Source organism: Lepisosteus platostomus, chromosome 2 (assembly GCF_059453375.1).
Source record: "Lepisosteus platostomus isolate fLepPlt1 chromosome 2, fLepPlt1.hap1, whole genome shotgun sequence".
In the NCBI taxonomy this organism is placed as follows: Eukaryota; Metazoa; Chordata; class Actinopteri; order Semionotiformes; family Lepisosteidae; genus Lepisosteus; species Lepisosteus platostomus.
In genome coordinates this window covers 5495363-5777796 of record NC_142612.1, presented here as the reverse complement: position 1 = coordinate 5777796, position 282434 = coordinate 5495363, and the positions used below count along the sequence as shown (strand labels likewise).

Sequence of the window (282434 nt, the reverse complement as noted above, 5' to 3'; positions counted from 1 at the left end):
ATTCATAAGTAAGATAAGATCAGATCAGTTTACAATATACAATATACAATATACAATATCTTGCATGAGGAATTTGTCTTTTCGCATACCCCAACTTGCTCTTCATGAGACACACAGGCAGGGAGAGAGAAGCTTGGGGTCAGAGCGCAGGGTCAGCCATTTACACAGCACCCCTGGAGCAGCTGGGGTTAAGGGCCTTGCTCAGGGGCCCAACGGAGTAGGATTCCCCTGCTGGCTGCGGGATATAAACCGGCAACCTCCAGCCACAGTCGCAACCATTTGCAACTCTTAACTAGTAAACATGTACAGGACTCTATCCTTTGAATAACTTTTCAAAGATTGTATTAGTTTAGAAATCGATTAATTTTGATTAAGCAGTATATTTTCACAAATCAAAGCTAACATTTTGAAACTTATTTAATAATTAAAGACTTTAGGTTATAGAGTTTATGTAAGGGCCTAACAAGGACAGTTTTAATGGCAGCCAGAAATGTTCACTTAGAAAAAAAGCAGTTTATTACTGCACAAACATAATTGCATGGATAACTAAAGAACTCCTTTAAATTTCTGTTGTATCCAAAGGGGAAGAAATAGATTCAATCTTCCTTTCAGTTGTATTTATGTAGAATGTAAAGTTTCAAATATTTTTACTGAACAGTCTTAATTTTATGCATTTGGACAGATTTCCTAAGAAATTAAAACAAAATCAGTAAATAGGAAAATTCTGAATTACTATATATTTGTTTCTGGATTTTGTGCTGTTCTTGAAATTACGTGAGACGTCAAGTAATTGCAGAATTAAACTGATACCTCAAGACAAATTTAAGTGTCCTTAAATAAACTTAAATTCCATAAATAAAGATGAATACGTATCCTTATTTGTCTGTACCATTGTGATACACAGATTGTGGCAGTTCATTGTATCAAAATCAGTAAATATGTGGACTTTTAAGCAGTAGGCTGCAGCAATAGTCCATTCTCTACTTCATACAATTTAGAGATTTGTCTTGTCAGTGCTTTAAAGAAAACACTTTTTAAAGAATGCAGAGCATAAATACAGGTAAATGCATGACTACAAATCTGAAATATCAGCTGCCTGGGCTGTTGCATTTTTGCTCGGTTGTTATTTTGGAGTTACCTTAATGTACATATTTTACTCCTTTGATAATTTATACCGTACCATATTAATTCTCCCGTTCCCTCTGAGAAAGCTGTTCCCCCAACATTATGCTTCTACTGTGTTTGTTGTGCCATGATAATAAAGACATATTCATTCTGCAGATATTCCACCACAAATCAATGACCTTAGAGCAGAGAAAGATACTGTTTGCAGAAATATTGAGAATCTGAAAAGATCTCACTGCAAAGATCAGCGATCACCTTTGTGATTTTCCTTTTTATATTTTACACAAGATACAGGTTTGCATAACTTGTTACAATCACATCCTTGATCTGTTATTTTTCATGTACGTATACCAGGTAAAGGTAAAATTGCTTCATGAAAATTGGGCTAGAACATTGTGCACACAGGGCCAAGGTGACTACAATCTCAGTTTTGCCTTCACTTTAAAAGTGTTGTTGGATCTTAGAGTGAAACTCTATTGGTAGATATTTCTACACAATCCTGTCACATCGGACAGTTCTGTAAGCCTAAGTACCTATGAGGAAAATGCCAGAAGCGATGTCATTTATGAAGGCATATGTGGCTGTTCTGCCATGTGTGAACAGTGGATATTTCTAAGAACCCTCCCTGTTTATGGATAATTATCAAAACTAATGTAATATTGAAGCTTGAGTGTTACTGACAGTGGAATGCATGAACTAACGTTTTAGTTACTGCGTACTGTATACAGTCAGTAAAGAACATGGCTGTAACATACCTAGCATGGGATCAGCTGATGAGAACGTCTTTAATTTGTGTTCTTTTAAAAACCTCAGTGATTCAGAAACAGTAGTGTGACTTGATGTTTTGGAACAAACGTTCCACATTCCTGAAAGGACCAAAATCTTTTTTACACTCCACAGTTTCGCCTCCTGTGCTAGGTAATACTTTTTAGGGAGAATGCATCTGTCTTGCAATCTTTTTTTCACCTGGAAAAACCCAGCCCTTTTACGTCCTGATGTCTGAAGCAGATTCTGCACCACTGAAAGGCTGAACACATTTTGGTGCTTCTACTCCTCATTTACTTTCCTCAGTTTTCGTATTTGATTATTCTTCTGTCTCTCTGAATATCTGGGTTGCATTTCGGAAAATGTTTCACACACATGAAATTTCTAAGCATTTTCTAAGCATACACAGGTGTGTGTAAAACCTGAATATGGGTCATGTGAAAACAATTTCCCAAAAGTTATGAAGTTCAGTTTTTTTGCACATGGGCCCAGTCACCATAATTTAAACAAAATAAGATTCAGCTACATAAATAAAAATGTTTTTTTTTTAATTATGTGTACTGTTTGTTGCTTACCAATTGGTTGAGACAAAGCATGCATACTTTTAAATGTCTTGTCTGAATATAGAAATAATTAATTCTTCCCCAAAACTATTACAGTTGTAGTCTGCAGAATATTATCACTGCAATTTATATAACAATGTCGAACGGTTCTCGTTTTTGTTCTAATGTGACAAGATTGTAAAATAGCTCATGCATGTATGGAGCGCCATCTGCTGGGTGAAATGTCAAAGACGTTCACCAACTTTCTATAAACTGCTGAAGTCAATCTAGAGGTGTGTTGCAGGTGCACTTGTGTTTCGTGATTGTAACTCTAACAATATGCTTCTTCATGTGTTGTGTTCGCTGTGTCTAACTTCAGTGGGTAGGTCAATTTGCAAATGTTACGTAAGAAGGGCATTTCACTTCAAACAACAAGTTATTAAAAACAGGGAAAGGAAGAGAAAATATACATAATTAGATAAGTGAAAAATAAAACGACAAGAAAAAGGTCATTGAGCACAACAGATAAAGGGTGTAAATATACTAAAGACGTTTGGTTCGTAATTTGCAGATGGAATGCCACAGCATTTAAATATCCACAGTGAAGGAAGGGAGACAGAAGGGGGGTTTTGTCTCACATTGTCTGTTGCGTTTCTCATGGCTTTATTGAAACGAGAAGGAAACAGGTGGTATGAAGAGAAGTGTCTGTGCAGGGATGCTAGAAACTCCTGTGGAAAAACTGTGTGGCCAGGAAGCGCTCCTCTTGGAGCTCGGAGGTGTCAGAATAAACAAGCGAGCCCTAGTTTCACCTTCTGCGATCCTGGCTCCTGATCCGGGAGAGCTGCGGTCCTGCTGCTTTACTGGAAACCCAAGCCCCTGGTTGAGTAAAGACCTGAGAACAGTGGTCACTAAGAGTAATCAAGTCCGTAGCCGATTCAGTGAAGTCATCAGGAGCCCATGTAGTAAAGAAAACCTGAATACTCTGTGCCTCTCCGGGACCTGGAATGAGGATCACTACTCTTCAGTTTAGAGGGCAATTATGTCTCCAAATGTTCCCGGTTAGTACTAGCTGAGAGATAGTCTTCTGCCTCAGTCACTGACAGGTACTGACAGTACACTAGGCATCTCATTGAAAATAGCTTGAAATGTGTGCCACACATGTGATCTTTAATCTTGTATATTTGTTTCTGTGTGGGTATAATTTGCAGTCGTGGCTCAGCTATGTGCAGTTTGCGTGAATGGTGTTCATCAGTGCTTCACCAATATGACTTCAGAACAAAATATCTAGATGTTCTCCTCGCAGGCAGAAGATGGCTCGGAGTGAGCATGTTATACGTACAGCAGGTCATTTCAGCACCCTCTGTGTATGACCCCTGCCTTGCTGTCTTGCGTGGATGAGGCACATGTGTGAACACATTAGGTTTAAATTGGAGAAAATGGCTTTATCCATTCGAAACAGCCCTTTACAAACTGCAACCAGTTGCCTTGATAGGAAACAGGGAAGTGAAAGCAGACATTAAAGAATGTCATTAGTTTTGGAATATACACGCAATTTACTTTTTGTACAGAATATACAATATATCCTTTGCTTGTAGAGGAGTACAATAATTGCAGTCATTAAAGATCCTAACGGCTGCAGAATGTTAATGCACTTCACAGTTATCCTAATGTAAGAGGCGTAGTTTCTGATTTTTTTCTCAGTGTGAAATGTTGCTCTCTGCTTGTTTGGGTCTGGTACTGTCCTCTAGTGTTTTTCAGCTTTGCTGAACAATGAAACACTTTTTCACCCAGTACATACAGGAGAGTAATCAAAGGATATATTCCTGAACAGAACTTAGTGGACTGTGAGGAGAAGGAATTGTCTGCTATTTCCATACCTGTTTCATTCCTCTGTGCTTTCACATAATGAGCTGATTACTAAAGATTATATTATGATTAATTATGCTAAAGATTATAATATGAGAGGCCATTGAAATGTTTCATTTGCTTAAGGTTTAGTTTAGTTTCCATTATATTTTTGATTAAGTGCTGTTGTTGACATTTTACAATTATCCATCAAAATGAAATCATAGGTGGATTATTCTGCTTTTGCTATAAATTGCTATAATTGTTTTTAATCAGGTAGGGAAGCAGCAATTACCAGAATTTTGGGGGGGATATTTTGGAAAACAAATATCATTCGCTTATATGTTTAACATTTACTTACATACTTCATGATTACAGTGAATCAGTGTGGCAGTGAATAAATGCATCAAAGTACAAATGGTGTCATACTGTATATGGATTATTTCTGTGGTGCCCCAAGATTAAAAGGTAAAAGTGTCAGTGCACCGGATGGTTTTACGTTTGAAAGGAGCTTCCAATGACACTGAGGCATCGCCGTAACTCTCTGCCTTGTACTTGGGAGTGTCTCTAGGAACAAAGCTGGTCTTTCCTCTTCCTTCTGTCAGCTGCTGATCTTGCACAGCTGGCCCAGCAATGCTGAACTGTCTGGATCTCTCACTGTTGTCAGATCGAACCATAGAGCTTGGCGATCGAACCATAGAATTGCCTTTAACACTGAAAGTATCATTAAAATCGAAGCCCTCCTCACTTTTGTCTAAATAAACACCACCCCTTCCACCATCAAGTAGCTCTTCTGATAAGGCTGTGTCTTGGAGATGTTTGTCCTTCTCTCCAGTACCATTGCTTAATATGTCTGGATGGGCCACTTCATGGTGAGAAGCCATGCAAGAAGTTGCAGGAATCGGACCGTCCTCTGTAAACCTCTGATGTTTTATAGTGTGGGCCACGGAACCAGAGGTGCTGGAATGTGAGGATGGGTTAATTCCCATGAGTACAGGCTGGATGCAGTGGAAAGCTGGTGTTGCTGGAAGTCTGGAGCTGTCGTCCTCAAATTCTATACTTAGGGAGGCTTGTGTTTGACGTGGAGGGGGAGATCCACTGCTCTCCAGAAAAGATCCTGTTGGAAAGTTTGTTTGGGTGGCCCAGGAGGGGATCTCTCTGTTCTGAGTAGATTCGGTTTCTGTCCCCCGTTCAGTTCCCTGCTGTACAGGTAGACTGTGGATCCCCTCATGGCCGAGCGCTTTTGGGGATCGAGTCCTGCCCGCCTGCGGTTCAAGCTGTGAAAGCTGAGGGCTGTTTGTAGAGTTTAAGGGATTGTGTCCCAGAGATTCATGGCCGTTTTGTCTGGAACCAGCTGCAGGGCTTACACATTGCACAGATAAAGCAGGAATGGCATCCGAGGCCCCGGCTACCAAAGAGCCACTTAGATTAGAGAGCAATTCAGCCTCTTGATCTGTTACATCTATTTTAGGCTGAGCTGTGCCCGAATGACTGGGAATGACCTTGGCCGTACTGTGTGGCTTTGTTTCAGTACTCTGTTTATTTTCGCCCTCTGGACATGGTAAGGGCCTGGGGGCGCTGGATGCTTCCGTACCTGGGACACGGGGGCTTGCCATCTCGATCGTTCTATCATCAGTGGCAGAAGGGACCGCACGGGAGTGTGGCCTGCACCAGACCGCGGGACAGGAGAGTACGACCGGCAGGGATAATGTGGGCCCGGCCTCCAAGCTCTCCGTGTTGTGAAGGATTGCAGGCCGATTCCACGTTTCTGCTGCCATCAGCTCCTGCACCTTCACCCTTCCCCACTGAACCGGTTGTCTTCTTCCGGGGTCGTCGGCCTCCCGTTTTGGGGCTTTCCCCAGCTTGCGTCCGGCTGTGTTACCGTCCTGGCGACAGACGCCGATAGCCTCAAACTTCGCCATCAGCGCTGCCAACGTGGGCTTCCTGCCCGCCGGATGGCTTTCGGAGGGCTGACTCGGCGCGGGCTTTTCCATTCCCTTCTCCTTTTCCTCTGCGGATGCAAACCTGGCCAGCATTTTCTGCACCGTGCCTTTCGGGTTCGCCCTCTTCTTCACCCCCGCGCCCCTGATCTCCAGGCTTTCTCTCCCCTTGGGCAGGTCCCACTTGGCGGCTTCTCCAGCTCTTTGACCCCAGCCGCCCCTGTGCTGGAGAAGCCCAACCTCTCGGCTCCTCTTCCTCTCCGGCTCTCGGTTCTCCCTCATGAACTTGGACTGGAGCAGCTGGAAGGCGGTCGGGCGTTTGACGTTGTCCTTCTGGGCCTGGCCCGCGCTGGGCTTGTGGCCGTGACCTCCTCCTGGCGGCCTGTTCTCCTTCGCCAGCAGCCCCGGCACGGGGGGGCTCAGAGACTGGCTCAGGTACTGCAGCAGGCTCCGGAGAACCTCGCTGGCTCCAGAAAGCGCTCCCCGGACCCCGACCAGGCGTCGCAGCTCGGTGGGATCCACAGCGAGGGCTCTCCCCTGGGGTGTGGTGTGCGTGCTTCTGTGTGAAATAAAGATCTTCTTTTTGCACCGGGTTTTATTTTCTTATTGCGAATCCTAGTGGTGAAAGGCTGAAAAATAACACTCTGTCTGGATCCCAGACACCACTGGGTCTCCAGCACGTCGTACGGGTTGTGGCCGAAAACAGCTTTTTACACCAAACACAGTCTGATAAGTTAACAGTTTGATTTGTATTTCTCGATCATTTTTTTCATGAACAAAACCATTTAAACATTTAAGCCAACTGCTTTGTAACAGTCCTAGATGGGCTAATCTAATTTAAAATGAGGTAGTCCAGGAATAATCCCCTAACAGGATGGTTAGAGGCTGGGAGAAATGCTGATTATTATCGATGTCTGAAGGCGTTTATGAAAGTGCTCTTGTTAATAGTGCACACGTGGGTCATACACAATGGGCAGTGGATAGACTGATGATGGAAAATAAATGAGATAAAGTTCATTGTGGTGTAAGTACTGGTGGACTGATACAATAGAAGGCTGTCAGTCGGTGAGCTAAGGTCACAGGGCATTAATCTCATTTAGGAGAGGGCTAAGGGTTGGGTGAAGACCACATTGCAGGGAGGAAGCCAGTGAAAGGCTCATGTTATCTGAGATCACTCCATTTTTACCATTTAGCTAAGCATATTGTAGTTAGAACCTTAAATATGATTTAATGATATCTACTATGGTGAAGGTTTTTTCTAACCCAGCATTATCTTTAAAGAATATGTTAAGAATCATACCAGTGAATTTTATGCCCATGTCAATAACCTCTTCCGCAGTTCAACACAAGGTGTTGTGCACCATGAATGGTGCTGAAATCAAGTCAGCTGGAGACATACCCCCCCAAGTAATTTGTAGGTTTCACAATTGAGAAAATATCAAGGTCTTTTCCATGCCAAATGAAGAATTCGGTCAAATATTTCTGAGAATTTGAACGGAAATGCAATGAGCATTTATTTCTCTTACCATCATATCTGGGGACAAAAGAGAAACATTTCACACAAATGCATACTACAAGGAAACAAAAAGAAATGGCTTGTCTTGCACTTCAGCTTTGAGGTAGAAGCCTTGTTAAAGTTTCATATTAAAAAATACACCCAGATACTTGCCATGTCCAACAAAATTAATTAATTACAGTGTATCACGATTGGGGCTTATCTTTCCAATTGCACAGTAATGTAGCCTCTAAGAAAGCTTAATTGGAGGTAATTTTGAGATACTGTAACACTCTTTTATGTCTAAAGCGACAATCTAGAATACATCATCTAATAAATAACAACCGCAAATAGACAACCACAGTCTTATGATCTCCGAACTCTACAAGTGTAGTGGCACAAGCGAAAACTGTGAAACTGCACAAATTGTGAAGGAGAAGTTGCCTATTTTCCAGGTGTTAAGTGAGCTTCAGTGCGCAACAGCTGGTCAGATTGGCCCTGTGAAAAGCTCTGTACTAGAGGAGAATGTGTGCTGTCTCTCAGAAACCGAAGCCGACAGTCTGTGAAAGGGGAGCCAGGCACAGTCAAAACGGAACACAGAAATAATATTAAAAAAAAAAAACCATCCATTTAATCAGAGAGGCAGCAGGGAAGCGCACAGCCCCGTTGGCGACGGGCCGTGCCTTCCGCGGCCCAGAGCAGTTTGGTTACTTCTCAGCGCTGGCGGCCTTGAAGAGCTCCGCTCCCAGGAACTCCAGCCTCTCCCTCTTCTCCAGGCCGCGGTACAGGCCCGCCGGCACCTGCTCCAGTCCGTACCGCAGTCCGTACAGGCAGCCCGCTATCGACCCCGTAGCGCCACTCTCTCCTTCGCCGAGGACAGGGGAAACGCAAGCGAGACGTGACGTTAGTCTCGGCGCACGGCTCGGGGGTCTCTCGGATCGGATCGGCGGGGCGCGGGGCAGGCGCGCGCGTGAGCGAGGCTAGCGCGAGGGGGTCTTGGCTGGGCAAGGGGAGCGGCGCGGGTTGCGTGTGAGGAGCTTTTATCTGTCAGTGTTTCGGACGCGTGTTGTGTCCCCAGCATGTGTGGCCCTGTTAATGAGTGTGCTCCTGCCCTGGGGCTGAACAGCGTGTTTTTTACCGTGCCGTGTGGCCCCTGGTGTGTCCTCCTAGGGCAGTGGTTCCCAGTCCCGGTCCTGGTGACTCACACAAACCTTTGGATTTTGTTCCAGCTGAGCCGTCAGCTACACAATCAAACCCTGCATTGACTTCGTAATGATAAGATCGATCTGGACCGTTTGTTCCCGGCTCTTACGCATGTTGGAGCTGTTACCGTTGTATTTTGTAAGTGAAATAAAATCACAAACTAGAATCAAAACGCAAATATTCGATTGAAGCAACTTCTTAGATCAAGTGAGGCTCCAGTGATCTGATGAAGGTGGGATTTAATGAAAACCAGTAGGTCTGTGGATAACCAGGACTGGGAACACCTATTCTAGAAGATGGAGGTCTGTCAGCCACCAGATATGTTCAGCTTAGGTCTTTTGACATCTGAGGTCCTTTTAAATATCTGTTTCCCATGTGTGTTTCTAAATTTCTCTTCTGCTGTATTATAACTAAAAAACTGAAAACAGCCTACTCCACATTACAAATGACAGCTATGTCTCTCAGGTGTCCGGCGCACAATGAAAGCTGTGCTTCCTTTTGTACCACTGAAGCAGCACGTGAGCTGGCTGTCTGCAGACCGTGGCAGACCTACCTCCGTGAAACATGGCCCGCTTGCACAGCTCAGTCCAGTCAGAGCCGGCTGCCAGGAGGGCATCGTAGGCGATCATGGGGGCGTCGTGCCCCCTCCTCCCCCCCCGGCCCTCTGAGCTCCAGCGCTTGTATATCTGTAAGAAAGGACACCCACCACACCCAGCTCGTTAGACCAGAGGTGCCTCCTCATCTAGCATACGAGCTCATCCTGCACGAGATCACTCGCCCGCCTCTCCCGGCACGACGTACAATAGGACAGGAAAAAGACCAGCATCTATAACACAAGTTAGAAGGAGCTCTTTTATTTCAAATATGTGTCATTGGCTGGTTTCTTTTTACCGTGCTATCAAGTTCTCTGGAGTTTCCCTAGGGTGACGTTTGGACTAGCAAGAGTGACTTTCAATGAGCACTTTGATTGCAGACGGAAAATGTATGTTTTCCTGAAAGAAACGTGTTCACGTGCCTGAAAAAACCTCCACTGAGGTTTTCTTCTCCATACTGTGTTTTTTTTTTATTTCAGTACAGTGGATTTCATCATCTTCATATGAATGAATCTTCATCAGCATCAAAAGGGTCTGGAAGTAAATGATAAATGGTGCCTATCCAGTCCAGAGGATTACAACAAAGAAGGAGACGTAAAAAATAACAAGAGATTACATGTACTAATAAAGGCATTTTCAAGTTTTGAACGTCATGTTTGCCACTATCTAGACCATTCTGAATTAAGAGAAGAGCTTTCTTGAAGTTAATGGATCAGAGTACTCAGGTCTACCTCTTGGGATCTGATGCCGCCTGCATGCTTGACTTCAGATGACGGAAGGAAGTATCCGAGACAACTCTTCTTCATCTGCCTCCTACCTTGTCCATTTCCTCCGCATCATGGCGTTCTGGAAAGGCCGGCTTGTCCTGTCCATCCCTCTCGATTTCTCTCTCCTCCAGGTAGAACTGCCATTTCGTCTCAAAGTAAAACCACTTTTCCTGGTATTCTTGGAAAAAGAAAAGCACAGAGGCCCCACATGAAGTCTGCTGTGACGGCGGCACTCCTGAGTCTACGTGGGCCGATCCCTGCGGTTTTGGGGGGGCCTACCTGCCATGTGTCGGATTGTTTTCCTGCAGTACTCCTCCGCCGTGGGCAGGACCTTCATCATGTCCCTCCCCCATCGCACCACGGGCCTCCCCTGCACGGCGTACGAGGCAAACAGAGCCGCACACAGAGAGCCCAGGAACCCTGCCGCGCAGACAAGAGCGTCACAGCAACTAGTACTGTCTGAGCGCTGTCGGACTTTACTGAAAATGTGCAAAGACTGGACGTGGCACTGCTAGTTTAGAATTGAGCGTAGGAGTCTTGTATCATCACTTCCTGGATGAAGGGACCTAACATGCCTCTGCTGCGATATTCCCAGTCTTAGTTTCAGACTTGGATGCAAAGTCTGTCTACTTTGAAAGACAACCTACACTCCTGTGTATATCCAGAGCGGTAGTAAGACGGCCGCTCAACAAGACACAAGCTTGATGGACTCTGTAGCTATGGTTTTAAATAGCTTCGTGTGAAGCTTGAACTGCAGTGGATTTGCTTTATTTTTTAGAAATGAATGGAAATGGGGAGGAATAGTAGAACAGCATCAATCAGCACACTGGCAGTCCTGCAAGGAATTAAAAATCGGTGGTGGTGGAGGGGAGACCCCATTACCTGTAAAGCGCTTTGAGTGGAGTGTCCAGAAAAGCGCTATATAATTGTAAGCAATTATTATTATTATTATTATTAAATGACTTTCACTGCTTGTTGGACACTGTCGCCATTCTCATAGCATGGAAAAGTACACAAAGGCGTAGCACGTCAGCGAGCACTGCAGGACAGTCCAGCCGGGAGTGCACCAGGCAGCCAGCTCACATGGTGCAGGTTACCCCTTCCTTGGGTGCGGCGTCTAATGATCTCGGAGACTGGCGATTTGCCGTACCTGTGGGGTGATTGTGGGTCATGCGGCCGATCTCGATGCTCACTTCCACCAGCGTGTCCAGCCTCTCCGGTTGCCAGTATCGCATGCCAACGCACATCGCCTTAGTCGCGGCCCCAAACCCCGACCCTGAAGGAGGAGGAGGAAGAGGGGAGGCAGCAGCCGTTCAGATCTGGAAATGGAACAGCCTCAATCGCACGGTTTTGAGATTTTTTTTTCTTTTTTTCCGTTAACTCTGACCTCTGTCGTTGAAGGGGGTGTGCCAGGCCAGGAGGTAGTTGTCTGGTTTGAGCTGGGAACATCCCTCCACGGTGGCAGGGTCAGGCTGTCTTCCCTGAATGCTCACCATGGCCTCCACGTACAGCCTCACCATCTCCCTGTACAGGTCCTCCAGCGACCAGTAGTCTGAGCCAGCGCAGAGAACAGCGGGGTTTGTATCATTCGACAATACAATTCACTGCATAACATACATCAATCTTCCCAGGAGTGTATACTCTCCCAGACCGATCAAATCTCTACTACGTTTTAGAGATGTTCTCGAAAAAGGTGGCTGTCCTATCTCAATCAGAGCAAGTGGTTGCTGGGGCTGGATTTTCACAATGAAAGAGTCCCGGCAAGCCGTATTGCTTGGTGGAGTCCCAGTCTCTTTTCCCTGTCCCGGCTCTGAAACTGCGGTCCTCCAGTTCTCTGCAGGAGCCCGAAGGAACAGGGTTTTCCTCCCTAGTCCCTGTACAGGGTCCGCAGTCCCTTCCAGCGCTCCTATGCCAGGGAGAAGCCCCATCAGCAGTGCTGAGGATGAGCGCTGACTTACTGGGTGTTTCACGCCTTCTGCCTAACTCTTTGAAATGGGAGTTTTACGTGCGGCATTTGTGGGATCGTTTTTTAGGGCCTCCTCTATCGTATTTGATTGACACTGGCTGCCAGTCAGTGGTGAATAGACTTGATCCATTCTATCTTTGAAGGCCTGTCTTGTTGAAATGAAGTGGAAGCCCCAATGCAATTGTATTGTTTCAGGAAAGGTTCTTGCTGGTTTAAAGACCCCCTTAACATGGTAAATATAAAAACATCTATATGGTGTTCTGCGCGAGCACGTTGGGGAGCTTTCTGCTGCCGCGGGTCTGTCTCTGTCTGATTGACCCCAGAGGCTGTGGAAAAGCAGTATGCATCTATCCAGTGCCTTGCCAAGCACTTCATACAGCATGCTTCAGATTCCCATTAAATGAAAACTGACATGCCACGCTAAATTTAGCTGTGTCTGCAGGAGATAAATTGGAGCGCTGATTGGTGGGGCAGTGTTCCCGACATGACAGGGACCCTGGAGAGGAATGAAAAATAGCCCTTCGTCTATCAGACGGGTTGTGGTGGCGATCAGGAAAAGACAGAACAAATGACCTGACACAAAACTCAGAAGTTTGACGCTGACAAAAATATTGTTCAGGACATTTTTACATCTGAATAAAGTTTAGTCTCCATCTTTATTTGGCTCCTTTTATACAATTAATAAAAACGACAAATACTGTATCACTAAAGCAGTCAGAAAACTAGACCGATTAATACAGTGATTCATATTAATAGTGTTGTTGTTTTTATTGCGTTGATCTGATTCTGTCTGTGTACTGTATATTGGAGAGGGCACAGTGCAGAGCAGTGGCTAGATTCACAGTTAATTGTTAATTGGGTTAATCGGTTAATATTGGCTTCTGTAAAACTGGCCCTGGTTTTCCTGGGTATTGATTATCCTCCCTTTCTAAACTTAATGGTCAAATTCCGTAATGTAACAAGAAGCTGGCAGATATCGGATTTGCCCTGTTCAAAAGAATGAAAATGAACAGAAATAGTATAACAGCATCAATCAACACACTGCCAGTTTTGCATAGAACTAAATTACACTAACTGCTTGTTCAAGATTATTTACCATGAACATAAAACCCATATTCTCCTGTTCTTTAGATACAACAAAATAGTGTGATTCTTACCATGAGTGACTCTTACAAACCTACAACGTAGCCTTTGTTAATGTGAGTTAATACTTTTGGCCAGTACATCCATCGTCTCTTCAAAAGGTGAATGAGACTAAGACATAAACGTCATGCAATATAGTTTCTAATGTGCCCCTAAAGGTCAAGGCCTTCGAAGAGAGCACAGAGAAGACTTGTCATGTCTGTCATGGTATTTCCTTCAGGCAGGGAGCCTGTCAAACCAGAGGGAGAATCGCCTCTGGGGGGCTGCAATCCAGACTAAGAGCTGTCGTCGCCACACCAGGAGACCCTCAGCAAGGTCGCTTCTGTAGACTGCTTGGTTGACGTGCTCTTTGCCTTTTCATACCCAGCTCTGTCCTGCTCTTCATCTGGTTTAAGTTCGATTGTTCCAGTCCTTGATTTTGTTGTCAGCTCTTTCAGCACTCACTTCCTGGTTTGCCCAGAAGAGCTAGGGACCTGTGTCAGTGCCTCAAGGGCTTCAGGACCCAAGGCTTCTTTCAAGCGCACAGCACACCGGAGCTAAGATGTGACAGAGACTGGGCACCCTCACCTCTCAACGCCGCACTTGTAGGAAATACTGGAACTGCAGGACACAGGGCGTTACATTCAGTGAAGCTATGTCAAGAACAAGGATTCATTACACTGTAACGTACTGTATTCGGTTGATGGGGGTTTCAGATAAAAACAAAAAGAACGGCTCAAAAAAGACAGAACCTTAGAGCTGTATTTCTGTGCCTAAAGACCCCGTTAAACTCAGACGCTGTCACTGCCTCTTTTCGGGTGCAGCACTTGATGAACGTGGTCAAATGAAACCACAGAGCACTTGGGAGTGGAATTTTATTTTATGTGCCCAAGGTCACGTCAGCACTCACCCACTGTTTATTGTTTGACTCTTTAACTGTGCTTCACACCGACGATATGCCCTTTCCAACCCTCCTATTTTCTGGCCCCTCGTATTTCATGGAGACACTAGCATCAGAAGCACGTAGCAGACATTCATCTTATTATATAAAAACGCGTAATGAGGTGTGTTAGAAGTTACATCATTCATGTCCTTGAAGATGATACATCTGCAGCTGGCGAAAGTGGTAATTTACCAAAGTGGCTTTTGATGCCTGTCACTGCACTTGTTCTAGAAAACTGGGACTATACAGTAGAAGTTCAATGGGCGAGCTGATATTTACAATGCTACAAGACATCGGTATTTAGAATTGTTTTCTCAACTGTTATTCAGTCATCTTAAGATCTGAACCCCAGACCGTTCTAAGATAAAGACACTCGGGGGATTCTACGTGACTGAGTGGACAGTCCCCTCTGACGCCTCCTATCCCTGCAGGTTTTCAGTCAGCTCCGAGACACTGTGGAATAGTTCCAGGATCGCCCTGCCAGTTCCCTTAGGCACAGTCACAGTACTGACACTGACACTCCCTGCCAGCTTGGCTCACACAGTCCATCCCGTACTCTGGGCACAATCCTTTAGGGATACAGGAGTTACCCAATTTAGCCGTAAGTCTTCCATGAAGAGTTCTCTAAGAAATATTGTGCCTGTGCATAATCCATGTGAGCCCTGGGCCCCGAACACGGTCTATTTTTAACTGCATTCCTTTCAATACGTTATATCGTTCGACAGATTAGAGAGGATTTTCTGGGTAAATGCTACAGTACATCTTACAAGTATGCCTATATGTCATCTCTATGTTCCGAAATTACTTTTTACCATGCTGTTGTCAACATTACATTTTTCTGTCTTGCTCCATTTTGTAAGAAGGCACGTGATGCATTCTAGGAAAGCTTCTTCCGATTCCTTCCTGACACAAGGTGCAGCTTCAACGGGCTCTTGGACTATTCGTTATAGCGCTTCCACTGAACGAAATCCAGAGATCGTAGGCTTTTCTGTTGGGCGATACTTGCTCCTTGAAGAGAGACTATTGCGGTGCAGTTCCTACTGTCCCTGAAGTGTGGAGCCGACCCGAGGGTACGGTAGCCAGCGCCAGTCCCCTAGCCCTCTGCCTGCTTACCTGTGATCAGCGCTTCTGCTGTCGTCATGTGCATCAGCGTCCCGTCACTCAGGGGCCAGTTGTCCTCATCCACGGTCAAGCTCCCCATTCCTCCCAGAGCCGCCAGCTCCTCCTGGATCTGTACCCCAGAGGTACAGCTCTCCCACTTGCCTTTCCTGTAGCCGAGGGCATCGCCCACCCCGCCGAGCACCATGGCTGCCTGGAACTTCTCCATCTCGGCACAGCCGGGCAGCCGATCGCCTCCCTGGTCGCTTCTTTTACCACCTTCTTCTCTCCCCTCCCCTCCTCCCCAGCAGTGTTTTCTGCTGCTATTGAACCGCGGGCATGCTGCTGCCTCCCTTGCGCCTGTGTTGTTTTAACTACCCTCACTCGCCCACCCCCCCCCCCCCACACACACACACACATCCCCCACCTCAGCCTTTATCAGGGCCGGGCATTGTGAGGCGGCGTGTGCCCACATCAGTGTATCAGGTGTCTCCTAAAAAGGCAATCCCCCAGACCTTTGTGAATCTGAAGCTGTCAGCTGGCTCTGTATCACAACCAGCCCTCGACAGCTCCCCACCCCCACTCTGGGGGATAAGAATGGACCATTACTCTGTCTCTCAGTTGTCTGTCACCAGTCATTAACATTGCTCGCTCAAGAAGGGCAACTGCGTAGGGCTGCAGGGAATGGACACTTTCCGTGGGATTTTCACTCCTTGCTACACTAGGCCCCACAGGATGGCCACAGGGACTTTCTGTTTAGTCTGGTTTCAGCAGCTGTATCTCGTACTGTAAATCCTAAACCCTGTACTGTTAAAGGAATTACGCAGAACCGGCAACATAAGAAACGTTATAAAGAGAAGGCCGTCATCTTTAAAAAAAAAATTCTCCCTTTTCTTAACATTTGTGCAGAGCCACTTTAAATTAGCTGTCCCCGGTAAAAAAAAGACAGCACAAAACTTTCCAGTAGAAACCGAGTGGAGAGGTGTCAAGGAAGTTAATTATTTTGACCGTGACTCTGAAGCCCATTTCCAGCAATTCAATCTCGAGCATCTCAGCAGCCATTAAGGAAAGCACTGCGGAATTTTGCCTTTAATCTCAGTGACATGGTTAAGTGCCAAAATACAGCAAAGTGGCATTTTTCCAGCCCTTTAAATGTTTGGCTGTACTGTGTCATACAGTGCTTCTGTATTATCCTCAAAAGCTAAATGAAATTTCCCCCAGGGAGAGAGCATAGTGCCACAAATACTTCAGAGACAACAGCACAGGGTAAATAAATCCTCTCTTGGATGTAAACAGGTGATGTTAAACAGTGGATTGAAAGAGGGGGAGTTTAGGTTTCATCTACGGGAATCGAAAAAGTATTACAATCAGTACTACCAAGGACAGAATTACCAAACCGATGTTCCTGGATTTAGCTAAATGTGGATTTCCTTGCTTTATTGATTTGTTGCTTTTAATTGTGAAACTGCTTCTGGTTATCCATGCGCAGACTTCCCTATGTCTATTGTAAAACTTCCAGCAGCGGGCTGGGTACGTTGCTCTAGTTCCTGGCCTTTCAGTTTTTTGTTTCACCAGAGTAATCAATGACTGTGACTGAACCGGCAGTTCTCAGACACCCAGGCTGCCCGTCAATACTTTGAAGGAATTTATGAAATGGATAAAATGAAAACAAAACTGAGTGGCCCCGCAGTCTTTTGTTAAAAACATGCTTTATTTAACAGGTTTCCTTTTTCTTTAAAATAACAATGAAAAATAAAATATTTTAAACACCAGCAATGTAATCTTTAATTGTATTTACAAAAGCAGTAATACTGATTTTAGGCTGCACTTGATTCGGTACACACTGACAGCAGTAACTTCACTCAGGGCACTTTATGCTTGTTACATTGCAGTAATCCAGGCCTTTACAAGTGTTACAACAGAGCTACAACTCAACTTAAAAAAAGAAACAGGGCAATTAAAAAACCGATACTAAAAGTTGCGGTTTGTGTGCTGAAGTAGACTTAAAATAACCTAAATGTAAACACTGTAACAATGCATTTTATTTAGAGGTATTATCATCAATACCTAAGAGAGGTGTTCAAAGAGTTTTGCAACAAAGGTATGTAGAAACATACCGCTATTCATTGCAATGCATTTATCTGACGTATCCTTCAAACTAGCAAATCCTGACAAAGAGAAACCCCTCCTAACTACTGCATTAACCTCCTGCCAGTGGTGCTCCTCAAGGAGTCTTCATACTGGAAATCGTACACCAGGCAGGGCATACAGTAAGTCAGGATGCCAGGTGAAACAATAACCACTCAGGGCTACATCTGTGCTATAGCATGGATGGTTCAGCTTCAAGCCCACCCTACTGAATGAATGGAGGCTTGTGAAACCCTGCACTTTCCACACACGACCAGCCATGCAGCAGAAGACTGGTCAAAAACCCATCAGTTTGTTTTGTTCACGGATGACAATGGACCTGTGATGGTTTTTAGTGGTGGGATATAATTCCTCAGCAGGGTCACTTTTAAATCTCAGCATACCATGGCCATCATTTTAATAAGCAAAATATCTCTGAGGGTTTAAACGCAGGGTGCTTGCAGTGCATTCATTCAGCCCTGGTGTCAGTTTGCCAGACGTGAACTCAGAAGTGAACCCTTTTGGTGTTCTGGCTGCACTGTGTCATGCCGTGCTCAGTAACCAGACAAGGCCCACACTCTGCTGGATCAGTGTAGAAGAGCTCCAGCACCTCTTTGATGGATTCTGGCAACATGCGCTAGCCGTCTTGTGAGCTGAAGTTTTCGTGCACTCATCTGATGGGAATTTGTACCGCACCACAATGTCCAGAAAAAGCCTTCCGTGTTCCAAACAAAAGACCTGCCAAGCTTGTGTGCAATTCTGCAATGCTGGTTAGGCAAACCAATGTAATATTTTTCACAGCAGAGACATTGTCTGCTCTGTTAATGTGTAAGACTTGTCTGGACCCAGGGTTGTATTTAATCATTCACTTTTGATGTTTATATGCCTGTAAACATCCTTTAATATGGCAACCACGAGGTGGTGAATGAATCTGCATTTCACTGCCCCCTTACGTCAAAATGTGATTATTGTATGTAGACCAAGTTCTAAAAAAAAACATTATTCAACAACCTAGGGGAAAAAATCAATCATTAACAGATGCCAATACAAACTTAATATTGAGTATGAGTTATAAACACAGATTTCAATAACGCATATCGACAGCATAAAAGTCCCAATCTGTGCACACAAGTAGCAAAACTTTTTGTACACCCCTCAAATTCTGACAGCTGAAATCCTTCAATTTAATTCCTCAAAAACAGCTAATGCAGCAATAAATAAGGTTAGTACCAATATCTCCTAGATGTCAGTAACTGATTCATCAGCTCACAAACAATGGACAACAAACGAGAAGTTCAAATTAATATGCACTTGGCTAAACTGGTATAAGTTAAGCATAATTCCACCCCATTTGTGTTTATACTGTTTTTATTTTCTTGCTGTCAATCTGATTGTGCTCCACTGAAATTAATAACTGTAGTGTAACGCGTCTGACTAGCTGTCTTCTGTTAATGCAATGACATCTAGTGGTGGAGACATTATGGGGCATCGGAGATCAGAGAGTTTTATTGCCAAGATGAGCTGGAAAAGCTACAGACAGATCCTAGCCCACAGGAGAGTCAGCAGAAACACAAACCAGTCAGGGGAGTCAGGAAGAGGCAAACCCAGGACAATGTACAAGGGTCCAGTAAGGGCGAAAGGTCAAGGCTTGTTAGACTAACAAAATGGCACCACTTTCAAAGTGAGAAGGTTTCATCTGCACTGATAGCCATTATGACATCATAATTGCAATATGGGAAGGGATTGTCTTATCTGCTGCTGTACTGTGGTCAAACAAGCCCGCTATTATATGAAAGTTAATACCTTCAGATTACTATTTAAGAATTCTATCAAGATAATTACATCACGGTATACACTGATCTTGGATTACATAGATGGATCTATGTAAAATGATGAAGCTTTCAGCTGGAAAAACATGTTAAAATAATCAGTTATTCCTTATTTTAGAAACATAAAGTATATATTGTATGCAGGTTATGAGGCTGACAGAGAGATATTCTGGGTGTTAACTGCTAGACAGAACTGTGTTCCAGTTCCTCAGACACAAAATAAGCTTTCTCCAGATTTCAGATCTATTTTATTTGCTTGGAGATTGTGTATAAATCACCTTGAACGTGTTGAATACAAATATTCCTGAATGTTTTCTTGTAAGTCCCTTTCATTCACCAGTTTATTCCAATTCAAAGCAGGTTTCAATCTGAATAACACAACCAGTTGCCATCATCTTCTGCTGGTTTAAATTCAAAGCTAACAAAGCTCATCAGTACAACCCAATGATAAGCAGGCACTTTATAACCCAGATAGAATAGTCACTCCAGCAATGTAGGACCAGCATACAAATTCTCATGAGGAAATGGAATTCAGCGCGGCCCCTTTTTATGCAATTTTGGTGTTTTCCGGAAAAACAAAACCCACAATGAAAAATGCGGATATTATGGATCTGGGCTTTTTGCTGCTCGGTATTTATGTTCAGTGCAACTTTTGCTTCACAGCAGCTCACCATCCATCTATACAGGTGGGAGACGAAGACATTCTAAGAGAGCAACTGGGAATGAAACCAGGGGGTTGTTGCAGAGCGTTGACATAATTCTTCAAGATTTATTTAAGTTGTTTTTTTTTATTATTGGACTGTTCAAGTAAAGATACTGGGGACATTTTTAACTTGATTGATACAGTACAAGAACATGTACGCAAGACGTGATTTAGATTTTAATGGAGAAAAAACTGTTCTGGGTTCTTGATATATTTCTGTGTTCAAGTAAGAACACGGGATAGTGTCCGTTGTTGTTGGCAAATAGCTGATAATTTAAGCAGTTTAACTAAGCACTTGATATAAAATGGGAGTTATTTTCCTTTACTGTTTATCAAGTCTTGATATTAGGTTTTAATAAACAGAGTAGGTTTTTTGCTGAATCTTGGCCTACTACTTATTTAAAAACCTGCTTTCAACATGTATTTTTCCCCAGACTTTTTTTCCTGCTGTCTGTTCTTTCATGTGTCGTGCACAAGTGGTGTTAGATGACCACAGGTGGTGGCCACAGGTTAGGTCTAACATCACACTCCTTCACACTGCAACGGGACAAACTGTGAGTTTCAGTGGTTATACCGCTGAACGCGGGCGAGGTGCAGCGTAGTGTGTAAGGCTCTAGTCTCGTAATCGGGTGGCAGATTCAGGCTCCTGCTGGACACCCTGCTGTTGTACACTGGAGTGAGGTACTGTACCCCAGCCACTCCTGTCCACCCCGCTGTATGAGTGGGGACCAGCATTGCTGGGGGTACTCCCTGCAGGGGTGATGGGTGGGGGAGGTCACATGCTCTCTTGTCCACGTAATGCCATGGAAACCAGGAGCCCATGTGGACCGGAGATGGAAACTACCCCATCAGGTGAAGAGGACAGAGCTCTGCGGGATGTGACGGACACGATGGAACACTACATGAAAGGCTGTTCAACCTGAAGAAGAGAGCGTGCTTTAAACTGACCAGTATCCCTTTCTGCTTGGCTTAAGACAGATGACTTGAGTATTTGATTCATGAGAGCTTCGATTAAAAAAGCCCTGCTCTAACACATGCACTAGTTCAGTTACCAGGCCGTCTGGTACGCCAAACAACTACGGAAACAGAAGAGAACGCTGTTATGTTTATGGATGGTACAGCTGCGTTTCGGCTGACAGGTGCTCGCACCTGTGCTCGCTCCGACCAGCCCGTTGAAGTGGCGATGACTCGAGGATACGGAAAGTCGAGAGACGTCAGATTCAATATGATCACGGCCTACGTTAATAAGCGGTGCTTCTCACCTGTTTCACGCTCAGCGGCTTAAATGCTGCTTCCCGTTACTTCGTTAATCTAGAAAGAAAAGCACACAAAACAAAACAGCTCCCTGCAGCCCAAACAAAGCATTCCTCGTGGTTAACAACGTGTTAAATTCCCTTTATAGGACAAGGAACAGACAATAATGGGAAAACGCCAGCTTGTTAAAATTAGGGGAGACATGTTAGCCTGTTACGTTCATGTAGGTAGTAACTGAAGGCATGATAATCCACCAATCCAGTCCAACACCCTACTGGATCATTTGAGAAACAGCGGCCCTTGGGTCTGTACCAGTGTAATGGTAATTCCTGCTGTTTCATCCTTCCAAAAGTACAGCATCGCCTTCCCTCGCTGGCTGACATTTAAAAAGGAAAAAAAATGAAGCATACTGAAGAGCCGACTCATTAATTTACACCACAAATGCTTTTCTTCTTCATATTTATATATGTATATATGCTTTTTATATATATATAGCTCTCTATATATCTATAGGTACAGTATTTTACAACTGTAATAATTGTGTCTGCTGGTGTTCACCTGATCTGAATGGCATGCTGTGCTGTCTGAACATCTCTCCGGTTAAGAAAAAAAGGGATCTGTAGTTCACATTGTTCCAAAGTATAAAAAAGACATGCAGAATCTACATCCTATATCATACAGCCATTGCGATATTTTGAAAGGTTTTTGTTTTTTCCTGTGTTGTCCCCCAACCCCACGTAAAGCAAAGAGCTATCTTCTGCACCCCCACCCCCCCAGCCTGCGCAGGCAGAGTCTGTGCGCCCGCCTCCCGTTGCCTCGTCCTGTGAAAGCAGCGCGCCGGGAGGCCGGGTCTCAGGGAGGGGGCGGCGGCCTGTTCGTGCGCCGGTCTCTGTCCTCGCCCCTACGGCGCACGCCCCCTCCTCGCCCCTCCCAGCACCGCGCACACGGTGTGACTTCAAGTGTTTTTTTTTTTGTCTTCCGAAAAGAAAAAAAAACCAGAAAACCAACGACAAAAAATGAAACGACGAAAGCAACCCCCTCCCCGCCCCGGGCGCCCGCGATTATACAGTTTTGCGCTTGCCGCCGGTGACGATAGGCCGCGCGAATTCCACGAAGTCGTCGATAAGAACGGGCCACGCACCTGCAAGAGGAAAACCAGAATGAAAGGGGACTTTTCATTCCCTCTCTTGAGACGCAATGCACTGCCGTAAAGAAAGCGTCTCGATTTACCCACCAAATTTAGATCTTCTGTCACTACAAAAACGCCGGCTTGAGCAAAATTGTGTACTACAGATTAGAATGAGATCGGCTTTTCTTTTTTGTGTCGTTAACCACAATGTGGAGAAAGCAAACCTGCCTAGTTTTGTTTACAGAAACCATGGGTTTATACTTATCCCATCAAATTTACAAAAAACAAAACGTCAAAACACAGCAAAATAATCAGACTAGCTCAGAGACATTTACAGTACAACCTTAAAATAGTTACCTTCTTCATCATAGTTTGACATGTCATCTGCGATCATGTTTCCAAAGTCTAAAAGAAGATTCCACGTGTCTTTGGGGATTGATCTTTTGTGATGTTCCTACAAAACCAAAACAATACATTTTAAAACAGCTGAATAACAAGATGGCTGCAACACATCTAGTGCTCCTTAAAAAGGGACACTATACGGTGATCTTTAGGTAGCTGCTGACGAAAACCTTCTCTTTGTCTCCATTAAAACAAGAACTCATAGACTCATAAAACTAAGTTGGAAGAGTGCTGATGGCCCTGTTTCATTCAAGGGAAGAACTCCCATCGTCAATGTGTTTATTCCTAGTATTAAATACTATACACAGGTCTGCATGTCATTTCTGTAAGTCGTATGGTCAGAATGAGAGTCCTTCACATATGTATCAAATGTAACTATACTGTACATACGCTTAAATGCATTAATCATATGCATTGGCAAAATCATCTCCACGTCTGTTCACATTTATAAGAAACAATTGCTCCACACTCCACAATCTTTGTCTTAGTCATCCTACAGTAGGTGGATTTTCAGCCTATAGAAAGAAGGGAATGTGTTGGAGGTGGGGGCTGAGTATAAGCATTCCTTTGCTACCCAGAAAAAGAAGGAAGTAGTCCTATAACTTATATTATGTAGCATGCTCACATAGGTTTCCTGCAGGTGCTCTGGTTTCCTTCCACAGTCCAAACGCATAGTTCTACAGTAGGTCAATTGGCTTCTGAGAAAATCGGTCCTGGTGTGTGTGCCTGTACAGTATTCGTATGCCCTGTCATGGACTAGTTTAATTTGCTTCGATGTGCTGAAAAGCATGAACAAAACTTATGAGATGCATCCTCAAAAGAAAACTTTCAGAATGGTGTCAGTAAGAGATTTGTGAATGAAGACAGTTCCTGTGTGAGCCCAAGACCTCACAGAGTCTGGACTGTTTGACCCTTATCTACATGGAGCATCAGAAGAAATTGTTATCACTCTACCCTAAAAATGCATATTTTTAGAAAAATCCAGTATACATTAAGATATTAAATGTTTTGGCTTCATTTCGAGTAACCGACCATTGATGAATGACTGTGATAAACCTCAGTGACTAGCTGACACATAAGAAGTGTTGATGATTAATAGAAATTATTCTGTGCTGAATAGCATAGCATAGCCTGCTGAAATGAACAGAACGAAAAGGAACTGACAGAGTTCTCTTCTCTTATCAAGAGAAGAACGCCTTCGCGTTTCATCAGTATGCTAGAGGCTGGGCTAAGTCAGCACACTGTTGTGCGCTATTGGGGGTACCCACAGCTGCATAATTCTAACCAGGCAAGACGTTACAGTCAAACATAGTCCCACCAATGTCAGGCTAAGATCTGGGAGAACAGGGGTCACGGCATCTCAGCACCACGAATAGGGAGGTACAGAGCTCAGTCTAAAACCGATCACATCTGGGGAGCCCTGCCTGCAGGCTCATCCTGACCAAGTCCCAGCAGGACACTGGTGTTCTCAAACCGTTTCTCTAATAATGGCTTTCTTATAGAAAGTTGGCAACATCTGTGTCAGGCTTGAGCACTATTACAAATTTGGCTAGGCTGCCATGGTATTTACAGTAGGGCTCAGAGGCCTGTGAGAAGCACAGGATCCCACAACCATCCATGTGTGAAACATGCTGTATATTGGAGGCAGACACAACATTAGCTGTACAACAGGGGCCATAACCAAGCCTGTGGTTTCATGGTTGACCCTCTACTGATGAACTGTGTTGATGACAGACGCTAATTAGCATGATGAACTGACTGACATAGTCAATGCCATGCCTATTTTGTAACACATCAGTGTACCTGCTACAGAAAGATTTTGTGGTTTTCCTCATGATAACTTTCGGAATTTACCACAGTTATGAATTGAGTTTCTTTTGATGCTCAGTATAATTATCACCATCATACAATCACTTTTACAAGCCTTAAGTAGATGTTTTCTTATTACATTACAAAAAAATGACATAATATTATACTTTTATAAAGCCTTTTTAAAGTAGTCCAGTACTGTTCATGTCTTTATAACTCGTAACAACTCCACACACAAGTACGAATGCCTGTGGGGTTTATCAAACACACAAAGGTGGCAAAAAAAGATCAATTCAGCACCATCACCACAGAGTTCCTTCCCCTCTTTGAGAACTCCAGGACAGTAATGTCAAGGCACACAGCAGCACCACAATTCCCCAAAAAGCAAACTTGTTAGCACCCCTCCCAAGAGCAACTTACCAATAAAAACCTGTTCCAGAGGTCGAGAAACTTAAACCTTCCTGTCAATACTAAATTCCAGTAGGCCACTGCCATTTCTAAATCTGAGACAAAAACAAGAAAAAGATATGAGTGCTCTCACGTATACACCGATAGAATTATGAAATTTACCTACTACAGAGTTCTGCTGCAAATTCTGATAAACACCGAGAAGTGTTGTGTGGTGTAGAACCCATTGTGCTTTCAAGGTAGCGTCTTATAAAAGTGAAAACTACCTGGTGTGCCTAGTATGATCTCAAAACAAGCCTGCAATCTGTGTGGTACAGACTGGAAAAGTCATGACACATGGGTGGGAGTGCTGTTCCACCAATCAGTCTGTACAGCTGCTGCTGGTGATATACCAGGCCAGTGCACTGCATTCATCTTTCTCACTTGTCTTGAGGAAGCCTGACAGCAGCGTTAGGAGGCTGAACCCAGAACGAATTCGAACACTGCTGTTGCAGGATGGAGCTGTCGATTTAAGGTGGTGTGGCGAGTCGCTGGCCTACATAAGCTAACGTCTAAATATGAAATACATAGCCCAGCACAGCATTGCCCCACAGTCACCCAAACAATGCTTCTTCCTCACACACAGCCCTTGGTGACCCCTCTGTGGTTTCTATTATATAAACAAGCTCTGCCACTGACAGAAAGAGAACATCTATGCACTTCATGCAGTCTGTGGACGGCTTCACGCTGATTGCTGAGCTGTGATGTTACCACAGTGGAAGCACCTGATGACTGTTTTCAGCTCTATGGGTCTTGCACACCTCCCAGTGGCTTTAGCAGTCCTAGCTGGGCTGCTGGAATCTACTGATGGCGGGAGAATGGACTCTGAAAGCCCCAGTGAGACTGAACGGCAGCATTTCGAATGTGCGTTGCCTGAACCGAGGCATGGCTACGAACCTGTGCGCCTTTGCTTGCTCGCACATCACTTTCGGATGTTAAAAGTGTCTTCTTAGATGAGTGCTGTCAGATTTGTCCTCATGTCTTGCTACGTCGGTAATAAGGATTGCAAAAGAGGGACATGAACTTTCACAACCTCACATGACATCATATTTTCACAGGCTGGCGTCCTGCAATCCGCCATCCGTGGTGAAAGTAAACGTGTTTCTGAATATTGAACAAAACAGATTTTTGCAAGGCTACAGCTCAACCGCCACACTAATCATATTCCTCCATCCACCCTTTTGAAAGGTTTATTCCTAATTTTCGCACCTTTTTCTACTTCTGTGCCTCGCTCATGTCTTGATATTTATGGTCACTCTACACTCATGTAACGGGTTTTGGGTATTTTCACACATTTTTCTCCCGACAATGTTTTTTGCTGCTTCCACTGAACCCAGGTCTCAGAGATCTCCATCTCGTCTTCGTGAAGCTTTTTTCTTTCCTGAAAAGGGCCAGTTCCCTTAACTTCCCTGTGGGCCCTTACCTTACCTCGCAGGCCTGGACTCTAAAAGCTCCAACAATATCCTTTTGTGAACCGCCACCATCGAAACTGAACACTATGTACTTCATGGGGCATCAAACTACAGTAAAACTACAGCAGTGCTCTGAGCCAGCAAAACTGCTTTAATAATCAAAAGGCCTGGTTACTGCAACAAATGTGTCCATTCAGAGATAAGAGGATTCTGTAGCTAATCCGCGCCAAGCAGTCCTTTGTGCAAAAGATTGTTTCTTTTCCTTCAGCAGCATTTTGGGGGACCATGGTGTTTACAGCAAAGTTAATATTGTGAAACAGAGCTACAGTACCAGCTCTGTGTGTGAGTAAGCAGTCCGTCTGTGGAAATACTTCACCACTGCCTGAGAAGTCAGAAACGTCAATTGGCCCTTTTAAGCTACAAAACAGAATTAGGACTAGTTTCATCGCAATTCAAGGTAAGATCTTCTGCCATCACCAACTATTTGCCCTAATGCATCACTTTCCAGAACTCTAGGCCTCACGATAATTCTCAGGCCAAACCAGCTGCTACACACTTCTCAGTTATTTTCCATCACTGCCTCTTAACGCGTCTACTGTAGTTGCACTAACCCTGAGACTTAGTGCGATTTAGAGAGCGAAGAGGTGTGTGCGTGTGTGTGTGTGTGTGTGTGTGTGTGTGTGTGTGTGTGTGTGTGTGTGTGTGTGTGTGTGTGTGTGTGTGTGCCCCAGAACGGGCCGCTCTCAGGCCTGCCTGCCAGTCGTGGCACAGACAACGGCCCCCCTGCGCTGGGGGTGGGGGGCACAGAAGGCGCTGCGTGATAGGGAGTCTGGCACGTCACAGGGGGCCCAGCTGGGGCTCGGCCTGGCTCCGCAAATAAGCCTCTGCCTTCGGAGCCACTGGGAGCCCTTAAAATCCCACTTCACTGCACTCTGCACTGTGATGGGGAGCTGCAGCCCCTCGGCCAATTTGCCTGTCATGAGCCAAGCCCCAGGAAAATCCCCAAATAATTAGGGGACGGAGCCAGGCTTGCTGAAGCACACTGCGGTTCACAAGTTAGGCAGCGACCGTCAGAAAGACGATGATTCGCTGTAACACAGGCTGCCCGAGGCAGGAGTCGGACACGGAGGTACACAGGCGCAGTTCCATCTTCAGGATATCAAAGTCGCACAGGCACGGGTAGCTTAAATCAGAAAAGCTGTTCTTAAAACATAACGGCCATCAGGAAGTCGTGATTCTGTAAAGGTAACGTTATCGTATCCAACATTTCTGCTACAGAAAAGCAGCTTGCCTCAATCGTCCGTCCTGATGCTTGGGGACAGGAGAGAGGGATGGGTTATTTACAGATTTGTTTCTTGAGGTCAGCAGATCAACCGACCATCAATGACCCATCAGGACAGTCTCCCCTGAAGGTTGCTGCTGTTCCCACATTGCAGGAGCCTTCAATGGTTGGGAAATTCACCCAACTTTAAACTTCAAATTGTCTATAGAAAGGCTGCATTACGCAGCATGATCCTTTCTGAAATGAAGGGGCTCAGGTTTACTCAAAACCATTTCTTACATTTTTTAACTTCACTTTCCTTCCAGATGTTTAAAAATACTGGAAAGTGTCTACTGCAAAACAGAAAGAGAGAAGGATTAAAAAAAGACGCTTACCTAAGCCCTTCTGTCCGGGGTTTTTAGCAAAATTAAATGTGAACTGATAGAAGTCTTTGAACTTTCCTGGGTCTTTTAATTCTTGCTCTAATCTTGGGAGGAGTGCTTTAAGTTTATCTGGGCTGTCGCAGCTGTGAGAGAAAAAAACAAGACAAAGAAAAAGCAAGTATATACTGTAACTGGTCAAACCAACAAAACAAAAGCATAACTATACTGACATTCTATATATCTGAAAGAGCACGGCGAGCACCCAAATCTGCAGTGATAGTCAACAGCCTTGGTCTGATTCAGCTGAACCTTTTCTCCTTTTAACCACGAAAAGGTCAGAATACACAGGTATAATATAAGTCTCTCTCTGTTGTTTAAATATTAAGACCTCCGCATGACAGTAGTTTACGAACCTGTCTGACCATATTAAGGAAGTACTATTCTCTTTCTCTCGTTTGCAAACAATTGTATAATTTATGCATTTTTGCCCATCAAATTAGTAGATGTGAAGTGTCAAATGTATCACAGAATATTAATTTTAGAGCGCATAGAGAGCTGAAATACTTGTTTAAGGAATATGAAGGATGTGATTTTCCCTTTACAAAATAAAAGATTAGTGTAAAATACTTCATAAACCAGTCCCTCATTTAGGTTTTTGTAGCTGAGGAATAATACTTCACTTCACTGTAAATGCAACTGAAATTTACCATTAATGCTTAGGGTTGAATTTTTGTTTGGCATAATAGAGTTTATAACATTGGTTTTTGCTTACTTATTTGGACATTGTCACTTAAAAAAATAGATTTGGGGAAAAAAACAAGTGATATAATATGTGGAAAAGAAGGAAAAATTAAATATTGGCCTTGTATTAATCAGCTGCAAAGCAGGGTATACTTTCCCATTTCTTTCTCAAAAACACCCAATGCAACTTCTTTATAATGCACAATTAAACACTTCTTTTTTTAAATGTGTGGCACAGAAGTTCTGTGAACTAAAATTATATGTTTGTTACAGTGGCATTCATTCTCTTTCCCTTTTCTGAAAATAATGTAGAAATAATGCCAGCGATGGCTCTATTCTATTGTTATTGAGCCCTCAACTGCTAAAATTACACAGCAGGCAGATCTGACAGCAATTGCTTACCCTAGCTCTGACATGCCTTCCACAAACTCCTTCTTACTGAACTCGCACTGGGTGGCAGCTCTGAATTTCCACGCTACGACCAGCACACTGATGCTGGCTGGGTCCAGGTTCAGATCATCACAGAACTGCTGGATCCCGTCGATACCAATCTTATTTTCATCCTGAGGATCTGGGGAAACACACATGACACTTCACTGCACTGCGTAGGGAGCTGTGGAATAAAGTGAGACTTCTCAGGTCTCTCTTTAAGAGGTGGCAACAAGGTGAGTTACAAAAGCACATCCACAAACAAAGATGAATCAAGAGCAAGACAATGAACACCTGGTTCTAAGCCTGAGAAGCCAACGTATATACAAAGCACAGGTTTATTACACGGTCCGGACCCTACCATCCGTATTCCCAGAACTGATCAATGAACGTCAGGATTGAGCAAAACCCTTACTTTCCATATAATTAATTTTAACAATGAATGATACACTCAGGGTCAGCTGAAAGAGTGCATCTCAGGCACTCAAGCACATTTAAAGTTTTTGTAGTGAAGTTCCAAAATGAAATCAATTCAAAACAAAGCAAATCATTTAACACATCCCCGATGAACTAATTTTAAATGAAACCAATTGAAAAAGAGAGCAAAAAAAAAAAACATTTAATCAATGCCTGACCAAAACACACTTTAACCAAGGTTCTGAAAAGCTAAGAGACTTACCACACGCTCTTGGAATCAGAGGGGAAAACAATACTTGCCTTTATACCGGTTATAAAGCTGTTCTATTTTCTTCCGGTCTACTGAGTTCTTCATGGATTCTTTGTAGTACAGGTCTGGATTCTGGAAGTAGTTGTCTGTCGCCACTTCTAGTTTCCAGTCATTCTGGGTCAGGCAGTACACAGCTGTCTTCTCCCCAGACTGAGTGAAGGCCATAAACTGGCGAACCTTGTCCTTCTGCGATGACTTGAGCTTATGCTGAGAAACACAAACACACGCAGAGCCCGGTCAAACAAACGTTTGATTGTGTTCTCCGTGTAAAACTGTCCATTTACAGTTTGCAAAGGCCTTCCTTTCATGCGGTAATTCTCTCTTATTCGAGCCTCCTGCCCCTGCCAGCTCCTACATTTAACAAGTCACTGTTAAAACAGGCGCCTTCCCACTCTTGCAGTACCTTCAATCTGATTAAAAAGACAAAATATTTGCGACTTGCAGATCAAAAGTCGTGCTGCAACTTTCAAATAGTATATTAATGTTGATAATCAATTTTAATTTACTAAAAGAAAATGTATACTTTATGCTTAAAACCCTCTTCTCTTTACTAATAGTGCAATTTAAAAGTAGACCTTCATTAAAATCCAAATAATCTTATTCTTCTTAACTTCAAAATAAGATTTATTTACAAGTGTACAAGTATACACAGACATATACTCCAAAACATTTCAGTCTTTTCAGTTTTTATTCTCCATGTAAGCTGTCATATTTAAAAAAAAATGTATTTTGTAAACTACTGTATGAGCTGCTTTCAAGTATTCAAAACAAGTTTCCGTCTTTTTGTGGAGCACTGACCGGCACAAGTAGCCTCACACCTGAAGGAGAAAAAACGAAACACCTAAGTAAATGAGGGTACTTAATCTATAAACACGAAAATAATTATCGCACCAGAATTGTGATTTTCTTTTAATTACATTAAATGTAAAGAAGGTTTAACACCATAAGGTAACAGTTTATTGCCGAAATGTCTTACATTACAGAGTACAGTACACTGAATTTCATATTTCCCTTACAGCACGATGTGAACTGCCAACATGGTGTATGTGCTAAATATCCTGTATATTTTTAAGACTGAGTAACCTCTTCGCCACCCCACCTACATATGACTGGCAAACATCATACAAACATGTCCACACTGAGCTTGTCTGCTAGGGTACCCAAGAACTTTCTGGTACACTAAATTGGCAAGCTTTTAATTAAAGGTTCTTATGAAAGAGCTATTCTTTTATAACATTTTTATTTCCAGTCTTGATTTTGTGATGTAGAATGCGCATTTGAATTTTGAGAATGCCAAAATGTTATTACATTTATTAGGGTATGGTGTTTTTTTATCATTATTATTCTTTTAGGGTATGGTGTTTTTATTATTATATATTAGGGTATGGTGTTTTAACACTTCAAGCATTTGAGGGATTCATGTATTTGCTACAACACTAATTAAAACAGAGTATGTGACTTTTGCATTAATTGCTCATAAGGTATGTTGATGAAATATTTCAGCCTGTGACACTCAGACGTGCACTCAGTAGTATTCTGAGCTTGCCACTCTAAAGAGCTATAAGCGTGCTGATCTTTTTAAGGACATCCAGGGATTTCAGGAATAACATCTGAATGCTTTACAAACACTCAGAACTCATGTTCCAGATTTACATTATCACAAAAGTTTTCCGTCATTATTTCTGGATGAATTGCAACACGCACACAGAATAAAACAATTATTCACAAATGACAGTAAATAAAATGCATTCTGATGTTGCAACCACCTGTTTTTATGTTATACACTTGCTGCTCATTCAGTGCCCGAGAACCCTAGCCGACCATGACAGATTTTACTGCTAAGATTTTATGCCAAAAAAGGGACTTTGTGTCAATGCAAATTGCATCACAAGAGTTGCTGGCTCTTAATTTGCTAACCTAATTATCAATTGGCATAATGACTACCTTTTTTTAATTAAAGACCAAAAGGCATACCATTTTTTTATTGTGTACATAGTGGTAACAGCATATATTTTTTTAACATTTGGAAGAACGGAGCGTTTCATGTGTCCTTTGATTTTTCCATGAGAATTCATGTTATAAATATGCAATTCTGACTTTAATTAGGAGACGTTTACAAATGTGAAACAAAAAGCCATTTGTTAGCACAACGAGTAAAAAAAAAAAAACAATATTCAGAAAGCATTAGAGTGTGTGTTCAGATTCAGAGAAAGTGAATTGGACCACACGGAGTGGCGTTATCACGGACGCCTGCGTCCTCCTCACCTCTTACGCTGAATTGAAGAACCAAGGACAAGCTGCTTGTTTCTCATACGTGTGTATAGCACACGAAATAGGCCTACATTTACAGTCAACGCGGTTATTTAAAAAAATCTAAAACCTATTATTGCACAGTGCAATCCAATTGTTTGTTTGTTTTTTTGCCAGTCAACTGAAATTTAAAAAACAACATTCTCTTCAAAATTGTTTGCACACTAGAAATGAACTGGAGCCATCCCCTTTTACTAGAGCTAACTCCCGTATTTGCAGGTTTTACTAGAGGAGATTTCAAGCCCCTCGGCCTCAGGACTGCAGTGGCTGGAGGAACTCGGGCTCCCCTGTGACCCTGTGCTGGATGAAGAGGTCAGAAAATGCCCTCTAGGAAATTTCCTTGTAATGCAGTGTAAACCAAAACTTTTTTCTCTTTAACCTCTCTCTCATACAAATAGAAGAAAACACACAAACTTCCACAACATGACAATTTTCTCTTTTTTTTGCGAACTAAACAGTTCTATACACATATAATACCGGTGTGGCTCCGTTACTGATTTTTTTAAATTTATTTTCGTTTTTTTTTAAATTTGCAGTCAATATGTGTACATAAGAAAACGAATGTCGGGTGAATTCAGTTGACTAGGAAGCAAGAGGATTAAAGCTCCTAGCTTATCCAAGAAATATCATATTGTGTTTATTTTAAAAACATTCCAAACTGTGCTAACAATACTAAGTAAGCTTTGCTTGGGGGGGAAAAATATTCTTCCTTAGGGAGGTGTCAAAACCAAAACTGACTTCTATCATCAGTGTGGACAAAAGAAAGCCTTCCAGTGTTCAAGAAATTCCCATTAAGTCCCAATAAATTGATTACAAGTAGCTATCTTGTGCTACTTTTGGGTTTTGCTTATTTCAAAGGCATGCGCACTGTTCAAAAGGGTAAAAAAAAAAGACAACACATCCTTCCTTTTTTCTGTCAACAATCTTTGGTAGACAGAGCCACAAAATGTTCTGGAAAAGGCTTAAGTCAACACACTTCCTGAATTGCAAAAGAAGCAGAATAAAGTTTAAAACATTTTGTGGTGGAAAGTGTGTATTTAAAACGTGTAAAATGGATTCATTTTCACGTCCCTTTCAATAAACACTTCTCCAATTCAGGGTCATGGTGGCCTGCAGCCTACACTGGGAGTCACTGGGTACAAGGTGGGAGACAGTCTGGACCAGACGCCTGCTCTTACAAGGGCCAGTTTTTACAGAAGACAATCAACCTACCAGCATGTTTTTAGACCGTGGGAGGAAACCGATGCACCTGAAGGAAGTTCAAAGCACACTGAGAGAAAACACGCAAACTCCAAAACCCACTCGGGATTGAACCCTGGACCACGGCGCTGCAAGGCAGCAATGCCAACCACTGGGTAACCATGCCACCCCATAGCTTTCAGACTAGATCCAGACTCAAGTTCAAACACACGCAATGGCAGCAGAATTTCCACTCTGCGGATTGGAAAGTACCCTGCACTCCACAAATACTGGTCCAAGTACCCTTTAGGTATAGATCAATTCAGCTAGATCTTCTTCATCTAAATGTACAACAGGGCTGGTGTGATTCGACTTATGATGTCCTGCACCGTCTTCGGTCCTTCTCTTGCCACTACATCATTGCTCTGTGGTTGAGGGACTGGTAGCCCCCAGGCACAAGCGTTACAGAACAGACATAAGGCCAGTAACGTAGGAATCAAAAGATTCAGTGGAAAGTGCTTACGTTCAAAGAACTAAAGCATAACTCTCTCGGTAAAACAACAAAAAAAAAAAGGCAAAAGCTAAGTGCGTGACCGCATCGCTGCATTTTGACAGGTGTCGAGCTTCTCACTACTGAAAAACGGACACAGATCTCCGGGACAGCGCATTCAAGGCAGTGAGCGATACTTGATACAAATATATCGATACTACAGGAGAGCGCCGGGCATGCGGGACGAGACAACACAAGGGAATGTTGCTTCTATGAGAAAATATCCATCCTGCATCGGAAAGGTGCTGGAAGATACAAAGATGCCGATCACTAGTATTTAATGTAGCACTACACATACGCTCCATATTTCAAAAAGACAACAGCAGACGCCTCCAAAGTTTTTAGCCGTCTACTCGCAAATATTTCCCTTCTCCATACAAGACCTCCGCTTCAGGACTTAGTATTTGTCAAACACGAAAACCATACGTTCCTATTCCATTGACCAATTGGTTACAGAAATTACACAACTAGTCGGATCCTAGTTAATTTCGTTCGTGAACTCACTATGAAGTCAATTTCTACTTGCTACCGGACCTCAGGCATGCAATACTCACGGTGCGAACGGTATAACTGATGGCAAACCTCTGTTACCAAATGCTCAGGTTAGGGAAGTTTCAACAACAATCAGAACAATCCTAACAGGGTTAGTGTGTGCGATTGCTGTCTGAGAAACTAACACTATTAGCTTGCCGGCGAGGCACACGTTAATAACGGCATAGAAGCACGCAGCTGCAGGATTGAATTAGGCATGCACTGCAATGTGTCGGGAGTGAAAACACAAATAAAAGAGCTGCGGATGAACATCGGCGCTGCTCCGGGGCTGTAGTTTCGTGGTCGCATGGGTGGAAAGCGACAATCTCAACTCGTCCTACTTAACTACCCGGGCTCAGCCTACCAGCGACCCAGTTCCCGACTCTCTGCAGCCGGCCAGCTCCCCTACCCCAACTTGCTTGTAGACCAAAAAGGGAAAGGTACGTGCCATGCAACTGCTGGTGTCAGCTCTCAAAATACCATCAACTCTCTCTGACCTTCCTTTTCACAAACTGCTCCCGCAAAACACACCTGACAATGCGACACTGGCCAAAGACACCGCGGCCACAACACTCCCTGACTGCCTAGCGCAGAGCCCGTCCCGCTTTCCAGCGCTTCGCCCTGCTGCCGTGGCTCATTCGTTTGTTTGGGTTTATTATTTTGATCTTACCTACCATTTTATCACCAGCTGTTTGACCAACTTGATTGCCAGTGGCTCGCCGTGCGCTTGCGCACCAGCCTCCGGGGACTGCGCCGCAGTGCTAGTGGGCATGCGCAGTCAAGGAGTGAGAAGTAGGGAATTGTAGTCTTTTGCTTCTTCCGGCAGATAAAATTCCGAACATAGACATGGAATGGACATACCCTACATCAATGTCTCTGAAATTACCGAATTCAAGTCATACAATACGTAACTTATAAATACAAGGTTTGTAGGTGGAAAACGAAAATATACACGTCTACATTTTCCTTTTGCCTCGAGAGTTCATTCAAAATTTTAGGTGGATTAAAGCTCGTGTGCGGTATCGATGATAAAAGACTACATATCCCAGCAGACCGTTTCCAAGGATGGACCCTGTTTATTTTGATTGGGGACGCAAGACGGAAAAAAAAATGAATCTGGGGGAAAAAGTGGGTTTAATTTTTAGTTTTTAATTTAACGAACGTGTGGTTTTCACACCGCTGCTCAAAGTTCAAATATCCTCAAATGAAAAATCGCACATCATTATAATATAGGCTATTATTATTATTTTATTATTGTTGTTGTTGTTTGTTGTTATATTATTTTATTATTATTATTGATGCCTATGGGGTATTTTTTTAACCTATTTTAATGCGAAATTGTATCTAAATGGGTTGTGGCGATGCCCGGAGACCTATAGCCTGGGTCCTGCCGGCCGTAGGTGAAAGTTGTGTGTTGTCATGTCAAACAGCTGAGCTCTGTAGCGCTGGCTGACGATGGTGAGTTTGCTTTCATAAACTATCGGGAGTATCTCATTCGCGGGACTGTTGGGGTGGCTCAAGCTTTATTTAGGCAGGAGCTTGACGTTACTTCATTGCAATCATTGAATCCGTAGACAATTGCATTTTTAGAGCTTATGCTGAATTTTTATAGCTAATTGCGAAAGATCCCTTTTTTAAAAAAAAATCTGTTCTTATCAATAGATTTCAGGCGTGATTTTGTATTTCCTCAAAGGCGGGGACTGGTATCGTCAGTGCTGGAGTGTCCAAATTGCTTCTTTTTTTTTTTAGAATACGTACTACTTTCTTATTCTCGATTTACCTGGCTTTGATACTGAAAAGTATACCCCTTTCTTTAATCGTCTTCCAGCCACAAGGCTCGAAAGTTAAGACGTTTTTTTTTTCTGGAGAAGGAAACCAGGACATAAACAAACAAACTGCTTGCGAGGTCCCCAGAACCAAAAACGCGAGCTGTCACCCCAGCATTGCGGGTTATCAAGATCAGTTTTATAAGGTTTCCGTTTTGATCCCGTCTGTCTGAAAAGGCATAGTCTGTTGGCCTGTCTGCGTCTGTTGCTTTTTTTTTCTAATTCAGATATAGTTAATTCAAATATACAATTATTCCTTGTCAATAATAATAATGTACTTTGATTCGCCGTTTGGTTGAAATCGGGGGGGCGGGGGAATGATTCTTTAGTTGTCCCTCGACACGAAAGCGCTGAGAAAACCTGATTTTAAATGTAAAGATGTAGGACGAGGTGGAAAAGGAGACTGTTCTCCACGTATCTTTAACAGGGAAGTATACCGCCCGTGTGCCGGTGGCTGTTACACTTAACGAGTGTATTGCAGTGTACTGGGTCGTTTTCTGAGGTCATGGCTACTTTTCTTTACACTGTCCACACTACAGGTTTTCAGTGATGGGGGTGTGCGAGTCTCTGTTTTTTACAAGCAATCACAGAGCGTCATTGAGCTGAAGCGCAGCTACTGTACGAGGACAGAAAACGAGGTACGGCGTCGGTTTCTGAGCGGGGGAGTAAAAAGGCAGGACTTGCAAACTGTTCGTGTATTGACGGAAATGTGTAAAAAAAAAAGTTGCATTCGGAAAATCAACAAAAGAGTTGCGTAAGACTTTTCGTTTGGCTGGTCCAGAAGCTGAAACATACCTTAAAAACAATTCGAAATTAAACGTAGAGTCGCAAAAAAAAAAAAACCCACAACGAAATCGCAATCGGAGGGGTGCAATCGGAGAAAACCTTTGTTACACTTCTATACCAGAGTAAAAGAAGAGTAAAAACGAGCGGGGACAATTCGCCCCAATTTAGCTCTGTTGGTAGCTAATTTAGTTCCAGTCCGCTTTTTGAAAGAAGCCAGGGTATCAGGTTCAACAGCAAGGCTAGGTGGCTTGTATCACACACAAAAAAACATTGGGTAAAGACTTGCTTACTGTTCTCCATTTTTTAACTGAGCTTCCACGTAGAAACGACTCTGTCGTTGGCCAAGTTCGCCATCCAAGAATTAGACGGTCTGACTAAGGGCAGGGGAAACACGCGATTCATTTCTTTAATTTATTCCATTCTGCGTGCATTCCTGGTCATAGCTGTTGCGCCTCTAGAACGTTTTGCGTGTATAAAAACACGCAACATAGAAAACCGTAGACTGAAAGACCACTGAAGATTCCCCTTTTCAAGGGAAAATAGGCTAACTTGCGCAGGGAACTCATTTTCAAAATCTAACACTTGATGTATTGTTACAGGCATCTGGGACAGCTCTCCCTCTAAATCGAGTGTCTCATGAGGCCTGAGCATGCTACAGCTCACAGTCAGGCAAAGACTGCAGGGCAGTCAGAGTATATTCAGCCAGCTCTTCAGTACACACCCAAGCCTTGCTCTACAAACAACCTCACACCAGCTCACACTGTGCACACCCTTTGTATCCCAGACGCACTAATTTACACACATGTACAGATGTGAGACTTTATTCACATATGTGTGGCAAGTTTGCAGAAGTCTGAGGCTGCAGAATCTAGATTGAGGTGCTTCGTCTTGACCAGAAACCAGAAGATTATCACATTTTTGGATGCCTTTCTTTCAAATAAATTGTTAAAAAAATCAATACAAGGATAAAACCTCGTGATTTTTTAAGAAAGATATTTTCTGAATTTTAAGGAGGTAATTGAATGTCATTTCATCTTTTCTAACGACCCTGCACGGCTTGTCCTCCAAGTGACAAGACCCTTTTAGTTTTGGACCCTGCAAGCTTTCTACACTGTAGGCGTGCTTGTAAGCGGAAGCCAACTTCACCTTCTCAATTAAAAAACAAAAAAACAAAACCAAATTTCTCTTCCACTTCATTTGGTGAGAACATCAAATCGCCCCATTTTCTGAAATTGTTCTTTAGGGTCCCACAGGAAGGTAAAAGCATCCAGTTATAAAGAGATAAAAATGACAGGTCTGGTCTCATGTCTTCCAAACATAGAGAACGTAAAACACTTTAAAAGATCTCAACATTTAAAAAGGAGAATTCTTGGTCCCTAATATTTGTTTCATCTTCTGGCTTTGTTTCCTGTAGGCGCAGCATATCCTGCTGGCACGCATGTTTCTGCTGGAGGCTAAAGCGAACAGGTGTTATATACTGTAGCTGCAGTCGTGGGCTTGACTCTCCTTTCTCAAGGTGTTGTTGTCGGGTGCGTCAGCTGTTTGCTTTCACAGGAGACACTCCTTTCCTTTGGGAGCTCTGGCCAGGTGATCTTTAGTCTGCAAACTGCAGGCTGCTGCGCTCGTAGGTCTGTGCCTGGATGCCGTTGTGCCCGCGGACCTTGATTTCCATACAAGAATCGTTTAGAGCTACGGATCACGCTTGACTCTGCTTCCTCCGCAGCCAGTGAGAGGACGCGTTCGAAACGGTTTCGGTCGTCGTCGTCGTCCCGCCCGGCAGGATAAAGGAGGGACGATGTAGTTGTGTGTCCGGTCAGCACCCGCCCAGAGCCTCACAGCTTCCGGGACTGTGAGCCCGGGGGCCAGCCGGGGAGGAAGACGATGAAGGGCCTGTGTGTGGTCCTGCTCTGGCTCCACCTGGCCGGGGGGCTGCCCGGGGCCGGCCGGGAGCACGGCGAGGTGGCCAAGCAGGCCATCAAGCTGCACCGCGGCCGGGGGGCGCCAGTGACGCAGGGCCGCCGGTGGGTGCTGGAGAACTGCCGGCGGCTCTCGGGGCTGATGAGGCAGAAGAGCACCGTCATGGAGAAGCTGGGGGCGGCCATCGCGGCCGTGGAGCGGGACCGGGGGCTGTCTGGCGCCGAGAAGCTCTTCCAGGTGCACACCTTCGAGATCTTCCAGAAGGAGCTGAACGAGAGCGAGAACTCCATCTTCCAGGCCGTGCACGGCTTCCAGCGGGCGCTGCAGGGAGACTACAAGGACGTGGTCAACATGAAGGAGAGCAGCCGGCAGAGGCTGGAGGCCCTGAGAGAGGCAGCCATCAAGGTCAGGGTCAGGGGGCGGGCTGAGAGAGAGGCAGCATCTTATCCCGAGTGGGATTTGCCACTGTACTGCAATCGTTTCCGAGCTCCTAAATCGAAATGGCAATTGGGGCTAATTAATACAGGACGGTCGCCCCTGGGTTAGCGATTCTCAGGTTCCTCTTAGTTTCCGCTCCCCTTAGCTTGTCGTTGGCGCAGGCATTGTAGTGCTGGTGGATATCAATGTCGTGAAATGGCAACTGTCACGGTCCGAAGGCGTCCAGCGGCCCTTGGTTAATAAAGAAAGATTGGTCAGCAAAGTGTAGTGTGGGCTGCCACCAGCAAGTAAATCGAAGACCAATAAGGTGCTTGTATACATGTCCCCTTCTCCCATGTGCTGCTCCCCCTGGAAGGTAGCTGGCATTGGAAGAGTGCAGTCCTGGTTCTGTCCAGCAGATGGCACTGTGCTTCACTTTGCGAGATCATGAGGACTGTCGCTCGGGGCTTCTTGTGAAGTGCTGAGCAGCCCGAGAGATCTCGGGGATTTCATTGTAATGTTGTGCTGGGTTTTGCTTTCAGGTAAACATTTAAACTGTACATAAATGTCTTATTATTGTGCAAAAATCTTTCTGATTACTATGTCCGCATTTGGAGAAATGGTTTAATTTGCTTTTGTCGTTTCTTCTTGTAAATACAGTAATGAGATTTTTGTTTTTAATAATATTATATCATATAGCATTACATTTTAGTGAGTTTTAGCCTTAGAATTAAGTGACCTGGTATCGTGAAGTCGTGGTTATGGGCTCAGAATCCCATGTGGGGACCCTGCTTCTACACTCTTGAGCAACGTACTTTTACCCACATTTGTTCCAACAGACTCAGTTTTATTAATGGGTACTGACATTGGAATGTAACAAAATAGCTCATTAAAATCTTTAGTTTTTTTGTAAAAGTATCAGCCAAATAAATAATTAATAATAACATGAGATGAAATGTCTGTAAAAATAAGATGACAAGCTCAGAAGAAGAGACAGCTTTACAATTTAACGCGATGCAGGACATTGTGCTGTAGCAATACATGTTTTGCCATTTACTCGCTGTCTTAAAACAGAGATGCTAGTTCAGAGGCAGGAGCAGCAGGGAGAGGAGAAGATAAATTGGTCAGGATCTGAGGTCAGACACTCTAGTCCAGTGGCAGGAGCAGCAGGCAGAGGAGAGGATGAGTTGATTACGATGTCGATCAGACACTCTGGTTCAGAAGCAGGAGCAGCAGGGAGAGGAGAGGATAAATTGGTCAGGATCTGAGGTCAGACACTCTAGTCCAGTGGCAGGAGCAGCAGGCAGAGGAGAGAATGAGTTGATTAGGATGTCGATCAGACACTCTGGTTCAGAAGCAGGAGCAGCAGGGAGAGGAGAGGATAAATTGACCAGGATCTGAGGTCAGACACTCTAGTCCAGGGGCAGGAGCAGCAGGCAGAGGAGAGGTTGGAGTTGATCGGTAGGTCAGGTCGGACGTGAACCCCTGTGTACCTAACTGGGAGGCCAGAGTGTTGTGGGAGGCGTGGTTTGCTAGCAGCCTGAGCCTGAGCCCTGTCTCTTGGCGAGCGCAGGAGGAGCAGGAGTACGTGGAGCTCCTAGCAGCAGAGAAGCACCAGGCAGAGGCCCTGAAGATTATCCAGCACCAGAACAAGAGCATGTCCATGCTGGACGAGATCCTGGAAGATGTGCGGAAGGCGGCGGACCGGCTGGAGGAGGAGATCGAGGACCATGCCTTTGACTACAACAAACTGGTAAGAGCAGCCTGGGTGGTGGGGAGGTGGGGGCAGTGGTGTCATCTCGGGCAGCATTGTTAAAGACGACAGGGTCTTCTGGCTTTTTTGGTTTTTCTTTGGTGTGAGCATGATCTCCCACTCTGAGCTGCTCTTTTATTAAACTGAAGTCCCTAAATCTTATTTTTTTTAATTTACATGTCCCAAGCCAGTGAGAATACTCGCTTACTTTGTTATTTATCATACTTGCCAGCAGCCATATCACCCTGTAACTCACAACTGGCAGCCCCACTGCAGCTCAACAGGTGTGAGCCTGGCCAGTACCTGGATGGGAGACTCCTGGGAAAAACTAAGGTTGCTGCTGCAAGAGGTGTTAGTGGGGCCAGTAGGGGGCGCTCACCTTGCAGTCTGTGTGGGTCCTAATGCCCCAGTACAGTGATGGGGACACTATACTGTAAAAAGGCACCGTCCTTCGATTAAAAATCCCAGGGTGTTTCTCGAAAAGAGTAGGGGTGGTACCCCGGTGTCCTGGCCAAATTTCCCATTGGCCTTTACCAATCATGGCCTCCCAGTAATCCCCATCTCTGAACTGGCTTCATTACTCTGCTCTCCTCCCCACTGATAGCTGATGTGTGGTGAGTGTACTGGTGCACTATGGCTGCCGTCGCATCATCCAGGTGGGGCTGCACACTGGTGGGGGTGGAGGGGATCCCCATTACCTGGAAAGAGCTTTGAGTGGAGTGTCCAGAAAAGCGCTATATAAGTGCAAGCAATTATTATTATTATTATTATTATTATTATTACTACTACTACTTTTAATGTTATCATTAACATTATTTATGTCCTATTAAAACAGACGTGACAGGGAGGGCAGGTGGGATAGAAACCAGAAGATGCTATGAAACGCTTGCTTTCTGTTCTGTAGTCTCGTATATCTGGGTTGGCTGTGCTCGTGTTCCAAGCATGCCCGGGAGTTAAACTGTGCTGTTCTGAATGGTCTCCTGTGTTGGCTGGCCGCGCGCTCCTCTGTCCCGGTTCGCCCTTGGGGAGAAAGGGGCGAGGGGTCCCCTCACGGCCCTCCTGTCTTTCAGATGAAAGGGGTGAACGTGGAGGCCGTGCTCCGCGTGGAGGAGGACGAGGAGGACAGCCAGAGGAACGCGTCCAAGCGGGAGGTGGAGGACGACCTGGGGCTGAGCATGCTCATCGACTCGCAGAACAACCAGTACATCCTCACCAAGCCCCGCGACTCCACCATGCCCCGCGCGGACCACCACTTCATCAAGGTGCGCCCCCCCGGCCCCCGCCGCCGAAGCCAGCCTCATGGCATCCAGGGCGGGGATGTCTTTCCTAAGTGGGGCACCCGCACAAACTGGATTTTAAATGAAATCAGTATTATAGTATTATAATATAATTATAAGGAATCAAAGGAAGTGGTATGAGCTGGAGGCGCATTGGTTGTAGACATAGAGACCGTCAAGTCTTGAGAACGAGCATTACAGTTCTGTCAGGCAACAGGAATCTTCCCGATTTTGCGATGGGGGCCCCCCAGCCCCTGTACAGGAGCCCCTCCTGCACCAGCAGTTTGCTCCACTGGCTCCGGAGGGCCTCAGGAGTAGGGAAACCCCCCCCCCCCTCCGGATTGGACCAGTGTGCCTTGGGCCAAAGAGTGCTGTCAGTAATTATTCTCACGCTCCTTTGTGTCCAGTGGGTTTTATTTTGTACGTCTCTGAACTTTTCAGGATATCGTGACCGTAGTGATGCTGTCTCTGCCCTGCGGCTGGCTCTGTACGTCCATCGGCCTTCCCACAATGTTTGGCTACATAATGTGTGGAGTTCTTTTAGGCCCTTCGGGGCTTAATAGTATCAAGGTAAGAACTGGGTTAAATGAGACGCCTACCTCATTCCAAGTGAGATACTGTCTTTAGCACAGTGCGACGTGTGGTTAGTCAAAATCTGAAACAAGTACCTCTGTATTCTTATCTAATGAGTGAAGAAAAGTTGTTTAATGTGTATACATGTGAATAAGAAACAGTATAACTAGGGGTCTGCTTGTGATTAATGATAGGTCTGTGCAATTAACTTGATAATTCTTCACAAAAGTTCTCAACTAACATTAAACAAGAAGAAATTCTCCAGATATTTTTTTCTGCCCTCTAAAGCTAAAAATGCATTTTGTTTGCTGAGAAATAAAAGAGAGGTTGTTACTTTGTAGCTAGTTGATTTTTGACTTCTATTTAGACTCTTCCATTTGTAAAAGTTCACTTCTCTTCTGGAAAAAACCCTGGAAATTCAATAATTTCTCACCTTTTCATTTCTGTCTCCATTGGTGATGCCGATTCAATGCATGTTGCTCCCATGCAGTCCGTAGTCCAGGTGGAGACACTGGGGGAATTTGGAGTGTTCTTCACCCTGTTTGTGGTAGGCCTGGAGTTCTCCCCTGAGAGACTACGCAAGGTATGTTGCACTCTCTTCTCTTCACCCTTTCTAATAAGCAAACTGATGCACAGTGGAGGAGCAGCAGCAGCAGCAGCAGCAGTCAGCTTTACCGAAGAAGCTACAGTAGTTAGGATTGTTCTTTGGGACAACAAAATGAGCTCAATCGTGTGATTTCATAAAATACCAGGTGCTCAGTGTATGACATTTGATCCTCGGATTGAAGAGCTTTTCAAAGCAACATGATTTTAACTAACCAAAGGAAGGCAAAAGATGCAACCATGCCCTCACTGAGTGTTGAACATCAACTGGTTCCTATCAGCATTGCTGAAGGAGGCCTGTCTGTAGCCCTGAGAATGACATGTTCTGCCAGCCACGATTAGGCCATAGAAACCAGGAAACCTACTTTGCCGGATGCCATATCACTCTGCAACTCACAACTCACTTGCAGAACATGAAGCTAAGCAGGTGTAAGGTTGCTCCTGGATGTGGTATTAAAGGGACCAGTAGGTGGCGCTCACCCTGTAGTCTGTGTGGGTCCTAATGCTCCAGTATAGTGACAGGGACACGATGCTGTAAAAAGGCGCCGTCCTTCGGATGAGACATGAAACGGAGGTCCTGACTCTCCGTGTCATTAAAAATCCCAAGTCAGGAAAATGCGTGTCATGACTGTTAATTAAATCCATTAAAATATAAGGAGAAAAACGTTCCCTTTTGTGTATTCAAATTAGATACTTCAGTATGTCAGGATATGTAAAGAGAGGTGTGGCAGATAATTAGCATTCGTTCAGGAATCTGACAAGTTCCTTGATGAAACCTGTTGTTCAGCCCATCCCTTTGTCATTACTGCTGCTTTGGTTTTCTTTTTTGTTCCTTGCTTGATGAACTCAGACCAGCTGCACTGCATTTGAGTGCTGTTGTCAGTACACGCGGAACCCCATTTTACAGTGAAGCTTAGTTTTATTTTGCTTCTAGGCATCATCTCGGACATTAAAAAAAAAAATGCAAATCCAGTGCTGTGAAGATCCCGTGCTAGAAGATCATCAAGAATAAACTAGTGTTTCTGAACTGAGAATGGAGGATGTTGCCAGCATGTCGTTGTTTAAGATAATGTCAGGATGTAATTGTCAGGATGGCCGAGTGGTCTAAGGCGCCAGACTCAAGGTTTCGATCCCTTCCGTGAGCGATGGGTGTTCTGGTCTCCAAATGGAGGCGTGGGTTCGAATCCCACTTCTGACAAGCGTTTAAAGGGCGGAGCAGTGGCTCTGTGGCTCAGGATCTGCGCCTGTGGCTGGAAGGTTGCCGGTTCAAATCCCGCGGCCGGCAGAGGAATCCTACTCCGTTGGGCCCCTGAGCAAGGCCCTTAACCCCCAGGGGCGCCGTACAATGGCAGACCCTGACCCCAAGCTTCTCTGCCTGTCTGTGTCTCCTTGGAGAAAAAGCTGGGGTATGCAAAAAGACGAATAAAAAGCAACATTAATATTAAAAGACATGAATACTATTGTGTTCCATTGACAAGGCGCTATTAGCAGCTGCAGGTGATACATGGAGCAGGTAAAGGTTTATTCCGTGAGGAGTGGCTAATGAAGAGGGGAGGACAAAAGAACGAGTCGTTAAGAGGAGGCGGGGAGCGGGGCAGAAGGAGTGTTGCCGGTCAGGGAGAACTGGAAGAGAGGTGTGAAGTCAAAACCTGCACATGAATAGGGAGGAGTAGGAGGAGACGAGTCTGTCGTTGAGAGACGGGGGAAGCCGTGATCCTAGTTTCAGGATCATTCTGGTTTCACTGGTAGGTGATGTGTGACATGTGTCACTGTGTGATGGCCACAGTTCACTCGCACACTCTTGAACTTGAACTTTATTGCCATATGTAACGGGTACATGTACTGGTACAATGGAATTCTTATTTACCAAGTCTTTTGATTGTTAAAAACTAAAACAACTCAAAATGCAGACAATGCATTTAGGCAATATACAGGCAAACAGTAGACAATATACAAGTAAACAAATAAACAGTTTGAATGTAAAGAATGCAGACATGTAAACAATAACTGCAGATGTGCAATAAATAAATAAAATAACAATGAGGTGGATGGTGTCAGTGTGGTCCGTGGCTCATGGCCAAGCGTGTTCACCAGTCGCACCACTCGTGGGTACAGTAGGAACTATTGAGGAATCTGGTAGTCAGTGTCCGTATGCTCAGCACACACACAGGGAGAGCCTGCAGACTCCACACAGAAGTCAGCCCAGACACACCTCAGAACCACAGCCCAAGGGCAACGAGGCAGCAGCCCTCACCACCACGGCACCTGGGCACGCCAGGTGGACTCCTGCCCTCCTAGAAGATCAACATTGCACGAGGCGAGGAGAGAAAACGGATTTTTCTTTTCTTTTCAGAAGCTTTTAAGTTGGCGGTGACTCAGATCAGAACCACCTGGCTGCCCGTTGAATACAAGCTCCTCCGGGTGCAGCCCCATAGTCCGTTTGCTTTTGTCACCCTTGCAGCTTGTTGACCTACATTTTTGCAAATCTGAGTCACATTTCGCTATGAAAACTAAGCAGCTGATTGAGCTGCGACAAGGAAGCCCTCTTTGTCTCTCCCCGCTGGTTTTGAGTGCATGAGTTGAGAATTTATGTTGCTACTTCTTATCAGTCGGGAATATCGAGGTTCTTTAGTCTTACCTACTGATAAGCAGGCTGGTTGGCACACTGTTGTTACAGGATGTAGCTCTGCCAGTTGTTTGAAAGCTTTGTTTTTTCTAAGTGCTACTGCTGTGTGCATTTTGTCACTCTCCCCCCCCCAAAAAAAATGAAACAAGTCCTTGCAAAACAAGGTTGTTGTTGCAAAAAGAAAACATATTTGCCGATCTGTGGATTTGGTTCGTGCTTTGATGTGGGAAGCTTTTGAGATGCCTCCTTTGTGCAAGGCAGTATATACTGTAGATCGCTCTGTACAACCTGGAGACCTGGAGTATTTGATCTAGTAGGTCATAAAAAATAAGATCTTGTGTGTTATAATGTTTTCCTTTTTAAACCCCTGGGATAAAGGAGAAGTGTTGGTTTGCAGCGTGTGGGCCATCCTGTTGTTGCAGGGCACATTCAAGCTCTTACTGGTCTTCCTTGAGACAGTAGAAGGGTCCTCATGACATTGTCCAGGAGGATGTGGGGTAGAGGTGTCTGGTGCAAGAGTCTCCTTCCTTTCTGCAGGAAGAGGTGGCTTGAGTCAGGAGAGCACTAGGAGAGCCATTCAAGCAGCAGATATTACACTGACGCTAAATTCGAAACCACCGCAGTTTTTTAAGTGCACGGTGGATTGGCTGTTTGCCCCTGGGTCGGATTCTGGGCTTGGACACTTTCTGCGGTGGACTTTTTGTTTTCTCCAGGTGCTCTGGTTTCCTCCTGCTTCCAACAGACATACTGGCCGATTAATCGGGTTTATTATCCTGCCGGAGCTCGTTCGTCTGCACTAGTCAGAAACAACTCCTGGAATGCCAGCCCAAAATAGTTAAGATAAGGTTAAGAAAAAGAAGAAGGTCAATTTTCTCCTTTTTATATCGGTGTTTTTTGTTTTTTTACTTTCCAGGTTTGGAAGATCTCTTTGCAAGGGCCTTGCTACATGATGTCGCTGATGGTGGCGGTTGGCCTGCTGTGGGGTCACGTTCTGAAGATCAGACCCACGCAGACGGTCTTCATTTCCACCTGCCTCTCCCTGTCCAGCACACCGCTGGTCTCGCGCTTTGTTGCGGGGAGTGCCAGGGGTGACAAAGAAGGTGCCCTCCCTGTTTCTTGTGTCGATCCGAATATAGGGGCGCAGAGGCTGTGGGACAATCCCAGAGGAGACAGCCAGGAGCTGGTATTTGGCTGTGTTGGCTGATACCTAGGCCTCCTGTAGCGTGCAGGGGGACAAAATCAGGGAAGTCAGTGTATAAGGAAGCTCTTTTAGTGCGGAGACCAGAACTTTAAAATGATTAACATCTCACTTACCTCAGTTAGACATCTGAGCGCCAGTCATGTGTCTTTAAAAGAATGATTTGGGGCCAGCTGATGTAAATTGGATTTAGCGCTACATTACATTACACAGCCGTTTCCCTGAAAGCCAAACTCATGCTCTTCTAAACTTAAATCATGGCTTCTCTACGTAACATTTTTTCTGGTTAAATTATTAATTCTTGAGGCACATATTTCATTTACTGGGTCTTTTATGTTTTTGATATTTGATATGTCCCTGGGCGGGACCACGCGTGGGAGTTTGATTCAGCCGATCAGTCACTGGCTCCAGATTAATGTAGCGCTGTGTCTCGGCAGGGGAGATCGAGTACAGCAGCGTGCTGCTGGGCATGCTGGTGATGCAGGACGTTCAGCTCAGTCTGTTCATCGCTGTCATGCCCTCTCTCATCCAGGCTGGGGTAGAAAACGTCGACAGGTGAGAGTCCCATTCAGCCCTGTACCTGCCTTTACACTTCAGGGCAGTGTTATGCAGGTGTAGTCTTCAAGAGCCTGTGGCTTGCAGGTTGTGTGAATGGCTTTCAATGTCCCCTTTATGTTCATTTAAGACCTAAACAAACAGGTAATTAAATGAGGGCTGGAATGTTAATCTCATGACCCTTTGATCCTACAGGACCAGAGTTGCCCATAGCCACTTCTGATATGCCAGGGGTGCCCGACTCCAGTGCTGGTTTTCAGTCCAGCTTGTCTCTTAATGTAATCGTACTATGATGGGAGCAGTTCCTGCATGAGAGACTGCTGATCTATAAAACCTGCTGGACTGCCGTTCTCCATGGGTTGTGCTAGGCAGCCCTGTTGCATGCTTTTTCTACCCTCTGAAAGGTCGGCACAGTAAATTCTAGTGCTTTTTTGCGGATTTTCCTGGGGTTGTACAAAGCTTATACTGTACAGTGCATTAGCTTTGCTTTGCAACAGCTTCCCTTGGTTTGCATCATGTTTTACCAGCCCTTTACATGTCTTTTCTATGGCTTCAGGGTGCTCCACGTTACCCAGCCTTTACCATGGTATGCTGTACCACCATACATGTTTCAGAGTAGCTGCTACACCCACATATAGAGCTGAGTACACTGTCACGGAAGAAAGGGATTAGGATGAGACTAAATAAATTGTTTTCTTTCACTTCTTATAATCCAGTTTATTCTTACATTTAAAACTTTTTTAATACTGTATTTATTTTTGTATTTTTATACATAAGCTTGAGAGTCCTGGGTTTAAAGAACCATGGCAATCAGTAATTCCCATGAACTAAAAAATTTTAAATCTTCCTCTGGTACACTGATTGTGACCTTTGACTCCTCCATAATGTGTAATGCAAAACTGTCTTGTAGCTCCCAGGTATTCTGGTATACATACAGGTATAGAAAACCATATATATAACCCTACAACCTACAACTGGTAGCCCACTGCAGCTCAGCAGGTGTGAGCCTGGCCAGTCCCTGGATGGGAGACTCCTGAGAAAAACAAAGGTTGTTGCTGGAAGAGGTGTTAGTGGGGCCAGCAGGGGGCGCTCACCCTGCGGTCTGTGTGGGTCCTAATGCCCCAGTATAGTGATGGGGGCACTATACTGTAAAAAGGCACCGTCCTTCAGATGACACGTAAAACCGAGGTCCCGACTCTGTGGTCATTTAAAATCTCAGGACGTTTCTTGAAAAGAGTAGGGGTGTAACCCCGGCGTCCTGGCCAAATTTCCCATTGGCCTTTACCAATCATGGCCTCCTAATAATTCCCATCTCTGAACTGGCTTCATCACTCTTTTCTCCTCCCCACTAATAGCTGGTGTGTGGTGAGCGTTCTGGCGCGCTATGGCTGCCATCGCATCATCCAGGTGGGGCTGCACACTGGTGGTGGTGGAGGGGAGTCCCCATTACCTGTAAAGAGCTTTGAGTGGAGTGTCCAGAAAAGCGCTATACAAGTGTATAAGTGCAAGGAATATTTATTATTATTTGCTCTAACAGAAGACTCCCTTTCCCTTTTGCTGCTCACTGACAAGCTGCTTTACAGTCCCCAGAGCTGATGGGGTGAAAGCTGGGCCATTCCCGCTACTTTGAACAGGATGGATTGCTCTAATGGAACGCGCTGTTCAGGGTTATTCTGGGAGGACGGTGCATACTGTATGTTCTCCCAAGACTGGTGCTCCCTTGCAGTTTTGCCAGCTGCTATGGAAACTATAAAGGTTTAGTGTCACCTTGAGGACACACAACAACCCCTCCGTGAATCTCACACAGCCCTTCTGCCAGCAGTCTCTTGGCCAATTCTGTATCACCCTGTTGTCCTTACACTGCGGCGCCCAGCGGCGTGCTCTGGGAAACACGACACTGTAAAGGGCTCCTGGACAGTAACACACTCTAGAAGAAGGTTTTCTGTCTGCTGACATTTTAAAATGACGAAAAGGGGTTAGGGGTTAATGCTTCCCTTGAGGTATTTACCAGGAGGTATTCCAGCCCTGTTTAACTGGTTCAGGTTGTTTCCTTTAAGCCTTTGTCTGAGCCTGGTTCTTCAGGACAATGCCACGAAGTGCAGAGGTATTCAAAACTGAAATACCACGTAGACAGGCAAAATTATACTGTAGTCCTGCAGCACATCATAAAAGCAAATTCTGCACGATCAATCATCGTTACATGTGTTCTGCGTGGTTTAGTGGAGTTGATTGTGTAAATAGTTTACGTATAATCTTTTGAGAGTCATAAATATAATGGCTTCAAATATGTGTGGTGTTGTATCAAAATATAGTAGCTGATGCAATTTCAATTTTCTTGTTTCATTTCCTACTTGGTCAATGGACCGTGATGTGTATTCTGTACGGTGTCTTAACTTTCCTATTCAGGTTTATTGATGCAGTATATGAACTGTTCAAGCTCCGATAGGTTCTCGAGATGCACTTCCCCAGGATGACCAGAATATAATCGATGAAGAAGCAAATGAATTATGTTAATACATCTGGGACGCAATCATTTCTTGTGCACACATTGGGACTATTGTAATGTATTGTAACATACAGTATGTGAAGCTCGTGTCTAATGCCTCTTTTTTTGGGTTTGCTAGTATTTTCATGGAAACCCTGCAAATACTGCTGCTCGTCGGTCAGGTCCTCTTCTCCCTGGCAGCCGTCCTGCTGGTCTGCGTGCTGACCAAGACCTATGTCATCGGGCCCTTTTACAGAAAGCTGCACGCAGAGTGCAAGGGGAACAAGGAGATCCTCGTTCTGGGAGTCTCTGCCTTCATTTTCCTGATGCTGTCGGTACGGTGTGTTTGTGCTCCATCCTTCAGCGCTCGCTGGAGCGCCAAAAGATAGTGCATGCTGGGATAACGGCCGTTTTGTTTTCATGCATTAAATTATGGGGACTGTGGCTCATCGTCAGATGTGTGTGCACAGTTGAAAGCAGCACAGGTAGTCGAAGTCTTTAAATAGGCTTGGTAATTGTCCTGTATGATAAGATTTACAATGTCTTGCAATTATACCAGAAATACAGAAACTTTGTGGCCATTTTATTAAGTGGAAGTGCTCCAGTTTTTTGTTACCTGAGTTCCTATTCAAGTTTATTGTCATAAACATTTCCTCACATGGCAAATTGCAGAAAAGACGTCATAACGTTGGCATAGAAAATGACGTAACAGATGACATCACAGTCCTTGGAGACAGGAACAGGGTAGCAGCTATCCTTTTTAACCAGCTTTTAGACCGCAGCAGTGCGCAAAATTCACGTGGTGGAGGTATTTTGAGTTCAGTGCGATAACGGAAGGGAGCAGGTGGGAAAAGGAGGATTTGAGAGGTGGGGTTCAGGAGTCTTATGGCCGTGGGGTAGTGAGGTAGATGCTTTCTTTGAACCTAGAGGTTCAGGCTCTTAAATTCTTAGGTCCCCTGCCAGAAGGAAGACAAGAGAAAAAGTGCATTCCCAGGGAGATTTTGTTTCTGGGTGATATGGTTCGCCATTCTGAGGCAGCGTGTGGTGAAGATGATCTGGACGCAAGGGAGTTCTGTACCAGTGCTGGTCTCCGCGGTCTCCACCACCTTCTGTAGTGGTTGACAGTCCTGAGCCGAACACGAGCGGAGCTGGCTAGGGTTAGTATTCCTCTGGCTGGTGGGCTGTGCATCTGTGGATATTTTTGTAAGTCTCTATCGGAACGTGCGGATGTGAGGCACTTGAGGAGGAAGAAGGATAGCTCTAAAGGTCGTTTTTTGGTCCGGCAGGTGACGGATTTCCTGGATGTGTCCATGGAACTGGGCTGCTTCTTAGCCGGAGCGCTCTTCTCATCGCAGGGCCACCTCCTGACCACGGAGGTCATGTCCTGTATCGAGCCCATCCGCGATTTCCTCGCCATCATTTTCTTTGCGTCCATCGGTGAGCGTGGCGGTTCTCGCCGTTGATATTGATATTGACCAGTATTGATAAAAATTGGCTATTGATAGATACCATGGCGCTTCCACCGGTTCTGCAGCCTTCCTCCCAGCACTCCTCCCTGAGCGCTTGTCTTTTTTTGCAGGTCTGCATGTGTTCCCCACGTTCGTGCTCTATGAGCTCACAATCCTGCTGATTCTCACCTTCTCCCTGGTGGTAATGAAGGTAAATTCCACTCTGCTAAATTCACCTTTTATACTTATTAACTCGTGGACTTATTTCTGTTAACATCCTTTTCTGCGTACTGTTGTCTTCAGCTCGGCTTTTGTACTGGCCTTTGTCACCTGTGTCACGCACCCTCCTCCCTCCCTGTATGTCACCTCTGTTTTCACACAGCCTGTTAGTTACTGGCAGCTGTATTCGATGCCCGAGACCGGCAGCTTTTCCAGGTGATCCCCTGAATCAGTCAGTCAGTGAATGGGTTGTGTGAGGTTTTGTCTGCCGCTGTTTCAGTAGAACTGCCACCCTCCTACTTAATCCCCTGGCTTTCACAGTTCTCTGCTGTGTATTAGTTTAGCAACAGTAGTGGAATATTTGGAGAAAATCAAACTTTTTAACTGTAGCGTGGTAAAGTCATACAGGGACACGCTAGGAAATTATTTTGACACACCTTCTGAAATTTACGGTGAATAAGCGCCAGTTTTCAATTTGCTGGCTTTGGTATAACAGCCCCTGAATACAAACTAAACAGCAAGCTAAAAGTACATATAAATATTCAGTTGTAATGGCTTGATGTGTTTCCAGTTTTTTTCTTTGGCATAAATAATTCTGAAGTCTTTTCAATTCCAGATTTCAGTAATAAGCTCGGTTCTCAGTTTATAGGAGTCATCGAGTCATGTTGAGTTTCATTATATTTGTTAGCATAAGAAAAGGTAATGACACAGGGGGACATGTAGCCCATCCAGCCGGTTTGGAAGCTAGGAGCCAGTTGATCCTAGGATCCCATCCAGCTGTTTCTTGAAAGAATCCTGGTTATCAGTTCAAATGTATGGCTGGGTAGCATGTTTTAGACTGCTACAATCCTCTTGTGTTGCTATAATAAATATGTACAGCGCCTTTAGACAGTCAAAACACCCTTTCCAAAGTAACACTTTTTGTGGCCTGAGTCTGAAATCAAGACAGATTAAATCAGAAGTTATTTTATCCTTATTTACACGTTGTAGCACATGCCCTTCATGTGAAAAACAAATGCTCAAACAATCTGAAAAGTAACTACAAATTACATGGAAATCAAAAACCATCTGTTTTACCACTTCTAGTGATTTTGATGATTTTAGAATAAAATCAGCTGTTCCTGTAGGTCTTCTCTGCTGGGAAGTGCATCTCAAAGTAAAGAGTCAACTGTGGGCCACAAGAAGCTATCGAAAGACCTTTGGGATTAAGCAGAGGGAAGACACAGAGCAGGAGGTGGACCTACAGTATAAAGATTTCAGAAGCCTTCAAAGATATGGTCAAGAATATTATCAAGAAGTGGAAGGTTCATGGCACCACCAAGACCCTTCCTAGACCAGACCAACAGTGCATATTTCCAAGCAAGAAGGAGACTAATGGAAGGGGTTACGAAGAGGCCAATGGCGACTTTGAAAGAGCTGCAGGATTTTATGGCCACGACTGATCAACACTATCACAAGCACTCCACTGGTCCGGCCTGTATGACAGGGTGACATGAAGGAAGACATTACTGAAAAGACAGCATCAAAGCACTTTCGTGAAACTGCAAATGTGGCAAAAGGTTTTGTGTGACAAAACAACAAATGGAGCATTTTGGCCAAAGTGAGAAGTATTACGTTTGGTGCAAACCTACCACAGCACATCACCCAACGAACACCATCCCATCAGCACCTGTGAAGCATGGCAGTGGCAGCTTGATGTCAGTGGGATGTTTCTCATTGACAGAGACCGAGGCACTTGTCGGGATAGGAGGGGGAAATTAATGGAGCAAAGTACAGGAAAGTCCTTGAGGAAAACCCGCTGCAAGAAAGCTGACACGGGAAAGGAACTTCATCTTTCAGTGTGACAAAGACAAGGAACTTCATCTTTCAGCGTGACAAAGACTCAAAGCACTCAGCCAAGCAACGATTTGAAAATCTGGGGAACGACTTGAAGGTTGCTGTCCATTAACAGTGGCCTTGCGATTTGACTGAGCTTGAACAGTTTTCAAGTCCAGCCAATTCCAGGTGTCCTATGTTGGTACGGACCTAACCAACCAGAAAAATGGCTGTGATTCAAGCAAAAGGCACTTCCACCAAGTATGAACTCAAGAGGGGATACTCTTATCCAGCCCAATTTTCTGGGTTTTCATTTGCTTGTCATTTGTTGTGTTCATTCCGTAATTACTTTTCTGTAATTGTACTGAAGAAAGTACCCTTTTCCTTTTCTTAATTAACTTTTCAGAAAACACTTTTCTGAAATTACTTTTCAGAATGCGTCAGCATTTGTTTCTCACTTGGAGGTTGTGTGCTACCATGTGTAAATGTAAAGTAAATTCAAATTTTAATGTGTTTTGATTTCAGGCTATTAGGCCACAAGATGTATTACTCTGGAAGGGGGGTGTAGACTTACTGTAGGCTCTGTACAGTATGTTGTATGGTAGCATATTAAGAGCCAGCAATCGCTTGCAGGTTATGCTGTAGGCTACGTCTTTGTTCTGTTTCACTGCGGTCTTTCATGTTGGTAGCCGCTCATATCTGAAACTTTTCCATCCCAAACTTCTGGCGAATGAAGTTCCTGTGAGAGGTCTAGGTACAGCAGCTGCCCTTTTCTTAAAAGACATAAACATGAGAACTCAGGCACAGTGTCCAATTTTAGATCCACCGGCTCTTCAGCAGTTGGAAAGCAAGGCTGGGATTAGATATTAAGTGCAGAGTGTTACTGGACAGACAGGAAGCAAAGTTTTGGCTGCCGGATGATATGTCTGTATTTCTTCTCCTGAAATTGTTCCACATAGCTTGGCAGCAACAGACACTTTAAAAGTAAGGCATTTGAAACAGATAAAGTGTTTTGGGGAATTGTATAGAAAGACTTCTGAAGCAGTGTATGGCACAGTGATGCAGTGGTCAGCACTGCTGCCTTGCAGAGCTGGGGCCCTGGGTTCAATTCCAGACTTACCTGGAGGACTATCTGTGTGGAGTTTGTATGTTCTCCCTGTGTTCACGTGGGTTTCCTCCAGGTGCTCCAGTTTCCTCCCAGAGTCCAAAAACATACTATTAGGTTAATTGACTTCTGTTACAATTCTCCCTAGGTGTGACTATGTGCACGTTTGTGTTCAAGTCTGTGTGTGCCCCACAATGGACTGGCATCCCATCCAGGGTGTATTTCCTGCTCAGCACGAATTGCTCGCTGGCAAAGGCTCACTAAAATGGATTTAGAGGTTAGAAAATGTATGGATGGATATACGGACTCCTTTGTGCAGTCAAATCAGTGTGAACCTCTGCAGAAAGCGCCTGCTTTGTGATGAAGAGGGATAAGCAAATTTGATGGGGTTTGTTTCCCCATAACTAGTTAGTGAATAAGTTATTAGCCAAGTTTCCTTCAATAACATTTCACTTTAGCAGTAACTTTTCTGGGTGAAGGTGGCATTTAATTTGTGTTTCTTGCTGTCTCTGGAATAACATTTGTTTCTCCAGCCTGGAGTGCTGCAAGTGACGAGAATAACAAGATTTTTTATGTTTGTTTGTAGGGCATCAGAGGTATGTGTAGGTGTTCTAAGATAACCCCTACGGGATGCTTTTTTTGTTTTCTGAGGACCTCTTAAAGGAACCAGTCTTTCAAAACCTCAGAAGTGGGTCATCCTGACTCCTGGCTGCTTCTGAATTAGATTATTAGATTGGATTAAAAGAGATCCTTCTTGTTCTAAGCACCACCAAAGAAACCCTTTTAAGTTAAACACTTAGCTTTTGTTTTTCAAAACCGCAAAACATGTAACAGTAAATTTGAAATGAATTGTGTCCCAGCACCTAGTCCCAGTGCCGGAACATGCAGTGTTATCGCAGATTTGGTGAGTTCTCCAGAGCCATGAGGATTAGATACGAGTACTCGTGCCGGTCAGCTCTTTGCGGTGCTTCACCGTGTGTTTGTGTGCTTCACAGTTCATCATCGCTGTGCTGGTGCTCTCCATGATCCTGCCCCAGGGTAGCCAGCATATCAAATGGATTGTGTCCGCGGGACTGGCCCAAGTCAGTGAGTTCTCCTTTGTGCTGGGGAGCCGAGCGCGGAGGACTGGTATCATCTCCAGAGAGGTGCGTTTTCTACGACGTCTCGCGACCACTCGCTGTGGCTCGGCCAGCTCCTGCTCACCCACAGAGTGTAGGCCATTGCTGGGCACACAGTAAGACATGGCGACTCTGTCAGTCGCCACTCCAAAGGCCAGTCATCCTAATGCTCAGTGTAACAGCACTTTATGTATTTGTGATTTGTAATTGACATATTTAACCATATGAATTTATGATGCACAATTTTCATCAAAAATGTGTGTTTTGAGCTTTGGAGCAGAAGGGATTCTTTTTCCTGTCATGTGCTTTGCTTTTATCGGCCATGACATGTTATCATGTAGCTAGAAAGCCTGCAGCTGACGGAGAGAGGAAGCCCGTGCAATAAGGGCTATTTTAGAAGTGCAGATATTTACAACAAAAAAATGATCAACATTCGAAAAGGCATCCTATGATGTTGCATAATGTGCTATGCCTCTTGCAACTTCCTTCCTTTGTGTTACATTGCTGGTCCTGGTATCTAGACAAGTGGAGATAGAAGCCTTTATTCGAAATGAACGGCACTGGGTACTGCAATAGTGATTAAAGGAGATAAAAGCACTTAAGTGATTCTTTTTATTCATGCATCTTTATTATTTGTTTTTCTAATTGTGATGTAAGGGAGTGCTCTTTGCCAGTATCAATGGGTTGCATATTTTTTAAAAAAATGTTCCGTGTCGGAGCATTACAAAATTAACCTCTTTATGTGCCCAAGTCCTGTTTTTAATATTTTGCTCACCAGGGCGTGACCAACAACAGAAGCACCGATAACTGCACAAAACAGAAAAGGGAATGCAAACAAAACACAGGGCGCCGATCAGGCAAACTGATTTGACTAATTCTGAAAAGGGGGGCGGTATACTGCAACATACACTGCATACACATTTATTGTCTTATGCAAATAGGTCTGTCGCCCGTATCAGCCCTGCCTAAAGGATATTTTACAGAAACCGGGCAGGCCCTGCCAGCAGTGTTGGTTTGCATTCTTTTCAGAAAACCCTGGAGTTCCAGGTAATGGCTAAGCCCACTGTAGAAGGTACTCTGGTGGCTGACGCACGGAGAGGGAGGAGAGCTTGAAAGAGGCGGGAAGGTGGTGCTTTGTTTTTGCCTTCCTTGCGTTCTGTGACGGCGCTCTTGCGTGCTGCAGGTGTACCTCCTCATTCTGAGCGTGACCACCCTGAGCCTGCTGCTGGCGCCCGTGCTGTGGAAAGCCGCTACGCTGAAGTGTGTCCCCAGAGCGGAGCGCTGGACGAGCACCTGACTGTGGCGCCTCTCCTCCCCGCCGCTTCGGATCTGGGGCCGGTGCCGGGTCCGGCTAGAATTCCGTTTCCCAATCATCGTTTTCATTGGGTTGGGCCGGTCGCCGTGACAACACGACGCTGTATTTCATCAGACACTTAACGTCCTGAATGTATAAGCGGGAGACCCTGCAGTTTTGACTGCCTTGGCCAAAGGAGCGGTCACTTGAGTGTGAAAAACAGCGTGATGAGAGAGTTTGGATCAGTAATTTCGATTTAGTATTTTTGTACAATGTCCAAGGCGAAACATTTGTGGTTTCTGGGAGTGATCATCCTGGGTAAAGCATGACTTTTTAACAAAAAGTCTTGTCAGTTCAAAACTGATTTAATATAAACACTGTGTCCTGAACAGTCGGGAATATGTGTACATATAATTTGCTCTTATTTGGTCTGTCTTTAAATTATTTTGACCTACAAGTGTTTGACGTTCCCTGCTTCACCTAGAAAAGTCTGTAATTTTGAAAAGAAAAGAAAACTGTAGAGAAATATAATAAGGCTGTAAAGGAACTCGGGAGCAATGAAGAGGGGCCACTTGCTAAAGAAGAAACATCTGTCACAACGTGGACTGAAGATCCATTGTTGTCTGTCATGCATGATATGTCCATGTTCACACATGGAGGGCCTTCAGCTGGTTGAACAAAAGCAGAAGGCAGGATGCACCAGCTTGTATGTAAATATTGGCACTTTTAGAGCTCTGATATAGCTTGCTTATTATGTTTGACCTAACTTGTCTGAGCAGGTGCTTCCTGTAGGATGTTTTTAATGTGAAACATTATTTGAACCAGTATAGGAGAGCTAATTTGGGGCTTACAATGTTTGTGATTTGTAGGGTTGTGTCAGTGCAAAGGTCTATATTTTTGTATGTCATGCCTTATACCTGCTGGCATGAAAAATAGTTCTTGAAATTCCTAATCGTAGCCACAGAGCATGCAGGCCAAATCAGTTGCTAATGTTGGTTACATTACTGACATTCCAATCCTGCTGATGACACTGTTTTGAAATAATTTGTCTTGAAAGATTGCTCAGGTTCAAGACCTACTCTTTTTAAAAAGCATCGTAGCAGCAATTTCACATTAAACTTTATTTTTTTTAATACTTTCAGAATTCCTTAATTCAGGCTGCAAATCAGGCAGTTTAATTTAGGTTTAAACCGTTAATTGGTTTGATGTCCTCTATCTTCCATTAGATCAAAAGACAACAGCTAAATTAGGAAGAAAAACAATAGATCTTCGATCAAAATTGCACGCTTCTTTTACCGAATGCTTGTTTTAGAGTAATATTTATTTTATTCTATTTTCAAAAGAGTGGACCCTTTCCAAATTATGAATGGCATAAATTATTGGATTAAAGACATGGTCTGCGCTGTTCCAAGGCTGTCTTTGATTGAAGTTATCTGTCTAAACCTTTTTGTGTTGTCTGAGCCCTTACGGTCTGAATCCTTCAGTTTCAGAAAAAATGTAAAATAAGTGCCTTACAATACATTCCACATCTCCCTTGTGTTACCTCGCCATACACTGCATGGATGTCACGGTACCTTTAATATGCTTGCACCTACGTACTTCTTAGTCCTTAAACTTCATCAGCATACTGTAAGGGGGTTCTTAATTCTTTGACATGGGTTTTCTGGCCTGTGCTCAGTATGAAGTAAAACCGGCCAATTGACTAGTTTTCCGCTTGCTTATGTCTAAAAGGTTTGTGTGTGTTTTCCAGATGCTTTAAGTATCCGTTACAAAATCTGGACTTTCTGCGTTAGTCCAGTGCGGCGCAGGTAATAAGGCATCCATGATAGTCATCCTTCTCATTCTAAGCACAACCAAAGAAACCCTTTTAAACACTTACTGTGGCTTTTGTTTTTCTAAAACACAGAAATGTGTAACAGTAAATTTGAAATGGGTTTTGTTACCAACGGTTGCCTTTTTGCCAATTCTCTTTTACGTCCTGTAAATGTAAAGCGCTTTGCTGCTAAGTGTTTACATGGCTTTCTGCTGGGATGCAGATGAGCATGGCTGCTCTTGCTTTGAATGCATACCGGAGGCACTGATGATGCTTTGCTTTGCAGTGCTTTGGCAGTCAGCTTGGGAAGAATTGTGTGATTACAATAAAGGGACCCATTCGGGACCTAGAGCGTTCATGCTCCTCAATAGATTGCACTTGTGAGTTTAAAGAAGGTACAAAAGTTTTATGAAGTTAAATTAAGGTGTCAGGTGTTGTTCCAGTCTATATAGTGCATCACATCCTGTGACCATAACACTAATATTTTTGTAAGGGGAATGTTTAAATAACTTTATTCAGAAATGAAATATAACTTTTTTTAAAAACAAAGTGGTAGCAGTGATTATTTTATTCGGATGAATCAGATTTCAAGCACAAGCGTTTTAGGAATCTTTATTTTTTATTGGTTTAGAAAATGGTGTTCAACGATCCAGACTATGTGAATTTATTTTGTTGTCCATCTAATGTAATGTGACTTTTTTCATTCCACGCATATCAATGTGTAAAGTGCTGGGAAGGATTAGTGGATAAATAAAAATAATAATAAAATAACATAACATTGGAATAAATGTGAAGTATCATTGTGATTTGTTAAAGTGCTAAACCACAAAGCTGTGAAAGTACAAAGTGGAATGTATCTTATTTTATTCCATGATGTAGATTACTTTATTAATGACCGACAGAGAATGCTGTTTCCCTGCCAGCATTCCTTGTTAATATTCCAGTTAATCACTGGGATTACTTTAGGAAAAACTGCCCGGTTGCTTTAGCTCAAGGCTTCATTTTAATAAATAACAATAGTTACAGTATTATGCCATCTTATAGAGAACTTAATTACAACACTTCTCATTGTTGAATAATTTCCTATCATATTATTTCCGGACTATCCAGCTCTGTTGAGGTTATTTAATTTAACTCTCTGATGTAATTTACAAACATTCCTAGTGTTTTGAACGGGTATGTTATCCTTGGACACCTCGGGCTACTGTAACATTTACTATGGAAATCGGATACATTTTTTTTTTTAACACATCGAAACCCAAAAAAACAAAAGCCAATCCGATCCCACCAGCCACCTCTCCACTCCCAGCTCCCCCTCTATCCCATAACCCCCCGCGCCAGGTGCCTCCACCAGAGCGACGGCTTTACCGCCAGCCATTGCGAGAGGGGGAGGCGTGGCCTCCCCCCCCCCGCCTCCTCCCGCCGACGCGATGACGTCGCCCCGTGCGTGCCCAATGGGCGCGCTCGTTTTGTGGACACCGCCAAGATCAGTTTTGTCGGCCGGAGAGCAAGGAGCACAGCGCGCTGGAAGAGGCAGGCTCGAGTTGGGAAACCTGGCGCTGACAGGTTCTAAGAAAACACCGGAGCGCACGGGATAAAAAAAAAAACATTTCCGTGGGTGGAATCTCCCGCGCCGCGCCACGCCACGCCACGCCGGGCCAGGGTTATGAGCCTCGGGTTTTGAGCAAGTAAGTGGCGGACGGACCAGTAACCACCCCCCCCCTCCAGCGCAGAGCAGAGCGTTTCGTTTTACGCGAGGGAGTAGTTTTGACACAGATGGCTGAGGCGACATTGCAGGCGAGCGCCGGAGGGGTCCGCGAAAGTTGAATCCTTACGCCAGGATTGCACGCATGCGAGCGGGGACGTGGGCGATGCTGGCTTCGCCGTGGCCCCCTGCGTGACGAGGGCTGCAGTCCCGGCTTGGTGTAGCCAAAGGTCTGTTATTCCCCTCCACCACCACCACCACCACCACCTCCCCTCAATCCTCTTGGTTCTAACGGCAGTGAAAGTCGGTGTGATCCAGGTCCCAGCTGGGTTACTGAAGGGGCGAAACGACCTGGGCTTTTTTTGTTGTTGTTGTTGTTGCTTTGGGTTTGACGTCCCGTTCCAAGGTAAACACAAACCTCTAGCTTCCTTTGCGGCGGCGACCCCGGCTCTCTGCCTCCCCAAGCACGAGTTATAGCCGTGGTCTGAGATGAGACGAGCGATCGGGACAGAGATGAACTAGCCGCCGTGCCTGCCCTGCACGCTTGAACCCGGGGGAGACGACCCCCAGGACAGGCGCCGGGACCCCCACGGCTGTGCTGCCGGGTGACATGTCGGAGCCGGGACGGGGGCTCGGAGCAGCGTGCGGCGGCGGCGGCCGTGAGAGGCCAAGATGGCAAAGCGACCATTTTGTCGAGGACGGGCTTTCCGAGAGCACGCAAGGGGCTGCGTTTTGAGTTTTGCGTGTCGGCGGTGTAGCTCGGGGTGGCGTTAATTCTGACAGAATGGCAGACTTGGCCCTTTTTTGTGTGTGTTTTCTTTTCAGTTTGGGGTTTCCTGTTGGGTGTACGGGTTCAGACCACCTCTTCCTCTCCCACTGCCAGCCAGCCAGCGCAGGAGCCGGAGTGCAGCTGAATGACGCCGGGGCAGTTGTAAGTTTGTTGCAGTTGATCGGAGGTGGTCGGTGCCTTTTTGTTTTTGGTGGGGTTGGGGGGGTCGTTTTATTATCCGATGAGCTGGCGAAATGAATTCGCGTGTGGTGGCACATTGTAGCAATCGGGGCGTGCAAGTTCAGATGTCTTAGATTTTTGCTGTAACCACCTTTTGGTTTTTAAAGAGGACGTGCGTTTCCGCGTAAATACTTTTTTTTTTACCGAAGGTGCAATAGGAGGATTTTCGGGCAGGTTTTAAGTCCTCACCCCCCCCCATCACGGGGACACGTACTGTATCGCCGAAGCAGGTTGCAACAGTGGCCAGATTAGTCCGGACTCTCCAGTTTCCAGAAACGCGTAGGCCTCACGTCGTCTGTTTTTCTGAAGTTGGGACAAGCCGGCACGATCCAGCCCAGTGTGTTCACGGCCTGGAAGCGGGCTCCCATTTCGCCCAGAAACGGGTTTTGTTTATTTCCGACGGTGCACCTTTTTGTGTTCACAACGCCCGTGCCCGAAGGAATGGAGATGCTGGAGTGCCGGCCTGCTCGGTGAAAGGGATTCAACTTCTTTGGGGACGTAGGGGGGGTATTTTTGCAAAAAAAAAAGGGGCAAAACAAAATGAACATCGTGCTTCCTGAAAGGGTTCGCGTTTTTCTGCACGGTGCAGGGCGGTGTGCGGCTCTCGGGTGCTGTGCCCACGCGTTTAAAACGATACTCTCTCAGCTAGGACAGACCAACCGGAGGCCTAGCGCTTGTTGGGGGGGCCGCTAATGTTATTCAAACGGTCAGGCTGACACCCGGACACGGCTTGCATGTCAATGACAGGGGACTCGTGTCCCTTGTGCGTTAAAATGGACACCACTTTCACCCGGCGAGCACCACCGGCGCTTTGGTGGCAGCTTTGTAGCCGCCTCCTCCTCCTCCTCCTGCTCGTCGTCGTTAAGGAGAGAGTGTGTCGTTGACGGTGTTCAGTCTGGCCTAGAGGGGGGTCTCTCGGGGCCCAGCTGTTGAGCTCAGGGGTGGTGGGGGGGGCTCTCAGTGTCTGGTGTTTTTATTAGGCGCCCAGTACCTTTCTGGATGGGGTCCTGAAGGACAAGGACAAGGCCAAGAGACACCCTGAGCTTTGATGTTCTTTTTTTTTTCCCCCTTCCTTTTCCAGCTGAACTAAATGAACACCTCTCGCGGGGAGCTCGAAAGGTAAAGCCTGCAGGAGGGCCGGAGCCCGGTCCGAGTCCGAAACGGCGCCCCCCCCACCCCCACCCCCCACGCAGGCGGGTTAAAACCGGGCTGACTTCTCTCTCTTGCAGGCAGGCCTTCGCAGAACACCCTGAGCCGTTTTCTCTCCCTCTCGAGACGCCAGCGCATCCCTTCTCCCAGGACTCGGTATCATGGCGAAGGATGTGAGTGAGGGGGTGGGGAGGACACTGGCAGGGGCGGGCTGCGCCTCGGCTCTGTGGCCAAGAGGCCTGGGCTCTGTGCTCTGCTGTTGAGACCGCAGGACCTTCTGCCATCGGGGGGGGGGAGAGAGAGAGCTCATTCCTCATCCTCACTCTCTGGAGGTTCTCTGTACCCGGAAACATCGAAGCAGAGCGTCCTGGGTCTGTACAGAGCCCGCATGCGTGCATTCTCGGTAGGGCTTACTAGTCGTTGACACGACCTCGACATTTTTTTTTCCAATCCCGATTACTTCCCTCCAGGATTTCGGTCGCGTGGAGCACCAGCCGGCCGTTAAACCCTCCACACGCCAGGCCGCGTTTGGCAGTCTCTTCTTGCAGGCTCGTGGCCAGGGTAGCACCCCCAGCGCACGCCTGGGCTCTGCCGAAGATTGTGGGTTTCGTGATGGCAGGCTCGAGCTGCAGTGCAGAAGGGGTTCTTTTGGGTCCATCTCCTGTGATGGCCTTTGTCGGCTGCTTTGTGTCAGTGGTTTACTTGCCTGTGTTGCAAGTCCGCTATGTTTCCCCGAGCAGGCGTGCACGTTAGAAGATATAGTAGCTGGTTTTGTCTTTGCTGCTTAGGTTTTGCCTTTTTGTAAGTGCATTTGTATTCAGCCTTTTATGCCAGTGAGGTCTACAATTTGAAGTAAAAAGTTGAGATTTCTCAGGACTAAACTATTTGAGTAGCAGGTCAAACAGTGTAGGTGAAAGTACCTTAATATTTTTTTAACCACATTGTTTGAGTGCAGTTTTATGCAATGAACATATCTACAGCCTTGTTCTTTTTCCCCCCCGAGGTCTGCTCTTGTGGGCTTGTCATGACGGATTGTCAGTCTTCACACACGTGTTGAAAATGTATTTAAATCGGACCTTCCCCGATATGATGATAAGGATTTTTTTTTTCCAGGGGGTTTTCTATCCATTGTTAATGTGGAAGTGCTGTCTGCTTTTGCATAGGCTGTTTGCATATTGTCGCTTGCAGTTGTGCTGGCTGTGCTGTCAGTGCTGTCCATAGGTGATTGGACTATTCTTGATACCAGAAGGGGCTTCTGCAAGGAGCAGCCTTGTCTTTTTTTTTCTCGGCCTCCCATGGCAGGAGCTGCTTCTCACCCTGGTGCCTGACGTGTGGCGTAAGTGCCGTTCCCTGCTGGCCACTCGAATGTGTGGGGGGAGATGATGGGATAACCCCACAGCAGCCTTGCCCTGCAAAGCCCTTCACACACGCGGGTCTTCTGGCACCTGCTTTCCACTTGCTTTTATGTTCGTGTCCCAAGAGCACCGACCCCTTTTATCACCTCCTTTCGGTGCCTGGGCCCGGTTTCATTCTGAACACTCCTTGGGGAGTTGCCTGGTGCCATGTCCTTGCATTCCGACTAGTTTGCTCCTAAAAAAAAACTCCTGTTGCTTTACAGGAGAACATGATTTGGTTATCTGGTTATTATGGTCTTATTAATGCTGATGGGCACGGTCACCAGCTCTTTGGGTGCTGCATGTTCTCAAACACCCCCTCTCCTTCTGTATTTGCGATCATGTTGTTCAAGCTGAGGTGATTGCATTTTTGCTTTCTCCGCACGTGGGAGATCACCGTAGGAATGCACATTCCCAGTGCCAAATAACTGGGATGTCTTGTTCCGGAGACTCTGCGGCCATGGTATCTGACACTGGTAATTACAGTTCAGTTGCTTTTGACATTGAACCACCTGGCAAAATGAGATCCTAATCGGAAAAGAATTAAGAGTCCGGCAGCTGCAAAACTCTCAACCGGCAGTGTGTGTTTAAGGATCGGGATTGCGTTTGTAATTCGGGAAAACGGGCTCTCCAAAATAAAAAAAAAAGGAACATTTAACCACGTACTTATTTCTTACTATTAATAAAGGTCATGGGCGGGAAGGCAGAGTAATGCTTTGTGAGTGGCAGCACATTTAAAGATGTGCACCTCAGTGGGCGTCTGTGACTGCTGGAATGAGCAGGGTGCCCTCTTTCAGCGTGGTTTACCAGCCTAGCCTCAGTTGTTGCTCTTGAAGGCAGGGGTATTAAAATTAGCACTGGAGGAACCCGAGTGTTCCTTTGGCTTGGTTTAATCCAGGTCAGTTTCCTCGTTAAGAGGGCCTGGGTGGTTCCAAGGGAATGTGACTCCATAGCAGGCACAGAAGAAGGAGAGAGTGAGGAGGCGGGTGCCATTTTCTTGCCCCCTGCCAGCCGTGTGGGTGAATTGTATTGTGTCACGTTTTCCCAGCATTTTCTTTCTTCGTGTTGTAACTTCCGCCTGAAGCTCTTGACAGGTGTAGGCCCTTATTCTGGCAGAGCAGCGTGTCGTCCTGCCCTTGACGATCGATGCGTGTCGGTAAAGAACACAAAACTGGAACTGTGGGGAAAATATGAGGGACAAGTTTTTGGGGGATCTTAAAATAAATGCGCTGTATTAGCCAGCGCTGCTTGGATGCTTCAGAAATCTCATCTACTAAAGGCGTAACATGGGCTTTGTAAATGGTGATTCAGTGTTCATGTTGCTTCCCCTCCAGACAGATCGGCAGGGCTGCTCTTCTGCACCCAAAAAAATCAAACCTGCTTTGATTTATTTCACAACGACACTCAAGCATGAATATACATCGCAGAAAAATTCAAAGAGGGTCCCGTGTTTTGGCTGAATAAATTTATACAAGGTTTATACAAGGTTGTTATATTATTCCGATGGAAACCCCATATGAGGTTTTTGTTTAGTCTAAATAGCACTTGGAGCAAGTTAGTTGTTATGCCTGTAACGTCCAAAGGTAAAAGGACAGCTCTTCCAATGTACTAGAAATTGCGCATCTAGTTAATCATACTGAAGTATGTAAAACATTTGAATTGGCCTTTCCCGTCTGAGAGAGGTGGGAGTGAAGGATTCTAGACCAGTTCTAGACCGCAGCTCTGCAGCACTTTCTGGGGCGTTTGCATTGACTGTAGCCAAGCAGCACTGAGTGGTGAGCTTTCGATATTTATAGGGGTTTTGCATGGCTCACTCGGCTGTCAGCAAGTTATTCTGCAATCCATCCGTTTCCTCAGGTTCCGTTGTAAGTTGAATCAGTTTTGATTTGTCGAACTTCCACATAGGTCAAAACCATGGTATTTTTTTTTTTGCTGATATAGAAGGAAATTATTGACTGCACACATGACTTTAAGCCCTCTTGGGTGAAATTGAGATTTCTTTTTTTGCACAATAATTTTGGGAGCTTCCTTTGCACCTCACTTGATATTCGTTCACTGAATCGTGTATCAGGAACACGAGTTTCATTGGCAGTAGATGTCCTCCCTCCTGTGTTGTTCTTCCTACGGGGAACATTGTGTTTAATCTCTTACGGAAATGTTATTAAAGGCAGCATTGCAGCACAAAGGTTTAAGCTGCTTTTTAATCTTATAAGTATTTGAGTGAGCAGTTAGCATCTAGTATTTGAGTTAGCTCCTTATTGCTTTGCGTGTCGATTTTAGATTTCGTTCCACTCTATGCGTATCTCCGGGTTGGAACAACATTTTGGCGTGAGAACCTTTGCTGCTTAGGTTGTGCTTCTTGAGTGTTTTTTGTTCATTACACTGTATTTAGAGATGGGCGTTTTACTCATCCCTCTCTTTTCCACAACACCGTTGGGCATGTGGGATAGTGTTGACCATGTCAGTTGCTAGTTGCATTTTAATTCCTCATTTTTCCAAAAGGGGGAAGGCAGATTACATGTTATTAATGCCTTTCTGCATTTAAGTCGCTCTGCTCATTATAAGGGAGTCTAGTTTTGTATATCCACCCACAGAGAATATGGTATTTTAATAAGATCACTTTATTAGCCCTATACAATTTCTTGCAGTAGGAGTTTGTCTTTTCGTATACCCCAGCTTGCTCTCCATGAGACACACAGACAGGGAGAGAAGCTTGGGGTCAGAGCGCAGGGTCAGCCATTTATACGGCACCCCTGGAGCAGTTGGGGTTAAGGGCTTTGCTCAGGGGCCCAATGGAGTAGGATTCCTCTGCTGGCTGCGGGATACAAACCGGCAACTTTCCAGCCTCAGGCGCAGATCCTTAGCCACAGGGCCACCGCTCCGGCCACTAGCTTAGAGGAAAAACTCAAATTTTCAAAGCTGTCAAGTGGTAATATTGTGGCAGTAGTTTCTTCTGAGTGCAGTTCCACGACCTCAAAGCACACGATACACCGAGGAGGTGAAACAGAAGTGAGTCCAGCAAACAGACTTCATTACATCAGGAATATAGTCGAGGGATCTGGAAGCCCTGAGACTTGAAGCAAGCCCTCCGGTCAGCGGCATGCAGTTTCAAACCTGCGTACAAGCAGAGAGAGTCTCTGCTCCTGGCCAGAGTCCTTCACGACTCCTCTGTGCGTCACGATCTGTATCTCCTGTTTTGCAGGACAGCAAGCCACTTGCCCGTTAGTTTTCCCCCAACTTCGAATAAGTACCCCCTGGAGCCGTAGCATCATAAGCATTCTACATAGAGTGCGCTGAAGTAGCACAATTCGGTAGCCATGATTAGTAGCAATTCAGTTGTCATTTTGTTCTTCTCTTCTGCTTTCTGTTGTAAATGAGCAGCCCTTTCTTACGAGCACTGAGGGGAAACGGTGAAGCGCAGGTAGCCGCTCTGGGCCTCACGGCGGGGCTGAAATTGGTAAAGCCACTGCCTGGGGCCCAGGCCGGGCTGGCGGATGGCGGGTTCGAGCCCGGGTCGTGCCAGGCCGTGACCGGGATTCTCTGAACGGTGGCGTACCATAGGCTGAGTGTCTCCTAGAGCGAACGTTTGCTCTCAGGAGGGCAGCGCTCTCTCAGGTGACGGGTAACTCCTGCGCCTGCCCCGGTGCCGGCAGGCCGGTGGGTAGTTCTGTTGGAGGGTGCGCCTCTACATCGGTCGGCGCTGAACCTCCTCGCTCGGTGATTTGCTACTGATGTGTAACAAGACCGGTGGCTAAAAGCACTCTTCTTCATTTTCTCATGCGCTCAGTTTCAGGGGGCACAGCTGTGAGCCCCCTAACAAAATGGTAATTCTGTAGATGCCGACTTTTATTATTGTAGCTGCGTTTTTTTTTTTCCTGTTAGGTTCCGTTGAAAACCCATTGCTCTTTTTCTTTTCTTAGGCTGGCCTAATTGAAGCAAATGGAGAGTTGAAGGTTTTCATTGACCAAAATCTCAGTCCGAGTAAAGGTAGGTAAATGCCATTATACAATGACTGGGGAGTGTTGCTAGCCTTAGGCAATTATCATACAGTAAATCAGTGTCGCATTAAGGTTAAGCCTGTAGTTTAGTATCAGTGATTTTTAGTAAGACATACAGAATACATCTTTGCGGAACAGTTTCTGTAAATTGATCATTTTTTAAACTTACACTTTAATTTGTGTACTATAGAAAATTATTTTGCTCTTGTTGCCATAAGATGTTAGTGATCATTCAGTATTCATGTGGCATCTTGTTGGAGGAATCTGGACTTGTTCTGTCTTGGTGCCATCAAATGCAGACATAAGCCTTTTGTCAGAGCAGTACAAGGCTTTTCTGTAGGACGGAGACGTGCTACGTACAAAGGCCAGTCTAGAATATTTTTGATTTCTTCATGAATTCCAGAGTTGACTTGGCTGTTTGGTATGGTGCATTCCGTCTCATGCTGGAAGATCCACCTTCTGTAGCTCCGCCTATGATTGGATGCATCACTGTGCTTAATAGTGTTTTTGTTACAAGACTGCTTTCATTCTCGGTTCATGCATATCTCCAGTCCTTGTACTGCTAAAACCAGTATGTCATGTTTAAATCATGTTTAACTGTCAGCACAGTGTGCTCTTTGTTGAAGCTCTCTTTCATTCTTGGAGAAAAGGTTGTTTTAGTCCTGTTGGACCACACAGCATTGAGGAAGGATACTTAAGATTCCTGTTGATATTACTTGGCAAACTGGGTATTGCTTTGTTTCATGCTTACATTTAAAAAAAAATGGTTTAAATGCAAATAGCTCTTCTCTGTTCAAATGTCTTTGGTTAGTTCTTTGTTGAGCTGGCTAGAATTCATGGGTTGGTTCTAGTTGCACAAATGACGCTCGCTGTACTAAAAGTCTCAGCATGTCCTCCTTGCAAGCTGTTCAGCTGAATCTGTTGGATAGTTGATCATCGCTCTGTGGTTTGCGATGCTTCGGTTTCATTAATAGTACCATGTGGACAATTGCTTCTGGAAATCTGCTGCGAATGCACTTCTCAAGTGTGGATCCTGCTCCTTTATCTTGACGCTGCAGTGCCGGTTCTCACAACAGCACTCGTTGTATTTATATTCACACCAGCAGGGACACAGTATTGGGAAATCATGGAGGCAACAGAAAAGTGTGTGTGTGTATAATGCAGATTAACCAAATGGATACAAAGCAAGCACAGTCCATTAATGTAACATGCAAAAATAATATCCAGGGCCGCTTCCCTTGTTTTCATGCTCCCGTTCCTTTAATGTCGGCCCACGAAAGGCTGTTTCGAATCACCCAGCGCTTTCCATGTTTATTCCACGTTGGTCCCCTCGAGGTCAGTGTTTGTGCCGGTGTGCCCCTGGAAGAAACATCCGCTCGCTGCTCTGCAGGCGGGTCCGCTCACACGCCGTCTCTGCCGGGCCGTCGCCCGTCGCCCGGAGCATTTCCTCTCCCGGTTTGGGGTTGGCTCTCTCCGCCACATCTCTCGTCGGCACACGAGTCGAACACGCCCCCGTTAGGCCCTTGCACGTGGCACTGGGCGAAACTCGAAGACGGGCTGAGACCCGTCGGGTGGGATTGGCCGCCTTCTGCTACGACGTTCGTGTCGCTGCTCTTAACCTGGGCGGTTTCCTTCCCAGTGTCCTCATGTCCACCACTCCAGTCACTGCCTGTGCTGCTTCATCTCGGAGTATGAATCGCCACTTGAACACTTCCGTATTGTAGGCAGCATTGAATTTTAACACAAAGTATATTATCCCCTGGATCATTGTGCATTATATATATACCCTTTTGTTTTCCGTTACTTATGCATTTGTATATTACTGCACTGAAATTCATTTACATATACTGTATATCGGTGGAAATTGAGAAATATATTCAGATTTATGTATCCCTTAAAACATCGGCAGGCATGTACAATACATACACATCGTGTTTTTGTCTTTTTCTGTTCAGATTTTAGGGTTGCGTTGCCCTTTTTGGTAGATTTGAGTTGGGTATGTTTGTAATTTCTAAAATGTGCTGCTCTTTGAGCTTTCATCAATGCAGTTGACTTGCTTTTGCAGTTGTGATTGTTACTCCGTCTGCGAGATCTCTCTGCCCTTTTTTTTTTGTTCATCTTTCAGGCATAGCCTCCTACATAGAGCAAAAAGCCTGACATTAAATAGGTTAATAAATCACTTTTAAAGTCTCGCTGGCGTTTGTCCTTTAGCATACCTGCCAGACAAAAGAAATGCCCAAGTACGAGTGGAGTGTGTAGCAGTTTACATAACCAGTTCAGGCTGACCAGTCATTCACTGGTTTCATTGGCCTTGACCCGAATCTTTTAGAGTGACCGGTGTTTCGTGCTTTCAAAACCTTGTTTTGGTCTTAAAGGGTCAGTTTTTCAGAAGGGGTTGTACATTCCATTTTGCTTGAAGATTGTAGTCTCTTAAGTTATTATCATTTGTTTATTATTGTTATTTTTTACCCAGACAGACTTGGAATTCCTAAATGGCAAAGCAGCCTGTTGGTGGTGCTAGTGTCACTAGGTGGCAAAGCTGCCTTGTTCTGTGGCTGGGTTTTGCTGGCAGATGTAAGCAAACACAGAGGGAGGTGCTCACTCGCCACGTCAGTCAGGCGTTGGCCTTTCCTTGGTCTGAGGATTTTAACATGTTAAAGTCAGCTGCCATTATTTTTTTATTTAAACACTGCTTTGCTCTGTGGATGTCATTTAGTTTGATATCTTGGCTGTTCCGTGCTCTGTTCTTAGAGTTACACTGTTCTGTCCTTGAAAGCCTTTCTTGCCCAGCCGGGTGAACTGCACTGAGACCTAGCAGGGGGCGTTGGGCACCAACTAACCTTGGGTGGGGCTCGTTTCTAGCTATGCTTTGTTGCTGCATGCACTGTGGCTCTCTGGATATCGGAGTATGCATGCGCATTCCTGCCCTTTAAACAAAACAAAACGGGCACCCAAATTCCGTTGCTGATTATATTCTGGCCTCTTCCTTGTAGCTGTACCCACCGTCCGGCCCACAGCTTTCATTCCAAGTGCAGTGTTTGATTGTAGTACTCATTTCAGCGCGTCCAGAACTGCTTGCTGAGGAAAAAAAGTCGAAATATACAGTTTCCTAAGATCTAGGATAGCTCGAAGGGACTGTTCCACTAGATAAACCTGTACCCTGACTGATGCTGGGTTATCATAAGTCTTTTTTGTGTATTTTTGTGCGGATTCTAGGTCAGCCGGTGCCAATTCCAAGCCTGGTAATCCACAGTCATCTTTTCTGGTAGTCTTGCTTCCTATTATTTTGAGTCTTGGAAACCCCAGCGTCGAGATCAGCATATGAACTACAGTGCTGTGAAAAAGTATCTGATGTGATTTCCTCTATTGTTGCGTATTTGTCACACTGGATGTTTTTAGATCTTTAGACAAAATCTAATATTAGATAAAGGGAACCTTAGTGAACAAACAACACTTTATTCTTCTTCTTATTATTATTCTTATAATTATTATTTCATTTATTTAATAAATGCAGTTATCCGACACCCATATCCCCTGTGTGAAAAAGTAATTGCCCCTTTACACTGATTGCGTCACCTTTAGCTGTAACGGCTGCAATCAAACACTTCCTATAATTCAATATCCGTCTTTCACATCGCTGTGAAGGATTTTTAGCCCAGTCTTCCTCGCAGAACTGCTTTTAATCAGAAGCATTGGTAGGTTTTTGAGCATGAGCTGCTCGTTTCAGGTCCTGCCACAGCATCTCTGTTGGGTTTAGCTTTGGATTTTGACTAGGCTGCTCCAAAACTTTACATTTGCTTCTCTTCAGCTATTCTGATTTGAATGTGGACTTGCTTTTGTGTTTTGGATCATTGTCTCGCTGCATGACCCAACTACGCTTCAGTTTCAGCTTACGGACGGGTGACTGGGCATTCTCCTTAAGAATTTTGTGATACAGAGCAGGGTTCATGGTTCCTTCGATTATGGCAAGTTGTCCAGGTTCTGAGTCAGCAAAGCATCCCCACTCCATCACCCTGCCACCACTGTGTTTTTCTGTTGCTATGACGTTCTTACTGTGGAATGCTGTGCTTGCTTTCCGCCAGACATTATGGGACCCATGTCGTCCAAAAAAAATCCTCTTTTGACTCATCTGTCCATAGAACATTCTCCCAAAAGAACCATCCAGGTGCTTGGGGACCATCCAGGTGCTTCTTGGCAAATGAGAGATGAGCATTTGTTCTTCTTGGTTAGCAGTGGTTTCTGCCTTGCTACTCTCCCATGAAGCCCATTTTTGCCCAGTCTCTTTCTGATTGTGGAGTCATGAACGCTGACCTTAGCTGAGGCAAGAGAAGCCTGAAGTTCTTTGGATGTTTTTTTAGGATCCTTTGTGACTTTCTGGATGATTTTACACTGCGCCCTTGGAGACATTTTGGCAGGCCGGCCACTCCTGGGAAGATTCACTACTGTTCCAAGTGCTCTCATTTGGAGATTGTCTCTCACTGTGGTTGGGTGGAGTCCCAGAGCCTTAGAAATGGCTTTGTAACCCTTTCCAGACCAGATATCAACAACCTTTTTTGTGATCCCTTCAGGAATTTCCTTTTGATTGTGGCATAATGTGCTTGTTGAATCTTTGTGCTGGCAACTTGACTGATGGTAAGGGTCAAAATACAGTATCTGAGCTTTATATTGAGCAGGGCCAGCTGTAACCAAGCCTGGCTGTGTTCAATCAGCTGACTCTAATTATCCCTTTAATCGGTTTGAGGTATAACGCACTGATTGCAGTGAGGTTGGAAAGTCATTGATGGCTCGTAGAGGAATCTTTAGTGTTCCGCATAAGTGTGGTTCTGAAGGGGGAACTTAAATTGTGGTCACCTCTCATCGAGTATTTGTCAGTGGAGCTAACAGAATTGTTGCTTAAGGGTCAGTGTTTGTTGAAGTGAATCCCTTGGGGTGTTCCACACACTGAGGCAGGAGCGGAGTGTTGCTGGATTTGGAGTGGAGACAGGGTGGAGGGAGCTAGAGAGCTGGATGGGACTTGAAGGCTGGAGATGTGTTTTTATACCAATATCTTTATGATATTGTGTACAGTCTCCTTTCGTGGTGGGCTATTTTTTTTTGTTCACTTACTCTTATTTCTCTTTAATGGTGGCTTGTGAATGTTGTTGAAAAGTAATAAAAGTGAGGAGGGGGGAGGAAACTCACCGACGTCTCATCTTTACGAGCTTGATTCCTTTTCCACCCCCCAGGTGTGGTGTCGCTGGTGGCTGTTCATCCCTCCACGGTCACCATGGGGAAGCAGCTCTTGCCGAAGACGCTTGGGCCCTCCAACGTCAACATCACGCCGCACATGGTAGGCGCCCGGGCCGCTGGCAGGCTAGCTTTCGGGACGGCCATCTTCAGTGGCTGTGGTACCGTTGCTAGGGTAGGAAGGAACTACTTTGAGATCCTTATAAGTCTCCGAAACCAAGGTGGTAGGGAGCGAATGTCTCATTTATAGTGTAAACGAGCCGCCCACTATGGGAGATGTCTCAACTGATTAAGCATCGTGAGCGATTCGTTTTTTTTAATGAACAGTTTTTGGTTTTCGTTGCCATACCCTCCTGGTCCGAAGTCGCCAATCGTTTCCTTGCGTCTTGGCGCCCCGAAACGGCACCCGCCCTGCACGGGGCGAGTGAGGGTGAGCTGGCAAGGCTGAGTCTTGGGACCTTCTGAAAACACAGCGAGGCGTGTCGTCGTCAGTGAGAGAAGCAGCACATCCCTCAGGCAGCCGGTTGCAGTCTGACAGGCTGGAGAGATCTGGCCAGCTGATCTCCACCGTGCGCTAGGAAGCACTCTGCCAGGCTGGACCTCATGCCCTCTGGACCATATAGGCTTTAGTCTACACTCGGAGCAAGTTTGTCCCTGTTAAATCATTAATTTTGAAGTAAATCCTTCCGTGTCATTACCTGGGTTGTGCTTTACCACAAATGTTATCAGGGCGTGTGGCGTTTTAAAATGCCTTTTCACCGATGTTTTTGTTCACCGTGTGACGTCTTATCGAACACCCAGTCGAGGAACTTATAATGGTAATACGAATCCCAGAGTTTAGAGATCACCTTTCAGCTCCAAATTAAAAGTAACAAAATACCTCTCCATGTGCACATGCTGTTCCCTGTCTCCACACCTATCATGTTAGGGCTGCCCCTCATCCGCTGAGTTTACTGCTGTGGTAGGCCCTGAACACTTGCTGACTCGCTTCTCTGACACACCTCCAACTCCAGAGGTGTAAGAGAAGTCAACATTCCAGTTCATGCAGTTCCAAAAACCTGTTGGAGGCTTCCAGTGTATCACAGCAGCACTTTAAGTGAGACCAGTTTAACGTTCTGCAGGTCACCCCTAGATGACCAATCGTCATTAACTGGTCGGCAGTTTCATGCCAGTAAATCCCAGTTCAGACGGTCAGAAGCCCTTTGCCGATTTCTCTTGGAGCCCACGGAAAGGGCTCCCGGAGTCCGGCCAGATGGCAGAAGCTGGCATCGCCAGCAGCAGGCAGGCACCTGTCTTGTCCTTGTGGAGTCTCAAGCTGAGGAACCCCTGCTGGGCCCCAGTCCCCCCCAACCTGACGAGCGCTCGATTTAAAGTTTTCGCCTGCAATTCAGGAATCCTGCCTCAATCGGAGTCGCAGCATGGTGACGGCCTGAACCGGCAGCGTGAGCTGCAGGGCTCGGCGTGCGTGTCTTTCCCCTCGGAGCTGTAGGAGAGCTTTGTGGTAGTGGAAGACCTCAGCTTGGGGAAGCTAAATTCTCTCATTGCTCTTGCGACATATAACAGTAAAAGCTTCATTGTCATTTGTAAAATTCTGTTTTCCAAACAGTATTTTAGATCTTCCCTGTTTTCCCTCATGCAATTATCCATTTGTTTCTGAAATACGTGCTTTTGTTTTAACCATATACGCTTGCAATATGCAATTGGTATTTGAGTTCTTCTCTAATCATTTCTGTAGGTAATGTCAAATTCCACTGACATGCTTGATGGGAAAGATTTATTTCCTCTGTTCTTTTCCCTCAACTTCATAACTGTTGTCCAGTATGCATGTCCTCCTCCTGAACTTTGATTAACCTTAACTAGGGTTTTCTGCCCTCAAAACCTTGACCTGCACTCCACCTGCATTTCCATGGTCCAAGACCTTTTCCTTCTTATGAACACAAAGCTAATTGCTTAGCAATATGCGGTTCTGCGGTTAAATATGCTGTCTTTTAGGAAGTGTGCATTCTGAGATTGCCAAGGCACTGGACACACTGCTAAGGTACCCTGCAGTAATAAGTCTAAAGGTGTTTAATGATAATGCCTCCATTAACATTGGCTGAGGTGACCTGGGCTTTAAGCTGATAAAGGAAATCTTCCTGTCAGCACCGAGTAATGGGGTCAGAGTAAATACCAGCATCATCCAATTAATGTGCTAATGTGTTCTTGAGTGAAATAAGCATCTACTAAGATCCCTCAACTGCAAAACCTTAGGTGCACAGCTTATTCCCCTAATTTAAAAATAATTCAGAATTACGTAACAGGATTTAAGGGATTTGCATCTGAAGGGATTTCCTTTTTGTATTTTTAATTCATCCCAATGGTTCGACTCGTAGTAAAATCCCCTTGGCATTCTAAAACTTTCTTTCCGAGATACTTGGGGTTTGATTCTGAACAAACCGAGAGGCCCGACATGCGCGTGTTCCCTCGCGAAGTGCCGTCGGAGAGCCCCATGAACCCAGGTGTTCTCGTGGCCGGTCCTTTCGCCGTCGTCCCGTGGCGTCGGCGCGGAAACTGAGCGGAGGTGCCGTTTCTCCCCCAGGTGATCAGTACCCCGCAGCGACCCGCGGGTACGAACGCCATCCTGGTGGGCAGCTCCAACACGCCCAGCGGCCAGTTCCTGACGCAGAGCCAGGCGGGCGACGCCTTGCCGTGGCCCACGGGGTGAGTGAGGCGGGGGCGGCACCCCGGGATGCAATTCGGGGGGGGCCTTGTGTTGTCCTTGCCAGCCTTTAGAGGTCCACAGAGCCACCGCCCCGCCCCAAAAGCGCTGGTCAGAAGTGGGATTCGAACCTACGCTTCCATTCGGAGACCAGAACACCCATTGCGATACACCCATGTATTGTGTCCCTCCTACGCATTAAAAATTAATTTGCCCCCGATCCCGTCTTCATAGGTCAGCTTCTTATGTAGGGAGCATGACGAGTGGCGGGAAGGACATTGTGATTTGGGGAAACTCCCTCTGCCGTGTTGTCATCCTTCAGATCAGATTTCGGAGAGATTGGATGCGCCCTCCCCAAATTTTGCACAAATCCGAAACATCTCATGCAGTTTACTTTTGATGGGACAGCAACGGCTACTGGGAGAGAAACTGTTCTCGGCTGCCTGATATTTATTGATTTAATGTTTGTGTAGGACCAGTGCAAGCATGGGTTCTTAAAACCTGATCTTGAATTCTGTTTTAATGCTTTTTTTTTAAAAAAAGGCTAATTTAAATTGAGATTTCGACGGCAAACTCTGAAAGTGGAGAGCAATGCCCTGTTGGAAAGCTTCTTAACAAAAACACTTTAAGAATTAGTTCGACGCATCCTTAACTTGTATACATGCCTGTTTTTAGAGAGTGTTGTTAGAGCGCAGCAGAAAACGGATTGTAACCCCTGATCTCCGGCCTCTCTGTTCGCTCTCTGGGTCTGTTCAGGAAGCGGAGTAAGAAAGGCGAGAAGAACGGCAAAGGGCTCAGGCACTTCTCCATGAAAGTGTGCGAGAAGGTCCAAAGGAAAGGAACCACGACCTACAACGAGGTGGCGGACGAGCTCGTGGCCGAGTTCAGCAACACCGACAGCCACATTTCACCCAGCGACTCGGTGAGTGCTGCTGTCGCGGTACCAGAGAGCCGTGGAGATGTCTCGGCTGCAGGTTTCGTTTTCATCCAGGTTGTTGGCTGGACGGGCTAGTTGGCGTCTGCTGGGGAAAAACCTGATCAGAAATGCTTAACATTGACAGCCCCATTTCAGACACTGTGCGCTCAGGCTTTGTGTTGTAAGGCATAGAGCTACATGTTTCCTGATGATGCAAAATGTCTGTTAAATGTTTTTCCCAAGGGGTGACTTGTTCAAGACGGGTTGCATATTGCATTGACTTATTATTTTGTAAAACTCAAATGCCTTAGATCCAATCTTGTATTGGTAATGTGCATCACTAAAATTATTTTTAGTGGAACTTTTTCACAGTGGATGTCAAGATGTTTGAAAGTGCTGTGTTTTTAGGATCATACCTATTAAATCTGTAGATTGGGTGCCATTTCTGTGAGGCTGAAATTCTCGATTCTGTCATGGCAGCATGTCTATGACCAGAAGAACATTAGACGCAGAGTCTATGATGCCTTAAACGTGCTGATGGCAATGAACATCATCTCCAAGGAGAAGAAGGAAATCAAATGGATAGGACTCCCCACCAACTCAGCTCAGGAATGTCAGAATTTAGAGGTATGAATGCAGCAGAGCAGGTGAGAATAACCTGCATTTTATTTTCCAGCTGTATTGTTTTTCATTTTTGCTGTACAAAGAGCTGTCCTTGATCTGCTCCTTTGTAGGGTGTTATAGATCTGGTATATAGCCTTTATTTAAAGGTGACATTCTTCTGGAGCTTGGTCTATTTGGCAAGTTTAAATACTAAGCATGAAAAATGTATAATTCTGTGCATGTTTCTGAAAAATACAGGTATAAGATATCGATTCAAGATTTCTTTATTTGCCATATACAACAAGTGTTTGGAATGCTTACGTGTTCAGCTGTACCCGGTAACATTAGAGGAAAAAATATATGCACAAATGACAAACAGACATGGACAATAGGCATGATAAAATAGCCAAGACAGGACATAGTGCAAACAGTGCAGTACCTTAAAGTGCAGGTGCTCATTTGAGCCATTTAAGATGTGGACTGATTAGTCATTTTTGGTGTCATGGATTAGTCATTAAGGTTAATGCTCGAGTGACTTTGGTTTTATAAACACTAACTTCAGTATAGAACAAATGAGGTGATTTAACTTTTTTTATGTCAAGTCTTGAAAATCAAATAAGCACAGAAAGGAAAAAATATCAAGTTCTGGAGTGATCGAGGACGGAAATTAACCTCAAGACACCTCCAAAATCGGGGCTTCATCTTTGTGATGGTTTTTTTACACATCTAGTTTGACTGCCTCAGAAACGTTAGGTCCCAAGCATTAATTAGTAGCCGACAGACTGCACAGCGCTGCGTTGATCGAGTCATGAGACCTCTCTTGCTGCCCTCCCTGCAGGCTTACCCTGCAATTCCACAAGGATAGTGTGCTCAGGCTGCTCGCGAAATGTTATTCTTATGAGATGAGAATCTGGATGACCAGTTCGCCAGATTTAAACCCCATTGAACATCTGTGGGGTGGGCTAAGACACTGTGCATTATTTAGGGATCGGAGACTATGGAAAGAGTAGACCTGCATGTCCAGTCTCTGCAAAAATCCAACAAAAACCTATCCAGAACAACATCTGCAACTTTGTGAAAAGCAAGTGAGTTGTGCCGCATGTATTGATTTTAGCAGCGGCCACACAACCTACTAGCCTCACCGACTTATCCCGTTTATGCCAGAATGTTAATCAGCGTCATGAGTTTTGCTTGGTCAACAAGTTGTGCCTTCCACAAAAAATCTTCGAGGAAATTTTGTGAACGTTGTCGTAAGTGACATGTCGTTTGATGCACCGTGTATTCTTCACCGAAAGAGGAATGTCAGACGCATCTCAGCTTGAGAAAACATGTTCCTTACTGACAAATGCTACAGCCAAATATTGTGTCGCTTCGGAGAAGTGCAGTATCCTGCAGGTTCGCTTTGTGGGTTGGGTATGGGTTTATGGGTCGAAAAATCACTAAGGCTGTGTGAGTGACAGAGGTGCCCGTCGACTTGGCGTATAAAAGTCATCTTGTTTTTTCAGGTGGAGAGACAAAGGAGGCTTGAAAGGATAAAGCAGAAGCAATCCCAACTGCAAGAGCTCATTTTACAGGTAAGCAGAAATGAGCGCGGCGGCTGTCTGTGGAAGTAATTAAAATCTGATCCGTTCCTTAAGTGGTTATTTCAGTGAAAACATTTCTGGGTATACCCTGTTAAATGTGTACTTACCAGAAAGGACTTGAAATCCGTCTTGAGTTACTATGCTTCAGCACCACCACTGTGACGGCCCTTGTTTCTTTGCTTGTTACTTCCTGCCGATCTGTAAAATCCATAAAATGCAAAGTCCTTATTTAAAATGGCTTTTCCAAATCCAGCACTGTTGCAGTGGTGATTTCGTAAGTCAGTCCAGTGTTGGGAACAGTTTCACACTGTCCGGGTTGGTCATTCAGTGTGTCTGGCCTGGCTCTCTGCGGTAGCTTGAGTTTGCTTCATGAGCTGACATGTTGGTTTCTGTGGAGGAAATTGTGTACTTGGGTATTGTTTCATTGGAGTAGTTTTTGGTAATCCCGTGGATTGCTTACAGCATGTGTCAACATTGTACACATGGGCGTTCTGGCTAAATATGTAATTACACTGTGTGTTGTGAAAATTATCATCAGAAAATCTGTGCTCAGCACATTTCAAATGGTACAAGTGAGGGAGCTGCATCAGCATGCGTAGCCTGCAAAGCAACAGGTAAAGGTCTATTCCACGCTGAAAGGAAAACAAAAGACAACACTTTAGCTGTGGAGCCTTCTTCGGTAGCATAATGTGCACACCTGAAGGTGGCTTCACAGCCGAAACATTGGAAACGCCAGAACGGAATAAATCTTTACCTGTTCCTTTTAAGTAGCACACATGGCTTGGGAAAAGGAACCCCTTTAATGTGGTTTTGTTTTCTGTGTTTGTAGTTCTTGTTCTCTGATGTGAGGAGGTGAGGCTGTTAAAATGCCTCCGTTTCACTTTGTCGAACCAGTTCCCATTTTCTCCTGATCCTTCCTGGCAAGGGACGATGCCATCTGTCGAAAGCAGAGACTGGCACGGTGGATCTCAGGGCACGTTTGGCTCTTGCCCGGGAGTCTTAAGTATGGCGACGGCAAGAAGGTTTGCCTGCCTTCCTTACTTCCTGTGGTCACATGGGTCTCCTGCCACGACTGGGAACCTCAGTGGCTTCTTTGTAATGTTCAGCAGAACATAACCAGAAACAAACGTTTCTAAACCCACATTGCAAGATTCTAAAGTACTAAGTGTGGTATATTGGCAGGGGCTTGGCGCATTGTAGAAAGGGCGGAAATGAGATGTACTGATTAGTCCTCAATTGAGCGATATTAGGTTGTGAGCGTCTTGAGTTTTTCCATGTACTTGTAGTGGGAGGAGGTTTGTGACCTCCGATTGCTGCAGCTGATTTAACGGGTCTTTAGACCTGAGCGGTGTGGTATTTTACCATTTTCCCACGATTTTCTTTTTTAAAACAGGCCTCCACCAAACATCAGTGGGCATCTACTGAAATTCTGCACTACCTTTTAGTGTTTCCGCTCAGTAAGGGAGCCAAATAGATCAATACTTGATCTATTTATTTTCCTGCTCAATCGGATACAGGGATGGTATTTCAAGGCTGTATTACCTACCACTTGGCACAGTGTTCCCTTGTGAGGTCAGCTCTAACATGGCTGATACATGTAAAAAGACAGATGATCAACATGTTGTGACACATCTTTGGTATCCAGTAGCCTACAGCGATGATTCATTTCCCTTCAGTGTCTTCCTATTTTTATTGTCAAGTAGAATGCAGAAGAGATTCACTGGCATCAGGATGGAGAATCACTGGCATCAAAGTAGCTGCATTAGCCTTGTTCCTCTCCTTCTAAATACAATCACTTTTCACTGCATAAAAACCTTTGCCTGTTTTTAATGTTAAGACTATTTAAACGCTTTCACATGTCTGTGTAAAATCTTATTTTATTCTTTATTTTGTTGTAATATTGATCATTTGTGCTTTATGCATGTCTAATTTGCTAGTCTTTGTGGTGTCTGTTAAAAGAAAAATGGGGAAAATACACCAATAGAGTATATAAATGCAAATGTTTTTTAAAGAGCCACGGGAATAGCAGTCCTGCACCTTACAGTGGGCTATCACAATGCTGGCACTATTAAGATTGGGAAAGGGAGTTAACATTCGTGTCCATTTGCTCAAAGTGAATCTCAAAATAGGCAATATACAGAAGAGAAATATTCAGTACCTTTATTGGTGTGTTGGAGTAGAAATTCTTAAATTCATGTTTGTTTGAAGGATGTTTTTTTTCCATCTTTCCATCATGTGACTGCTTGTCCTCCTCGCAGCAGAACAGGTTGGGGGAGCAGAATAAGAGGCATACAGCGCCCTCGGTTTCACTCACCCCGCGGCCTTTTCCTCTTCCAGCAAATTGCCTTTAAAAACCTCGTCCAGAGAAACCGCCAGGCGGAGCAGCAGATGAGCAGGCCCCCTCCCCCCAACTCGCTCATACGCCTGCCGTTCATCATCGTCAACACCAGCAAGAACACGGTCATCGACTGCAGCATCTCTAGTGACAAGTAGGCACTGCGCTAGCTCCGGGGCTGCTCGGGTGTCAGGTCTGACAAGACTGTAAACGGTCTCCCTAACAGTGACTCGAGTAACGCTCCCTGACTCAAGAGGAGGCCATGTGCTTGTCTGGCATTTTCTGCTTTCCGTCTTGCTTTCCTGATATGTTGGAGCCTAAAGTCTTGCCGAGCACGTTGGCTCTGTAGTAGATCGAGATGAGGTCAGCCAGACTCTCCCTGATCTCCCGGGCCAGGTAGCAACTCTTAAATCGGCAGCACCCCATCACAGGAAAACCAATGAGCTCTGCTCTAACGAAATACTTCAGTTTTCCTAGAGTGTGACAGTCAGAATGATGTTTCAATGCAACATCGCTGCTCGAGCTTTTAGGGAGATGTCAAGTAATCTTTCATGTAACTATTCCAGTGCAAACGTGGTTTGGATTTGACCCATAGCAAGAAGACCAAATGGTTGTTGAACCAAGATCTGGAAAGGGTGAACAAGTGACAGTTGTGTGACTTCGAGCATTTAAATGTAAGCTGTGATGTAAAACTGGTTCAGACAGGTGTATCTGAGCTTTTTTAAAGTGAGGCAGGGATGCATCTAGCTGACCAGTTAGTGCAGCGATTTCTGTTGCTTTATATTATTGATAGTAATAATATAGGGTTGTAGAGGTTCATCTCCTTTTCTCTTCTCCTCCCTTCCCCTTTACAGGTTTGAATACGTGTTTAATTTTGACAACATGTTTGAGATTCACGATGACATCGAGGTGCTGAAGCGGATGGGGATGGCCTACGGTTTGGAGTCGGGGAAATGCTCTCCGGAAGACCTCAAAGCAGCCCAGAGCCTGGTGCCTAAAGCTCTGGAACCATACGTCATAGGTCTGCTTCCCCACTTCTTAGCCATTCGCTGCTCACTCTTTCATTGTCTGTGCCGTTGTTTATAATTCCTATGTCTTTTAATACTTCAGTCTTCCGAGGGACTGAAGGCAAGAGGCAAAAGCTAGGCTTGGTTTTGTAGATTTTCAGCGTGAGGCTTCATTTGTTAGAAGTACTTGTACCACAGTGCGTGCATTCAGAGGTGTAACGTCTGTACAGAATAGTAATAGTTCTCAGCAGTGTTTAAAACCTTTCCCTTTTAACTGATTTCCACGCCTGTCTTATACTGTTTGCTAAACATACGCTTATAGCATCAATAAACAGTTTGTTGGTGCAGTGGGACAGACATACAATGATAGAGTGCCGTCGTCGCTGTGCTCTCTAGAAATCGCACATTGGTATGCGTGCAGTGGACTGGAACGGTCCTCAAGGAGCATGCCTGGAGGATTTTCCTGGTTGTGAAGAGCTTCTCTTTTCTCTTGCAGAAATGGCTCAGGGATCAATAAGCAGCGTGTACAGTTCTGTAGGTGTGTCCTCTAACGGTGGCCAGTATCACACTGGCAGGTAGGTGCTCCCTGTGCGCTTTCCGGAGATGTGGCTTTGTAATGTTTCCGACAGTTCTAGATGGCAGTTAACAGACTGTAGAAAGCCAGCAGCTATATCACCCTGCAGCTCACAACTGGCAGCCCTCTGCAGCTCAGTAGGTGTGAGCCTGGTCAGTACCTGGATGGGAGACCTCCTGGGAAACTCTAAGGTTGCTGCTGGGAGAGGTGTTAGTGGGACCAGCTGGGGGCACTCACCCTGCAGTCTGTGTGGGTCCTAATGCCCCAGTATAGGGACTGGGAACACTACACTGTAAAAAGGCGCTGCCCTTCGGATGCGATGTAAAACCGAGCTCCTGACTCTGTCGTCATTAAAAATCCCAGGGCGTTTCTGAAAAACAGGAGGGGTGTTACCCCAGTGTCCTGGCCAAATTTCCAATTGGCCCTTACCAATCATGGCTTCCTCGTAACCCCCATCTCTGAACTGGCTTCATTACTCTGCTCTCCTCCCCACTGAGAGCTGATGTTTGGGGAGTGTACTGGCACACTCTGGCTGCCGTTGCATCATCCAGGTGGATGCTGCACACTGGTGGTGGTGGAGGGGATCCCCATTACCTGTAAAGCGCTTTGAGTGGAGTGTCCAGAAAAGCGCTATATAAGTATAAGGAGTAATTATTAAAAAAACGTGGAGTAAACCGTATGATTTTGTCCATAAGAATTTGAGTGAGGTTGAAACTGTTTAATGGAGGAATTCCTTTTATAAGCCTTAGATCCACCAGCTGCATGTCTCGGCAGAATTCGCTTTACTCCGAAGCCGAGCATGTTGAAATACATGATGTTCTAAACAGAACATGGTGATCAGTCTTTAAATCCGTTTTGTATGGTACCAGCACACTGCAAACTCGCTTATATGTTGGACTTTATATCAGGGTGATATGCTGCTGCCTGCCGAGTCTTATTACATTTGCATGAGTTATGTCATTATCTAGATACTTCATTATGTCTTCTAATACAGCCATAAGACAAACATTGTTTATGAGCCAGTTCCCTTCATATCGGATGCTAGGAACCTATAATAATGTGCAGGGTAGGCCTAGATTTGGTAACCTGAGCACTTTAAAAAGAATTCTGAATTGCTGAACTAGAATGAATCTCTTGAAGGAAGTGCATTTCTTTTAGAGTAGCCAAGTATTTGCATTATTCGCACTCAAATTGCCCATTGTGTGTTTTGCACATCTTGCCTCTCCACTGTGGCCAGAGCAGCTGCACCCGGGAATGAGGAAGTGTGGGCAGGAGTAATCCATTGTCACTTCCTGTTGTAATGCTTTTATCTAGGGTCCTCATAATCTCCAGAGCTTTCAGTTCTTGCATCTGGTGTTCGACATTCCCTGTAGTTCTGGAATTGTTCAGTGTTCAAAGTGAAGTCGAGTAGATTGTATCACCTTGGTATTACTCCTTGGTTTTGCACGATCACTGGAAGATCCTAGCTATTGATTTATTACTGGGAAAAACATCTGACCCTGATGATTTAAATGCTCTTAATCCTTTTACACTGGAACCTCACTTTTAATACAATTACTCAGACCTCATCACTTTCCTACATCGACTTCAGGCATTGTCTGTTTTTGGTGAGCTCCTGTGTAAATCAAAATAGCCATTTTTAAGCCCATTTACAGTTTCACCATGATCATTTTCTTTGTTTTAAACATTTGGTTTGCTTTGTTTTCAATGTTCCAATAGATGGAAAATGAAAATGCTTGCAGTGGTCTTCAGGGCTTGTTTTAATTTTTGCAGTGAAAGACTGTAAGTGAGTAGAGAAATGCAATATTCGTGCCGGGCTAGGACTCTACAGATGTCCTAGTCGGCTATACAAAGTAAAGAACTGTCAATCAGAAATATTTTTAACGTTTGCATATAATAATATTGGCTGTTTAGTTGTGCTTTTCCAAAGTCTTCTCTAATGCATGGCTCTCAAGTTACTAAGTTTTATCATTTTATAATATTCAACACTTTTATATAACTACAGTGAATTACACAATGATTAATAATTCAGCTGGCGAACATGGCTGGGGGGTGAAAATGGTTTTGCGGTTCAGTTTATCGGTAGGGTGGTTCGTCTCCCGTACAGCCCAACACAGATGGGCGTGTGCGACCTGTAACTCGCCCTGTGTGTGTGTGTGTGCGCGCAGCGACAGCGGAGCAGACGGGACAATGGCATCCAGCTCGAATGGCTCCCACTACAGTGGCTCCCGGGTGGAGACGCCCGTGTCCTACATGGGAGACGACGACGACGACGAGGACGACTATGACGAGAACGACGACGAAGAGTAACCCCCCTCCCCACCCACCCACCCACCCGCCAGGTCCCGGCAGCACAGCGGCCGTCGTCAGGAGCACCCCCTCCGCACTGCACTCTCTCCTTCGCCTCCGTCGTTTGCATTTTCGATTATTATTTTTTTATGGGTGGGTTCAGACGTTTGTTCGCCTGAAGACCAGCTGGAAAAGACTGCTGGGCTTTGTTAGCCGGAGCTGCGCAGGCGAGGTCACTCTCCCGCCTTGTATCTTTTTCCTCTGCTTCAGTCGCCTTCGGTTTGGGTCGCGGACAGCCTGCAGATGAGGTGTAATATTAAGGCTCTAGGCACTGTAGCACCGTAGAATGCACTAAGCCCTGTGATGTTACCCTAGAGGGGTATAGCATGGTTATACCTAGGTCAGGTTTTCAAGGAGCAAGCTATTAGGAAACTAGAGGAAGACAGATGTAGTTAGGAGTCATGTGTGGGTTTATTTTTTTGGATTGTGTTCATTTGAAAATTCTCTTCCTTTGCCATTATTTTCTTTTTTACTCCCAATTCTTAATTTAAAGACTAAAAAAAGGGATTGCTTCTAAAATGAATGCAGATCAGGTTTCCCCCCCCACTCCCGAGACACGTATCAAATTAAGACACACATCCCGGGAAAGCGTTTGCAGGTGAAAAGAGTGGTTGGCTGATTTTGGGATTGTTGCCTCCAAAGATTGATCGGCGAAACCTAAATGTTCACATACCTTAGAACATGTGGCCGTTTTTCTGTGAGGTTTGTTTGGAGCAGCTCCTTCATGTATTAAGTTTTGGTGTATACATTTTGTTTTGTAAAGTCGATTGAACGCCTTTTCCTTTTTCTCTTCCATGTTTTTTTTTTGTTTTGTTGACTGCCATTTTCTGGGCAGCTATATTTGCGAATCTGTTCAGTGTTTGGAATGGCTAGGTTTATAGAAGGTGCCTGATTTCTCACAGGCAGAAAATATGAATTTTGTGGTGTTTACATGCATACAAATCTCTCCTTTTAAAACAAATGTACTGACACTTAAGTACCTTTTCATGTAATCTAATATAAGTGTGAAATTAAATATAGAGAATGTTTTAACAGTTTTTTAACTCGTTTCTTTGGAAGATTTTTAAAGTTTTATAAATCAATTGCTGAACAGGTAGTTTCCTTTTTTATATTTATATATATGTGTGTTTATATATATACATATGTGTATATATGTATGTGTGTATATACACCAATTTCTTCACAGCTGCGATAATGAAAACCAGTACTCATGGTCTCTACCAGCTCTTAAGACTCAAGTCTTTTTTTAATAAGACAAATGAACATTTCTGTAATCTGTTGGAGAACAGAGAGACTTAATTGTCTGATCTGTTTAATTTGCCACTGTTAGTTTTATTAATAAACAGAGCATGGGCATTTTTTTTAAGAAAAGGTTTTGTCGTCTTTTCTCAAGTTGTTGTTTCTGCATTGATTCTCTTTTTGAAATTGCAGAACTGCCGCTGGACATTTGATTTTTGTTGCTGCTCCTTGGTTTTTACGCCGCACTTCAACATGCTGTTAGGACTGACCATGACCCAGCAATCGTTCGGCATGCGAGACCGCCGATCTCCGAATGAGTCATCGTGCTTTTTTGTGTTTGTTTTCCTGTAGTCCCATGGGCAGTACTCGGACAGGAAACAGATGTGGAAACTGGAGCGGGACAGTTTCAAGTGACCTGTCAAATAGCCCTGCATGTCTCGGAGGTGGGAGGCCGTGAGACCCCCCAAGCAAAGTACAGGGAGAATGTGCAGCCCCCTCAAGTTGTGCACACTTTCACCTTAAGACAGCAGACTCGAGATGATGCTTGATGGCTGCAGCAAATGTATTGCAAAGAGAGATCAATTTGGAAAATTGTGCTGTTTTGGGGGGCAGGGGGAACCCCAAACCCTTTACCGTTACTGTTAAAAATATTCCTCCACTCCGGCCAGCTGAAAGTGTGACGTGTGAGATTGCAAGGGTGTGTGATGGAGAGGTTGTGGCTTGGAAGGAGCCACAGCTATATGCAAGAAAACTGAGGCTCCCTCTTGAGTTACTTGTAAGACTGCTTTGACTGCTGGCTGCTTAGTCCCATTAAATGGCTCCTGACCCCACACACTGCTGATGAGGGTCTATGGTGCAGGAACCCTACACAGGCACTTTTCCTGTGGGTGGGGAGCTCAGACTTGAGTGTTTTGGTGACCTGTTAACCTTAAGCTGGTTGTAGAAAAGTCACTTGGAAGGTTAGCTGCAAATTCTAAATTGGGCTGAGTTTTGATATGTTTCAGGGGAGTTCTAGTCCGTTTCTATTAATGCGTATTACATTGTCAGGAAAACAAAAGTAGGAGAAGCTTTCTGGGATCCTGTGCAGAAGACTTATTTAAAAAAGGGGACTGAGGACCTAGTGTAACGAAGTGTGCTACAGCCATATTCATAGTTTTCTTTCACCACATAAGCCTGTTTTTTTATTTGCACCAGTATATAATATCCATCAGTTTATTATATTGTTACAACATTCTGATTATCATCTTAAATGCAGTATAAATACTAGATATATAAAATGAACAGATTGTTTTCTGGGAAAAAAGTGGAAAGTTATGGCAAAGTGGTAACATTGAGAGCCTGCAAATAGCATTCAACCTTAACAGACTATCATACGAATGCTTCTAGATGGTCGCTTTAAAAATGTACACTACCCAAGATTGCTTTGGAATAAAAATTTGTAGCGTGGAATTAATACACTTTAATATATTCACATTTATAGAAGATGCTCTGTTGGTTGTTTATGGAGTTCAAGTGTAGAAAAACCTTAAGATTTTTGCCAAACATTTTAGCGAGTTGCTTAAGCTCGCGTACCAGGTGAAGTTATTTTGGTAACGCTTTATTTGAATGTTGCCGCATAATGGCTTCATAATCCCTTCGTAACTGCTACACAAGACCTTGTGCTCACATCCATAATGATTCATAGAGACATGCAAATGAGGTTAATGTGGGCGTTAGAGGTCATGACATGTTTCTAATGTTGTGATCTGTGCAACATCCAAATAGAGTGTTAATTATTTCTCCCCTCTCTCGTTATGTTCCTTTTAACTTATGTTCACGGTATGTTTGATAGCATTTTTTTCCCAAATTAAATTTTAGCCAGTTTACCGAGTTTCTCTACCTACTAGTCTTACTATCTGCGTATAAATTAAAAGTCAGGATGAATGAAATATGCCTCGATTGTCACAGCATTGATTCCTTCAGTCGGAAGCAAAGGGAACGAGCTGCACAAAGGGAGGGGTTTCCATTTGGTTTAGACCGTCTGCAGCCTTCGGAAAATGAGACTTTGGATGTATTGGGACAGAATAAGCATAAGGCGATGGGTTTACCAGAGCCTTTCTTCTAAAGAGTTTTAGCGTTCATCTAATTTTAGTTCCTAGCTCTGTGGCCGTGCACAGCACAGCGGCTAACCTGCATAACTTAGATCATTTCCTTTCGCTGCAGTTGATCAAACCAGCGCTGGGGCAGCCTGTGTCCTGGGGCACCGGGCGTCGGGTCCCGCGCCGTGCCTCCGGGCTGCGGCAGCCTGGCCCGCTGCCGGCTATGTGCTGATCTTCACGCTGAAGACCACCTTGCCCTCGTACGGGTCGTGGATGTTCTCCCAGGAGATGCCCTTCCCCACCACCCTGCACTCGAGCTTCACCACCTTGTTTCTTTCCATGCTGGTGAACTTCACGGCTATGAGAGGGTTGCTGTAGTGAGGCTGTGGAAGCAGGAAGCAGGAAGTCAGACTCGGCTTTCCAGTGTTGTTTTTCCTTTTAGTCATTGAGCAGTTGAAATCATTCTACACTCGTTCGACCTCTACACCTGGTTTAGGTATACAGTTTCAAAAGGTGGCAATGGTGTACGAAGTGTGTAAGGGTCCTGTCTACTGGCTGGTGCACTGGATCTGTGGCTGGAGGGTTGCCAGTTGGTATCCTGCGGCCGGCAGAGGAATCCTACTCTGTTGAGCCCCTGTGCAAGGCTCCAGGGGCGCTGTATAAATGGCTGACCCTGCGCTCTGACCCCCAGCTTCTCTCCCTGTCTGTGTCTCATGGAGAGCAAGCTGGGGTGAAAAGACAAATTCCTAACACATGAAATTGTATATGGCCAATAGAGTGATTTGATCTTATCCCCTGCTCCACTCTACAGAGGAGGTGGTGCTTTGGTGACAGATTATTCCCCAGTGAAATTAACGGGAAATCTTAGTGATGCCACATGGTGTGAATGAAATATGAACAGAACAGTAGGATTAGCAACCTTATTCTTAACTATTTGGCAATAGGTTATAGTAGAGATTATTCATTAATGTTTTACTGTTTAGTTAAAACGAATTGGGTCTTTCAGCTTACCTGAGCTAATTTGCCATAGTAGGGAAAATAGGATAAGTCAAAAGTGCCGTTTGTTGGGAAATACTCCACTCCATCTAGGTTGCTGGGGCTCCCCTCCTGTTAAAGGAATAGCAATGCTCTTTGTGATGAATGACAGCTTACTTCAGTTGTATTACTGTTCAGGTGTGTGCAGCAGACGGTTCAGATGCCTTGTTGGGCGGTTAACTTGAAAAGCTCCTGTATTCAATTTTCAATTTTTAAGATTCCTGCAGACATTTTCAACAATTTGTGCACCACTAGGGAAACCTGTGGACGAGGGGTTTTTCTTTTCGAGAAGCACTCAGGGGGTTTTAATGACCCCTGGAGTGTCAGGACCTCGGTTTTATATCTCATCTGAAGGATGGTGCCTTTTTTACAGTATAGTTCCCCCATCACTATACTGGGGCATTAGGACCCACACAGACTGCAGGGTGAGCGCCCCCTGCTGGCCCCCACTAACACCTCTCCCAGCAGCAACCTTAGTTTCCCAGGAGGTCTCTCATCCAGGTACTGACCAGGCTCACACCTGCTGAGCTTATCAGGCTGCCAGTTGTAGGTTGTAGGTTGATATAGCTGCTAATAGGTAATCACTCCAAAGATCTCATCCAGTCATCCAGCCAAAGTATCATCTTCAACGACATGGCTGGGTAACTTGTTCCATTGTCCCAGAAGACTCTGGGTAAAGAAGTGCCTGCTGTTCTCAGTTTTAAATGCACTTCCTATAGTTTCAGTGATTGGAAGCTGGTGTTGGCTAGGATGCACAGTTAAACACAATGCTCCTCCAACTTGTTCAGGTCCAACCAATTACAGATTCACCGGTTACTGTTGAAACCTGAAGCAAGAGGAGGTCTGTAATGCCAACAACACGAAAAAAAGGATATTACAGGTAAGATGAGACATGCTAATTACAACGTTTAAAATGGATGAGGATCACGTGCAGTTTTGATTGTTGCTAATTGTGTCCCTCCTCCTTTTTCTCACATGGTGAGAAAGTCGTGTGGCAAGGATGCAGGATTCTGGATGCATGTGAGCACGTTTTTGTGCACGTCTGTCTTGTCTGCATGGCCTGCGTGCCACCGCAGACGGTCACTAAAAAGTGAAATGAAGCCACAAAAATAAGACCGAGATCAGGTCCAAAGAGCCAGGCAAGGAGAAGACCGGTTAGAGATGTCAACAGCGGCTTTGGAAGATTTGCCAAGTTCTGTGCCTGAGGATGGGAGTTGCTGTTGATATGTTGACAATATCCTGGTCTTCTGGGGCAAGAAAGGTACCTTCATTGAATAGGGCTCCATTTTCAGCTCCTGTGAGAAATACCGCATATGTGTGGCAGTAGGATTAATGGCCAGCTGAGATTCAGCACACCCCAGCTGTCAAGCAGGCTGGTTTCTTAATCATGTCAGCAGGGCCTGGGAAGATTGAGGGGCAAATGGATATCCCAAAATACTGGTGAATCCCAAAGAAAGAAAACCTGCTTGAATCCCCCAGGACTACAATACTGTGTTGGAAATTCCCATATTGGTATGATAATGACTTGAAGTACAAGTCTAAAGGCAGCTGTACTGGTCCAACGGGAACAGAGTGGATGTTTCTGAGCGCTCCCATCAAAGTCCTGACACAAATCCAACAGACAGAATACAGTGTGGCTTGGGGATTGCAGTCCATCAACCACTCCCAGTGAACTGGTCAGAACTGGAGCAGTTCAGCCAGAAAAATGAAGAAATACTGACAGCAGTAATTGCTGCCAAAAGTGCCTCTGTCAAGTCCTGACTTGGGACTTGTGCAATCGGCAAATTTCAGTTTGCATATTATATTTGTAGCTATAGCTGATATTTAACCTCCTTCACATATAAGTGTTCAAGTTGGTCATTACATGAAGTTCAAAACAAATTTGGATAAATTAATTGAAAAGTTGGACACCTTGTAATTGGTCAAACTGTGATATTGGCAGGGGTGAATATACATACAAAGAACTGTGGATGCCTTCAGCTACTGGAGAATGGTATTGAGTGTGACTTGTAAGTGAAGGGTCAATGTCCTGAGTGGTGAGTTGTTCATCACTACTGTCAAAGTCAATTAGGTGTTGCATCCTGGATGTGTTGTGATGAAGTGAATCAGATCCTTGATGTGTTGTGAATTGGAGTTACAAGTGAACAGCCCAAAAATTCTAGGAACCATTTCGTAGCCTGTGCTCAATTACTTGTGATACTATTTCTTTTTTTTTCTTTCAAATTAGGGGGTTAAATATTTGCCTGAATGATTTTTCAAAGTTTTCTTAACAATGAATCATGTCAACAATACGCCATTGTACAAAAATCTTTTTTTTTTTCACTTGAGCGACAGTAGCGACTACTGCAGATCAGAAATGAAATAAATCTCTGGTGCTTTGCTTTTGGAATGTGTTTTCTGTATTCAGTACTTCTCAACAATATTGATCTCATAGTTGTGCACTTACCAGCACAGTGCAGTTGACATAAGGAGCAACTCCTTCGCCAGGCAGAAAATTAATGATCTTGCAATAAAAAAGGAAAATTAAATTATTATTGGCACAAATCAGGAAAGGTTTCATATAAGCATTCCTTCATTTAATCACATTGAAAAGCTTACTCGCAACATGGCGTGTTCTACTTTTTTTCTTTCCCAGATAAATGTAAAAAAGGAAAAAAAATATTTTTCTAGAAATACCTTTCCTTGCACTTATGAGATTAAAACAATTCCTTTTGCGTATGGCAAATACCTTCAGCATCTTTGCAATTGGAGTATTCAGAGTTTCTAGCTGAGCACTTTGGAACTGCTAATGTGACTCTGTAAATGTCTAATCTGGGTTTTGAGTGAAAACGTACCCTGTTCATTTTGATAATGAAGCATGGTTTCCCATCTGGGTACCCAAAAGTAGGATCGGATATTCCGGAGCAATTTCCCAGCATCTCCTGAGTGAAGACACAGGAGGTCTTGGTGTGGTGGGGCCCAAATGTGTCCTGCTTGTTGTACTTGCCTTTCTCACACTGCTTACTTTGATGGTACTGAACAGTCTCGTTATAGGCTACAAAGGAAGAGAACAAGCAATTCATTACATACTTCATTGTCCACACATGACACTGTATTTAGCTGATTGCTTATAGCCTGATATGGAATTTCCTGATTTTCAGTTATCAAGCAGCTGTGAACAGCAGTGAGTTTCACATGATCGTATTTCACCCTGTGTTGATTAATACAGAATTTGTCTGAAGTGTCCTGATTTCATGGGCAGTAAATTTATTATATTTTGTAGAAACTTACGTTTCAGAAACTCCTTAAGAATCTCAGCCATTTTCGTCCAGCTGCTCTTGTCAGACATGTTGTAGTAGATCTCCAAGTCCTCATCACCATAGACATCTGGCCAGATCATCACTCCTGAGGACAGGAAAATGAATGGACCAGATTATACATTATGCATGATCCAGAGCAAGTGGCTGGAACACCAGCAATGCAAGGTTTCAGCTTGGTTTTTACATTTTCTTTGTAATCACATCTTCAAGTCAGGTTGCACGAAACAAAACGGAGACTGCCATTTCTGAGAAAGGACAATTGCTCAGTGTATTTTTGCATGAGCAGATGTTGAGCCTAAGGCAATGATGCTCTATATAGAATGTCAATAAGGTACTAGGTTGCTTGTGTAAACGTTAACTTAGACAATAGTGGAAATACGTATCACTGAGGCAGACTGGATACACAATTTGAATGCTGAATGAGAATTTCCCTTGAGACGATATTAGAAATTGATTTATTTATCATTTTCCTTAACTAGGACAAAGCTTATTTCACGTGATTTGTTTCTGTTCATTGTCAGAAAGGTTTGATATTTCGTGCTATTTTCCAGTCTTGCAGATTGCTTCAGAAATCCTTCTATTAATTGCAAAACCTTTCCAATATATTCCAATAATAAAATAATAAAGTATTTTGACAATTCAAATTCCTTGAGACTATACTGTGTAATTCTCTTATTGTATTTCTTAAGTTTGATGTGAATTTAAACTCCAGTGTGTCTGACTTGCATTTCGCAAGATAAAGTTAACATTGGTTGCTTGTAGGATCTGTGCCCCATGTTAAGCAATTATATAGTGCCCTGCCCTTTTTGTTACACTGCAGAACCTGCAAGACTATAACTGTCAGTCGTGACACTCGCACTGAGAATTGTCAGGTATAATGATTTTGTCTGTTCAATCAGAGCAGAATTTTGAAGTCTCTCTTTGGAGGTGTTACCCGAGCTGCAAAAATCACTCATGCAGGGAATTCTTGAGGTCTTTGGCTTCCTTACCTGGCGATTTTAACCGGTCCTGATATGTTGGAGTATAGGGATTCATCGTCGACATCATAACGTAGATGGCGAGGGAAAACAGGGCCGTCATCACAATATAGAACGCCACATAGTAAAGGCTAATGTAGACTGCAATGGGAGAAAAGCACTCGTTAGCAATAAAATGCTTATATCTACCCTTCTGATCCTGTTCCCATGTGATGTTTTTGTGCTATAGCCTAAGTGAGTCTTTGAAATGTTTCTATAATACAAACTAGGAGAGGATGGTTTGATTATATTGTTTGTTCCAAAACTGATTGTCAGAGTTATTGGACGGCAAATGATTAAGCAGGTGGTGAAATGATAATGTGTGTATAACTGCACATTACACAAATCTTGAATCCTTGAGCTGTGCACTAATCAAGATGAACCAATGTAGGCTCTCGTTCTCATTTATGATGGTTACTGACCTCTTCTTGTAAATTCAACACCAGCTCAATAAGCAATTATGGAATTTTTGCTGACTCTAAAAACACTTATTATAAATTAGCATTGGTTGTTTTATAGCTGTTTTCCTAAGAGACAGACTTAAGAGCTCACATGTAGCTGTCCTCTGCAGAGGGTGCACAGACGAATTATTCAAAGAATGTCTTGTTGTGTCTTCTGAGATCACATTTGTGGCTAGAGCACCTTCCATGAGTGTGAAGTGTTGCTGCTGTTTTCAACGGCTGTTTTACAAATGGGTTGCTTTTTCTGCGATTTTTAGGTCAGACTTTTAATATATCCACCTTGCAAAAAACAGGAAAAGAACTTAGAAGACAATAGTCCCTTGCAAACTACACTTGAAGAGGCTCTTTTGCTTGAAAAAAATATACTATATATATATACACCAAAGGAACAATAGGAATAAATTGTGCATCTGTGACGCCTGCTTTGCACCAGTTTTCAAGTGGTGTCTTGTGGGATTCTGTCCCATTCTTCTCAAAGATCTGCACTAGCCTGTGCCTGTTCAGTGGTTTCATCCCAGATCGGCCCACAGATGTCCAACAGGGCTCTGTTCTGCATGGTACGGCACCCATGACAAAAGTGTATATTATTCACCTCTTGTAATAAAGCCGCATGAAGATGTGTGATATTCTACTAGAACCTTGTCCATAAAGGGCAAGAAGAGAAATTCCAGGAAAATCCAAGTTGGGGCTGTACAGACAGTTTGCATCTGTAAATAAAATTTGGATACTGTAGCAAACAGACTCTCCTGGCTGGACCATCACACAGTTTGCATAGACTGGGCTCCATTGTCGACAAGTGCCTATGGAAGGCACTGTTCTCAGGTTCTCTTGATGAACAGGACTTATTGGTTCATTTGTATGTTTTTCTCCCTTGATTTCACACCAGGCTTTGTGTTCAACAGAGTAGATCACCTCAACATCTGAGCCCAATCAAAATCTAGTCTTTGTGCTCCTAAGGCATTTGAGCATATCGCAGTCAGTCATTATTGATCAATTGATCACAAATGATGCCAAGTACATTTAATCAAAAAAAAAAGTTCCATACATTTTATGCTTTGAATGCATACAGTTTCTTTTGTTACTCGGTAGTGATTTTCAGTTAACTTAATGACTGTATTTAGGTAACTCCAGTGAGTGGGTAAAAAAGGGATTAAATGTAAATATTTTGTTGCAGAAACAGCTTGTGTGGAATCCTCACAGAGACAACTTCGAGTGGTGAAAAGTGAGAGACCGAATTAATTGAGGCTCGACCGATAGTAGTACAACCAGGGCAAACAGAAAATTTCAAGCAGATCCTGGAAACTATCACTTATCTCAGCGTAAACTCCACAATTTGTAAATACTTTCGAAAGAGATAGCGGCAGGTTCTTGGGGAAAGGAAGGGCACTGTAAGGTCATTACAGCCACACATTTACTCGTGCTTCAGCAAGTGTTCTTGAAAAATAACTAGAATGGAATGGGAGCTCTGTTTTTCACGGTATGGGCTACAGCTCAGCCAATTACAGTTGAAAAAAGAGTATATTTAGGATCCACTTCTTTTCTTGACCTCATACCCAGCAGTGTCTAGTCTCTTTACAAGGTTTTCCAAATGCTAGGTTATTTGGTAAGGTGGTAAAATGGGATTTTTTGTATCTCCTACAAAATGCCCTCATGGACTTCGAAATGTTAGTGCATTGTTTTTCTGTGACATCCTGTGTAAAAAGTATACAAACAGATCATTAAAGAGTGCAAAGAGCAAAATGGTATAATGGCTGCAACTGAACTTTGAATGAAATGACATACGTCAACAATCTGCCTTGTTGTTTCTGACAGTAACGGGATATGTTGGTTAGGTATAGCATAATGGTTTTGAGGTGGTTTATACAGTGATTGAGTGCAGCGCAAGGGAAAATCATCCAGAAATGCCTAGTCACAATAGTGTCCCACAAATCATTTTGTAAGTCAGATTTTACATAACTAGATTTACATACTGATGCAAATGTAATGTAAACAGTAAAGCCACCGACTAACCTACCTCCATGTTGAATATAATTGCCATTTCCCTCAGCTTTTAATTTTGTAAACTATCTTGTGAGCGAAGAATATGAATATGGGACTGATTACATGAACCCCAATACACAGCAAGTATTAAATGAGCCTTCTGGGCCCCAGTGGTCCTACAGGGCAGAGCTTGTCCTGATGTCTAGGATTCTCTCTGTTAAGCAAACAGAGAGCGCATGGCTCCTTCCCCAAATGGGACACCAATCCATCACAAGCAGTCCAAAAGCAGTGCTGGTCCCCACTTATACAGCTGGACTGGAGCTGAAGTACCTCTCTCCAGGTACCACAGCAGGGACATGAACCCACAGCCCACCAGTCATGAGTTCAGAAACCTGTCCACTCTACTATGTTGCTCCCGTGAGCCAGGGATAATCTGAACAAAAACCACATTGGAGAATTTCTGACAGGAACTGACCACAATAGTTATGGTTGCATTTATTAGCTCATCTGAAACATACAATAACTGCAATCGCCTGCTATATGATTTTCACCAAACTTCATCATCATCCTAATATTGCATCACAAAGTGAACTTAAAAATATAAAATTGTGAAGCAGTACAGAAATATTTTTAGATTTTGAGTATATAGTTGTTAGATTTTATTAATTCAATCCTCATAATAACTATCTGTAGTCTGTTTTAGTGTTAGACTAAATATTATTTTTACAGAAATGATTGATATTTCCTGAGGAAACAGCTATAAGAAGCTCTAATTGATGGCTTTAGTTGTGAAATGACAGCTAAGTGTAAGTGACACTGTAAGTTACAGCAGTAACACAAAATCTCTGTGCAATATCTGAAAGAACCTTAAATGGTCAATTTCACCTGTCTGTATGGAATGAACAATTCAGGGAATTTTATCGAGCAGCAAAATTCATTATAAGCATGATGAAAATATTGCTTAAATACACTGAAAAAGGTTTTTCTACAGAGGTCCAGATAAGGAGAGCTTCAAAGTTTCCAAATGCTGAGGCAAATGGAAGGTCGTGCCCCTGAGGCCCAAGCAGACACACAGACGTACCCCATCTCAGCGGCGTCCTGCCCATGAAAGTCTTGTTCTCCGAGTTCCAGATGAAGTGCCCAAAATCTTCACATCGCTGGCCACAGGTCCGCTTTTCTTTCAAAGTTGCCATTTTTAATAAAAAAATTACGTTTCACAAGTCCAAGGGAGAGGAATTGCACTAGATGCTAAACTGAACCCACAGGGGTTATTTTATTTGTTGAGCTGGACTTTTATACACTTTCTGAAGGGCAAAAGGTGAGTAGGCAAACATCAAGTAACCAACAGTGTTGACGCACAGTCAGATCTTTATCTCCCACACACACATCATCAAGTACAAAAGAGCCATACCACCTTGGGCGCCCTTATACATTCCCTGAGCTGCCACTCAATTCACTGCTTGATTTACGCACAACAAAAGTTTGCAGTTAGTTTTGTGAGCACAACCTTCCCAATGGGAGGACATATACACTGAAAAAAGTACCCAAAATTTCACGCTGCAACATTGAAACAAGAGATCTCTGTAGAATCGGTTTCTCAAATACACAGCTTGGGACGGCTCAGTATTGAGTTGGAAAACTTGCAGTGACATCCATATTTTATTGCAAGCTGGGCCTTTGGGAATGGCTCATGTATCTGATCAGCCTGGCATCAAGATGCTGGACCTGGTACCACTCACACCTGCCGGTTTTCATTCCCTCCCTCCTTCATCAGATCACTGAAGCCTCACCGGATCTAAGAAGTTGCTTCAACTGAATATTTGCGTTTTGGTTTCTAGTCACAAGTCAGGGGGTTTTCATTTCACTTATAAAACACAATGGTTAAGCTGCAACCTGTTTAAGAGCTGGGCACAACCAGTTTTTGTTCTTATGGCATGAAGGTTTTGGATTGTGTTTGTTTGTGTAACTGAGGGCTCGGCTGGAACACAAACCAGCTGGCGTGTGGGTCACCAGGCCCGGGACTGGGAACCACTGCTCTACAGAGTGATTGAAGTGAACCAGTGAATTGTGAAGATACTGTCAGAATGGAGACTAGAGAAGACCCATGCAGCAGGAACGATCTATCATTGTTTGTTTCAGAAAAGGTCTAGATATCTGACCTACTGTGAGATTTAAAAAACAAACAGCGTATCTAAATGCATATAAAGTTGTACATTTGTTAATTCTATATTTGGTGGAGTTATTAAAAGTATGTAGGACATTTCCACAACATTTAATGTGATGTTTTCTTCTGCTCTTCACACTTTAAATCAGAAATGTTCTTAACTTCTGCCTCAGATGTGCCCTCAAACTCCTATAGTTTTCACCAGTGTGAGGACTGAAGTGGGTTAGATAATACACAGTACAAAACTAGAATAACTCAGCCCCTTGGAGCTATAATTTTGGTCACAGACATATACACTGAAAAAAGTACCTAATTTTTTTTGTCAAAATGTGACCTAGTGATATGATTACACATTGCTTACTAACACAACAAATGTTATTGGTTCCAATATTCAGTTCTTGTTTTTTTTAATTTGTGTACTGAGCAAGAACATAATACTTTGATTAATTGTTGTGTTCTTGCCCTATTTTAGTAAAAATGTCAAATTAATTACAAATGGTCCACGAAAAAGGAATAAAAATGTGTGTTTATGTTAAATTAAAACTGATGTGTCTTGTATAAAAAATGTTACTACTTAAATTTTTTTTTAAGTTTGATGTTGGCCATTCCCAGATATAATTTAATACGACCAATCGGCATTATTTTATTGGGTATGGCTACAAAGGGAACAGATTGTCCGGCTCTGGATCAGACAACTGTATAAATTAAAGAAACCTGCTGTATTGTAGCATGGCGAGATCTCAGATCTACGCCTGCAGACCCTTCCTGTTCTGATAACGGGAGGAGCAGACGAAGGCATGTGCTTGGAGAGGAATAATTAGCAGTTATTATAGGAGGTATTATACACTAAGTGGATTGAGACTTTAGAAACATGTTGACTCAGGGATATCTTTTCTGTCTGTCATTCGCTCACCCTGTTGCTAAACCTCTCTATAATATGTTCGCAGGGACTGGATTAGCGCTCTTGAGTGGGTAGACATACAGTACGATCCAGGTTTAGGGAGTGATGAGGGGCTGGGATCCCAGTGCTTCCTTTTCCTTATTAATGAGAATTTGTCTTGACTGACGGACCTTTAAGGGGCTGATCGAGGGCCTCCGGGGGCCCCCTGAGGGTAGTTCTTGTCAGCTCCGGAGAGAGAGTCCCCTCTCCCTCTGCGCTTCGCCCAGTGCCGGGCTCCCATGCGCGGGTGTTGAGGCAGAGCGGACACAGCCCAGCGCAGCAGAGAGCTCCCCGCGATGGACATAGGGGGTCTGGAAACGGTGGTGGCCAACTCGGCCTACATCTCGGCCCGCGCCAGCTTCGACGGCAGCAGCAACGCGGCGGCCAACCGGGACAAGAAGTACCGTGCCAAGCTCAAGCTGCCCCACATCACCCAGTGCGAGGACCTGAAGGACCAGCTCGACCTGGAGTTTGACAGCATCTGCTGCCAGCAGCCGATCGGCAAGCGCCTCTTCCAGGAGTACCTGGAGACCGTGCCCCAGTACAAGCCTGCCTCCAAGCTCTGGAAGGACATAGAGGAATATGACACGGCCGAGGACAAGGACCGTGTGCAGAAGGCCTCCAAGATCATTTCCCGGTACATGGAGTCGGATGCCAAGCAGTTCTGCTCTTTCCTGCAGGGCTCGACCATCAGCAAGGTGAAGGAGGAACACCAAATGGCCAAGGACGACCTCTTTGTGGAGAGCCTGGAGGGCACCCTGGCTTTCCTCAGAGACCTTCCTTTCACAAACTACCTGGAGACCATGTACCTCAAGAGGTTCCTGCAGTGGAAGTGGCTGGAGGCTCAGCCCATCGGCGAGGACTGGTTCCTGGACTTCAGGATCCTGGGCAAAGGAGGGTTTGGGGAAGTGTCCGCCACCCAGATGAGGGCCACGGGGAAACTTTACGCCTGCAAGAAGCTGAGCAAGAAACGGCTCAAGAAAAGGAAAGGCTATGAAGTAAGTGACTTCCTTTGTCGAAAAACGGGTCCCGGGATATATATCATAATTAGGATATGGCCTAACGGTTTGTATTTCTCTTCATAGGAATTAAGCACTTCATGTCTTCTGTCTGTTGTCCGGTGTCTGCATTTATTTTCACATGCTTTTACAGGAACTTAATTGTTAACTTCAGTCATGTTTTTTTTTCCACTCTATAGGGAAACTGCTTACCTGGGCCTGCAGTGTATGGGGATGTGCTGACCTCATAGAGCAATTAATTACAAAATCATTTGTTTGCCAGAGTCTCCATCCCACGAGTACAGTTCCTTGTTTTTTTTCGGCATTATCAACATCAACTGTGCCTCCGTCTTCTTTTAACAATGTAATATCAAATGGAAAATAGGATTTTCTCCGAATGGATTATTCTTTGCCCTTTAATTTGGTTAAGGAACAAGATTCTGTATTTGAGTAGCTCATGCATTTAATGCTTTTGTTTGGTTCATAATTTCTGCTCTCCTCCCATCCTGGAAAGGCGTGTATAATAAGAATAATCCCATTCCACAGGGCATCAAAGCACTTCGCATATAAGATGAGCCACACTTCATTACGTTTCTTGCCCACGTCAATGCAGAAATCATATTTCTGTAGCCTTTTTTGGACAGGCTTTGGTTATTTGTTGAGAATTGGAGTATGTAGCTCTTTCTTGTGGAATGACTAACAATTTAGAATACTCTATCTTGTCAGTATTACTATTAAAATTCCATTATGGTTAAACTGAGGGCTATTATATCACTCTTGTGCTTTTAATATTGGCTCTGCACTACAGTTTTGTAAATGATTTAATTAATCGTTCTTTTGGATTGACAGTACTAATGTTATAGTGCTGTTAAAAGTCCTGCATGCTTCCTCAGTGTTCACAGGTCTTCACATTTTCTATTAGGGCACCAAACCTTTTTGTTCTTTGGAAAACTGTTCCTGACAATATTAAAAACAGCCCCACTGCTGATGCCTTTAAATCTCGTCTCAAAACTAGCCTTTCTTTTCATTACTTTAAGTACTTTAATTTCTAATTTACACATAGTACCTTGAGAATGCTCTGGATTGAAAGTGCTAGGATTTAAGGGTGCTATATAAGATTGGTTGTTTGGTTGGTTGATTGATTCATTGATTGATAGGCCAGGTGGACATCCAGCATTGTTCATTTTGTGTTAAACAAAGTCGTTAAAAAATATTTTACATCCAAAAATTAAGATACACCTAAAAGCTTCAGTTAGATTTTAAATGAGCCCTCTTATCTCTTATTTTGGAAATCCCTCTCGCTACCTATTCATCAACATTTTGCTGGAAGTGGTGTAACTGGATCAGAGAGAATGTAATAAGGAGCCCATAGAAGTGATTAAGAGACACTGCTGTAACCTTCTCTGGAATGTCACCTCTAGACAGATTAGTGGGGATTGTCATGTTGCACGGCCCTAGTGAGTGTCCATGAATCCTACTGAGAATGTCTTTGGTTGCTCATGTATGTCTTAGTTTTGTTTTAAATTGACCAGAGGACATCAGATACAAAAATGCATTTAACACTGAAAGCAGGAGGCACTCCATTCTACTATGGGCTGTGGGAGTCTACTTCAAACACCATGTGGCTGAGGAAGTTCAGCTGAGGAAGACTCAGATCACGTTAGCTTTTTTTCAAGAAAGGAAGCTGGAGAGACCGACACTCCCTCTCATTTGTATATGCGCTTCTCGTGTTCTTCTGCAGTTCTGGAGTGTTTGTGGAGCTAGTTTTAATTTCCAGGCCTGGGGCTATATAAACAAACCTATTGTTTCTTTCAGTCAGGCAGTGGATCAGGCAGAGTTCAGGAAGCTTGAAGTCCAGGGCTAGTGTGAAGTCTCATAGTGAAGTCTTTGGCTGGGGAGGACAGCAGAGATGGAAGAGCTGTATGACCTGCGGGAGAACCATGTTAAATCTTGAGACAGGGTGTGCCTGGCATGACCAGGTAACACTATGGCAGCTGTTATCACGAATGACGCTAACTCAGTGTAAAGCACTTGAGGATGATGGTTACCACGCTGTGTATAACAATATTGTGACGGAGGCTGCAAACGCACACCCAGCAGACCCACCGAGGCGCAGCCCTGTCACCCTCATGCCTGCTGTGGGCTCTTGCAGGGTGCAATGGTGGAGAAGAGGATCCTGGCCAGAGTGCACAGCCGCTTCATCGTCTCTCTGGCCTACGCCTTCCAAACCAAGACAGACCTCTGCCTGGTCATGACCATCATGAACGGAGGAGACTTGAGGTAAAATCCATCTCAAAGGTGGTGCTACTGCATCACGTGAGGCAGGCCTTCTGGTGGGCGTGTTCTTCAACCATCAGTACCTGAAGCAGGGGAAAGCATCTGTCATGTAGCAGCCCAGCACACAGGTTGCTGGGCCACTGGGGCTTGACTACTTTGTACAGATTAGCAGTGCTTTCCTCTCGGCAGCTATGTCACTTTATTAGGAACAGTCTCAAAGGGGTTGTCTTCCAGTCAAAATAGAGTACTCAAATATTGCATCTTAATCTCTGCTCCACCGCCTAGCAAGACATTGTTTCTGTCTGAGCAGACTAGTACATCCCTTACCTCTGTGTCTTCTGGAAACACAGGATCCCAGCTCTGTAGTGAAAGACCTACTGTACAATAAGCCACTCTAGCTCTGCTGTTCGGACAACCAGTTGACATCAAGGGTTCACCATGACTTGAATACAGCATCTAACACCAGACTGAAAGTTACACTTGAGTAATTTAATTTTATTGCCCATGGATTTGAATTGCTTTAAGCAGAGAAGCTGTGTTTTAAACAGCAATGCAGTTTGCTTTCAAGCAAACAGGTTACTTGGTGTTCAAATTCAAGGCAACCTGCTCAATGAAGTAGTATCACTTACCTAAGGACTACTGTACTTCTTGTTCAAAATCCCTTTTAGCAATATCAAAGAAGGCACCTGGAAACTTTCTAACTGGACTTGGTTTTGGGCTCGTTTGAGGAAAGCTGCTTAAGTGAACCACCAAGCTTGAAGAAGCTACCTCTGATAAAGATTGTTAATTTAACTAATTATTTTAGTCTTCTAGATAATGCAAGTAAGCAATTCAAAAAGCAAATACAAAGTAAGCATATACAGGTAAATGAACTGAATTTAAATTAAGGGCTTTTACGTAAAAACAGCACAATGCACCATTATTACTTAATTTAAATTTTTAAAAATTTCACTGCACTACAAAAAAAGACTTTGCTGCTCTGGAATCAGTCTAGATAAGGGCAACAAGATACAATCATGAAATTAAAGGAATGCCCATCCCTGACAGGGTAGAAGAACTGAAGCTTTAGAGTTCTGAACAGAGAAGACATTGGGATCTTTGCTAGACCGTCTTGCACAAAAAGGTTCAGATGATATTGATCTCTTCTGCAGAAAACAATACAATACAAACCTGAAGACACAAATAATAGTTAAGGGGAAGTGCATTTAAAACTGGGAACAGGAGGTGGGTCTTTACACTAAGGGTTGTGGGAGTCTGGAACAGGCTTTCCCAACCGTGTGCTCAGGGTGACCCCCCCAAACTTCAGGAAGAGGCTAGATGAGAGGCTCAGGTGAATTAACTGTTAGCAATCAAACCAGCTAGACAGGCTGCAGCAACTCCTGTCGTTTCTTAACATGCCTTATGCTCCTATGAATGGTGCTTGCGTGCTGTTTAATCCGCTCAGATAAAACCCTCTCCACGCCAGGTACCACATTTACAATGTTGACGAGAACAACCCAGGGTTTGAGGAGCTCCGAGCCTGCTTCTACACAGCGCAGATCATCTGTGGAATGGAGCATCTCCACCAGAAGAGGATCATTTACAGAGATCTCAAGCCAGAGAACGTGCTCCTGGACAACGACGGTAAGATTCAAACAGAAACCACGAGCACATTGATCCACTGCTCTCGAGGCCTGTGGTCTCTGGAAGGAAGTCAGGTAATATCTGCTCTCTTTTATCTGCAAAGCCTCTCCGGCTGTCCTCCAGTTTGTGCAAAGGACCAAACCCAGAAAAAAAGGGTTTTTTTCTAGAAAACTTTCTAGACGTTTTGAGAATAACTTTACCCAAGAATTTGTAAATACCCCAGCAATGTCTGGCGCCCCCTGAAGGTCAGGATGGTGGGGTACCGTGGGTGTTGGAGCGTTCTGTTATTGTGGCCTGTATTAGTACTAGTACAGTACCATTCTGAATTATCACAGCACAGCTGACTCAAAGTTCGCAAGTGTCTGTTGTGGAGCTTTATTAAATACCTGTGGAAAAGTTTTGTATTAAAAACAATGTTGTTGATCCCCAAACCCTGGCTTCTATAAGACCCTTGTGCCCATTAGCTACTAAGTACTAAACAGGCTAGATGGCCTGAATGACCTCCTCTCATTTATAACCTTTCTTATCTGTTATGTTCTATGTTCTTCTGATTGTAATATATCAATGTTGCCATTCCTTTGCTTATGATATGGTGATGTAGGACCTGTTTGTTCACTAATCTATGTGCTTTAATACTGTATCTAGCACACTTAACCTGATAGAGAGGAATCTGACAGAGGGTTTACATTAGACTTAACGCTGTTTCAGCTACTCTACTCATTGAAATCTGGTCTCCAGGTAACGTGCGTATCTCTGACCTTGGTCTTGCTGTGGAGCTGAAAGACGACCAAACAAAAATTAAAGGTTATGCTGGAACTCCAGGTAAATCTGTTCTTCGTTCTTCCGACTAAACCCTTTAGAGTCAGGTCAGATTTCAAACTTATTTTAGAAAAGTCCAAAGATGACCTTGTTTCTGAGGCCTTAAAAGTTCCAGAGTTAGTCCATTTCACCTCCACTGGTTGGAGGTAATAATCAGTAACTCTGAAGTTAAATGTATTTTAATGCTTTCACTCTAGCCCCTGAGTTGGTGTTAGTCACACGATGAGGCAACTTAGTGAAGGTGCAGATGTGGTCACCTGTTTGGACATCTTTGGACTTAAGGCTTGTCTTGCATGAGGATTAATCATACCCTTCAGCTAGTGAGAGAGTTTTCCCTCCAGTGTAGAGTTAGAGAGAGACAATATCATGCTGTGTCAGACAGAAGACGTAGCTCTCCAGCGCTCTCTGTGATAATGTGTTGGTTTGTTTAAGTACTTTCATTTCCTGTGGAGAGCACTCAGTAAGCTTTTTCATTGTGATCGATTGTGTACGTACACTATGATGTGCTCCAGCCCGCTGTCCATAGGTCCTGTTCATATTAACATTCTAACTTACTGCTCCAACACCTATGATCATGATTTGTCAAAACTGAATGGCAGGAAATGAACTCAGAGTGAGACGTGTGTCAGTGATCTACATAAGTCAGTGCATGTGCTTCTCCCATATTGATTCCCCATCACACATACTGTAGTCAGTTCGAAAAGTCTTTTCAGTAGCTGTATTACAGGCAGGTAGCATGGCAAACAATGACCACTACAGAAAATCATTCTTGAGAAGGAGACCTCAAGAAACTGGTGTGTGATGTCAGGGACTTTCTTATTTTAGGGTACAAATGTCCTGTGACTATGGACTCTTTTCAGGATTATACAATATAGGTGCTTAAGGGCCTGACTGTTCTCTGATAGTCGGTCCAAGGCAGATCTTAATGACATAATAAACAGACTTAGAAATCAAATGTCGTTTTTTGGTTCAAAAGTTCAAGTTTGAGGTCCAGGCTAGTTTGTAACGGAAAGACACGGGCAAGATGAGCAGCACTGATGTTCCCCGCTGCCGGAGTGAGGTTAACGAGGTTAACGATGTCTTCCTGCTCCTGCAGGGTTCATGGCTCCCGAGCTGCTGAAGGGCGAGGAGTACGATTACTCAGTCGATTACTTCACCCTGGGAGTGACGCTGTATGAAATGGTTGCTGCCAAGGGTCCGTTTCGAACCCGAGGAGAAAAGGTTCTCTCTCTCTGCTGTTATACTGTTTCCCCAGCCCCGTCAACATCCCACCCTTTCTCTCACCCCCTCCCCCGGGGGCGTACAGATTGGAAAACAAAGAAAAGAAACATCTGCAATTTCAGATCATTAGGATACCCTTTTCCCGAACACTTGGAAGAACAAGGCAGAAAGAAGAATACTGTAACTTGCTCCTTCTTTAAGATAGTATTTTTTGTGGAAAACATTTTTTGACTTTAGGATATGATGCCTGTTTGGATATAGAAGGCTCAATTTCTCTATTAAAAAAATCCACCCTAGTGAGCTGCCTTCCTGCGCTGCTGAAATAAGAGCTCATTGCCGCAAAGCTGGGAAGTACAGATTGTGCTTTGCATGCTCTGAGAAGCTTATCACAGTTTTCCTGCACGCTCCCCTTTCTTCTTCTACCCTTCTGATTCCCATCACGCGCTCCGTCCGCTCCACACAACCTGTGGGCACGCTGGTACAACTTTATTAACCTTCACAAGGCTTCAGATCTCCTTGTGCTGTGCTAACAAAGGCAGTACAAACAGGCGACACGTTCAGACCTTTTCCGCAGTGCATTGCGTCACGACTGTGACGCATAACGTCCAAACTGCCAGATAAAAAGGTTTAAAAAATGATGCAGCAAATTAAAAAATATTTATTGATAAGATATATATATATATTTAAAAATGTGTCGTTTTTGCATTTTTGTTCCCTGCCATAAGGCACAGTGGCCATTTGATATCATCTATGAGGGGATTTGGAGCTTTTATCCAACTTTTCATTCAGCAATGTGATTAAAAAATAACTGGGCCCCTGGGCAACTGTAGTTGTTCCACTGTAAAAGATTTTTTTATTTTTTAGCTGTTAAAGGAAAAAAAACACAGCTTTTCTGGAAAAAATAGCTTATCCATTTCTAACTGGGCACACTGACGGGACTAGTTTCTGTTTCTGCTTACAAAAAAGATAAATGGCTTAAAACAGCTTACATTTCTGCTCAAGCCTTTCACAAAGCCTAAAAACAGCTGGGCCTTTGATCTCCTATATGTTACACTGAGTAAAAGTATCCATATACTGTATATCCCATAACTCCCCTCCACCACCACCAGAGACCTGCACCCTGTCCTTACCTGACAGCAATGCTCTGTCACTCTGTGGCGGCTCCACAGTTAGGATTTGCACTGGCAAAGCACCAGGCTATAGGGCAGATCATGAACTCTGAATAAGTCGCCCATTGCCTATACTGACTAAAATCTGTGCTTAACCTTTATGTTTACTTGATTTAGTTTGTGTGTGCATTTCGAGCTTAGCAGTCCTAGCACCAGGGTCCAGAGTTAGTTTTTTCTATCTGCATTTGTGTCTGATATTGGGTTGTACGATTCAGAACTTAAACATAAAAGCCTTCACTTGTAAGCCTACAGACAATGCTGTGCTTCGTGTTAAAGTAGCAGAAATGATGAATGTACTCAGAGCTCCAAGCAGAAGCTGGACAAATGATATCTGGCCTGATATTTTCTAAACAGCTCAGTGGAGCGCTCTGCTTGTGAGAAATCAATTGGGTTTCAGTGAGGAGCACAAATTCTCTGCCACCCTGTGGTATGTGTTGGGTATTACATCACTCATGAAGTTGCAACCGAAAGAGCACTTATCTGATTGCATGTGAATTAAAATAACTGATCATCACATAGGCTGAAATTTTTAAAATTAGATTTTACATTAATCAGGCTACTTAAGGAATGTTGACAACGAACCTGATTGGATGTTTCCCTCACATTTGACTTCTGCCTTCACACAGCACAGGACAGTGACGCAGAGCTTTGTTTTGAATGCTGCAGGTTGAAAACAAAGAGGTCAAAAAGCGAATCTTGAACGACCCTGTGGTCTACACAGAGAAGTTCAGCGAGGAGGCCAAATCGTTTTGCGAGGGGCTTCTGGCGAAGGAGGTGGAGAACCGTCTAGGGTTGAAGAATGGGAACTGCGATGAGCTCAGAGCGCACCCTTTCTTCAACAGCATTAACTGGAGGAAACTGGAAGCAGGTACTTTAATAAAGAATAAGATTATTTGGTTCAGCACAATAAAGAAAAATAGATTATTTGATACACTCCGATTGACATCACAGAATGTTAGAGAAGACATACCCCTCTAGACGGACCACTCATTTTTCCTTGGGTCTAATTCACCTAATAACCCCACTTAAGATGAATGGCGAAACATTAGAAGTGGGAAAAAATGAATCAAGTCACCACCGACTGATTTCCTTGAAATGGTCCATTTTAATTGTGTGTGAAACTGTGATGTGAAAGGACATCTCACCGCAGGGTAAGAAACACTCAGGAAAAAAGTGAGATATATCCCTGATGTTTCACAATGGCATATACTGCATCAGAACATGAAAATGAAAACAGAGGTGCATTGCCTTAGCTCACATTGTGCTGGTCATTGTTGATCTAGGCCCAGTCATTAGTAGTCATGGTGGTTAAAAGGTGACACGATACTACATTAGGACCAGCTATTCCGAACTTGCCAACAACCTGCTCTTCCCGGATTAGACAAAGCTCTCTTCTCTTCCGGGCGGTGTGTCCTTCCGGGGAAATTTCACCATTCCTCCCCCCCCTCCCCCTTATTTTCCCAGGTATCCTGCCGCCCCCCTTTGTTCCGGATTCGAAAACCGTCTATGCAAAGGACATCCAGGACGTGGGAGCGTTCTCCACGGTGAAGGGGGTCACCCTTGAGGACAACGACAAGGAGTTCTTCGACGAGTTTGCCTCGGGGAACATCTCTATACCCTGGCAGGAGGAGATGATAGAGACTGGCGTGTTTGGAGAGCTCAATGTTTGGGGGGAAGGTGGAAAGCTGCCCAATGACTTAAGGAGAGAGTCCATCCTAGAGCCTCCACCTAAGTCTGGGGTGTGCGCTGTCTCTTAGGGATGCTGTACAGCTCTTCAGCTACGCTGGTAATTGAACCTTCTCAATTTCTCGACTGTTGATTGGTTAAGAGAGGTGGCATCAGTTCAACAGGGCGGTAGAAAGGCAAAAAGTAACAATTCAAAAGCAGCTACTCTTACGCACATCAATCAAATTTTAATCACTCCATTTACCTTGATATTTTTTTACTCACTGTTTGAATGGTTCACTAGACATTCAGAGTATGCCCAGCTGGTGGAGATGGACCCTTATCTTGCTTAGCTTTTAAATTTGAGGTTTTCTCATAATAAGGGATCAAAAACTGAAATGACTTGGAATCCACTTCCTCCTTCCCTAGGGATAAGCCATTGGTGAAAAGCTGATCACAGCAGTTTAAAAAGCACATCTTTTGCACAAGGGTCATATGAGCGAATTCCAATTTGAGAAGCTAATGCTCTTGCAAATATAAACAACTATAATGAAACACTACTTTAAGGCAGATTTAAACAACTGTGACATGTAATCTGCGAAGCCACCAATATGAAGAGCCAAAGTAAAGGTCTCTGCAGTGTTGCAAACAGCATTACATGAAACAATTTGCTCTTGTCAGTACTTACTCCACCTGGCTTTAATCATTCGCCTTCTTAAATGACTACCTACCATACGTCAATCAATAATTGCGCCGTTTTGTAATGTTGTTCTCAAACGTCATGTCTACTTCTTTTTGTAAACGTGTGGTATTAAGTTGTGCACTTTCAAAATGAATTCCTAAATGTTGAAGTAAACTAATCAATGATAAAGAAGACCTCTTTCACTACAAGAATATCCTAATATCTAATTTCAGAATAGCTTCCTGTTGTTACTGTGCATGCAATTTCTGTTCCTGTCACAATGTTTAAATGCTTAAGACAGGGGAAGAGTCCCCTGAAGACTTTTGCTTTTATTAGAACACCACTGACTAAGAAACAACATACCTGTAGAATCATCTTTGTCTCTGTTGTATGAAGTATGAAGGTGCTACCAAGTTTGAAAATCTGTTTATGTTAATAAATGAAATACTTATGTACAGTATGTGCATAAAATAAATATGGGAAAAATAGCATTTACTTGTTCAAATGTTCAGTTGTAAAAAGTGATTGTTTTAAATAGAGTTTGGTAATAAAACTAAAAGTTTCTTATTCAATATTTTCACATTTAATTGGCCCTAATGCAAAATAGCAGACACAAAAATTATAAGCTTTTGCTGTGCAATGTTTTGCATTCCAGAGTGATTTTACGTTATTAGATATATTTGTAGTTTTTTTGCAGTGTTTGGGATGTACCTCTGTTTTTATTTCTTATTTTGATGTTAACAGTTCTTTAACGCAATCCTGTGTGTGACTTTCATTTGCAGGTTGTGTAGCCTCTGCATCACCATTGAGACTGTTAATAGTGCAAGAGACCAGTCACGCATCTATCACAGTACAAATGTATCATACGATGCTACTTTAATAGTTATGTATGGACATAACTTGTTTGTCTTAAATACAATGAAAACTGGTTAGGCTATTATTTATCTTGATTTTTAGTTAAATATTTATAAAGTAGTTTGACCGGGTAGCCAGACAAACTTATATCTTGTGTGATGTCTTGGCTATTTGTGTATCCTGATTTATTTTCACGTCCCATCACAAGGGTAAATAAAGAGATGACAGACGATCAGTCTTTTGGGGACTATCAATGCTTTCTGAATGAACATAAAATTTTGAAAGAACGCACTGGTTGTGAAACGCATGGCCGTATAGACCTTGATTGTTCTTGCTTAAATGCTGCTGGCAAAGTACCTAGTTAAAGTTCTTTGGTACATTTAGGAGTTTAAAGTTTCCAGCCAACAGATAAACTAAAATCAGATATAGTGTGGAAGTAATAAGGCCTCATTTTCCCCACTGGCTAGGGCACTGTCTGCCTCACCAGATATGCGCTAGCCTCACGGAGTGGTCAGTGAATTCTCCTCCCGGGCAGAAACACCCCGGGTGAAAACAGCCCTGGGCTGCACAAAGACAGCAGAGGGGCTCATCAGCCCTGCTCGCTAACATGCAGGTTGCCAAGGTGAGGAGAAATTAGAGCTGGGCACTGCCCAATTTCCCACAGGAAGCTGTAAGGGACCTATCATTTGTGTTTGCAGTAGTTCTTGGTGTGTGTTCAGCAGAAGGCCCTGAAGCACCAGTGTCCTGTGAAAAATACCCTCTTGTCTTCCAGGTACTGTTTACATGGTGAAGAAACATAGCTCAAACACCCATTGCAATGTGCTTTGGAACACCTCTGTGCACTGATATTTTTTTTCTCAAAGGCTAGAAGTGCTAAAATAGTAAGGTGCTTTCATTCTTTTTAATAATGCAATTTCCACATACCTGCTCTACTTTGAAAAAAACAAGAAATATAAAAATAGTGTGTTTTATGTACGCATCTTCTGTAAAATTGAGCAATTATTTTTTTCTTTATACTGCACTATGTACTGTATTAAATACCATAAATGAATGTACAGGATGCAAAAATGTTAGTCTTTGTTGTTGATAAATACCTATGTATAATTGTAGTTAGATGTATATGTTCTGCAGACCCAGAAAGTACTGTATAGCTATTTTCCTTTCCATATTGTATTACATACAATGTGACCTTTAACATAGAATTGTACAGATGGCGAAGCAGAGTTACAAGGAATTACGAAATGCCTTGTACAATATAACTGGTATTTCTACAGATAGAATAATTTTGATGCATCTCATTAGGTTTACTTTTCAAGCTATTGAATTCTGGTTTTCTAATGCTTCAATACAGTTATAAAAAAAAACAAAAGAGTCTCCATTTCCTCAGTTTAAAATCATGCTGTAAATCTCTTAGACTGTAAATTATGGGGATCAACCCTGAGAACCGATGTGAAATGTATTTCTAGTAGAATTTACAATTAACTGAAGCAAATATTTTGCCAGAAAAGCACCAGTAAAAGACTTCTTTCAGTCTTGATTGTCCTTGGATATTGCACTTCCTGTGAGATAGGGTACAAGTGGTGGTTGCTATTATCACGGCTCGCTCTGACAGCAACAGTCCAGCTCCTTTCTGGAAATGCCTCAGCACGCTCTACCCTTCACTAAGGTCATGTCAGATATGAGGCAGTGTAAAATTATTCATATTTTTCTATGGTGTTTTCATACACTCAATTTTACTTCTCTGTAACTGAGCTTCACTGATTCTTGCAAAGAATTACACTTTCTAATACACAGTTCAGCAGCAAAGTAAAGAAATTCTAGCTGCACTGACTGCCTGAAAGTAGCTTTTAAAGGTATTTTAGGTATGAGGAGTCTGCTTCAGGGTAGCACAGTGGTTAGCATGTAGCCCAGGGGCCTTGGGTTCACTTCCTGACCTTGGGTGCTATCTGTGTGGAGTTTGTATGTCCGCCTCAAGATTTTGTGAGGTTCCTCCAGGTACCCCGGTTTTCTTCCACTGTCCAAAGACATGCTGGGAGTTTAACTGGCTTCTGGGAAAACTGGCCCTGCTGTGAGTGTGTGTGTCAGTGTTCGTGTGAGTCTGCCCTGTGACAGACTGGCATTCTGTCCAGGATGTATCCTGCCCTGCACACGATGCTTGCTAAGATAAACTCTGGCTCCCCCCGACCCTCTGCTGGATAAAGCAGATAGAAAATAGATGGATGGATCGACTCCAACCTTCTAAAGCAGCTTCTCCTAACAGGAGGAACAATACAAGAAACATCAGGACTATTGTCACAAGACCTCTACGATGAATTACTACTGAAAGGGGACCCAAACTCTTCCATTCTGACAATGTGTAATGCACAATGTGGCTCATGATCTGAAAAGCGCTGCTTCATTCCATCCAGACTCCTTCATAATGAAGTGCACCAATAGGGGCTCTTGTTTCTGTCCATATTTAGCACTCTTATTGTTCTGTGTTGAATGCTATTCTACAGAAACTATATTACTGTATATTATTCAATTGTAGTTAAGCTAGAACTAGTATACTTAGGGCTAGAACTGAAACTGCATTTATCATTTTGAATACAACCAGTCTTAAATCTTAAGCCTCTGTTCATCTCCAAGGACTTGAAACGCAGGCAGCATGTACTGTAAGTATTAAATGATTAATTACAACAGATATAATAGCGACCAAGGCAGCACTCCAGCTACACATTCTGTGAATGTGATCAGCAGTCTCAACTGCAGGATTTTCAGCAAATATTTTGCATACTGTACGGTATGTTTACTGAGAGTAAAGTCTATCTCCAGTATATGCATAACAGGGGCAGCTGTTAGCTTGTGCACCATCTTGCATTTAAATACATTGGCAAATACAGGCAGAGTCGCCTCATGAGGTACAGTATTTTCTCCTGGTTCAGGTTTCTCCAGCCCTTTCACAAACCTCCAGTTCTGACCATCCAGCGGTCCAGCTCGCACCCCACATCCAGTCAGGAAATAGACTGCATTCTGCCGTGGCTTGCGGATGACTCACTGAAAATTCCTCTACGATCGGCACCACACCCGTGCACGACCGCGGCCTCAGAACTGGAGCCATGGGAAACGCCGACCGAGTCCCAAAAATAAATCAACAGAACACAGAGACATTTCGTGGGCTCCAAATACGGCGGATTTCATTCTCCTTCTTTAAAATATTTTCAACAACTAATATCTGTACCCATTTGACCCCACAGTGAATTTAAGAATCTGAACTGCATATGAATACTCACACTAATCCATTTATAGAGCTCTCTTTTGTACTAGTTACCAAACCAACATACGTCTTGTCTGTTAACGTTGCTCAAACGAGAAACATCCATATCATGTAACAATGACAGCTGTTTTAATCGCTTAGATTGTTGCAATGCTTTGCTTGCTGTTCCTCCCAGCATTGGTCCTGAATGGCTCAGATACAGCATCCAGGGTGCTAATGTTACCATATCATTTTCATCTAGACAATGGGGGGAGGCAGTAAAAAAAGTCCCACAGAATGTTACGATGAATTGCTGAAAGTGTAAAGGTAAGAGGTGTTATGTTTAAAATTGTAGTGTACAATGTACCAGTTAGACGTCATCTAGAATACTGTGTGCAATTTAAGTCACCGTGTTACAATAAAACGCATCCTGGGATTTCTCATCCAGGGTGTATCCCACTTTGCACCAAATGCTTCTAGGGATAGGCTCCAGGCCACCGTGACCCTGAATTGGATAAGCAGTTATCGAAAGTGTGTTGTGACAAAAAAGATGTTCATAGGAACATCCTCATTTTTGCTTTTCACTTCATGGTGCTTATGGTTTTCATTTTATAATGTGAACTTTTAAATATTTAACTTTAAAACAGTACAGTTGTCACGCCCTCTGCAGCCAGAGGGCGCTCCTTCCCTGTCCTGTCCCTAGTTTTCCGGTCTGCTGTCCTTCCGGTCCCTCTCTTTCCCTTGGCCTATATATTTCCGGGTCTTGCACTCTGTCCTCGCTCAGCATTGACGTTCGGATGTCCTGAGACCCGCCTAGCACCAGGGCGCCCCACGTCCGCTCCCTGAGGGCATAGGTTTCTATACGGCATTCCTGAACTCTTTGCACTAATGAGCCCGGGCCCTTTTCCCGTCTCGCCGCTACGCATATGGGTCTTTTTCCGCTCTCCTGCTCCCCACGGTTAGTCCCTTTGGACGTCCGTGACAACAGTTGTTCAAAGATAACGTCGCAGAGAAAAGACGATAGGATTAAACACAGGCCATTTTGGCAGCTGACATCTAACCTATGATGTTATGTTATTGAATCTGATAAGAACATAATTTATTTTTTATTGGGAATGGAAAGTAAAACCATTTAAAGCTTCAGTGCTGAAGGTTGTCTTGCTTTTAAGAAATCCCTAAGGAGATGGCTCTGAATTAACAGATATCTTAACTGCCATCAGTTGGCTCACAAAATACCATCCAGAGTCCAGTGATCGCTTATGAAACAAAAAAGACAATATTTTATATAAATAACTGGGCGTAAATATGGAAACATTTAGGCAGACTTGCATGATGCCTTAGTGGGCTTAGGTCATATTTTCTCGTTTATTTTGAGGTATACATGATCGATGCTGTACTACTTAAAGAGCTGAATTTCATTCAGTGCAAAGTCATTGAGAAAGTCGACCCAGTATGCACCCTAGGAATAAACAGTGAAGCTCGAAGCGGAGGACACTAGTGGAAACATATAGACATGCTTTAAAACCAAGAAAATAAGACACCCTTTTACGCAAAGTGTTGTGAGACCTTAATACAAGATATTCAGCACAGAATTGTATTAGTACTGGTAACATTATGTGTTAGCAGTGAGTGGCTGATTTCAGTTTCTAAGTTTCTGAAGTGTTATTGAATTCCTGTGTGGAAAAGTGAGAAAGAAAACCAAGCTATGCTGTTGAAGGCGATTCCTAGGCTTCTTTCAAGAAACGACTGGATGAGATCCTTGGATCTTCTTAAAAGGAGTATTATACAATTAGTCACTACTGTAAGTACCAACCAAACAGGCTAAAAGGGCCATATGAAAGGTTTGTTACCTTTCATAGGTTCTTATGTTATTTGATGATAACTTTGGAACTGTTCCAAGGACTGAATGCTTCTGCGTGGTTGGAATACCTGGTGAGAAATGTTTGGCTTGGCCTGCTTGGTGTATGGGCAGCCTCCAGGCCACAGGACGAGGAGACCCGAGCCCCATTCAGACTGAGTGACCAAGGGGCAGCTGCATGTGCTTACTCTCTCACTACCATATTTACTCAGCATATTTATTTCATTGTCCTGGCTAAATTCACTCCGGGCTAGCCCCATCCGGTCTCCCTAAATTCTACCGTTAATTCCTTCGGTGAAGCTCGATGATGGTTGTCCGCTGATGACAGTTGTACTTTGTGCAGCTCATCTGTTTGGACGATGAGCTGCATGAAGAAACCTGCGCGGGAGAGCTTTTTGAAGTGGGAAAGCCGTTGTCCTGGGGCAGTGCCACTCTCTCGCCCTCAGAAGCCTGGGTCCAGCGGTACGAGTAGTCGTCACGACTGCAGACTTCCTTCGTTGCAGTGGATGCCCATTACGCCTCGTCATGCCCTTTCGCTTTCCACGGAGCGTTGCAACAGTATAGCGTCCCATCAGTACTATACTGGGGCATTAGGACCCACACAGACTGCAGGGTGAGCGCCCCCTGCTGGCCCCACTAACACCTCTCCCAGCAGCAACCTTAGAGTTTCCCAGGAGGTCTCCCATCCAGGTACTGACCAGGCTCACACCTGCTGAGCTGCAGTCACAAAGCTAGATATTCTCTCAGTAATTGACCTGATCATCCCAGACAAGGGGCCGTCTTTGTGTAATGGCTGACATATCAGGGCATGGGTGCTGTATTACAGTGGCAAATGAAGTGGTTCCCCACCTATAACTGTATGTCAAGTGTTAAATCATTTTATTAACTTTTATCAGTAGTTTTAGTAGTATCCACCTAACTATAACACTTACTGCAAGCCTTCTCCTCCACAAAAAACAATCCTAAGCATTTATTGTATATCTAAGGAAAAGTTCAGAATTAACCGCTCAGCTATAAAATATGTTTATTTTAGTAACATTGTGTCTTTACAAATCTCAGATTTAAGGTGACACTGGTTGACTTTTTAAAAACGCAGCATCATGAAAAAGAAGCGTCTTTACAGGTCTCTTTTGTTTTCCGCAAATGTAAACGGTTTAGTTCGGATCCACACAGTGCCTGGTCATCAGTGAAAGTTATTCTAAAGGCAGGCGTTAGCTATCCCGTGGTTCCGGACACAGAAAGAGAACTTCACCAGAGAGGTACAATTACGAGCAGAGCATTGAGATGCTAACACGTGGTTTGTGTAACTGTGCTGCATATGATATTAGGTAAGAAGACACCAGCAGAGGTGTCGAGCGCTCCTCGGTGCTTGGTCTTCCTTCGTATTCCACGGCCGTGCTGGGTCACATTATCACCACTGAATACTGAGAGGAGAAAATGGTGCTGGAGTAAATCGTTTTTTTGGGACTTAATTGACTATAGTTGACCTCATCCCACAAGCGCTGCTCGAAGTTCTGCACTCTTCGTGGTCTTCGACGCTGTAGAGGAAACAGCTACATTTTATGGTCGAGATACAGTATGTGCTAAAACTCTTTCATCATTACACGCCGGTTTTCTGGTGCCTCTTTTACTCTTTTTTGTCGTTTTGTTACACCGCTGTGACTATAAAAAATGCAACAACCCACGGTCACAGGAACCGCTGCTGTGCTGGATACTGCAGGTATTTTGTTTCTCATTTTTTAAGGTGCTTGAAGAATAAGATTATTTTAACCCTAGCCAGAAGGAATTTATTTGAGTTTGACGTATCCGAGGAAAGTATTATAAATGTTATATAATAATATTAATTTCAAATATAATTGTATACGATTAAAAAAGGTGTTGTTATAAGTCTCAGTAAATGTATACTTTCCGGAACATTTAATAAATAAAAATCGATCCGGATCTTAGGAACACAGAGAAAACAGGCAGTACGTGATGTATAGTGTAGCTGATAATAACATCTTTAAATTTTAAAATTAAAATGTTTGGTGTTGACGTCTATCACAATTAAGTTTCTAGTTACAAAAAAAGGACAATATTGAACTACTCCGGAAAGATTGTACTGTACGTATTATCTCCAATATCTGCTGTGTTTGCCCGGACACAATCTGCAAGGAAACGGTGAGTCCTGTTTGGAAAAGGCTGATTACACAGGGACTGCCACTTGTCTGCTGCAGGTGCCCTTATTGTTCAGATGAGATAACTTCAAGGCGTGAATAGCGCTTAACTCACAGTACTTAATGGGTAGCGAGTAAATGTCGCTTGTGTTTTTTTTTGTTGTTGTGAAAAGTAAAATCGTGCAAGTTATGTCTAAAACTTCAGTGGCTTATATTCGTATTAAAGTCAAGTTCGTCCGCTATGGGCGATTAAAAATAAAAAAAGATGATTTCCGAAATTATTTACCTGGGCCCTTAATTCAATTACTAATCTGATGTCTTTTTCTTGCACATCTTAAACATTTGCGAGATGTCAGTAAAATGTTCTGTGATTTCATACTACTACCATTTTGATAATTGAGAACAAAAATGGTGTGATACATTTAGTTGCAGCAGTCTTAATTTCCCTGGAATGAATACCAATAGAAAAGGGGAGTACTACTGCTCCACCCCAAATGCAGAAACTTCCCGTTTTAAATAATGCTAATATCAGTATCCTGAAGTGAAGAGTGACTTAATGAGATCTCTGCCTTTGAGCTCAGTAAAAGTGTCTACACAGGCAATAATCAGGATTTCGGTGCTCCTGAGCCAGACTGTTTGTTAACTCCTCTTAAGTACTTTTCAGGAATATTGTCTTTGGAGACTCTGCTTGGTCTCTTCATGAGAGAAAGATACATCCATTCATTCATGAAGGGTGTACAACTTAAGGTTTGGAAAGCCATTGTGCCTGTAGGTTTCCATTCCAGCTCTTAGCTGCTTAATCAGCCTTATAATTGGCTTCAATGGTCCAATTCACTAGCTCTCCCTAGTGTCTTTGAAGCTGGAGATTGAAGGAGTCATACAGCAGAAAGAGTTTGTGTCCTATCATTGGAATACTGTACCATAAACCATCCTAAAGCAGCACATATTGTATACAGTATCCATGCCGAGTAACTATTTCTCTTTTTTCCTCCTTTAGAACAGTTTGCAAAAAGACGGAGGACAGCTCTGTGGTTCACAGTGTCTCTTCTGGTCCTCTCCATCATCATCCTGGTGGTTGGGCTGCTGTCGGCCACACGGACAGAAAACATTGCAGTTGCAAGCTATTATCCCGGAATCATTGTAAGAGACAATCCCATCCTCTAGTCCAATAGGTGGAGCTCTAAAATCTAAATGTAATGTGGCATTTGAATTCCCAGCTAGCAGGTTTTATCCTGTCCCCCCCCCCCACCCCCCCACCAAAAAAAAAAGCCAGAAAGCAATAAAGCTTTTTAAAAGTTTGGATTTAAAAAAAAATCAATTATTCACTCTTCCGAGAAAAGACTGAACTGCAAAAAGTCTTTTCCAGAAAGGCCTTCTCGGGCTCGTCTGCTGGAAGAGAGAGTAAGAAGGTCAGATGTAAAAGTGAAAAAGAATAGTTTTGGCGATGGGTTGCCCTGCTTGGGCAAGAAGGAGTGATGTCAGGTGTTCTCCTTCTTTCTGTTGAGTCCTCTGGGAAGTGCCCATGCACCAGCTGGTTTTTAATTGAACTGACAAATTTGATATCAACTGGAATATTGACTTCTGAAATTTGCAATTTTTTCCCCTTCTATTGCATTTTGAAGTACAACAGCTAAAAGGCACCCATCCTCTCACATGTGAAAGAGCTGGATGCAGCTAAATGGTTTTGACTGATATGATTAAGGTTCATCGTATTATTAAGTCAACTGAGGGTTCAGTTTTGTAACTAAGAGGTTGGCTGGAAGGAAAAGCAGTGGCTACGCGTGAAGGGTCAGAGCTCACAGTCCACAGTTTCCGCAGGGTCCGACAGTGTTCTCAGGAGGAGCTCGACCCAGTATGAGAGACTCTCTCTGCCACCGGCAGGTAAATACTGTAGCAATCAGCCACTCGCCACTGCCTCAGAGCCTTGTGGTTTGAGCTACCCTGACTCGAAGGTGGGGAGAAGTGTTTGGAGATGCTTGTGCTGGAGGAGTACACTACGTGGTCAAAGCTTCAGTCCCCTGAACACCAATCCTACATGCTTTTCAATAAATGATTAGCAGCCTAATTCCAATAAATTATCTTAAATAGGCCAATGATTGCTCCAGAGAAGTAACTCAAACTGTAATGTTGATTCCTGATCCTGGTGGGCTGCAGTCTACCTGGTTATTAAGGTAGCTTTTAATCTTCAATGAGCATAGACCTGGAAGCAGTGGTAATATAGACCAATTTAGTGAACCATTGATTAAAATAAAGCCATTCATGGTCCAGGGTAGGGTGGAAATCAGGGAGTTATTCACCAGGGGTGAATATCAGGGCCATGGAAACTCATCAGGCCCCCTGGCCCACAAGGAGCAGAGCTATATCTCCTGACGACAGATTGACAGAGGAGACCTGGACAGGCAGGTGGGGATTGTATGATCAGGAGCATTGGCCCCTCTGAGCCCTGCCTGCCGCATTTTCGATGCTCAGACTGCTTGTCGCATTTCCACTTGAGTCAGAAATAGGACCTTGGCCTTTCAGTCCCCGAAGACTGAGGATAGGAGAAAAATTAATTTACACATCAGTTTCGTTCACCGCCTGCGTGACACAGAAAATTGCAGCACAACACAACTAGAATTTCTGAACAGAATCTCTGGACACAGAAGATGCGGAAAGGAATTTTCCTTGAGGTTTTATTACATTGGAACCCATCTTACCTTTGTGCTTGAGTTTACTGGAACACATTAAATTGTCAAAGTAGCATTACACATCAGTGCAACATAAGAATTTACTTTCATTTTATTATTTCAAAAACTGGGACATATGCAGTAGATTCAGAGGTCAAATCTGAATTTGAAAAAATGAATATAAATCAGATAGCTTAATTAACGTTTTAGTGTTTGGCATTAACTCACCTGGCTGAGGAAATGACAGCCCTGGCAATGAAGTCAAAACTACCAACCCCCTGCACAATTGTGAGGAATGAGCCATGGAGGCCGCAGCAGGGGTGAAGATTGGGTCAAGGATGGGGCGTTTGAAAAGCCAAGCACAAACGTGGGCTCACCAGGCGAGTCTTTATACATAAGCAAGTGGAAGCGCGTGATTACAAATTGATCTCATGGTGAACTTCAGTTTAATAACACCATTTAAAGCGGAATGAAAGGAGAGATTTGAATTGCATTGATTTATTGGCTTAACGTGCTGGGCTGAGGGAATGACAACCTGCCTCTAAGAACAAGGCTGTTGGAACAAGTGATAAGTCAGGGAGCTGCTGCAGGCCAATGACGAGAAGTCGAGAGACAGTGTCCCGGCAGGTGCAGTAGATTCATGATGTTTATCAAGACATTTTGGCTAAAACTCTAAAAAAGCTGTTTTATGTCACAACCTTCAAGAATGGCATGGAGAAACTTGCTGCCCCTTGCAAAATTATAAATCTTCTAAAATTATAGGCTGCACATAATTTAAAGAGTTTGTTTTAAATCATATTAATACTCTGCGTGCTGTAGTCTAAATTTAGCCATGCATGTTCAAATGTTGTTGTTTTTTTTTTAATTAGAGATCTTCAAAGTTTTCATAGAGTGGACATTTACTTATTTTTATTATTTTTGGATCCAGTTTTTGAATTGTAAAGTGTCATATGTTTGTCAGAATTAAAAGTATCTGGAAACATGATTCCCATGCTGCTGTTGTAGAATAGCAGAACAAAACTGCTTCACACAATCGGAGATAGGAAAGGGAGATTTTCTACTCCAACAACAGGAGTCCAGAAGAAGGGAATTTGGTCTCCTTTGTTTTGTTTTGTGTCCTTGCTATATAAGAAACAAGTCTGTGTTCTTATGCATTTCATTAAAAAAAGTTAAACGTTGTGTGTGGCTGGGATTCATGTCACCACAGCTAGCCAAGAAAGAAACGGATTAATAAAGTTTCCTTCTTCCATTTCACAGCTTAGTTTTGGTGCCTTTCTGGGAATCGTTGGGATAAATCTAGTGGAGAACAGAAGACCAATGGTGAGTCAGCAGATGTCTTGATTGATGTATTTCACTGTGTTGTTTTTACTGGTCAACAGGAATTATGTTACTAAGGTGGTTTCTTTCTGCAGCTCCATTTTGTGGATGTTTTACAGAATATGATGGTAGATATTCTTCTGGTACAGTATGCAATGACATAATCTGTTTAACTGTTTTACAGTGAGAATAAGTAGGACACAGTACCATTTTGCAAGTGGCCAGGCACTGAGATATTGAATTAGCAAATATAGTGAGGAACACGCACTGCATCTAAAGTGAGAAACCTTCCTTGGTATCCCATGTTGGCAGAGATCCCATGTTGGCATACTATGCACATAAGATGGGTTTTTCATTATCAACTTGTGCATAATCAATTACCAAGAACCAAACCACATTCTCAACAATCATCAGTTACAGTACTAACTCAAAGATTCTGTTTAGATAAAATCTCCTTGGGTCCTTGTACTGTAACTCATTCCTTAACCAAAATACAGCCAAAACACATCTCAGTGCTGTATGTCCCTCTGCATTGGACAGCTGGGAACAAATTATAAGGAAAAATGCAAGCACCTGCAAAATGGAGCAGTGCCTGTATTTATTTATATTGCGAAGTAAAAAGAAATTTTATTAGGAACATCTGCCTGCTCACATTAATGTGGCCATCAGTCACCGTGGCAGCCAAAACACGAGACAACACAGGCTTTTGCTAATAGAGGTACAGCTAAATATTAGATTATCATGCTTCACTGCTTCCAAAACTTGCTTTGTGTTGGGTTTCTGTGTTGCTATTTGAAGAAAAAATATTTTTCAGAGTACCCAATGATTGCTAAAATGTAATTTCTGCTGTAACATTATATTATACAAACAGAAGATATTGGCACATCTTTTTTGAGTACAAAAAAATTAAATTTGCAGGAACAAATTATCCAATTCCACAAGATGAGTATTCCCATGATTCCATTCCTGCACGGATTTTGTATCCCGCTCCTGTGACATTGAACTCAGAAACAGTTGAGAGTGTCACTGTGTTCCATGAGAAGGACAGGGGCGATCTATGACTCTGGATAAAAATACAGATCTTTTTAGTAGTCACGGCTATTTTCACGGCTCTTTGTAGTGTTTGTGCATGTGCACAAAGCAGTTTATTTTGATAGATTTTTTTTAAAAAGTATGTAAAGGAACCCATCTTCTTAATATAGACAGACTCAGGTATACAGCAGGCAACAGTGCCACATAGTCTGAACATTGCAGCAGGGAAACGTGTCTAACATGAGATTCAAATGTTTTGCCATGGTTTGATGATTTTTGCTGTGGCTTGAAAAAATGTTGAATCATAAATTCCTCTTAATATGCTGCATATATAGCTGGTCAGCTGTGCAATTCATACAATTGAATGCTATATTAGATGAAAACCCTCCCCAGGCAGTAATTCCATTGGATGGAGAGAGCTGAATCAGGAATGCTTCTCTTTTCCATTGTGCTATAGTCTAAAACAACAGGCGTTGCTCTATGGTATCTGAGGAGAACATAGGCTAATTCTTTGTGGACACCATTCCTCTACCCCATACAGCTCATTCTTTTCTGAAACTGCTGTTACCTCCTGTGCCTTTTATCTCAATATAAACAAAACTGAGTAAACTGTTTCCTTCAGTAAGGATTGACATACTTTTCAAGATTTGATGAGGCACGTCATGTCTCCAGACAGCAGGAACGGAGTTGATTTCTGAAGCATTTATACATAATACATTTATCTGAAGAAGAAAAAAATCAAATACAAAACTGAAACTCCATTGAAAAGATTGAAAAAAAGACAGGGGGTCTCCAGAGTAGTTCAACCAGTAAAACAGCCCAGGTTAAGCTCTATGATCGTGGATTCAAGCCTGGGCCTTATCTCTGGCCAGCTGCAACTGGGAATCTCCAGCTGTAGCATACAACTGGCTGAGCGTCAGATGAGTCCGGGAGGGCTCTCTCAGCCTAGTGACCCCTGTGCTCTTCTGGGCCCCTGCAGGACTGCGGTGCTGTCAGTGGGGGCGGTGCCTGTCTCCTTATTCTCCCTACACTTCCTCGTCCTTTCCCGTGTGTGGCCATGTGGTTCCTAGCCGGGAGCTGCGACGTGAAGAGCAGTCAGTTATCTATTTCAAATCAATGATAAAAACGAACTGACCATTTCTTTTTAAGAAATTGTTTTCCTGCTATAAGGACTTAATGTTCAAATCAGCAATTTCATTTTTTTCAAACAATACATCACATGAATGTTCCTCTTTTTACTGTGATAACAGGTTTCCTTGGGAAATACCCTACTGTGTACGTTTAATGGTTTTCTCCCTGAGATACAACCCTGTTTTGCTGACTGTACTTTGTGTTGTCACAATACAGTACATACTTCTTCCACATCTCCCAGGCTACAGTAATAGATGATCTGCTTTTTAGAATGTTGTATTAGGATCATCCCATTCTCACCTCCTGCTAATTTTTAATTGACCTCAACTCTTTACTTATTTACAACTCAGGCTTGCTCAAATTGCCCCAGCCCAATTACTTTGTAACTTTATCTCCTGCAGAATACACCAGAGGTATTTCATTATTTAAGCCCAGGGTTCCCTAAGGCTGTTTTTCTGCTGAACTGACATTGTTGCTTTTCTAAAATTCTTTGCAATTTTTAAGTAAAATGTGTAAATGTCTTATATATTAAAGCCCTTTGACACATTAATTGTCACACCCAATGTGCAAAATCATTTTCATTCTGTAAATGATAGGATGAATTTTTGCAGTATGGGTCAGGTTTCCTTTTTGTAGTCTTCCTGAGTAGGAAATGACTAAAATGTATGACAACACAAAAATGCTTAGAGCTGGTTGCTAGTGAGTTAGCACAGATAAAGAGCATAGACGTTCATTGGTGTAAATCACACTTTAAAATACGCCATGGGTCGCTGAAAGAGTGTATGTGCTTCTGCAGAGCCGTTGCCACATGAAATTGCTGGTGCATTCAGGTTTCATCCCTCCACCTGAGACATACTGTAGCAGCACTGAAAGAAATACCATTACTCTGTACCATTACCAGAATCGTCACTCTTTTCTCCTCCCCACTGAGAGCTGGTGTGTGGTGAGCGTACTGGTGCATTATGGCTGCTGTCGTATCATCCAGGTGGGGCTGCACACTGGTGCTGGTGGAGGGGATCCCCATTACCTGTAAAGAGCTTTGAGTGGAGTGTCCAGAAAAGTGCAATATTAGTGTAAGGGTTATTTATTTACCCATAATTTTCCAAATCTTGTCAATTGCATGTCATGAGAGGGTGACCAGATCATTTGATTCTGGGAAACAACCAAGGGATCCTTACAACAGCTGCTGTATAGACACAATTGGGTGGCAAGAAAGACTCATAAGCCTGCTCACATCCATCAGTTGTTTGGGAGCTACAGACATCGTTTCCATGCAATGGCGTTGTCAGGCCTTTACGTCACAGTGCGCAGGTCTCTGACATCCCCGATGTTGGCAAAGGATCTTGTCTTCTGGTTGGTCCACTTCCGCTGTCCCATGTGGAGCTAGGAAAGCATGTGCAAGCCGGAGAATCCAGGAACTACGAGCTGAGGCTTTCGTAAGGGAATGACGGTGTCTTGTTGGCCATTTTATAGCTTAATGTAGGACAGTTAAATTGTACATTAGGAGGTGGCACGTTTTTGATTGTAGTCTTAACAAATATGTTCTCAATTTCTTTTTGACAAGATCTGTGAGATCTGTGCTCCTTCTATTGTTATGGCAGGTAAGTGACACACATCAACAGTCACCGCTGCTAAACAACCTTCTTTATTTTGAGAAAAATGTCCTGACATGTGAGTGAAGTTAAAATAATAACTAAACATTGCTTTTTTGTTCAAGTGACGTTTTTACAAGAGTCTCATAAGCTCTGAAATGGATCAAACTGTTATCCAAAGGACATCAACATTGTTTCCCTGCATAGCTTCAAAGTGCTGTGGTTCTATTGATTTACATGCTTTTTAAGGAGGGCACAATCCAGATGACAAGAAGAGAGAGGTGGAGAATGGCCTTGAGTCCTTTACTGCCTTTCATTTGGAGACATTGTGGTTGTCCTGTTTTCTATGTTCAGTTTGTGTCAATAAGTTATCGCAAAGATGAAACCCCATTGCAAGACCACGCACTCAGTTACCTCTTATTACATAACAAAATTAACCTTCAAAGGAACCAAACTGGCCTCCCGCAAATTATAAGGTCACAGCAATCAGCAGTTTTACAGACCTGCTGTTAGCAAGGAACTGTCGCACGTGGCGTCTAGAATGCGGCATTGTAATTGAAATGATGAGAGCCCAGGGTGAGAGGACTTTATAATAATCTACCAAATTAATTAACTGATTTATAAATGAAGTAGTTTTTAATCTGACAGTGTTTCATGACCTTTTCCCAGATAGCACCAATGTAAGAAGTAATTCTTTCACTCTATTAGCTCCACAGGCTATTAATCTGATACTCTTGAATGGTTCCCATAGCAACAGAAGCAGTGGGTGTCTGTGGTTCGGCCTGATAGCAGAGGTGCCTGAGCTCTGCACACTGTGATTTAAGGCATGCGTTGTTTGCCCATCCCTGAGCTATTTGCTTTAGTTGGCTTTAAAGTTTAATGAACATTTTCCTGGCACATATCATGTCCGCCAATGGTGTCATAAAACGACCTTCAGTTTCTTATAATGCGTTGTATGGCTCCTGTAAAATTTTTGGCCAGGTGGGGATATGCATTGAGCACACACAGGTGTACAGCGGACATCTGCCCAATACTTGGGTAAAGGTCCTCCAAAGTGACAAATCTGTGTTGGATAAACTTAGCACCTTTTGTAATAAATAGGGATATGTGCATGAGATTTTATAATGTCATCCAGTTATACTTTAATATATGTAGTGTTACAAATATATAATGAATGGACCTACCTAAACTAAAATCTGTTGGAAATGAAAATATAATAAAAGAAATAATGTATAATATATAATCACATTTATACAGTAAATGAAATATATGGTACATAATAAATATTAAATGCTTATCTTTGAAAGGTGAAAGCTGAGGACTCTTATACTTCACACAGCTTATCCACTCTTTACGTTTTCTGCTGATGTCATAAACCTTAGAGAGCTTTCTTCTCCACAGCATGCTTTTTTGTGCATTGCGTTTTGATCCTCACTGCTCCGTAAGGGTACAAACTGAACAAAAAACAGTCAAAAAATCTCCATCACGTCTTCATTGAACTTCTCGCATAACAGTGTACAGTAGACATAGTGCGGTGGCGTGAGAATGTAGGAGTCATTACTGTAGGATTCTAGAGGGCACAAAAAACAAACATTTCCAAAACCATATTCTCAAAAAAGGCCCGACTGGCCATGAATCCAAGATAGGAGGAAGCTTCTGACTGCAGCCTTCAAGTCACTCCACAGATTTCCAGTTGGAAGGAGGTCAGGGCTCTTGAGGACGTTTTCAGTTTTTGTTCTTTAGCACCTCCCCCGTTGGTTTGGCTCTGAACTTAGGGTCATTGTCATGTCGAAAGGTGGACCTCCTTCCCCATTTCATCTTCCTTGCAGAGGGCAGAATCTGTCTCCGTTTCGCTCCGTCCGGTTTCCCTGCAGTCCTGACCAGTGCGCCAGTCCCTGCTGCAGAATTGCCTCCACCATGCTTTACAGCTGGGAGAGAGTTCTGGGGGTGAAATAATTTGTAGGGATTCTGATGTCATGAAACTGGGATGTATGGAAGTGCTGGAACAAAGGGCCAGTTAAACTTTTAGGAAGCCAGAGTCAAACTGTTTTGAGTATCCCGGAAGTGATCATGAAAACACCTTCTGGATGTACATGCTACTGCTCAATAAATAAAATAGTAATAAAAAAGTATTCTGCTCAGGAGCTGACAATAAACTAAATGCTGTATGCAAAGGTTTCTCACAAAGGTCACCTCTTCGTGTGGATTTCTTTGTTGATAATGTTCATTCTCTAGACAAAGTAAAAAAAGTAGTGATTGTCCACTTGAGGTGTTTGAGCTGGAAACAACGTTTAGACAAAAGCTCTTCTCAGAACCTCAGCTGTTTGTCTGCCTCGGTCAGTGAACCCTGTTAGGTTCAATACCATCCATACAGTACATTCTTACAGATACAATTCTGCATTTTTTTTTTGCAGGTTAAAGGTTAAACGTAAATAATGTAATTGGAAAGAGTGTTTGTCATAACTTTAATAATGCATTTAGAATTGGACTTACGCTATGGGAGAGGAAAATCAATAAGTTGCTCAAGCATGAAATCCAAGCAGGGGATGGAGGTCATTTTTAATAACAACCCCCGGCCAACCATGTGCAAGCACTGTTGCTCTCTGGGAAATGACAAACCCAGTAGAGCAATGTGCTGGATGAGAGAGGAAAATGCTCATTCAGGAGAAGCAGACCCAGGTCACACTCTTCCCTCATTATAAAGTTACATATTGAAAGGAAAAATTGATTACTGTAGTTTCTTTAAAAAAATGGCTATCAAAACTGTGTAGGAGAGAGACCACTGAGTTGTGCTGTATTTTTTAGATACAAGCTCTGTTCAACAAAGAACAGGGTCTGGAAGTCAGTCAGGTGAAATGTGCCTGGTTGTAGCTGAATGTTGTGTTGGTTCTTCATTGCTCAACAGTATTCTTTTGAAATTGATTTTACTTGTTTCCTTGATGATGAATGAGATTGATGGTTTTTATTTACTGGTATGCAGTTTTGTATACCTAGATCGTGCCTTTCTATGATTATTTATGAGGCTGTTAATTAAGGGGCACCATGATGTTTAGTAATTTTAAGGTGATGAAAAGCTGTATAGTGGGACTCCGGTTGTTTGTTTGTTTTTTACAGTTGTGCTTCTGCATCTTACTTTAAATCATTCTTTGCCAGGATGGAGCACTGTGGAAATTATTTAAGTGAGGTGCCTTTTGATACTGTACCAGTTAATGATGAACCAACGTACTTTTTTACCTCATCACGTCTGAACGTGGCCTGGATCGGGAGGCGTGGTTTCCTTGATGACGGAGAGATTGCAGTTAACTGAAATGATGTCAAACACTGTCGCGTGAAACCCGTGAGCTTCTGTGTCTCAGTTAATAGACAGTGTGACATGCCCTGTGTCTGCTCAACAGCTGGTCGCATCCATCGTGTTTGTCAGCATTGGGGTCATCGCCACCTTCTTCTGCGCCATTGTGGATGGGGTCATCGCAGCAGAGTTCATCGTGAGTATCCCTGATGCCCTCTTATTGCAGCCCGAGGTCTGACTGTCCAGTCATTACCACTCCATACTGACCTTTTGTATGACTTTTATAAGACGCAGGACTTGAACAGCACCCCCATGGATGTGTATTTGAAAATCTCTGAGATACGTATTCCTCAGTTCAGTTCCCATTCTCATCTCATGTTACTCAGATTGTCGGAGAAATGAACTATACACACAATCATTCATGGATAGTAGTCTCCATCAGCTACTGTGTGTGTGCCCAGTACATGAAGTATAATAATCCATCATTAACCACAGCACGGCTACAGTACATAGTCATCTCATTGCTTTGATTTCTTGGCCACATTAGCTTGCATCATTAAGGACATTATTCTAAATTTGTGGCGCCACTAAAATAAAAATAAACCAATTAAAGGATCCATTATTGATACACAATAATCCAATGTCCAGGACAGGTTGTGCCGGTGGGTGCTCCCACTATGATCTATGATACTGCTTCCCAGCCCAGAGCCTGGTCTTCTGGTATCCCCACAGTCTTGCATTGAGAAAAATCATCTGCGTGCAAGTACTGTAGAATTTATCTACTTTAATCAGAAAAGGGCTTTTTTGTACAAGTAATCCCTTAAACTCCCTCACATGCTGAGGGAAGTTAGAATTGGCAAGAACAGTATGAACATGGACCCAGGAGTGGTTGAGTGATGTTGTCATACCATACACATTTCCAGAATCTGTGCCTGTCGTCACTCTATATAGGCTCAATACACAACTCAGTGGAATATGTAATGTATAAAAGTGTGCTTCACAATATGGTCCAGACCATCTCAAGGCTTCACTCCATGACTCTCGATTTTGGCATGGTAATCATAGACACTTATTATGTGAAGCAGAGTTACGGTTGTGCTCATCTGAATGTCAGTGACAACTGGAAACGAGAATTAAACTGGGTTTCCTATACAAATACATTTTTTATGGGATATACTGCCATAAACAAAATGTTAATAAAAGCTAACAGAATAACAGACCATCATGTCATTGTGTTTAGTGTCACCCTGAAACCTCTAAGCAAGCTATACAAAGCCTCACAGATCAGTTTAATTGGCACTATCAATGAAACTGATTAGCTTATGTAAGCGAACACTACTGAACTTCTGTATCACATTCTGATTTCACAGAGAAACTGCCAGTAACAGGTCAGATTCCATTGGTGTGACATTATTACATACCTATGAATGTCACTATCAACAAGTTTTAAACTTGAACCCCTTTGCTGATCATAAAAACTGCTTTTGTTTGGAAGAAAATATTTTGTCTGATATTGAGGCAGATCTGTTATTTATTTATTATTATTATTATTAATAATAATAATAATAATAATAATAATAATATTTTGAACGTCAACACACATTCTTAAAATATTTGATGTGAGCTGTTCTCTTCTTTTATTTTGAGCTGAAGCTGACACTTCATTATAGAACAAAGCAAATTGTGCCTAATTGAGATGTTAGCAATGCAGTGGCCTGCCTCAGATTAGCGATGATTGTTAAATCCCCTCCACAGTGTCCAGGGTACAGAGGAGGTCAGGCCTGGTGGAGTGACAAATGAGACAAGTTCATTTCACAGTCAGAGCTCTCCTGCACGCTCCGCAGTTCTCCTGATTGCCTTGTTGGATGGTGCCGATTTATGGTGTATGCTTCCGTGTCTTGGCACGTTATTGGAGAAATCAGGGATAAAATGAGCGCAGGCGATAACTATGTCACTACTAGGAATAATAAGGCCATAAAAGCTTTAAAAAATAAGTTATTAAGCATTACAGTTGATGTAATCCAGGTATTTATATACTATACTGATCAGGTACTAATCATAGATACTACTCTTCAAGCAAATGGGAACTTAATATCAGGTTATGTTTGCAAAGACACTTCGATGTGTTCTCACAATGACCTTGAGAGCCAACCGGCTCTTACTTTCAGAAAGAAAAACATTATTGTTGCTCTTAAATGAGCTTCTACTGACAGGAGACAATCCCTGGCAGTTTAGTGAGATAATCCAAGACAAAATTTTGCCTTTTTGAGCAGTAAAAACAGTACATTTGTTACACTTCATGCATTGCATTAGATTAGAATTAGATTTACTGTATGGAGAGAAAGAAAGGGCATATGATCCATCTGATCAGTACCTAATCGAATCAACCTGACATATCACTCATGTTACATCGTTTAGCTGTGTTGTTTGTTGAGTCTGCTTGTTGTTGTAGCATGATGCCCTCTGTGCTCCCAATGTCAACAATTTATTCTCAATAATCCTGTGTATTTCCTTCGATTTTGCCATGAATCTTGCTTCCCATAGACTTGTTTTAAAAAAAAAGTGTCAGTCCATCTTTCATTTTCAACTGGGTTTCCACACACTGAAGATTAATTATGAGAGTAGTATTGGTATTTTAGGAGGCATTTCAATCACATGTGTGAGTTCCTCCTACTGTCTTTGTCAAAGTTAAACTTTGTTTCTACCTCGCTTGTCTGTTTGCTTATAAACTTTCTGTTTTGATAATGAAACACAGCTCTTTCAATCCCTGCTCCCTCTCTTTAGGGAATCTTCCTGACATGTGCCCCGAGCTTTTATCAGTCTGTCTGGTTTGCTAACCCCTGACGGAGGTAGTTTCTTTCTCAATTAGAAAACTGCCTCTTTCTATAACTGTTGAACCACCTGCTATTTCTCAACTTTGGGAAAAACACTGTTAAAGATGCAGATCTTCAGACTGTATTATTCCCTCTTGGCAAGGGACATGCACAGTATCGTCAGCTCTTGGTTGATCCTTCAGGAGTTTCATGCTTCAAGAGTGCTTTGAGGTGTTCTGAGCTGTAGAAGGCCTGCTTGAGAGTCCGGGGAGCCCCCACTGTAAACTTTTTTCACGATGTGCTACAGCGTGTAGACACAAAGCAGAAATTACTTTTCTTTGATCCATCCACTTTTTAACGGCTTTATCCAATTCAGGGTCACGGGGAATCCAGAGGCTATCCCAGCAAGTAACGGGTGCATCACAGAGCGCACACAGACGCACACACCCGGGCCAGTTTTCCCACACATGCTGTTTAACCTACCAGTACGTCTTTGGACTGTGGAAGGAAATCGCAGCACCCAGAGGAAACCCACACGAACACAGGGAGAACATACAAACTCCGGTAGCCCCATGGCAGCTACTGTACAGTACTTAGAATACACCAGGAGGAAAAACTACAGAGTTAAAGCCTGTAAAGCTTTAAATAAATTCACTGCGCCTGAAAGGATTTACCTACTGGATGACCTTGTTTCGCATTGGCTCCATACAACCTCAGCAGCCCTGCCGTTAATTAACCTTTTCCAATTCGGTTACAGTTTTAAAGAGCTTTAAAACCATGTCAAAAAGAGTGCCTGCCTCAAAGCTAAAGATTCTCTGGAGGGTTGTTTGTGAAAGTGAATGAATTGCGAGACACTGTACTATAAGTAACCCGGACCTTTCTGTGTATCCTGGTGATCGTAGATTTACATAACACGTCAGAGTCCCTCACATTTAGCGCCACATATGCAATGCTTAAATATGCTTAAATCATCTGTTCTGTGACAAAGATCTCAGCTCCCAGCACCGGGTTTACAAAACGGAGACTCTGTTTTAACTGTTTATTTAGAAAAACTATCTACTGTAGATCAAGGATCTCAGACTCCAAGAAAGTCATAACATTAGTCTATGGTCACTTAAAAAAATACCCAATTTATTTTCTTTGCGATACCTGTATATAAGGTTTTTTTGTAATGGTCAATTACAACAGTCAGAACTACTTCAGTAAAAAATACAGCTCTGTCTAAAACACCTTGGGCCTGGTTTTATTAAGACCAGAAGTATAGCAATTACGCAGTTAATTGAATAACTAAACCAACTGCGTAACTAAGACCTGAATGCAGATTAGGAGACAATCCTGAAGTGGAGTTTGTAACCCCCTCAGATAAAAGCTTGTAGTGCACCAGCAGGGGGAGTTGTAAGATTAATCTTAAGAGTCTGGTCTAGAAACCTCTCCCTCTTTGTGTTCACCACTCCTGCCCCTATTATTTTTAAACCTGTAAAGTGCCACTACTAATACTAGACATTCTTCACATGACATTGTCTCTAGTCTTAGACAGGGACTTTTAAAGAGAGGGATAACTTTGGTTTACAGTATAACTTAATAGAACATTCCATTGACCTCACAGTCACAATAATAATAATCTGCATTTTGATGAGGTTCTGTTGAACTTTTTCTTCTCTTCTTGTTGTCGATCTTTTTTGGCTTCCTTGTAAACACGGTATGCAAGTTCCCTATCATGACATGTCAGATTCAATTTCATATAACCAGCACATAGCAGTTTGAGATATAAGAATGATCCACTCATTTGGTCACTTGTATTTTCGAATCTAATTGATTGGAGGATCTTATCCATTTGACAATGTGATTGGTGTTCCATACCTCCATAACACCTTGTGTACACAACAGTGTCCTCTTCTCTATTTTAAATGTGGTTGTACTTAAAATAATGCCAGGGAAATACCTTTAACAAGCAGCATTGACACAGAGTATATTGAATATATTACTGTATATAACAGGATGTATTGAAAGTCACGTCACAGTCTCTTCCAGTTACTATCTTTCTGCCACAGGATAGAAGACCCTTGTCTGAAGGAAGGTGTGAGTTTTACACCAGTGGTTCTGGGTATGCGTATGACAACTACCACACCGAGGTAAGAATCCAGGCCAGCTTGTTCAGGAGCACCACTGCACTGTTAGTCTCACTGGTGACATGATGTTCAGAACTGAACACGGCCTTGAATAAGTATCCTCTGACTGGAATGGATTTGATCAAACTATGGCCTGACTTAACGGCATGACATCAGTCCGATTCCATCGTTCGGTCTTGAAACTGGAGAAAAACAAAAAGCAGGTGAAAGAGTAATGGGGGAAAAAATAACTGTCCGATGTTCTTTATGGTCATCCTGTTGATTGGTGAAGGCCCACAGGTGTCAGACATAACATACTTGTTTTGACTAGTCCTTTCTTTTTCCAGTACACAACTGCGTTTTTTGAACAAGGTGTAGCCAGCTTGCAGCCTCCCATTTAATGTCTTTATACAGTATATTAGGGAAAACCCAAGCAATGGCTTCCTTGAAAAAAAAGTCATTCCTACATTAAGCCCATTCTGTTGTCATTTGAGCACTTGCTGACTCCCTTGAGTTCAGTATAAAAACAGGTTTGATGGGTTCATTACAATGGAACAGTTGCAGAAGCATCCTACTCAAATGAGCAGTAAAGGGCATTAGGAACTACAGCAGCCCAAGTAAGCCATCAAAATAGACATGTCGCCTCTTCTGTGGCTTGGAGTGGATTTGAATTCTGGACTTATGTTGTTAGTTGTTAACGGCATGCCTCAGCTCAAATAACCCAGCTCTGCCTTCACCGCCTTCATCATTTCATAAGACATTAACATATCATTCATCTCTGAGGTGTTTCATAGAAAAATAATTCAAGGGAGAAGCATGTCTCGACATCCTTCTGTACTGTTCAGTTCAGTTTCCAAAAGGATTTTGTGTTACTGTACATAAACAGGGCCTCCTTTTCAAAATCTCCTTTTCAGTCCTCATTGCTTCATTCCTCATATGAGCGAATTATAATAAAGACAAGCTGTGATTCCAAATAAAGAATCCAAGGATTTAGGACATTTTAGAAGGAAAAAATGTAATCCTGACTATCTGATGTCCCACCAATGCATATCCCTGCATATTTAAGAAACATTTACTTTAACATTTGCTATACAATTATACTACCAACATTTTTACATGAACTGCAGCAGAATTGTTCTTAGTTCTGTTTTTCTGTGTAAAATGTTCTACATAGGGAATAATTTTAGAAGTATTTTAATTTCAGATTTAAAGACCTAATGTTTAATTAATGTGCAGTTCCACTCCTAACATTGACAGAGGAAGCCGACTATCTTTTAAAAAGTTTGATATGCCTCAGTTCCTTAAGCATTGGGTAAAGAGAAAATAGGTTCTTTCATTCTTTATATTTATAATGCAAATGTCATGATGCAGATCTCACTGTAATATATTTCTTTTCTGATAACATTCCAAAGTATTAACATTCCTTTGCTTAATCCCAAGAGCTGCCAGAGCATCTTATTTTTAGTTACATTTGCTGTTAGGGCTGTTATATTATTTGTACCAAACAGGAGCTCAAGCCCCTGACTTTTTCATTTTTCTCTGTTGGCATTTGTCAGCTGTATTCATTACCCGCTTCCCTTGTTAAATCTAATATATTCATTGATTTAATTTTTCTGCCAAATTAGTAGATTAAAGAACTGTGATAAAGTGAGTTATGCCCTGTCTGTAACCCTGGGGAAATGGGATTTGATGAATCCGGTAACCAGGATTTAATGTTGGCGTTTAATCTGTTCGTGTTGTTCATGAGATTCTCCCAGTATATTCCCTGGGGAGATGCCTGGCCCCCTGCCCTGAATATTAACCACTCTTGGCAACTTGGTGAGATCTCAGCTCAACAGATGGCTCATGCTTATAGGAAAGGAATGAAGAGGAGTTGACAGAAAAACACTGGATAACCTGGCAGGAATAAATCCCACACAACACTCCTGAGAAGTGTAATACTGTACCTCCGAGAAACCCAGGGGTTGTGATTCAGGTTATTCCTTAATTCATTTGACTGAGTAACAAAATTGTAACGTTATAAAAAGAAAAAATGAAGGCCAGTTCCAGGAAACACACGTTTTGAGAATCTCCTTGTCCATCCCACATTTATTCAACTAGAAACTGCAGATTGTGGCTTCGGTCTAATTGTAAATGGTTTGTCATTCCAAGCATTCGGTTAACTTGTCTTTCACGTACTTAAAAATCTACATACCATGCAGAAGAGGTTTTTTTGTGCTTTTATCCAAACAAAAACACTGATGTAATACAAAGTAATCTGCTGGTGCTTTATCACATCCAATTATAGCTTATCCTGGAGGTCTGAAACATGAACAGTTTGACAATTTGGCAGTTTGCAGCTGTAGCATTTCACTTTTCCTCGAAATTGACTCTGCTCTTTTCACTGCTGAGAGCCCATCTTCTGTCAAATACACCAGCATGGGTGGTGTAACACATTGCCACGAGACAAACATTTAATGTGAAAGACTCTAAAATGTGAAGGGTTCTTGTCTGGGGGATACAAATTGAGGTAATATTTTTCAAAGTGAGGCTGTTCTGAACTCTAGTGTATTTTTTTGTGGGGGGTGGGAGGGCTTTGTTCCAACATGTTAACACATAGAGGTAAATTCCTAGGCTTAAGTTATTTAATATTGGATCGAGAGGCATATTTTACCTGAATAAATTCCTCTATAACATGTATCACTTCCATCTGCCAGGTGTCCTGCTTCACCTTTGGCAGTAAGTGTAAGATGAGGGTGAAAAGCAACACCTGCTACTGCTGTGATCTTTACAACTGCGAGAGGTAAGATGACGCCACCTGTCGCACAGTTGAGCTCCTTTCAGTTCTGTAGGATGCGTTTCTTACACACACAGATTTCAGCACCTCCACAACAGCAGGGCTCCACACTGTAATGGCAAAGCAAGACTGCTTCAAGGCCTTGTTTAACATGTACAGTCATGACATGGTTGTGAATACATTAGCAACTTTTAAACCTCCATGTCATTTATGTGTATTGCCAGTCCTGTCTGTTTCTATATTTTGTGTTTTAATACGTAGGGCTTTGACCTAATTTGTAAGTGTTCATTTAGATTTTAAGTATTCAGTATAATTTCTGCATGTCTTTCCACAGCCTGTAATACATTGGATTTCATACCAATTAGTCCTAAGCAGCAATAGCAGTTAAGGATTAAATATAGATTTTTTTATATCTATTTTTTTTCTGCACTATAAAGAGACAGTTACGGCCTCAGAAATCCATTTACAAAGCTCATGTATAAACCGTTTAACAGCATATAACTCAGGCAGGGACAAGTGTTTGTCTAGAAACTAATTACACTGCAGCCCATGCAACATATACTTTATTGTAGTCTTCCAAAGACATTAAGCTTACAATTATGGACAGGTCTAAAGAGGTTAATTATTTTTAATTTCATCAATTGGAGCTCATGTTTCTGAATGCAATGAAGATTTTATTACAATTCTAAAACAACTGGAGCAAACTCAAGGATGCAGAAAACTGAAAGCCCAAATAAAATCTAGTCCAACATGGCAGGCCCACAGGTGAGCTAAGTTAGTCGAACAGTTTTATGTGGGTTTTTGTAACTTCGGTTGGCATATTGGAACACTACAGTTTCTCCACTCATAAACAAGTTCATTCTTAGCAAGTGTGTCCCCAAAGTAATTCAGATATTAGATTCATATAGATCTAGAAGAAACTAATTTACAGAATTAAATTAATGATTTCTCCACACTATCAAAATACTGTACCGCATACAGTGGTTATCCTCTACTTTATTTATGACAGCTCACCTTTGCTCTTACCATGACAACTGAAGTACTGTGTATGCAAGCCCATATACTTGAGAGACATTAAACCCATCAAAAGGGCACTAATATCAACTGGATTGGAGCAGCATATTTAATCCTTCTCAGTTTTCAGTACACAGGCTGCGGTGGTACTTGCTTTAAAAACACAGGACTTGTTTCCTGGAGCATGGTGTGATATGGATAATGAAATGAGAAGTAAGGCAAAACGCTGTGTCTGCGCCTGCATGCGGCTCAGTTTTTCCACAGATCTGATGAGCTGTGTCAGAGATGACGTTTCACCCTTTGCAGTTTGCTCTGCGCACGCACCATCTGCCCCAGAAAGCACAGAACAATAAAACGTGATCTGTTACACTTTCGGCATGAAGAACTGTGAACTATGCCCACTACACACTACAAGCAAGATGTGCGGCTGTGTGACTTTGGGGCAGAGATGTCTGTTTTGGGGGTTCATATCTATCCTCTCTCAGCTGAAGGCCTCCTTGTTCCCTTCCAGCCCGGAGCACTTCTCCCAGTACTACGAGTACACAGGGGTCAGCAGCTGCACGGACGTGGTTCACCTCTACCGCCTGCTCTGGGCCTCCGTGGTCCTCAACATCCTGGGCCTGTTCCTGGGCATCGTCACCGCCGCCATCCTGGGTGCTTTCAAAGACATAGTAAGAAACACGCACTGCTCTGATCCGATTTCAGCCTGGAGTTCTCCTACTCCTGTTACAACCCACGGGGAGCAGAGCATTTCTGCCTTTAGCCATGCACTGCTCTTGTGTGTATCCAGTATCTATGTGTATCTCTTTATCCTGGAGTGTTCCCTTATGACTTTACACCCGCTGTGCTACACAGTATGTAGAGATGAAGGCAGAGTGATTTACTCTACCTCTGTTACTGAAGCTGTGACTGTTTCCTGACAATGGCCTCTTCAACGTACCCAGCAGAACACAGAAAAAATAGGGTGCTCCAAGAGTAACTGGAAAAATCACCTGCAAAAGAGCTACAAAGCTCTTGAACTAGTTGCCTCTGTTATTCTTTAATGTTTTAAAATCCTTATATATTGACGTGGGAACGCAACATTGTGGCATGAATTTGGCTCTAAGAAAGTCGGTAAATTGAACTGCTCTGGAGTTTCTCCAATTTCGGAGATCTGCTGGTCTGCCTTTCTTTCTGCCTGGGTTCAGTCCCATTGACATTAAAAGGTCTATTTTCATTGAGCCAGGAAGGGCTGTGGCACTAGCACAGTATCCCGGAGTTGTCTGGTTGCTGTAATCAGGTTTATGGGCCTCTAGTGATGCCCAGCTATATCAGAAGCCCTGATTTCGGCAGTACCGATGTTCCTGAGAAGGTCTTCACTTTCCAATCATAGCTGATTCCCGGGTGTGTAATGAAGCTGGAAGTTTTGTGATGACGGACCAGCAGAGGTCTGAACGCCTTCGTAATGCACATTAAATTTCTCCCGTCTCCATACCAACACCAAGCTACAGCATGCTGTCAGTATTGATAGTATTGTAGTTTCAGTATGATTAAAATGTGTGGCTGCCGAAAACTGGTTACTTTTGCCATGTCTTTCTAAGGAGGATGTATAAAATAGGCAACGCGAGCTTTAACGTTTTCCACAGACATCTGCTGTAGCCACCACTGTAGTGTATCATGCTTTGTAACATCATATTCAAACCCATCATAAGCTGATGGACAGTTAACAATTTGGGGTGAATGTCCATGTTGCTTTCTGAATTCTTGTTTGAAAATATGCAAGTTGCTTATATATCACTTCATAGGCTTTTAGGATATTTCTCGGCAAGCTATACAAATTATTTAGCACACTGTGTAAAAAATGATCTCCTGGTATTCATCTATATAAGTGTAAACTCTGCTTTTATTATATTCCCCAACAAACTCCCCTTGTGTTGCTGGGGTGACCTAATTTCAGAAGCGGCATGAATAATTATTTAGCATGAAAAACCACACAGATTAAAAATAGTAACAGAGACGCTTTAAACCATTCGTCCGGAAGAGGTTTTGTCAGGAGTGCAGATTGTGCCCCATGGTCCTGGCCTTACCAGTCTGAGTGCGGGCCGTGTCTTCATCTGACTGTCAGCAGGAACTTGAAGCACGTCAAATGAAACAAAATAGATGAACCACTTTTCAGGATATTTCAAGTCTCTCAAGACAAGGATAGCACCCATTACTGAGAAGACTGCTAATAAGAAAATGAGAAACGGCACAAAGGAGGGAGTCATTCTGCCCATTTAACAACCTTAATACTGATCTGAGGATCTCATCTTATTCCAAAATGAAAAAAAAACAATTATACACTAATTTGTTTTAGTTCTATCATGTGGAAGTGTATAGAAATTATTACCAATTTAGCTTTAATCAATATCTGTATGATAATAGCATTCTATGGGGTAGTAAACATGGGTTACAAAAGTCAGGTCTCACTTAATTAAATTAAGAGCTGTCTGAACAAGAGATAATGATAATGGGTACATACAGAGCATGTCATATTGTATGTAAAGACTTTTTATAAAGTTTTCTCATGAAAGCTTAATTATTAAATTGATTACAGTTATAATTAGGTTAATTAGATTATTTGTACCAGTGACTGAGATTATGGTATACTAAGTAAACTGGTCAGGTTTGCATTTAATACCAAACCAGGAAGATCAGGAAACACTTACAAATTTCCTTTGCTGCTTCTACAAACATTTAGACATGACTGAGAATTGCAGATATCTTGCAGACACATCTACATCTTCTAGACAAAAGGTACACAGAATGTTAGGATACATAGTTAAAAGAGTAGATCTAAATAGATACTTTATCGTCCACTACTATGGAAATTTGCCTTTGTCATCTCCCACCCATACAAACCACACAAGCAAAACACAAGAGTCACATAAAAACACAACAACAGTATGTGATATATAAATAAATGGAAAAAAACGCATAGGTGGTGGTGGTGGTGGGGGGGGGGACTATATTTACATACATTCATTACCAGTTTTATTGCTGAGGAGACAAAATACTTCTTATAAAGGTTTTTTAACTGAATTTGGTACCCTATACCGTCTTCCTGATGGGAATATCAAGGCATGTTGTGTTTAAATTGTTCATGTAGTGATGACAGCTGTAAGCAACATTCTAAATTAAAAAAAATGTATTGCTGCTCTGAAGTCAGTCCATGCCAGATGCGCCCCTGGTCTTTCAAAAGACCGTCACACTCCCCTACCGGAAGTTCCGGACGCCGGCGTCTGTCAGGGGATTTAGCACGGTTACAACACTCTCAAACTTAGATTGCATTGTGATAAACAACAGAATTTGTAATTGTTTCACAAACTATTGCACATGCAATTGATCTCTCATATCCTCTAAATAGAAAAATAAAATTTATTTCACAGCAATTAATCTTTTTTTTTTTAATCTGACGTATTAATAACGACCGACCGTAATTAAGCGAATTATGCAATCACAACTCTCTCGTTTTTAAAAACCTCCGGCAGCAAAATCAAAACACATCACAACCATCTACATATTGTAAGAAACTAGACAACTTCTCTTTCAAAACGCAGTATTTCAAATCACAATTCAGCAACACATTCGTCTTATCTAAGACGTAGAATAAAGTGCTACAGTATATTCAAAATATGCATACTGTTATTTTCCATTTTTACAAAAAAAATATAATTGCAAAAGCAAAACTTTGCTGAAATATAAGAAAGCCATCATACTTACTTACTAAAATGAAACTGTGTTACATTGCCATTACTTTTTTAATTGTCACGCAAGAAAGTCCTTAATGGCCCTTAGCTGATGAGATGAGATTAGTCTGTGTGTTAAAGCACACCACACACTTTGGCACTTTATCGGGAAGTTTAAGAATCACAGAATTGGGGGGGAGGCATTCATGTGTCTTCCACAAGAAGCTTGCTCCTCACAAATGGAGTGATGTTAAAAAGGAAAACAAAATCCCGGAGATATTAAGAGACAACAATTCAGAACACCCACACATTTTTGACTTACAGATAATTTTGAACCAAGTAAGCAAGTCCTTTTTTTGGCTCTGAGTGCAGTTCGGTTCCTGTATCAAGATTGCATCAGCTGTTAATCAGAGCTGCTCTAACGGCAGTGCAACATCGTGACTGAAATAATATTTTCCAAACTGGCACTGATTAATTTAGAGGAACCCATTGATGTGCCTCTAAGTTCATTATATTAATGACAGACTGAAGATTTATTAGAGTGGACAATAATTACTGTGCAGTTCAGGGGGTTCTCAAGTCACCAAATCAACTATTTTACCATGGCAACTGAGCTGTGTCACTTATTTTGTTTCATGCTGTTGGTGAGATTAAAGATATTTAATAAAGGTGCTTGATTTGGCTGTTATATCAGCTTCCCTTCACTGATGTAAAAGTGAATGAAGAAATAGCTTAGGGAGGGCTTCTGAACTTCTTTTGTTGACAAAATATTATTTTGTGTGTGCTCATCTAGCAGAAATTGTACATTGTGTTGTAAACTACAGCACCAAAAACATTCTGAATGCACACTACAATTTCAATTTTTAATTACTAGGCCAGGCAAAACACAAGTAACTAATAATCATTAAGACCAGAGAAACACAGTTCCTCATACTGACTTCAGACGCGTGCGTGTTTAACATTATTTTCTGATAGGCGAAACTAAGTTTAATTAAACGTAATGAAACTAAGGTTAATGAAATTAACTTTCATTTACAGTATGCGTAATGCCAGTTGAATCTGCCTTAGCCCTGTAGTGGACTTTTCTCACATTTTGTGCTATCAGCAACTGTATATTAACAAACAGTCCCATTCCTGTGATGTTATATCCTGTGACGTCCTATATGATATTCTGGCTCAGCTTTACAAGCCACATCACTTTTAAAAAGGGCCTTGAGATAAAAGGACTCTTGGTCCCCACTAAGTGCGTACTTGGAAGAAAGGGTTAATCGCTTATGCTTCTGGTTCATTTTGCAGACCCCAGCTACCCAGGCCTCCCAGAGCTCGGCTCCTCCTCCTCACATCCTGTACAACCCCACCCAGCACGTCCTCACCTACGCTGGATTCTGCCCATCCGGACAGGCCCTGCCTGCCTACCCCAACTACCCTCTGCCACTGCAGGTACCACGCCACCTGCGTCGGCCGCTGGGCCCAAACTGCGCCGTGGGCCTCCAGGCATGCCCCCAGACATTCACTTTGTTGTCGTCGTTATGATGGCTGAAGATCTCGTCCCACCTCCTGAAGGGATCACTGCCAGAAACACTGAAGCGTGTTCGCTTCTCTGGCAATCACTCTGCGCTACCGCGAGGCCATGGGAACTCGGTAAAACGGCCGGGGGGGGAAGAGGATAATTACCTTCAGATATAGCCTTATCTCAACTTCAACATGCCGACAAGCGTTCAATAAATCTTACACTGCTTGTCTCATACTTAGATTATTATTCCAGACTTCTATTAAAACATGATGTGCGTTACTCGTTCAGAAAAACTAATTCTGGGTGTCTCCAGGACAGTCCTTGGGGGCCTTGGCTAGACCGACTCATTTGATTTATTTCACACACCCACACCCTGCTATTTTAGGGGATGACAGACACTTGGGGCCGTTTTGTTTTTCCATGTCCGGTTTTCATTGTATCACAGCCCCTGGAATGTTGGAAGTCTTGGTGGCCATCGGCGACGGCCCTCTGATGTCTGTCCTTTCTCCTCCCCGTAGCACCACAGCAACTACCAGCCCCCGGCTTCCTCTGAGGCCTCCCTGCCCGAAGAGAGCCAGGCCCCGTCGCAGGCCTCGTCGCAGGCCTCGTCCGGCTACATGCTGACGCCCAACGCGCCGTCTCTGTACGCGCCCTCCTATAACCCTTTCGAGAAACCGCCTCCTTATGCCTCCTGAGCACCTCCGCCAACGTTTCGGAAGACTGGAGGGTAACCGTGTCCTGAACACACAGGTGGCCTGTGTAGTAACCATTTCACTTCTCATGTGGGCAGCCTAGCCGACTCCAAGCCTCCTCTCTCTTAGTGGGGCTCTCAGACTCCTTCCCTGTCCCAGAGCCTGCATGCTAAAGACCCCGCCAGATGTCCCCTAAAGCACAGGGCTCTGTTGGCGCGGTAACCGACACAAGGTAGGCCCCGCTGGCCCACTCAGTTTACACTATACCTCCCATACAGAACGGTCCTAGATCACGTCACGAAAACTGGGATATTTCAGCTCAGTTAAATCTTTACAATTAGGCTCCATCACGTTCAACAGTTGCGGCCTTTTTCCGGGAATGCAACTGTCCCATAAAGAACAGCAGCAAAAGAAAAGCACCCTTTTCAAAATAGTAAATATTTTAAAATCATAAACTTGAATCTAACCTGTGGTGTTTGGCTTCAAATTTGGTTTTGACTGTGAGAGTGTTACATTTAAATCTACATTAAAGTGTATATTGGGACTGGGGCTGTATTTTCTCATTTTAAGATATGCCACATGATGATTTGCTATGACTTGAATACCCTTCAGTGTAATGAACACACACAAAATAAGTAAATCTTGTGGATTAATCTCGAACTGTAAGTAAACATCTTAAAATATTGAATGAAAATTTAATTTTTGCAATGTGTATTACACAGCAAACGGAGTTGTTCAGCTAGGCCAAGAGTAAATTGGGTGGCACCACATTAAATAAAGCAACTAAGAAAGCAGACTCGTTATGTCATAACTTTAACAGCTGCTTAAAATACCACAACATTGCATTGCAGAGTAGGGGACCCATTCTGAGAACAGGCCCCAAGGTGCCCTTTAAAACTTTAATGGATGCAGAAACTGAGAAATCAAACAATAAAGATAAATCTGGAGGTTATTTCTAGAAGGCATCCCAATTCTACATTCCTGCTGTTGTTTTTTAAATAAAGCACATTTCGATTGAACTGTTCTGTACTCTTAATGGAAAAATAAAGCAAAGAGATCTCAAACAGTTTCCAGAAAAAAATAATAAATTAGAATAATAAATCCTAAACGTCAAGGCTCCGTCTCTAATCATCATACCGCATGATTGAAATACGTCAGTGGTCACTGTGAACAGCGGTGCCATTTTACGCCCAAAGGAAATCTACTGTATTTCACACTTCCAGTTGTTTCTATTTAAGCATTGAGCAATTTTCAGCTGATGGCTTTCATGACCTCGAGCAGATTTAAACTAAAGGTTTGCAAGACCCGCAATACTGAATCTTTGCCGTTACAGTAGTTCCCAGTGAATTCCTGTTGATCTTCCACGTTTCAAATGTTGTCCAGAATTCTGACTGCTATAATAAAATTCAAGCTTTTATGTGGATTTCAATAGTATTTTGCTGACTGTTGGATGTAACAAAGCAAATTATTGTAAACAGAACAAGGAGAATGGCTATCAGCAGATAATGACTTTTTTTCCCCGTAAAGGAAAGAAAGTAGCTACATCCTTTCTTCAGGTAATCATCTCGGTTATTAAGCTAGAACGCACTGTTGCTACCATACTTTAAAGATTTTGAAGAATCAAATACTCGCCATTACCTAAACCTTGACATTTACTGTCAAGCAAAGTTACATGCTTTGGGAACAAACAAACCAGTGTGCCTCATCATGGGTGGGGGCTGACTGGCTGAATTGGCAGCCTTTTAAAAAAAAAAAAGAACTCACATCCTTTCCTGATGTGACAGAAGCCTAAGCCTTTTGTAAAATGGTGTAAAAAAACCTCACAGAAATGTAAAATCTCCTTAATGGCTCTCTTGTACGCTGGTTAGAGAAACAAGTGTAGAACCAGTTAAACATGGGAAAACTGCAATCAGTATGGAGCGCCAAGCTCTCTCCTTGCCCCAGGGTGAACAAATGCACAATCATAACCTTTTAACTGTTTATTTTCAATGCAGTTTCACTTACCAATGCTTTATGTAAAAAAAAAACACCATACAGTATCACTCACCTCGATGACAAAGATCATATCGGGTGTTCTACAGCAAGGAGATATAAAATAAACAATACAGGTTTCTCAAAGGGAAATATCCGAGAGCCCACATACAAGGGAATCCCGAAGCAATCTGAATGGTAACAGTATGACTGCAGTAGTGAGTGGGGAGGACAAAACAGTTTCATGGGAGTGCAGGGAGCTACAGGAAACAGGAGAATGGTGAGCGCAGCAAGACCGCTTTCTTATTTCCTCCGGCCAAGGGCGTCGGGCCCGCATGAACTCAGCAGGTGGTAGGTTGTGACCAGCCAGTTCTGCCGTGAAATCCAGAGATATTACATTTGTAAACGCACAGTTAGAAATGAACACTCCCACCCACAATGCCGAAAAGGTCTCCCCCACCTTTCAGGGCGTTTCGTGTTGGAATTCAGTCGGAATCATCACAGGGATGAGCAGCAAAACCCCCCCCGGACTTGACATAGTGAACCGCAGAATGTTAAATAACCCTCAGAGTACTTGAAAGGATGTGAGGCCACAGCAGTGTTTGAAGGACCCTAGACTGGCGGCACCGCGGTACTGCTGAGCCCCTCAAGATCACAAGATCAGTAAAATTATAGATTGCAGAAAATTATTTTTAAAAACAATCACGGAAAGGCTGAGGTTATACTGGGATAATGTAACTGGGATTACCTAGCATTTATTTGAAAAAAACACAGTGCTACCCTCCCCTCCCCGCCATTCTCATGATGCCACTGCAGAACCTCCACTACAGAAGCCACTACAGCCCAAGCACAGCTGTTGGCTGCCCTGCATTAGGTGTTTTAACTTATTAAAAGTAAGACCACGTGCTTAAAACCTTTCGATAAGAAATATTTACACATATATTACAGCAAAAATAATCTTTCCTGCAGATAACCTTATCAGTAGCTCTTCAGAAATCGGTGCAGTGCTCTAGTAAATATTCTAGTATAAATAAAATACATCAGTTTGAAGAATATGAACCACAAACACTGGGGGAGAGGGGGTCTGGCTAAAGCTGAGAGAAGTGGGGTTCTAGTGCGTAAGGGCAGGAATGCGAACGAATGTCGCTGTGCTTGTAGAGAGCTTCATCCAGATCCACAGCGTTTCCATTGATGAGCATATCCATGCAGCCACTGAAGTAAGCAGAGACCGGGGTAGAGATCACGGGCACATCCACTGGAGAAAAAAACACAAGAGGAAAGCAAGGAAATGGACCTCCATTCCTCAAGCAGAACAACCTGCCTGCCCCTCTGCGTCATTCTGAGAACCCATCGTTTCAATGTCAAACCTGCTTTTCAGGACAGAGTGAAGACCTTGAGCCCTGCATGAAAATGCGCCCAATAAACCAGCTGTTTTAAGCAAAAAATGCATGAAAGACTCATACATGTGTGAAGAGCAGCTTTCTAAGTGAAATGGCTGCCTTTCATTTCTAACTTATTTTCATATGGTTTCTGAGTGTACTGGGCACAAGGCCAGTGTAAGTTGATAGCTTTTCAGCAGAAACTCATGGATTTTTTTAACTTGGTTTGTGTAGAGCTAAAAATCTTAAAATGTTCATCCTGCTGCAGTGAAACAGCTGAGATGTTAAAGTGGAATCTGAACATTGAACAGGGATGATTTAAGTTCAGGAGCTTCTCTGGTACACAGAATTTGTGAGTAAATTCTTATTTACTCAAATTCATTCAAATGTTTCCTCAAACTACATTTCAGTAATCTGTCAGATAAAACTCACCGAGCAGATCCTCATCAAGTCTGTGAATTATATTTCTTAAAGCTGGCAATACACAGCAATAAACTGTCCTATCATCTGATTACAATTTACACAGAGAATGACAATCTGAGCTTTTGTCTTGTACGATTAGGACTAGTCTTGATTTACTTACACATTCCCATTTACCAGACTGGAAGTTTGTGAAGAGAAATGACTGGCTTTTAAAACATAAATACTTCAACAATGCTCATATTTCTGAAAGTGAAAAAGGAGCATGTGGTCTTCCTGCTTTCAGTTTTCTTTCTAACCTGTTATTGACAATACCTAATCTTTCAAAACAAATGGTACACTTTCAGTTTTATGGTGTTGATTTTTTAAATTTCAGGTTATGTTTAGTTACATTGAAATTTAAGGGGGTAGTTAACTGGGACTTGAATCCTGGTCTCAAGCTCTGAAAACAAGCATGTTGCCTCATCTCCAAAAGGTCCTATACCTAGATATACCCCACATAAACATTGCACAGCCCTTGTCCCATCTGCTGCACGTTCTTGAGCTGTATGTGCAGGAAAATCACCTGGAGGCTACTGATACACTTCTGAAAGCTCTTTAGTCAGGTCCCAAAAGGGATTCACATCCCAGACAGCAGCACCAAAGGCAAGCAAGCCAGCCTACTGTCACCAAATACTCTGGACCACACTGCCACCAATGGCAAAGAGTAGACTTACAAGCAAGAACTGGAGCTCATAGACCAGCTTCATTTTTTCCAGTTCCGCTTTACCTCACCTGTGGGTTTATCATTCCAATACTGATCGAGCCCAAGAAAAGCCCGTGTTACACCGGGCACGAGAACTGGGATACTGGGATTGGAGCACGGGAAGAGACAGCAGCCTGACAGGAGAGGGATGCATGGAGGATTCTGCTGCCACTGCTTTGGACACCTTTCAGAGGAAGGATAACGATGACAGCTTGGAGCTAGCGCAGACTTCAGCAGTAAATCAGGCCAAACCCTGAAAGAAGCCTTGAGCAAGAGCTGTGAAGCACAGAGCAGCAGCAGCTCCAGGAAGGAGACCTGCCAGTTATAATCCCTTACTAAACCTCTTTACAGACAGGTCTTTCACATCTGGAAGAGTTCGAAGTGGGAGCCCCTGGTGAGTTTCAGCTTTGATCCCTTTTCTGATGTAGACATGTTGAACTGCTTCATAAGCAATGAAGCTCCCAAAACTGATCACTTCTAAAAGGCCTCAAGAGTTACCACTTGTAATTTAAAATAATCATGGCTGGGGGCTTGTGCGATAGCCACGGGTGTGTCTTTCAGGCTAGTGGCTGTCTGGGGCAACCTGCCAACAAACATCTTTCTCAATGGAGAAAGTATGGTGGAAGACTCTGGTTCTTACATCAGCATTACCAATCCCATCATAATTAAAACTAACCAAAGGATATCTCTCCTCACGCCAGCAAACAGCAGTTGGTAGATGGTTACAAGGTAATATACTTCAGTAAAGGAGAGAGGAAATCTGTCCTTTGGAGATGGTCTTTGATTTCCTAGTTGCAGATGCTCTCAGCAGATGCCTGCTGAGCCTGAACTTTCCAAAACCAAGTGGGACATGCTTGATTTTGAACAGACGAGATGCACCACTGAGGGAGCTGAAAGCTACCAAGGACCTGCAGAGTGACACTGCAAACTCAAGGGTGGAATAACAATCGTTTTAATTTCCATGACACCGTCCAAGTCACACATGTGACTTCAGCTCAACCAGTCAGGTCCAGCTTACTGGGCCTGTAGTTGCTGGAGGGCTAGAGCGGACAACCCAGAATGCTGGAGGACAGTTAGCATGTTTTTCTGCAGGTCTCCTTAAGTCCTGCAGGGGGAGCCAGTCTGCAACCCGAGCCCAGACTGACTATGAAAGTGAAGGAAGTGCCTGTTTGCAGTTTCCTTCAACGCTTAGAAAACCTGTTGCAGTGCAACAGAAAAAGCTTTATCCCACAACAGTGGGAGCTGTGAAATATACTAAAGGCATTACACAGAGTGCACAAAGGATGGAACTACACTGTCCTGCTGGGGTCCAGACTTGCTTTCCTTGAAAAGCGAATAAGCTGCACTTGCTTGAACACCAAGAGGGAAGAATACTCTGTGTGTAAATGTGTATACAGGCAGTCCAGCTCACCTGGCAGGCCCCCTATGTAGGTGCTGACAGGACCTTGCATCTCTCTGTCAAGGAGAGAGAGACGTTCCCCCAGCTGAACCGGGCTGACATCAGTTCGTCCTTTCCTTCTGTCCACCTCCAGGACTGCGACATTATTTCCGACAGTGACGTTGATTGCGTGCGGCTGAGAGTCACACGTCCTCATCTGAACACTGGAAACAATAACATCGGCCATCGACAGCAGCACATGCTGAAACACAAGAGGCGAAAAACTATCATGCGAGGAAAATCACCGACATTTCATCTCCTGTCACAATCACTTACAACGGACAGACACCGAGACACTACGCACACCATCAATCTGTGTGAAGCACACTGCAGAACTGCAAACGCTCCCAGTAATTGCACTCCCTAGCCAATCTGACCTTGGCCAAGACTCGTCAAAACTTTGCAGTGATTCTTTACTGTACTCAACTTGGCTCCAAAGCACAGATGTATAATAAATTCTAAAACTAAACAAAACCTAAATCTCAAATGAGCAGCGAAAAACTACCCAGATTTTTCAGATATGAGATACCACCACCCTTTTTCAGACATCAAGCAGTCTGACCAAAGATACTATAGGTTTAACTGAAATATACATTTATACTCTGCAGCTGTTTGCATTCTTTGGCAGTGTTGTAGAATTCATCTGATCAATTGGTTAAATATTTTTCAATTCAATCAAATTTGATTTCCAAACAACAAATAAAAGGACTGGCATATTTCCAGCACAAGGCTATTCAAGGAGGAAAAAGATATAGAAACTTACATTTGACAGTTTCACAACTTCTTTTTCCAAGAACACTTTGTTATAGCTGTAGTGCGGTGCATATCACATATGACATCATTAGTTATGGCCATTTCTGTACATCTCTCTAAATTTGAATTTCCCTAGATCTTACTCAAATAACCCACTGCTAAGAACAAGTATAAGGGAGCAAACGAGCACATAACCGCTGCTGCTATCCGGCACACTGTAGGCTTCACAGCGTCCTACAGCAGAGCCAGCGCTGGCCTGAGGAGCAGGGTACACCTGACCGAAAACATGCTGGATCACAGGAGCCAAGCAAGCCCCAAGGGGGATCCTGGTCATACAGCGAGACAAAAACACTGATCCGGGGAATCCCGACCACAGCTGGCTAACGAAGAACCCGGGGCTAAAGCCGCAGTAAGGCTCACCTGCACCCCGCCATTCTGGCAGCCCCTACATGGAGGCTTGTCACCAGACAGGTGTATCTGACACGGCCAAGCACCGGCAGGAAGCCCAAGGCACTGACGGGGGAAGGACAGTACCAAGGCGCTTGCTCACCTGCTGCCTGAGACCCGTTCCGGGGTGGTAGTCAGTCAGAGCCACGGACAGGAGAACTCGGTCACCGCTGACGATGGCGACCAGCACTCCCGAACTGGAGGAGGGCAGGGCGGTCAACTCCAAACTCACAGACCAGTTTGCACCTAGGAGAGCACGCGACATTCAAAAACCAGATATGACACATCGAGCACAAAGTATCTCGACATGTAAAAAGTGTGTACAGTTCACACAGCAATGCGATTTCATAATGCGCTTTGCAAAAAGCCTATTTTATTTCGAACCTGAAGTTTTACAAGTTGTTGGACATTGAACATTGAACAGCTCCCACCTAGGGCCAATTCTCCCAAGGAGCCAGTTAACCTAACTGTATGTTTTAGGGCTGTGGAGGGGGGGGGGGAACAAACTATACAGATAGCACCCCATGAACCCTGGGCCCCTGTGCTATGAGGCAGCAATGCCACCCATGTGCCTGATATTCTGTATATAATACTTTCATTTCAATTGGCTTCTGAAGTCCTGCAAACCTAACATCACTATAAAAATATGTCTTGGACGTTACAAACTCTTGGCAAAAATAGACAGGCCTTACTAATGATATTTATTTATTCAAGAACTTCAAAGTGGGGAGAAATAAAACTGGCAAAGGTTGAAGAATGCGTCATCTTTGCCAAGACTAGGAGGACGGGTCTCACTGCCAAGTTCTGCACCCAGAGTCGGACAGAGACAGCCCCACTGTATCGACCGCAGAGACGCGTACCATAGCTGACGTTGAACAGTGCAAAGCCACTGCCGGGGAAGTAGGAGCCCCTGCCCTCCTGCGAGAAGCACTGCATTTTCTCGTTCATTCTGATGGTCTCCGCGATGGACGTATCCTCTCCGGTCAGCCACTTCCAGTCCCTCATACACCCGTCCAGACGCGGGTTGATCTACAGCAAGGAGTGCCATTACTGCAGGGAGCAGTTGGATGGACATGCCCACTCCGAGTACTCTCGGACATCAGTTTTCGACTGCAGCACGTACGACAGCAGTAGCAAATTCACTTGAATTTGCAGGACAAATTCGTAAGCAACCTCACTCGCAAGTTGGGAACGCGGTTCTATGAAAAAACTGCTTTGACCTTCAGCTCATGGAAGTATTGATGGAGCCACATTACCCTTGCAAGGCAGGCAGGTAACAAGAAGGTTAATATCATAGTTTCACTCACCTATGTTTTCCCCCCATGACTTGTCTGAGGATATAGATAGATAGATACTTTATTGATCCCGTGAGGGAAATTGCAGTGCAACAGCAGCTTAACACAGTCAACACTTATACAATTATACAATAATACAATACATTCAATACAATCGGTGAGAAGTGCACTAAAAAGAGTTGCTCACAGTACAGAATATACTAAAAAAAAAACAGAACAGTACACAAAACGTTGTATTGCACATTATAAATATAAAAATATATTGCACAAGTCCCTATCTGGAAGCACTAGGTAATCAACAGAGGAATGTGTAGCGTACTCTTGATTTTTGCTAACTAGCCTTTTCAAACGGTGCCGTGTCATATAGCTATTCGTTTAATTTTGAGAAAAGATCATCAGGAATACACTATCGTTATTGCTTCCTATTATACATTCAGGACAGTAGGGAACATCAGTGTATAAAATTATAATTTCCCAATGCCCCTTTTGTTCGTGTGGATAAACTCTTATTGTACCAGTGCCGTGAGGAAGCTCACAGAACCCTGCTGTGACTCAGGTTTCCTGGCACACTGGGGCTGTGGGTAGCTGTAAAGCTCGTTATGTCCGGACAGTACTGCAGGCTGATATCACATCGTTAAATTTATTTCCATTCACTGCTGTAAAACCAAAGGCTGGCAGAGAAACTGGCCCTGGGCTGGCATGAAAGGGTAGCTGCTTTTGCTATTAAGGGATTAAATGGGCTTTTTGTCTATGGAGTAAAATACGCTGTACCAGGGCTGAAACAACTGGTTTGAATCAGGAATGAGTTTTGATGGAGTCAGCAGATACATCATCATCAGTTGTCTTAGTGAATGGAACCAGACACACAATCTTGCTTTCTGCCAAAAGATTCAGACTCCCTGCAACCTATATGGAGGAATATCTTTCTTTACAATATGAATCCTCTCATGAATCCATGGTAGTTTAGAGGTCAGCGCCCATACTCACTTCTTTACAGCGCGCTCTACATTCCCTATGTAATAAACAGGGGCTCTAGCAATAACTAGTGTAAAGCTACATTTAACTTGACTGCACAGACAAGGCAGGATCAAGATTTGAACTCCTTAGGTTTTACTCAACTAAGACAAATCAAAAAGTGAATTTCTATAAAGTGTTCACCACATACAATGCAAATAATTCGATGGAGAGAGATCCAGAACTGCACAGCTCACTGTGCAACATGACTGCATGTGCCCACTAACACAGACGGCTGCAATAAGGACCTCGGTTTGGAAAACCACATTCCCAATCCCACTTTACAGTGAAACGTTGCACTGTAGCATTTACATCTGTCTGGCCAAATGGAAACCCGTAAAATGCATTTGGTGGATCATTCACTAATTCACTTATTGACTTATCCTCATATTACATGACTAACCGTAGGCCTTGAACAAAAGTCCACACTTACCATCTCTGCAAGTTCTCCCTCTTTAAAAGGAACTCCGCCAACGGTGACATTGAGCTCATGCAAGCCTTTCTTTAGGGTGAAGAGGTTTCCATTCACTGCGATCTTCATCACTGCCTCCCTGTCCACTTTAATAATCAAGTTCTTCCCTTGCTCTTCCACAGAAATCTAGGGAGAAGAGTGCAAGAATATAATTTACATAAATCAAAAGGCCCAATATACACACAATATTAAGAGTAGAAATAGATAATCATGTGGTTGTGTGCAAAAACACACACAGGATAATTAACATCAGCACAGGAACAAGTGGTTGTCTACTGAGTTAGCAATGCCTTTGCATTGCATTTTTTGCCTCCTAGAACAGCCAGTCCAGAGTGAAAACATAATCTGGAATTAGTAGAGTTTTGAATGCATATACAAGAAACCAGAGCTTTCTTCCTAAAGAGCAACTACAAGGACAGCAGGACGGCTGTGCTGCACTGATACGCAGTGAAGGGGATCTGGCATCAGGACAGCAGCAGGTGCTCTACTCCTGACATGTTCCAGACATGCTAAGGCCTGCAGTGGACTGGCTAAAGGGAGATACTTGATTAAAATGGAACACAAAGCCAGGTGGGAACCTCTCCCACACAGCACACTTATCCCACGGGTGGGATCTGAAAACCGTACTCACTTTGTGCCAAAGTCCATCATTCACCTTTGCCCCACTTCTAGTGACACGGCTGACTGGCCCATATTTGAGCTGCAGCTGCAGCTTCCCTTGGTGCAGCTCCAGAACGATCCATGAGCTGTTCAAGTGGCCACCAGCGAAGAAGATGACCCCCTCTGGATCGAACGTCCTCAAGTCAAACTCTGCTGTGAACCTAAAGGTAGGAGGTTTTTCTGGTGAGATCACTGGAGCCCACACCCCGTGATGTCCACAGAAATGCAAGTTACACACACACACCACACTAGAAATCTCTTCATTATCATGGACAGTTTTATGCAAAATGTAAATATGCTCAGTAGCACCCTGAAACCAGTACAATGAGTATACTCCAGACTCCATATATTTCAAATAAAATTTGAATTCAGCTCAAAGTTGTTTTTCTTCCACAAAAAATATGTTCCTGCTTTAGCAATTAATACAGTTTCAAAGAATCAATCAAAGAAGAGTAAACATCAAGGCACAAATTAGTCTGAAAGGAGTCTAAGGCCGAAGCCTTGTAAGTTTCTCAAATCAGTGTAAATAAAAATTGTTCAAGAAGTTGAAGTCTCCCTGGGTTTAGTTCACGCGTAACACATGGATAAGGGGAAGTGAACAGTATTGACAAAGATATTTCCTTGGAAATTAAAACTTTTTGGGGGAAAAAACATGCCCAAAATGAGAGGCAAAATTAATTAACCTCAACACCACAGCTTTGAGAACTGAACACATTCATGGAGTACTTTTCAATTCGGAAGGGAATGCAAGCACTCCATGTGTCAGTGGGTCCAATCCAGAGAAGAAAAAACGTCCTCCACATTGCTCACCCAATCTTCACTCTCCTCCGGAAACGCAGCCTAATTACGGGGACAGCGCTGAACATCCTGCCTAGGTAGAGGGACTTTGAGTTTCTCTCGTTATTCAGGGGCACACATGGTTCAATGCTCTGAAAACAGACAGAAAAATGGTGACACTACCATGGGCAGAAACTAGTCATCTCTTTTTTTGTTTATTGGGTGCTACATACATTAAAGTTAGTGCTATTTTGAAAAATAAAGATTCCCTTTTCAGCTCAAAGAACCTTGGAATGGCTTAAGCAATAAAAGTTTACTGGTTGTAGTTGCAACATAATAAGCAGTTCAGTCCACAGAATGTGAAGAATGAGACATTAAACCACAGATTCACTTTCAGAAACACAGCTGCTCATCCACAAAACAGCTTTCATTTTGCACCAGCGTGTCATTAGGGACCACACTTTAACAGAGTGAGGTTAGCTCCATTTCTGTGTCCCGTGTCAGTGTAATCCCCCGAAACTGATGCTTTTGTTCTGATGTGAAGGACAATGCATGGCAGGGCACGCTGCTGTGACAGCGGTTTCCACGCCGGCTGGAGCCGCAGCTTGTGGTCTGCAGAGCAGGGGTGGCTTTGCAGTGGTCAGCCTTCATGCTACTGTAGTGTGTGACTGTGGGTCTCCAGGTCTGTAATCATCACATTCGTCAAGCTACTGAATGTGTTCCGTGATGTAGTCACGTGCCAGCACTGGGGTTTAAAAACTCTAAAAAATAAAATCTGGCTGTTCATGCTGAATAGGTTTCGGAGAAGCAGCACTCGTTATAATACCACTGCAGGGCAGGTCCTTTGCTTGGTGAATTCCTATTGTCCTTCTGTACAATGAACCCTCACTAATGCTGATGATTCAAACTAAGTTAACAAGCACACAGAGACTTATTTTAGCTTTCAGAAGGAGGTATAATGAAAAGGAATATACAGTATGTGAGACATTTAAAAAAAAACATAAAAGTGCCAGGTTCATTCATTAATGTAGTATCCAGATTATAATTACAATTCACTCATAATGCACAATGTTAAAATTACATAAACTCCAATGTTTGTTGCATTAAATTGGAAAGTAAACTTGTTTACAATATTACGGTAGTTTTGACACTGTGCCAGTCACTGTGGTAATTAATTTGACAGGAGCCTTGTACCACCTGGAGGCAATTATCCATCACGCCCGCCTCAGGTGGTTCAAGACTACATCAGCCTCGAGCTGGCAGTTTGCTACATCTAAAGCTTCTCCTTGAGTTCCTAAGTTCTCACAGATTGCTTCCTGAATTCTGGGCCCTGCTTTGACCTTAATTTTCTTCACTGGGTTTACTTCCGGTCCTTTGGTCCTGTTGCTACAATCAGCCTGGTGTTTGCTCATACAGCTGCTCACCTGCCTGCCTCTGTTTATCTGCATGCTGTTGGGTTTATTTCACAAAAATCTGTCGCTGCTTTATTATCTACTACACCGACAGAGAACACGCACACTTCATGTACTGTATGAACAACATGACTGTGCGTTTCACTATGCCACTGTGAACATGAATGATACGTACAGTTAAATAATGTTTAATATGAGCAGTGAAAGTCGAAAAGGAACTCCATGCACTTTTTTTACCATCAGACAAAATGTCAAAGAGGACCATTCTTGGACAGATTTTTAGGGTTAGTCCATGCAGTATACTGTGCCAAAATAGTTCAGCTGATATGGAATATAGAACACAAACTCCATACAACTGAGGAACACAGATGTGCTTTTCTAATACAGTATTTAAATGGAAACAGTACCGTCATTCAAAAAGCAAAAAAAAAATTCAGATCAAGGTACCTCACAATTTGACAAATCTTGTGCTAACTTCAATCCCTTTCTTCCATCACAGTAGCACTGATAGGTCCCAGGTGTGTTTACACACATCTCTGAACAGACTCCTGTTGCACACTCGTCCACATCTGGAACAAAACAAGCAAATTGACGAGGTATCTGAAACGTTAAATAAAACTTGCCACAAATAAGTCGTAGTCTTATGTCAGTGTTGGTCTGTATATACTGTACACTGGTGTCCTAAAGGTAAACACATGCAAAAGAAAAGTTTTCAAAATCCCTTAAAAGAATGTTATGACAGTTTACCTCCACTTTCATATTATTGATGGATAGAAAGAAAAAAAATGGCTTTTTCCAGTTAAGAATTGATCATATCCTTTTTTAGGTGTTTTGATAATTAAGTTTACTGCTTGATTTTAGGATTCTTTAACACGTCATGGTTGTAACTGATTCTTTGCAGTTTGTCTCTATTTTCAAAGGCTGTGCGTCCAATCTCCTGCTCCTCGATATTCACAACACTCCTTTAGGCTTTTCTGAGAAATCTGCTTTTTTCTGTTTTTCCTTTACGTTTTGGAGATCACTGTAATGAATTTCAAAATGTAAGTCACTGAGCAATGTAGCACTTCCAATGATTTCAAAGCCGTTTCCACTAAACTCAGGATTTACAGTATAAACAGGATAAAAAGAAACTGTCAATTGATAATTGGCGATTTACCTCTGTAATGCACATCAAGCCATGTGACCAATAAAATAATTCCAAATCAAGTATGACCTTTCAAAGGTATTGGTAACACCGAAACCCAACATGACACTAAATGCGAGAAGATTCATCTTTTTGTTCATAAATTTTAATTTCATCACATAAGTGAAATGATTCCCAGTTGAAAGAACAACTTTTCCCCGTTTACAAAAATAAAAAAACAGTGTTGTCAATGTTAAACTACGGTATGTAGCCTATTGAGAAATGCCAAGTCTAGATTGCCGTTTAGAGGAAGACGCAGCATATCGAATATGAAATTCCAGTTTATTCCTCAAACGCCTACATAAAACAAGGAGCTCCTGCTGCAGCTTGCAAAACAGATGCGTAGCTCTGTTTCTGTTACATGTTTATCAACCATCCACTATCAAAACAAGGGGTTAGGCAAGAACCATCGTTTCTTTAAAAATAAAAAGCTAGCTCTTCTGAAAATGAAAAGTTTAGCATGACATTGTACAGTACCACAGTACCATCTAATAATCGGAGCGAACGCTCATCTATAAAGCAGTATTTACACTAGTCATTTTCTACTATTCTTTGTTGGCATCAGGTCAGAAGAAAAGGCGCACCTAGACAGGACTTTGTGACGTTGTCGTACGTGTATCCCTCATCGCAAAGGCACTGATAGGAGCCCCGCAGGTTTTTGCACCATGCCGTTCCACAGACACCTGGGATTTCTCTGCATTCATCCACATCTGGGAAAAAAAGGTGTTTTTGTTTTTTTAATATACCCACCTTGCAATTTGCTTCTCTTTAATGCAATCTAAAAGCTACCAGGTGAACTGTAAAGATCCTTTATATTCTCAAGGACAGGACACCCCAACATAACATGATACACTAACACACGGTATATACATTTCATTGTTGACTGAAACACAGATAGACACATTTATTTATATTTAACTACTAAAAAAACTTCAGTATGACTTTTTTCAAAGAGTTCTGTCATATCATTTGCATAAATGTACAGCATACCTACTTACTGTAGATACAATACCAATGCTATACCTGCTCTTCAAATGTTGAGCAAAGATTTTTCAAAGGTCCTTACCAGCACATCTGTGCCTATCTGTAAGGGAATATCCAAGCTTACAGGAGCACTTATAGCTTCCAGGGGTGTTGGAACAAAGGTGCTCACAGTTCCCATTCCTGCGGTCACACTCATTTACATCTATTGAGAAAAGAAACATTCAATGCACAACAAAATAACACACAGACTGACCCTTCCTTCTGACCTCGCCTTCGAACTGGACATTAGCAATGCAGTAATTATGCCTGCTTATCAGCTTCCCTGAATCAGTTGATAAAAACTACCGAAAGTGCTCTTTCGGATTATATCAGCTGCTTCTTGTAATGATAAATGTTGTCCTGCTTAGCAGATGCACTTCACCACCTGCGTTTGTCATAAAAATATTTTCAAATAACCGTACTCAAGATCAACTCCCAGTTACACTGCACTGTTCTTTGCACAATCCTGTAAAGTAAATTGCACTATGCACATTGCACTGTATGTACCCTGTCAGAAATGTCTATGTCTACACTGTCTATAGCATTGTCTTGTCAGTGTCTGTCTGTATTCGCACCGTAGACCTGGAGAACGAGATCTCTCTGCTCTGTATACTTGTATATGGCTGGACAGACAAACTTGAACTTGAACTGAAATGAAGGTAGCGATTTGAGAGACAGGGTACCTCTCTCACACCGGGCTCCAGCCCAGCCTGTGAAACAGTGGCACAGGAACTCTCCCTTCTTGTCCTCACATCGTACTGTGCCCCTTGGGTTACATGGTGAAGGGGAGCATTGATCCGGAATATCTGGGAAAAAAAGAACAACAGAACAGGAGATGCCAGGACATATTCCCTTCACTTGACGTACTGATCCAGATTTTCAACCCTGGTACAGTGTTAATGTGCTCCATCCATACGTGCATACAGGCTGTCCAGGTGTGGCTCCCTAAATGCCATACAACAAACTAATATAATTGCAGAAGAAGCAAGTAACTAAGCAAAAAAAAACTGAAATAAAGTTACAATGTTATCGTTCCTTTACTTTGTGAAACTGGATTTTTAAATCATGTGTGCGTGTTGCTAATTTGGTTGATGCTTTGATCCAAAGCAACTTAGATTTGCGCCAGTGTATACAGCTGGCAACTGTACTGGAACCATTTGGGTCGATCGTCTTGCTCAAGGGTGCGACAGCACTGTCACACCTGGGATCTGAACCCACACCCTTCCAGTATTGAGTCCAACCATTGCCACCCTGTGTTGTAATAGTCGATATCATAATAGTGAAACGAAAAAAATACTTTAAACTACAGTAAAAAAAAAGAGAGACAACTACTGAAAACACCTGGCATGGAAGTTGATCCCACAAGAGCCAGCCAGGTGTCTTTCAGTGGGACAATTAAAAGTAAAGCAAAGCAAATTTTGTGAATCCCCATTTCAGAGGTTTGTAAAATACACTAACAAGTGCAGACTTGCATGTCAGAGGGCCAACGCAACACACTCCTAAAACTCACTGAACAAGAAAGCAACCCAAAGAACTTCCAGATACAATCAGAAGGACAACAGCAGTCAAGTATCTGCTTGCTTGGAATGCTTTCTACTGTTACGCACTGATTCAGATCCAAGCTTTAAATCTCGGCTTTGTGGCTTTATACTGTGAATCTGAAAACAAGAGCACTGAGACACTGACTTAAAAGCCCTAGAGATACAATTATTTCAGCTCTAGGATAGGGGTATTCACGGAATTCGGATTTGCATAGTTGACTTGCTTCATTTAGGGAAAGTCATGTGCTACATTTCAGGAAAACGGGCGAAAGTACAGCTTTTCATGAAGCTCCACAGCTGTTGGAGGTATCTAAAAAAAAAAACAAGCCCACACGTTTTTGCTGCACTCCTTACTCAATAGCTGAAGTATATTTCATAACAAACCTTCACCACACTACGTATAGGCAGTAGGAAACCAAGAGCCAGAACAGAATACTGCAGAACAGATCAAATCCCGTTTTCCAGGACGACAACAGAAAAATAGTTAAATAAGGTGAATTGGAGATAAACTCGGACACAGGCTGATGTAAAACTAAAAGAATATTCCACTCGGGTGTTTGAGACCAAGAAAATCATCATGAAAGCAAAGTTCTATATGAAATAATATTAGCATCGAGGGGAGCTCTACACGTCCAGTACTATACAGTATGTTATGCTAATAAATGTACGTAAGGAAATGGGCAATTAGTAAAAGCCTTCTCACAGCAATTCAAGACAGGAGTAGTACACATGTACTGGAATACTGCTTGTTAATGTAAGCGATGAAAGTACTTATTACTCTTAAAGTCTTTCTACATAGAACGTTATGGAAGCAATTATTAGAACTAAACTGGAGGATCATCTGTGCGGCAACAGGATCCTAGTTAACATGGATTTAGAAGAGAGAGCTTTGCTTTACGGATATTGTTACTTGAAGAGCAACACTAGTAAAAGATACAACCAGAGCACATGAATGAGTAGGATAACCAAGTACTGCTGGAGGGGCGAATGCTGATGTTGGAGTGATGTCATTAGCTACTGTAGTACCACAAGTGACATTCCAGGGTTGAAGGGAAATATTCGACAGTGACAAGCTATTGTACAAGAACCAAATCTTTTCAGTCTAAAAAGGAGAAAACTGCAAGGTATCTGATTTAAGTATTCAAACTCCTCGAAGGCACTGATGAAGTTAACTCTTTACACTTCTTTAGAATGAACAACGAACCACACAAGGACACAAATGGTATCTACAGTGAAGCGTATTTATAAAAAGGATAAGAGGAAAAACATTGTTTTATACACAGGCTTGAAGGAGTCTTCAAGAGCTCCTTCCAGGAAATGACTTGATGAACTCTATTTTTCACCTTGAACTATTGTGTTTACATTTTAAGCTCACTTTCAATTAAATAAGCCCAGTAACTGCAGGACATGTTTAATCCATTTTCCTCCTGGGTTTAAAAGACCCTTCAGACTACAGTAACTGAAGCGCAGGAAGAAAGGGATTTTTAATTACTGGATATCCACAGCTGTAACCTAACTTCTTTTTAACACATAACCATATCTGTGCTCCCCAGTTAGTTCTACTGAATTTATTTTACATTTAGTGTAGTCTACCGCAAAGAATCACATTAATGAAGCAAGCAATATCAGTATAGTAGACATCTGATGGCAGAAGGCAGGATTAGTACAAATGTATAAGCTAAGACTGCTAGCACTGGACCTCAAGGGCTCATGTGCAGTCTTCCCAATTTGGTGTTGTACTATATGTATTGTAAATACAAATGTGTTCTACTGGGTGTTTTTGTCAGTCATTGTATTTTGTAAGACTCCCTGGATAAGGGAATCTGCTAAACAGATTAACAATAGCATTAGGCAGAACAGTAGCTTATTTCTCACTCTCACAACAAAACAACTTTCACAAGGACACAGTCATGTCCATGAAGTCAATAACTTCTTCTCAGTGGGACAGTCTGCAGAACATGGATACATATTGGGACGCATAAAAATGCAACCTGAGTACTGGGAGCAATAGCATTTGACAGGATTCTAATGTCTCTCTGCACATATTAGTTTAAATTCAGGCCATCATAATCAATCATAAACACTCCTCATGATGTATTTGCAGAAAAACGCTTTAATTCCAAGATACTCACTGTGTACACAAGTGATGAAATCCTGCGACTTGCTTTGTGAATTTCCAAACTTGTTAATGCAAGCTGAAGCACAGACAAAAAAAATCCAAATTCAAATGTTAGTAAACTGAGCGTAAGAACGAACAGTTTCATTCTTATGAAACTAATATATGAAAGTATATTTCATTCTTGTTTTTGTAATAATTTCCTTCCATTTTTTTTAGCTTGGCAAGCCACCTAGGGAGACAGACATAGCCAAGACACCAGATTGGACAAGATATTTAAGAATTGTGAATCATTTTAAATCCAGCCACCCAGGCTTTGGCATGTGTGGTTTTGAAACAGATTTTTTAAATTTTTATCAGTACAATCACTGATACAGCAGATATACACTGTGTCCTGCTCAATTGTGGTGCTCCTTCAGAGAATCAATTTAATCTCCATCACACAGTTTAAAAACCTAATGCTGTACAGTATGTATTGGTAACTCATCTTTTGCTTCTCATCTTCAGCCTAAAATCTACAATTCTGATTGTTAGGATTACATTGACGGAAAAGTAGAAGAATCTCCTGAAGCTTACACCAAAATTAAAGGAATGCAACAGAATTGCAAAACTTGGTTCAGTTTAGCTACAGTTTAGCCAGACTCCACTGTTATCTAGTTTTTACTAAAGTCCACCAGAGACAACAGTGACCTGCTAGACAGCACTGCAGGAAATGTCGCTGTGCTCCAAAAAGCTTTTAAGATCCAATCAGTATCATGGAATTGTTCAACTTGATTCAATCAATGAAATATTTTTGTACTTACATACTGTTTGTGAAATGGACAAGATTACAAAACAGAAAGTAGACTCAGAGTTCAACAAACATGTCATGAAAGAAATAGGTCTAGTTTTCAAAGCATAGGCCCACACTGGTACAGCAAGCTTACACACCATGCACTATTTTAAAACTATTTTGGTTGCCTTCATACTGAGGTCCACAATAAAAAACAGCACAGTCCCATCATTAAATTTAACCTGCTGTTTCAAAGTGAGCAAGGGGATAAATGTTAAAATTACTAATGCATGACTAAAAGTAAAATACTTACCTAAGTACTTTGGAAAAAAGTATTCCTGTAAGGAAAAAAGGAAAAATTAAAGCAAGACCCAGACTAGTGACCTGTTTATTCTGTAATCATGTGCGAAGGAAATGAGTAATATACTCCTTCTTTAAAAGCCTCGTCAAAGTCCAGAAGTCAACATTACATTTAGAGCAAATCGAACTCAGCGGGTGGAAACAGCCTGGTGTCCCTCACAAATCAATAAGAACACAAATTTCAGGACACTGTAAACAGTTTTTAGCGCTGCAGACATGCAATTAAAAATGACTCTCACCGTGTTCTTACTAAGAGTGGAATTTATCAAAGCTGACATTCAAACCCATTAGAAATGTCCTGTCATGGGCTCTGATCTCATAATGCGCAAGGTGAAAGTCATATCCATTAACCAGCAAGATATCATGCACTTTTTAGCTTTCATAAATGCCCTATGAATCGTGTCAACTATCCTCCTTCAAAGAAAGGAGTTCAATTGGAACTGGCTGACAGACACATCCTCTTTAACATACTGCAATAACGTTTAGTCAGCTTTTCATTCCAAATAGAACCAATGTTGTCAGTGTCTGCCCTTCCACAAATACTTCCTTAATTTATGCACAGCACTACTATAAGAAAGCCTTGTTCTGTACCTCTGACTCAGTAAATGAAATGTTTAAGCCTAGGTCCATAGTTTAATATTCCAGGGAAAATGTACATATTCGCAGGTAATATAAATATACATATTTGCACCGTTCAAATATTTTTCCATGTTATTCTTTGCAACAACAACAACTGTATAACTGAAAATATATTATCCCAGTCCTTTTTGATATTTACATGAAATCCCACTGGAGCACTGTCTGTTCATGGAGACTGTCTGTTTTTGTTCTTTAACAATAAAAGATGACTAGCTATGTGAACTGTACATAAGAACGCTGTATTGCTCAGCAACTGCTGCAGCCTAACTGCATTAATGCCCAGAGGTTATCACCTGGAGATTTTCCAAATATTTCCCAGGAAGATCTCCTTGACCTCAGCAGACACTGAAAGAGAAAATACTGAGGCAAGCAATATCCGGGCTGCAATTTTTTTAAATCTTCATGCATTCATTTATAATTTAGACAGTAAAAAAAAAGAAGGTACAGCATTTTAAACAATGCAGTACACATGCACATAGATCTTCTAGTATCTTTCTAAGCGATTCTTGTCAAAGATAACTAAATATTTAAACATAAACATCAAAGTCCAACAGTAACAAATGTTCACCTCCCCCTCTCCCCCATTCCTTTTGCTGTTGGCAAAACCCTGATTAGGTAAAGTTCCCCTTTTTGGTGGGAAACAAAAATGTGGCGACAAATTATATTCCTCGCCTACTCCTCTGCGGATTAATAGCTCAACAACATTCCATGAGCAAAATCCACGACCCTAGCGCCTGCTCTTCCTTGAAATGACCCGAGAGCGTGTGTTCACCCCCTTGGTAAAGCCCCCAGCTCGAACGTAACTAGTCTCCCAGATGCAATGTAATGCCATATATGCCATTATGACACTCAGTTCATTTTTCTGATATCACAGTTAAAATCTGGAACAGTTCACGTACATCTACTTTGTTGTGGTGATGTATTTTTAATTTCTGAACAAGTGTATGATTGTTGCACTGACTTGGGTAGGATAGATAACGTCACTTCTTCTGCACTGCTTTCCTAGCCCTGGTTCACGTGAAATACTTCACAAAGATTAGGTACCCGTGTACCAGCCTTCAGTGATAAGAAAGCAATAGTCTGAGATAAGAAGTCACAGAGTTTGCAATGTTAAACCCGGGTCTCTTTTTAATGGCACATGAAAAACAGGAGGTCAAGGAGGTTAAGAGAATATCATGTTTCTCGAAGGACGCAGTAACCCTGTATAATGTGAGGAGGTCACAGCTCACTGTAGAATCTGTAGATCAGAGATGGACAACCCTGGTCCTGGAGAGAGACCTTCGGTGTCCATGGGTTTACGTTAAAGATCAGCCCTTAAGAAACCCACTCAGACGACTAGTGTCTTAAAGGGACCAATTCAACAGCTTCTCCCAGTTTAGCTCAGTGGCTGCTTTGAAGAGGAAAGAAGAACTGCAGACACACCAGCCCTCCATGACCAAATGGAATGATTAATAGTACACAAACCATTGCGTGTGATTACACAATAGCAATATTGCACTATTACACAGGGAGGGGAGTGCCCATCCTTGCTCTATATAGGCCAGATTAATGCCACTACATTTCTCCATATACAGTATTAATGTTCACATCATTTAAACAAGACGGGCCATTAGGAAGCCAGGTGTCAGAAGTACTGTTACAGTTTTTGTGAACTATTAATCATTCAATTTGTCTTGATGTTGTCAAGATAAAGTAAAATGAAATACAAAAGTAACCGAACAACACTTACAGGCATGTCAATAATTAATTTTGCCTCATAAATTAGTTTTGGAAGAAAAACCATACAAGTCCAGCTCGCTTTTTCACTCGTCTAAAGTTTGTTTGACGTGCACAAATTCGGCAGGAGCGGTTAGATACTAGCAGACATTAACCCAATCATAAATCACTGGGATCGGAAACTTGCAGGATCGCGGTTTATCCGTGGCGACACCGGCAACCGGGAACGCAGATGAATGAAGTTGACTCGAGCACAAGAAAACCCATCCTACCGCTTGGGCTGACGCTGCAGCGTGCAAATGAGGGCTGTGCAAAAACACCACCACAGAAATTACAGGTTTAAACAAGCGGGACGAAAAGTGTTACTGGGTTCCAAACACATCGCACTGACTGCCACTGGTGCAAGATGCAGCTTTGTGCGATGTCTGGGTGAAGGGCTTTGCCCAACGACGTCCCGAGTGACGAGAACCGCAGCAGCACAGGACAGACACGCAGGCAATAACCCGGACTGTCAATACTTGCCGTCTCGGGGTCGTTTTCAAACACCTCTCGGGCTTCCTCCTTACTGCACGTCTCCTCCACGCATTCTCGCTCCAAGTGTCCTTGTTTCGTTTCTTCAAAAACGTGATTCGCTCGCCTGTGTCTGCTCAAGAACTGGTTAGCCTCTTCTGGAGACAACGCAACTGCGGTGGGGGGGAGATTGGAATCGGGTGGAAATCCATAAATCCATACATTTCAATGCATTAATGCCCATACATTTCATAGGCGCAGCTATTCCACATTTGTGCAACAAATCCAGGCAAGCAGTCGCTAAATAACGTTTCGAATCGCTTCTCCTGTTATTATACAGACTGTAAAACTAACGATTTCCTTTAAAAAAAAAGATGCTCTGTACTGAGCGTATTTAATTTCAACTGTCTGACTTGCGTTACATTAAAAACGACACCTCGGCCGTTAAAATGCTGGTGTAGCTTGTTTACTTACACTGGGAAGACGCCGGGAAGACTTGGACGAACAGCAGGCAAACCGATAACAGCTCAGCGGAGGTCGGCGGCATGTTTGTTTGTGACAGACTGGGAAAGTTTCCCTTTCGGCTGACTGTAGCAGCCAAGTCGCTGGGCAGGCTCAGATACAAACAGTGAGGACATTCACTGCCCCAGCGGGGGTGTCTGCTGCCGAAAATTCAGCGCACAGCCCTTTTCCATCCGCACGCCACACGCCACAACAACACTGCATCCACTGCAGCGCACTTCCCTATGCAATTGTGTTTCACTTGTGTATTTCGCCTCGGCAGCCCCACGACGGACCGGGGGTGTGAGGCTGGGAGCGAGAAACAGACATTCAGTGCACATACAGTACGTAGAGCTGCCAAGCAGTTTCTCTCATAACCTCCATTTTAGCTTAAATCGAACGCGTTCTTGCTGGCTTCTGACTTAAAACACTGCGTGTAGCTCATGGCAAATGTCCCTTGTAAAACTGCTCGAAAGAATAACGCAGCCTGACAATTTGATGTTTGCGTCCGTTAACCAGTTCTTTAGCTGAGCTGAAAGGACTTAAGATATATATATATTTATTTTTAAATAAATGTAATGTTTTGACTTGTCTACCGCCAAACTAATCTGACGCCTGGTTATACCTTTCTCCTTGAAGGTTACGCCGTCTTGCAACAATTTTGGACCCGGAGTTGCATTGTGTCGGTTTACAAATGTATCGATTGCCATTCCTGGTTCTGCAAAAAACCCATGACTGCTGGATTTTGTGTCAGCCGAGTTCTTAATGGCAGGATATATATTTTTTTAAATTGTCATGTTTTAAATATGTTTTCATGACTTTAAAAGAGTAATTTCTGAGTTTCTGCGTCTTTCCTTATTCCTTATTATTATTTCCTTATTGTGTGTCAATCACAGCTCTGGAGGAAGATCAAAGCTGTCTGATACATTCAAAAATGTTCAGCTAATAAGAACCATTTAGAAAGAAATAAGGGAGCAAACTGTAGTAAATAAACACGTTTTTGGAGAGATATTCTATGAGGTTCGGTATGCTGATGTTGCTGAAGCATACAGTACATTAGAGGACTTCGTGTCGCCTTTGTATTTTGTTGTGGGTCTTCCAGATATATATATATATGTAATTTAATTATGATTATTATAAGTTATTAATATGATTAATTAAATGAAATATCAAGAACAAAAGCACTAGAAAATGTCAACACAGAGCAATATTGTTTAAAGAACTGGGTATTTTCTACTAACAGCAAACAAGTGCATTTAGTAACATCTAAATGGACTTATTTACAGTTCGTTTTAATGGCAACTTTAAAATCCAGTTGGATCTTATTGAAGGTACTGCCAAAACAGTCAGCCTTCATGGGTCTCAGACTCATGTGCTGAGGGATCTGGAGGGTCTTCTGATTTTTATTCTATCTGAGATCTCAAGTTACATACTGTAGTTGGTCTAATAATTTAGTTATAATTATATTACTTGTTTACCAGGTCCTACTGGTAATACTGTAATAATTATATACTTAATTGAAATGCTTGTTTACCAGGTTCGGAGGTTCTGCAACTTTAACGGAGTGAATGTTCTGAGCATTCAGCTGCAAGAAAAAAGCTCATGTGACATATGTCAGATACTGTACGTCTACCTCTAAACCAGAAGGCCCTACACTGTTCAAGTTCATAAAGTTACTTGTTATCGTTTAGCAGTGAACTGTGCAAGGGATAATGACTGATGTCATTTTGTGTTGCAGTGAAAAGGCTCACATGCAGTCTAGATGGCAGATCAACCTTTTTTTCTTATGGTTAAAATTTGAATGTGCTGGCAGTGCAGTAATGACACTCAGTCCAATGTCTGATATCACAGTGAAAATCAGGAACGGTTCGCTTACATTTACTTTGTTGTAATGACATATTTTTAATTTGTGTACAAGTACAGTATATGACTATTGCACTGATGTGGGTATGATTTTTTGCAATCAAAGTAAATAACCCAGAATAAAGGCAAATTGAAAAAAATATTTTGTTATTAACGGTATTTACTATGTATAGTTTAACTTCACGGTAAAAGGAACAAAACCAACCCAGCGTCTTTGACACTTTTATATACACAAAGTTATTACAAAACAATACTTGCAGCTTACAAGTACAGTATGCAATGCTACAACAATGGATGAAAAGAAACAAATTGTGAAAAAAAAAACATTTTATTGGACTGAATTATGAAATATACATTTATACAAACAAAATACCTCTGGAATTGCTCTAGACGTGTGAGATTTTTATGTTACAAGTGATCTAGACTATTCATGGTGCAGTAAAGCTGTAAAGGTTTAAACAATTCAATAACAAGTATAGTTGTACCTATATGGATTTTTAAAAAATGTACAAAGGTTTTTATGCAGATTTTAACAAAGCTGCTAAAAAATACAGTAATAAGCAAAAACAACTTTTAAAAATTTTCAAAAACAGTATGTCTAGTTCACTCTTAAAATGCAGAAACAAATTTCCAAATGTACTTCTGGCGAATTTTCCTTTAACGCTGTTTTTGACCGTGTTTAAATCTTACAAAACTATACAAAATATTTGTGTTTTACACGGTTTGATTTGCACATGACCAGCAGTGGGAATGTGAGGTGCTAGCTTCTAAATCATGTGTCAGTCAGAAATTGTTTTTTTTTTCTAATGGAAGACATTTTACCATTAAATTCAGGTCTGCCTTCATTTTTAATACGTTGACTCAATGCGTTTGCTAAACCAAAGTACTGTACACAATAAAGTTTTTTAAGCTTGATAAGAGCGTACAGTATGTACTATAGCACTGTGTATGAGAAGATGTATATTAATGTCTTGTATACATACAGTACAATGTAAACACCTACAGCAGGCAGGAGCATCTGTAATCTCTGTCGCATAGAACCAAGCCAAATCTATTAAAGGTATTAAAAAATTGATCATTTCAGGAAATTTTCATTCTTCTTTTTACAACCACTGTACGGATTTAAACATGGGTTTTCGGGGATATACAATATTTTACATCAGGAATCGAACACGGGTGGAATTTAAGAATTGACCTACGACGTAAAATGCAAAAGCAGAATCGCACCAGTATCCTTCAGACTGGAGGGCAGGAGTGGGATGTGATGCCGCTGTGTTTGCTGATGGCTTCATCAAAATCCAACTGTCTGTTGTTGACCACTATTTCCATGCAGCCATTATAAAAGGCAGTAACAGGCGTTGCTGAAAGAGGAACACCTGCAAAACAAACACATACAGACGGTCCATTCACTTCTTTTCTGCTTAGTCTAGTGAATGTTCAGTCGTCTGCAGAACTAAAAAAGGCAGAAACGCAATACAACATATTCACACGCGTTCACATCAGAACCTTCCATGTCAAGAAAATAGGAATAAAAAGATACTTAAATTCGAATTTTTTAAAAATAACTGATAAAATTTGGCATACATTCTGCTAAATCTAACCCAGGAGGGGACAGTCAGCATTTTGAATTAAGAAATGTAGGTCTAGTCAGGCAGCAACAAGCAACAACGGTAATAGATACATTACAGTCACTGACAAACACAAAGCATACAATATGTTGTATTTAGATTTTCAGAAGGCTTTTTGGTAAACTTCCTTATAAGAGATTGATTTAAAATTACAGGCAGTAGGCGTTGGGGGAGAAGTTTGTGTTTGGGTCTAACCATGTTTTGATATTAACCAACTTAGAAACAGGTTAATACATGAAAAACCATGCACAAATGAAGGGTGATTTCTTAATCTGAAAATTTAACACAGATGATGTTAATTAAATTCAGGCAAGTGGAAAGTGTTATATGCAGTAGCATAAACTGTTAGAGATTGAAGAAAGACTTGCTTATGTTACACATTACTGGCATATTCCTCTGACACAGATCCAGGTGGCTTTCAAGTCTACAGCACAAAATAATTGGTCCCTTCAAATCTAAATATATGCCTTAATGAAATGTCCCTCTGTAATTCCCTTTTTGTCATCCAATTATTTGAAATGACAATGACATTTTTGCAGTGTCAAATCTTTTCAAATAGATAAGACTAGGTTGAAAGATTATTTACAGAGTGACTGTTACAATTTCCTGTTGACATCCCATCGTCATAAACCTATATGCTAACTGTTGCAGTAAGTGTAGAAACGGTTTTGAACAGGATGAAAAAAACAGTAAAAAGCAAAGAAAAGACCCATTCAGAATCTGAACATCCTGTTAAAAAGAGAAAAGTACTATGGTATTTACATGTACAGTATATTTTATAGATATTATGATAGAAACATTTAGTTATCACCCAGCAGCCATGCAGTGCACATCAATGCTTTAAAACTTTCTTTAGCTGTGTTTTCATTCAAATTTTTATACATTCCCAAAATATCTCTTAGGCAGCTTAGTGTAAACACCCGAGACTGGTGGAACTACATAAACCTGGAACAGTAGGGGCAATAAATTCTTCTGAAAAATGTAACCAGTTTATACTTTCTGATGTTCTGTTTAAATTAGGACCAACAACTTTAAGCATGTTTGCATGAAATCATAAACACTTCTAACTTATATAGAATATACTTTCTTGTATTTAAAACTAGGAAGGAAGACCTTGCTGTATTTTGATTCTTATATGAGACAGTGCTACAAACTAATTCTACGGGTAAACAGACCTCAAATTCCACTTCCAGTTTTATTGCCTTTTATACCAACTGTATCATTCAATTCAGAGCCCCGTGTGTGTTCTGGGAAGACAAATATGCGTCACTTCCAAATACATCCAAGAGGTGGCAGGTTTTCCCTCTTTGTTTTCAACAATTTTGCTTTGAAAAAGTTACTCTAGATATTCAGAAATATTGTATTTCGGAGAGAGTCAGATCTTTTTCCTTGCCTCAGTCAAAGAGCCGTCAGGAACAAATACCGGGATAATCAATCTGGCAGCGGCTCAGAGGAGTTCGCAGGTTTTGCCAGGGATTCACAGGCCAATATTGTCATGCCCTCAACAAAGATAGAAATATCAAGGAACCTCAAACCACCAATAGAGGCAAGCATGTCTTCATTTTTTTAAATGTGCATTGACAGTAGGCCATGTAAGATGTATTGCAATATTTTATAGACATACTGTATGAAACATAGATACTTTATTGCCATGTGAAAGACAATCGCCTCTAGTTAAAGCTTTCGACAAAAAACAGCTTACTAATGTACCGCGAGCAGCTCTGTCTCTGTGGGAGTTTGATCACAGACTCTCTAGACGGTAACGAACTCCACTCTGCCACTCTGGCAACAGCACAGAGGATTACAGGATGTGACTGACTGTCAATCGGCGAGTTTCACACTGTCCGCCGTCACAGTAAAGCCCAATCCATCATTCAGGATCCTGAACCCTCCTGGCCACAGACTGTTTGTTCTCCCCCCTGTGCTCTGGCCAGCAGTACCACACTGTTCAAGCACAGACCACTAGACTGAAGAACAGCTTCTACCCCACTGCACTGCGAATCCTTAACAGCTCACTGCAACGTCTCTGACTCTATGCACACCCACACTCTGCACCCTTTGTATGCTCTACCACGCTTTTTTTCTCACTACTACATATTTATTGTCCCACAACATATTTATTGTTCCTGGCGTTATTATTTATCATGTTTGTAATGTACTGTGTACATGGTGTGGTGTTGTCTGTTGTGCTGTGTGTGTCCCGGGAGATCAGCGCAGATAAGAATTCCACTGTACGTGTACGTATAACAATAAACTCCTCTACTCTACTAGTATATGAGACGAACGTGGCTCCACTCTGCCCCTGCCAGGATACGACTGCAGCTGCTTGTGCACTTGGAGCCACAGGGCCTCAGTCCAGAAGTGGGGAACCCTGCTCTCCTCTGAGAATTCGACACCGTGCCCTTGACGACTGCAGCTCTGCTCTGCCCCTGTGGGTGTTTGATCACGGCCGTGCTGATGGCTCAGGGCATACCTGGGGACACTCTCTAGACAGTAACAACCTCCGCCCTGCCACTGCCTTGCGTCAGTCTGCTGCTTCAGAGCTCAACACTGGAGTGCACATTCCGCTTCTGTAACTTGCTCGGCGCACTGTCACACGACCGCTGCAGGCACTGGGATGCCCTCAGAAAGGTCATCTCAGGTGATTTCACAGCATTACTTAGAGAATGCGCAAGAACTCATTTACAATATTATTTACAATCTTGATCACCACCTCACATAAAGGTTACAGATGCTCCGGAATCAATCCAGAGAAGAGCAGCCATAAAGATATGTCCTACACTGGCAGGTTTTATGAGTTGAACCTTTTTTTCCTCACTTGAACAGATAATGCCTGGTTCATGTACGCAATACCCTCAAAGGTGCTGATGTAGAATTCTTCAGAATCAACAGGGAAACATATTAACTCCTAACTGCTAGAAATGTTAGATAAACATTTCTAACCATTCCTAGGTTCTTAAATGGGGCTTCAAGTGGCTCTCATTTGTAATACAGTAATTCTTACTTTCCTACATTAGTTTAGTTGCAGAAACTCAACATGGAAAACAAAATCACCAATGTTATTTCAACGTTGATACGTTTTTATGTTGAAATGATATTATGGATATTATGGGATATTATTCACAACCTGGATTTCTTAACAAAATCCAGCCCTTCAAATGATACACACTGTTAGCCTGGTGGTAGCATGACGGTTTTGAAAGACGTTCAAGATTGAAAGAAGGCCCTTTGAGGAGCGCGTAGTTTACCTTGGACACCCCCGACGTAGGTGTCGACGCGCCCCTGCAGGGCTGCGGACAGCACAGACAGCTGCTTCTGCAGGACGGCCTGCTCAGCGTAGTGCTCCGAGACGCTGGAATTCAAGGAGGCCCTGACCCCCCAGCTGGACAGCTCCACCTCCAGCGCCAGGCGGCTCCGGAAGCACAGCATACTGGGCCGCACGCTGGCCACCAGCACGTCCTCAATGAAGATGGATATGTCCTGGAGAGAGGAGCAGGTACGAAGGAAGGAACAAGTGAGAAAGATTTTTCTGACTACGAAGTTGGAAGACATCTTTAAAAGTTCCTTAATCCGTGGGACCTTAGCGTTTCCAATATGGACAAGACGAACACTCCAGCACAGGAATCAGGTGGGCAGTTTTATTGGCTGAGGAAAAGTGGGACCATAGTGTGTATCTACAGGCCTGCCCCACCCCGGCAAAACATTGTTTCCCAATCCCCCCTTATGAGGGGCTGATAAAGGCGTGCTCTGTTTTGTGACGTGGCCACTTAGCGAGAAGATCACCTGTATGTAAAAGCTGAAATGGGTAGGATGTTACCCGAGGCATTTTAAAATAGAACACTACGAGGTTCATAGCTTGAGCAAAATTTTTAATGCCACCTATCTAATTACTGAGGTACAGGGGGTGGAAAAAATGTATTTAGATTTTTTAAAGGACATGGACTGACATGGAATATTAGTCAAAAAGCAGCGTAATTTCACCCAGCGGTTCTTTTGTCACATACAGTACCTTTAATACATCAACAATGTGCATGTGAGCTCTACAGGAACTCATAGAAACATAAGAATTTAGGGGCCATGCACAGTGTGTGATTAAAGATAAACACACTGTTAACTAAACTAGTTTAATAAGGCCTTCAACTCATGTGTGGTATTTTGTACTAGAAGGCTTATGGAACAAATTCAGCCTAGCACACAATTACAGAGTTTGAGTATGAAATGTAGACGAAACAAGGCCATGAGAGGGCATGGGAGGAAAGAGTGTGTGAGATTACCTCGTCATCAGGAGAGGTGGACATCACCGCCACAGAGAGAGGCACGGTGTTGTTACTGACCAGGGAAAACAACACACCAGTGCTACTTGAAGGGCGGATGTTCAGACTCAAATTCAATGTCCAGTTTTTCGTGTTCATGCTACTGCCTTAAAAAGAGGAGAATAATGGTTAACGGTTTCATATACCACTCAAGCTCAGACAACTGTCCGCTCATTAAAAGTCAGTTGGAGCTACGTTGTCAGAGCACACAAATTTCCGACCCCCTGACCTGCCTGAAGTTTCCTTTTAAATAATGGATTTGGAGTGTTGCTTCTTCATACCATCAATCTTCTATTTGCATTTCTTGTTAATGAGATACTTGATTTATTCAAGTTTATATTGGCATACATGCCTTGCTGAGAGGCTTCCTCAGATGCTAGCTTAAGAATTAAATATGTCTGTTTCCCTGCAATGCAGAATAACAGCAAACCCTTCGCATCTGTTGTTGTGTTTGAAAATGCAATTTGACTCCCAGCAGCTTTCTCAAACAAAATGATTTGTCATTTCAATATGTCTGTCATGAACACCCAATCCATCAAAGAATTTTTGGTAGACAAGCCACTCTTCTTCCACCTTGAGAAACATCTATACCCCAGAACCACTTTTCTTTTGAGTAAACTTGAGAATCTCACGCCCCAACTTTATAGAAGCACAGGAAGGAATTCTAATAACTTCATCGAAGATATATTATAGAATGTCACAGTAAACACAGCAGGCTCAGTGAAAAAAACAGAAATATATTATACTGTGATCATGGATGTTCAAATCCTCCCGGCAGAACGTAATACTAATTGATTCAATTGGAACACGTGTGGAAAATCTTCCATAACCGCCCATCTGCAACAACCTGAGCCAGCCAAAGGTCACACAGCACAACCTACCGTAATGATAATATTAGGCTGTTCCCATATGTTTTGGCTACCTTTTACTGCTTGAACCACAACATGGGAAAAGAATGCCCAGAAGACTGCACTATGAGCTATTCTAACAACAACAACAACTGATGTCAAAATTCCTATTAACATTCCAAGGCAGTGCCAGGAACATTCCGACTTCTGCAGGCTGTATTTCTCAGAACCAAGTTTTGTTCTCAGCTTCAGTGTAATCTAGTGTAAAGTGTCCCCAAGGAGCTCCCAACCAAATTCTGCTTGTGGCAGATGGGTCGACTCAACTCCACCTGTCTGTTCCTTAACTCGGGCTTCTTCCAGTACAGGAAAACTGATCAAGCAAATAATGGAAACATTTGTCATTTTATTTTTTTTAAATGCTAGAGGCTGTCACTGCTGCAAACAGACACAGATCCATGTTCTACAGACTCACAATGCAGTTAGCAAGTAAACCTGTAAAACCAGTAACAAACGTGCAACTCAAGTATACTGTACCTTCAAGTCTAAGAAGTCCCCTAAAGAGCAAACTCTTGGCAATAACACATCTCATGAAATGTTGGACAGTACTTAGAATTCTGCAGTCTCCTGAGTGGCTCAATGATTATGGGTGCTTCCTTGAGCTCAACACCTACGTGTTGCAGGGTTTAAAGCCATGAGCCAAGATGCAAAAAACACACAATCGGCTGTCCCCAAACATTTGGATGAGTAAAACAAAAAATAAATCGGTGCTTCTCAGCCTTTAAAGAAGATAGAACTATTTTGCTGGTGAGCCAAAAAACTGAAAAATCCACAATCCCAAAAAAAAAAGATGCTGAATTCTAATGGATGTTTTTCCGACTAACCTTGTGGTTCTCGGTAAGTGTCTGTCATTTACTAGCACCGACTGAAAAAAGATATGACAACATTCTTACGAACAAGTCCTCTTCCAGCTCACAGACACTTACTGTAGTCTATGTCAAACTGAGCCAGCCCAGAGCCAGGGAAGTAGGAGCCTCTCTCCACCTCCACAAAGCAGTGTTTACTCCCCTTCTCCTGGATCACCTCTCTCACCCCTGATGCCCCCTGGTCCATGAAATTCCAGGCCCGGATACAACCATCCAGTCGAGGGTTAATCTACAACCGTGCAAACACACGAAAGGTCATGAGTGGAGAAGCTTGACGTCAAGGAGGTCTAGATCTTTAGGAAAGGTGACAACATCTGGGTGTGGCAGAAGACAAGAGTTTGGTACTTACTGGTCTGATGAGGCTGTCAGACTTCGAGGGCAGCCCTGCAATATAAAATTTGGTTTCCAGAATCCCACTGACCGATGGGAAAAGACTTTGGGGGCTGTTGATGTTCATCACAGCTTCCTTGCTGATCTTCACAGTGATGCTCCTCTCCAGCTCTTCCAAGGAGATCTAAGAAAGAACCACTCAATGTCATAAAAGTGCTCCGCTTTCTTAAAATAACACATAACCATGTGATGATTCCCTGTTAATCCCATAAAGGGGACTATTTTGCTGTGTTTTTTATTTGTACATTACATTCGTTACTTTGGTTGAACAATTAAAAAGACACCTTCACAAAAAGGCAGTCACATCAACATCTTCATCAGTGTCACACCTTGGTAGTAGGGGAAGTTTCTGTGGCTACTGCCACATATTTCCTTACTACAGCACCATGGGAACACTCATGTTACCCGCAAGGCAACATGAAACTGACCAGTCTGCAGAGACGTGTGCTTTTTTGCAGCAAACAAAGTAATGATGAGGCAACTGTCAGGGAAAAACACATTGTGCATTATACTGCAATTGGGGAAAAATACACATGAATTGTAGTTTAGACAGTTCTATTTCTAATTCTGAGTGTATGTACAGTATGTGTACCCATTGACATTTAACAAGAGAAACAAGATAAACTACAGTATATCCAAGCAAAACATACTGGGAGACTATTTTACTTTCCTATTACTAATTGCTCATTTGTAAAAAGCTGCCATACTAAGGGAACGAAAAGGAGACCGTGCAGACTCACAATGTGCCACTCTCCATCGTTGACAGCCTTGCCTCCACTTGTGACTTTGGTCACATGTTCGTTCTTGAACTGGACCTCGATCTGACCGTTCCGCAGCCCCAGCATGAACCACGAGTTCTTGGATGACTCTGCATACAGGATCACTCCCTCGGGGTCGAAGGTCCTGAAGTCAAACTCTGCAGCAAACCTACGGCATCAGAGCACCAAGGCTTCATTAACACGTTTCCACACGAGAGCTTCACAGGAGGATTTTTCCCGTTCAAATAGCAAATGGAAAAACAGAAAAAAGTCACAAATCAAAAGCCGATGCCTCCTGAGAAATCCCCGAGTTCATGTCCTCACATTGGATGTCTGTGTTGACTGGTTCAGCACATACAAAAGATTAATGTATAATGAATAATTTATGCTTAATGCACCACAATCCCATTTCCTGGGCTAATGTTAAGTCTGAGCTCCCCAGAGGTTTCTCTTCTCGCACTGGGAGTTTTTGTTTTTCACACCTTTGTGCTCACATGGTCAAAGGTTATTATATTGTTAAAATCTTTAAAAACTTGTAGAGTGCTGTGTGAAAAACCGCTGTGAAAGAACTTATAGGAAATAAACGTTTGTTTGATTGATTGATTGACTGATTGATTGATAAACAGCACCATAGTCTGTTACTGATCTGAGAAGTAGAAAGGAAAGAGCAGGAAACACACCTGTGAAGTTTCATGTGATTATCTAGTGTAAAAAGCAAAGAATGCTGGGACAGGTCAACAAAATCTGCATGTGCTGTGATTCCTTCTGAGTGAAAGGGTTCAGAGAGAAATGTGAAAAAGCCACTGGCATGCATTGACACAGCTAAAGCACTGGGGAGAAACAGTCAAAATGTCCTTTATGAGCATGAAATGATTTTAGCAACCCCCAAACTACTTACTTTGTGTTTTCAGGCAGTCTGAAACGCAGATAAAGTACAGGTGAGCCCACAAACTGCTCCCCTAGGTACAGCATCTCTGCGCTCTTGTAGTCATTCAGATTAAAACACCTGGTTATTTTCTAGTGAAAAGAAACAGAGTGACTACTGTGAACACTTTTTTCAACATGAAATTCAAAGCTCCCCATTAAACATCTTGAACACTTAGATTTACAGCTTTTCAATAAACAGAGAAAAATGTAGAAAGACAGGTGGGTTTTTTTTCCCCCTGGATGGCTGAATGCAGTGAAAGAGAACAGATTTATCAGGGTGTCAAGGTTTTATAACCTCAGCAGCATTAAGCAGTGAATGCTGACTGACAGCGAAAAAACAATACACTATCCTAAGTTTAAGGATTTGATGCAGATCCTGTGATCACTCGGACCTTCTCCCCAGCACAACTTCGCTGTCTGCAGTACCTTGCAGGACTTCTTGTCGGCAGACAGAACCAGCCCTGCTCGCCCATCACAGTAACAGGAGAAACTTCCCACAGTGTTCACACAGAGCCCTTCACACACGTGCTCTGTGCACTCATCTATATCTGAAAAGAGACGCACACAATATGACCATAGGCATGAAAAAGTGCTAAGAATCGAACTAAAGTGATCAAACAAACATGTCAATCAATGGCACAAGTGCAGAAAAGCAAGCTTGTGGGTTATGTATAATAATAATGTTTCTTTATTAGCCTTATACAATTTCTTGCATTAGGAATTTGTCTTTTTGCATACCCCAGCTTTTCTCCATGGAGACACAGACAGGGAGAGAAGCTTGGGGTCAGAGCGCAGGGTCTGCCATTGTACGGCACCCCTGGAGCAGTTGGGGTTAAGGGCCTTGCTCGGGGGCCCAATGGAGTAGGATTCCTCTGCCGGCCATGGGATTTGAACTGGCAACCTTCCAGTCACAGGCGCAGATCCTTAGCCACAGAGCCACGCTCTGCCCTAATGTGTATCCACTGGCACTCTCTTAACATCAAAGCAAAGGTAACACATCCACAGTGTCATGTAGAACTACAGGTTTTGTTCAGAAATGTTGCCATTTGGACCGTTTGGATCTCTGCAGGTTTTGGGGGGTAGCATTGATCCCTCTTGGAGCAGGGGCCCTGGGCATAATTGTGGACCCGTGGTGCTGTCTGCTTGGAGCTTGTGTGTTGTCCCCCTGTTCACGTGGGTTTCCAAAGACCGAAGACATGCTGGTAGGTTAACTGACGTCTGGGAAAAGTGGCCCTGGTGTGAGTGTGCGAGTCCATCTGTCCTGCAATGGACTGACGTCCCATCCAGGGTGTACTCTGCTTTGTGCCTGTAAATAGGCTCTGGCTCTCCCAAGACTCCTCTCCCAAGGAAGAAGAGGTTAGAAAATGGATGGACGGGATTATTGCAGTTTTTATGCATAGACTACTTCTGACTAGACTGTGTGAATCTGAGACAAGCAGTGACTTGCCTTTCTATGTGCAACAAACCTGGTTTGCTGGGTCCTGTCCTTCACAGCCTTCTGTCAGATGACAAGTACATCAACCCAGAAACATCTACATCTGTTGGGATTCTAACCAACACTGACCTCTGCTGTTCATTCAGACACAGTAGTAGTTATAATTTCAGCAATCTCTACCCTAGAATTTTAAGTCTCCTTAAAGCATAACTGCAACTCTATTTTTGTATTCGGGGTTAGAATGAAACAGCATTGATGAGTGCAATAAAAGTCAAATGTACACAGTAACTTGTAAATTGGAGGTTTTATATCATAAAATAGACAAAATGTCCATTTAATGTGAGAAAATGTGAGAAATTTGTGTGGCCTGAGAAATTGGGACTGCAGTTCCCCTTTAAATGGGAGTCAGATCCATAACTTGTTCTTGCTTTATATTTATATCTGTATGATTTACAATTTTTTTCATTACATTTTACATAAAGTACTGCCTGTGTCATCTAGGAGCAGACCACTAGATAAAGCAGGTATCATACTCTTCTGAATAAAGACATTATGCACAGTATGCTATGACATTACTGAATCATTAGCTAGAATGCCAGTTTAACAGTCCCGCGGTAATATTTTACTGGACAACTGATTGTTTAAAATATTAAAATAAAATATTCACAGATGGTCTTGCATCCCATGTCCTATCAAGGCTACAATTTGCTTTGCTCACGGCTTCAGCAAAAAGAAAATGACAAACCCATTAGCAAAGACACAAGTATTAGGTTTATTCCATGCTGAAAAGAGAAGAGAGAAAACACAACGTTTCGGCTGTGGAGCCTTCTTCGGGCGTAAGAGGGTGTTCTTCTCTTAAACCCGAAGAAGGCTCCACAGCCAAAACGTTGTGTTTCTTTCTTCTCTTTTCAGCACGGAATAAACCCGTTACCTGTTCCTTGGCAGCCTACACATAATGACGCAGTTGCCCACCTGAACCCCATTAGCAAAGAGTCAACAAAGCTTTTATATGAGCTACAGGACTGGAGTTTGTGATGTTTATGAGGCGTTCCGTTGTTTTATTTTTTAAATCTGTAGAACACCACACTTCGGATACAAACAAAAGAACCCCCCCCCACTCACATCACCAATCCCATCTCTACAGTATTACCCCGAGGGCTAGAATCTCACCAATGCAGGATTTTGACGAGTAGTTGTACTTGAATCCTTCAGGACATTTGCACTCGTATATTCCTGGTACGTTCACACACTGGGCTGGCCCACAGATACTGGGGTACAGTATGCACTCGTTAATATCTGGGAGGAGAAGAAAGCTCACTGAAGTGGTTTGCAGGCAATCAAAGTCCCCATAAAACTTTATGACCATTGTGTTCTCAAAAGTTCAGCTGTATAACAAATGCATGCTCCTAGGTGAGTGATTCTTGTGATTGTCTTCCCCCAGAAAAGGTCTCAACAAGCAGATAAGTAAATATACATTAGAACACACATGTTGAAAAGGAATACCTCTCAAAGCCCATCTGCCAACACTCCAGATTCTTTATCTTTATTCTGCACAGTAAGAGAACCATACTTGTGGACATACTAAGAACATCTTTTTACTTTCTCTATTGCAAAAAAAATGAGGCAAAAACTGCTAAGATGGTACAGTCCAATAGAGAAAGAAGGTGATCACAGGCAGGGCAGCCTCACGTGGAATCCACACGGACTGTATGGGACACAGGCCACAAGAGGGAACTATTGTGCAACTCTGGGAGCAAGAGGCTCCAACTGCGCTCTGCCAAAAAGCAAAATCCTTCAAATTCCATTAGTCACGTAGTTTTGAAACTGGCTTCTCCCCCCAAAAAAGTTTGATTATAAATTTAAGTTCTGAAAAAAGTAAACATAGCAATTTCATTAAATACGATAGTTTAGTCCTAACTGTGAGGTGTGGTAACTATATTCACGCTCCTGGACTTCAAATGCACTGCCATATAAAAATCTCAAATTAGTAGAAATGTATTGAATTAATGAGTATCATTAACAAGCCTGCCACTTACCCTTGCAAGTGATCTTGTCAGGTAACAGGATGTAGCCATCATCACAGAGGCAGCGGAAACTGCCGGGGAAATTGAAACATTTCTGGTTGCACCCAGCAAGGAAATCCGGGTCCTCACATTCATTGACATCTGAATACATCACAATACAACACAGCCATTTTGGTTAGAAACGAAACGGACAGGCACAAAACCTTAACGGAATGCTCCAATGCTTACTTCCAAGGTGCTTGAAGCATGTCCACTCATGCCACCAGCGGGCATGTTTAAGGAGTGTGTGTCAGGCAGCTGGTTCGGGGTTAATGATATCAACAGTGGGCATGTTTAAGGTGAGTGTGTCAGGTAGGTAAAACAGGAAAATAGCTGGCATTTCCAATTAACAAAATACAAACACCTTCATCGCAGTTCTCTCCCATCCACCCCGGCTTGCAGACACAATGGTAGGAGGCCTTTCCATCAATGCACTTGTCATAGCCCTCCTTGTTACAGGGCAAGGGGCTGCACTGGTCACTGATCTCTGCGAGGAAGTAACAGCACATCAGTGCCAGCAAGAGCAACAGCGCAGCTGCTCTGCCGAGCAAATCTGCACAAATGTCTAACAAAACTCCACCTGTAGCAAGAATCAAACAAGCTTTTCTGTTACAAAGAAAACCAGACTCTAAGTGCTAACAATACAGATCAAGGCGATAGATTTGTATCACACACACACACCTACTGTACAGCCGTAGGAAGCTACAAGCATTCGCTACTTCAAGGCGATTCTCCTGTGTTTCCGTAACACTGGAAGTGCCCCAGAGGCCTACCTGTCACGCACATTCGGAGGTCAGACGGCGCCTCCACGCTGCCAGGGTGACTGCTGGGGACTCCTACACGGTACAAGCCCAGGCAGCCTGCAAAATGAGCAGGCACAATCCCGATGAGTTTCAACCACCCGCTGCTCATCAGTATCTGCCTACGGAATCTCCCCAGCTCACGCTGCTTCAGGGGCTTGGAGTCTGGGAGACAGCGACTGGATCTTTACTGCTGTTCTGGAAATTCTGAATTTTTTTTTTTTTTAACAGCCGCCCAGTTTTGGAATAGCCATCCATCAGTTCGCCTCAGACCCTCGCATCAGCATCATACCGATGAAAACATAAAATACACAAGCTTTCCCTCCGAAATACACACTGTTGAGCATTTCGGTGTTCCACCTCACAAGTCTCCTAAAACCTACAGCATCAGATGAGGGACTGAAGACACCCAGATGAAGGTTCAGGTAAGGCAGAAGGCTGTCACCTTACAGGCAGGAGACGACACACTAGCGTTACAGCACCTCTGCAGATAGTGTACTCAGTGCAGGTCCAATTAACACTGGTGCTGCTGGGATTCCTGGGCTCAGTTAGTTACAGCAAACTGTACTATACTTGTCTACACAGTAGGTCTGTAATTAGGTGCTGCTACTTCTGATAGTACGCGTAGCATATTAGTATACTGTTGTAATCTCTCCCTTACTTTTGTGCATAGCCAGTGAGCTTTCTGTCCCCTTTAACATGTACAAGCCAGTATCAGACCTACTGGGTGACTTCAGTACACCTCCAGAGTTATGCAGGTTGAAGGCTGCAGGTTATTTAGTGTGCTCTCCAAAACTATCCACCAATCACAGCTCTGTCACTGAGGCAGAAATGGTGCATGGGGTGGCCTAGAGGTCAGTTGAATTGGGCTTGGAGCAGGGATAAGGGACCTCTGTGTAAGATGGCCAAACAAAGTAAAAAAAAAAACACACTAGAGTTTTGCACTCAGAGGCACAATAAGATGGGAAGAGTTTGAAACTTTATTATTGGCATATTTCTATCGCAAAAATGTCAAACATCGGTATTAAGCAATAGTTGAACTCCTAGTTGACAGAACTTACCAACATATCGGGGAATAAAATACTCCTGGAGACAAAAATAGAAAATATAACAGAATTAGGCATTGACAGGCATTCAATAAAGCACGAACACATTCTCTGCATATTTTTTGACACAACACATTGTCACGGCATCATAATATTCCACTGATTCCACGTGTTAAAAGAGATATCATGTGAAAGTTTTAGAACTGGCGTTAGAACTGTAGAACAGGTATCAGCTGAGCCTGGATTGTGTTGCGTTTGCCCTACCATAAAACAGTTTCTTTTTACACATTACACTGGTCACTGTACTTTGTGATGCGTTTTGACGAACAGTTCAGCACTGTCATGAAGAGGGAAAGACAATCACAGGCCGTGAAACAGAAGGTTTCTGACATACAGTATAACCTGTGCACGTTTATTTTTTAAACGTTTGTGTATCCACTTCTGTGGTGGTTTTGAACGGAGGTCCAACACCTGCCTTGAGCTGCTGTTTAATTTTGGAGCACTCACAGTTCATCATCTCTGCACAGGATGAGCTAATCTCCAGGTTCGACAGTCTCCATGAATGTTCATTTCCATACCCTGCTGGACCTCTGCATCACACCAACGTCCTGAGGGTGGTTAACCCTTGCATAAATACGCAAGGGTATTCACGTGATCCACACTCCAGGGTGAGTGACCTACTGTATGTTAATGAGTAATGATACTGACGCAAATAAATGCAAAACTCCCACCACACGCTGAACATCAAGGCTGTAGGTAAGTTACGACCTGTTCAAACACCTACTGTTTCAGGGTCATTTTCAAAGATTTCCCTGGCCTCTTCCCTGTCGCAGACCTCCTCGATGCACTCCCTCTCCAGATTCCCCTTCTTGCTTTCCTCAAGCATATAGTTGGCCCGCCGTTCTCGCGTCAGGAACTGGGAAGCCCTTCTCTGCGACAAGACTTCAGCGCGCAGACAAAAAAAAAGCTGAGCTTTAGCCCGGCGCCGAATGTGTGCACAAGCAGAAGAGCAGTAAACGCCCACAGCACCAGGATCAACTTTATTCGCCAACTACATTTCATACGCACGGGATGTACTCTGGTATACTTCCACTTCGTGCTGCGGAAACATCGTACGTATACCTTACATATTCACAAGACAAGCACATCCCAAGGACAGAGCAAATTTAACGACTTGAGCCGTACCACTCCGCTTGAGAAGTTCCGAACAGCAGCCCAACAGATATGATCTACATTCATCATTGACATTAAAGTGATTCGGTTTCATCACATTCTCGATAGTGCTGGGTATGGACAGGAGGTGCCTGGGAGGGGGAATCAGCTTTCTTTTGTCCTCTCTACAGTTCCATAAATAATAATTACATAATGCCCTTTAAAAAAACAAAACAAAAGTAACTTTCCATCTATAAAATGCTAAATTAACGATACAATCTTGCTGGCCAGATCAAAGCTGCCTCTGGGATAGATGAGGACAACATGTACCAAAACTAAACCGCAAGAAAGAAACGACTCTTAGTAAACAAGAAATTATTTAAATTCTCTGGATCACATCTCGCAAAACCTTTAAGACACCAGCGAGGACCACCACCTCAACATGATAGTAATCCGCTGTAAAGCAAGTTGCTTATTATCGTCGCTTTTCATTGAATTGGGTTTTAATCGGAAGAGCAAATCGCAAAGAACAGTTCAGTGATCAACACTATGCTTACATGTGATCTAAACAGCACAGCAAAAAAATATTTTGACATAAGCAAAGACAATCCTACTGGCTTTTTTAGCCGTGCGTTTCTTATTTTCGAATGAACAGTCCACCCTGTTTGTAGGAGAAAAAAAAACTTTTCTTTTCCACAGAATTAATCTCCAACTACGAAAATAATGCGGGGGGAAATAAGAGGAATGCTTTCATCCCCCTTGTTTCAATTCCTAAACCACTCGCAGCGGCTGCCGAGAATAAACGCAGAGCCAGAATAATCTTAGAAATTGTGTCCAAATACTTACAAGTAACCGCTACGGAACTAAAGTGAACACAATTAACTTCCAAGAACCCCCTTTAAAAAACGTGATACGTGAGCAGAAAGTGGTCAAACTAATCCGTTTAACTTTTCACATTTCATTATTTACTTACATTCCAGCGCATCGCAAAGCACAAACATGAAGAGAAGACAGCCCACAGATGCACGCCACTGTGTCGTTTCCCTCCCCATCTTAGAGCAAAGAGTAATAGGATTTGCAACTTAGTGTGCCGGTAAAATAGGCCGCAGGCTTACTTCTCTACGCTAAATTGTTGTTTGGCGTTCGCAGCGCCTTTTTTTTTCCTCCCCGAAAACGTGTTTTTTTTCCCCCTCCTAGTTTTCAGAAGATTGGGAAAGAGCCACGAACTTTATAGCAGAGTCTCGGCAGGGGGGGCGCTGAGCGGCGGACAGTTCGAGAGGAGAGCAGGGCCGCGCAGAGATTGAAAAACTGCCCTGTTGCAGCTTTATGAAACGAAATGTGATTTAGTGATAAGCGCTTAGGTGGTACAGTATGTAACGGCTTTTGCGATAATCGGGGTGTATTATGTAATACAGCAGTGGTAATATACGGATGCACCTGGGTTTCCTGGACCTTTGAGTTCCCAGAGACAGGTTCGTGATACTGAGAATGAAGCGCAGCTTCTATGGGTCGTGTTAAAAATACAGTGCGGTTCGACACTTCGCTTATATGCTTATATGCTTATATGCAAACATGCAAACATAGGGTTGTGTTTTTGTCTTTGAAGGGAGAGTTACAGGCAGAGCCTATAACTTTCGGATGCGTTACCTGGTTAAGAGAAGGATCACAGTTACTTGCAGTTTAGCTTAGTTACACAGTTATCTTACAGTTCAGCATCAGTTACAGAGTGCAGAGTGTCTTGTGGATAGTATTTTATTGTGTAGACACCAACATTACTTTCCTAACCCACAGTGTCTCGGTTTCAAGCAGGCCTTCCAGTCTAGAGCTTGACTGCGACTGATGTTTCAGATTCCTCATCATGACTCCCTCCTGTCTCCTAGAGCTGCAGATATTTTTAACCTCTAACAATGGCTGTTTTGTAAGACGGCCCGTTATGTCACTGATTTAAGATAGCAACTAGTAATAATAAACCACTTCCACAACAGCAGATGGCAGTGCTGTTTGTAAAACACTGAACCCAAGGTAGAACTGTAATGTGTAGGAATTCTCTCATTTTCCCTCTTAATCTCCAAATCATCACCATCTAAATTTATCAAGACAGGAACACGGTCACTGGTGGAAAGGACAGATTCCTTTATTCAGATCATTTCCATTTAACATGGCTCTGAAGTTCATCCGCTGGGCCTGACTTGCTTTTCAGTCATCTACAGTACTGTGATGGAACAGATGTTGCTTCTGTCTTATCGCTGCGGGTTCAGGCCACTCTCATTTAGACCATACAGTTTGTATCCTGAAGGACAATACTGTTGTAAAATTAACCCGTGTGTTTACAATAATGCTACAGGATGCTTAAATATAACATTCAGAGAAATGAGACGGTGTTGGAAAAGAAAGTAAAATGATAATTATGTGATATTGTTTGTGGTCCTTTTTGTTTTTCATTTGCCTGCAAAAGTCATCCTGGGGTTATAGTGAGAGTAATATTTACTGTGGCATTTCACTGTTTAAAGAGGAGTACTGCTGTTTTGGAATTAACACTGGAAATAATTTGTCTGTACTCTTTCATTTTTGGTTTGTTTTTGCTGGTATTCCTGTAATGGTATATCCCAAGTGTTTCCTGAAAATGTAGATGAATATGATAGTAACATTTAATTTCATGTCTTCATGTAACTGTCCATAAACAGTCTATTGACGTGATTAATGTTGATGTTATGGTTATAAAAATATAGCATACCTCTAATCCAAGAATTTTGGACTACTGTCATCTTTTAGGACATTGTCATCAGATAGGTCATCTTCTGTAACTTACAAGTAACATACTTGTAAGTGGGGTTAGAATTCACACACTAAGTTGTCACGCAAGCAAATACTCTTGTATATGACCAAAGCATTATTTGAGCATGTGAATGTGAATTTCTACTCCTCTGTATAGTAAACAAGTCAACACTTCAGAAATTTGACGGGCTTACAAACATGTATACTGTATACTGCATATAAAATCCAGCCTGGGAGAATATTTAAATTGCAGGGTGGTTGCCTAGTCCCACAGATTAATATTTTTTTCACATTTTGATTCATAGCCACATAATACATTTGAGGCCCTCACTTAAAGACAATAAATTTGGAATTGCCCACAGCTAAGAGATCTTTACACATTAAAGCACACAGATACCATCAAAGGAAAAACAGGAACGATTCTAAATTAATTATAGAGTATGGCGATCTAGGCAGACTGTTTCTCCTTAGGGTTGAACCACAATGTGTTAAGGGTTATGCATCCTCTCCTGAAGATACAGTATGTTAGTTCACAGCTGTGCCAATTTCAGAATTGCTGGTCTGTACACAGAGAGAGAGGCTGATGGATGCGACTGGAGGTGTCAAACCACAAACCTCAGGGGTCTGAGAGCTGCAGACATTTTTTGGCATCTTTAAATCAGTAGACTGGTAATTACAGAATTTAAGTTTTTTTTTCCCATTAGTTCAACGAATTGTGAGAGCAAGAGAACAGAACAGCACATCCAGCACACCCAGTGGGGCTCTCTGTGGTGCAGAATGACTGAGGTAAGCTATTCTCATTAAAACATTGTTCAGATGCATTTCAGTCCAGAGCCAGATCTTCTTTCAAAAAGGCTGGCTACTTTCAAAGATGCCGAGTACAAACAATGAATCTGTAGCAATGGTTAAAAGCCCTCATTGGACTAACGGCCAAAGTGTAAGTAAGCAGCCCCAACCGGAATTCAGCCTGATCATAGTAATGTGTTGGGAACTAATGTGTTTTGGATACTCAATGTCTCCACCCCCCAAGCTTGAGAAGACCTTTAATCACAAGGCCAGTCTCCTTCTTGAAATGTGAACCATGCAATGTTTAGGCAATATGTGCGTTGGTAAATCAGTGTGGTGGCATGAATGGTAAAATTTAGCTCAATTCATCACCAAAACTGACAATTTTTTATTCTGGTTTAAGATTGCTGTTGGATGCCCCTGTTTTTAATCAATCCTGCAGAACTTGTGTTCATGCATTAAAGCCTGGAACAATACTGGAATAAGCACTAACAGAAATAACTGAGTTTGACTATAAGGACAGGAGGTGAGGGTGAGGGCTTTGGAACATGAGTTGAAGTGATGACTGAGAGGATTGAGGTTTGGGTCAATCAACACTTCAGCACACACCTGGCTCGCCTGTACCTTTTATATTTCAGCATTCCAGCACTAACATTACGATCTGCGAATTCCCCAAGTTAAATTAATTAAATGTGAGGGGAGTAATACAAGTAAGATGAAGATTATGGTTTTGATTCTCCAGATTACAAGTAGCCTAATTTTAATTAAACAACTTGTTTCCTATTTTAGACACAAACGCAAGGTCTGTAACATTCGTTTTCTTATCTCCCAGATACAGCAAGAGGGTACTTGTATAACCCAGTCATAATTTAATCTCACTAACTAAAGAGAACTGGACTTCAAAGTATAATTCTTTCCCTTTATGTTATCAAACACAACAGAGCTGTTAACATACTATACTGTAATGCAAAGGACAGTGCAATAAAACAGAGACCACACATACTGTTAATATAATTGCCTTCATTTGCATTGAAAATAACACATTTTTTCCACAATATTATTTCTGTACAAAATCAGAATTCATTTAATACTTTTATATTGTATAAAATACAACACAAGAAGCCAGGAGTTGTCTTCCTTTTGGGGAAATAAAGCCATTCTTAACTGCTTTATAACAAGTGGTTAGTAAAGTACTCAAACATAGCCACATCCTTGTAAATGGATAAATAAATCTAATAAACCCCAAAATTAACTGCAGTCTTAAGTAACTGCAGGACTGTAGCATCACAGTTACCTTAAAGGCTTAGAGATGCTAGTAAAAAGGAATGCGTAAATTCAACAGTAGCAGCAAAGTGCTGCTTTTTGAACCAACTCTGGAAAAAAATAGCAAATTGTGAGCCAAAAAAGAAACTGAATTATAACACATAGCACATGGCTTATTTTACAGTCCTCAAAAGGAAAACAGATCCCGAACAAAGCATTTTCTCTTTCTCAAAGTAAACCAAGATTTGTTAAAAGTCACCTTATGCTCTTCCTAACCATTCTGCTTTACTGTGATACAACACACTGCTTTAGGGAGACCGACTGCTGTACTGTGTGTGAAACCTTGTGAGACCTTCCGATTCCCATAACTGCCCAGGTTCTTTTCTGGAATATTAAGAAGACAAACAGTAGCAGTATGCCACAATCCTGTTCTAACATGCCACAATTAACACTGATCTGACTTTACATCATGAGAAACACAGGTATGAAAATACCGCCATGATATCATGTCATCTGTATAAACATGTTTAAAATTTGAAGCAAAGAAAGACTCAAAAATGAAACATTGTTAAAACCTACAACTCAAGTATAATGGCAGTCATACAAAGTCATGCTTCTGGTGTCCTCAACTTTTATTTAAGAAACACTGGATTTGTTTCCTTACAAATTTCTAAAACAAATTGTTTTGTTCCAAACTCCCTGCTGTTGTATTCATCAAAGATATCTGAATGAAATGTGGAAAAACAGGAAGGTTTTTCACCTTGTAGCTTTGATTGATGAATCCTGTAGTTAAATATTTGTGTTGGGGTGAAAAAGGTCTCATGTCAAGACTCACTACCTGACTGCAGGCTAGTTTGTAAAAGGAAAGCCCTTGAATGGCATGCTTACTTTGATCTGTGCAGAACCAAGTCATCTATATCTTGTGAACACTAACACACACAGCACTCATTACGTCTCATAATGCTCTCTTTTAATACCCAAGTAAGCTATGGCATATGATAATATCTGTACCTTTAATACACCACTGGTGTTTTCAGAAATAGGTGTTTCACATTAGAATTGTTTCAGAGAATACTGTGCAATGTTTAAGAACTGAGTCTTGGGGGTACAAAATTCAGATAGTCTAAAATCAAAAACAGATCTTAAAAAAAGATGCCCGCTGTAGAAGAGATGCTTTTTTTCCAAACGACAGCTTTCTGTACAATACAGTCCCTTGGTGAACTGGGTATTGGTCCTCGAAAGGGAAGATACAGTGGAAATAACATTAAGAAACTGCAATTAAAAGGACAGTTTTCAGCGATCATTTAACTGATCCACAAACTGTTGCCGATAAAAAAACAAATTAAAACATTTAAAAAAAACAATGCCAAAAGGCAGAGTTCCACCATCTGTGAAGCTCAGATGATTAAAGTGCATAGCTACTAAATGAACAGTTTGTGAAAAACAATAGTTTAGTACATCATACAAAAAACAACTTAGCTTGACACACTTGCCTTCTTTAAAAGCTGTACATTTATGCTACATATATTCCCTTTTACAGAGAGATGCTGCAGGTGTTGTTCCAGGCAGCTCCTGCGCTCTCTTCTTCAGATGGAGTAAGTGGAGCACTCCGACTGCTGCCTGATGTAACACTGGAAGCTTTTATCCCCGATTGGATGTTCCCTAAAAAACAGGAACAATATACTTTTTTTCAGCTATAAAACACACAGTGTAAAAGTTATTCGCAGTATTCTGCTTAATTCCCTTTGTTCCTAAAGTTGTGGAAACGAGTAAATCTGTGATTTGCATTTCATGACAAAGGCCAGGATTCACTTAGCTGTTTTTTTTCTTAACCAGGGTAAGACCGCAGCCCTAAGTGAAACGAGGGAAGAGAGAAACGAAGGGCTGGACAGACACTTACTGGCTCCCGTACTTGGTCTTCTTGAACTTGTCCCTCTTGTACTGCGCGTGCTCCTGCTCCAGTGTGTGCACGGCGCTGGTGATCAGCTTAAGAGTTTTGTACGTCTCCTGGGGGTCGTCGATCACGAAGCTGGAATACTCCTCCTGCTCCGGCCCATCGTACACCGACCTGCTGCCACACGCCTCTGGGGAAACAGAACGGGGAGAGCTGAGCACGCCTGTCCCGGGCACTGTTGTTCCCCACTCGGGACTGGCGCTGGGGCTCAGGCCTGCCCTTCGGAGACAGAAGCCCCATGGCCTCCTGCACAAGCCACAGCCTCAGACTGGTCTCTCGGTGTCTCTTCCGAGGGGCTACGACAGAGGCCTGAGCCACCAAAGGAAAGGAATGAAGTGCCCATGACGTGCCCCAGCAAGGAAGATATCGTTGTGAGGGACGGACGCCGGAGGCTGGAGGAGAAGGGTCAGGTGATGTTAGGGATATTCCGAGGGCTTTCAAGAGGCAGGATGCATTGGCCATTGGAATCGGGCATACTGAGCATGCCCCGCGGGCAATGCCACAAGCTTATTGAGAATAAATGAATGAAGTCGGAATAAAATATCCGGTATTGCCAGTGGGACGTGAATCCTGCTTTTAATGGAGTCCAGATGGACATGACGGGCCGACTAACACCCTCTGATTCTCATGCACTGACACGAATGCACGATGAACCTGAATAAGGAACTTTACCTTGCATTTTCTCCACCTTACTCAAGTAAGTGATGAAGAGAGAATAGATGCGCTCTGTCTCTCGGTCCCCGTCCACATCCAGCTCAATGTTGGCCGGTAACCCTCTGCAAAGTCACAGAAGAGACCCACAATAGCTTAGCATGCCGAAGGAAACGCGCGCACAGAAACAGAACACCTCGCTACCATCCACCACACTTCTTCCCAGGCTGCAGTCTGGCGCTGCAGAGCTCAGCTTGCTCCAAGGAAAAAAAGACCATCCTTACTCTTCAAGCAGCATGGGGCCTAGTAATGACACCGTGCAAATAAAGCTAAATGAATTCTTACTAAATGTACATTTACTTCAGGTAAAAAACAAACATCTCATCAGAAATAACAGTTTCTACATTCAGCCGTGGAACTAGAATCATTATAAAGGGGCAGACGTTGTATCTTTTAGATGATGAACAAGCAGGTACCCCCAGTGTTGAAGACAGAGAAGGTGGGAAGCCAGAATACTTCCTATTCTTTCTATCTTTTCTATCTAACTGACGAATGAGGAGGCTACCCTCTGCAGCTGCTGCTCGGCGATGGGCTTACCCAGTGCAAGGTGTGCAGCCTTGCGCAGATTCTGAGGACACTTTACAGCACAGCCAGTGCCCGTTGAGGTAAGCAGAGGGATGATACATGGACAGGCGCGTCTTGTTGCACTGGCTGACTTTGGTGAGGATGTCTATCCAGTCCCGGGCTTCTACACAGTTATTGGCCTGTATATACAAAGCCCTTTCTGGCTGGATTACCTGGAACATCTTCAACAACAAGAAGATTGCACAAAAATGTCAAATAAAGATCACTTTATTGGCCATATACAATTTCTTGCATTAAGGAATTTGTCTTTTCACATACCCCAACTTGCTCTCCATGAGACACACAGACGGGGAGAGAAGCTTGGGGTCAGAGTGCAGGGTCAGCCATTTATACGGCGTCCCTGGAGCAGTTGGGGTGAAGGGCCTTGCTCAGGGGCCCATCGGAGTAGGATTCCTCTGCCGGCCACGGGATTTGAACCGGACCCTAAGCCACAGAGCCACCGCTCCGCCCCGTAAATAGCACGTAATTTGATTTACTAGTAATTTACTACAGTGGTTTCCATGATCTCATAACCACCAGATGTACGTCATTAGATAAGTAATAAGGAGATTAAGGAGATGGTTGCCGAGTTCTGAAAAAGAGTTTTGCCTATAATGGAGAATTAGTTAAAAGTGTTTTCGTTCACAGGATGATGTGTGATGCACAGCTATGTTAAGCGTCACACAGTAAACATTGACTATCCATGCAGTTATGATAACGTCAATTTATAATAACTCAAGAACAATACCAAGTTAAATCATGATAATAGGAAAACACATTTTGAAATCCGTACATGACAAACAAATCAATGTGGAAAAATGAATGGTTCAGTTAACAGGTGTTTCTGCTAAATAATTAAATTGCAATTTTAAAATTTAGGATCTTTTTACCGTTATTGGGGCAGACGAAAGAAGAAATCGATGGCATTTTTTAAGAAAAGCAATTAAAAATAAAAGCATTAGCCAAGACTTTGAAATAAATGAAATCATTAATCAGTACAAAGTACACAGGCATGTTCAGTTACAGTATTTGAAGAAAGAACAGAGCTGTCAGCTTCAGGTACACTGAGTTAGCCTGCTTTCTATAATCCACTCAAGCTGTGTTAATGTGTCCAGACTTTGGCATCGTACTGTAACCCACAGGAAGATCCGATAAAATGCGCAAGAGCTGATGAAAAAGCCAGAGCACACAAACAACAGGAGATCAAGCCTCTGTTAGCCCTCAACATCAGGAAAGCATTAGTACGAAACACAAGCTTATCTACTGCGTCCAAGCACAGGAGGAGGCTGATATCTGAACATCACATTGAAGGATAACCTGCCAAATAGTTACTCTATTATTTCCACATGAGGGCTGTTATACAGAATGTTATTGGTATGTGGTTAACTTTACGAAAATCACTTATGAAATTGTTACAGGAATGAACGCTCCAAACATCAGATTTATGCTGAACCACACAAAAATATTTTTCACATGCGCTTTGAAGAACAATTTTAGAGAACTCCTTAAAATGCCACACATTAAGAAGCATTATATTAATCATGAGAAAACACAATCAGAAGAACAGCTTGGTGTCACATTTGTCTTTAATTCTAGGCCTCTTAGAAGTTAATTTCATCATCTCGTTTTTCACTACACATGCCCTGCCATCGGATTTTCCCAGATACTGTAAGAACAAAGCCAAAGACAAGATGACCAATTGTCTTACAACATTAATACAGAGGCTGTCAGATCATTTCAAACAGAAGATTTCCATTCTCTTGTAAAATCTCGTATCTTCAAACACAAAGAGAGGTGTTAAAAATAAAATGTTAAAAGCTACTTTGTTAATTCTTTTCTATTGTCGTCACAGGACTCTACAGGATATGAAACATCTTTTCAGCTCCAAACCCTGAAGCTGGGAATGCTTCGTGAGAGACCCTGACCCTCACCAGACTGGGGTCTAGGGCCTGTGTGCACAGACGGGAGGAGGACAAGCAAAATAGTAAAAGCCAGAAAGCAGCCCGAGCACACCCTTTTCATACCGAACCAAGACCGAACTACTCCCATATGTAAACGTGGAATCCCACACCCTTTACTAATTAACTAATGATTAACAAGTTAACCCCCTACTGCCACTGTCCACAAGCAGTTTAGAGGCTGTGTAGTGGCCTCTGCTGGCAGATCAGCTGCAATTACTGGCCTTTCCACAGCTGGCTAAGCCTCACCTGGAATCTGCCTTATGAGACTGAAGAACAGCAAGAAAAACCGAAAGCATTATGAGACGCCGTGTTTTGTAAGCCAAGCTATATTTAGCGACGGCAATTAGAAATGACGTGAATTATTTCTCTGTTTACGTACATCATCGGACAGCATTTGCTCAAGCCAGCAGCCATATCACCCTGCAACTCACAACTGGCAACCCACTGAAGCTAAGCAGGTGTGAGCCTGGTCAGTACCTCCTGGGAAAAACTAAGGTTGCTGCTGGAAGAGGTGTTAGTGGGGCCAGCAGGGGGCGCTCACCCTGAGGTCCATGTGGGTCCTAATGCCCCAGGATAGTGACGGAAACACTATAGTGTAAACAGGCGATATCCTTCGGATGAGACGTAAAACCGAGGTCCTGACTCTCTGTGGTCATTAAAAATCCCAGGGCGTTTCTCGAAAAGAGTAGGGGTGTAACCCCGGCGTCCTGGCCAAATTTCCCATTGGTCCTTACCAATCATGGCCTCCTAATAATCCCCATCTATGAATTGGCTACATTACTCTGCTCTCCTCCCCACTGATAGCTGATGTGCGGTGAGCGTACTGGCGCACTATGGCTGCCGTCGCATCATCCAGGTGGGGCTGCACACTGGTGGTGGTGGAGGGGATCCCCATTACCTGTAAAGCGCTTTGAGTGGAGTGTCCAGAAAAAAGTGCTATATACTGTAAGTGTAAGCAATTATTATTATTATTATTAAATGAGCAGTGAATTCTGCATACAGGAAGGACTGAGACAAGATTCGGTATATTCACAGTGGGATTTGCTCAGGTGTGGCAGAGGGGTGAGCCATTGTATTAAAACACGGTAGCTTACATTTTTCTTTTTGAAGGACTCCTCTTCCAGCCTCTCCACAGCCAGGATGTTGTCGATGGGGATGCTGCACAGCGGATGATCCCCTGCGATACGGTCAGACAACAGTGCCCGGTTACAGTCAAACGGGTGGCAGCAGGAAACTTTACTGAAAGACACTGACTTCTGCTTCAGTGAGGGCTTCATTTTCTTTTACTTTTGCGTGGAAATAGCCACCATCTGAAGACAGGAGGGGGAAGCACAGTGGCGCAGTGATGAGCACTGCTGTCTCATAGCGTGGAGGCCCTGGGTGAAAGAGTGCCACCTACAATACGTGGAGTTTGTGTGACTTCCTGTGTTCGTGTGGGTTTCCTCCCGCAGTCTGCAGACCTGCTGCCAGGTTCACGGGCTCCTGGGAAAACTGGCCCTTGCGAATGTGTGACTGCGTCTGCCCTGTGATCGAGCGGCATGGTGTCCCCGTTAAATGTCTCCCCCCCACAACCCTGAATTGGATGGATACAAAAGGGATGGAGCGATGAACGTAAACGGAAGGAATCCGCTATATCATATGATTTGCATATTTTAATTTCAATATGAACCATTATTGGGATAGTTTAGAATTGGCTTCCCTGTCTCAAGCTGCACCCTGGTACAGACCTACCAGGATCTAAGAGACATGTGAGACATGTTTGTCACTATGAGACACTGATTATCAGTTAAATGAGGTTAAACCTCTAGTCAAAAAGTTCAATTTCTCCGTTACCGGAAAAATACACAGGTTCTATAGGGAGTAGATCTCCATCCTCGGTCTTCCTCTCTATTCTCAATCTTACCGATGACCTCAGGAGAACCAATCCTCCATTTATTTTTTAAATTAACAGAGCTCCACTCTTCAAATACAAACAACCGAAAACTTTGCAAATATTCCACATCTCCGTCCTGCGTATGTCCCCCTCTTTCTAAAAACGTCCCTGTTTATATCCCTTTCCACACTAAGCTGAATGACACAGCGTTGATTTTTTTTAAACAAAAGAAGAGATCTCAGTCCTACAAGTGAAAATGCGGATCAAATGCGTTTCTTGTGGAATGCCAGCCTGGGTGAATTCCCAGCCATTGTCTTACGAGTTTTATTTCGCCTCTCGCTCTCAAGCAGAGAACAGCTGCAGACACTGAAAAATAAAGTCAGCAGATTTCCTGGCAGTGTTAATTACAAACATATGTGGAGTAGGTACACTGTGCCCAGATTATCCCTAATCACTCAAAAGTACAAAACAACAGAGGCCCTACATGTAAAACATTTAGGGATCTAAACTCCCAATGCTTCCCATAGAAAAGTAAGTGTTTTGAATATGCTGTAGAGTCCTAGGTTTTCAACTTTTTGTGCGCTGAGTCTCTGCATTTAGCTGAACATGTATGTAATGAGTCAAAATTAGATCTTAAAAGGATTCATTTCAGGACCATATAGATGATGTGTTACATTTAACTGCTGAACAAAACACATTTGCTTTTCATCTTAATTTCTGTCATATTATGGACATACTGTAGTAGATGCACAGTCCATTGCTATAAACCTATAACCTTAACATCTCTAAAGATTTCTAAAGCTTAGCTGGATGAGTGGGCAGTACAGAGTGTAAAATTGTGGAGGAAAGGCTTGTCCTGAAGAATACATTAACCATTCCTCTAGGAGTTTGTAATTTCTATTTTTAGCTGATATTAGCTGATATTGGTCAAAAAGTTTGATTCCAGATTTAAGCTTAACTGCTTTGCAAATAAGATTATTTGCTAACATGTGAAGGAAGGGCACCTACAGTAGGTTTAGGGAAACTGGGGTAAAAGGTGTTAAGAGTCCAAACAAACCTTTTGAGTTACCTTTATTTTTGTGGTAGGTAAACTCCTGGTTGGTGAGACGAAACCACCTATTCTTGAAATTTTTCATGCCAAACCGATTCCTCCCTTGAGCCCTTTTAATCATGAATCTGGAAATAAAAAGACAAGCCGATGAGAAGTACATTCACTGTGCCTCGGTCTAGTAGGTCCAGTGATTTTCTCTAGACTGTCACTGAGGCACTAGTCAATGGGCAAGGAGCTGCAGCTGTGTCACAGGGAAGCAAGACGAATGAATGGAGTGAGTGCTTATTTCTGGGTAGAATCATGCCAACCAGTGGATGTGAGAGATTAGACCAACACCATGCTCTGCTCCAGCAATCACCTCAAGTTTGCAAATAAACCCGTTCAACAACAAGGCGAGAATGTTAATTCTTCATTAAGTCCTAAATAAAAGGTTTCTGTACCGCACCCAACCGAAACAGTATAAATCAAGGAACGTTCCCTCATCACTAGAAAGCTGCAAGTTCAGCCTGCAAATCGGAGGCGATAAACTCTCTGTGAGTCCTGTTCCTTTCCGAGGACAGAGAGGAGCGGGAGAGGGCCCTTTCTTCTTGAAAAGTCCACAAGGAGTCCACACTCACCCAGCCCAGCGACACTACCGCACGAGGGAGAAGAGGTGAAGGCAGTGTTTCAGCTCTTACTCTACAAAGGCCATTAAATGGAAATAAGCATCTCAGAATCTTTGGAGAAAAGATCGGGGAGAATGGAGGGGTGGGAGAGTAGGCAAAAGGAGAAAGTGCCTCTCTTGAAACTGCGCCAAGCATGACCTTTCTCTCATGATTTCAGCTTGAAGGAAGTTGCCATAATCATCCTAGCTGTTATTATTGCCACAAGGAACATGATGATACAACCCCTTTAATCCAAAGAGGCTTCAGTAAGTACTAGCATGTGTGATTCTGTACTGTAAGTGGTTTAAAGGGAATTAACCCTAGTAATACATTGTTTCTTCTTTCTTACATTCCATGCATGCAGAAAATAAAAGTAGTATTGTCTAGATATAAATGTTTTTTCATCGTTCACATGACACAGTTTCCTCTGTTAAAGTGCATTCAAAGACATAATGTAATTTTAATAGTTCACATCAGTGTCCTTTCTAAAAGATCATTATAACTGGGTCTCTTAACAACAGCTGACTCGCCACAGCTGGCTGTACATTCTTCAACACAGGAGTCTTTTTTTTTTGCAGCAGCAGCAGCAGCAGTCTTAACCAAGTCCTTGCAAACAAAAGCTTGCATCCCTGTGTTAGCTCTGCCAAATAAAGCAAAACCACAGCTCCACACAGAAGGTTCTGGAGGATTCAAGGTGGTCATTCATCCCTCATCCAACACATATGGGTTGCCTCTCATCCCACGCAATATATTATTACTAATTGATTTGGCCGACGCTTCTGTAAAAAATAAAATTGCATTTGCTTCCATTTAAACAGCTGGGCATTATATTGGGGTCATGTAAGTAAAACACTTTGCTCAAGGGTACAACAGCAGCACTCCAGCTGGGATCTGAACTCACAACTTTCCAGTTCTGAGAGCCCTAACCACTCCTCCACACTTAGGCGATGTGGACAACTCTGGTTTTCTGAACACGGTGCAATCTGGTGTTCTTGGTAAACTTATTGCCCTTCCCGCCATCTCACTAATAGTCGAAAATCTGACTCAAACCTAGAAACACCTGCCAAATCCCTTACATTAAAGCTAATATAGGATTGTCTAGGGTATCAATATACTGTACATAAACAAGAATATAGATTTGTGTGTGGTGCATACAATAACCTGTTTCCTAACCTGGGTTTCCTACTGTATTGTCAATGTTAAGATAAGATCACTTTAGTGGCCATATACAATTTTGTGTATTAGGAATTTGTCTTTTCGCATACTCCAGCTTGCTCATCATGAGACACACAGACAGGGAGAGAAGCTTGGGGTCAGAGCGCAGGGTCAGCCATTTATACAGCACCCCTGGAGCAGTTGGGGTTAAGAGCCTTGCTCAGGGGCCCAACGAAGTAGGATTCCTCTGCTGGCTGCGGGATACGAACCGGCAACCTTCCAGCCACAGGCGCAGATCCTGAGCCACAGAGCCACCACTCCGTTAATTGAACACCGTCAGCATGCCCAGTGTACAATGGCCGCTGCCCTACAGCTTACCTGCAGGCGCCCTTTGAATTAACTCTCGTTACAGTAAGTTTAACAGTCCTTAACAACGCAGCCAGCAGGCCGAGCAAGAGAAGACAAAAGCAAGAGAGAGAGATATACAAATGCAGAATGGTGAGTTTTTCATTTATTATGAACTCTTATACAGCACGGTGTTAAAAGGAAAGGTTTGTTTAAAAAAAGGCACTCAAATTGTAAGAAACACGCTATACTTCAAAAAAGCCAAATTAAACAAATTCTGATATCAATATAATTTACTGTCGTTATATCATTAGTCACACAAGCTGCTAACACTTTTCAGTGTAACTGAACTGCACTGCATACACTGTATTTTGCCTATAACCCTGTTACTTATAATGCTGCTATTGCCTCTCACACCTTTCATTTGACTGTCGTCAGTCATGGCCACTGCATGACAGAGAGGCATAGAAATTGTGTTCAGAAACCCGGAATCAGTCCTGTGCAATGAAAGAGAACACTGCGAAAACGACTGAAGATGTGAAAGTCTGATACTCCTGCTCTGGAAACTGTACTGCTGTGAAGTCATGGGTCTCTGAGTCTTACCCTTCCTTCAGCATGATGGGGGTCTCTATGCTCTTGTGGTCCCACCTCCCAGAAGACGAAATCAAGTCCAGAAACTAATGCAGAGACAGGAAGCAAATAGGTGAACGTGAAGTCATTTTCAACTCACAGGTGGAGTTTTTAATACAATTCAGATAAAATAAGGACCAAACTAACAGCTTCTGCATTTTTACAAAACAGATTCTTATGCTGTATATTAATGCTATGTAAATCCTAAAGCTGTAAAAATAATTTAGCTGGTATTCTAAAAGAGACATATTTTTATGATGATTTTTACAAATTTTTCATTGTGCCCATCTATCTAGGAGTCGTCAGTTAAGAGCCCCGAAAAAACAGGTTTTGAAAGCTTCTTTAAAGCTGCACTAAGTCATGTTTTATTCCCACAAATTATATTTTATTTTATTTATCAAGTACTGTAAATGTTTATAATTTACTGTATACATTTATAATTTAAAATGTATAATGTACAAATTATATTTTACTTTATTTATATATTTTTTTTCTTTCTCATCATAAGTTTATGTCTCTTACTTGTTAACGGGCTCATGTTGTGTTAAATGGATTGTGCATTGTGATATATCGTTACCTGCCTGCAAAGCAACTTTCCCATCTGGGACAATAAAGTCAGTACAGACAACACTCACGTTTTTTACAGCGTCAGCATATTTCTGCTCGTTGAAGTAGTCGTAGAACTTGGCCATGTAGGTTTCCTTGAAGCTAGCCTGCAAAGGGACGCAGCGTCGTAAGCATTTATTTCAAAATAGCCTTTTGTCCACGTCAGGGTTTAAATGCCCATATTTAAAATTGACCATAACCTTTCGCTGCAAAATGCCGCTCATGTTTAAAGGGGACCAGCGCTGTATTTAATTAAAACAGAGATTCTAAAGAGCCTTTCAACGTGGGGCATGGACGGTCTGGGAAAGACGTACGGATTTGGATTTGGACAAGCTTCCCAGTGTCTGGATGGTCTTGGAGATGAGCGTCAGGGTGCGGGATGTCTGTGGATCCTGTGGAGGGAGACAGCCGCTTGTGAGAGTCTCTTCAACACACAGCTCAAGGCCGGCCACAGCGTCTTGGTGCCGCCTTGCGCTCACTTATTCACTGTTGGTGAACTCAACGCTCTCGAGATGTACTGGAGGTTAATGGTATCCAAGACAGGCTACCACACTGGCACCACTGTCACTAGGGAGAAATTTGGTCCTCAATCCGTACGGATCTGTGTACCTTTGCTACCAGTGCCTCAATTATGACAGCTCTTGGCACTCCTAGGTGCCCACACTACTGTACACTGAAATCACCCCAAACTTTCGGGCAGATTTCACTCAAAAGCGGATTACGTCTCAAAATACGCTGAAGCGTTTTAGAAACACAAAATGTATTATTATACAGTATGTTATACAACACGATCATAGCTCTAGAATTGCTTTCCGCCCACTGCTATAGCCACACCAACATCAATATCCTTCCTTCGTCTCTCAACGTGATGGTGCTTGTCTGCAGATGGTGAGGGTTAAGGACTGACTCTGTGCTCCGGCCTGCCTACGGCACTGCTGTGGTCCGCAGTACCGCAAAGATGTCAACCCAATCAAGCACCTGTGACACCGACCGGAGGGCTGGGCACGTCAGTGTCAGTCACTGCCAAAACAAGCCCATTGGACTGACGGACAAACGGTATCTGTGCATCCGCAATGACCGACGGTATATGCAGTGCACTCCTAAGGTGCCGTTTAAGCCAATAGCACACAGACAAGTAAAGATCACTTACAGTAGGTAGCAGTAATTGATCAATTCACAATGTATTGTTCATTCATAATAACATACAACACGCGATTTCAACAAAACGATACGGAGCAAAATCAATTCATTAATAGCATATCTGTATTGTTATGCTACAGAAATGGGTCTGCAGGCATTAAAGTAGACAGAACTGAAAACGTGAATTGTTCTAGCCTTTAAACGGTTTCTCGCACGGCTGTGCACCAACCCCGTGTCCGGTCTTACCGGGTGATGTGGCCGGAGGTGGAACAGGTTGGGGGACAAGATGGCTGGAGCGAAGAACCTCAGGAAGATGAAGCTGCTGACAGCTGTGTACCTCACATCTGGATCCACTGAAAGGACAGCCCCCCGTAAAAACAATCACAGTCACCACACCGCTTCGTGTCCAGAGCGATAACTGTGTCAATGCCTTTTCAATACTATCTTATATAACAAAAGCCCTTATTATCATATCTTCTTCTAAAAATCAAAATGTTCGTTAAAGTGCAGATTGTCGCACTGACAAATGTATTTGCTCTTAAAGCGTGAGACAACTACAACAGAAGTACACAATGTGGAACTTCAGCCTGATGAATGCAATACAGTCTGATAAAAAAAAAACCAAGATAAAACCCATTTAGTGCTGCTACGTTATTTCTCTGCAAATAATATATAAGGGTTGGAGTGGGTTCTTGTGTCTGTGAGTGAGCTGCAGAGGAACAAGTAGAGATTAATTCCACACTGAAACGTATAAAGAAAAAATGTTTGGCGTGTATAGTATTAATAAAGACGTGGATTGTTAATTTGATGCAGTGCACCATGTAGGCCAGCAGATGGCAGTATAACAACAGCAGAGAGACTGCCAATGACCGCAATATTTTCAAATGCTTTAAGAGCTGCTCTCCAATGTAAACTACGATATTGTAGCTCCAGGTGGGGCTGCACATTGGTGGTGGTGGAGGGGAGTCATTACCTGTAAAGTGCTTTGAGTGGAGTGTCCAGAAAAGCGCTATATAAGTGTAAGCAAGTAATTATTACTTATTGTTATCCCTGATTTAAAAAAAAATCTTAGGTTAAGTACTCATTAACCACACAAGTTTCAAACCTCATTTCTATACTGAATAATGTTATGCAGGCTTGGGCTTGGAGACACTGCCTTCTGCCTAGACTTTCCAAACGCCCTGTAGACCCAATGCAGTGGAGAGTGTCTGGGTACCTTGAAAACGTTTGGCTGCTGACTCTCGCAGAGCAAAGAAGATATCGCACATGACCGTGGGGCAGCGGACCCCAGACTTGGTGATCACCGTGAAGATTCGGTCGACATACTGCCGCAGGTTCTCCTGGAGAGGAAATCAGAGAGCAAACATGAAGACAATGTGACAATATGAGGATCCTGCGCTGGGGTCTGTGGCAAAGGCTTTCTATGCTTTAAGAGCAAATGCATACAGCACAGGCTACTACAAACTGCTGTTCAGTGCTTTGAATAAATCATTACCCGTCTGCAGAATTAAAAATGCCTGGTCTTGGCGCTTAAATTGTAAAATGACCTTTCTCAGGGAGTTCAGGAAATGTTTTCAGCTGCAAACTGAGAAATGGGCTCAGAGAATGGAGGCCTTCCTTGTGCACTTAGGGACAGTTTTACAATAGTGAAATGGGACAGTGAGGAAGGCTCTTGGGCACGTGTAACAGATGTATGGGATATGTGTTCTGAAGTCCACCCACATTTCTTGCACTAAGCTTGCTATTTCAACCCAATGATAATTCTTTGTTCTTCAGCTTTCACAGCTCTGGCATCAACATGTCTGTGTTGCCAGGCCTTTCAGCCTAGGCCAGGCTTGACAAGTGTGATAAAAATGACAGAACAATTCACTGAGGCTGGAGTCAAAGACCACCGTACTCTGTTGGTGTCCATGTTTTCCGATTCCTTCAGCTTCACAGGGTCAATTTCACAGGGTTTGTGGTCTTCACAAATCTGTAGACAGAGGAGTTCACACACTTTCTGTGAGTTCTGGAGATCTGACAAGTTTATTCACTTCTGCTGATAGTTTTACACTTACTTTTTTAGTGGTGGTGAGAGATATCTTTTAAATAATTCATCCAGAGCAGAAAAAGGAAGAGCTACCTCCACTATTTGCCCGAGAACATCTGGACTCAATTCTTGAGAAAAGCTTATAAAGTTAGACTCAACCATAAACCACCAGGGTTAGAAGGCAAGAAAACCAGGGAACTGCATTACTGTGCTAACCACCTGGGACATTTTAGTCTAAAGCTGCGTAAATTATTTGCAGAATTCCTTAAATTACATTAATAATTCCTATTATGCCGACTAGCTAACAGAGTCCGAAACAGTTGTTAGATATATCTAACATATATAATAATCAAGCTTTTCTTAATCAGCTTAAGAGGTCTGAGAAGAATCAGAATTCCCTTCCCTTGATACTGATTTCGTTTAACTTTCAAAAACATGTTATAGTTATTGCTTAACTTTCAGTTTTACGACGCCAGAAACGTAAACCACAGTAAAGCTCCTGAATGTTTCTCCCTTCCCTTTTTCACAGAAAGAGAGAGCGAGTGCTGAATTTCTGGCAGTGTGCGTATTCACAGTCTGACTATGTGACTCACAAGGAGTCTCTCGGCCTCTCAGGGAGGGGTGACACTTGAGGAGGAAGCCTGTGGTCAAGTCAGTTACTTTGGAGAAAACAATGATATTTTGCTAATGCTAAGGCAAGAAAAGCTTTAAGATGTGAAGCCAGGAGATTCAATAATTGGTGTTGTGCATATTGAAAAAGATGTAAACAGAAGTAGTGTTTCAGCTTGAAACATAAAAACAGCTTTTCATTTGCTAAAATACTCAAATAAACAACCCCAAAGCTAGAACTGACAGCATTCTTCATTCTGAGTTTAGTTGTCAATATAGTTTTAGCTTCCCAAGCTGCACAGTAATACTCAAGTGAGTGTAGTCCTCCACAAATTGTTCTCTTTAAGAGCAGGCAGAAAAGTATATTGTACTATTTCTCGTATAAATCTATAAATCAACATATTTGTAATTTGCAAAGAACTATTGACTTACTTCCCTGTAAATCCATGTACACAATAAAAAATAAAATCAAGCAAAAGATGGAAAGTGCATGCCCTCACTTCATCGATGATGGGCTTCAGTGTCACTTGGAGGTAATGCTTCCCAGCCAACTTCATTGTCTCATCAATGCACTTGGAAGTCAATGAATTTCCTCTGAAAATGGTGTTGGGATCCCTGCAAGGAAAAGGTTTTGGTTAGAAGAAAACAGTGCCGTTTTCAGCCCTTTGATATGAAAGCAGTTTGTCTAGCGGAGGAGTGGAAAATCAGTTTGCTCTGTCCTAACCAAGCAAAAAGGCGGACCACCAGCACTTCACTGTTTTTGAAAACTTTTCGATGAGTGGGAATACTGCATATGATCAGGTAGGTCTGTTGCTCACAGGGCAGAACCATGTAGCACTGTAAACAGTGTACGGAAAGCCCATACTCACAGGGTCCTGTTGACCTCGGCATTGGCGATGGCGCTGAGGAAAGGCACGATTTTCCCACAGTGCAGGAACAGCCGGACCAGAGGGATGGCAGCTTCCTGCTTCTCCCGGCAAACCTCTCCCAGCACGTGGGCCGCAGACGCTGACACAGGCTGCAGGGGGGGGGGTTAACAAAGGGTTAACACGTTGCTAGGGTGCAGCATAGCACAGCACACAGAAACGATTTCTGCAAGGTCACCGGAGAACAGGAGTCTGCAAGGCTCAGCGCTTCCAGAAGCCTCCGTCTGAATCAGTGTCGTTTTGCTCAGAGGAAGGCTAGAGAGTCTAGAAGCCCTGAAGTCTGTTGTCTGTCTTAGAACTGCAGAAGCTGCCCTTCCGAATACGAACACCCAAGCAGGACAATCAAGCACTCGGACTGGAAGCCTCTGTTATTTTCTCAACGGGTCCCTCAGATTTTAGAAACCTCAGGGCCAACAATTTCTCTCTTCCACACATCTGCATTCCTAACCAGAGAAAACCTCCAAAACAATCTTGACATGTATTTCTGTATAATGTACAGGTACGTTGGTCTATTGCAACCTAAAGGATAGCGGTAGATTTAGTGATTTTCTTGGGGTTAGGCAGAATTTACACAGTAACATTCTAGTCCTTGATAATATACAGTACTATATCAGAAATGGAATCTGTAGATTGTGATTCTTTCAGCCCCAAATACCCTCAGATGTCTGGCCCTCTGAGATTTTTTGAGGCCTCAGTGCTGTTTGCTATGTGAATATAGAGTAGGCGAATAGCATGTAGGCGAAGAGCAATAGGATGCTGCAGATTCAAGGTGATACTTTTGTCTTTTCTGCAATACAGTCCACACCCAAAGTGAGGTTAACCCCATCCCTCCTCCGTTTAGGTGTCGGTTGAGCTGCTCGGAGTTAAACGTTCTGCACTGAGATGCTCTGAGCAGATAACATGCCAAGCACATCTGAAATACCCATCAATAGGAAACAGGAAACCCCACCTCAACGTCTGCTGATTTCAGTAACAGGTCTCTGAGTGGACTGTAGTACTCTGATGGAAAGACATGGTCCTCTGTGTAAACGATGTTCAACCTCAGGGAACCCAACTCATCTGGCTTGACTGTCTTACTGCCATTGTCCCTGGGCTGCAAGAAGTACCTTCAAAAGAACCAAAAGGCATGGCTAGGCAGGCACAGTAGCTGATTTGCACATTTATTCTCTAGAGGCATAGGGTGAAGTCCAGCTCAGGTCATGATTAATTGGTCACAGGGAACCACAAAGTTCAAACACTTCATTTACTTAAAGAGACCACATGACTGATCTGTGCAGCACGTGCACATTAAGGTAAGATACACAGGGATAGTATTTGCAGCTTTTGAGTTGGGTAAGTTCCTAACAGTACTTGTATGGCCAAACGTGAAATTAATATGATTTCTCTCTCTCACAAAATTGTTTTTTTTTTTTAAACAGCGCTTTTGTGGAGACTGATGAGGTCAAGCAGTAGACAAACAACGTGTATCCATCAATGTGTATTCATCCTGGTCCTGTTTTCTCTGGGATCGCTTCCCAGTTTACAGAACCAATTCATTCTTTTCAAGTGAAGGTGTTTTTTCCAGCAGCTAATCTTCTGTTTTTACTCATTGTGCCCTTCACTTTTCGTGCAGCTAGGCTTTGTGTCTTTCCCAGGTGTCTACACCTGGTCTCCTTTCCCCGCCAGACTTCCTGACTGCAGTACACCCCGATGTGACTTCTAGCCCACCAACTTCTCAGGTGTGGAGAATGTGGAGCTCAAACGCAACATCACATGCCTCGTGTCTGCACTGACAGGCCAACTGAGGCTGCACGTGAGTCCGGCGTGACCAATCCTCAAACCAGCCTGTCTCGCACACAACACGTCCATGCTGTGGGATGTGTGCTGCCAGCGATCGACCCAGTGACTTTCATTTAGAGTTAAAACAAAAAGTAAGCTGTCTTACCATGCGTCGTGGAAGCCACACTGCCCGAGCACCTTAAGGGAGATTCGAATCTCCCCCAGAAACTCATCTCCAAACTTCAAGTTGCTGGCATTCCAAAGGTCAACACTGTGAACAACAATAACACAGACGTCACTCAGAGACTAATTCCAGCCAGGTCATTCTGTTCCTCCCGTCAGCTGGACCACATTCTGAAATTAAGTGACCATGGGAAACCCCAGAGAGGATTCCCATCCTTTTAACACATAGCCAACAGAAGACATTGCATTCGTGTTATCTCGAATGTTTGTATGCAGCTAAACACGTGCATCCAAAATTAAATAATAGAACTGCATAATATAAACCACCATTTGCAAGGTTTCCAGTGAGAGGAAGCCTGTGTGATTGTAAAAAAAATGTGGAATGAAAATTGTGTTCCTTTATAAACTGGCTGATCAGCATTTCTTTGACTCTGTTGTCCATGCATGACCTGAACACTGACTCCTCCAGTATAAACATTTGTTTAGCCAATAGACTCCCAACATGGTACAGTAAGTATCATGTGTGCATATACCAAAATGCATAACCAACACTTTGTTCTGACAACTCAGTCTTTGTCTTCAGAATGGCTGCAACAAGTTTAGAACAGGCAGCTTTCATGAACAACCGAAGCTGTTTCTGAGCAACGCTAACCCTGATTCTGAGCTACAGGAGCTCATCAAAGGCTTACACAAACTGCTCCTGTTTAAGGAATCTTTAGTCAATGAACTCTAAACTTGGCAGGTATCATTCTAGTGATAAGACAGTTCACATTTGGTAAAGTGAGTTCTTGCTCAAAGATCAATGGCAGCCTGACAGAAATTCTATCTACTGTACCAGTATCTTGATAAATAGTATATTATTTATCAACGTGAAAATCGTCAGGTGTCATTACACCCAGACATGCTTCAATCTTGCACAGCAGTTTAAATGCTTGTTACACCCACTCTGAGACACTACCTGCTTGTGGAAACGTGCACCTCAAAAGAAGGTCTTTTTTTTTTTTTCAAAAACTGGTTGGCCAGATTAACTCCAAACACCATAGTTATCATTCTACAGACAAAGCAATTGCCAGACGGGAAGATCCTGGAAATACCAAGATAACTCCTTTACTGCCGATTTACACTTCTTGTCTTTCTGCATTCTGTGCTGCAAAATGATTGAGAAGTAATTCCAAAGTTGGTAAATATATGATTCCAGTCACAAAACTGTTTACATAGGGTGAAATGGGGTTTCTGTAAAAATCAAGATGACTGCCGAATTGCTATTTTGTTCTTAAACCTTCAACTGCAGCTTAGCATACAGTGTTATGAAAAAAGGCACTTGAAAGAAGTTAGGTTTCCTTTCCTTACTTCAGCTTTATGCTGCTTCACATTGCAATGATAGTTTAAGCACACACCGCAGTTCATAAGGGCTTGGAGAAAGACACCCTGTATCATAACTGCTCTTCTTCAAAAGCTGGTTGGCCACAGAACCCAAACCTGTTACATCTGAACGTTCTCCTGTGTATATCAAAATGGCCATTTTTCACTTATGTTGTTTAGCTGCCCTGGCTTTATTTTTGTGACACTTCAAACAAAATATTAGGATCCAAGGTGTTTGTGTGAATCAAAATAGCTTGTCTGAATGCCATGGTTTTATTTTTATAATTCACACTGACTGACTTGAAATTCCTCGGCAGGCTCCATCAACACTAAAAGCTGGATTCAGATTTGCACCTCCAACATTGCAACAGTGCTTTTTAAAGCACCATATCATCACCTGCTTAGCGAAAGATGGACCATAATTCAAACTGGTCCTGTTAACAGGCCAGTTTACATTAAACTGATTAGGCTGGGATTTGCTTTTAAGCCTTCAAACCAGCTTACAGTTCTCTAGCTGTAAAAGCTCGATTTCCTCAATTAACAGAAGGATTTTGCACTGGTAAACTACACAGTTACAGGGTGTTCTGTAGTGAGGTGCGTCTTCATTCACCTAATAGCCATCTTGTCTACATCTTCCTCTTCAACATCGAAGTGAGATCTTCTTGTGTAGCTCAGAGGTCTGGTTACCTATTGAAAAAGTTAAATAAGACAGTTAACCAAAAAAAAGGCATCCTTAACACACTTCCGCTTTACTTCAGATTTGTCTTCATTAAAATAACAAACGTTGTATTGAATTATCTATACTAATTAAAAGCAGTGAGCGCACACAGAGCAAGGTCATTTCTCACCGCTTTCAAGTTAAGAAAAAAAATACTTTCCAGAAACGGTAGGTATTGTGTGTGAATCTTCCAGTACAGATTCTGTTTTTCAGATACATATACGTGTAATTCCATGTATAAACAAGCATATAAAGGGGATGGACAAAAAAATGGAAACACCAAACAATATTTATTAACTAATAAGGAGTTGGGCCAGCTTTTCTAATCCTACTGGGAATAATGTTACACTAGTTATGAACTGGTAGTAGTGGGATACTGGGCCACTCCTCACGAAGGAGAGCCTCCAGGTCTTGGAGAGATGAAGGAGGTGGAAGTCTACTCTGCAGTCTACACTCCAGAGCTTCCCATCAAGCTTCAGTGATGTTGAGATCTGGAGACTGAGGAGGCGATGAGACGTGTCTGACTTCACCCTGGGGTTCATGAAACCACGTTTAACGGTGTGTATGGGGGCGTGATCTTGAGGAAACAATGCACCATAGGGAGCACCAGGTCATCTAAAATGGCTTCAAATGCCTTGGCCATAATTCTATCAGCAGAGTAATCAGACCCAATGACTCCCATTATACGGCTGCCCAGACCATTATGTGCGCTTTTTCAACACTGTTCCCCTTGACACATGAAATAATTTTGAGGTTTCTGTGACTGTGGGCCATCAACTATTTGATGTCTTTCAAAATCTGTTAGATCTCTCGTGTTGCATTAGAAACTGACATGTAGAAGTGTTGATTTTAGGACATCTTTTGTAGCAGAAGCATATTGGTAATTAACATCGAAATTAACATAAAACACATGCGTAGAATCGTTTTTAATTGTGTTTTAGTACTGTACATGCAGAACGTACAGCAGATATAGATGTACTCTTTGTGAACTTCAGTATCCTAGGCTCTACTTGCAGAAACGCTGTACAAAAGCAACTTACAGTACAACCAAGGTAAGTGAGTTATTCAAACTAATGATCCTATTATAATGTAAATTATATATTAGGAATCATATCCTTTTTGTTGTTTATACCAGTAGTACATCTGTATTTTTGAAAAATGGTAACTCACCACTTCCTTCCTTCCTGTTATCTCAATTGCATATTTTAAGTAGTCTCCAGTTGATTGTAATGTTTCTAATAAGGATGTTTTTTTTTCAATAAACATCAAGGCATTCAAGTTATCAAGCAAACATGTGATAAAAAGCTAATTTCATGTTCATACTGTTTGAGAATTTATTATTAAAATTTGTCTTGTTGCTACAAAATGAATCACTTTTCTTGTGAAAACAATTTAAAATATTGTAATGGTGAAAACAAACACATTACACTTTTGAAAATGATAAAAAGTAAAAACTGTATATTAATACTCTCAGTAGTATCAAGCCTTATCTCAGTATTGTTGGTCTACTCGGCAAAGATGAAGTGTGTGTAAGTGTTGATCATTTTAGATCTAAACCAGCTGGAGAAAAGATTACAATTTCTAAATGAGTGCACCATTTCAAATGAAATTTCATTTGCATTTAATAAATGAAAAAAAGGTTTAACTCTTATTCACCACAAATAGAAACTTACTGAAACATGTATGTAGCTATATTTATCATTCATGCAAGGACTTATCTAGAGAGATCAAAATTTGCATGGGCACAAGAACCTGTAGCTGGAACTGAGACAGGTACCTGGCTACCTGCTGTATGTTTTCTGGAGTGAGTTATCAAGATGCACACTGGAATAGGCTCACATGCTTTGAGTGCTTTAGAAAATGATACCAATGGTAATGAGTTTCACAGGAAATCTGAGACAAACGTGAACTCCACCCAAAAACTAAAACCACAGGATCAGATCAAAACACACTGACAAAAAACGTGCTTTCGCCTTTCTACAGCTGTGTATCTATCTGAACACGAACCACAGTCCAACTAAAAATAATCTGTGGTAAAACTTGTTTGTGTAATCTTCTTTTACTTCAGATCAAGAATGCGTGTATAAAAGTCAAATAAAATGAAACTTCATTGTTTCATTTATTTTGAATAATATATTTTAAAGATTAAGCTGGCAATAGTTTAAACAAAAAGTAAAGGAGAGTATGAAAGAAGCTGTACAGCATTTAAGTTGTGCAATACTAAAAGTGGAAATAGTATTGAGTGAGTGGATCTGTGAACTGTCTTCATGGTCAGTGGGAAGCCTGAGTCTATCCTGGAAAACAATGGGTGCAAATCAGGGCACAACCTGGATAGGACACCAGTCCATCACAGGGCACACACAATTAACAGTTAACAATTAACCTACCACTGTTTCTGAGCAACCAGAGGGAACCCACAAAAACACAGGGAGAACATCTAAACAAATGTCTGCAATTGAAATTCTTACCACTGTACCACCCTCTTCTATAAACTTATGATAATGCAGTAAATAATAATGCAGAGGTCTTTCTCATACATTATCTGCATTTCTACGTTTTGATGTTTTTTTCTCTGGAAGTAGGGTTAGCCCTCAAAATCAGAGATGTACGCCTATTGGTAATGTAAGGTTCTCTTCAAGACACTCCCCTGCAATTAAGTTAGGAATCATGAAGTTAGGAATAATCATTTCGCCAAACCAGGAAGAACTCTCCATCCACGCACCACTGATCACCATTAGAGTCTAAAAAAAATAACTCCCCTAATTTATCTGCTTCAGTAATTGTAAACTACAGATGAAGTGCCCCGAGTCTTTCCGTCTTCAGCAAAAATCTGGGAATTTAGTCATTTGCCAAGAGCATAGTGCAATGATGAGTTTGTTCTAAACCTGACTTACAATGAAAATAATTCACTGGCTCACTGGCTCTCACAGTAAGAACCCCTGAGAGCAACAAAGACAAATAGCAAAACAAGGAACTCATTCTGAATAATGCAGACAGGCATGAAATGGCAGTTTAAAGCATGTCAAACTATGTAGCCTCATATAATTGAAAAAAAGAAACTGTTATGAAGATACTGATGAACTGCAGCTCTTCACAAACGATAGAAAATAATAAAAAAATATGATAGTAGAAAACAGAAAATTGTTGAAAAGCAATGGTGAAACAGAGCAATCAGAGCCTTGAATTTCACATCAAATGCTTAGCATAACAATTGAGCAATTCCCAATTACAGTAAATGTTGAGCATGTTTCCCTATGGAACATAGACACTGTATATAGTATTAGAGGCCTTAGTGCCTTCTGTGTCTTCAGAACAGAAACAAATGATGATGGTTCAGTTGAAAGGCTTGAAAGGACAGTTAAAAGGCTTGACTGTCCAGCTCGCCTGAGCATGAATTGGGTTATTGTCTTATTTCCATTCTCACATTCAGACCATCTTGCTAGCAGCCTCCACCACTGAACTGTCCTGGACTGGGGAAGTGAGCGAAGAAGAGAGGCATGATGACTTGCCTCTTTTATGAGAAAATGTTGACTTTATGCAAATAGAATTCATTAGTTGTACTCTCTTTTAAGAGCACGAGGAACTGAAACAGAACACAAAGGAGCTTTGAAGCTTCACTCCTCGATGAAACTCTCAATCTATCAATGCCACTGTTTATTAAGACTTTCAAAGGCGCAGTAACTGAGCGAGCGCTCCAAACGTGAAAAAAAAACAGCCCCCACTTCCAGAGGATTGGTTAAATAAACAAGAAGGGGAAACATTTTTTTTCCTTTCAATTGAAGCCACAGACTATAATAACCACTTAAAAGCCCAAACCTCAAAATAGAACACTTCATCAAACTGGGGATTGTTGGTTTTTCTTTTCACTTTAGTCTTCTTCGCCTCAGACCTGGTATCGGAGAAAGGGAACAAGACATTGTCTCAGACTACCGGAGCTTCAAATCTGAACATACTGTACATCGCCACAAATGCTTCCAGAAAACCCGTGAAATGTTGCATTTTATGGTTTTCAGCCCTCTTCAGTTTCTAATTGCGCCGGAAAAAACTTTATGAAGTTTGGAACCTGGAGACAATGTGTATGTTAAGCGTATCCGCCTTTACGCCATTACCTGCTGTAAAGGAGGATTAAAAGGGCTTTAAAAAAAAAACCCAACTGGTGCTTTTGTTTTTTAAAGCGAGTCAGGTGGCCGACAGCTTGCTGTCGCAATCCAAGTCGCGCGCATTTCGCAGTGCTGGCTGGGGACCAATGGGAAATGTCATAAAAACCACGGCGATCTCAGGAGAACATGAGAAGAGGAGTGGCCTCGCACTGCCACTGCAAGCGATGCCGAGCAGCTGCCCTGAAATCCCACTGAGCCAAGTCTCTTGGCAGCACCTGCTAGCCAGTCCCACTTTACAGAGCATAACAGGGCGCGAAGTCTCCCGTTACCTCAAAAGCATGAGAAGATTCAAAGAACTAAGTAACCACAGGAGGCGAAACACCTCCGAAACACCAGCACCCGGTGGATTTGAAAAATAACAGCAAACTGAAAAGGCCAAACAGACACCCAGGAGCGAGCAGACTGACTCAGCGCTGCTGTTATTAGACTCGGGGGGGAACACTCTAACCAGAATGAGAAAGTATGAAAGCATTTGTTCAGTTTTACAGTACATGCTTATTTTGAACATGGAACAAGAACAAAAAAAAAAGATTTCTTCCAAAGCAACTGAATGCACAATCCAAACCACAGAACCAAAACAGCAAGCTCTTCCAAGCAGCACTGGCAGACAAATGTGAAGCAAGCAGTTTCAAAACTACAGGATGAAGATCTCCCAAAAATTACAGGCTGAAGCTGTGTAAGGGGAAGAAAAGAAGCCATGTTTAACAACGGGAAAAAAAAAAGACGCCACTGTGTCATCCATTCTCCCTGGCATGAGGGGGTAAAGAACCGTCTGAATGTCAAATAAGGAAGGAATATCATTTTTTTAATCTCCTACTAGTCCAAGCTGAATAGCACGAGCAATCAGGCGCAGGCAAAGCAAAAAGCAATCTTCCTGACGGATGCGAATTGCTTTGTTTAACCCATGAATCAGGGCTGGGAAAGTCAAGGTACTGTATACTCCAAACCAGCCTTTTGCTGGTTAGGGCTAGGCAGGACTGATGCACACATTGGATTAAAGTCTGCATTTCTACTTGTCTTACCTTGATGGCCCCAACAAGGAAACAGTGGCATAAGGGTCACACTGACCATTGACGATGGGCAAGCCTTGGCACTCTAAGACACTGAAGAAAGAAACAAGAAAAGGAGTGAGTTCAGATGACAACAAACCAATACGTTCTTGAAGAGTGTCGGGAAGAAAAAACAGAAAGCAATGACCTTTCTACAGTTTTGCCCCAGAAATATAATCCTTTCACATCTCTTCTTTTGTGTCTACAAATCTACTTCCATGGCTACATTTCAATTTGTCAACGTCTGTCAAGGAGAAATGGACAGTGAATGTCGACATAATACTGTTGTGCAGGATTTGACGAAGACCTGCGATTTGGCACTTCCTCCTAGATTTATGGTGCATGCTGTGTGCATCTTGGGCTGCAGAGATCCTTGGTGAGGCTATGGGGTGCACTGTGAGGCAGCTGTAGTCTTCCTGACAGCCTGCCCACAGGTCACAACTCCCAGAGGTTTTTTTGGTAACTGGTGTTTCTGCATTTGATATACTCTGGACTTGCTTTGCTGTGCAAGAAACCGCATAGTATTTTTAAAGGAAGTCATTTGCTCTTTTGCTATCCTGTACATATAATATTACTAACTTTTGCTGATGATCATGACAATAAACTCTGATCTCTTTCACTATATCTGTAGGAAAGACTGGCAGGAAGGAATTCTTCATTCTAACAGTCCTCTTGACTGAAATTATTTGGGTCTCAGCAGACTTCTACATATTTGAAATTATTCAACTAATATCTAAATTCAATTCCAAAGGCAACAGTCTTTGTTTACAACTTCTGGAGTTCACACAATAAAAAGGAGAAATTTAAATTCTTCTACAGGTCACTGTTTGTAATCCACTCCACATTATCAGATCACTGTACTCTGCCTCCTACATGCAGACTATCCTAATTAAAATAGCATTTGCCAAACCCTGCGCTTCACTTGAACTCTGAAACTCAGCTTGGTTTCCAGAGACTAATTACGGAGGATATATGCATGTCCAAGGGCTGGGATCCACTCCCCATTTCTGGTTCACTGGCCCTCTTCTGAACAAACTGGGTGGAAAAGGAGAGGGTTTAATACAACTGCTCTTGTTATTTTTTTGTTAGGAAAAGCAGAGTCTCTTTACAGAGGGTAGGAAAACGAGAATGCCATAATGTTCAAGTCATCTTTTTTCATTTACAAAACAGATTGAAAAGCTGTGGGTGTCTTTTATTAACCGAATTATACTGTGCCCGCGAAGCTTTGCTACAACCACAGAATGTGACCACAGGATCTGACACTCTGTAGTACTGACAAACTCCTCTCTCCTCCCAAATCTTATCTGGTTTGCTCGGGCTGCCAGTCTTTCCTGTTTACAGGTAACAGGAGGGATCTTTTACAGTATGTTACAGTATTTGTGTGGTGCAGAACACCATCTGTCTCTGTAATACTGCACTGTAAGCCGGGCCAAAAATAGTGATATATTATATATATATATAAACTGCAATTATATTAACTGCAATTTAGGCTAACATTCAAATAATTTGGTAATGCAGTTAAAGAAACCTTCAGATGTGTCAATGTCAGCATGTACAGTAACATCTGATCAGCTTGTGAAACCTCCTCTCCCAGCAGCCCCTGTACTCTGACCCCATGACACTGTGAAGTTCAAGAATACGTGCCCCTCCTCTCCACCAGCATATATCCAATGGTTCCAGCCTAACACGTCCTAAAATGGTATTAATGCCCCTGGGGTATTGTAGAACAGCTTAAAGACAAGCCAGCTACAGATCCAACCACCAGCGTTCAAGCAGCTGTTGGTTCCAAGGCGGATCTCAGTGGTGAAAGGATGATGAAATGCACAATCTTTCGCCAAAAGCTGATATTTAACAAAGCTGCACTCCTGATCACATTCCTCTCTAGGTTTCAAACTCTCAACTAATAGCACACTGGTAAGATTTCACTGGTTCAGAATGCTCATTCTTGGTTCACCTGTCCCGTGTCAGGCAGAGGCTGCTGTGAACTCCACTGCTTATTGAGCTGGCAAGCCTCTCTTGACTTAAAATGACAAAAAATATCTTATCCATGCCCCATGCTGCCTCAGTCTGATTGTATAACACTGAAAAAGGAAATTAGCACAGAATGTGCAAGTCCAGTATGTGATGTACAATATCAACCTGCCTTTCAGTTTTTTCTTTTACAGTTATTTTGTCTAAAACAAAGTGTGTCTGCACAAATGACAACAAATTGAAAAGCTAAGCGAAAACCTCAGTAGCTGATCTCTTCCGCAGACAGGAAATAGACAACACTCCATTGTTAATTATATAGCTTCCTGACAACGTGCCAGGGATACATTCAAGTGTCCACAAAGTTACTTATGCTGCCATTTAAGAAACACCTCAAAATCCGAGGCTGTATTTCACATCAAAGTGGCCAACACGTAGGTCTATGAAATGTTCCACGCACAAAAGAATTTAAAACATAGCAAACCAGAATTGTATGGATTAATATCTTGTTTCAAGAACACGCCTGAAATGTACATCCAGACTTTCCAAAATTAGTAGGTTAGAGCACCCCAAATTGTTATTTTTAGCCAGCAAAAGACTGACATCTGAAATTAATCTGTGCATCTCAACAGTCTATAATCTTTGGGTATTCCCAAAGTATAATAGTGCCTCTGAGATCATACCAGAGTAAAGTAAAGGGTATGTACTGTCTATTTCAGGTTCTATGGTTTTTATTACATTTCTGTTCCTGCACTTAAGCAAAATAGATTTTCAAAAAGCAAAGCCCAGTTCTTTTTGCTCCTTACAAGGATATCAGGGATATTGTGGGTGATACTATTTCTGCTCGGGCTGCACCAGAGAGGGACTGAAAACCATTTGGAGATAATGTGTTAATTTCCTTTGCCTCTGCTCTGACGCAGAACCAAAGTCTCCGAGCCTTCTGGTTCAATGCAAACAGCCTCTTGTTTGATTGAACTATTTTGAGATAGACAGCAACTAATCCACTCCTCTCCTTACCCTCTCCTGAATTGCCCTCTCTCAAGCATTTTAAAACAGTGTTAACGTAAAATGATTGAGATTTTTCCATTGAGGAATCAGCAAAGGCCAATTTGGCCAACTTTCTCCACTGTGAAGGCACGATAACGGGTCATTAGCACTCTGGTGAGGAAGGAAACATTCAGACCCCTCTTTACATCCCCATATCAGTGTTCTTTCACAGCATTTACATGTCCCCCACTCCCACGCCACCCCCATAGACTTGCTTTGATAACAGATGCATGTTGGAGGCCCAGCTAATGTGCCATGTGGAGGTTAAATAAAGGTGGATAGTTTAGGAGTGCTTTAATGCCAGGGCTAATCCTTTGGAAGCTTCCTGTCCTTCCAGTCTATTTATATAACTAACTCCAGTTTAGCCTACAAGACTTATCAAATAAATAACATCCTGCAGGCTTCTATGGTCAGTGAGACTTCGTAACAACACCCACATTCAAAATGAATGAATGGATAAGTGAATGAACACGCTGCTGTCTGGGATCATGGTGGGTTTGCAATATTATATTAATTTTACCTCAGAGTACCACAGAACATGAGGCACTGCAGTCCTATGCAGAGGTCATACTGTAACACTGGACTAAGCTGAAAGGTGTAAGGGAACCCGTAATGTCAGGAGCAGATCTGTCCACAGGAGGAAACCACCCATGAAAACAAGCAACCACATGTGTGTGCTGCTGACCTTGACCAGAGCGCTCCTGCAGAGAAAACTCAAAACCATTACACTGTCAGCACCTTCTACAAAAATCAGAACCCGGGCTGAACACAATCCACATATCGGTAAGCACTGTTACTGCTAAGTCAATCAGAGGGGGTGCTTTCTGAAAAGGGGTAGCTGCTTCTCAAACGGAGCATGCAACAAACCTATTTGATAGCCTGTGATGGGTTTTTTTTTATTTCCGTAAAAAAAGCTCCACTGCCTTTGTAACTGATGAAAAATAATCTGATTTCATGACAGTCAGTTGGGATTTCAGTAGCCATGCACTAATGTAGCAGCTAGCTGTCTGAACAATACCTAAGAGACAATGTCCCAATGTGGCTGCTGAAAACCACAGAGTAAGAGACGAAGGAACAGCGTGAGCTGAATTTGGTTGGCAGATAATCTTAAGAAAACTTTCACCATCAAACCACTACAGAAAGAAAACTACTGCACATTTTAGGTTATTCATATACACTGTGCAGATGTGGTAAAACATTACGTTTTTTGTGAATGGTGACCATCTTTTCTCTCCATCTCTCCCTCTCTCCCGCCGCAGTTGATAAGCCGATTACCCAGGCTGCCTTTCTTGTATTGCCCGGGTGATGCAGATGAAGTCCCAGCATGCCCTGGGGCAGCGCAGGGGGGAGCTCCGGGCAGGTTACCGTGTGTCTTCATTGAGAGAAAGGCTGAGACTCATATAAACAGGATCAATTATAGCCTAGCAGGAAGCTGGCAGATCCCAGCTCTCGCAGTGTGACTCATCCCCAATCCCCCTGTGCTCTCCTCCCCTCACTCTAAGCTGCTCGTGCAGAGTGCAGAGACGCCACCGTGTTTACGAGACAGAAATTCAAACACAGAACATCTGGTGAATTCAAAGATGCATTCTTCCTAATGACCACGTAGGCCAGAGAATTTGATTCTAAAATAAAATATCCAGGAGTTTTATTTAACCTTAAAGGGTAAATTTCCCTCTATATGTTCTAAAGAATCTCCAGAAGTCTATATAAGTAGACTCCAAGAATGTTTGTTGTGAAGTGGAGAAATGTGTGTTGCAGTCTGTACTTCCAAACCTCACCTACATAAAGAAAAAAACTTTGAATTTAGTCTGTAAGAGTTTTAGTTTGATAAATTCATTCACTCCCATACCTAGACTGGGCTCACGGTAAGTCTTGACTACACCAAGCAAATCAAAGGGTACTGCAGCTCTCAAAAAACAAAGTGTAGCAAGTTTTCTTACAAGGTGTTCTCTCAAGCTTTGTAGAAGAACAAAATGATAACCTTTGAAGCTTGCTCTAACACACAAAACAACAGCTGAAGCTAATAGAATCTCTAACCATGCATGACAAGGCCGGGTACACAGCACTAACTCTCTAAGTGCTAAACCATACCCAGGGGCAGGTAGTATACCTCGTGCAAAAAACACGATCACCCATTTGTTTAAACACAAAACCGATTATAATGCATTCTGTGAAACTTGTGAAACAGCAGGTGATCATGAGGTTATTTAACACAGGTTTCTAAAATTCTTGCTTCTGCTAATGGTTTCAATACTGCTCGAAAACACTCAACTCCGGAATAGAAGGAATATGACAGACTTTCATCCAAACGGAACACTGTATTGTTAGTGTTTACAATACAGGTTATGCACTGAATGCCCACTGACACAAAACACATTGCAAAATTTCACACTTAACATTCATTTTAATTCTGACCAATGTAAAATTCATGCCCAGAAAATTGATAGGTAGGAGATCTCAAGCTCCTTTATCCCAAGGTTTTCTGGATAGCATGAATTATTTTTCTTTCAAGCCTTTTTTTCCAAACCATGTTTTTAATATATACATATGAGTGAACTTCATGTAACCTTGAAAGAGAGTGCTCAGGCAGATTGGCTTTGAGCTGTGTGGCACTATGAGTCATATCAGAAAAACACTGACTCACAGCTCACCCAAGGATATCTGACCATCAGAATGGCTGGGATCATTTCCGATTATTAAAAGGTCTCCCTTCAGGTTAATCAAATCTGTTACTGTTTCCTATGCAATGAAAATAATACAATTTTCAATTTTTCAACATTTGTATTTGTATTAAAGCTTGTTACGTGTTTACATTGTACGTTTTACTGTTTTCTTTTTATAAATATGCACAAACCTTATTACTAAAGACATGCTTGCAAAAAGGAATCTGCATTGGAATTTTTTCCCTCACAGTGGAGATTCTCCTGCAGGCAGACATGAAGATAAAGGTAGCAGAACCTCAGGACTGTCTTCAGTGGGAGTGTTATTTTCATTAGTTATACTGTGATATGTTTTAAGAGTATATGATGGATTGTCTTCTGGTTTGGCAAATTATACATCTGGTTTTCATTTATAGCTTTAAAAACCCAGCCATTTTTTTGCTTGCTTGCTGGAAGGAGGAAAAAAAAAACCCATGTTCCAGAATATTAATGAATGAATAAAGTGATTTATATCCCCCTGTGATTTTGCCATTGATTAAAAGCCTATTTCATTGATAAAGAAGAAAATTAAAACAATAACAAACTGACACAGAACAAATCTAGGTGACATGATCTACGCTGTGCTACCCTAATGTGGTTTGTGTCTGTGCCAGACTCTGTACGTTACCTGTTTGTAAAACGTGTGCATACACTGAGGTTCAAAACTTGAGTCTTTCTGGGAGTGTACTTCAACCAGCAAAGTGTTGCTCCTGTTTCGCCTTTCTTCCTGCATATTCCAGTTTGTGCTCTGTATAATTCTCTCTCGCTTTTTTATGAGTTTGTTAACCACTGCGCTCAATATTTATTAACAGGGATCTGTGGCGAAGCACATTTAGCACCACTCAATGCTCTGGAGTGCTTGGAAAAAGCACGCATACTAAAACTGCACAACACTTTATACTGTACATACGCACTCCACTTGTTCTCACTCAGTCTTGAATAGTCTCTTCACAAGCAATTCTGCTTAAGAGTTTAAGATCAGAGAATGCACCAGCCCAAAGAAAACAACTTCCCAAACAACAACATTTAGTGAAGTGTTTGTCAGGAAAGTACTAAATAAAAGCATGCTTGAGTGTTTTCTGTATTTAATGATATCAGTACATAGCTAAACACAAAAGAAGCACTTGCCTGTTCAGTGCAAAACCAACACAGTTGCAAAGGCACATTTCTGCGTTCATAAACAAAGTTACTCTTCTGCACATTCAGTATTTTAAACAGCTCACCCCACTGCTCTTTTTTACTGTTCCCTGAACAACGGAGCTGAGCATGATAAATTAGGACTAAAGTAATAACAGTGATCACAAGTAAGAATCTAATAGTGAGTAGGAGTGCTAAAAATTATGTTACTACATGTCAACTAACCTCTCTGAACCTGTCCTGTCTTTGACCACAGCCCAGTTCAGTTCTAGCCCGTTTATGGCCATAATCAGAAAGATACAGGGGCCTGGTGTGACTCCATGACAGGCGACAGGAGCGAGGGAAATGAAAAGCTTCACTGACTCACCGTGTTGCCAGCTTGTGGCATATGGCTCCGCTGTCTGTGATGACTTCGCTAAGACGCAGCTCCAGATGGACTTTTCCCTGTGAAGGAGGGAAACGGAGAGCATTTTTAGGCCAAGGCCACAAATAACCTCACCGTTAGAGGCATTTCTCAGTGCGTTTGCTTTCATAATCGCTACAAAGCAGAATTCGGAATTCTAAATCCTGAAACACGTATTTAGAATTGAATCTCAACAATCTTTTGAAGGACTGTTTCTTTGAAATATTTAATTTTATGCTTCAGAATTTGTATTTTTAATACACTAAGCGGCAGGAAAATTAATTTCAGCATGATGTTACTTCAGAATGGCTACACAAAGATGTGTCATCATCAGATTTTGTGTGGTACTGGAGGTCTCAGGTCCATTCTCTCAGGTTCCCTGTACTGTAATGTAGGAAGAGATGCATCAATCTCAGGCTGTTCTACCACGCTGCTACAGTCAAGAGCAGCTCCTGATTCACAAGACAGGTCTTTAAATAACAGCAAGCTACACATTAAGTACCATATTACTCTTTTACAGATATACAGTACCATTTCTATACTTTTATTTGATTAACAAATTGTCCAATACATCATTCTTCTATTAAGTCTCGTGGTAGAGTAGAGGCTGAACAGTTTGTATAGCTGCATTGTGTGAAGCTTAAACTGCACAAACTATGTACGTTTTATTTGAGTCTGAAGTCTATCTCTAAACTATCTCCGTAACTAACTTTACATTCTGGAATGTGTTGAAAAGAGTAAAGTGTGCACACACAAGGACATAGGAAAAACGTGTCTGTACAGGTGTATAATCTGTCTCCTTCATTAACTGATCAAATGAGGATCTCGAGAACAAAATTCCAACAAAAAAGTACTGATTTCATTCTACATAATGCCTTACTGTTCTCAAAAATGAGAACTTGCAATCTTTCAGTTCCTTAGGAGATAATAATCTATATTGATGTCAAAAACCCAAACTGTACATAAAAATGAACTGAATTCTGCCAAGAAAAGGAGAAGTCTGTGGCTGTACTGAAGTGTTCCGGAACAGAATAGCAGCTTGGACGTTCCAGTGACTTCATCTCTATACAAAAAGTAAAGTTGTGATGTGAAAATAGTCAGTCGGAGGAATTCACAAACCCTTACAGCGCTCAGTTCTCTCAGTGTGGCAATATTCTGCCCCCTCCCTTTATTGGAAGCAGGAAGAAGCTTTTATCACTTGTTTCAATCTTTTGTTTCTTTCACATCCCCCTTTATAAAGAAGCATCTGTATGTTAGTAGCGCCTTCTTCCATTTCTGCTTTTGCTCTTGATATAGCAGATTCCCTCAAATAAGATCTGATGGAGTGTGCTGAGCTTTGGCTGAAAGATCTGAAAGGCTGAAAGATCTATGAGACAAAATAGAACTAAACAGGCCACTTAAACTTTGTGATGCTATAGGAAAGCCTCTTCGACAGTTCACCCCAAGTTGTTGTTAGAGCAGGATAATTAATACCCTTTCCAATTATTTTACAGAGGTCTATTTTAAAATAATGGTATAGCTGTTACCTATCACGTTTTAAGAGTTCTTTCCGACAGTGTTTCTCTGGTAGGTGCAAGCCTGTCTGAGTATTTGTGAAATTGTCACAACACAGATCTTGTGGGGTTTTTTGTTTCCGTTGCTTTAATGGCAGAGGAGATCTCTAGTCCTCCAGCCACCAGCACTTCAGCTCTGCATTCACAAGAGCAGATGAGCGTTTACATTCATATCTATATGTGAAACTGGTGTTACACCCATACGTTTCCTATGTGGTGTACAGAACTAATATCATCCTGGAAACAGAACTTCCTCAGTGTGTGTGGCTTCAAGAACTTCACACTGCCTCCTTTAGTTATTGACATCTACTGTGTTACTTCTAGCATCACCTCCAGCAATTTGAGCATGTATTCTTAAATACAGAGATGTTTTTTTCTACAACATTTGAAGATGTTTTTTTTTTTGTTTAGCACTTGATTGCACTATTGTACTTTGTATTTTGGCCATCACTACCTTACAGAAAATGCACTGTTTCTTGGAATCTGTCCTGAGAAAAGCAACCAGATGCATTCTTGGACTTCAAGAAATGTCCTACACCGACAGGCTAAAAGCACTCAACCTTTTCAGTCTTGAACAGAGATGGTTATTAGCGTCTATATAATACTGCACAGCTGCGTCACGATTCACAGTGGAAAAAAGGAGTCCTTCCAGAAAATCAACCCTTGGTATTATGGCTAAGAATGTAAGGTTTCAGTTCTCCTCTTGTCTTTCCAAAGTATCCTGAAAACACAGTAACTACTACATACTGAACAATAAATGAAACATAACTACATTTAGAAATGCATTCCTTAAGGAATGTTAAAAGGGTTAAAAGCCACTTTTTCCCCCCTTTCTGTTCATACACAGTCTCAAATTGAGAGGTACCAGAGCTGAGCTCCAGGGGACAAAATAAGCAAAAGTTGTAAATTGTAACCACATCCAGTCAAAGGAGATCACAACCGAGGCTTGATTCAGCCACACTACTGTTAAGGGCTAACCATGTGGTCCTCAGCACAAAAAAGGATGCAATTTTACAGTCACCTGATACTGTAATTGCATGTTACAGATTAGATAACCTCACGTTTTGCAATTGGTCAACAAATATCCTACTTGTTACTTATTGTTATGCACACACGTATGTATTTTGCTTCCTGTGACTGGGAATTTCCTGTGCTTCCACTGCGCTTATGTGCTTTGCACCTGCAAACAATTCTATTATGTAATATACAATATGTACGGCCACTGATGCTGGGTTAAAACACAGACTGAAAGGCTAAGGCACAAGGAATGGAAACAGGCTGAGCAATCCAGAGAGCTGCCACTTCAGATCAGTCATATTTGTCTGTGTTTTAGGTTTCGCTTAAAGAAAAAAAAGCAAAGTCATGCTTCCTTAAAAGAGAATATTGCATCACAATAAACTGTCCAAACAGATTGCTCTTGGACATCTGTCGGCCTCCTGTAAGTCCAGAACAGCAGCTTCACCACAGCCTGACAAGCATGAGCAACGCATAAGCATCATTTCAACAGCAAGACTCTGAAAAACTCTATCAGAGATACGATTACACCAAACACCTAATATATTATAGTCCTAATTCCAAATTTCATTTACTAGTCTATTTGTCTGATGTTTTCAAACAAAGCAACTTACATTTCCATCACTGGGTACAACAGCAGTCTCTCACCTGGGATTTGTACCCACCGTTTGTAACCTTCCAGTTATGAGTACAGAACCAGTCCACACCTCACCATTATCAGAATCACATCCACTTCCAGTTTACACATGTTAAAGCACGCAACGGACATTTTTTGATGAAATGTTTTAGGTTTTGGCTAATTTAGGCAGAGCCACTGGAGCTGCAGGAGACTCAAGCCAATGATGATAACTATGCCTGGCTTCAGGGAAAGCTCCCCCACTGCAGATCATTGGGTATGAAACTCCCCAAGGTGTCATACTAATGCACCACTGGTACTGAGGTGCGTCCAAGCTGTTTTGCGCCGAACCTTTCTTTCAAAATAAAAAATGTGAAACTGTCAATGTGCATCGTCTACCTTTCGAATCTGTTAAGCACCAGCTCTGAGTCGGCTTGGTTCTCTTCTACATCTCCTGTACTGGCACAGGGCCCCCGAAATGAGCGATGGTTAGAGCCGTTTCACTCCCCCGACGCCAAGACCAGCTGGCTCACTCCACCCCACTCCACTGGCTGAGGGATCCCGGCCACAGCCGACGGGCACCATGACCCAAGCCGAGGCTGAACCCGCCACGTCTCGATCTGGTTCTAGGTCCGGCGGGAGAGGCCTGAGCTTCACTTTCCGAACCCAGGTCACTGACCTGCTCTCTAGAGGAGCGCCTGAACTACTGGAGTCACTGGGAACCCCCCCCATTCTTAAGACATGACTGTGGAGGGGCCAAGAACAAGTGGCACTCCGAGGAGGTGCTGGGCACAGCCTCATGCATCCCTCATGTATCTCTCAAACGTATACAAGCGAGTGGACCCACCTGCACTTCGGAGTCCGCGTCGACATGCTGGAGCTGGAACCAGGTGTCCCTTCCATGGTACTTCTGCAGGTCCTCCTTCATCACCGCCACCTTACCTGCAGGAAAAGTGTGCGGTGTGCACAGTGAATCATCTCATTCCAGTAGCCATGACTGGGGACGAGAAATGCATAAGAGGAAAAAAACAAACAAAGCCAAAGCCCTCTTCGAAGCATAGTCGTACACAGCTGGAGGCCCGAGATCTATCTTAATCACAGCGCAGCAAACAAAACCAAAGATGACTCAGTGTCACCAGATACTGTACAGGGCAATAAGCAGCACCAATTATGTAGTACTGAGATGGTCCTATATCATTGCTTTTAGCAGAGACAATGACCCATCAGTTACCCAACAGTGCCTCGTTACACAATGAGCAAAGATTTCGACTAATTTAAGAAAAACCCAAGGCTTTGAAAAAACCACTGAATGTACTAGGCCTTCCCAGACCTATAATAAACCACAAAAACTGAAAGCCCAACAATCAACAATATTTAGCAGTGTGCTTAGGATCATTTTTTTTTAAAAAAGGAACAGGCTGACCTATTGGTCTAATGGATTAAATGCAAACCCTGTGCCTCACAACCTTCTTTAATCTCTCCTCCCCATCTCTTTAACACAATCTTTTTGCACACTCCAATCCCCACCCCTCCGAAGATCTCTTCGCTTTATTGGCACTCACAACACAGCCTCTAAAATTGCATTAACCTACCACACTACATGGAGCCCAGACCACTTGCTGTAATGTCAGTTAAGACAGAATTATCAGTTGTGAGTCTCTTGGGCCATCTCTTCGTCACAGGAGACTGAAAGCTAATTTAATTAGCACTAGGACATTGCACATCAGCCCACACTATCCCGATATTACATTCGTGTCTTCCTCTCAGATCTCCGGGGAAGAGAATGGGGCTGTTCCTGCCTGCGGAACTGTGCTGTGAGCTCAGATGAATTCTTTCAGCTTCTGCCTCATACAGAGGCCTGGGTGACAGAGACTTGAGCTTAACTTCCTTGTGATACAACAGTAAGGTCTCTCAGGAGTGAGTTTAAACAATACACATGAGATATACAGATAACCAGAGCAAAACAATTTGGAAAAACAAAACATTCTTTCAACCCTAATGATCAATTCTAAAGCCTTAATCTGAAAATCTGCGTGTTATGAGAGACTATGATATTTCTATCATGTTAAATGCTGGAGTTTCCTTTTTAGGTTTTTGTATTACTCTCCTGGGTATAAAATGACAAAAGGTGTGACAAGCGATTCGTGATATTCAATACGTGTTTATGAGTTTGCCGAAACAAGGGCAATATTTGCAATTTTAAAAGGGAACAAATAACAGTTTTAACCTTTCAACCGTGGAATTTGTTCAGAAAATTGCTTGACGACCCTGACCAGCACTGGGGGGAATGATGACCAGCGTCAGCCTTACTCTAGCATATCTACCACATCCTGGCAGAAGGAGTGACGCAGCTCTCAGGGAGAACCCTGCTCAGCACAATGGTCATTGCTCAGCAGCAGGATGAAGGTGTCCTCACGAACTCAGGACCAACCAAACCCTATCAGAACCTTTCAGATCTTGCTAGGTTGCAAGAGGAACACTGAAGTGCAGAACCGGGGTGGTTGGTGCTGGGTTAGTGCTTTCACCCTGCCCTCATGACACTGCAGAGGAAAACACAAAGCCCTTCAGATGCACAGTACTTGAAATCAAGGGTTCAAGGAGCTACCAAAAATGTTTCCTTTCTATGCATGAAGCCTTATGCTTCTCTAGCAAAACGGATCCAGGAAGAACTGCTGCTTAAGAAAACGAGGATCTCATTCTGAATTATTTTATCATCGATGACAAAGGCAACAGCAAGGTATCATGGAATCTTCCCCCCCACAAAAAAAAAAACAATGCTAAAAGGAAGATAACTTGCTTTAAAAGAAAAATTAAATCCACACAGAAGAGAACGTTTAGGCCTACACCGAGGTGCTAGTACAAATGCAGCCTTGCAGTTCTCAAGACTGAGAGAGCAATCCTAGTCAATTAAGTTGTACCTGGAGACCTTCAGGGTGCGTTCTTTCCGGTATATTTTCAGAATAAATTGAAGATTAGATTCAATTGGAGATTAAATTGAACAGAGACTAACAGCCTCGGGAACGACAAAAAATGTTCCACTAAAATAGCGAATTTCTGTTGTGCTGGAAGGGGAAAAGTAATCAGTTACATTGGAGACATGTAATCACTTCAGTTCCATCTTTCTGGGGAGTTCGCAAAGGAAATCCTTGAATTCATTACTTAAGAGAGGAGGTCAACGCTGTAGCAGATTCAGAAGAGGTGTCTTGAGGTATTCCATAATGAGTCTTCCTCTGGACCACAGTCCCAGTCCCACAAACCACTGTGGTTACGCAGTTAAACTAAGTTCTAACCTCAAAGAGCTCAAAGTGAAACAGGAGGGAGTGCTGGAGGAGGAGGTATTTGTCATGAAAGTGACACAGCATTGTAATTATGAAACCCAATCACTGCAAGTGTGCCATTCCCAGGCTACCCTCATATGCGCTTGAGGCTTTTCCACATTCAAAAGACAAAAGCCTGACGCAGGTATCCCACGGAGCTGGAGATGAGAGCTCAGAAAGACGGGTTATAAATTCGGACTCGAGTTAAGCTACGAAATATTACCCACACCTGGTAGCTTTGCTGCTGGCACAGTTCACAGCAGCCATTAAACATCCCAAACTCTACAACCAAATTCAGAGGTACTGCAATGCCCTATTATAAGGGAGCACCCACCACTCTTTCAACACCTTACAGCGAATTCAGAATGCAGCAGCTATTATTGTTACTAGGAGCAAAAAGTACGACCATATAACCCCCATACTTAGTTCTCTTCATTGGCTTCCTGTCAGGTAAAGGGCGGACCTCAAAATCCTTCTACTTACTTACAAGACTCTCAGAGGTCAGGCACCTGTCTACCTAATGGAACTTATTAATGTTTACCATCCAAGTCGCCTGCTTAGATCACAGAATGCAGGTCTTCTTCATATTCCACGAATTGATAAAATAACAGCTGGCGTCAAAGCTTTTAGGGCCCCTAGCTTATGGAACAATCTCCCACCGCATATTCGGGATGCCGAGTCAATCTCAGTATTCAAATCCAGACTGAAGACATATTACTTCAGCCTAGCCTACTCACACCGTACATCATAGCCTGCTGCAACCATGGCTGCTGGTGCTGCTGTACATGCCACTGTGTGTCTCTGTGTTGGCCCACCAGGTAGATACTGTACATCTGATCTGACCAAACTATCCTATTCTCCTCCCCACATGTCCAGATGGTGCCCGGGCTGGGCGCCATCTGAGTTGGATGCTGCATCACTGCCATGGATCCAAGAGGGACATCGTGTACATAGCTATCGTTTAGGATGAATTTACTGGTCTACAGAGATCTGCATGAAGTACTAACACACAGAAGACATGATGGATGGATGGATTAATACTCTCATCATTTCCTTTTTTAAATTATATAATGTTAGCATATATAATTTATATAATGTTGGGCAACCAGTTGACCTTGGACCCCTAGAGGGTTTTTCTCTCCTTACTAAGGAGTTTTTGGTTCCTCTCCTCCGTTGTCTTCTGGTCTTTTGTTCTGTATTGACAAAATGTATCATCAATTGTATTGTTAAGTGGCTTGGGGCAACCTTGTTGTGAAAGGCGCTATATAAAATAATTTGAATTGAATTGAGAGGTGAGAAAAAGAAAACCATGCTATACCATGGTCCTGTTTTCCACACATTACTTTCAAATGCAATTCAAGGCAAAAAAACAACCCAAGTATAACAGGGAAAAGGAGGTCTACTGTAAGAACATGAGTATTCCAAAGGAATGAAAAGGTACATCTCTACTTTGCTGTTTATATGTGCAATACCCCTAATTCATAAAGTAAATCAATAAAAAAAACAGAAATGCAATGTATTTTCAAATTTCTAATCCTTTATTTAACCCATTCTGAAATCATCTGAGAACAACTCATTATTGACAATGACTACCCGAATTCCCATTTCATACTCCAGGACTTAATTTACTAATTGTCAGATTTTCAGTTTTTTTGAGACATGAGAACCCAAAGCTGGGTGGTGGGCATCAAAGTCTATATTCCATTTTGAATCCTAAAACAACACCAATCACCACTTTCTGGATATTTTGTGCAAGTGTGATATGGCCTGCTAACCTGAGCTCCAAAACACACAGCACCTACCTCTTTAGACAGCAGTGAATTCTGAACACCAACACTAAAGGCCATCTTAACACAACATGCAAAAAAGCTGGATTTAGAACTTGCACAAACTTTTACTATTGGTGCTTTAAATATGTTCTTTTGAGACGAAAACCATCTTCATCTCTTTTTACTGCCCTACACCTATACCAATCAGAGCATTGGGAAGCCATGCTGTCACAAGACCTAGCATGTGTTTTCCTGGAATTTTAGAGCTGGTGAAAGCCAAAAGCCCAACTGCGCAGACATTAGCTCCCATCACTTTATGTCAGTAATATCTGAGGACCACCAACAGGCGTGTATGAAGGCTACTCATCTGGCACATTGCTAGTGTACAAGCAAGTATTTCTACAAGTCTTTTGAAACAAACACAAAGTATTCAAGTAAGTAGCTGCATCAGCATGTGTAGGCTGCAAAGGAACAAGTACAGGTTTATCCCATGCTGAAAAGAGAAGAAAAGAAACACAATGTTTCAGCTGTGGAGCCTTCTTCAGGTGAAACGTTGTGTTTCTTTTCTTCTCTTTTCAGCACGGACTAAACCTGTACTTGTTCCTTTGCAATGAACAATCACCACCTGAAGAGCAAGAAAGCAAGAGAGCACTGTTTGAGTTTTAATTTCAATGTAGTCACTACCTGAACTTCAAGCGACAGATTTTGAAGAAGCAACAGTGGAGGAGTCTGAAAGATTGCCACAATTATAAACACCTGGTGTATGCCAACGTTCTCCGGTTGAATAATACTACATGCTGCTTACACTTCACTGAATACAATACATTACATATAACGCGCTCCACTCAAAAAGGCAGAGGGAACTTTAGCTCTTGGTATCCAAATGCTCATGGAGGAAATGCAGCCCTTGATCTCCAACAGAGATATCAGCCCACACAGCCCCCTTATGACTGTGCACTAATGTCCCATATCACCACAGTCCTCTGTGTTGCTGAATTATGGCAGACCATATTTAATTATCAACTCAGAGCGGCCAGGCAGTACTTATCTCGCAGCCCTGCATTTCCTCATTAGCATCCCAGTGAATGACATTAAAACAAGGGGCACTGAGGGAAAGTAAAGTTGTTCTCCGGTCTGTAATGTGGGAAAATAAAGACTTTTATTTCCCCAATGATGCAGAAAGCCTCAACCACAGCTTCCAACTTAAAAGAAACCTGATGGCAGGATTCCATCTAGAAGAATTTAAAAAAAACACCAAAATGACAAAGTTTCTAATTCACCTGTATCAGGTTTAATATCTTTGAAATATACAGTAGTGGGTTGAAATTCGAATTCGGTCTGTGCCCTTAACTGTCAGAAGACATTGTGACATTTCTCCTTAGTGCCACTCTACTTGAACATTCCCAAAAAATTAAATTCAGCAGCACTCGTTACACAACACAAATGGATGTGTGAATATCTTTCCAGTTACATGCAGGATTTTTTTTTAAACAACTGGAATTAATTTAACAGTTTCGACAAAAAAAAAAATTTGCTTGCCTCAGTCCTGATAACCACAATGCTTCACATTGTTACAGACTGACATGTTTTGCCGATAGACGTGCAGCAGGCTGAGCTTGAGTGCCAGTGGAACAGTTTTGCAACCAGTCCCTTGCTTTAATGATGCAATCGTTACACATTACTAATCTGCAAGCACAACGCCATATTCATTTCTTTTTTTCTTGTTTCCATGCCAAATCCCAGACGGAAACATTCTCGCTGCTCAGTTTTGATCTCCCCCCAACAGCAGCAGAGGTTCCACCTCTTCAACAAGACTCTTAAGAGCACAGCTGTGAATATTTTGGAGATGACATGGCCATGTTCTCTGTACTTCTTCAACGCCGCGACAGGGAGCTCCACGCTTCTGCTCAGACTCTCTTTCTTGCAGTGTGATTCAAAACTATTTTTACTTCTTTAACCAAGATCCTGCCCCCTGTGAACACAGATTTTAAAATTCCACTCCAGCTTTAAGAACAATCCCAGTTTTGTTCATGTTTGTTTTAACAAACTGAGTTAAGCTGGGATCCTTCCAAAGAACTAGAGTGGTGCACATGGACAGCTCAGCAAAGATAAATATATTCTACGATAATTCAAGAGGTGAAAAGAGGTGGATCCTGTCCAGCATGAATGTTCAGCAAAAGCATCTTCCACACCTCTTTTGAAGGCAAAATGGAAGTAAACACATCATCCAGCAGAAATCAAGAATTCTGGCTGCAAAATGTACGCAACCAACAGAGCTTTCCAGGGAAACTGGTCACGCTGGGGGAAAATACATGCAAATCAGAAACGCTCATAAGAGGAAAAGATCACAATCTACTCCTGAGGACACTTTGTGATGCTGAGATCAATAAGGTCAGGAAACATTTGTTAAGTGAAAAACTGGAACTGGCTGGTAGGTGAAGGTCATAACAAAGAAACATTTTGTTTGAGTTTAGCAAGGAAAAAGCTTTTGAAACAAGAAGCTGTTCTCAAGCTTGCTTATTCAGAAATTTGCTACACAGAAATATGTACTGCACAGTTAAGAAAAATCACAGCCTTCCACAGATGAATTAGGTTCACTCTGGACGCAGGGATTAAATGAATCAAACACAAGACACAGACTTCTAGAGGTATTACTGTAAGTCAAGCAGAGTTGGTCCTATCTTACCGATAATGGATTCCCTTCGGAAGACGTCTCTATCGAAGATATAGAAGGACAGGTGGCGGAAACTCCTGGGGATTTCACAGTAAAAGTCTTCTCCATAAAATGGGCTGCAGGAGATGACAGAGAAAGCAAATGTCAGCACGCCTTTCAAGACTTTGGTCTTTGAAACACGGGTTGATGTGATACACTCTGAGGATCTGGAATAAAAAAGTACAACTTGCTGTGGACATTCAGACACAATTTACTTTTCGGGGCTATGCCTGGGTTAGAAAATAAAGGCTGAAAGACACTAATGTTGTATTATGTTAGAAAAGAAGTGTTTAAGCAGTTGCAGCCGATTGTGATATCACAGAGTCTAAGAGTAGTGTAACATGCTCTATACCATGACTGATAACCCAAACACTAACCAGAAGTGACACATCTTACACCAAATGGCTTGTGAATAGTGAATTCAGTTCATAAGTTCTCCATCTTGTACACATTAACTGTATTTGTGAGTCTGTAAAGCTGTAAAATCATGTGTCACCGTCTTGCACTCATGCCAGTGGCTGATGCTGTAAACACCGTCTCTCATTTCCCTCAAGTGGACGAAAGCGTTTCAGATCTTGCAGCTTTCCAGGCTTTGAAAGCGCTGAACTAATGCTCTCTGTCTATCTACTGCACTTTCAACTCCTCAGTGCAGTCTGGGCCGTTCCCACAGTCTAACGTGATGAGCAGAGCAGTTCAATTTCCAGTGCTCATAAAAAATAAAAGCAATCATTGTAACTATTTGGCATTAAGGAAAACTGTACCGTAATCACCCCATCAATGCTGCTGTATGTTTAACAATGACAATTCTGATCTGTAACCTCCTCTGGAGCATGCGGTTGTACTTCTGTCTCCTCTTGCTGTCCCCTGGAACACTCCCCGCTTGTCATCTCCCCAAAAAAACTTTCCTTGTACAGTCATGCATGGGGTCCATTCCTGGGACTGGGAAAACAAAGGTTTGCCAGTGTTCCCCTCAGCTGGTATCTGAATCCCAAAAATGTGCTCCGAACCGAGCAGGAGACTGTCCCCGTTCTTCAATTCAGGGACATCATGACACAGGTACTGTACGTAATCGCCAACATGTCACCTGACTGCTGCAGTCCCTACCCCCACCTCAGTCAACTGCCTCAGTGCAGGTAAGCAAACAGAAGGTGTGTTCAATTTAGAAGAGAGGGAAGGTGCACGTTCGTTCAGGTAGGCTCTTGTGACATGGCTACACTGCATGCAAATCAGAGGTTTAGCCCCGGGCCTGAGCTATCTTAGAGCTCTCCACCACAGCCAGCCTGTCCTTGTGCACAGACATATTTGGCCAAACGCTATCGTCACAGGCACACACCCCAGCAGCCAGAGAAGTGGATAAGAGATATCCATCTGTAAACAACAGCTGCGCCGGAGCCCGAAGAATTCCAGGGAAAGAGAAGGCCAGCGCTCTGAGAGGAGACTGGCAGGAAGGGGATGCCATTCACCCTGACTTCTGTTCTGCAGTGTGCGCCCATTAACATGTTAAATTTCACCCACATAAAATAGCACTGGACATCCAGGAGACGTACCGGAATAACATAAGAGTAGAGTATATACAGTATCATATAAGGATTTGGTGTTTCTTTAAACAGAAGTTATTATCACTACCCCCCTAGATCACTGAATCAGCCCTCAAAACAAACTTCATTTCTGCAATGGAGCCCAACTCATTCAACCTTTTTACAGTTCTACAATGCACACTCACACTGTTTAGTAGCGGCTCAAAACATCACAGTACTATGCTGAGAAAAATTAAGAAACCCAGCTGCAGACTTCCAAGTACTCCAAAATTAAAAACATTTTCACTCACTCGTGACATAAGTCCAATATATCTTCACACGTACAGTGTCGTGTGGACAACAAATTGTGTTTTTCTTATGAACAAATCTGCAGCTTTTCTCATAATTCAGGTACTCATTTAATTCCATAAAAGCTCTCTTTTTGAAATTACATAAATAAGTAGACACAAAATTAATTCCATAAATACTAGCGATTTAAAATGAAAGATTTATTGCACATTGCTCTTGGGGTCATTGTGAATCAAGCAAAAAAATAAAAGAAAACATTCAGTTCATTCGATTCTAATGCTAAGATACTAAAAGAAAGACATTTTTTATAAGCAAGTATTACTACTGAAGCCGAAGATAGTTGCAACGAGTAATGAAATTAACACCTCTGCGATAAGCTATATTTCCCCCATACATTACCAATTTTTCCTATTAAAGCCAATGACATTTAATTCCAATTAAATGCCAGTAACACCCCCCTCTCCACCTCAGTCCCTGTGAGTTCTGATGCCACTCCACACAGTGAGGGGCAATTAACTCATTTCAGCTCCATCACTGCCACCAGCAGCTCAGCAACACGCAGGGCCCACTGTGTGAAGTGCTGGGTTTAAAATTGACATCACTGCTCCTAACAATCGGGCGGGGGTCTTGAAACCATCAACTCAATTACAAATGAATTTAATGCGGGAGACAAGAAATTGGATTCTTGCAGAGTTGCATATTGTGTGACCTGTGTCTTCTCCAGCATTGTGTGTCATTGCTTGTGTAGCTATTACTGTATAATGTATGACTACAGTCATTAGTCTGCTTTAGGTTTAAACAACTATGTTAGAGAATGGAATAATCCTTTATCCACACAACCATTACTAGCTTTAAAAAGGAGCCCTTCAGCCCTTGTCAGTTACTTAATAAGGTTGTTTTGTAAGACAGAGGTACAGTATGTATTTGTCCTTAAAGGTGATTGCAATGTACACTAAGGAATCTGTTCTACATGCCATTAGGGTCAACCCAAAGACATCAGAGTGTGCCAGGGCTAAGGTAGAAATGTGTTATGACTTGGATTCGTAAGGTAGGCTTTGATATTGCTTAGCTTTTAGTTTGCTTGGTTTTTTTCTCTCATGAATATTTAAGGCTGTTCTATGTCAGAGGTGAGATTTATGGACCACATCCTCCCATGTTTTTGGACATGAGGCTACAGAAATGGGAAAAGTTTTCAAGGATAAGTGCACTTTTCTCCAAAGACAGCAGCTTCCAGCTGTTAATTATTAACAAGGCAACCACCCCCACCCCCTGACCTTCCCCTCCCCCCAAAAACCTGCTTGTTACAGTAGCTACAACCTGGGAAGGATGAAAAACACAAAAAACAAACCCAGCTTTCCTTTAAAAGAAGCAGAGCCTACATTCTACATGAATAATAGAAATAATAGAATAATAGAAAGCTTTTAGAAAGCTGCGCAGACTTTTAAAAGGGCAGAAGGTAACAACATGTGTAAACCAGCACAGCCCTGTGAAACTAGTAGGAATAATAATAAGAAGAAGTCTATCGCCGTTAGTGGCTCATGAGGATGATCTGTTTTCGATCAAAAGGGTGGCTTTCAGATGTCAGCTTGGATTCATGGAATATTTTCGCTAAGGGTGTAAAAACAACTGGCATTCTTCTATCCGGACAGTATTTTCTCCGATAGTTTTTCTATCTCCGTTGACCAGTGCAGATGACAGACCAGTGTTTATCACCGTACAGAAGTTGGGAGTCACAGAAAGGGGAAACCACAGTAAACCACTGTAAAGGCTTTTCCCTTAGGCAATATGGAATTTATGAATTTATAAATAAATCTTTTATTTATGAAAATAAAAATCTAGCTCAATTCGGTCCTTTAATTTCGGGAATTTATGATACTTATGATAAAAAAGTAATTGCTTTTCTTTAATCATGTGTCATCTAGCTCCAAGAGATGTAAAAACAGAACCCTGAGTGTTGCGGGAGAGACGATTAGTGAAGTCTATACGGTGAACAGGTTCAGTGGAAGCAGAGTATCCAAGACGCGAGGCAAAAGAGAAGTCCAAAAGTCGAAAGCAGGGAGTCGAAGCCAGGAAAAGAAGTCTCAAAAGAAGAATAGTTTAGGGCGCAGTGTGTGGCAGCTCTTCTTGAGGAGTCCTCAACAGCGAGCAGCAAGGGCAAGATGTGAAGAGAGGGTTTAAGTAGGAAAAGTGCATGGGCTTAATTAGGGTGTGAGAATAATGGGCTACAGATACACGCTGCTTGAATCAAATTCAAATGTGACTGAAACAGTTGCAAAAAAAAATAAAAAAATAAATCAGAGGAAAGAGAAAAGTTTTGAATTTTGAGCTTTTTGAATAGCAAATCTTAACAGTCCACTCTAGTTTTGTACAGAGGCTGTGGTCATGATATGAAACATACAGCAACAAAAAGAAGGTTTTGCATCTAACAGCATAACAATGGCTGCAGATTTATTAAGTCACTACTAAAATGGTTGTTTACACCCACCGCCACCCCTCACATCTAACAGCTCTCTCCCTCTCCTCACTCAGCCAGGTGGAGACGGCAGTAATGAGGTGCCCTAACTTCAGTACTTTTGCACACAGAACTTCTTTCTAGCGAGAATGCAGCACAACATCAAAGACTCCGGGATTGTAGGGCGATGAGAGGATCTTAAACAATAATGCATGCGTGACTATAAAACACCCTGGAGCGGCCAGCCTGCGGATTGGAGCCATTTTTTACTTGATTTTTACTGAGTGGAAGCAAAAGCTGTTAATGCTACCATGTGAAAGCACAGAGCGTAAAAATCAAAAGTGTTTCACAGTGAGACTGCAACTGAGAAACAGAACCCGTGCACACATCTGTGTAATCATTTTCTGAAAAGCAGCAGTGCTCTGAAACTGCACTGCACAGCACTCTTGCCACATGGAGATGATGCTGACATAAAAGTGCCTGTTCATATTATGAACCTCAGTCTGAAAGGAACAGGCATACGACTCTAAAATCTCACTTTCTCATTTTAAATCAGCGTTTTTATTTGTGTAATTTCAACTCGAATTGCCACTTACCATTCTGACTGCCCCTGGAAAAACCTGATTGCAAAAAGTTTGCTTTCTGCTGAATTTGAGGAAACAAACTGATGGGGTATATTGGAGTGAGGTAGGATTCTGTAAGACCTTTACCGTGGAATTTCTTTGGAGTTTACTGTGTATTGATGACCAATATCAACCAATCTGGATGAAACAACATCAAATTAACATCAAATTAATATTAGAATCTTCAAAGGATAATTGTTTTTTTATGTAAAGCAGAAAGAATTAAGAAATGACTGCAGTACAAAAATGAAATTCAAGTATTAAAGACATGAGACAAGATCTCTTTCTACTTTTGCCACATTTCAAATGCAGTACATACTGTAACAAGCAGACTCCCTTCGCCAAGCCCTCCACAAAACTCCCTTTTTAATCGCCATTGACCTCCTGATTTCCCTTCTCCGTATTGCATGCAGAAGCTGTCATTCTTGCAAGGATGCCAAGCCGAGCTGCACTGGGCAGCCATTAAAAGCCACACATCACAACTCCTTTGTGTCCAGACTTCATTAAGTCAGTTCTCACTGGAAAAGGCCATTTAAGAACCAATGGGGGGGCTGTTTATCTTCCGAGCTGTACATCATTAAAGAAAAGGACATCATGGGAACTTTCTTCTCAGAGAGGTTTACATAGTGCATACTGTATCCAAGACTGACCCACCTCCCACTAAAAGAATGATCAAAAATTCCTCAGAAAGCCTGGTTTGCAGAAGCCAATGGCATTAATTGAAATTGTCTAGAAATTGAAAATAGGAAGGTTATGGTCCTGCATGCACAAAGCTTTCAAGGACAGCAGGTACACTTCTCACTCTCTCAACACAATCTGAAATTCCAGCTGTAGATGTGGAAGAGCTCCAGTCTTTCAGCTACAGTCATGTCATTTGGAATGCCCTGCAAAACTAAAGAATGGACAGAACGCTTGTATTTCTGCACAATGTACAGAAAAATCATGTTTTAAAGTCTCCTTCTCACCTTAGTTTCCTGTTTCTACACTAGTTTTTACATGTGCCTTTCACGCTAGAAGACATGGACTTGAATGGTGTCTGAAGTTATCAGTGACGTACTGTAAAATGTAAGAAGAACACAAAAATAACAAGGATAAAAAAAATGAACGGTGTCCCACCATAGTGACTTCTCTACGACTTTGGTCCTGAACACCTCCTCTTGGTCCAGGTTGACTGTACAGTAGCAATCCCTCATCTTGTTGGGACCAGGGTATGGAGGTAGGTTTTTGGCTTCACCTATAGAACATGAAAACAGAAAGGTTGTGAGCAACCGCTTGGAACATATAAAAAAGACGCCAGGCTCTGACTATCCAAAGGGGAATCTCCGGGAAAACCAGATGAAAAGTTATGGACTGCAAAGCAGGAAGACTGGGAACCAGAGTACTACAGTGCTGTGAAACAGTGAGAGAGCTGAGCTTCAGCCAGGAAGATGAATATGAGAGAGACAGAAGAGAGCATCCTTTCACTCCAGGTCAGGGCTCCCGACAAGCACTTCATTCACATCCTGATCCCAAAACCCCCTTCCAGCCAACACAGCGCCCGGCCATTGGCTGAAAAGGCGCTTTGTGAGCTTGTCCAATAAAAAAGGCCGCCACATAATTCTTATTACTTTACATGCTCCTTGAAGCCAGGGAGATTGCTTTTAAAGGAAAACAACGTTTGTTAAAAAGAGTGAATAACAGCTTGATTTTGAAGAAATCTTCTCATTATTTGGCTTTGAAGTAGCTTTAAGCCATTAAAATTAGTTCAAGAATAGATGTCATTCATTTGCGATTTCTAAATATTCTTCTGACATCTGAGCTCTGTACTGCATCCTTATTTTACTGAGACTCGTCTTTGGGATTTCTTATCTTACAGTTTGATTAATTCCACTCATTCCACTCACTTACGTTTTGATGAACATCATCTCTTTTTTCTGACAATTTCTGACCCATCTCCTATAGCTGCCTAGTCATCCAAGAGAAATCACCAAAGAATTAGGCAAATTGGAAATCCACAGCATGACTTGTTTTTTTTCACGCGAGGAACTGATTTTAAATCATGTTCGCATTTAAAAACACCCCAACACACTGTTCATCACACGGCCACAACTGTGATTAGAATGATAAATTCCATGTATTATATAGCACTTTTCATCCTGTTGTATTCCAAACTCCTTAAATATAGGAGGAGGCCAAATTCATTCACCAGTTGCAATACACTTGGGTGTAGCATCGAAGCTATTATGTAGATCATATCTGGAAAACAGGGCACAGTTTGCTTATTGCAGTCACCGAGTAAATGGACAAGTGAAATCTCTATATACTGGAGTACCTTAAAATATATTGTAGTATGTAGGGTTTTAGAGGCGCCTAGTCTTGATTAAATAAACACACAAAGCAATATTTTAGCATCAGACTGTCAGAGTAATAGTCTGAAACAAGCAACTATAGGCAGGTTTAAGAAAGATAACCTTGTGACGTTCCAAGCATGTGTTTCCAATGACAGCACAGGGTCAGAAGCAACACCTGGGTTTCTAACTCGTATGAAAGGTTTTATCTCAGCACCATCAACAGCCACATTAACGCAGCAACTTTGAACAACATAGAGTGGGAGCCTATGACTGTAGAGGCAGCCTTGTCGCAGTTTTAAGAAAATTCTGTTTCAATACAGATATCTATCAGACAGTTCATATGGATATGTGACCCAGTAAGATATTGTGATCGACAGTATCAAAATCTGCTCTTAAATGCAGACAGTGACCTAGAGTTATCACTTAAAGCCATTAGCAAATATGCCTATAATATCTATAATTGGCAAATTGAGAAACAGAAACAAATCCAACTGTCCAACAATCTTAAATTAGTTTTTTTCAGTCGTACAACCATAATAATACATAAAGTCAAGTGTCATCAGTTAAGTTAACCAGCTCAGCATGAGACATTACAGTTTTCTTAACTGCAGATGAACATGAGGGCTACACCATGAGTCCCAAACTGTCCCAAAATGGACACAACGACAAACCAGAAAAATTGACATCACAGACTCAATTACAATTAAGAGGCAATTCACATTCCATTTATCTCATGACTCAAATCAATTCACTACATTATCACAGTTGAAGTTTATTACAGTTTCATATAGTGTGCTAAAGCCTGAGCAGGGGTTAGGATTGAGGTAAGTTTCCCTTTACTATCCAACCATTCAAGTGAATAAAACTGAATGGCCAACAAAAGTGATTTTTTTCTTCTTTTTTGGTGCTTAAGGGCTTAGCAGCATAAATGATAGGAAACCCCATGACTCCTGTGCCTGGTTAACACCAGGCTCTGCTGAACTCAAGGCATGATAAGGGGAAACTAGGGTCATAGTAACCTTTGTTGCTATTAGATGGTCTAACAGGGTTTTGCTGATAGCAATCAAAACTGTCAAGATCAAGGGCACAAGAGGACGTGGGGGTGGGGGGCTGTTGGAAGTAAAAACACACAGAACCACACCCTCCTGTTTCTGTCAATAACCCCTCCGTGCATCTATAAACACTGCTTTTTCAACAGAGGGCAGAAGGAAAGTCCTCCTTGTTTTGGCCATGCTGCATGCATGACGCATTGCAGAAAAGGCGTAAAACCCTGAGCCTGCTCACGAACATATTTCACCACTTCTTCTCTAGAGCCACAACACTGAAAGGACAACAACGTGGCACAAAAGACAGTTTAAAACAAACACAACAGGTATACTCTGCAAAGCCTTCCATTTCCCCATATTTGTTTGCGCAGTAGGATTCACATACTGCTGCATCTTTGCAATATTTTCGGGTGGGGGGGGCAGAAATAAAGCTTTCTTTGAAAGGCAAAAAAACAACAACAACAGAGGTCAGGCTTACAGAATCGGCTCCATCAAAGTATTTTCCGGCGCCATGGAAACAGCGCGGACTTTTTGCGCTTGCATGATGTCACTACTGCTTATTCAGTGTATAAATAGCACTATTAATATGTATTGTGAGAAAACAGTGACGCAAATGCGGCATTAAAGCCTTGTTTTATTGTAATCCCTCCGCTGCTCTCATCATTCCTTGAAAAGCATTGGGGGGGGGGGCTGTTTTCGGGACAGCGGGCCTCTCTGCGGGCCGTGTGCCGCGCTTGCGAGCTGCCAGCTGTTCCATGTCATCTCCCCGGAGGTCCGGCCATCAGGAAGGAAGTCGGGCTGGAGCCCGCAGGCCGAGGGCAGCCAGACCGGCCAGGGGCCTCTGCACTGCCCCTTCCACCCATACGGAGGATGGCCCTCGCGGTGATCTGGGCTTCTCCGAATAATCGTATTAATTTGCAAACAGCTCTTGCAAACGAAAAAAAAAAAAACCCACCAACAACATAAAGGCCGTTCATTTAAATAAAATCAAACCGGCCAACTGTCCTGTTGTTTGAAGTTAGCAGGGGCTGCTCTGGTGGCCGATGAAAGGCATCATGTTTCACCCAGCCTACCCCAAAGTATTTTTTTTCCCATATGTGGCTACGCGATTTGTCAAACATGGGACAAGCTGTTACACTGGAAGCAAACAAGTTGAGTTCAGCGAGGCGCTGCGTTTTATCGCAGTCTGGCCTGGCTGGGGCGGCGATCACATGAGTAAATGGCATGGGCTGCACACAATCAGACACCGAGCTGGCGAATGTCTGTCCCCGCCGGTCTCTGCCTCAATACATAGACCCATTGCTTACACGAAGGTCCTTTTTTGAAAGTGTGGAGTAAATAGACCCCCTTTGCAAAAAGAGCGTTATATCACAGAGATGAAGCCCAGCCCCTGCTACTCAACATTTGACACATCTATTGTCACATATACAGCAAAAAAGCCCCATCTTTCAGAGCTTTCTCAATCCCAATCAACGTGAACGCTTAATTCTTGCAACTGGGTGTGCTCGACACTTTCATGCGCACGTGTTCCGCAGTTGAAACCCGAGCAGACTTGTGTCCTCCGGTTGACTGTTTGATCACGCAGCGAGACATCGTCTCCCCACCTGCAGGGCAGCGCAGGACAGCCGGCTGGCCGGAGGCAATTCTGCGTTTTTGTTATTACTCAAGATGAAACCGGAACGCCTTTCCAGTTACCCAACCAGCATTATGTAAACAGAGCAACTAGGTGACCTATGACCAAACAGAAACATAAATGTGGCCGAATTTGATGTGCACAGATTCTGAAAAAAAAAAAGGTGAGCTTTCAGGGGTGTTAACATATGTATATTCAATAATGAATGACCTTTTCAGTCTCTAGGAATTTGATTTCTCTTGCCTGATTATGCACTGTGCAAATGAATCCCATTTATCCTCATAATTTAATATGTCGATTAGCAGAAATATCTGTGAGCCAAGAAATCTCACCAGTTGCAAAATGTAACGAGTACAGGGTAAAATGTCAGTAATAAATCACCCAAAAGCCCTCAGTAACATGCTGTTACTGACAGAACAAAATCTCCACATCACACGAGCCAAACATCTGAAGACTCCATTCTCACCAAAACATCAGGGGGCAGACTTGTGAAAACAGCTGCAATCCTAATGTTGTAACTAATCACAGGCTGTCAAAGCCTGTTGTTTAACAGGACAACTAATTACCCAAAGGGACTCAAAGGAAAAGGTTAATAAATAAAGAATAAAAGACAGTGGCTTTTAATCAATTCACCAATAAATAGCAAAAAAGGTCAGGATACCATGTTCGATTTTGGATCAAGGTCAATATTGCACATTTTATTTGGCTACAGAGCCTAATAAATCCCTTCTAGGAGTATTCTGACAGGAAGATCAACAAGTGGGATTCAGGAGTAGCTCTTTAAACATTGACGTGCTGACACTTGGTGCTCGTGAGTACCATCTGAACTGTGGTTGCAGAGAGCTGTCCACACACAGCAGTGTGACCTGGCACAGTTTCTTCTAAAAACCTGTATTCCAAAACCTATGTTTATTTTAAAATTGTAACTATGGGTTTTAACAGAATAGAACACAAAATGGCTTTGCAATTACTATAATTGTTGTATGATTTGGTCAGTGCTTTTAATATCACCAGTGCTTTAACTATAACTATATAAATATCAAGCTGTAGCTTGAGAAAGAGACAACAGCATGACAAACCTTAAACCCTATGAGGCAGTTTTGAATCAGACCTTGATAAATGTGTATTGAAACAGCAAACAAACAGCTTTCTAATTAATCCTAAAGGAATACTACTGAACATTTTCCTCCACTGTTTATGTTAGCATTGCATTGTTTTGGTTGCATAGTTGTGCTACACCTAATTTAATGAATCGTGTTTCTATTCTGTAAATGATAGGCCTAATTAACAGAAAGCCAGCAAGGAATGAAAACACCTTTATCACTTTAGCCTCAGGTGCTACACGCACTGTCCTAGGATAAAAACAATCCCCATTTCATGTTTTATTGGAATGCAGTTCGTTCATCCTATCATTAACCACAGCCTAGGAACTCACTCAAGAAATAGGATTTACTTCATTACTACAATTATTGCAAAATTATTGATGACTACAAGGCTGGAAGATTAAACAGAAATTGAAGAAATTCTATTCAGAAGACCCATTTTATATATCCAGATCACATATATAAAAGCAAACCAAGAACAACAAAACAGATGTTTCCAAACAAATTGTATACAGTATATTTTCTATTAGATGCGCTAGACTTTCACTGGTAGATGTGAATTTTTCCTGGCTACAAATTTAAAGATCTCTGCCTTCCAACACAGTTAATTCACAGTGATTTACCACCTGGGGAGCCTGTTCTTCCTCTTCTTCATCCCAATCATAAACCCCACGAACCCAGTCGGCTGTTTCAACACTAGTGCTGTGAACGAGGCAGTCTGAACAGGCCACCGGCTCTCTCTGTACATAGGGCTGTGCGTGGCTGACCCTCTCATCGTGTTTTACCGCACCAAGTCCGTCTTAACCGCCTGCCTGGCCTCTCTTCCTCGATTTGCATTCTGAAACATCTAGAATGAATGCGGCAGGTAAGAGCAGCAGGTAGAGCAGCTCACTTCGTAAGCAAACAAGGGTCGTTCTCATCTCATTTCTGTTTCTGCTCTACACAGTGTGTGACAGTGTTCACAAAGCTGAAGACAACAAATCCTTGCGAGGCTCCTAACGAGTTAATTGCCCTCGGAGATTTTTAATTGCCCTCGTTGGGCACTATGTGTCCAGGACATTTCTTCCAACGGGGCTTTGGTAAGATCCTGGCACAGATCATAGCTGAAAGAGGACAGTCAAGAGATCCAGTGCCAGACAAAGTCTTTGTTCAGCCAATCACTTCCCTGTTGTTTTGACACATACAGCTCCAGTGTGGACCACATGACAACTGCTCTCCCAGGATGGCCCACCTCAGCAGTTGACAAATCATCCAGGCACATCCTGAGACACCTAGGATTTGTGTACATGACAGTAAATGATCTATCAGGTTGTTTGAACAAATTCCAACACGGGGAGGGCTCTCCGTAACATCTGGTGCTTTGGGAGTTCAGCCTCTGCTCTGACACAGGAAGGAGAACCGAATGCAGAGTGGCCCAGGACGAATCCCTGCTTAGCCTTTGCCCTAGCTCCTGCGGCAGTGGGCTGTTTGACGGCTTCAAAACACACAGAGCTGCTTAAAAAAGAGCCAGACACGGAACAGACGAATAACGCACGCCATTCCTGGACTGCTGTTCACCCTCCCTTCTCCACGATAAGACAGAACTGACTCACACCCTGAAAGCATCCTTTTGTTCAGCTCTCAGCTGAGCTTCCCTATCACTTTCAATAGAGTGACGTTCCCACTTATTATCTCTGTGGCTGCGAAGATACAGTAATACCACCATAGCACACATCCTGCACACTCGTTCAGAACACGATGTCAGCTAAAGATAAGGCTTTTCACACACAGCTGTGGATATAGCACTGGTGCAGCAATCCAATGCCACTCAAAGCCTGTTCCTCCGGTATCAAAAGTGGCATCCCATTTTCTGGGCATGATTGTTAACTGCAAAAGCTAAGAAAGCTGGAAACTCCTCGAGTATGAGAAGGAGAAGAACGTGTCCTGTTTAATTTCAGAGTGCGAGGCTTGTATCAATCCAGAAGAAAACAAGTCTGACATTTTGCACTGAATAAAAAATTTCTGAAAAACATTTTTATAAATGCTCTCTGAATGAGTAAGAAAATGCAATATAATTATTTAAAAAAAACAAGTCTATTCCTCTGATGTTCACCAATTCAAATCTTTATTGTCCCAGTCAAATTGCCTGAGACTTAAAGGTGCAAGGAAATAATAAGTGAGAAAAAAGTCAGGAGACATTCAAGCCCATCCATTCCTGAAGTGAACAAGGCCCCATCTATTGGCCTCAGTTGAACAGGTCTTTGATCACGAGAGCCTGGCTAAAACGTTATTTCACAAGGGAACAAGCAGCTGAGTGCTCTGCGACTATAACTTCAAGTTCAATTCTACACCACACACAACTGTGTCAGCTGGGCAGATGTGAAACAGGGCTGTAGCTCTGCCTGGAGATGAAACAACACTGAAGAGCTGGGAGGCTTAGGTGAGGACTAAGGCTAAGGCTGAAAAGAAAACATCCAATTTGTAAGGAGTGTCACAGATCTCCATCTCACATGAGAAATTACCTTACGGGTGACGTATGTGTTGGCCAGTCTTGAGATACAGCCTAACTTTCTCTGCATTTCCTATTTCAAGAAGGACTGGCTTCACTCGCTGTAATTTGGGATTCAATCTAGACAGAGGCAGAAATCTCAGAAGCAAACCTTAAAATATCTAGGGTAAAGAATAGCAGTAGTGTGTTAAAGGCCCTTTAGAATTGATTAACAGAGACTGAAAAGATGGATGACTCAATTCATCAGTGATTGGATCATCTGACTAAAGTATGTTTCTTCTCAGTTAATAAAACATTAGAATGTCCTTTCATTACATTTAAAGACTTATACACACTGCTTTTTATAATGCTTTTATAATATTTTATCTCACTTTAACCAAGACAAACAGGTTTTGAAGTAAACTTCCTGTACATTTTAAGTCTACCTAAATACTAATAGGCTAACAATCTTTGCTGCGCTGCATTAATTTGAATTATATGGAAGATATTTTGATCACCTAAAATAATTCAGAACTTAATCAAGCAGAAGGAGTTTCCAGTCGAGAACTGAATCTATCTAGGGGGGAAATTAGCATTAGAGCAAGACTATGCGACAATGCAAAGAGACCCAGTGTGATACCAGTCACCACGAGGATAATATTCCTGAACACTCTACCAATTTTACATACTATAGAATAGAATTATCACTGAAATGAGGAAGTTTTTGCAAATGGCAACTTTTTAAAGGTGAGTCAAATAAGAAAAGCAAAGAAGTCAGAAGTGTACGTGTTTGTCAACCTTTCGAGTCAGTTTAGCTGTCTGCAAGAGCTACCGAATGCTTCTGGTCAAGTACAGACAACTGCTGAAATACATTTCAGCTTCACAGAAATCTTAACCTCTGTTTTAGAACAGAACTGAGATCCATGGATTGTTCTGGCCTGGGAAGGTACTAATGCTATTAATCGTGGCATTATCTCCAAACCACACATTTCCTGCCATTGAGAACATGTGAGTGTGTATGAAACATCGGGAAGAGCCATGATCCATGAATATAAATGTTCTATCCCCTAATCGATAACATTTAACCCTACCCAGGTAGGATATACAGAACGTGTACCAACATATGTAAATTAAATGTTAGTACTTCCTATACACTCAGCACAAGCTGTTGGGAAAGTTGCGCCTGTATATGTTGCTTAGAGAATAAGTCTGCTGGAAACAGCAGAGTCAAGGAAAACTCTTGTTTGTATTATTAAACAATCGCTTTATCCTCTCAGTCCCGGGGTCCTAAATACAAATTCACAGCACATCGGCTTTCAGGGGAGATGTTCTGCTGAAGCGCCCGTTTTTCCTGCTTCATTCACGCTTCTCTCCCAGACGCACAGTCGCTGGCAGAGTCATTTGTCATGGTCCGTGAATGCCTATCACTGCACAGCCTAAAAATAGACCGCTCGCTAAAGCTGTCTATTCTGTGAGGCTAAACATCAAAGAAAATAAGGCAAAGAAAGACAGGAAAGGAAATAAAGAGGCGCTAGGCTGCTGGGCAGCATAGAACCTGCTGGCATGAAGCGACCCTCCTGACTCCAACCCAGAGCAGGAAGTCAATCGAAATTTGATCTTGAACCCCTGCTTTCCTGACAGCCGGCACAGAAAAGAGGACAGATGAGTAAACACTGATCAGCAGGTTAAAAATGTCCATGTTTTTGGATAATCACTTGGGTAAATTGACAAAGTATCGATAGTAACCAAGAACGTAGGGGAGTACAGTTGTCTTTTTCGTCACGCACTGGACACATACAGTACACGTACAGGTCTTACAGGCTATAGAGCGTAGAGGTTATTCAAGTGAACCTCTGGCAGACAGCAGGAGGAGCACAATACGTGCCAACAGTGAAATACACTTAATTTTGTTTGCTTCGTTAACATTCAGACCTGTTGAAGTTGGCAACACTAAACCCTGAGAGCGTTCTTCGTTTCTGAATATCGAGGATCGGGCTGCCAGGCGGATGTAGTCGGGAAACGCAGTGCTGCTGTGAATGGCCATTTCACCAGAAAGAATCCACAGTTCCCGAAGAGGAGAAACAAAATGAACCAAAACGAACAAAAGAACAACAACCCAGAAACCACACAACGGACGTGAACGTGTTGTGAGGTTGCGCGTTCAAGGCAGGGGTCAGAACGGAGCTGCGCTCCCGGCGGAGCAGACACGCCGGCGAGGTGTCATGGCCACCGTGCCCACACAACAGCCGTTTCCTCCGACCACAGATGCTGGAGGTGCAGAGTCTGTGCCTGAGCACAAGCAACAAAGAGGGGAGCTGGCACAAGACAAGACGAGTCGCTGGACAGAGCGCCCGGTTCATGAGACTTAGCATTCAGGCTGGGTCCGCGTCCTAGCGAGCTGTGCCGTTTTGCGGTCTCCTTCACAAAAACCGCATTAAGGAAAGCGAAGAGACTTTTCAGCCTGCACTCCACACTACGCGGGAAAGCAAATCACTAAAATTGATAGGCTTAGCTACCCCGCCCCCCACATAACGGTACGCAGGGAGTGTGCGCTCGCTTAGAGAGAGTACAGATAGAGTAATCCCTTTACGTTCATACCCCTCGACTGGGGCAAATCGTAATGCGCCACTGCCGACAAAACCACACCGTCTTTAAGAAAGGACACAAGCGAGCATGTTAAGACTGGGAGACTGTGCCTTTTTTCAGAATGAAAAATCACCAGGCAAAGCAACCAAAACCGTCTCGTCACTCTTCGTCCCTAACCAGCATGGCCTTAAAAAAACATCAAAAACAAACGTCACGCTTCTTGGATTCCACCACATGTTGTAGAATTTATATAAAAGCGATAAAAAACTATCATGACTTATTTATATTTAACAGCCTATTTATATAAAGCCTTGTCATCTTGAAGACTGAAAGCTCCATACAGGAGAGGATCCACTGAAGTGCAGTTCCCACAGTGACCTACGCCAGGCCCAGGTCACAGCACAGCAGGGAGAGCTGTGAGAAAATGCTTCATCAAATGGAGGCAGGAATACAGGAAGGCCAGACCGTGCAGGACCACAATGTGAACACCTCTTCTGGATCCCACAAGCACACCTGCGAACAGTGCCTTTTTCAAGATTAAGTTAGTCAAGAACCGGCTTGAATCCACCTTTTTATTCTTTCGGATTCATTATCCAGGAAAAAGTACACAATCTGGAAAGTGGTTTGTACATCTTGTCTGAACACACTGGGTCAAAGAAATGACTTCCTGGACTATAGGTACTCAGCTGTTCCCATAAAAGTGTCCTCCCACAGGGCAGGACTGAGCCGTACAGTCGAGAAATCAGAGTGTGCAATCCCAGCTATACCACAAGCCATGTTTTACCAGCAGCTGCCTCTCGTGGCTGTGTGCCCCATGAAGAACAGACAGGAGAGCCCGTCTTCCACTGAGCTCCAATGTTCACCCAGCCTGGCGGGAGCAGTGGGCAACTGGGTACTTCTGAGGTATCCTACAGGTTCACAATGAAAGCACTAAATAAATACACCAACTCATTTTTCATGATAATCCTATAATGGGTAGCTTTCACATAACAGAACACACCACTACAAACATTTGCATTAGTAACGGATGCCCTAATTTAACGAACTATTAGCCAGCAGCCATCTCACCCTGCAACTCAAAACTGACAACCCACTGAAGCTCAGCAGGTGTGAGCCTGGGCAGTAGCTGGAAGGGAAACTTCCTGGGAAAAGCTATGATTGGTGCTGGAACAAGGTATGAGAGGGGCTAGTAGGGGGCGCTCACCCTGCGGTCTGTGTGGGTTCTAATGCCCCAGTATAGTGACGGGGACACTATACTGTAAAAAGGCGCCATACTTCGGATGAGACATAAAATTGAGGTCCTGACTCTCTGTGGTCATTAACAATCCCAGGGTGTTTCTCATGGCCTCCTAACAATCTCTGAATTGGCTTCATCACTTTGCTCTCCTCCCCACTAATAGCTGATGTCTGGTGATCATACTGGCGCACTACGCCTTTGGTGGTGGTGGAGAGGAGTCCCCCATTACCTGTAAAGCGTTTTTAGTTGGGCGTCCAGAAAAGCACTATACTGTATAAGTGTTTATTATTATTATTCGTAGTAGTAGTTATTTTCTGCATTTGTAAACTTCATGCACAGGTGATCAAGTTCTATAGCTGTTTTTCCAGGGTTTGTGGAAGTAAATATATTAGGATATCTGACATCTATAATATTGTGTGCATTTAATGTAATTTAATATCATTGTATGACCTGTCTGAATAAAAAGAAGTTCTACTGCAAAGTTCCATCTGCATTGATTTTGGATTACAAAATTTTGTTATTAATGAAGCATAATCTCTCCAATAGCAGCATGTCCTTTTATCCAACAATCAATAACCTCTGATTAGATTCCAAGAGAAAAAAGAAGTCAGCAAAGTTGATTAACACTGTCTGTTAAACATAATGGAGACTCGAAGTTGCTATGATTCATAACAAAGTAACTATAACAATAACACGTCATCTTTGATGCATTCAAATTGGGGCTTGAGATAATAGATTCTTGCCTCTCAAGGCTAGCCTCACTAGTACAGCATCGTGAGCTCGATGGGCCTTCATGAATCCGGTCCCAGAAAGCGATTCTGCAAGATCCGAACACAAATTTAGTCAAGTCAAGCTTTTGATCGAGCTGATTTCAAAAGAAATCCAAACGATCAGACGTAGCATTAAGTGACAAAGAGGTTTGATTTGCATCATCAAGTCTCAGCCAGAAAGTTTAAGGCTGAGGAAAAGCCTTTAGAACTTCAGCTGTTAAAACATTTTAGGACTCATCAGCAAAATAACATAACTACCGTAAAGTAAAAATAAGATTAACGTAAAATTACTGTGACTTTCTAAGGGTTAAAAAATTACTCTATAAACAGGTCATTCAGATGTTAGATTTTTTTAGATTTTTAATGGAACTATCTTTTTGCTTTTTCATAATGGAATAGAACCACTTTTTTGTGCAACAGTCAATAGTACTGAAATTTAAGTGAAAGTCAACAGTGTCACAGTGCAGAATGGGCACAAAGCAAGACAAAACCACTTTGTTAAAACATCTACTGTGCTGATGTACGAGATGGAGCAGGAGAAGGCTAGCTGCTGCCACAGGACTGTCAGGGAGACGTAGCTTGCCGAGTACTGGGGCAATGTCAGCCAGGTCAGGAGACAGAGGACGTCCATGAGGGGTCCTGCTACATTGCTGTTTTGCTACCAGAGTTATTGGAAATAATAACATAATGAAAAAGCATCCTCAGCTTACATTGCTCTTGAAGAGCAGAGCAGTATGGAGGAGCAGTTGGGGCTCTGCACGCAGAACTGGGAGGTTATGAGTCCAAATCCCAGTTGAGAAGTTGCTGTGATACCCTTGAGCAAAGTACTTCAGCTGAATTCTTCCACTGAAATCCCCTAAAAATGTATAATGTTAACGTAGTATGTTGCTTCAGATAAAAGTGTCATCTATATGCATAAGGTAAACACAAGAACACAGGAGACACATTTATTTCTTTGGTTCTCTGGAGACAGGAGCTCTGCACTGACTTTTAAACTATCCCACTACATCCACCAGTTCACAAAATCAAGCCTCAAGTAACAGGAAGTCTGACCAAAAGCACCAAAAACAGGAAGTCTGACCCTCGAACTCTAGATTCTGTCCCTCCCCCCACCATCATTTTTTTTTCAACGCAGAATAAAAACAAAACAGAATGAAGCAGATAAAGATGGAAGGAACAAGAGCAGGCATTGAGACCAAAACCCTTGAGAGAAGGACTTCCTCCTTCTATTGACAGCGGTAGCAAATACAGAGCTGTGTATCAGATGCAAAAAGTGCAAAAGGGCTCATCTTTATTGTATTATTGTTGCTTGGCTGGTGCTCAAACAACATGTTTAGTCAATTGTATCTGACTGTAAACGAGTGCACTCAATGTGTTCAAGGACAGCTTCTGACAGTTAACTGTCCTGTGCACAACGACTCAGTCTGAAACTGTCACAATCCATAAACTTCACGGTTTATTCATAATCATCTGTGGTTAACAGTGCATTTTCTCCGCCTAACATCTCCAGCCCACAAATGACAAGCAAACAGAGCCTTGCTCTTATTTGCAGAGTCCGTGACACATCAAGCCCCACACTGTTCCCCAGAGAAGACATGAACTAGGACTTCACATTCTCAAAAGAGCCAGAACACTGCACAGACAGAGCCATAAGGAGCATGATGTATGCTTGAATACGCAGAGTGACTAAAGGTCCAGACACAAGGAAAAGCAGTTTCCTGTCAGGGATGATAATACAGTTGTTTGGGCAGGAAATCAGTCCTTTCAGGCCAGCACTGTGTCAGAGTTGCCTGGACCTTCACTAACCCTTCTTCCTCTGTCTTCTTCTTCAAAGAGAACTCTGTCAATTCTTACACAATTAACCCTTCTCTTCAGAGCCTTTCCCTTTCCCTGTTGTCCCATAGTAACCTTTTATGCACAGCAGAAACGTACTCCACGACAGTTATTGTAATTTTAAGCCTCATGCACCCTTGCAGCATGCTTACTACACACTGCTCAATAATTACATTTACTTTCATCATGCCATCTTATTTTCATATCCAATGCATTTTATAGAATCGATAATAGAATTTATTTTTAAATAGACTCAGTTACACGATGAAAAATGCGACACTCTGGGTCACAGGCAAGCATGTTCTAGAAATACAAGAAAATGTTTGTTTTTCCCCCATTTTGGAGCATGCCTCTTGCTATTGCCAGGACTGGCTCTGGAAAAAACAGATTCAGGAATGAAGGGAAGCTGCCAGTGTTTCGCAGGACAGCGCCTGACTGGCAATGTGCCACACGATCGTTAGAATAGGCAGCCAATACTGGAGAATCTCTCTGCTCCCATCAGCCAAGAGGGACCCCATCCAGACAGGTAAAGGGATTAGCGGTGGTACTGTATGTGCACAAACCTGGACATTCACTGCATTGTCAGCCGTAATCACAGATGTTTCAGCAAAAAAAGCTTGTCCTGTCCAAGGAGCGGGTAAAGATATCCAGCCAGGCTTTTGGACAACCACTAAGTCAGCACGGTATGACCTGCACTGTCAACACAGGTTTCAGGCACTGTATTTCTGAAAACCACATTATGCTCTCCTGAGGTGATCTGTAGTAAAGACAAACCACAGCTCACAACAGCTGGTGCGTCATATACTAAATCGATTAATTATGCTAACTACAAATAGTTGCACACGCATGACACCGAAGTAGTTTTTCCTCAAAAAGCCCAATCAGTGTAAAACGTTGATCCTCCTGCTGATTCTGCCTGATTTCCCTTTACAGAACAGAAACACCCTGAGTAAATATGCTTAAGGCCAAACTAATAATAGCCACTCGATATAATTCTGTTTCTCTTTGTCTCGTAAAACCTTTAACGGCATGTTCATGTGTGTGAAGTTCCCAGTACTGAACATTTGGCTTGGGAGAGTTTCTGATTGAAGAAATGGAGTGTGGATTGTCAGTCACAAGCGTGACATACTGCGCCGCTAGCTGTCTTCACATGATGCCTGCGGGGATCCCTGTGAATTCTTTCAAACACACTGTCTCTTTCTCTCTCGCTCGCTCCAGGGGGCCAGGCTGAGTCACATTCCCTCCCTCTCTACAGCTGTACACCACAGCACAGAACGAGATCTGTACAGCACCACTGAAACAAAGGCAGTTTTAAAATGCTGTAGAAAGCTGTCTTCTACAAAACACGTTTAGAAAAGAATTGCCGGGCCAAGCTACAACCAAGCAATGATTAGCAATGTAAGAGAGCTCAAATTGATCTCCTTGTTTTTTTTTTTTGTCTTACAAGATGAGACTGTAAAATATGGTATCATTGTGAAAAATACTGCAGTGCTCACATAATATTACATTTCTTAAATCCGGCCTTGTTTGGAGACACTCAGATGGAACAAACTCAGTGTCTTCTGAGCTTTCTGAGAAAGGACAACCCTGTCTAGCACTGACAATCCGTCACTATCCAAAAACCCATGTGAACAAGCTGCTGACACCAAGTTCCTCTGGAAAACCAACAAGTTCATCCTCTCGGGATAAACAGCTAACTAACACAAGCTGCAAAGCCCTTTCCTTCGGAGGCTGCATCTCTGAGGTGAGATTGTTAGAACCGGGGAAATTCACTTTGAATTGAATGTTCCAAACCGAGCTGTGCTTCGAACAACAGAAGACGAACAAGGGCCAGAAAGAAAATCAGTTCAAAGCGAAAGCTGTAGCACCAAAATCTGGGGGGTTTCAACACAGGATGTCATCTTGCTTCTGAGGTTTTTGTCAGCTACACCTCGCTAAAAAAAGAAACCCGAATCTCAAAAGATATTTAGCCCTTCGGCACAGCAAACAAAGAGAAGTAACAAGTAGAAACGGCCTCTTTTTACACTTTCTCTCGCTCTGTCAGGGCCACCCAGGAAAAGAACATCATTTGCTCTTGCCAGTTCTCCTCTGTGTAAGGCAGTGCTCCCTCTTTCATGAAATGCCCTGATTTCCACACCTTCCTGTGTTTCTCCTTTGCTCCCCAGAACCTGCTGCTCCTGGGCTACACCGCCCCTAAGAACCTCCTTGGACCCAAAACCTTTCACCAGCCCATCCTGCTGGTGCCAGATTCACCCTGCAATGGCTATGGCTCACTCCACGCTGTACCTTTTCTGCACCCTTCCTTTTTTTGCTTTCCTGTAAGACTGATAGTGTTGCAATGATTGCAAGTATCCTTGAATAAAAGTGTCAGCAAAATAAATGAACAATACCGACAATATTTCTATACACTATGTATTTGTGTGTCCTTGCATATAATGCTGTATGTACTCATAAAACCTGTATCCTTCCTGAATGGAAAGATTGAACAACATACCACAAAAGAAGACCATATTTGGAAGAGGCCCAGGACTAAATGACTGGAGTTTCCCATGTGTAAAGAGAAAGACTGTGGCTGACCGGACTAGGGGAAAAGATTTCACAGCCACTGCTGAGAGTGTCTTTGACTATCACTGAGTCTCCTTGCTCTCCCCTTTAACAAGCACTTACTAAATTCATACAATGAAAACACACATTTTCAACTCTCAGCTAACCAGTTCTCTTACAAAGCAAAACACTAGGCCTGAAGGGCACTCCGATGTACCAATACAGCATTATGATTCCTGATACAATGAAGCACCTTAGAAACTGTCAACGTAAAGACTTTATACTGCAAAATCGCACCATGTGGGTGAAACCGGAGACACATGGGAAAAAGATGACACAAATTTCAGCCCAAAACAGGAATTGTAAGCAATTTCATATTACACACTAAACAACTAAAAAGCTCTTTGCGAGCTTAGAAATGGAATTTCATGAAAGCAAAATATCTAATCTTGAGTTTCACAATACGAGCAGCATTGGTTTCAGTAAAATACAAATGATTACTCCATGCTTAGCTGCCATTCCCAGGCCACTTGGGAATGTGCAAAACTGTGTGGTATGTGGTTGCACAGCTGGTAGCATTGTCTCCTGCCCTCTCAGTCAATGTTGGATCCTTTACAGGGAAACTATAGACTCCGAGTATCATTATAAAACATAAGAGATGCAACAATAAGAAACTAAATATCAAGAAAATGCAGATGGTCCTTAAATACCTCTGATACTGCAAGCTCTACATGATCCAAACAGAAATTCAGAGAGCAGAAAGCGGACATTTTAGGATTTCAATTAATTACTGTATTTTTTAGATATACACAACAGTAAAACATCTCAAAAGCACCTTAAACCTTAAATTTCTGTTCTGTTTTTACAGGGAAGTAAGATGTAGAATCAATCTTCCATTTGAAAGATGATTTTTTTTCTGTTTTAGAAAAATAGTTTCACACTGACACAGAAGATGTCTAGTGCACCACTGTATGGCTCAAGAATCCAGCAGGGGAAATGGGAAGGAGATGGCAGTGGGAACAGCCGGACTCCTGCTCAAGCGCTCCCAGTGGAAAGGAGCAGCTGGTATGGAAGACGGAGAGGGGCCTGCTTCTCCCTCCTTCCCGCCACAGGGCCTGGGAAATCCCAGCCCCTCCACAGCAGCGCAGAGACACGGAGAGGAGAGAGAAGAAGAAGAAAAAAAAAACGAAACAGGAAATGATAAAGAGCAAAAGGAATTTCAGCCACATCCCAGATGGTACGTATAAACCCGTTAGCTACAGCATCACAGAAGCACGGAAGATAAGTGTCAGAAATGAAATGGAGGGTCTCTTCCTGGCTTACTGAGGAAATTCTTAGCACTCCGGCATACATATGAATGCTGCCTGCAGGGTTCCTTGTTAATCTACTGCTGCTCCCCACCTTTAGTGTCACTGTACTGGAGCACTGCACTGTGCCTGTGAGGTACTATTGAGTTTAAAGTGCACCAGTGAAAAAGACCTGAATTAAGAGCCTCAGGACTGCGATAAGGTAAAGCAAACAGGTCTAAGGTTTAAATTTCAAGCTGCAGTGTTCAAGAGCCACAAGGGCCTATGGTATTCAATTAAAATGTGTCGAGACCCTTCCGGCTTCTGCTGTAAAGGTCCACTGCTTTGTCCTCTTTTGGAAGAATCAATGCACCTCCTGCAGTTTTTATTTCTTACAAACACAGGCAGCCGCTGCCTTTGTTCTTCCGCCAGAAAAACTAAAGTAGAAATGGTGATTAAGCCCTTGTGATTGGCATTCCAGCATTAAGAATTGACATGAAGAAGTGGTAAAGCATCAGGCGACAAGCGCTTGTCATGTCTCCTAAAATTCACCACTCAAATTCTCTTAGACCCCAACTCTTTTCTAAACTGAAAACAGATGTCTTTTAACTGCAAACAAAGCAGAATCTCGTTAACATCAGGACCGGCAGCATGAAAGAACACAACATCGAATTAGCTATGTCATTTTAGAAAGAGAAATAAATTAATAGGACCCTCAAAATGATTAATGTGGTTCTTATGCAGCACTTTAAAAAAACAGCGGCACCAACTGCTAATTGCTCTTTGGCAATGTCCTCAGTCTCTCTTGCAGGTTCAAGGTAAGCCCCGAGGAAACTTTCTTTTTCTAAAATGCCCTGGCTGCCAGTTCCACAGCCCTGCTGTAACTGGGACCTCGTGGTCTTGGACAGCTCTGCAGAAGTACGAGGCAGAACGGAACATCTCGACACGTCCCGTCAGTCAGTGGGCTGGTAGTCATTAACACATAGCCTAGACCTCATGAGCACAATCCCACTCAGCAGGTCCTGCAAGGGCCCAGCGTCCCAGCCCAGTTATAAGCATCGAGCAAAGATGACACTTCATGAAGGGCATGGCCCTTCAGCTTTTCCTCAGCCGACAGATGATGCTGAATTCGTTCCTCGTACAGCTGTAGCAGTCCTAAGGCACTGCGGCATCAAGACAGTGGCAAGACAACAAACAGGTTAGGTCTAACACTTTAAAATGAGGTACACCAACGACGTTCCACGAGGGTGTCCCGTTTCATAACTCTGCTGAAAGCGTCCCTGAACAAGTAAAGACTGGACAATCACGTGTTATTACTTCAGAAATCTGTTATTATGGATATGAAATTCCACCATAATTGTCATAATTAATAATGGACATAATGGGGGAGTGGACTCCCCATTACCTGCAAAGCACCTTGATTGGAGTGCAAAAAAAGAAGATATTATTATTATTATTATTATTATTATTATTATTATTATTATTATTATTATTATTATGCCAGGATAACTTTAGGGAAAAAAACATATTCTTGGTAGGCTGAAAATATTCCTTTTTGTGCTTTTTTCCCCGTATTGTGGAATGATTATGGCTGGCCTGAGCTCGGAAAACTTGACCATGGAATGACCATTGAAAACCAAGCCACTCTTTCATGTAAGGTATGATATATTTTAAACAGGCTTAAGTTTATTTTCTAATCCATTATAGCAGCAATGAAAATTGTGTCTTAATAGATCAACATTCCTAACTGGCATCATACAAACGGAAAGCAGAAGCTGTGGTGAAAAAAATCATTTCCGAAACATTAGAGAACATTTATAATACAGTAAGTGAATTATTATTTTTATTAGATGGTTTGTGACCTTCCCAACCCTTTTTAATAAAGCTAATTAATCACTGCGTTGTTGTCAGACTCTTCTAACGCTTTATGAAAGACTGAATGAAAATAACCAGTGTCTCTGTTTTCGGAACAAGCCTTTCCTTCCTTCTTAAGGAAACTAAAAATACTGCGTGTGAAAACAATGGGAAACTGAAACCATATGGTGCAAACTGGAGGAAACATTGCCTCACTCAAGTGTATCAAGCACCCTTCAACAGTTACATCAGATTGCCCACAACAGCGCAGCAAAGCCCAGGTCTTTCACGATACAGCGGAGGACAAGTTCTATATAGACTGCACCCTCACCCATGCTTCAAAACAGAAGGATCACTTCCCCTGTAAGTTTAAAAAGTACATAAAAACAAAACTTGCTGTTCTATATTTCAGTAAAAACCCTACCTTATCATAAACTTAGCTATTAACACAGGCCACACTATTACCTTTCCAATATTAAAAGCCTTGTCTCAGCTGTTTGCTTTTTTGTGCTTCCAACTGGAATTGTACATGCTTAATATAACAATAAAGAAAATATTTCCACAGAGGTTGCATTCAATGACTTATTCCCAACTTTGTATGATTTTATTATTTATTATACAACATCCCTGAAAGGAAACAAGCTGCATCCAGAATGTGACCTTGTGACCTCTAGTACAAACTCAACCGGTTTCGATATACAGCTGTTAGATAGTTAAAATTAGATCTTTTCTAATAAAGAAATCAAGCAACAGCAGCAGATCATTGATCTATAGAGAAAACTTATCAAGAAAAATATTTTGTTTTTCATTTTTGTTTCCTCTCATGTTTGCATGCTTTCACATTCTATGATGTAGTCCACAGCCTCTGAAATGCTTACATTTAGAAAGTGTTTCAAGTCGCCCTCTAAAAGTCCAGACTTTTGCAAAATGTTTAAACCTCACTAAATGATCAGGAGATCCCGTCAGTAAGTACAGTACAGGCATTAAATATTACAGTAGATCAATAAGTTCATGGGAACCCTTTAAGGTGAGATGGTGACAGAAACAACAAAATAGGTGAACAGTAACGAATGTATTAGATGTGGTACATTCTTGGCCCTTCTTACCTGCAAACACACTCAACAGACGCCTGCTAAATCACCCTCTCCCCAGGTCTCTAGAAAGACCACCCACAGGAAAGCAAGCTGTTTAGCACAGACACCTCCCTACACAGCAGCCCAGAAAACCAAGACCTCTTTTCGAACTGAGGTTTCCACATTGCAGAGAGTTAACCAGCACCGGCAGAAGAGATGCAGCACAGATATCACAGAGACGTGATCAAGCCTGGCAGCTGAAACCCAGATGCATGCTGGTTCTGGCTAACAAAGGAAACGTCAACACCTGCACAGCTGTACCTGCTTCTGCTGGAGACTCTGAAAAGACTTTGACAGTCACTGAATCTTGAACATGGGCCGAACGCAGAAGAACAAATTCTTCTGAGTATTCTTGATAACTGAGTCGACATTCACACAATCGGAACTTGTCATACTGTATTAAACATCTCAGAATTCGAACATTAACATTGTGAGAACATAAACAGTACAAACTGTTTTAGCACACAAGGTGATAAAACAATAATTTTCAAGAAAATAAAAAATAAGAAATTGTGACATGGCCGTCAGTGTTTCATAGTCAATAGTCAAGGACCCATCATAGTCAATATTTTCACAGGTATCTCAGAGATAAAGGTTATTACAGAAGGTTTTTTTCTCAATTCTAAAGTCAACAAATCTAAAAGCTGAAGCAAATACTGTATAATGTGAAGCAACTGTATTGTCTAGTCTTCAGAAGGAATGTTCAAACTCTGTTCTCAAGCAGATGTCAAAAATAAAAATAAAAAATACCAGGATCAAAATGCACCAAAAAAAGAACCCCATTTTTGCAGAGATTGAATTCTGCTCTGGAATATAATTCGGTATGAAATAAATTCTACATTTGAGTTTTTATATTGAGTGTGAACATCTTGAGAAGAGAAAAGAACCTTTTAAAGCTATTATGACATGACCTACACCTTGACACAGTCCTGAGGAACTGGCTTAAAGTGCACTTCAAACTTGCCTCACTTGGTAAAAACAAGTGATATTTTTTTTAAAACAACACGTTTAAAATGTACTACATTACTAAGCCAGTATTTACAGTGAGATTTTGTGAGAAGGAGGCACAAGAGATTAAGGCTTGTTTACTGTTTAACATGTTTAGCTCTCTGCCGATATGGGCATAACATTGGCCTGCATTCACTGTATTCTGTCTGGAAGTCCGGTATGTGTATCTTGTTCTCTTCAGATTCAAGAGCTGGTGCATCGTTTTGTATATTTCTCCATAAGTGGCTTCACCTCTAGGTCTATTTTTTCACGGTTATCAAGAATCATCAGACCCATGTCACTGCAAGTGAAAGGGCTGGGTAAACTCAGCTTTTTTACAACTAAGTACCAAGCCTCACTGTTGTGAAAATATTTCTTTTTCTTGACACAGTTTCTGTCAAGTCTTTTTAAGAGCTAAGCTATGGTAGAGAACCTTACGTTCATGCCTGAAAGTTTAAGATGACAAAAATCTTAAATTGCCAACATCATAAAACAAACTTTGCAGGTAGGATCATTACACCACACCTCTGCAACACAGGTGTCCTTATTTACTTTGGACATACGCCAGGAAGGAAAGAGTTAAAGTGTTTTTTTTTTGGTTTTTCAAGGTTTTTTTTTTAATAACCACAGGAAGTTTATGAAACAGCTCTGGAAAACTGCCAAAGGGGCTGACAATAGTGTCAGTTAACTAAAACTGAAACTTTCCTTTCAGTCCCATACAGAGGCTGGAAGAAACTTTGCTGACAAACTCAAATTTAAGAGAATACAGCCCCAATAGACAAAACAGATCACCATTTCCTCTGGAGCCCCTACTCCTCTAGAGTCGTACTAGAACCCTGCATTCTGGCAATTCATTCTTTCCAAACAAAGACAAACTAGGAACCTAAATGAAACATGGCACTTATGAAATGGCAAACCCAAGGACAGCAAGTCCTAAATTTACATAAATCTAACCACAAAATCTGGTTAGAATTAGCCTGTTGCTGAGCAAAACAAGGAACATTTCTTGTAGTCACTCCAGCCAATCAGGATATCGGCTGTGCCTGTTTCCTGTATTCCAGACCAAGAGCCCTGACTCATGGAATTGTGGAAGAGAAACCCGGCACACAACTTCCTTCAAGCATGTGCCTTCTCCAGGAAAAATACAGGAAGGTCTCTGCAAGTATATAACAAAGGTGCCCTTTTAGGAAAGTTTCAAAACATATTGGATAGTTACCAGAAAGAAGAGAAGTAAGCATTGCGCTAAAGAAGAGATGAGTGGACAACAGAGACAAGAATGTACATTATGAAGAAAGCATTTCTTAGGGTTAGGGAGAGTGTGTTTTTAACATCCCCAAAGGGCAAGTTGTCATAGACTATATGAAACAGACTATGTGAAAACTGACTTACATACAAGCAAAACATTAGACCTCCAGCAGATTACAATGCCTCATTAATATGGCTGTGGAATACAAAGCCTAAAATGATTGACCCTTGTAAAATGACTATGCAATATAGGACATCACTGCACCATGAGACACTTAAAAATAAGGGCAAAGTAAAATGAGGTTTGATGTCACAATGTTTTGACAACAATGCCCACAAGTGACTAAGAAGGGTAGTTTCCGGCCAGCTAATCTGCGACAGTAAGTTTCTGTTCCTCTTTGACATGTAGAGATTGAACCCACAGACCTGCACCTACAGTAACAACGTGATTAGCTCAATTTGGGGGTTCACAGCTTTCTCCACCAATCTGGAATTTAAGAAGATAGGAGAAATTGATGGTGTAATTGAAAATAAATGGGGCTGATAAATCCGCAGACCACCCTTTACGAGCTGATCACCTTCTTAAAAGTGATTAGAGGAAAAATAAACTAGAATTTTCTAAACCAAAAATTTATCAGATTATTAGAAACAACCCATGAACTTGCTGGCCTCATGGGAAAAGACCAGTCGTACCAATGTCCAATAGAAAAAAGTATTTTTTTTTCCTTCACAGTTGTGAGTAGGCAGGCTTATATAGATTCATACAGCATAAAACACTGACATGATCACCATCACATGGTTTGAAGAGACAAGAGAAGTTTACAGCCTGGGGTGAAAAAAAAACATCCAGTTGTTTGCTGCTATGCTGCTGTTTGTTGTTTTTACTTTTTTTTTAAAAAGCGGGGCTCAAAAGAATAAAGGCTTCAGGATGATGCCCTGAAGCTTGTGTTGTTCTTGATCGTTAGCCCAGTGTTAAAAGGGTCTGGAGAGATACTATTAATATTAACCACTGTGAACTAAAAATGCAGAAAGTAACTGTAAAGCTAGTCTTGCTTTGCATAGTCAAGGCAGTTTCCTTTCCGTAGTGAGATAACCAAAAGGGTCAGACAGTTTCTGCATAATGTCCATGTCAGGTTTGACAAGGGTATTGACATTACTGAAGGCCAATAATTGTTCTCTGAATTGGCCTAGACTAATCTGTAGCTTGTCTAAACTATTGCCTTTGTACAAACAACCTAGATCTTAATGTATTATTTAAAAAAAAAAACTTTAAAATTCCTTTGCATTCTGTTGATGTATAATTGAGTTATTTGTATTAACTAAGAAAAGAAACTTAGTATAGCTATGCCTCTTACACATAAAAAAGCAACAACAGAGAGCTGCGGACTTCACAAAACAAACACCTGAGACATGCCATACAGTGCTTTGATTTAATAGTCAAGTTCTATACGTTACATCTGTTTGCTTTTTTAATCAAATAAGCTTTTATTATCTTGATATTCATTGTGTGAAGAATGCAGAAGTGGAATCAGACTTAACATTCCAATGAAACGTGACAGATTTTATATGTGATATACAGTAGCCCTATGTTGACTTTTGCAGCAAACTATGCAGAAACATATTTTAACATTTAAATCAAACTCCTTGCTAGATATAGTAATTTATAACCATAAACCATAAAAATTCAATTTTGAAAACTAAATCGATGCTTAAGTTGAGGTCAGGATTTCAGCACACCTATGTTGTACATTCACAGGCAAGGCTCCAGGTCAATCAGTTAAATTACGAGGTAGTTCAGCTTTGAGACAAACATCCCAGATCTTATTATGAGGTAGTGTCTCCAACCATTACTAAATATACACAGGCTGCAAATCAAACCAGAAAAGTGAACTACAACCACATCCTCTTTATCTTGTGATTATACAATTAGATTTCTGGTATAAAGATGGATGCTGTTGTGCTGTTGTTTGTGTGTGTTTCCTGGTTTGGGCAATGTCACCCAGTAAAAGCATCACTGAACGATAGATCGATAGATGATTAATATCCGAGTATCAGATCATTATCAGCGTATCAGAGTCTTCTAGTATCAGATGACTCAAAAACTGATAGACATTCTTACTCCAATCCACAAACTCTCGATCCTATTTTTAATCCTGTAGAAAGAATACAGAAATTGCGTTGATCATCTTCTTCTACAAAACAAAAGGCAGGTTTCTGTAAATCCCTGCTGTGACTTTGAAACTTGCAGCCCAACTGAAAATATGTGAATGGTGAGTCAAAAAACATAGCTAAGATGGATCCTTCTACCTGGTCATCAGGCAGTGGTTTTCATGGCAGAAGAAAATAGCTGAAATTCTGCAAACAATAGTGTTAGTTCATCTATTTATTACATGAAAGACAATCATTTCTTTAGTCACGGAAAACTGGAGCCTATCACAGAAGCAGAGGAGTTAAGGTCCTACTACCTGGGTGGAAACAGTTAATTGCACAACATGTACACACATACAGAAAGCACACAGAGACACTTATCAACCCAGCAGCAGGCTGGAGCATTGGAGGAACCTGGAGGAACTCCTGAAACCCATGTATTCACAGGGAAGCATGCAAACTCCCCAAAGACATCAATGAAAAAAAAAACATGTGGAATCATAGCAGCACACTGAAGCGCTTTTACAATAGCCACTATTAAATACTAAGATAGAATGTATTCTTATTCTCGCTCACAGCAAAAAACTCCAGGTCAAGGAGGACAATATCAATAACTGGCCAGGTGCGATCGCTTAACACTGACCTTCACTTCAGGCTCATGTTCAGGTCCACACTGCTCGTAATAATAAACCAAATCTGTACTCTAATACAGATCAAGCAGTACTCAGAGAATCTCTGCACATTTGTACCCTTCACGCAGTTTAGCTAGGTATCCTGTAAATTAACAGCCACTGATCTCCGTACTGCAATCTGCACTCCCTTCTCTCTCTTAGACTTGCTGCACAGATCTGTCAGTCACTTGAAAGTAAATCTCTTAACTGTGACTAATTCCTTGAGTACAGTTGTTACTATAATTTAACAGAAACAAGGATAAAAAGTCCCCGGGCTTCATTTTCATAGAGTGTCTTGTTGCGGTCCCTGTATGTCGACTGCACTGATTCGATCGCTTCTGATCACTGTGTTTTTGCATGTACTTCTCAGGAAAAAAATAACTACTAATGCAGAACTGTCAGCTTCATACTCAGTTTTTTCCTCCTCGGGCATCGTTATCTGGAGAGGGCTGGTCCCCCTGTGTGAAATGATTGAAGTCATTTCCTGTGGTAATGTACAGTATCCAGACTCAACACTTCCTGCTAGAGGACTGCTACCATGAGCTGATGTTGTGCTGGCCAGCTACTGTAACTGTTGATGCGACAGTTTCTCCAGCCCCCCTTATTAAGACATCTTATCTTCCTTATGCAATAAGAGTCTCCGCCCGCAGTGTGATATATCAACTCTTGAGAAATCCAACCCACTAGAACTGCGTCCCAGAGCAATGAAGATGATGACTGTCCACTGCGCTCAGTAATGTCAGCCCACGATGTGTCTCTATCAGTCTGGACTGTGAGTTCTCATGTGACTGTGAAGTCAGATTTTCCCCACACACAGGTCATCGTATGCTTGGTTGACCCAGGGGTAGCAGTTTCCTTGATTTCCTGTGGGCTCTCTTTTGCTTCAGCTATCTGGATCCAATTTATTTCCAATTTGCCATGAACTCATCAATCATCTTTAGTCACTCCTCTCTGTCACAAGCGTCGTGCCTCAACATGACAGAGAATTAAGTAAGCATTTAATACGCATTTAATACAGTCGTAAATAATGGAAATGGGGGTGAGAGAAGGACCCAGGAGATGTCTTGTCATTGTGTAAGCTTTGTGTACCTAATCCCAGGAGAGCTCCCAGCTGAATGAAAACCAGGACGCTCCACAACAGTTCATTTGGAACACTAAAAACATCAGTGTCATAATAAACCAAATCTGGACTCAAGGCAGCCCATGATAAAGGTAATTTTGACTTCATTCATGAATTTTCATTTTTTAACTTAACACGCATGACACCTTAAAATATAATGACAATTACACTGTCACAACACAACCAGAAAGGAAATCTGAAGAACGTCATCCGGCAGGACAGATAACGATGACCTTTTTTTCCTAACTGATTCTGCTCCTACAAGCAGAACAACAGATGTACCCCTGCCCTGACCTCACAACCCACGTTGTATCTTAAAGGCGCGTAAAGAAGCTAAGACACAAACTGACTGCCCCACACTGTTACACTAAGGCGGTCATAACAGTCAGGTTCCTCTTCCAGTCGGTGGCCCAGCCTGAGAGGAAGCTGTGGCCTCTACAAAAACAGAAAAGCAACTCTGGTTGGTAGTCAGATTGGTGTGAATAATATAGTGTAGAGTACTGTACAAAAGAAAACCCCTTCTCAGGCACCCTATAAGAGGTGAGAGAGTATTTAAGAAGAAACAAAGCCTACACTGACTTCGGTAAACAGAACCCCAGCAGCTCCAAGATGTTTTGTGGTAAGATACTCAAATGAGCGTCTATGAAATGCATCTTAACAGGCGAGGCCGCCACTATAATTTACTTGGGAGAGACCACAAAACAGACAGCATGTGGGGGTGGAACTGAATGTCAAAATCAAGTTGTACATTACACAAAGGTCCCTCTTCATAGACAACTGATCTGCTATCACGAACGTCACTCGATATTGGGTTATCTACATATATCGTGCGATATACTGTGTCTAAGATATATGTATATATTTCCTACACTCTGATGAGGCCATATAAAAACAGCAAACAAGATTCATAGTTTATAGTGGAGTCGAAAACGGAAATTATTTAGAAGCTAGCAGAGTAAAAGGCTCCGGTACAAAGAGGTATGCTCCTTCGATGGAAGTGAAATCGACAATGCATTAACAATTCAACATGAATCAAATTTAAATCAAAGCGCAACAGCTGCTTCCCCTGCATCAGATGAGAGCTGTGCGGGCGTCTGTCACCTCCTCAGTTTCAGACACACGCAAGAAAAGAAAAGAAGGTTATCACCACACCAGGCACACGCCGCTGTCACACGTCTGCCGCCCGCTCATTGGCGTTCGTCGGGGGAAAACAGATTTTTTTCCCCCCGTATAGCGATATATTTTTAGAATGATTTTTACGATAGCAAACATAAATCATCCTATTTCATCTGAACACCTCGTCGGCATTTCGCTTTCTCAAAACACACACACACACTGTACAGAGGAAATAAAACATGCGCCACGTGCCGAACAGGGCGCCTTAAAAAGTATGGACGCTCGGACACTCCGGACAGCCGGCAGAATCACCGCGGGTGATGGGGTATCTTACCGCACAGACTAGCTCTGGCACCCGAAAGCTACCGGGAAAAGTCCCACATCCCAGATTTTAGTATCTCATGTCTAAAAAACCTATGAACTGCCGCCTGGGTCGCGCGTCTGAAGAAGCCAAGAGACCCCGCCGCTCTCGCCGTTACCGTATGACAGCAACAGCAAACAAGTTTCTCTGCCTGACAGGAAGGTGTGTGTTTTCCAAAACCAGAAACGCAACCACGGTAGTCAGTCAAATGAATGCACATAGTATAACGCGGAGTACTGTGATGCACAACGGAAATTTCATTTTCTCGCATCTAAAGGGAAAAAGACCCCAGGCACAGCTGGCACCGACTTGGAAACCTAACCCCACACATCCAGGGCACCGATAAAAAACGACGTTTATATTTTATGTTCAACTACTCAGATTCCCGTCCCTAACAATGCACCGTCAATCGTTTAAGCAGCCAAAGTTAACACGGAAGTTTAAACAATTTTTAGGGACAGACGGTCCAAAGAACCGTTTGGACATCTGTGTGGGGGAAAAAAGGCACGAAAATAGAAGACGTCAAGCAAAGCGACACACAAAAAAATAAAAATGCATGGAGCAGCTCCTAAATCCAAGTCCAGGAGATGTTGGATACGCTTGGGATACATGGGTACATGCACCAAACTCCCTCTCCAGACAGCGCTATGCACTGTGCGCTGAAAGACACGCGTCACGCTCAAATGTCAGGGTTTCTGTCACTTGATCGGTGTTCCGCAGCGAAGAGCATCCTCATGACACCTCATTTTAAACAAAAGCCAATAATAAGACGCAACCTTTCGCCAGGAAACGTCGGCGGGAAGGATGGACGAAGATTATTCATGATAATCTATTCATGATAATCCCACTTCATTCGTTCTCCCCGAACCAACATTTCACTGCTTCAAAGACTCCATGTCCGGCACATGAAGGGGACCGTTTCACTACGACGGAATGCCGCATCAATCGCCAAGAAGCGGTGCTGCGACAGCTCAGCCCCGCCGGCCAACATCGCCTCGCTGACCTAAAGCGAAGGAGGAAAGCCGCCGGCCGCCTGCTGCTCCAGCGGCTGTCGGCTCGGAAAAAGGACAACTTTCCCCGACTTGTCAGATCTGTAACTGCACGCGTTAAACTCGGCACGTTTTCAGAAACACACGGCTGCCTCGACACGCTACATTCCTCTTCCCTGGAAGGAGCACCGCTGTCGTTCTTCAGCCCTCTCACCCTCTCAGAAATACTTCGCTAGCACGTATTTTTTAACCGGGGACGGACGGATCATAAACAGGACGATGTTCGCCTTTTGAAAACATATATCTGTAGGAAATCTGTTTTTAACGGGGGGCGGCTGGTGTTACACTAAGAAGACAAAGCTCCAGCAAAAGCAGCCGCCGCTTAGACCAAACAGCTGTGAATGCAGATGCCCAACTCAATGAGCTGCGCTCTTCATGAATTCCTCCTTACCTATTTTGATTTTGACGCTCTGAAACACTCGTAACCCTTCTTCTTCGACCGCCATGCTCGCAGCCCCGACTTTCCCTTTTTGGTGCTGGACGAGAGCGGTGCCTTCGCGGTGCTGGGTCGCCTTGCCAGTGCAGCTGAGCTCAGTGCCAGGGCGGAGAGCTACTTTGTCCCGCACTCCGCGCACACAGCCAGCCTGACTGCTCCAACTCCCCTAACATGTCCCGGGGGGGCGGGGCTCGGGGGCTCCGACACGCCCCCCCTCCGCACCCGATTGGACACTGACGCGGCCGAGTTCTGCGGTGGGCGGGGTCGTGAGAAACGCTGGCTTCTTTTTGTGCCATTTTTTTGACAAGTACAGTACGGTGCTTCTTTTTTTTTTAAAAAAAGAATTGCATTTCGAGATGTTATGTGGTTTATGAAAAAGAAGTCGCGAACACGTGTGTTTTTTTTTTGTCTTTACATGTCCGGGCTTGGAAGCCTTGTTCTAACATCACATCTGGAGGATGAGCGGTTCATGTGTTAAAGCGTCTCACCGCTGATTTAGTTTGTTAAAACAATATACTTAAAATTGCGAAGATGTGAATGGACGGTTTACATTCCTCTTGGTCAAGTCAGAAGTGTCGTTACAAATGTCTAAAATATCTATAATGAGTCATTCCATTCTAATTATATGACGATTAACAAGAGGAATTGTAAAGAGAATGCACTGATCACTTTACAATTATAGCAGGACGTAAAACACATCGCTGTTTTGTGGGGAATCTGTAAAGCGAACAGTAATAAGACAAATTGTGCTACGACACTTCAAATTATGAAGAACACCTGACCGTGAGCGCGCTTGGAGTAAACGCGTTTAGTTACGTATTTCACATGAAACAAAACGAGTCTGCTCGGCACAGGACCCTTCCGTAGGATGGCTGGTTTTCTGACTTGAAAGATCTCCGCAAGAGGAGCCTCCGGTGGGGCCAGTTTCCCATTTCGGGTGATGGGTCCTGAATTTCCCCTCCCCACTCCCGCGGCCTGTCGTCTTCCCGTGATCACCACGTGCTGAATCCCGCCGGGATTGTCGGTTTTCCGTTTCTCGGGCGCCTGGGAGCCCAGAGTCCCAGAGCGCTTCAGGCCAGCGGTCCGTGTCGCGGCGTAGAGAGACCGTGCTACAGCCGTGGGATAATCAAGGCTTAGATTCAGCTTCCTGGGGGAGCAGTTTCTCGACGAGCCATGTGACATACTCTTTCTATTTTATAGGATTCTCATGGTGTCGTGTTATTCGGGTTTTTTTTGCTATCCCCCCCGAGTCTCTTTTGAAATGTGGTCCAGGCAGTAGTTAGCATGACTGAATCCTTATCCCTATATTGCGTGCCTGTAAAGTCACATCTTCAATATAGGATCGTGTGACTGTCTTCTAATGCTCTAGTCACGATCTGGCTCCATCATACTGTACATCTCTGAAACTCCTCCGTGTTCACTCCGCTCAGCTGAGGCGGGTCACCCCCACTGTCCCCAGGACTAGATCCCGGACTCGGTGTTCTAGGGTTATGGAGTGGCCTGCTCCAGACTCTGTAGAGACAACGTCTCTTTTCCCTTCACACCCGAAACGTTGTGTTCCCTTTCGCCTCTTTTCGGCAAGGAATAAACCTTTACTTGTTTCTTTCGCTCTCTTCACATCCAAACTTTAAACCTTACCCCTTTTACCAAAGTCTACGTCTGATTGCCTCCTTCTGTAGAAACCCGCCTGCTCTAGGTTATTTATGTCTTTTTACTTCTTATTGTACTTTTTTTTTTACTTTTACTTGTATTCTCGATGTGCGTCGTTGGGTTGAAAAAGGCGCTTATAAATAAGTCACTATTTTATAGTTTATTATATAATATAATTTATAGTATAGTACATTATATAGTAATAACAGTAATAATACATTATTATTACATACACACACAAAAGCTAAACCGCACGTCATTACAAAAGGCTCCATCGAATCGGCCCAATGCGCTGGGGCTGTGCTGCACTATAGCTGTTTTACGCGTTTCAGTGGCCCCACCTGTGCCGACAGAGCCGGGCGAAGTTTTACCCCTGCAGCCCGGCTCAATCACGGCAGATCGCGGGATCAGGGCGTGCACAGCACCCGCTCCCCGGACAGCGACGAACCCGGCTGCCCCCGAAGGCCCGGTCTCCGGACACAGGAGCTTTCTCAACTGCCTGGGCTGCAAGGAGGCGACATCATCTTCTGTAGCCGTCTCCTGTGCGCCGAGCCGTGTTCCACCCCCTCAAATGCAATGAAAGGTACTGTAGGTGGGCCACTGATTGATCCTCATTGAAAAGTAGCGCTGGAAAATCCTCAAACAAAACTGTGAAAAGCAACTTTCCTAAGAGTGTCACGAATAAGCAGGGATCTTGGCCGCCCGGGCTAAAGGTCTTCTTTAGCTTAGCCGGCAAGACCCCTGTTGAGCGACACCGGAGACCCGGGTTCGCTCCCAGGCGGCGGAGAGACGAAGTGGGCTGAGAGAACAGCAGCGAGGGCACAAGGCCCGAGAACCTGAATCCGTTACAATATATTCCATACAATAACCACACGTGTCAATATCCATACATCCAGTTATAGAAAAAGACAGCATTTTAGAGGATTACTAAATGCATCAATGCACAAGCTCTTTAATGTCTTCCACATCGCTAGGGTTGTGTTATCTAAAATGACTGAAATGTCAATATTTATATTCAACAAACCCCAACAAGGTTCTCTGCACAGAGGGCGATATTTTGGCCACGGTCCAGTTTCTAGATGCCCGTTCAGCGAGAGGTACCGTTAGATGATAGTAATTTCTCGAATTTAGCTAGTGCTTCTCATCCTACAGAATCCCAAAGCGCCTTACATATAGAAGCAGGAGACCCGCTTCAATCTACATGGTTTTCATGTAGTTAAATCGCACACGTCAAAACGTTTCCAGAATAACCACTAGTGAACGAGTTTACTGAATACGATGCAGTTGTTTACAAAGAAAGTGAAATGTTCTATCACCACCAGCTGTATAAATGTATTATATTGATATCCATGAATTAATAGTGTTAATGATGTGCAGCAACGTATTTTTATTTTCAGCTACCAACATTTCCCTATAGTTACATGGTTTGATATTAATATACCAGATTAAGTGGGTTTAATGAAGTAGTACAACTTTTGAGCGGGAAGCTAATGTTTTCAGTAACATCTAACGCACCACAAGTACTCACTATCGATCGCTGTCTGCCAGGGAATCACACAGCCGAACGACACCGCGGCATCGCACCTTGACCACCAGGCCTGCAGCTGGGGAGCAGGAGCAGGCAGGAGAAGGAGAAGGAGGAAAGGAGAAAGAAGAAAGAAGAAGGAAGGTTACACCAACGGCAGACAGAAGACCTAGAGACAGAGAGAAAAAGAAAGAACAAGAACAGTACAAAATAACATAGAGTAAAACATTGACCCAGCAGCAGCACAGACATCCGTTTTACATCTGAGGAGGGAAATCCAAGCAAAGGAACCAACAAAGACCCTTCTGTTCCTCCACAGCTCACAAAAGAGTGTGAGCTCTTCAGATGGCCGGTAGAAACTGTGTTGGTACTGTACTGTATGTCCAGAGACCGGGGCAGCATACTCCTGTTTTACTAACGCACATCCTCCGAGGTGTGAGCTGAGCAGTGGGAGCGCTGCTTTCTTGCCTTTATAAATTACAGCCCAGAATGGCTCGATTTTAAATTATTCTTTTTTTTTATGTGTATCTTAGCAAAACATTGTGGACTGCCTTTCAGAATCTATTTTTAATTACAGTGTAAAAAAGCTATGGCCTGTTGAGTTACATCTTAAATTAAAAATTGAACTCCGTGATATCCCCAAAGAGGTAAGAGAAATGTATACACGTTCACCACCCCATAAGCAGCAGAGAACAGGTATGAATATGTACATGAACCAATTGCAGCTTTGTTCTGTTTCTGATTCATTTTCTTTAAAAAAAAACATCATTCGTGGTTCCTGAGCACATCTTCTGTTATACTGGAAAGATTCCTAACAAGGTAGCTTCAGGCTCTTGATCATTACAAATCACAAGAATAAAACAGTTAAATGGCCCTAGCTTCTTATCAGATATGGGGGCAACTGCACGGAGATACTTATGTCACAGATGGGTTCAAAACCACTGATGGCCTTCTGTTAATATAAAGACAGTGGGCAGGTTTTTCAAAATGCTTCAATACAGTACATGTGAGTAGAAAGGGACATGTTTGTATCAACTGACCTACATGAAAGTAAAGGCCCAGTCTGTTTCTGTGTGGGGTATCATTCCACACCAAAGCTACCGGCTGTTCATGCAGGGTTAATGGGTGCTTTTCCTCATGTGGCTCCAATCACCTACATGTGGACATGTTTTGTGCAGCTGTTTGGAATGTCTTTTCTTGCCTGGAGGCCACCCAAGGAAGCTAACGACAGACATATCACAGTGTTATATAAGCCAGTGGGAGCAGGGACGACAGCACAGATAAGCTCAGTGACAGCTAAAAGACTTGCTCCAAATGCTACCATTGTGTTTTAACCTTGAAAATGTAAGAAAATGAATAGCGACCAGGTTAATAATCACCATAATGTACAGTATGAAATACAAGATGACCGTAAACTCAGTAGCAGTCACCAGCATCTAGTATTCAAAGCAGAAAAAACACAGTTTATTTTTACATTAAGAGCAACATTGTCACGTTAGAAAGCAGAAAGGACTCGGCTCTTCTAGGACTTGCTTTAAGCTACATGTGGCATAACATAAAAAGTTACGATATGAATAAGATATGAATAGAAACATTTCTGACTTATATGGTGTTGATTATAAAAGTAAAAAGTTTGAAATTCTTTACACCATCTCTCCTTGCTACAGCTTACTCCCAGTTACCCACATGCTATAATGCATGTTTCAGACACAGAAAAATATTGTTGTTAATTTCCTGATGTGCAGCTACAATTTCCTTTCTATGTTTCTTTCTTTTATTTCAGTCACAGATGAAGCCTTTCTGAGCATCTGTGACCAGCTGTTATTGAGTGGTGATGTCCCCACTGTACTGCTCAAGTACAGTACTTGATATAAACTATATAAGCAAGGCTCTTCTGACAGCCTGACATTATCATCTGTTCAGGTACAGGTATAGGTCATCACCTGTTAGCAGCAGTTAAACCCATTCGGGACCACGGTATGGCACAAAATGGTGTTGAACGTACCCGTTTAGATCAAAGCTATGACTGAAATGTTTACACTTTTTCCTCTATGAACTTCCATGTACCTGTACACATGCATTTCAGTTGGGCTATTCCCTTTCGTTTCCAGAAAATCAGATTTTGTGCATTTTTTCTCATATTGAAAGTCTACCATATTTTTTGTCAGGGGATATGTTAGTTAGTGTTGACGTGATACAGTATGCGTTTGGATTTTAGCCTGTCTGTTAGCAGTGGACACATGCTGGGAAGCAGACATTAAATCATGACTGCAGTGGAGCAGAACATTTCAAAAGCTCAACTTTCAGCTCACTCCCCATTCAAAGTGATGTTCTGAGATAACATATAGTTGTGTAAGTTTTACTGTGATACAAACACTGTAATTATTTTTTTTTACACCCTGTGATTACACAGGCATCATTTTTGTGTCCCCCTCTCCTTGTCACAAACATTGTCCTTCAGCATTTCAACATCTTTTTTTATAAAAGCGATAAGTAAAGGTTTCATATAAAAATACTCCTGTTGTTTTTGAATACACCATAAACAGAGCAGTAACAGCATAAAAATCTTTATATTAACATCAGTACATTACACTCGTAATCCATTTTATAAAATAACATTCCTTACGGCCCATCATCTTCTTACTCTCTTAAACAGAATGTTCCTTAAATAAAGAGCAAGACCACCAAAGTGTATATTCAGCCAATGAAATGACATTTCCCACAGAGAAATTATGTATGGGGCACAAACCCGTGAGCAGGGGGAGTGCAATTACAGTATGGAAGTGTAGAAGCTGGGCAGGTGGGGGCTGTGCCTTAGAGAGGCAGTCTGTGCCCTCAGGGTCTGAGCGATGTACAGTAGGTCCTTCAGAAATACTGTGTGCAAACAAACAGCCTTACAGAACATCCCGGACACAACAGCGGTCGTTCAATGGGGAAACGGATACACAGGGATTTTCCACCAGCTTTAATATGCAGTGGTTAAACAGCACTGCAAACAAACAAAACCACAATGTTACATATCTGCATTACAAGAGAGGTCTCAGCTCATCCAGTGCACAAGCTCATTATGGGTAACGTGCATTTTCCTGCTCGATCCATTGCACAATTAATCAATGCTCTAAAAGGCACTTATTACTGATTGTCTGCATTCTGGCACATCATACATTTTGGCTATGTTTCACTTTATGACTCCTAAACAACTTGCACAATGTGAATGGATTTTTTTTTCAGAATTAAAAGGGCTGAAAACTCCTTAAATGGTGATAGTGTAAGGACTTTTCATTAATTTCTAGTCCACCATTCCCTGTGAAAATTTTTGCGAAGGCAAGGCTGTCCTTTAAAAAATATTGAGGTTTTGATGTTGGTCATGGGACACTATGGAAAATATTTCCTGAGGAATGGTGAATGTGGTTAATGATCTTCCTCAGTTTGTATGTAATCCATGTAAGTAATTTAATTTTACCATCGTGAACTGAAACGCATAGTTTACAACTTGGTTCCACATTTCTTTTAGCAATCTGACGTTTCGTTTTATTTTGAATTGTGAAGCATGACAGGGTAACAAAAGATGTGGACTAATATTTTAAGGAATAAATCAGAAAGTACCAGAAGATCTTATGTGACCTCCTGTCCAAATAACATCATTGGCAAACAGAGACAAACAGCTATTCAAAGTTTGTGAATTCAGCAAAGAATGTATTAATCCTGAGTGCACATTGATGCCCTGTAAATTTAGAGCCAACAACCCATCTTACTGTAGTAGTTCAGGTGGGTAGCTGCGTCAGCATGCGTAGGCTGCAAAGGAACAAGTACAGGTTTATTCCATGCTGAAAAGTGTCACAAGAAAAGAAACACAGCATTTTGGCTGTGGAGCCTTCTTTGGGTGTCACACAGCCGAAATGTTGTGTTTCTTTTCTTTGCTTTTCAGCATGGAATAAACCTGTCTTACTAATAGTTAACATAAAGAGAAATGTAGCATGCCACTAAGAATACTTTGTGTATCTCAAGGGTTACTGTTTATCAGATGAAAGGCAAGACTGTTAATTCAGACTCTCGTGGTTCCTAACAAAGAATCTTAACCAATGATCCAGCAGCTAATGAGTACTGGATACTCAAACTTTTCAGTATGTCTTTCATTTAAAAAGTATCCATATACCATATGCTGTGTATGATTACGACTGAAAACATGTTTTATTTCCAACACTAATAACACCTGTGAGCGAATCTTGCTTCTTTGCTCCGGTTCAAACGGCTAATTAATATAATGTGCGCTGCTCAAGACAGATATTTTACTCTTCCATTAACCTGTACTGCGACATTTTTGGCAGAGTTCTAGTGAAGTCTACAGTCAGCCCATTCAAAATTCCAACTAACAGAAGACACCTGATCTAATACGTACTGTATAAGAATGCGGTTGTGACTTGAATTTGAGAGTCAAATTTTTATACACTTGCCAACATGTCACGTAACATGATCAGAACTTGCGTAGCAGCTTCTGTACATACAGTTGCAGAGGGGTTTGGGGAGGGTAGTTGGGCAGGCTTGGCATCTTGTTTTTTAAAAAATCTTCAGTGTATATCGAGAGCAGTGCTCACACTGGGTTCGCCTTTTCCTGAATCATTGGTTTGGGAAAAGCAGGATTCAGACAGAGGGCACCACTGTCATGGAGACAGATGACTCACTGGGCGTGAATGTGACTTGTACCGCGCAGCACTCACATTAAGCAATTGGGTGGAACACTGCAAAGGACAACATTTTTTGTTCGGGATGGTATAGAGGTGATCCGTGCTGCTGCCACACAGCTTAGGATAGGCAGGGCTCTGATGCTGTTGCAAGACCAGCATTTTCTTCTGGGACAGAAAAACAAGGCCACATTGCATTTGTGCATTTTTCATCCTGAAACTAGTTTCACACCTTCCCCCTTCTCTCAATGACCGACTTGTTTTCATGTAATCTTCTCCGTTCTCATGCCAGTTTTGACTTCACACCTTTCTTCACCCCTCTCCACTTCCTGAGTGGCCTCTCTGCCTCCCCCTCTCCCTCCTCCTCCACTTGTCCAGCTTTTGTTCTCCTGTGCTATTTAATCTTTGCTGTCTGCCCTGTCTTTCACACCTGAAGAAGGCTCCACAGCCGAAACGCTGTGTTTCCTTGCTTTTCCTTTCAGCACAGGATACACCCGTTACCTGTTCCTTTGTGCATTTTAGTTTACAGTGGTGGAAAAGCTCACAGATTCAGACCAGAGATTCTAGAAATGTCCTCAGATTTCTATGAAGTCGTGACAGCTGCTAATAGCAGTGTCACCAGCTTGTAGCTTGATCCTTTCACATATCAGAACGTAAACAAGTCTGGGCCTGATCGGTACCGGAATCAGAGACATCCAAGGAGCACCAAGTTACAACTATAAGTGATGTTAGTGGTGCTCTTCTCTCTAGAGGAGGGACACATCATTGCAGGAGGTGCTGTCTTAAGACAGACCAAGCTCATTAAGAGATCCCATGAGACTGTTCACAGGAGTAGGGCTGTAAACCCTGGTACCCTGGCTAGATTTGATTCTACATATGCACAAGCTGACCTGCATGGAGTTGCTATCAATCTAGGCCCACAGGAATGTTAAGAAATGCATGTTCATTTAGACTTTGAGTGCCAGCAATGTTATTTAGGTTGTCTGAGGTCACATGGTACTGATTTACATTAAAATGCTGATCACTCCTGGTTTGCACATACAGCACATAAGGGGTAACCTCATGTTAACAGCTGTTGTCAGGGGCTTAATGCAGCATTTATAATAGAGTTAGGCCTATTACAGTTATGCTTTGTTTCCTTGTTTTATTTTCAGGCCCAGTCTGTGTGGGTAAGATTCTGTATTGTTTCTTTTTCCTGTGAAGAAAAGAAAGAGATTGTCTAACTTGGCAGAGACATTACTTCAGAAAACAAACGGAACATGTTTTCCGACAAAAGCGCAGGTTTGACAGATCATTTAAATAGTAGTAAGCTGCCACCTAGTGTCAACAGCTGAGAATGCAAGGGGGGACACTGGTCGTGAAGTTTAATGTAGATTAATAGCATGAGACCTTAGACATCTTAAATAACGAACATGCCATTTCTTAACATCCCCTGTGCACCTAGAATAATAGCAAAATTCTAGGACCATGAGGAATTGTAATTAATTGCTTACCCACTACAAAGCAGTTCACCTAGAGAAGTTACAGGGTAAGGAAGAACTTCAGGCAGGTCAGTTTGTCCATGTGTATAAACTCAAATCGATCATTTACATTTACAATAAAGCAGACGTAATCCATGTATAGTGGCAGCACCAGAAATCATTTTTAGGGAGGGCTTAGCATGTGGGAGAGTGAAGAGACGATGAATATTTTGGTTTAATATGCTCTGGTGTTTGCCTGTGGTAACAGCAACCTCTGAAACCACAAATGCGGCCAATCCTATATAGTTACCTTGTACTTTACGAGACAGACTTTTAAACAACACAGGTATCGCCAAATGGATTTCATAAAGTGGTGTGACTTAGTCCCCAAGCATAATGACAGACAACTCAACCCTCCCAGTCTAGATCTACATCTAAAGAGATTTAGATTAGCAGTGCTAGTGTGTTTCAGCACAGTAACAGAAAATCCCTTCTTTCAGTGTAAGAAAACAGTAACTTTTGCTCCTTTGATACCCCCCAGTTTCCAGGACAGAAGCCTTCCCCAGATTGCTACAATTGTTATTTAAATTCTTCATTAGTTTAGTTGGAACAATTTCAGTCAGAACTGTGTCTGACATGTTTTTAGATACCACTGACCAAGTTATGACGCAAGAAATAAAAGGTAAATATAACTGTAATTGTAAAATTTCCCTCATGACTGCTTCACACATTTATGACTGCACGGTCCTGTGCACTTGTGAAGCTGAGTTTGGTTTTACGACATAAAAAATTGCAGCTCTCAAGTGATGCATCTCAAACTTCCTTGTAGCACAACCCTAATTAACTAGCCTCCAGTTACAACATTAACATGCAATTAGTTTCTGAAAGTTACCGATCCACTTTGATTACTAATCTTTAGCATTTTGAACAAGATTGGATGAGATTACAAGGACTGAGAACAAACAGAAATGAAAGTTTATAGAGTGTAGCAAATCCAGAGGTCAAGACTGAACCAAAACAGTTTCATTCTTCCATTTTTTTCTCATTTGTTTTCGTGTTGAATCATGAAAACAAATTAGATAATTACCCAGAGAGCACCAGGAAGTGCACCTGAAACACTGAATATTAACATTGCAACTATAATTAGTGTAGATTTATCAAAAAACAGTAGGAGGGATAGAAGTATCCATCTAGCACAATTTCACTTGTCAGTAAGAATCAGTCCTATGCTTGTCTAGACATGCATTATGTCTAATGCACCTATTTAGAAAACATTCAAAACTGATTTATGGGTATGAATGCTTACGATTTCTTACAAAACTGACGTGTGGAAGTTCAAGAAGAAGTCTGTATGTATATAGTGAAGTGCCTTTAAAACTGCAAACAGGAGGCGTCTCTTTACCCAAAGGGTTGCGGGAGTATGGAACAAACCTCTCGGCCATCTTCTTGAAGCCGAGACATTGGCTCCTTCCAAGAAACAGCTAGAGGTTATATCCAGAAATAACTGGTTAACTACCAAAACAGGAGGGATGTGCCAAAGGGGCTCCTTTCATTTGTAACATATCAGACAGAGAAGCTTAAGTATTTTAAGGTCGATGATTCTTTGTTGGTTTTGTTCTACTGGCCCTGCCTTGAATCTGTGCTAACTTTTACCCTGATCTGCTGGTTTGGTAACCTGAATCTGAGAAGCAAGAACAAACTGGGCAGCCTTGTGAAAATATGTCAGAAGGTCCTTGGTGCTGATCTTCCAGCCATCTCCTCCATCTATCATTCACGTGTTTTACACAAAGCAAAATCCATCTGCAATGATCATTCACACCCCTTGTTTAATAATTTACAGTTACTCCCATCAGAACACAGATACCGACTCTCCAGCTCCAAAACCAACAGATTCATACCTGTAGCCATATCCTTACGTAACTCTTGACCTTCAATGTAAATATGTATGTATATTGTTGTTCCTGTCTTTTTTTTCTGTTTGTCTGTACACCAACACTGCTGGTGTAAAACAACTTGCTTCCCCTGGGGTAATAAAGACACTCTTTCTCTCTAAACTCATACCCAGTGCTGACAATCCCTAATCCCTGGTCTCAGGGTGTCTTTTGAGCAAAACTGCTGAACTGAGTGAAAATTCCTTTGGAAATGAAGGGAGTTGGCAGACTTTAATCACCACTTTCTTAAAGTCTGGCTCTTCAGAAAAAGCTAAACGAACTACTTTACAACACAGAGAAACATACTTTCTTTTAATAAAAAAAAAAGACCACTGAGGACCAAATGTTTCTCTTTGCATTCATAAACTGTAACTCTTTGGAAGTATTTTGAAACAAATATATTTTTCTCCCCAGCTGTTATGTTCAGTCACACACAGATGAAAATGAACAGGGCACTGCAGACAGCATGAGGGACAATACCAACAGTACTAAGGAAGGTAGTCAATTGCATGGAGACAAGAGATAAATGAATTATGATTGGTGTACTTACATTTTTTAATTTAGGTTACAAAACAAGTCAATTGAGAATAAATTCTCATTTACAGCAACATCCTTGAGACTCGTTTCTGCATTTTTTGGACCAATCTGAGCATGACCCTTCACTCAAGGGTCCGACAATCGCAACCCATTTAGGATTTGAACCTGTAGCCCTCTGATTTGGGGGTAAAAGCCGTGACCTATACTCCACACCACTGCCTGTAGTGTAAGACATATCTTGTTGTACATGAAACACCTCACCGGAGACGGGCTAACCTGAACTAATTCTTCTCTCTAAAGAGTATCTTGTCTTGTCAGCTGGAGTGATTCTTAAGACTGGGGCACTTCCAGTTTATCTGTATGGAGATGTGCAGATTGTAAAACAAAGTTGTGAGTAGTTTATTATTGCCACGAATTAAGGTTCCAGTTTCACAGAAGCCAGGCTTAGCTAGGGATTGTAATTCTTCAATTAAGACCCAACACAGAAAGATGGGCAGGATGGTTGGTCCCTTTTCAGGCCATTAAGGCCCAGGGGGAATGGGGGGGCAAGGGCCACCATTATTCCTCAACCATCCGACACTGGAGGTGGAGGTG

General features: G+C 42.6%; 10 protein-coding genes, 1 long non-coding RNA gene and 1 other non-coding gene across 34 annotated transcripts; 6 read left to right on the top strand and 6 right to left on the bottom strand.

Annotated features, from left to right (window-relative positions):
- Window positions 1-7706: 7706 nt before the first annotated feature.
- Window positions 7707-15768, bottom strand: adprhl1 (ADP-ribosylhydrolase like 1). Of its 2 annotated transcripts, XM_088647485.1 has the most exons (7): window positions 15420-15767; window positions 11663-11827; window positions 11426-11551; window positions 10555-10695; window positions 10326-10453; window positions 9469-9601; window positions 7707-8577 (listed from the first exon to the last, which is right to left on the bottom strand). In XM_088647485.1, exons 1-7 carry the CDS (start codon window positions 15631-15633, stop codon window positions 8420-8422), a joined length of 1065 nt encoding a protein of 354 aa, XP_088503611.1. In that variant the 5' UTR covers window positions 15634-15767; the 3' UTR covers window positions 7707-8419. The 2 variants fall into 2 exon arrangements, with proteins under 2 accessions (XP_088503611.1, XP_088503621.1); XM_088647495.1 differs by lacking the exon at window positions 11663-11827 and having other exon boundaries at window positions 15420-15768.
- A 1328-nt stretch (window positions 15769-17096) lies between these two features.
- On the bottom strand, window positions 17097-35410 carry dcun1d2b (DCN1, defective in cullin neddylation 1, domain containing 2b). Of its 4 annotated transcripts, XR_015941582.1 has the most exons (8): window positions 35302-35410; window positions 30048-30264; window positions 29304-29472; window positions 28173-28303; window positions 25078-25160; window positions 23474-23627; window positions 22804-22900; window positions 22439-22458 (listed from the first exon to the last, which is right to left on the bottom strand). XR_015941582.1 is itself a non-coding variant. In XM_088647520.1 (7 exons), exons 1-7 carry the CDS (start codon window positions 35302-35304, stop codon window positions 22379-22381), a joined length of 780 nt encoding a protein of 259 aa, XP_088503646.1. In that variant the 5' UTR covers window positions 35305-35410; the 3' UTR covers window positions 17097-22378. The 4 variants fall into 4 exon arrangements, 3 of the variants coding, with proteins under 3 accessions (XP_088503646.1, XP_088503655.1, XP_088503669.1); XM_088647520.1 differs by lacking the exon at window positions 23474-23627 and having other exon boundaries at window positions 17097-22458; XM_088647529.1 differs by lacking the exon at window positions 23474-23627 and having other exon boundaries at window positions 17097-22458; window positions 35298-35381.
- Window positions 35411-35947: 537 nt separating this feature from the next.
- On the top strand, window positions 35948-60243 carry slc9d1 (solute carrier family 9 member D1). Of its 9 annotated transcripts, none has more exons than XM_088647344.1 (14): window positions 35948-36085; window positions 36993-37091; window positions 38963-39561; window positions 41147-41326; window positions 42397-42588; window positions 43045-43173; window positions 43667-43759; window positions 47319-47505; window positions 48041-48158; window positions 50783-50978; window positions 51930-52080; window positions 52223-52302; window positions 56226-56375; window positions 57532-60243. In XM_088647344.1, exons 3-14 carry the CDS (start codon window positions 39121-39123, stop codon window positions 57643-57645), a joined length of 2031 nt encoding a protein of 676 aa, XP_088503470.1. In that variant the 5' UTR covers window positions 35948-36085; window positions 36993-37091; window positions 38963-39120; the 3' UTR covers window positions 57646-60243. The 9 variants fall into 9 exon arrangements, with proteins under 9 accessions (XP_088503470.1, XP_088503461.1, XP_088503472.1 ...); XM_088647335.1 differs by having other exon boundaries at window positions 38654-39561; XM_088647342.1 differs by lacking the exon at window positions 35948-36085 and adding an exon at window positions 38654-38768 and having other exon boundaries at window positions 36109-37091.
- trnal-caa (transfer RNA leucine (anticodon CAA)) lies at window positions 44865-44977 on the top strand. The gene is made up of 2 exons: window positions 44865-44902; window positions 44932-44977. It is a non-coding gene; the product is annotated as a tRNA-Leu (tRNA).
- A 688-nt stretch (window positions 60244-60931) lies between the features above and the next one.
- On the top strand, window positions 60932-87372 carry tfdp1b (transcription factor Dp-1, b). Of its 8 annotated transcripts, none has more exons than XM_088647358.1 (14): window positions 60932-61143; window positions 61986-62091; window positions 63251-63288; window positions 63399-63491; window positions 68633-68699; window positions 73936-74039; window positions 76515-76636; window positions 77391-77556; window positions 78031-78177; window positions 79659-79727; window positions 82074-82225; window positions 82926-83092; window positions 83575-83653; window positions 85821-87372. In XM_088647358.1, exons 4-14 carry the CDS (start codon window positions 63480-63482, stop codon window positions 85960-85962), a joined length of 1227 nt encoding a protein of 408 aa, XP_088503484.1. In that variant the 5' UTR covers window positions 60932-61143; window positions 61986-62091; window positions 63251-63288; window positions 63399-63479; the 3' UTR covers window positions 85963-87372. The 8 variants fall into 8 exon arrangements, with proteins under 8 accessions (XP_088503484.1, XP_088503491.1, XP_088503537.1 ...); XM_088647382.1 differs by lacking the exon at window positions 60932-61143 and adding an exon at window positions 61186-61566; XM_088647365.1 differs by lacking the exon at window positions 63251-63288.
- Window positions 87373-88393: 1021 nt separating this feature from the next.
- On the bottom strand, window positions 88394-98390 carry LOC148675781 (potassium-transporting ATPase subunit beta-like). The gene is made up of 7 exons (XM_088647511.1): window positions 98191-98390; window positions 94642-94770; window positions 93624-93737; window positions 93188-93387; window positions 92800-92856; window positions 90330-90425; window positions 88394-89701 (listed from the first exon to the last, which is right to left on the bottom strand). The coding sequence occupies exons 1-7, from the start codon at window positions 98300-98302 to the stop codon at window positions 89540-89542; spliced, it is 870 nt and encodes a 289-aa protein (XP_088503637.1). The 5' UTR covers window positions 98303-98390; the 3' UTR covers window positions 88394-89539.
- Window positions 98391-100209: 1819 nt separating this feature from the next.
- Window positions 100210-112891, top strand: grk1a (G protein-coupled receptor kinase 1 a). Its single transcript, XM_088647330.1, has 7 exons — window positions 100210-101211; window positions 103364-103491; window positions 104954-105111; window positions 105850-105933; window positions 107027-107151; window positions 108987-109188; window positions 109785-112891. The coding sequence occupies exons 1-7, from the start codon at window positions 100510-100512 to the stop codon at window positions 110075-110077; spliced, it is 1692 nt and encodes a 563-aa protein (XP_088503456.1). The 5' UTR covers window positions 100210-100509; the 3' UTR covers window positions 110078-112891.
- A 4972-nt stretch (window positions 112892-117863) lies between these two features.
- Window positions 117864-146460, top strand: tmem255b (transmembrane protein 255B). Of its 2 annotated transcripts, XM_088647328.1 has the most exons (9): window positions 117865-118335; window positions 119769-119911; window positions 122695-122757; window positions 129905-129994; window positions 134663-134743; window positions 137416-137501; window positions 139021-139180; window positions 143513-143656; window positions 144248-146460. In XM_088647328.1, exons 1-9 carry the CDS (start codon window positions 118287-118289, stop codon window positions 144422-144424), a joined length of 993 nt encoding a protein of 330 aa, XP_088503454.1. In that variant the 5' UTR covers window positions 117865-118286; the 3' UTR covers window positions 144425-146460. The 2 variants fall into 2 exon arrangements, with proteins under 2 accessions (XP_088503455.1, XP_088503454.1); XM_088647329.1 differs by lacking the exon at window positions 129905-129994 and having other exon boundaries at window positions 117864-118335.
- gas6 (growth arrest-specific 6) lies at window positions 146386-167785 on the bottom strand. Its single transcript, XM_088647324.1, has 15 exons — window positions 167539-167785; window positions 167077-167237; window positions 164153-164177; window positions 163084-163146; window positions 160094-160216; window positions 159454-159573; window positions 158972-159097; window positions 157652-157773; window positions 155826-155944; window positions 154987-155176; window positions 154317-154481; window positions 152435-152603; window positions 151678-151820; window positions 150348-150576; window positions 146386-147647 (listed from the first exon to the last, which is right to left on the bottom strand). The coding sequence occupies exons 1-15, from the start codon at window positions 167609-167611 to the stop codon at window positions 147481-147483; spliced, it is 1995 nt and encodes a 664-aa protein (XP_088503450.1). The 5' UTR covers window positions 167612-167785; the 3' UTR covers window positions 146386-147480.
- On the top strand, window positions 167773-168404 carry LOC148675777 (uncharacterized). Its single transcript, XR_015941529.1, has 2 exons — window positions 167773-167909; window positions 168205-168404. It is a non-coding gene; the product is annotated as an uncharacterized LOC148675777 (long non-coding RNA).
- A 1230-nt stretch (window positions 168405-169634) lies between these two features.
- Window positions 169635-186920, bottom strand: pros1 (protein S). 2 transcript variants are annotated; one of them, XM_088647303.1, is made up of 15 exons: window positions 186685-186920; window positions 185344-185501; window positions 184575-184599; window positions 183487-183573; window positions 183078-183200; window positions 182687-182815; window positions 181821-181946; window positions 179642-179763; window positions 179187-179305; window positions 178271-178457; window positions 177490-177654; window positions 177201-177369; window positions 175331-175476; window positions 174305-174536; window positions 169635-170804 (listed from the first exon to the last, which is right to left on the bottom strand). In XM_088647303.1, the coding sequence occupies exons 1-15, from the start codon at window positions 186761-186763 to the stop codon at window positions 170665-170667; spliced, it is 2007 nt and encodes a 668-aa protein (XP_088503429.1). In that variant the 5' UTR covers window positions 186764-186920; the 3' UTR covers window positions 169635-170664. The 2 variants fall into 2 exon arrangements, with proteins under 2 accessions (XP_088503429.1, XP_088503439.1); XM_088647313.1 differs by lacking the exon at window positions 186685-186920 and adding an exon at window positions 186558-186648.
- A 3357-nt stretch (window positions 186921-190277) lies between these two features.
- On the bottom strand, window positions 190278-270214 carry rasa3 (RAS p21 protein activator 3). Of its 2 annotated transcripts, none has more exons than XM_088647278.1 (24): window positions 270011-270214; window positions 240217-240334; window positions 234173-234276; window positions 227248-227342; window positions 223182-223258; window positions 215937-216017; window positions 214571-214643; window positions 210647-210723; window positions 208658-208762; window positions 207683-207839; window positions 206677-206825; window positions 206308-206422; window positions 205067-205141; window positions 204386-204509; window positions 203416-203522; window positions 202344-202421; window positions 202059-202136; window positions 201397-201470; window positions 198656-198774; window positions 196820-196902; window positions 193738-193946; window positions 193162-193265; window positions 192436-192619; window positions 190278-192197 (listed from the first exon to the last, which is right to left on the bottom strand). In XM_088647278.1, the coding sequence occupies exons 1-24, from the start codon at window positions 270063-270065 to the stop codon at window positions 192122-192124; spliced, it is 2517 nt and encodes an 838-aa protein (XP_088503404.1). In that variant the 5' UTR covers window positions 270066-270214; the 3' UTR covers window positions 190278-192121. The 2 variants fall into 2 exon arrangements, with proteins under 2 accessions (XP_088503404.1, XP_088503415.1); XM_088647289.1 differs by having other exon boundaries at window positions 198668-198774; window positions 270011-270213.
- Between the last annotated feature and the right edge of the window lie 12220 nt (window positions 270215-282434).

Bases quoted from the DNA above. Each gene is read 5' to 3' on its own strand.
- slc9d1 (XM_088647344.1), top strand. From the start codon at position 39,121: ATGAAGGGCCTGTGTGTGGTCCTGCTCTGGCTCCACCTGGCCGGGGGG. The intron at 52,081-52,222 runs GTGAGCGTGGCG...CTTTTTTTGCAG, and splicing joins CATTTTCTTTGCGTCCATCG to GTCTGCATGTGTTCCCCACG. The intron at 56,376-57,531 runs GTGCGTTTTCTA...TGCGTGCTGCAG, and splicing joins CTGGTATCATCTCCAGAGAG to GTGTACCTCCTCATTCTGAG.
- dcun1d2b (XM_088647520.1), bottom strand. The intron at 29,473-30,047 runs GCAAGTATTGTT...GTGTTTCCCCAG, and splicing joins GCTTTATAACCGGTATAAAG to ATCCTCAGGATGAAAATAAG. The intron at 28,304-29,303 runs GTAAGCAATTGC...TTTCTCTCACAG, and splicing joins GAAGGCATGTCAGAGCTAGG to CTGCGACAGCCCAGATAAAC.
- rasa3 (XM_088647278.1), bottom strand. From the start codon at position 270,065: ATGGCGGTCGAAGAAGAAGGGTTACGAGTGTTTCAGAGCGTCAAAATC. The intron at 202,137-202,343 runs GTACGTCTTTCC...GTCCCTTTGCAG, and splicing joins GCTTGTCCAAATCCAAATCC to GCTAGCTTCAAGGAAACCTA. The intron at 192,620-193,161 runs GTAAAGTTCCTT...CTGTTTCCCCAG, and splicing joins TAAGGTGGAGAAAATGCAAG to AGGCGTGTGGCAGCAGGTCG.
- grk1a (XM_088647330.1), top strand. From the start codon at position 100,510: ATGGACATAGGGGGTCTGGAAACGGTGGTGGCCAACTCGGCCTACATC. The intron at 103,492-104,953 runs GTAAAATCCATC...TCTCCACGCCAG, and splicing joins ATGAACGGAGGAGACTTGAG to GTACCACATTTACAATGTTG. The intron at 105,112-105,849 runs GTAAGATTCAAA...TCTGGTCTCCAG, and splicing joins CGTGCTCCTGGACAACGACG to GTAACGTGCGTATCTCTGAC.
- tmem255b (XM_088647328.1), top strand. From the start codon at position 118,287: ATGCAACAACCCACGGTCACAGGAACCGCTGCTGTGCTGGATACTGCA. The intron at 122,758-129,904 runs GTGAGTCAGCAG...TCTGCTCAACAG, and splicing joins TGGAGAACAGAAGACCAATG to CTGGTCGCATCCATCGTGTT. The intron at 139,181-143,512 runs GTAAGAAACACG...TTCATTTTGCAG, and splicing joins TGGGTGCTTTCAAAGACATA to ACCCCAGCTACCCAGGCCTC.
- pros1 (XM_088647303.1), bottom strand. From the start codon at position 186,763: ATGGGGAGGGAAACGACACAGTGGCGTGCATCTGTGGGCTGTCTTCTC. The intron at 178,458-179,186 runs GTAAGTAGTTTG...CTGATGCCGTAG, and splicing joins AGACTGCCTGAAAACACAAA to GTTTGCTGCAGAGTTTGACT. The intron at 175,477-177,200 runs GTAAGTGTCTGT...CCTCTTTTTAAG, and splicing joins TCAGTTTGACATAGACTACA to GCAGTAGCATGAACACGAAA.
- gas6 (XM_088647324.1), bottom strand. From the start codon at position 167,611: ATGCCGCCGACCTCCGCTGAGCTGTTATCGGTTTGCCTGCTGTTCGTC. The intron at 159,574-160,093 runs GTACCCTGTCTC...TTTTCTCAATAG, and splicing joins TGGAGCCCGGTGTGAGAGAG to ATGTAAATGAGTGTGACCGC. The intron at 155,177-155,825 runs GTGAGCAATGTG...TCCTACCTTTAG, and splicing joins CGGAGGAGAGTGAAGATTGG to GTTCACAGCAGAGTTTGACT.
- LOC148675781 (XM_088647511.1), bottom strand. From the start codon at position 98,302: ATGGCAACTTTGAAAGAAAAGCGGACCTGTGGCCAGCGATGTGAAGAT. The intron at 93,738-94,641 runs GTAAGGAAGCCA...TCCTGTCCTCAG, and splicing joins GGACCGGTTAAAATCGCCAG to GAGTGATGATCTGGCCAGAT. The intron at 90,426-92,799 runs GTAAGTGCACAA...TTCCTTTAACAG, and splicing joins ATGTCAACTGCACTGTGCTG to GAGGGGAGCCCCAGCAACCT.
- tfdp1b (XM_088647411.1), top strand. The intron at 74,040-76,514 runs GTAGGCGCCCGG...TTTCTCCCCCAG, and splicing joins TCAACATCACGCCGCACATG to GTGATCAGTACCCCGCAGCG. The intron at 77,557-78,030 runs GTGAGTGCTGCT...CTGTCATGGCAG, and splicing joins ACATTTCACCCAGCGACTCG to CATGTCTATGACCAGAAGAA.
- adprhl1 (XM_088647485.1), bottom strand. From the start codon at position 15,633: ATGGAGAAGTTCCAGGCAGCCATGGTGCTCGGCGGGGTGGGCGATGCC. The intron at 11,828-15,419 runs GTAAGCAGGCAG...GCGCTGGCTCAG, and splicing joins AGCAGAAGCGCTGATCACAG to ACTACTGGTCGCTGGAGGAC. The intron at 9,602-10,325 runs GTAGGAGGCAGA...CCTTTCTTACAG, and splicing joins ATGCGGAGGAAATGGACAAG to ATATACAAGCGCTGGAGCTC.